Source organism: Nerophis ophidion, linkage group LG11, assembly GCF_033978795.1.
Source record: "Nerophis ophidion isolate RoL-2023_Sa linkage group LG11, RoL_Noph_v1.0, whole genome shotgun sequence".
In the NCBI taxonomy this organism is placed as follows: domain Eukaryota; kingdom Metazoa; phylum Chordata; class Actinopteri; order Syngnathiformes; family Syngnathidae; genus Nerophis; species Nerophis ophidion.
Genome location: NC_084621.1, coordinates 46,666,647 through 46,955,004, shown reverse-complemented (window position 1 = coordinate 46,955,004; position 288,358 = coordinate 46,666,647). Strand labels below are relative to the sequence as shown.

Below are 288,358 nucleotides of genomic sequence, written 5' to 3'. Positions count from 1 at the left end.
GTCCACCACGGCACTATCTTCCTTCTTCTCCCTATACTACTCCTTGGTATGCTCTGTTCGACTGCTTCCATTATGCACTTTGTGATATATGTATTTGTATCTACTTTCTTTAATGTTATGTCAGTAATTTCCCTAAATTTTCCCCAGTTACCATGACTATACTTCCATCTTCCTTCTATCCCAGCGCTTTCTGTCCTTTGATTTATGTTTATGTGAATGAAGATTGGGTAGTGATCACGTCCCATAGTGCTGTATTTATTTACTTCCCACTCCAACTTTCCAGCTAACCCTTGTGACACTAGTGTTAAATCTATTGCTGTTTCTTTACCCATGACGACATCTAACCTTGTTCCCGACCCATCATTCACACACACCAGTTCTTTTTCCTCCAAAAATGCTTCCAGTGTTTCCCCAGTCCAGTCATCCCTTTCACCCCACATTGTGCTATGTGCATTAAAGTCACCACACCAAATAATACTGCACCTCCAGTGCTTGATTATTGTTTCTAGTTGATGAATTTCTAATTTCTTGCATGGATAATAGAAGTTTAGTACTTTGTATCTTTCTTTATTATTCCATACTTCTACTCCTACTATCTCTAGTTCTTGTTTTACTTTTATTATTGAATAATGCATGTCTTTCTTAATAAATATGGCACATCCTCCTCCATGCCCATCATTCCTATTTTTACGTATCGTTATATATCCTTTTATTATAAAGTTCAATTTTGGCATGTTTCTTGAATACATATTATATGTGGTTTATTTTTCATATTATATATATATCCCTTTAATTCCTGTCCGTTTTCTATCAAACTTTTGGCATTTCACTGAACAATTAACATGGCGTTGGATTGTGGTAACATGACTCTGTCTCGTCTACTCTCTGTAGCTTACCTTCCACCTGTTCCCAAGATAGTTCTTTTAAATTTAAAAACTTTGCTGCTGCTTTGACAATTATTTTGATCTTCTCAGTCTTGTTTCTAGCCTGTTCTGTACAGTTTATTACGTAAGCCAGGAATACAACTAGTTTGTCCATGGAAATTCCTGTATTTGCTGCCTCTTGTTTTTTATTTCTTGAACTATTTTCACTTCTGTCCTGTTCTGCACTTTCTTGATTTCTTACTTTAACTGCCTCTGTGTATGTAATATTTCTTTCAACCCTGATTTCCTGTACTTCTGTTTCCTGTTTTCTTATGATGCAGCCCCCATATGCTGCTGTGTGATTCCCGCCACAGTTACAACACTTGACTTGTTCATGACTTCCACATTGTCCATATTCATGCTCCCCGCCACACCTACTACATCTCATCTTATCATGACACACAGTAGCTATGTGCCCATAGCGTTGGCACTTGAAACAACGTACTGGGGGTGGCACGTAAGCTCTAACATAGAAGCTTATATATCCAATCATGATTTTTTCTGGGAGGACCTCCTCTGCAAACTGCACTAGCACAGATTCGCTGTCTGTCTTTTCACCGTTCCTAAATGCCATCATTCTTTTCATCATAGTGACAGTTCCTCCTTTTATTTCTCTTTTCAAATCATCTAAATTTTTCTCCTCTTGGGATTCCTGTCACGACTCCTCTTGCCCCCTTTCGTTCTCCCACTTCGATTTTTTCCTTTATTATTTTGTTGCACAGTTTTGGCAAACGCATTGCTTTGTTCTTTTGCTTTCCATTTTTGCATTTTATCAACAGCCGTCCGTCCCTGAGCACCTTTGCTGTCTCCACTTCTCCAATGTCCTTCTTTAACCCCTTAACCAGTGTCATCAAGCTAATGTCATTCATATCTTGATTTGATTTAAATGTATAAATTATCCTATAATCATCTACCATAACCCTTTTCCTCTTATCAACCTCTTCCTCGTCTTCGTGCACTCTTTTAGAACTCGACTTTCCTTCACTCCCTCCTCTCTCCTTCTTTCCTCTCTCCCCTCTAGTTCTATCCATTTCCATACTTTCCTCATACATCCCGTCTCTATCCCCTTCCATCTCGATCCAGTCACAAAATAGCTTGGCGACACCGACAAACTAGGACAGTGGTTCTCAACCTTTTTTCAGTGATGTACCCCCTGTGAACATGTTTTTAATTCAAGTACCCCCTAATCAGAGCAAAGCATTTTTGGTTGGAAAAAAAAAGAGATAAAGAAGTAAAATACAGCACTATGTCAGCAGTTTCTGATTTATTAAATTATATAACAGTGCAAATTATTGCTCATTTGTAGTGGTCTTTCTTGAACTATTTGGAAAAAAATATATGAAAATAACTAAAAACTTGTTGATAAATAAACAACTGATTCAGTTATAAATAAAGATTTTTACACATAGAAGTAATCATCAACTTAAGGAGCCCTCTTTGGGGATTGTAATAGAGATCAATCTGGATTCATGAAACACTTCTTCACAAAAAAAAGAAATCTTTAACATCAATATTTATGGAAAATTTCCACAAAAAAATCTAGCTGTCAACACTGAATATTGCATTGATGCATTTATTTTCAGTTTATGAACTTACATTCATATTTTGTTGAAGTATTATTTAATAAATATATTTATAAAGGATTTTTTTAAATTGAGGGCGACACAGTGGAAGAAGGGTTGGTGCGTCTGCCTCACAATCCAAAGGTCCTGAGTAACCCTGGGTTCATTCCCGGGCTCGGGATCTTTCTGTGTGGAGTTTGCATGTCCTCCCCATGACTGCGTGGAATCCCTCCGGGTACTCCGGCTTCCTCCCACTTCCAAAGACATGCACCCGGGGATAGGTTGATTGGCAACACTAAATGGTCCCTAGTGTGTAAATGTGAGTGTGAATGTTGTCTGTCTGTGTTGGCCCTGCGATGAGCTGGCGACTTGTCCAGGGTGTACACCGCCTTCCGCCCGATTGTAGCTGAGATAGGCACCAGCGCCCCCCGCGACCCAAAATTGAATAAGCCGTAGAAAAGGGATGGATGGATGGATTTTTGAATTGTTGCTATTTTTAGCAAAAATGTTTTTTAAATCCCACGTACCCCTTGGTATACCTTCAAGTACCCCCATTTGAAAACCACTGAACTAGGATACATGTAGTGTGTGGGAGCCGTCTCTTCTTCTTGCTTTATTTGTGGCTCGCCACCATGACTTTTATCTTGTCTACCACCATTTACTGGGTTAGAATATATTGCATAGACCAGGCCTGGGCAATTATTTTGATTTGGGGGCCAAATTTAGAGAAAAAAATGTGTCTGGGTGCCGGTATATCTATTTTTAGGAAAACTAATACAAAACCTCACAATAAAGTCTGATTGAATGCTAAACATGTTATGACAGACCGCCTTAAAAACAGAATGGAATCTATTTTTTTCTATGAACGATAAAACCCTGCACATTGAGAACACGTGATCGACATATTTTGCAATCAAGCCAAACGCAACAAAAATGCAACAAACAGCGCAATATGAACGTGAAGGGTAAAAAAAACAAAGAACATCTGCAATCTGATATATGAGATACATCTCTAAGCTTTAGAACTTTCTTGTAAAAATCTCCTTCCACGTTTGTCCCTGACATCCCCCATACAGCAAGGTATTGCGCTTTCCGGAACGGACCCGTATCGGCGTCCACCAGTCCTCAGGAACGGATCCGCCACGGAGGTGGATCGCGGACCCGCCGTGGCTCTGAGCTGGATCCGCTTATAGCCATTTTATAGAGTACATAACTTCCATTTTTGAGGCTCAATAGTATTAAAAGTACGCATAACCCCAAAAGTTATGACCTGAACGGAAATCTTTTAGTCAACGTTATTACTTGTGCACAACTGGTATTTTGTTCATGCAGCTGATTTTCTTAATTTACTGTTGTCAACACTCTATGTCATGAAATGCACTTTGCACATGTATTTGTGTATTTTTAAAAACATGAGATAATTTCTTTTAAATGCTTGCATTGACTTCAGTAAAAGCCGTTAACCATCCATCAGTTTTATACCCCCTTTTTTGGGGTCGCTGGACCCTATCTCAGCTGCACTTGGGCGGAAGGAGGGGTAAACCTTGGATAAGTCGCCACCTCATCGCAGGGCCAGCCGTTGACCAGTTAAGATTATTTTCTGATCCATTGTGGCTGTGTTTTGATTGATTGATTGATACTTTTATTAGTATATTGCACAGTACAGTACATATTCCGTACAATTGACCACTAAATGGTAACACCTGAATAAGTTTTTCAACTTGTTTAAGTCGGGGTCCACGTTAATCAATTCATGGTAAAAAGTATAAATGTTAAAGTACCACTGATAGTCACACACACACACTAGGTGTGGTGAAATTACTCTCTGCATTTGACTCATCCCCTTGTTCCACGACCCTGGATGGTTGGGGGGAGCAGTGAGCAGCAGCGAATGCCACGCTCGGGTGATTAAACCCCCAATCCTTGATGCTGAGTGCCAAGCAGAGAGGTAATGGGTCCCATTTTTATAGTCTTTTTTTGTATGACGCCGCCGGGGCTTGAACTCACGCCCTACCAATCTCAGTGCGGACACTCTACACACAAGGTCAAGTTATTAAAAATTGTCATCATCCAAACTGTATCATTAATATTTTTGAGTTGATACCTCCAATGAAGTTTTGACTTATTTCTAGCCAAATGTGACAATAATTGTAAATAATTCCGATGCACACATCAAAATGTAACAATATTTGCTCACATATAATTCCTTTATTCAAATGTTCAATTACAAATCCTGACAGTACAAAACAAAAATCCCATTTCACCCTCCCCTCCCCACATACATTCACAACCCTCAATTCCTCATTTAACAGAACTCATGAACACAGCAAACGCAAGATACTAAACAGACATCACACAAACAACCTTTCACCCAAATTTTAAAAGCAAGATGTCTATTAGATTTGTTAGTAGACAACTCTGTTGGGAGAGTAAAGTTAACTGAATTGGCGACAAGTTTAGCGTAACCACAACATGTAAAGCAGTGCAGTTTAAATTTTAGGGATATTGTCAATAAAATCATTTAATTTGCAGGTGCTTCACATCCAACAATTACCACGAGACGCACGCTTGCACCCCGTGGAACAGTACAGATTTAACTGGGCACTACAAAAATATCTAGTTTCTTTTAAAAACTTTCATGGTAAGACAAAATCCTTCCAAAAAAAGGCAGTCTCAACAACACAAAAGCAGATTAACTTTTCTAGAGGAACATTAGGGACACACTGAAAAGAACGGGAGAAGCTGTAAAGTTGCAAGACAAGGAAAACGCTGTAAGCTATATAAAAAAAATTTAAAAAATTGCAAATATGTCACTTGGTAGTTCTGTGGTTATTGTTTGTATTGTCTTTTCAGAGTAACCCTAATACTTCTTTCGAGACAAAGAATGGAGATATTTGTTCACTTATGATAGAGACACCAGATTTTCCTCATCTTGAAAAATTGGAACAAATCAGGTAGTTTATATGCAAGATTATAAAAAAAAAGAAAATGAAAAGAAAGAAAAGTCCAAAAATGTAAAACGGACACACAGTGTCACGGAAGCAAGGCTAGACACTTCAGCAGTGGACAGAAGTCACTGATTCCAGTCTTGTAATGGCCATTTTAAGGACACATGGGCTCAGTGGTGATAGAGAATTTTGGATTTGGGGCTCAAAATATTGTATGGGAAAAAAACAAACCCACACGCAGACACACACATACAATACAGAATAACCGTCCATTTTCCTACTAATCAGTATGTGACAAGTGTATTAAAAAAGGTGTAGGAATGGATGCTCACACACAAATAAAAGTTCTAAGTGCGATGATATCCACCTTCACTGCTAACACAAAAGGTAACCTCCAAGACAAAATCAGCTAAAGACATTTACGTCCATGCCTTACTGTTACTATGGTATTGTCAAACACTAAGCGAGAGGTAGCCCGGGGTACCTTGTGCACAAAACACTTTTAGAAAATAAAAAAAAGAATAAAAAACATGGCAGGCTTTAATCTTGAGCAATCCATATCTTCCGACACACAATTACACAGGCACACAGCAATTGTGTGAGTGAAGAGCTCATACTAACAGCAGCAATACTACCTGCATCTGCAGGTTTCCCGAGTTGAATAAAACTACAGACTCAAGACAAGACAACTGGGTTTTACCATCAGATGGGTCAACTAATCCAAGAAGCCACCGGGAGCGAGAGAAAATCATTTTACTTGGTTTCACCATTATGATTATGGCTGTGAAACATTGTTTAGTTAAGGGCTCAGCAAGCTGGGGCTCTGGAGCCGCATGTGGCTCTTTAGCACCGCCCTAGTGGCTCTCTGGAGCTTTTTCAAAAATATATGAAAAATGGAAAAAGATGAGGGGGGGGGGGGACTTTTTTTTAAAAATATGGTTTCTGTAGGACAAACATGACACAAACCTCCTTAATTGTTACAAAGCACAGTTTATATTAAACATGCTTCACCGATTCGAGTATTTGGCAAGCGCCGTTTTGTCCTACTAATTTTGGCGGTCCTTGAACTCACCCTAGTTTTTTTAAATGTATAACTTTCTCCGACTTTCTAAGACGTGTTTTATGCCACTTCTTTTTCTGTCTCATTTTGTCCACCAAACTTTTACCGTTGTGCATGAATGCTCAAAGGTGAATTTTGTTGATGTTATTGACTTATGTGGAGTGCTAATCAGACATATTTGGTCACTGCATGACTGCAAGCTAATCAATGCTAACATGCTATTCAGGCTAGCTGTATGTATACAGTATATTGCATCATTATGCCTCATTTGTAGGTATATTTGAGCTCATTTAGTTTCCTTTAAGTCCTCATAAGTCAGTTTATATCTCATGACACACTATCTGTATGTAATATGGCTTTTAATTTTTTGCGGCTCCAGCCGATTTGTTTTTGTATTTTTGGTCAAATATGGCTCTTTCAACATTTTGGGTTGCTGACCTCTGGTTTAGTTGAAGGCGAAGTGCGCCTTTTTTTTGAATGACCCTTACTACTTCAGTCTATGGTTTAAAAATCAATTCAAAAGTCAATTATTCAACTTAAAATGACTACTCACCAAAGCTGCCTTGCAGAAAGCAGACAGAGGAAGGGATCAAGTCACTGCTACTAAATCCACATGGTTATTTGTCAAGATTAATTTAAGTTTGACCATCCAATGTGATAACCAGACTGACTGGTGTTAGTGGTTATGAATACCTTTGGTTAATTTGTTAACTTTTAAAGATTTTCGTATTACTGAAAATCAGCATAAACCTTTCGTGTTTTGAAAAACACTACTTTTCCACTACTGCAATTGTACCCATAAGTGCAATGGCTCCAGATCTACAGTATGCTGAATCACTCAGACTCAGGTTACTAATTGTGCCCAAATTGTTGGCCTGAAACATCACTTCATGTCATTTTCTTAACACAAAATAACCTACCAAACAGTCAAACAGGTGAAATTCTGTTACATAATAAGAACTTTTGATATTTGTGTTGAAATGTGCGCAGTAGTTTGCAAACTTCAAGCCTGCCTTCAAACCAAGAGTTGTCTTCTGTTCCCTCTGCCCCGTCAATATGATGGCATAAATCCTTTAAAAAAAAAAAGGCAGCTATTCTTCTTAAATGCGTATTATGCCAAATGAGACATCTTAAGTACCGATCATGCTACCCCTTTAGCTTCACTGGAGTCATCCCAGAGTCTGAGCCAAACATGGCTGTGTGTGACACCGGGAGTAAACATGCCCTTTTGTCTGCCTGGGACTGGAGGAAAAAAGCCCTTTTTGCCAAACTTTCTTGTATTTTGAATTGGCCTAAACAAACTAAAGTCACAGACCTCCCAGCTCATTCCAATGCACTTAATGAGGACATGGATCAGCTGGCGCTAGCTGCACAGGAGGTCATCCAAGCCGAGTGAGGGCATCCTATCAAAGTCACAGGCGTCGAACAAGTCGCTGATTCCCTGATCGTCTCCCAAACCTAATAAGTAGTCATCTTGCTCCAGGAGAGGGGGACCCAGGTTCAAGAAGGGCCCCAGGGAGGAGGGGATCTGGTCCTCCGTTTGCTGGAGAAGGCTGGTGTACGGGGAAGAGATGGGCGAGAGAGCTGAGACGGTGACAGATGAGCCTGGTGCCAGGGTGGTCCTGGGGGACTTAGTCGGGATACTTGAATCTGGAGCAGAGAAGAGGCTTTATTTACACAGCGTTTGGAAGCAGGTTATCAACTAACTTGAGCCAACACAGCATACCTTGAAGGACTTTGAGGAACGGTGAGTTCCCATTGATATCTGTGGTGCCATTTTTAACAGGACTACCGTGGTCATTCTCCTCGTCTGGACATAGGAGAACTTCTATAGGACCTCTGGTGCTGGTCAAGTGGATGGATAAACTCTGCAGAAAGAAAAGGTCTCAATTAAAACTGCAATTAAGTCAAGTAGCTGACTGAAATAACGAACATTGTACACCAATGCAGTTGTTTTCCCAACAATGTGGTTTGGAAATATTTCCACATGTTTAGGAAGGTGTTTCATAACTTTTGCCTGGAAGTGAATATCATAAAAGTGATAGCCTGCACACTGTATACTTCGGGTAAAATAGTATTTTCCAGTGCAGCTGCAGTATATCCACCATTTTGCTAAGTTTGTTGCAACAATAAGGCATTTTTAAATCACCACTGGGGGAGTTTAATTCGTCATGGCCTTACCTCAAGTGTAGTCACATGCTTTTTACAACTTCTATCCATCCATCCATCCAATTTTTTACCGCTTATTCCTTTTGGGGTCGCAGGGGGTGGCTGGAGCCTATCTCAGCTACAATCGGGTGGAAGGCGGTGTACACCCTGGACATGTCGCCACCTCATCACAAGGCAAACACAGACAACATTCACGCTCACACACTAGGGCCAATTTTTTTTAGTGTTGCCAATCAACCTATCCCCAGGTGCATGTCTTTGTAAGTGGGAGGAAGCAGAGTACCCGGAGGGAACCCAGGCAATCAGGGGGAGGACATACAAACTCCCCACAGAAAGCTCCCGAGCCCGGGATTGAACTCAGGACTACTCAGGACCTTCATATTGTGAGGCAGACGCACTAACCCCTCTACCACCGTGCTGCACTCTTTTTACAACTTAAGACCATTTTGAACTTAACTACACTTGACTTGCCAACTACACTCTTACAAGAAAACAGCAAACAGAAAATTACATGGCCATTGTCTTGCTTCTATTTAGTCTGCATGCACACAGATATGCCGCATTTGCATTCCAATTGAGTGAAACCCTTCATGTTGAGGCAATGCTACTACTGAGAGGATAAATACATGGGTCCTACGCCATCTTCTCAGACTACAGTTTCCCGATTCAGTTTTTAAGCATGAATTTATGAAGCCTGCTCATGAGGTAAAATGTCTTCAAGGACAACCGCAACATCAACACTATGTTGTCAAATTTAAAGTGGAATTGTACTCCCTTATTTAAATGTTGCTTAAAGTTCACAATCTTTATGAGAGACAAGAGCACACAATTAAGTCTTTTTTAATGCATTCTAACTAATAAATAAACAAATATAAAAGTCTGCTTACAATGGAGCCAATAGGAGACATGACGTCATTGTTTCTATTCTGACCATCAAATACAATAAATAACCATCCAAAAAGTGTCAAAAATACGCCGTTTAAATTTTGTGACCTGAATATTAACCAAAAGCGCTAATGTTAAACACCTACATTTAGCGGCGAATTGAGGCAACATCCTTTGCTGTTGTTACTCGCCTCTGACCTTTTGAAAGCTAATTCTAGATTATAAAGCATGTCTCTTACCTTGATAGTAAAACGATGTGGACAAACTGAGAAGTTGGTACACTAGACAGCCAACATATACTCGGACACGGCGAGAAAGACAGGTGAAAAACCTTTAACTCTGCGAGGATTATGAGTCCTTCTTCATCTAAACAAGAATATATCAACAGCCTAAAAGTCGGCATCCCAGTGAGAGCAAACATTGCACGGTAAATGTTTTATTATGTTTGTTGGCTCTAATGAAGTCTGCATAGGTTGTAGTCAGTGTTGAAGTTGAAGGAAAAAGTAATCAATGCGAGGACTCTGTGAAATTAATTTGTTACAGTATGCTTAAAATAAGGAAAATATGTAAATATTACATATTATGAATGTACCTGCAACAACATTATATTTATTCTTATAGTATGTATATAAAATGTTGATGGAAGTGTTTGGCTGTTTTTTTATGCTGTATAGGCAGAATAGAGCGACTTTCAATGTCTCCAATTTGCACAGACTTTTGGTAGAATGTATTCACTATTTAGAATGCATTAAAAAAAGTAAAACATATGTATCCCTGTCTTACATAAGGATTGTGAATGATGGCACAAGTGAGTGTAAAGAAATACCTCATCAGGATCTGGTACTTCTAGCTTGGTGTCTGTAGGCGCTTTGACAAGAATAACAGTCTGGTCTTGAAGGTTTCCCAGTTGCTTGATGTCCTCATATGTGACATAGGCATATGTGGAAAACAACAAGTCAAAGAAATAACTGCATTCAAAAGCACAAACAAATTTCACATGATTACAAAAGCGGCTGCATTGATATAAAAAATTACCTTTACATGCTTGTTAACTAAACTAGTGAGATATGTTCCCAGGGCATAATTGGCATAAAAACTGCAGAAAAGATGCATGGCACTTAGATGTCATCTTTTAATATCTATGCTACGCTAGAACTCATTACAAATAGCATGCACATGTGTACATGTATATGTTGTTGAAACAAAACTCTGTATGTCAGAGCATATCTGTAGCCCCCACCCAGAAATTAATGTGTGAAATACGATCGAGTATAAATTACACAGATGTGTTGAAATTGCTGGTGTTCTTTAAGCACATACTGTATTTTAGTGTTTGTAACACTTGCTGTGAGTTGTCTGATACTATTGTAGTTGGCATCACATTGAGCAAGTGTTTTGATGAAAGCTAATGAAGACTGGTTTAAAGGATGTGGAAAGGAAAGACTGTGGTGAAACGACTCAGGACAAAAAAAGGATATTTTTGATTGCTTGTTGACTCGCTTATGTGCCTTGTGTCCAGGCTGCATCTCTGGATGAGCTGCTCCAGTCTCTGCTCTTCTTCAGCCAGTGCAGAAACTTCTGCTGTCAGTCTTTGTCTTTGGTTTAGTGAGCCCTCAACCTCCAAAAGGCTGCAGCCCCTTTAAGAAAAAAATGATGAAGTTGCTGCAAAAATTGTACAATTTTTAACAAATGGAAAGGCATCCGGTGGAGCCAATCCATCCACCCTGCAAATCAATGCAAATGATGAAAAAATAGGACATATAAGATGGAATTTTATTGTTACACTTTCAAAAGAGAAGGCGCATTTATTAAGTAAATTAGTGTATGTAACAATTTTTAATGGAATTGCTCCTCTCGTAAGTAATGACAGCAGTCAACTTCTTTAATAGTAATATCAGAACGACTCAAAGTAAGGCTAATATAACCCACAAAATCACAGAAATTGCCTCAAAGGGGAACAGCATTGTTTTTATTTTGCCTATCATTTAATAATTAAGAAAGACATGACCAAGAATATATTTTTTTCAATGCATTCTATATATTAAATAAATGCAATCAAAAGTCCGCTTACAATGGAGCCAATGGGAGTCGTGCTATTCTGCCTATAAAGCCCTTAACAAAAACATCCAAAACCTCTGTTAAAGGTTTAATAAAATGCTGTAAGTATACATGTAATGTAGTAATGGACACATTTATAGTATTTCATATTTCAGTATGTTGATCATTTTATTATTTTTGGCGCTTTTTGGATGTTTTTTATTGGGTTTTATGGGGAGAATAGAGGACCTCCCATTGGCTCCACTGTAAGCGGACTTTTACTTACGTTTACTTGCGAGTTACAATGCACACAAAAAAAATAATACATCTGTCGTCATGTCTTTTGTAGTTATTTTAATCGATGGAGGGAGTGGGGGGGTGCAGTTCTTCTTTAATGTAGCAGTGTACAGGTGATGGCAAGCTTGCAACGACTCGATGTAAGCACAAAAAGGGAGGGGCCAGGAGAGGACAGGTGAATTATGGCCTCGAGCTTGATTATGCTCCAGCGTCACAAACCCAGTGTAATCGACGCCGGCTCGCTCTTCCCCCTCCAAAGCAGCAGATTTTTTGTACACTTTATAAAAAAAAATATTTTCAAACTCGCTAACTGCAAGGCGGATCTAGGCTAGGGCAGATACATTTTGCAGGATGATATAGACCTACAAATCATTGTAGGTTATTAAAGTATTGTATTTTTTGTATATTCTAACATGGATATTTAAAAGTTTAAATTTCAATTACAAAGTTCAGTGAAACAAACAAATAACAGTAAAATATACTCAGTCATGGTTATCACGGTATTGTTGATTGTGTTTGAAAAGTACATTTTCACACACTACTCCTATTTGAACATATCTCAGTCTGTTTCAACTCAAGATTGTTGAGTTATATCGGTCATTTTGTGAAAAGACACCTCAGTCTTTATGCTCGGTGTGAGTAGGGTATCGTAGTTGTTGAGACAGTAATGCGTTTATACAAGTTAAGATTGGGGTTTGACATTTCTTAATAGGGAAAGAGGTTATTGTCACTTGTTTTCATGTTAGAATTTAAGCAAGCTAACACTAGTATGGTGCATAATTTTATTAGAATGGTTATCAATCATGTTTTTTCGATAATTTTTATTTAATACCATAATACTGAACATCAGGAGTTTTACAGCGGTTATAATTATTACGGTTGATGTGCATGTAGTAAAAACACCTGGAGCTCCTGTAACCGATGTAAAGAGTGACCGCTCCTGCAGTTTGTAAATATGCATGCCATGACTACTTATCAAAGCTGGCAAAGTTACAGAGTTCAGTTTCATTAATTGTTTGATAAATTGACTTGTGGAATATCGACCCAGGTCTACATGGATCACAGAGCTGTCATTGGTCATCTTTGCTAATCCATAATTCTCTGTATTTAGCCTGTCTTCTTATTTTCAGCTCTCCCTTCCTACGTCATGCTTCAAGTCTTGCAGATTTAAACTTTTTTCCTTATAAGCATATTCTACATGTTTTTGTACTAAATTAAGTGTTAAATTATGTTTTATTTGTGTATAATGTGTATCACAGTGCAGTATTTGTCTTATTTTCTGTTAATTATGTTGTGGCGTTTCCAAATTAAAGGTTACACTGCTTACAACAGTAGGCGGCTAAACTTGGCGCTACTCCATCAAAATCATGACAATTTCAAGTTACCTTTGGTAGAGAAACTTTTTAATGGACCTCGTCCAACTATTGCTTCTTCAATAACACATCTCCACATTGGCGAACCCTTAACCCGGGCGATATAAGTAGCATCAGACGTCCAACGTAGCACTTGAGAGGGCCACCAAACTATCAAAGTGTTCAAAGTGGAGATTAAGGCTGTCTACACTAAACTGGATAACCCCTTAAACGAATAATTATTTAGCCTAAGCCCCGTTTCAGCCACACTAAACCATTGTTTAAACTCAATTCGAATACTCATCCTCCTACTTGTTTTTGCGTGTTCACGTCAATCAAGAGGAGTTCTAATTATTCATCGGGCAGAGAGGGAAGGGCAAAGTACAGTACAACACACTTGCAGACTTCCGTACACTATCGAGTGTGAGAATAAAGATGGCAGACCAGAAACCCAGAGAAGCATACAAATGTTAATAATAAGCGTAATTAATGACTTTCATAAGAATGACACTGGTGGTTTTAATGACAGTCAGACTTCAAATATTTGCTACTACACGTAAATATTGGCTTCAAACACAAATACACAATGAAACATATTTTATATACTGCAAGTTAAAGTGCTAGCACTTGCATATTTCAGGAAAAGCGTTGTCTCCTAAACAGTATTCTTCTCAATGAAAACAGGCGAAAGAAATTAAGAAAAGCACAAGCAAAGCCGAACATCGCGCGCGACAGCATATTGAAAGTAAACTTTTGGCGCATCTGCCTTACGTCACTGCTGGCAAACGGCGAGGGTTGATGACGTAGTGAGACTTTGTGCAACGTTTGTATGCCTCAGGGCGTATTTGCAATACTTCGCCATGGCACTAAATGCTGGAGCCAGAGGGGAGGGTCAAGTCGAAGGGAGGGAGATTTCGAATTGAGCCTGACTCCTTAACAGTTTATCTTCAACATCAATAACAGCGTTGATATGATCGATGTGGAACGACAACACAGTCATGTAAAGCTAAGACGGAACGCTAACCTCAAAGCTAATGGTCGTAGTTGACCAAGAGTTTATTCCTGTGGTTTCAGCACTTAAAGTCAACTTACAGGAATTTAGTATTTCAACGTTGTTGCTTTGCTGTAGTGGCCGACTGATGACCATAGCAATGGCACTTGGAGGATCTTCCGGGCTACAGGTAAGTGAGTGCAATACAAACTCAAAGATAAAGTCAAGGCTACTATATTGGGTGAAACGAGTGTAAAGGTGTAAGTGGGTGTTATTTCATGTTTAGAAGGCTATAATAATTAAAAAAATATATATTTAGAAAGTAACGTTTCTTTTTATGATTCTCTAATAAAATATTTGATTTAATAACCCTACATCGCGGAAATAATATCGCAAGGATGTCCAGTCCCAATTATTGCCTCTCTTATTTTGGCAGATAATCGAAAGTCCGCTATACAGGTTCAAGATGCAGTCTTGTGACAACGTTGAAGCACAATGAAGCCTATAGTCATCACTTACAGGCAAATGAGCATCGTTTGAGGGGATAAAAGAGAAAAAAATGACGAAAAAAGGGGAATATTTTTATCGGCACAAAATGCTGGCACACAAGCCTCGAAAGAAAATTATGAAAATCAAGACTACATTGCCTGCAATTGGATGTATTTCTGCACTATTTTATCGTTAGATTTATTGTCATCTACCAACCTCTTTTGGCTGTCATTTTGACACTTACATGTACCACAGAATTTTTTTTTTTTGATGGATAATTTCCATTATTATTAAAAATGTAATGTAAATTCTATTATTATGCGTGCAAAGAAATCTGAAAACGTTCATCATTTGGCAACTCTATCCTGTAGCTACGCCCCCTTAGGTAATAAATGCCTCAAATTTTTACTTTTTGAAGTCAAGGCAAGTGTTGCCTTAAAGGAGCGCTCATATTTTAGGGCACCGAGACAAGAGAGAGATAGAGAGAGAGACACAGACCGACAGACAGACAGATTAAAAATAGTGTTCATGTATAAGATATTGGAATTCTACTTGTGGCCAAAGTAATAATTAAGATTATTGTTATCAATATTGAAATCATTATTACTGATTGTTAGGTAAAGCAGTGTTGGGGTTCGAACGTAATACCATGTCATTTGTAATGTCTAATAAAAAGGCTATAGATAAACGTTATCCATATATTTAAAGTATTTTTTTAAATTCTTTAATAATATCAACTTTTCAACTTTTTGTCATGACACGATGCCTTTATTTCTATTTTTACAATTTGATAGAGGAAGGGTTTTTTTTTTATAAAGTTATGTAAATTCATATGTACAGGTAGATGCTGGGACAGATACATTAAGAGTTTGATCAGAAATATGTAATGAATTTTTGGGGCATTACGGCGAAAGACAAGGGCCGTCACGGCCCTTGCCGTGGCTGCCGGGGTTAAATTCGAGCCCTGGTAATATACTTCCGGAGTTGTAACCTCTGTTTAGTGTTTACATCCATCACGTCAAAAATATATATTCTCACTGGCTACTAATAAATGCTCTAGAACGACAGCTGATTCACAACTAACAGTGTTCGGGTAGTGATCATCCAAATATGTGTAGCAGCAAAGTAGAAAGCCTTCAACGTTGTGGCTTGGAGAGCGAACGCAGGACACGACAACTCTGCTAAGTTGCGAGGTTGTTTTGGCACCACGCCTTGTAATTCGGTGCAGCGTTTAGGCAAGAGAAACAACGAGAGCCTGCGACCGAGGAGCTCGTTCAACAAATGTTTGGATCCTTTTTTTTTTTTTGATATTGTAGTGAGTTTACATAATTAACTCACAAAACTTATATTATTGTTAGATTTCTGGTCAAACGGGTTTTCACGAGACACATTTCCAGTGGTGTGTTTTTGCGCTGAGAAGTCACAGATGTATATATACTGCTTGACTGCTGATAAAAAAGTCAGAATGTCATTAAAAAAATTATCTTCATCTTTTGACACAACTTCTTTGACAACCATCCTTACATGCTACGTTTCATAAAAAAACGCGGACATTATTTCCATGCAATAATGAATATTTAAAAATGTCGTGTTTTCGCGGATATTTTACATGCCTTCACTTACATCCACTGAATGTTGTTCTTTGACTTCTTCTTGATGAGATGAATTCCCTCAAGTACATTCGTGATGTCATACAGTCTTCTTTTCTGCACCTGTACACACAAAAGTACATCACTCCACTGTTCTTATGGGACTCTGAATGAGTGAGAGCAATGTGACAATATCAGTAACGTTCAAGACTTTCCAAAGATAATGTTAAGTTTGAAAAGGTATTAAACTGTGAATGTAGTGTAAAACTACTGTGTCGTCTTGGGTCCGTCATGTATAATAGCAATGATAATATATACATGGCAAATAAATGCTGATGTTAGTGTACGCTGATAAAGTACTTGGACTAACAATAGTAAATTAAGATATCAATTGTGCAGGTACTAAATCACTTATGTATATGTCATACACAGGGTATATGATTAATTGGCGAGCATATACAGTACTTTAACAGTCTATAACCCTACATACAAGCAAACAGTTAATCAATATGGGGGCACACACTACCTGCAAAGTTTCTGCTGCAAGATTTAGGTCCAGAACACCATCGGAAGACTGAGCTAGCAGATCCACAAACTTCTTGGTTAGGAGGCCCAGGGAAGTGTCGTACCGCGTCCTCTCTGGTGGAGACTTAGGCGCTACAGTGGAAGAGAACACGACAAAAATAAACACTAAAATATATTGATGGTGTTTATAATGTATTAATAAGTATAACACTTTTTTTTATTACAGCACTTTATAATTTAGGGTATTTTAGTGTTTAGGTAAAAGACGGGTGTGTGCTGACAAATAGTCTTTTTAGTAAGATATGACTCTTACCGGCTGTCAGTTCTACAAAGGCTAAAGGCAAGTAAAGGTCATTACTAAATCAAAAAACATTTGTCTAAAAACAGGAATCTTTTAGCTAAAATATCCTAAATTATGAAGTGTCATCAGTTTTTCTTCATTAGGGTCATAGGTAAGCTGGAGTCTATCCCAACTGACTTTGTGTGAGAGGTTGGCTGGTACATCGTGGGCAATCACACTCATTTTGACATCCATGGAAAATTTAGGCCGTTTACACTGCACACCAAATCGGATTTCTTTGCCCAAAATGTGCGATGCAATGCCATGGGGGTGCAAGACCTCAGATAATAAGCTTTTTTTCTTTTGCCAGAATAGGATGAAGCGTAAGTAGCACTTAGCCCTACTATAACCACAGTGGGAGATGAGGAAAGACCCGTGTGTCGTTTCCTTTAATGTTAATAAGCTTACAATGTTATGCAGAGTTGGAGTTATTACAATTTTACGGACAAATTATACTATTCATAGTCACAGTGGAGTGTGGAGGGGTGCAAACAGAAAACATTTGAGAAGCACTGCCCTAAAATGACAAAGATCAGATTTTTTGGGCTGTCTAAATGCTCGATAAGTCTTTCAAATCTGATCTTTTCGCATCAGATTCAGGAGGTAGTTCAAATCCCTTTGGAATCTGATATTTTCAAATGTGACTTTTTGACAGTGGGAGGGGGGGGGCTCATTGGGCTTAAAAATTGGGCCGGGGAGCAGAAGTGGACTGCATGCAAAGTAACTCACTCTCTCTTTTATATATTGTATATATCATTATATAATGGATAAATAATAATTATAATTAGTTAACAGTATGTGAAAGTTCAATTTGTACCTTGTTTACTTCCATGACAAATTCCATAAGGTTTTTTTAATCACTCAAAAATATGACAAATATGGATAAGTGTGGAGAGTGTTTTTAATGTTTCCCATCATCCCTTGTAATGAATTTAAATGGGTGTCATTTGGATTTTTTTTATGTTGGACGTTTATAAAATCCACAAATTCAATGAGCAGGTTGTGGTATGTGTGACAATGTTTGTATTGGTTGATCTGCACCATGAGTGTGTTTGGATTCGGGTCATAAAAGTAAATTCTGTACTTTATTAACTTGAAAGTGGAGGTAATGACAGTTACTTACTCACTGCTTAATTATATATGACATGGATACACCACTCCTGGTCAAATTGTTCACTTAACTATTGCCATCTCATGTGTCAAATTCGTCTAAATGCAATGAGACCTGTGTGTATTTTTTTTCCGTCAGCTTTGGGTGAGCTACAACATTCATGTGCGCGGGGAAAGACGCCGGTTTTGGTGAGCAAAACCTTCTTTCGACAGCTGAATTTTTGGTGCATCATTAGTCAGTAAGTAGTGTGCAAATCATGGGCTATTTGTAAAATAGGACAATATATATTGAAAAAAATTGCGATTGATGAAAGACGGAAATTAACACCATGGCGTATTTGTTTACATGTTACATACATTGCGTAAGTTGAGTAAGTTTAAAAAAATAAAATAAAAAAGCTAATGTAGATCCACACTGATGGCCTCTACTTAAAAGCCAAAGATTAGAACCCTCTCAAATATATTACACTGTATATATACACATCCCTACATTATATTATTGAATTTATTTTCATGTGGTGAAGAAGGAGCTGAGCCGGAAGGCAAAGCTCTCAATTTACCGGTCGATCTACGTTCCCATCCTCACCTATGGTCATGAGCTTTGGGTCATGACCGAAAGGATAAGATCACGGGTACAAGCGGCCGAAATGAGTTTCCTCCGCCGGGTGGCGGGGCTCTCCCTTAGAGATAGGGTGAGAAGCTCTGCCATCCGGGAGGAACTCAACGTAAAGCCGCTGCTCCTCCACATCGAGAGGAGCCAGATGAGGTGGTTCGGGCATCTGGTCAGGATGCCACCCGAACGCCTCCCTAGGGAGGTGTTTAGGGCACGTCCAGCTGGTAGGAGGCCACGGGGAAGACCCAGGACACGTTGGGAAGACTATGTCTCCCGGCTGGCCTGGGAACGCCTCGGGATCCCCCGGGAAGAGCTAGACGAAGTGGCTGGAGATAGGGAAGTCTGGGCTTCCCTGCTTAGGCTGCTGCCCCCGCGACCCGACCTCGGATAAGCGGAAGATGATGGATGGATGGATGGATGGTAAAAAAAAAAAAAATTCAAAGTGTAGCGACTTATTTTATTTTGTAGTAGTACGGACTTCCTCGTTCATTTACGTAATTGTCAACTTCGTTTGTTTTCACTTTATCGAACTAAGGTGCCAACCCACTCAGAGGTGGAACAATTCGAAAATACGAACGTAGTAGGACGGCGGCCGGTGGGCACATGGCCTGTGGGGGGTGGTGGTGTGCTTAATCTAGTGATGTGACGAAATGTGTCAAGGCTTTGAGGTGTATCAAGTAACTGAGGGGGTTGTTTCCGCCAAGCACGTAACAAGGCTTCCTTCTACTTCGGGGAGGAAATGACGTGAAAAGGATACCATGTGACTGCTTCGGGAGGCAGTTTAGATTTTGCGAGGGGATTCGACAAAATGTAAACCACCAAAACTTTGTTGAAAATGTGCGATTTTAAAAGTTGCGGTCAGTCTGGAATCTGGATAGCGGATATATATATATTTTTTTTTTTAAATGCCAATAGAATAAAAGAACAACAGCGCACGGTATTAAATTTGTCAAGCCGCTTACCACTCCATAAGCAAAATTAAAGAAAAAATTGAAACAAAACAGAATATATTTGCGAAATTTCATGTCTTCCATTGCAGTTTCTTGGTAGTGTAATGGTTTACACCAGGGGTCTCAGACACGCGGCCCGCGGGCCGATTGCGGCCCATGAGACGTTATTTTGTGGCCCGCACCTTGATATGAAAATTTAATATTAGTGCTGCCCGCAAGTTTTTAATGAATGGCGCTTGACAGCATTATGTTTGCCACAGGCTCCCGAATTTCAGGGCAACCATTCTCTTCTATTTCCAGAGATGGGAATTTCCCGATTTTGGCGCCGCGAGGGTAATTTCTGTGAATCGTTTAAATCCGGGGAGAAATTTATAGGGGGGGTTAGGTACTCGTGGTTTTTGTCTCTGCGTTGACTTAGTTATCAGTACAAGGCAGAGAATTCCCGCGAAAAATATAATGCCAATGTGTGAAGGCCCCAGATTGGCTAGCTCTATCAGCTGACAACATCAACCAATGACATTGCCCGTAATTGCACGCGTCGTTTGCCGACAATATCTAGTCCTTGATCCTCAATTATTGTGAGCGTTTCTGAACTCGTATTCTGTTTATATTTGTTGTGTTTATCGGCGACTAATCTGGAAGGAAAACACAGTAGCTCTCAATTAACACGTTTCTTTATTGACAAAACAGTTTCTGATAGGAATGCTTCATTAGCGAAAGATATCGATAAGGGCGTGAGAAACAAGTGGAACTGGGCATGGCTCGATATATCTATCAAACTGAAGGTGAAGATTAACAATATTGTAGAAGTAGATGAACTGATCAGCGATTTCATTGCAAAGTGCGATGAACCGGGACGTGCTCAGTGCTTATATTGCAAGGACATTGTGAACTAGGGATCTCGAGGAAAGGTGGCACTCTTTGACCACGCGAAATCGGCAAGGCATCTAAGTAAAGTGAGTTTACGGAGAAGAATTCTGGTTAATCCATTTGTAGGCTTATTTTTGTCTCTAATGCAAAAGTGTGCAAGAATTTTATGTATGTGTAAAATTGTATACATAAATTTCATCACAATACATTTTTATGAAAATATTTGCTAATAAATGTGAAATTTTAGTCAGGAGAATATTGTTAGATTTTGACTCAAAATAGCAGGAAATGCATCCTAAGCTAACATAGATTTCAAAATTTTTCTGGGGGGGCATGCCCCTGACCCCCCTAGCAGAAGAGTGCATTATATGCACTCAGGTGCGGCCTTACGCAAAGTTTGGTGTTTTAGGATTAAAACATTTTCAGCTGATTTTGTAAATCTTCATTCCCATCCCTGTATTGATGAAAATTTTATTCAACCAATCAACAAATGTTCAGGGGGTGCCGTATTGGCACTGTCTTTAGCACCTTCTACAATTTGTTCGAGCAGCGTGCCAGCCCAGTCATTTGTTGTTTCTGGCTATAGGTCACACACGTGACTGCAAGACATACAGCCACACAGGTCACACTGAGGGTGGCTTGCAGTCACTTACACGAATCTCCAGAAGTCTCATACAACATGTCGCTGGGCCGACACACTGTTTGTATGTTGAAAAGGTGGACGCAATGACCTGTTGTAGAGTATGTTAAAGGGAAAGCCATTCAAAGAAGGTGAATACATTAAAAGGCGCGTGTTGGATTTAAGAAATCTTTTCTTGCGGCCCAGCCTCACCCAGTTTCTGCATCCAGTGGCCCCCAGGTAAATTGAGTTTGAGACCCCTGGTTTACACCCTTACCTTTTATGCCACATGACGTGAGTTCGATTCTCGACAAATTCATTATTAAATTTTTAAGAAATCTTTTCTTGCGGCCTAGCCTCAACCAGTTTCTGCATCCAGTGGGCCTCAGGTAAATTGAGTTTGAGACCCCCGGTTTACACCCTTACCTTTTATTCCACATGACGTGAGTTCGATTCTCGACACATTCATTATTTAATTTTAGCAGTTGTCTTACAAGATCTGCACCATACGTGGTGGTGGTATACTACTATAATAGTTACAGCTGACCCTGGGGTAGACTGACTGTTTTGTGGGTGTCCCCCCTGAAAAAAAGTCTGGATACATCACTGACATATACACTAAAATATAACCCAAATGCTTTGAGCGAGTCCGTTATTGTAGTCGGTAAGTTCCTTATTTCTTTTCAGTCTTGTTGTGAGGCAGACTGGCTCGTATATGCCTCCTTCACTGGAGCCATTTTTAAACCAAAGTAGTGTATAGTTCTAACTTATATCCGTCACGAGAATATATATGTAAGCGCTAAAATCTACAACATGGCTGACAGGGAGAAGACTCAGTCGAAGTGGAGGCACGTAAATACCGCCCACAAAACGGCGCATCCTGAAGAGAGGGTCAGAGAGCAGTTTGTCTGTAAAGCAATCTATGCAACATTTTTACCAACCAACCACAATTACATGTTTTATATATATATATATATATATATATATAGTGTCCTTAATGTAGAGATACATTTCATAATAGGCCCCTTTTGAGAGTTTAGGCACATACAAGGTGAGCAACTAAAAATCAAGTGGCTGAATAAAACGGTCGGAAAACTTGTCAAACTTCATCCCAAGTTGAACATACACACTAGTCTTACTTTTCGGTGTCTTTAAATGTGTCCCATTGGTTATTGTGGCACCTCTGCCTCTGGACGTCCTGGAGGAGTCTGACTGGTAATGGTGGTCTGAATCGTCGAGGGCAAGCCTCCTCTTGGCCTGGTGTCATGGACGAGATGAAAACGAAGAGGATGAGCATTTGAAAATGAGCCAAAGAAAATACTAAGACAACCATTCTGATAGGACGTAACTGTGGCACAATATGAGTATTCACCATCATTTCAAATACTGTCGAACAGCATTACACCTTAAAATGCGTAATGCCGGACGTCTGTAGCAATCTCCCACTAGCATATTGTCGTACTGTCTGTCACGATCCCTTTGTAGGAAGATGCATAATATTGAAAGGTGGACGACCTTGTGCAGATGTTTAGGGTTTACCCTGCCCTTTTCGATCACTAAGAAATAATTTCAAAAATATATTTTTATAAATACACTCCACAATATGCATAATAGTCACCATTACAGGGTGTTAGTGACTTTTCACGTAGTCTCCACGAACAAAAGTATTTTAGGAGTGCTGCAGTGGTACCAGTATTTTGATGCGACAACCCCAACTTGGGCTTCACGGTGGCAGAGGGGTTAGTGCAGGGGTCGGGAACCGTTTTGGCTGAGAGAGCCATACAAGCCAAATATTTTTAAAAGTATTTTCGTGAGAGCCATATCCTTTATTTATTTTTTTTTAACACTGACTACAACCATATGTGTGCATTTTTAAGAAAGACCAACATTTTTAGAGTATAATAAGTATCTTATTCTTTTTAATAACATTGTTATTCTGAGGCTAACCAGAAATAAATAAAATACTTCTTACCATTAATGCGACTTCTTGAACAGGTGCGGTAGAAACCGAATGGATGGATGAAAACGCATGAGAATGTTTTATATTTCAAACCTTATTTTTGACACTGATTACTAGCGTAATTATTCATTACTTATCGTGTTAAGCAATGTCAGCTAAGATTTATCTGAGAGCCAAGTGCAGTCATCAAAAAAGCCGCATCTGGCTCTAGAGCCATAGGTTCCCTACCCCTGGGTTAGTGCGTCTGCCTCACAATACGAAGGTCCTGCCATCCTGGGTTCAATCCCAGGCTCGGGATCTTTCTGTGTGGAGTTTGTATGTTCTCCCCGTGAATGCGTGGGTTCCCTCTGGGTACTCCAGCTTCCTCCCACTTCCAAAGACATGCACCTGGGGATAGGTTGACTGGTAACACTAAATTGGCCCTAGTGTGTGAATGTTGTCTATCTGTGTTGGCCCTGCGATGAGGTGGCGACTTGTCCAGGGTGTACCCCACCTTCCGCCCGATTGTAGCTGAGATAGGCGCCAGCGCCCCCCGCAACCCGAAAAGGGAATAAGCAGTAGAAAATGGAACCCCAACTTGAATCACATCTGTACATCATGCAAAGGTTTATTTTATGTAGTAGGTGACTAGTTTACTGTTGACAAGTCAGCCATTTTATATCAGCCAGCAGCTCCCCTCACCCCCTGCCTGACTGATCATGGCTCGAGCCTTCAACACACACACAACCGAGTTCAAACCTCAAAAATTAAATCATATTCCAACTCAAATAAAAACACAAATGAAGCACATACTAATTGTGATGTGCTTTTGGGCAGGTTGTGCACACAGGAAATGTGCAAAGTAGCACCAACTGGAGTTTCACTATGAAATGTATGCACTTTATTCCAGAGAAGATTATATTTACATTAGTGCAGACATGTAATAAGTCAGTAAACGAGTGATCCCACCTTTTTCATGAACATTGCTGCTAGCCATGACAGCGAACTCATTTTTTATTTTTTGGGGGGCTTCATCCAAGTTGCATTCTAATGGACGATTTATAAGCATCTGGGATCAAGTCAGGCAAAAAAAAGAGTGACATTAAGAGCGAGGGCCTGAAGTGAAACTGAGTGGAAGGTTGAAATTAGGCTAGCGTGGAGTCAAAATGCCCGAACAGCCATCCCCAACCCCCCCAGATGAAAAGCACTAAGAGCGGTCACTAGGCCACCGCTAACGTTGCTGGTCTTACCGATGTTGCCATCTGGCTGCGAGGCTGAACTCAAAAAGCATCACTAAGTCGGCATAGCGAGCCGCTCACGTAAACCTCCGCGTGTTTAAATAAGGGCCGAAGCACTTTCAGGGCCTGGTAGTGCGGTGGACGGCCAGGCTGAGACACTTTCGGGGCTCCACTTGGGACAACTTAGCTCGGAAGTTAGCCGCCTGGCTAAAGCGGCTAGCAGCAGCTAGCTGGCAGAACAACAAGCTCGGCTAACTAGCGAGCTAACATTAGTGAGGGGGAAATGCAGAATGGAGGATTACCGGCGGTCTTCCTAGTGCGGGTCGATGTCCTGCTCCATTCGCAGCGGCTTGTTGTGGAGTTGTGTAAATGTTGTCTATCGAAGGCTCAGATAAACATACACTTGATGTCTGTGTAACGTTGCAAGGCGGCGGGGTGGTTATTATTTGGAAATAAGTGGCGTTGCCTTGATTGGGGTTTAAACAATCCGAGAGAGCGGTCAAAATGATATTATTGTCCAAATGAGAGCTACCGACGCCCGCTAGAATCACTTTGTCCGGAGCCGAGGTGATCCCTCTTCTCATCTTGTTCTCGGGGTAGCCCCTTTTCTTGTCTCGACACTTACAAGCTAATCCGCGGCAATGGTTACAAAAATATTCACAGCCAAGTAAAGGTTGAAGTCTGAAGCGTCGACTTTTGCAACGTATGGCTCCTCGTGAACGTGCATTTAGGCAGATGCGACGGATTTAAAAGTAAGCCAACTCTCGTTTCCCCCGTCGAGAAATGGCTTCAGGAAGCGGCCTGATGAATGAAGGGATACGGTTTGCGCGCTCAAGAGCCCTCCCGCGAAACTCAGATTTCCCGGGAAGTTTTCAAAAGAAATTTACATACCCAACGCAAATGGTCATTCGTGTCAAAGTCCCCGCCTCTTTTACTGCAATTCAGTCCAATGGTAGCGATGAGTCCTGTGTGCCACGTGCTCATTGGCAGTTGTAAACAGGCAACGTCATCGGTCGTACATCATGTAGTTTCCGACTCAGGCGCGAGATGGCAGAAGCAACCAAACTTTACTGAATGAGTTTGACTTGACAGTTCACCTTTTAATTCCATCCATTTCCATCCATTTCTACCGCTTATTCCCTTTTGGGGTCGCGGGGGGCGCTGGCGCCTATCTCAGCTACAATCGGGTGGAAGGCGGGGTACACCCTGGACAAGTCGCCATCTCTTCGCAGGCCCAACACAGATAGACAGACAACATTCACACTCACATTCACACACTAGGGCCAATTTAGTGTTGCCAATCAACCTATCCCCAGGTGCATGTTCCAAAGCCCGACATTTTACAAACATACGTAATATACGTACAGAATATATATATATATAAATATATATATATATATATAAATATATATATATATATATATATATATATATACATATATATATATATATATATATATACACATATATATATATATATATACATATATATATATATATATATATATACACATATATATATATATATATATATATATATATATATATATATATATATATATATATATATATATATATATATATATATATATGAATGATATTATATATATGAATAATAAATGGAATAAAACAAACAACATGTTTACTTGACCCTCTTCCTGGGAAACTGATCAAGGAGCTCTTTGTATTATTAGGTCCATCAGTGCTAAATATTATAAACTTATCACTTTCCTCGGGCACTGCTCCCCTAGCATTCAAAAAAGCGGTTATTCATCCTCTTCTTAAAAGACCTAACCTCGATCCTGACCTCATGGTAAACTACCGACCGGTGTCTCACCTTCCCTTTATTTCAAAAATCCTCGAAAAAATTGTTGCGGAGCAGTTAAATGAACACTTAGCGTCTAACAATCTATGTGAAACCTTTCAATCCGGTTTCAGGGCAAATCACTCCACGGAGACAGCCCTCGCAAAAATGACTAATGATCTATTGCTAACAATGGATTCTGATGCGTCATCTATGTTGCTGCTCCTCGATCTTAGCGCTGCTTTCGATACTGTCCATCATAATATTTTATTAGAACGTATCAAAACACGAATTGGTTTGTCAGACTTAGCCCTGTCTTGGTTTAACTCTTATCTTACTGATAGGATGCAGTGTGTCTCCCATAACAATGTGACCTCGGACTACGTTAAGGTAACGTGTGGAGTTCCCCAGGGTTCAGTCCTTGGCCCTGCACTCTACAGCATCTACATGCTGCCGCTAGGTGACATCATACGCAAATACGGTGTTAGCTTTCACTGTTATGCTGATGACACCCAACTCTACATGCCCCTAAAGCTGACCAACACGCCGGATTGTAGTCAGCTGGAGGCGTGTCTTAATGAAATTAAACAATGGATGTCCGCTAACTTTTTGCAACTCAACGCCAAAAAAACGGAAATGCTGATTATCGGTTCTGCTAGACACCGAACTCTATTTAATAATACAACTCTAACATTTGACAACCAAACAATTAAACAAGGCGACACGGTAAAGAATCTGGGTATTATCTTCGACCCAACTCTCTCCTTTGAGGCACACATTAAAAGCGTTACTAAAACGGCCTTCTTTCATCTCCGCAATATCGCTAAAATTCGCTCCATTCTGTCCACTAAAGACGCCGAGATCATTATCCATGCGTTTGTTACGTCTCGCCTCGATTACTGTAACGTATTATTTTCGGGTCTCCCCATGTCTAGCATTAAAAGATTACAGTTGGTACAAAATGCGGCTGCTAGACTTTTGACAAGAACAAGAAAGTTTGATCACATTACGCCTGTACTGGCTCACCTGCACTGGCTTCCTGTGCACTTAAGATGTGACTTTAAAGTTTTACTACTTACGTATAAAATACTACACGGTCTAGCTCCATCCTATCTTGCCGATTGTATTGTACCATATGTCCCGGCAAGAAATCTGCGTTCAAAGGACTCCGGCTTATTAGTGATCCCCAAAGCCCCAAAAAAGTCTGCGGGCTGTAGAGCTTTTTCATTTCGGGCTCCAGTACTCTGGAATGCCCTCCCGGTAACAGTTCGAGATGCTACCTCAGTAGAAGCATTTAAGTCTCACCTTAAAACTCATTTGTATGCTCTAGCCTTTAAATAGACTCCCTTTTTAGACCAGTTGATCTGCCGTTTCTTTTCTTTTTCTTCTATGTCCCACTCTCCTTGGTGGAGGGAGTCCGGTCTGATCCGGTGGCCATGTACTGCTCGCCTGTGTATCGGCTGGGGACATCTCTGCGCTGCTGATCAGCCTCCTCTTGGAATGGTTTCCTGCTGGCTCCGCTGTGAACGGGACTCTCGCTGCTGTGTTGGATCCGCTCTGGTCTGGACTCTCGCGACTGTGTTGGATCCATTATGGATTGATCTTTCACAGTATCATGTTCTCATAGTCATCATTGTCACCGACGTCCCACTGGGTGTGAGTTTTCCTTGCCCTTATGTGGGCCTACCGAGGATGTCGTAGTGGTTTGTGCAGCCCTTTGAGACACTAGTGATTTAGGGCTATATAAGTAAACATTGATTGATTGATTGATTGATTGAATATATATTTTTTTTGAACACATTATTTTTTTATAACATTAGAACATTAATCTGATAGAATAATTTTGGAATGTTGTGTCGTGAAACAGGTGTGGCAAAGCAAACCGTGTATATATATATATATATATATATATATATATATATATATATATATATATATATTGTAGCTGAGATAGGCGCCAGCGCCCCCCGCGACCCCGAAAGGGAATAAGCGGTAGAAAATGGGTGGATGGATGGATATATATATATATATATATATATATATATATATATAAATATATTCATCCAACACCTATTCGGAATTATGTCAACAGGACATCTGCTGATTGGAGTAAGCGTTGCTCTGGTTTGTCGACAAATTGGAAGTTGCTTGCAGTCTTCAAAGTACCCCAAAGCTGCCACAAATGATTGGAGGATGCGGGAAGAACTGTGGATTACATCGGACTGTCTACCCCGCAGTTTTTGAGAACCAGTCATAGACAATTTTAGAGTGAAAAGCAAATTTTATTTTCACTCGCATACAAATCATTTTAACTTGGCTGGCTTCAAGACTCTCCCGAAGATCACTGCAGGAAAACACAACAAACTCCCTTTTTTGTCTCTCATGGACACACACCTGTTGTTGTGAACTTTGGACTAGCGACGGCAAATACATCAAGGCCGCGGAACAGAGACATTCTATGGGCTTATACACACACACAAAAAAAATATACGCCACACATACACCCTCCTGTCCCCCAATCTAACGCCCTCGACGCAAATCCTGTAGGGGTGATGAGTGGATGGTTAGCGCCTGAGAGCTGCGGCCTACCACCATATCCTTGAACTACCTTCCCTCTGTTGCTAGATATCTCGAGATGCATGTTATAATAAGTATTTATGCTTTGCTATGGAGGTTTTTTCTCACTCCGAACTGGGCCCCCTTAGGAGCACAGTCTGGATTGTATTTTTTTACTCATCCTTCCCCAGCGTTTACCTTTTTCCCATCTTTTACGGGGCACCTTATGACGACCCATCAGCGTTCTTGTTCTGTAACCCTGTATGTACACTGTTTGTTTGTCTAATCTTGAACAGGTTTGTGCTGAAAACAAAGTTTTGTTGTACTTGTTGCAATGACAATAAAGACCTACCTACCTACCATCCATTTTCTACCGCTTATTCCCTTTGGGGGCGCTGCTGCCTATCTCAGCTACACTTGGGTGGAAGGCGGAGTACACCCTGGACAAGTCACCTCCTCACCGCAGTGCCAACACAGATGGACAGACAACATTCACACTCACATTCACACACTAGGGCCAATTTTGTGTTACCAATCAACCTATCCCCAGGTGCATGTCTTTGGAAGTGGGAGGGAACCCACGCAGTCACAGGGAGGACATGCAAACTCCACACAGAAAGATCCCGAGCCCGGGATTGAACCCAAGACTACTCAGGACAGTATTGTGATGCAGACGCACTAGCCCCTCTACCACCGTGCTCCCCATATATATATATACATATATATATATATATATATATATACACAGTATATGTTATGTATGTATGTGTATATATACATATATATATATATTATGTATGTATGTATATAATGTATGTATATATATGCACATAAATGCGTGTAATGTATATATACATACAAACATACATATATACGTGTATATGTAAATATATACTAATGTATACATATATCTGCGATGAGGTGGCGACTTGTCCAGGGTGTACCCTGCCTTCCGCCCGATTGTAGCTGAGATAGGCGCCAGCGCCCCCCGCGACCCCGAAAGGGAATAAGCGGTAGAAAATGGATGGATGTATACATATATTATGTATGTACAAACCCCGTTTCAATACGAGTTGGGAAATTGTGTTAAATGTAAATATAAACGGAATACAATGATTTGCAAATCCTTTTCAACCCATATTCAGTTGAATATGCTACAAAGACAACATATTTGATGTTAAAGGCCTACTGAAACCCACTACTACCGACCATGCAGTCTGATAGTTTATATATCAATTGTGAAATATTAACATTGCAACACATGCCAATACGGCCGGTTTAGTTTACTAAATTACAATTTTAAATTTCCCGCGGAGTTTCCTGTTGAAAACGTCGCGGAATGATGACGTGTATGTTGACGCGTGTTTGTGACGTTATTGGTTGGAGGGGACATATTAGCCCAGCACCACTTACGTCGTCTCTTTTCATCACGCAATTACACAGTATTTTGGACATCTGTGTTGCCGAATCTTTTGCAATTTGTTCAATTAATAATGGACACTATAAAGAAGAATGCTGTTGGTGGAAAGCAGTGGATTGCAGATGCTTTCAGCACCGAAACACAGCCGGTGTTTCTTTGTTTGTTGTGAAGTTTTAACACAGAGCGGTCAAGCGAACATGTTTCTTTACGTCAACCAGCAAGTTTTTGGAAGGGAAAATTGTGATATTAAGTCGGCTCTTACAGGAGACTTGAGTGGATTACGCGACCTCATCCTGCAGCTCAAAAAAGCAGCTGCGATCTTGGCTCCTCGGCTTCTCTCAGAGACACTGGCGTTCACCGCAGCCACCCGACTTTCAGGTATTATTTTATAATCTCACTAAAATACTATTAACACAATAAGCAGATAAAGAACTTTCCAGAATTATCCTAGTAAATGTGTCTAATTACATCTGAAACTCTCCCACTGTCACCGCCTGGAGCCGTCGCCTTTTCTTTTTTCTCCTTTTTTTTTTTTCTTGCTTCACTCTAACTTTCCTCATCCACAAATCTTTCATCCTCGTTCAAATTAATGTGGAAATTGTCGCTTTCTCAGTCCGAATTGCTCTTACTGCTGGTGGCTCACACTATAAGAAATGTGAGGATGTGAGGAGCCCTCACACCGGTGACGTCACGCGCACATCGTCTGCTACTTCCGGTACAGGCAAGGCTTTTTTATTAGCGACCAAAAGTTGCAAACTTTATCGTCGATGTTCTCTACCAAATCCTTTCAGCAAAAATATGGCAATATCGCAAAATGATAAAGTATGAAATATGGAATGGACCTGCTATCTCCGTTTGGATAAGAAAATGTCATTTCAGTAGGCCTTTAAAACTGATTACATTTTTTTTTTTTTGCAAATAATCATTAACTTTAGAATTTGAAGCCAGCAACACGTGGTCAACAAACACTTATTTGGAACATCTCACAGGTGTGTAGGCTAATTGGGAACATGTGGGTGTCATGATTGGGTATAAAAGCAGCTTCCATGAAATACTAAGTAATTCACAAACAAGGATGGGGCGAGGGTCACCAATTTGTAAGCATATTGTCGAACAGTTTTAGAACAACATTTCTTGACAAGCTATTAAAAGGAATTTAGGGATTTTACCATCTATGGTCCGTAAAATCACCAGAGGTTCAGAGAATCTGGAGAAATCACTGCACGTAAACGAGGATATTACGGACCTTTGAGCCCTTAGGCAGTACTGCATCAAAAACCGACATCAGTGTGTAGAGGATATCACCACATGGGCTCAGGAACATTTAATAAAACCACTGTTAATAACTACAGTTGGTCGCTACATCTGTAAATGCAAGTTAAAACTCTACTATGCAAAGCGAAAGCCATTTATCAACAACTCCCAGGAACGCCGCTGGCTTCGCTGGGCCCGAGCTCATCTAAGATAGACTGATGCAAAGTGGAAAAGTGTTCTGTGGTCTGACGAGTCCACATTTCAAATTGTATTTGGAAACTGTGGCCGTGGTGTCCTCCGGAACAAATCAATCAATCAATCAATGTTTACTTATATAGCCCTAAATCACTAGAGTCTCAAAGGGCTGCACAAACCACTACGACATCCTCGGTAGGCCCACATAAGGGCAAGGAAAACTCACACCCAGTGGGACATCGGTGACAATAATGACCCAGTGGGACGTCGGTGACAATGATGACTATGAGAACCTTGGAGAGGAGGAAAGCAATGGATGTCGAGCGGGTCTAACATGATACTGTGAAAGTTCAATCCATAATGGATCCAACACAGTCGCGAGAAAACAAAAAGAAAAATAACCATCCGGATTGTCTTTGGTCAAACAAGAGAGCCAGGTCGATGAGGGCTCGACGCGAGGTAGGTCAGTCCCTCAGCAAGCTGTCCTTAATTTTGTCGCTTAGTCCTCTCCTGAATGTACTCTGGAGCGCCTTGTCTCCCCACTCGCTGTCGGCCGCCAGAGTGCGGAACTCGAGGGTGTAGGCCGAAACCGAGCGGGAGCCCTGTTGGATGGAGTGCAGTCGTGAAGCAGCGTCACCCCCGTCCACAGGGTGATTGAACACAGCTTGGAACCCCGCTCGAAAAGCAGCATAGTCGGTGCCCAGCCCCAAAGTTTTGTCTACTGCTGCAGTGGCCCACATGAGAGCCTGCCAAGTGAGCAGCGACAATACCTTAGGTCTGTCGAAAGTATAGCGAGATGGTTGGTGTCTAAAAATTAGTTCACATTGAACCAAAAAACCCAGACAAAAGTCAAAAATCCCCCTCAAGGGTCTGGGGCTGGCTATCTTGGGTTCCTGGGCGTAAGAGGGGCTCTAGGAGGTGACGGATGATGGAGCACTGGAACTCAGCACAGGAGGAGGAGCAAGGCTTAGACTAAGGTTGTCCCGTCTAGTCAAAAGGCTAGCGAAGGCAACCTCGAGCTTGTTCTCCAGGTTCGAAAAAAGAGATTGGTGTTCCTGGAGAACAGCGTGCATGCTCGAGATGTCGGGAGGTCAGGAAAGGGACGCAGACTTGGGTCTACTTGTGCCGTCTGGTTCCGACATAGCTGGAACGTACTGTTACGTTCGACGGGGGAAGGAGACGACACCGCGACAGAGGTAAAGCTCAATAGGTTTTTTTTTAGCTTGATGGTGGGGTGGAGTGTGTATGCTACTATGTATGTTTGCAGGACTATGTGAATCATTACAATGAATATTACCATGGGTTGTTGAAAGTGAATGTTGAGTGAGAAGGCGACAAGTCCAGTAGGGCGAGGCTGATAGAAGAATCCGTAATTCAAGCGGGAGGTACATGTGGCTGGAGAGAGGCGTCAAGAGGTCCATGCCCAAAAGCAGAGGTCGTTGTCCAGGGAAGCAGTAAAGATCCAGAAGGTAAGTCCAAGAAAGTGAGGCGCACAGCTCAAGTCCAGGGAGACGAATGGAATACTGCGGGACAAGGAAGACGACAAGAGACAAATGAGCACAAGGGCGGAAGGTCACTGAGAGTGAGCAAAACAAGGAGAGGAGCCAGAGACGTGAAGCTTACTGTAAACAGAGAACTACGTTCCAGCACTGGATCTCAGGACACACTGGCTTTTTGGGGGAGTGGTCTCATCAGCAACAGGTGTGTTGATCAGTGATTGCGCATGGCAGCAGCAGAAGCTCAGCGGTGCATAATGTCGAAAGAAAAGCTGACTGCGCACGTGCCGTAACAATGTAAATTTTTTTTATTTTCCTGAGAAAACTCTCCTGAAGGAATCAATACAGTACTATCTATCTATCTATCTATCTATCTATCTATCTATCTATCTATCTATCTATCTATCTATCTATCTATCTATCTATCTATCTATCTATCTATCTATCTATCTATCTATCTATCTATCTATCTAATCCAAATATGTTAATATGCACATAGATGGAGGATCGTCTATCCATCGTGTAGTGTGCAACTGTGCCAGTTTGCACAAACATTCAAGACATGCTAAACATAGAAGAAAAACAGTGGCTGCAGAAAAGTTTGAAGCTTGATAAATCATTGTGGAGAGGCGGAGCCGACTAGCGGACAGCAGGATAGGACAAACAGCGGTCCTACTAAAGATGGCGGCCAGGAGGCTGAGCATGCAGCGGAGCGGAGAGGCGGGGCACGCTTGGAGCGACGCTGCAGCCATCAGAGTCAGGTGCGTAAACCACACACCTGCTCTCAATCCCTACATCTGCTCCTGCAGTTTAAAAGGGGAGAAGGAGGAGCAATCTTGTCAGAAGTAGGATAAGAAACAACAGACGACAAAAACGACAAGAGCGACCAGGAGAGAGATGAGCCCCCGCGGAAGACGCAGTCACCGGCCACCGAAAGGCGCGCCGAGGCGAGGAGGAAAAGTGGTCGCGCTAGAAATTGGCGCAACCGATTGGAGCCAAGACATGTTCATTGAAATAATAAACGGGAGTCAAACCTGCTTTGATGCGTCTTGTATCGATGGTCCATGCAACCCACACGATGACGGCTGGAGACCGGTCACAATCACAGTGTGAGCTCTAAATGATATTTGCTACTCATACTACCAGTACTGTGGGCGTTCCTAATAATCAGTATATGGTATAATATACTAATACAGTATATGTTGCTCATACACGTTGCTCATTTGAGAGAGGCAATCATTTTATACTGATCTTAGTAGATCAGCCTTGCGTGCGCGATCAAGTTTGCACGTGTTTTGATACACGCAAACCTTTGGTAGCACTTACTCCACTCCAGGGGCCCTCAAGCGTGCGTACTCAGCCCACTGCTCTACATTCTTTACACACATGACTGTTCTGCCATTTTTTAATTGATCTTGATTGTCAAATTTGCTCAGATACCATTAATCAACAACAATGATGAGACAGCATACAAGGCTGAAGTATAACAGCTGATATCATGGTGCACTTCCATAAACTTGGTCCTAAACATCAAGAAACTATTGTGGACTTTATTTGTTTTCGCACTTCATTACTTGAATGTCTTTAATGGGTTTTTGTGGCACGGGATTGCTTTAATGAATTCGCTACTGTGCAATTGATGATGCTGTAACAACATTTTTGTGTTATTCTACAAACCCCGTTTCCATATGTGTTGGGAAATTGTGTTGGATGTAAATATAAATGGAATAAAATGATTTGCAAATCCTTTTCAACCCAAATTCAATAGAATGCACTACAAAGACAAGATATTTGATGTTCAAACTCATAAACGTATTTTTTTTTTTTTTTGCAAATAATAATTAACTTAGAATTTCATGGCTGCAACATGTGCCAAAGTAGTTGGGAAAGGGTATGTTCACCACTGTGTTACATCACTTTTTCTTTTAACAACAGTCAATAAACGTTTGGGAACTAATGAATTGATTAATGTGGACCCCGACTTACACAAGTTGAAAAACTTATTCGGGTGTTACCATTTAGTGATCAATTGTACGGAATATGTACTGAACTGTGCAATCTACTAATAAAAGTATCAATCAATCAATTGTTGAAGCTTTGAAGCTTTTACCATTCTTGTTTTATGTAGAGCTTCAGTCGTTCAACAGTCCGGGGTCTCCGCTGTCATATTTTACGCTTCATAACGCGCCACACATTTTCGGTGGGAGACAAGTCTGGACTGCAGGCGGGCCAGGAAAGTACCCACACTCTTTTTTTATGAAGCCACGCTGTTGTAACACGTGCTTAATGTGGCTAGGCATCGTCTTGCTGAAATAAGCAGGGGCGTCCACGAAAAAGACGGCGCTTAGATGGCAGCATATGTTGTTCCAAAACCTGTATGTACCATTCAGCATTAATGGTGCCTTCACGGATGTGTAAGTTACCCATGCCTTGGGCACTAATACACCCCCAAACCATTACAGATGATGGCTTTTGAACTTTGCGTCAATAACAGTCTGGATGGTTCGCTTCCCCTTTGGTCCGGATGACACGATGTCGAATATAACCCCAAAAAAATTGAAATGTGGACTCATCAGACCACAGAACACTCTTCCACTTTGCATCAGTCCATCTTAGATGATCTCGGGCCCAGAGAAGCCGGCGGCGTTTCTGGATGTTGTTGATAAATGGCTTTCGCTTTGCATAGTAGAGCTTTAACTTGCACTTACAGATGTAGGGATGAACTGTATTTAGTGACAGTGGTTTTCTGAATTGTTCCTGATCCCATGTGGTGATATCCTTTAGAGATTGATGTTGGTTTTTGATACAGTGCTGTTTGAGGGATCGAAGGTCACGGTCATTCAATGTTGGTTTCCGGCCATGCCGCTTAAGTGGAGTGATTTCTCCAGATCCTCTGAACCTCTTGATGATATTATGGACCATAGATGTTGAAATCCCTACATTTCTTGCAATTGCACTTTAAGAAATGTTGTTCTTAAACGGTTTGACTATTTGCTCATGCAGTTGTGGACAAAGGGGTGTACCTCGTCCCATCCTTTCTTGTGAAAGACTGAGCATTTTTTGGTAAGCTGTTTTCATGCCCAATCATGGCACCCACCTGTTCCCAATTAGGCTGCACACCTGTGGGATATTCCAAATAGGTGTTTTATGAGCATCCCTCAACTTTATCAGTATTTATTGCCATCTTTCCCAACTTCTTTGTTACGTGTTGCTGGCATCAAATTCTAAAGTTAATGATTATTTGCAAAAACAAATGTTTATCAGTTTGAACATCAAATATGTTGTCTTTGTAGCATATTCAACTAAACCTGAGTTGAAAAGGATTTGCAAATCATTGTATTCCGTTTATATTTACATCTAAAACAATTTCCCAACTCATATGGAAACGGGGTTTGTAACACAATTATGTGAATATAACCGTGGTAAACTTTTTGACGATACAAAAAAAGAATAGTAGGACGCCTAATCTCACGCTAATTGAAGACAAAGTAGGGGAAGAAAGACCTACAAACCAGCAGTCGTTAAAGTTAACACAGTGAAAGCCTGGCAAAAGAGATTTGGGGAGTTCCATGGGTTACAAAGGATTATCATCGAAGTGTTAAAATTTTGTTTTTTTAATTAATATAATAATGTCACTTCATCCAAATACCTTTGTAAACTGAAAATTGAGGACCGACAAAGCAGCAATTCTTAAATGGCACTCTCTAAGCTTGCACTACAACAGGGGTCACCAACCTTTTTGAAACCAAGAGCTACTTCTTGGGTACTGATTAATGCGAAGGGCTACCAGTTTGATACACACTTAAATAAATTGCCAGAAATAGCCAATTAGCTCAATTTACCTTTGATATATATATATATATATATATATATATATATATATATATATATATATATATATATATATTTTTTTTTTTTTTAATTGGTATTTCTGTCTGTCATTCCATCGCACATTTTTTTTCCTTTTACGGAAGGTTTTTTGTAGAGAATAAATGATGAAAACAACACTTAATTGAACGGTTTAAAAGAGGACAAAACAGGAAAAAAATTGAAATAAAATTTTGAAACATAGTTTATCTTCAATTTTGACTCTTTAAAATTCAAAATTCAACGTAAAAAAAGAAGAGAAAAACTAGCTAATTTGAATCTTTTTGAAAAAATAAAAAAAAATATTATGGAACATCATTAGAAATTTTTCCTGATTAAGATTAATTTTAGAATTTTGATGACATGTTTTTAATAGGTTAAAATCCAATCTGCATTTTGTTAGAATATATAACAAATTGGACCAAGCTATATTTCTAACAAAGACAAATCATTATTTCTTCTAGATTTTCCAAAACTAAATTTTTAATAAGATTCAAATTTGATGCTAAAGATTTTCTAAATTTGCCAGAATAATTTTTTTGAATTTTAATCATAAAAAGTTTGAAGAAAAAATTCACAAATATTCTTAGTCGAAAAAACAGAAGCTAAAATGAAGAATTAAATTAAAATGTATTTATTATTCTTTACAATAAAAAAGTTAATTTACTTGAACATTGATTTAAATTGTCAGGAAAGAAGAGGAATGAATTGAAAAGGTAAAAAGGTATATGTGTTTAAAAATCCTAAAATAATTTTTAAGGTTGTATTTTTTCTGTAAAATTGTCTTTCTGAAAGTTATAAAAAGCAAAGTAAAAAATATAAATGAAATTATTTAAACAAGTGAAGACCAAGTCTTTAAAATATTTTCTTGGATTTTCAAATTCTATTTGAGTTTTGTCTCTCTTAGAATTTAAAATGTCGAGCAAAGCGAGACCAGCTTGCTAGTAAATAAATAAAATGTAAAAAATAGAGGCAACTCGCTGGTAAGTGCTGCTATTTTTAGAACAGGCCAGCGGGCTACTCATCTGGTCCTTACGGGCTACCTGGTGCCCGCGGGCACTGCGTTAGTGACCCCTGCAATACACTGGAAAATCATCCAGCCATCCATTTTCTACTGCTTATCCCTTTAGGGTTTATATAAATGTATACTACATTATATATTTTGTATGCATAAAAAAAAACATTTTTTTACCACTAAAATTCATCAACTTTTTACATTTCTCGAAAAAAAATCCCTGCAAGTTATTTGTATTTTCTTATCCATCCTGTGACAGCACATGCTGTAAAATACAAACAATAATAAACTTCCGGTTTGCGTTTTATTGTGGAAGATATTTCCGGAGGCTGTGCTCATCCTTCATTCATTCAGTCGTCGAACTCGTAGTGGGAGGAGATTACTAAGAGTGATTTTACTTGCACTTTTCACAAAACCCTGGACTGGTTTGACTTTTCACAGGACCTTCTTTTGCAATGTGTTTTAGTCACAGACAATAGTAAATGTTTCGTTAAAAGGGAAAGAAAAGACGAGGAGTCACAAGAGTATTTTAAGATGGGCCAGCGCGCGGACGTTGTGTTTAAAACCACAGGTTTTCAATGGCTGCTGCCTGCCAGTGAATACTTGGGATTTCCCCTTGACCAGGTAAGACCATGATCGAAATACTATGTCACCAACAAGGTTTAACACACGCCAGGTCGCTTATCATCAATGGGGAGTACACCGCTGGACCAAGTGTTCCTGTTGATCGTCATTTCTAGAAAAGGCTCGTTTTGCACCTCGAGTTCGGGGCAGGTGTTCCCTGTCTAACTCTCACATAAATTATGGGATGATTAACCACTAAACCCCACCCGGTCGTACTACGCTTATGTTCAAAACAAACATACTGTCTAATAAGCTCCTTAAAGTGACACTCTAGGACAGGGGTCACCAACGCGGTGCCCGCGGTCACCAGGTAGCCCGTAAAGACCCGATGAGTAGCCCGCTGGCCTGTTCTAAAAATAGCTCAAATAGCAGCACTTACCAGTGAGCTACCTCAATTTTTTTAATTGTATTTATTTACTAGCAAGCTGGTCTCGCTTTGCTCGACATTTTTAATTCTAAGAGAGACAAAACTCAAATAGAATTTGGTCTTCACTTGTTTAAATAAATTCATTTATTTTTTTACTTTGCTTCTGATAACTTTCAGAAAGACAATTTTAGAGAAAAAATACAACCTTTAAAATGATTTTAGGATTTTTAAACACATATACCTTTTTACCTTTTAAATTCTTTCCTCTACTTTCCTGACAATTTAAATCAATGTTCAAGTATTTTTTTTCATTGTAAAGGATAATAAATACATTTGATTTTTCTTCTTCATTTTAGTTTATGTTTTTTCGACGAGGAATATTTGTGAAATATTTCTTCAAACTTATTATGATTAAAAGTAAAAAAAAATTACTCTGGCAAATCTAGGAAATCTGTAGAATCAAATTTAAATCTTATTCAAAAGTCTTTTGAATTTCTTTTAAAATTTTTGTTCTGAAAAATCTAGAAGAAATAATTATTTGTCTTTGTTAGAAATATAGCTTGGTCCAATTTGTTATATATTCTAACAAAGTGCAGATTGGATTTTAACCTATTTAAAACATGTCATCAAAATTCTAAAATTAATCTCAATCAGGAAAAATGACTAATGATGTTCCACGAATTCTTTTAGTTTTTTCAAAAAGATTCAAATTAGGTAGTTTTGCCTCTTCATTATTTTCAGTTGAATTTTAAAGAGTCGAAATTGAAGATAAACTATGTTTCAAAATCAAATTTTCATCTTTTTCGTGTTTTCTCCTCTTTTAAACCGTTCAATTAAGTGTTTTTTTCATAATTTATTCTCTACAAAAAACCTTCCGTAAAAGGAAAAAAATGTACGACGGAATGACAGACAGGAATACCCATTTTTTAATATATATAGATTTATTTTTTAAAGATAAATCGAGCAAATTGGCTATTTCCGGCAATTTATTTAAGTGTGTATCAAACTGGTAGCCCTTGGCATTAATCAGTACCCAAGAAGTAGCTCTTGGTTTCAAAAAGGTTGGTGACCCCTGCTTTAGGTTGATTGTGTAAAAATATGAATAAGGTCGTATCACAGTTCCTAATTGATACATCTTTTTCAGTTCGAAGGAACTTACAATGTATATAATTATATGATGGGTTAATGAATTTAAAACAATTTTTATTAGCTAAGTTGATGGGTTTAAGTAAACGATTCTCCTCTCCCTTTCACAAATAGATGTGAAACTACAATAAAAATGTATGATCTCAAAATTAATAATAAATTGAACTGGAAATCTAATGTAAAAATATACAACATAAAGTAGCAAGAAACACGTCAATAATGAATAAAGCCAAACATGTTCTAGACCAAAAATCACTTCATATTTTCTACTGCTTACTAGTGTTACCATATCTGAGTTACTGTGTAGAAATATGGGGAAATAATTACAAAAGTACACTTCATTCACTACCAGTGTTACAAAAAAGATCAGTTAGAATAATACATAATGTTGGATATAGAGAAAATACAAACCCTTTATTTATTGAATCAAAGATACTGAAATTCCACGACATAGTGAAATTGCAAACAGCTAAAATTATACACAAAGCAAATTATAACCTGCGTCCCAAAAATATACAACAATTCTTCTCAACAAAAGAGGAGAAATATAATCTTAGAGAAAAATGTAATTTAAAAAATTTGTACGCACGTACAACACTTAAAAGACCTTCAGTATATCAGTATGTAGAATAAAATTATGGAATGGATTAAGCAAAGCAATCAAACAATGTACTAATATGATCCACTTCAAGAAACTCTTCAAACTGGAAGTGTTTAAAAAGTACAAAAAAGAAGAACCAAGATAAACATTCTGAATTTATTCAACCATTCATTCTTTCATTCTCAAAATAATCTTACTTATCTCATCGTATGAAATAAAACTTACTTCACCAATTATTAATTTGTTTATTTTTAAAGTGATTACCTATGGAGTATATTGTGATTACATTGAGAACACTAAGTGAACAAATTTTTTTAGCAACTGTTATGTAAAAGAAAAGGGGTAGGATTAAAAAAGCTCTGCTTCTTCCTACTCCTTTTCGAACATGTTGAAAAGAGAAACTGGAAATTGTGATCTTGTATGCTTGCATGTTCGAAATAAATTTAAACTCAACTCAACTCAACTCAATGCACCATTTGAGAGTCAGTATGTTTTTTAGCCATATTTTGACACTTAACTCCAATAACCCTCCATTAAAAATGTGGTTGTTTCCCACAGGTGAACTTTTTGGCATGTCAGCTGTTTGCTCTGTCTGCTGCCTTTTGGTTTCGTCTTTACCTCAGTCCTCATCATAGCAATCCCCTTGTGAGGCACACTGTGGCCACTCTACTTGGCATCATCTTCCTCATATTCTGCTTTGGATGGTACAGTATGAAGATTGTCCACGCTACACTCATAATATATAATGAGGCCTATTAGTTAACAGAGTAAAGCAATACATTGGTACAGTGGAATCCCAATTTATAAGCTTATTTGGTTTTTGAAATGATGATTGGTTCTTGAAAAGTTTATTGAAGCACATTTCTTCATAAGAAACAAACTAAACAAGAATAATAGGGTCAAGCCTAGACAAAAATCCATCTTTCAATAAAAGTTTATACACTTTGGACACAATATAAAGCGCTATACAGTAATGTATAATGAATAAGGTTGAATCTTTGGTTGCCACACAATTCGATTCAATTCTTGGTGGTAACGATTCGATTCAATAGGATTGGGTGCCAGTCCTATGATTAACTATATTCTTTTATTAAATAGATTAACATCTCTAACACATTTCTATATTAAAAGAAAACTGGTTTTGTTTAAATATATACTATATATATACTCAAACATTTAATAAAGTCAGATACAAATAAGGCAAGAGAAGTATTTCTATTTTTTTAAGTAAATCTATCCAGCAGATGTAGGAATCTACATCCAAAATATGATTTGCCTTAGAGGCTGGAAAGAACAAATTTAAAAAAATAATGCTTTGAATCGATTTTAGTTTTTTTAATCGATTATGAATCATTACAAATAAGAATTGCGATTAATTGTAAAATCGATATGTTTATTTAATAAAAAATCCAAAACAACAAAAATTAGCTGAATTGTCTTAATTTGCAGCCACCCTGCCCATACACACTGTCCCGAGCCATGTGGTGCACTCACAATTGGAAATCACAAAACTCTGTAACTGTAAGAACCAGGTTGCTGTAGTGATTATGCAAAGTAAAAATCCACTTTACCTTGTTGATTGATATTCTTGCTGTACAGCTGAAGAAAGGGAGAAGAGGGAGGCAGTGTCAACAACGCTGTAAATACTTTCTGAATGTTTCAAACCACACATTGCTTGTACATTGCTCTTGTTATACTCAAATTGATATTGCAAAACTTGAAAAATGCTGTAAAAAGGCTACGTCACATCTATGAAATCCCGTCCGGCGATCCTGATTGGTTCATTATTTTTTGCTATCTTGAAGGAGTTTGTATTGCCTTAGAGCCCAGATCCTTGTGTGTAGCTCAGCAAACTACAAGGATCTGGTGAGAGTTAGGTTACAAAATGCCTGTGCTGCAGACACACAATGGCATGTTAGTACACTGAGACGAATGTTTGTTCAATAAAACATATTTTTATCTGGTCTGTGGTAGGGTTGCATGGATTATGACATCAAATTGACATCCAGGTTTTAATTAGTGCGATAAATAACCGACTGAAGCCGTTTTTTCTCTTGCGTCCCTGACATATGACTGACACACATGTTTGCCAATCAGAATTGTCGAGCCTCATGTCATTTGCCTCCTGGCCAATCAAAAGTGTTTAAGGAAACAGCAAATGTGTGTGTGTTACAGTGAAGGTAGTCAGTACGCTAACAACAAGCATTACTTAAAAGGTTTGATGGTGACTAGGCCTGAGCCGATAGTCAATAAGTCAATCAATCAATCAATAAATGAAAATTAAGTTGAAATACTTGGCCGGAATAGATGAACTGCTATGTCCATGTGTGTTTGTTTCCTATGGTCTCCCGCTTATACAGGGAGTAAGAGGTCTACTTGCTGCATCACCTTCAGCACCTAAGTCTTGGTGGGTAGAGAGCAGACCGCTTGCTTACACACCAGATTCACAGACATTGCCTCCCTACGGACAAACGAGCGAGGATGCTGTGATCATGTGATGGCAACAAAAAAAGGACAACCCAATATAGTTTTAGTTCAATATTTATTTAAGTTACATTTTTGCATACAGAGATGAGAGTACAATTTATTTACTTGTTTGTTTATTTAGGATAAAAAAGGTGTTTGACTTTCAATAACAGTACAATGGTGAACAATTCTACAGCAATGAGAAATACATGTTTATATCCTTGTAAATTGTTACTCGCAATATTATTAGACATTATGATTATCCATCCATCCATTTTCTACCGCTTGTTCCCTTTTTTTGGGGGGGTCGCGGGGGGCGCTGGCGCCTATCTCAGCTACAATTGGGCGGAAGGCGGGGTACACCCTGCTATTACATTATAATCACTGTATAGTTTTTATCGGTTATTTCTTCAGTTTAAGAGCATGTAGTAGAAAAAAGGTAAGAGTCTGTCTGCATTAATACAAATATGTTTTAATGAAAATGATTGCATACTGTTCTGTCTGGCACCTTAAACAAGAATATGTTGATTGACAGTCTAAAAGTAACATATCTTCCTTCACTCATTATTTTCAGTTTTATGCATTTTGATGTATACAATGTAAAACCTGCAAATCAAATCATCGTCGCAATTTTGTAGAGAAAAAAAACAATTATTTTTTTCTGAAAATCATGCAGACCGAGTCTGTGGTTTGTAAAACGTAAAGTTCTTATAATAAGAGGTTCATAAATCGAAGTTCCACCTAATGAGGTTTGAAGGGGGAAAGAGACGAGTAAGATGTGCGCTATTTCATATGTTCTCACTTCCCTGTGATTAAGGACTCGTACTGTTGGTCCATTTTATGCTTCTGCTCTCTTCTGTAGGTATTCCACTCACATCCTGGCAGTAGTGCTGGCAAACTACTTGATCGTTAGCCAGGCTGATCTCAGCAATGTACACAGGTAAACAATGTTGTTTGTGCATTTTTATTGCATGTACTCATTGACCAGTTCACTCATTGGATGCATTGTTGAGCTTTTGGATAAAAAAAGCTCTATCAAAAATGTCTGGCCTTACAAATATGTGATAAAGCTCAAGAGCTGCAAAAAAGACTCAACACCTCAAAGTATGTTGCAGCTTGTTGCATTATAACAAACTAAATAAAGTTGACAAATATTACAGCGAACTGTCAGGACTGAGCAGGTTTAGATAATGTTGTATCCAAAAATATACCCTATATGTTTTTAAGTGGAAGGTATCAAGAGTTACAGCAATGTGCAGCTTAAATTCTCAAGTCAGGCAATCATGCTTTTAGGTAGATAGATTTCTTTTGTTTTAATCGAGCAAGGTCTCTCGACCAAACTGGCCAATCTGCCAAGCAACACGCTGACAGAGACTGATGATGCAAAAGCAGAAAACATGACAATGACGACATTCTTCTCAGGTATTCAAGTAAAACTTGTCTGTCAAGCTCAGCTACTGGTCATCTTTCTGGGGTATTCGTTCATGAAATGTGCAGTTTATTTTTTGCTACGCACATTCCAATGTGATGCATTTTTGCTTTTGTTTAAAAGCATACACACCATGTAAATCATGTCAGGTCAAAGGGAGCTTAACAGACCAGTCTGAGGTACGTATGTGTATTGACATGAACTTGGGTCAACAAGTACTGTATGTAGGACAATAAAGGATTTTTTATAACTTTACCTTCATGTATCAATATACCTAATTTTTAGGTGTTCAAAGATAATAGAAATAGTAGTAGTGTACACACTTATTAACATTTACTGAATAAGACCAAACAAGCCAGTTTTAGTTTATGACAATTTTCTGAACGGAGGAGTGCGCATTGACGAGGAAGGTTACCTGCAGGCACAGATTGTTGAGATTGTTCTGTATTATTCAGTAATGCATGTGGAGGTGTGTAAACGGTTTCCCAGTTTAAACATGTCTTTGCCCAGGCCTAATGTGCACTGATAATTCAAAATTAATTCACTGTTTACTCTAAATGAGTACTTTTGTAGAATGTGACCTACTTGTAGAAAGCCAACATTTGACATTTTGAATAAACTTGTCATATTTAGGTTTTATGAGTCACTGCATTAGTTTTTGTTCATTTCACCTTGACCAGATTGTTTTTTGTGTAGCCCTTCCATACATCATAGTTAGCTGCAACGAGATGCAGCATCAGAGTACAATGTTTAGAAAGAAAAAACACCACAAACACAGTTATTACAGCGGCAGTTCGCTCAGTACATCATAGTCATTTTCAATTCTTCCATTTTGTCAAGGCTGATCTCATTTGTATGCACACACGTACGATGTATCAACGTCTGTGTCACATTTCAGTGTGTAGAGAAAGAAGAACTAAGCAACATCATAAATTCTTCCACTTTAGATGTTGTATTAGCTTGCAGAAAAGTAAACAGTGGGTGCTTAAACAGTGATCATAACAAGAACGGACATAAGATTGTATCATGGGGGTTACTTACAAAGAGTAATTATGATGGGAACCAGGTCTTACCGTTTATTGTATTCTTCTGTCCAAATTTTGAACCATCGATTCCTATTTTCGATGCTAAGAAAAAAAAATGGAGGGTAAGGCTAAACATGTTACACACAGAGGAGAAGCAAGCAGGAGTAAGCAAACTAATCACTAAGTTCAACGCTGAACTTAGTTGAAACAACACAAGAAAGAAGTACTTATCAAACATTTAAAATAGTCTACATGGAACTGTGTTACAGCAGAAGGTAAGCAGCTAATAACAACCAAATAAATAATTAGCTTAAAAAGAGAGTAGATCAGTGCTTCTCAAACTTTTATCACCAAGTACCACCTCAGAAAACACTTCACTCTCCAAGTACCACCATAATGACCAACATTGAAATACAGAGGCAGAGGTTTTATTTAACAAGTATATTCACTATTTTTGGCCATTGTAAGATTACACACAGTTTGATCAGTAACTAAATATTGTGGAAGGTTTTATTATTTTAGATTTTTAAAAAAAAAAATATTTTATCTTTTAATTTAATCTGCTTGTATTTCTTTTATTTGTACTTGTAAGAAACGTACTTTGTTTGTCGCCATGGAGGCAAGTATTAGTGATTTAGAAGTAGCTAAAACACTGCCAACTGCGGTTGAACGTTAGCCATCAGCTAGCTATTTATGTTTTGAAGAACGTCTTGTAGAGCGGCACTTCAGCGTTTATAGCTTCAACCTTTTCATTAATTTCAAGCCAAAATGCATCCATATTCTCCCTTTTCTGTCTCCATTCTGTTTTTGCTTGCAAGTGTGTGTTCCCTAACATGCTCCCATGCTTGTTTTACCAGCAAGGTCACGACATTACGGCAGCGCGACGTCATTTCAGGAAAAAAAAACTGTCAGAATTTTTCAGAAGCAGTATAGTACCATTTTTAATTAATTGGTACAGCTGTACTTTATTATATATACCGTATTTCCTTGAATTTCCGCATGGCATATAGTATGCACCTGCTCTGAATTACTGCCGGGTCAAACTCGCTTCGCAAAATAATCAGCGCATGCTTAGTATTACCGCCTGGTCAAACTCGTGACACTTCCCCTGTCATCATTTTCAAATGATTTCAATACCGGTAATTTCAAATCGCATAAATGGAAGAAGATTAAGAGCTATTCAGTAGGATTTAAGGTCCAAGCTTACATCACACTCAAATTTTTACTGCATGCCTTTGGTAAGTGCCGGAGTGAGAATAGGTTTTAAAATAATTAGCGCGTGCTTACTTTTACCGCATGCCTTTGGTAAGCGCAGGAGTGAGAAGAGGTTGTAAATTAATTAGCGACCCGGCGCAATATACCGTACAACCCTACCTTGGTGTACCACTAGATAAAGCCTGCATTCCATTAGTGGTACATTTACCACAGTTTGACAGTCACTGTCTCGAGAGAGGATAATATACACCGTTGGGCTCCTCCGTTGCTGTTTACCGATATATGGATTGATCCCTTTACTATCAATGACTAATAGTGTTGATACCAAGGATATGATGGATAACAAGTGTTATTAGATTTATATATTTTTTTCCTCAAAACTTTTTTTGTTGTTGTCGTTTTTGCCAATGTTTTCAAACTTAGGGAATAAGTTCTATGAGGGTAAAAAATTAATGATTTTAATGAGCGATAGATAGTGCTTTTTGCTTTTATTTAGTTACTGTTATTTAGTTATAAACAATTGTATAGTTAATACATGTGATCAGTATCGGCCGATGTCACTTATGGATGATCAGTATCAGAACGCATAAATCGCTGATCGGAACAACCCTATCACCAACACAAACAGGATATGTGTAAATGTTTTATTAAGAGGTTTTTAAAAATAAAGTAACATTTCTTTGAAAGTGTACTTCTGTTGAAATAAACTTCATAACATATATTTTCAAGTTCAAAGGACTGAAAATACAAATACAATGGTAAAAATAGCCCAGTGAGAAATACATAGTAATTTTTTTACACTACCTTTTAAAAGAATCGAAATTGAAAATCATTGGAAACCGGAATCAAAATGATTAACTAATATCGGAACTGGAATAGGAACTGTAATCGTCAAAATTTAAATTATTCACAACCCCAACATAACCAAGATTGTATACAAAAACATTGGCAAAGATTTGATTTTTGTCTTTGTCTAAAACTGAATCTTACGAAAAGTGATGAGTATGAAAACCGAGGTACTACTTTAAAATGTTTTGTATGATGAAGGACAATTAATGAAAAACAAAATCCACCAATAGAAAAATAAAAGATTGAATTGGTTTGAAATGATGGCGTGATATTCTTGAAGTTAAAAGGTTGAACATAACCTACAAGATGCTTGTTGACCTCAGACATGTTTTTCCGTATATTTTCATCCCATTTTAAAGTCAATTCTTGTGAGAGTATGTTCTAGTTTGTCTTGCTCAGGTTGACCTCAATGTCACAGTAAATAGACAAATTATTCTCAGCTGATGTTACTCGAAACTTTTCTTCCCTTTCCTTCCAAGGTATTCCATGGTGACGGCAATGGGATACCTGACCGCGTGCCAAGTGGGAAGAGTCTTCATATTTAACTACGGAATACTGTCCACTGACTTCTCTGGGTGAGAAAACCAAACCTTTACTCTGAGAGCCTGCTAGGCATTACACTTTGAGAGCAGTTCACGTGTTATCCGTTAACTTTTCTGCAATGCGCTCTACCTACACAGTCACCCTTGCCGCAGCCTTTGGTAAATACAGGGCAGCTTAATAAAAGTGACGCATTTTGTATGTGATACTTACTGTCCATGCAGGTGGAGTTCGCTTTGCATGCTGGCAACTGTTGTATTTGATAACAAAGCTATGTATTCCTATTTTTTTCATTAAACTGATGTAATTAAACTAAACTTTTGAATGTGCACATCATAGAGAGAAAAACAAGTAATACAGTAGGGATCTTCCTCTCTCAGAGGATGGACAAATCACTCCTGTGTTGTTGCTCATCAGTAAATAAATGAGACATTCTATAGTAGATACAATACAGCAGGGTTGTCCAAAGTGTACCCTGGGTACCTTATCCAGCCTGCTGTATCATTCTAAAACCTAAAAAAACACAAAAGTGAGAAATAAGAGGTGTAAAGTAACAAGAAAAAAATACTTGAATATAAAATTTAGGGATGCACGATTAATTTTTTATAAGCCGATACTGATGCAAATTACTTTCTGCTGCTCAAGAACGGTACCAATTGTCAATTACCTCATTCATAACGAGTAATTTTGTGCACACATTTCTTTGCGGCTGGTTTTGGGGCAGTTTTTTTTGCAGCAGGCGTCTTTGTAAGCTTTTAAAACATCGTTATAGCGATGCTGGCGTTGAAAGGGGACGAATTGTGTAAAACTAACTTTTCTTACCTATCGGTGTCTGTTTTTGTGTATTTGAGATCTACATAAGTCCAGACAATTTGAAATCAAACCATGGAGGCATTGCGGAGATATTTATAAAACAATCTTGCCTTCCTTTATACTTCCTCCAAATTAGCTATTTGGAATTTGTCGTACATTAGTCACTTTTTTCCCCAAATTGTGACATTAGTGGATATTTGCAATATAGTAGAAATTTACCCGAAGTGCTTTGCGCGAGTGCTCTATTATAATCTGATGCTGTAGTAGTCAATAAGTTCCTTCTTTTTCTCTATCCTCTAGTTGTGAGGCAGACTGGCTTGTACATGCAGATGCATCCTCCGCTGTTGCCTTTTCTAATACAAAGTAGCGTATAGTTCGAATTAATATCCCTCAGTAGACTTGTTATGGAAGCGCTAAAAATTACAGTATGGATAATGGGGAGAAGACTCAGTTGATGTGCAGCCACGTAATTAAGGCTGCCCACAAAACGGCGCATCCTGAAGAAATTGTCAGAAATCAGATTCAATATGGTCTGCAAAACATAATCTATGCAAAATGTTGACCAAATAATCAAATTTACATGTTATCTAACCACAAGTAAGGGTTTTCAATAAAAAAAAAAGGTTAATAATATGACACCTTATAGATGGCCGATATGGTTTGAGGTGTTGATGTATTTTTCCCTACTTGCGAACTTTTTGAAAAATCTTTGGTGCAAATACCAGATGAAATGTCTTCCTCTTAAGCGGCGAAGAGGTCCCACTCAATCAACCATGTTTGTTTATAATGAGCTCAGTGGAAGTTTTTGACAGGTGAGCATGAGTAGAGAACTGCTTGATTTTACTATGACACAATCAGGGTGAATTTGCCTCCTTGGAGCCTTTCTTTTATAAATCGGTTATCAGAGATATTTTTTATTGTCATCATGTTTATCGTTAAAACGTCATAATTCCTTATATTAATCCGATAATTATCTGTGCAATATTTACCATGCACTTCTACTAAAAATACAAAATTGACTTGCCGGCCGTGGTTTTCTTTAAAAAATAATCTCTATAGTGTTATACTCCTTTTGATTTTTTTTTTCTTTAACGGCCATCACAGGTACCTGTCGAACTATTTCACCAGAGTAAGTGATGCTCACACTACAAAAGAGGGAGTTCCTCAGACCTTGTCCCCCCCAAATTCAAGGGTCTCATGGGAAAAAATGCATTCTACTATTTTGCCACCACACAGTGGAATGCACTACCAACAGACCTTAAAATTTGAACTTACCTACTAAATTTTTAAACTGCCATAAAATCCTGGCTCAGCTCAACCTCTACTTGATCTGAACCAAAATTGATCCCCAGCAACTCTTCGAAGCATCAAACAGGTTTATATGTGGTTATCATGTACATATACACTCTTGGAGTCAACATGTGCATAGTCATGTACTCCCCTCTCACCCCCCCATTTTTTGTATATATTGTTTTTCAAATCATCTGACATGCATACCCCTCTCTGAGCTGCCACCTTATCGTGGTAGAGGAGTTTGCGTGTCCCAATGATCCTAGGAGCTATGTTGTCCGGGGGCTTTATGCCCCCTGGTAGGGTCTCCCAAGGCAAACAGGTTCTAGGTGAGGGATCAGACAAAGAGCAGCTCGAAGACCTCTATGAAGAAGAGAAAACATGGACCCAGATTTCCCTCGCCCGAACGCGGGTCACCGGGGCCCCCCTCTGGAGCCAGGCCCGGAGGTGGGGCACGATGGCGAGCGCCTGGTGGCCGGGCCTGTTCCCATGGGGCCCGGCCGGGCACAGCCCGAAGAGGCAAAGTGGGTCACCCCTCCAATGGGCTCACCACCCATAGCAGGGGCCATAGTGGTCGGGTGCAATGTGAGCTGGGCGGCAGCCGAAGGCAGGGCACTTGGCGGTCCGATCCTCGGCTACAGAAGCTAGCTCTTGGGACGTGGAATGTAACCTCACTGGGGGGGAAAGAGCCTGAGCTAGTGCGCGAAGTGGAGAAGTTCCGGCTGGATATAGTCGGACTCACTTCGACGCACAGCAAGGGCTCTGGAACCACTTCTCTCGAGAGGGACTGGACCCTCTTCCACTCTGGCGTTGCCGACAGTGAGAGGCGACGGGCTGGGGTGGCAATTCTGGTTGCCCCCCGGCTTAAAGCCTGCACGTTGGAGTTCAACCCAGTGGACAAAAGGATAGCCTCCCTCCGCCTTCGGGTGGGGGACGGGTCCTGACTATTGTTTGTGCTTACGCACCAAACAGCAGTTCAGAGTACCCACCCTTTTTGGGTACACTCGAGGGAGTACTGGAAAGTGCTCCCTCGGGTGATTCCCTTGTCCTACTCGGGGACTTCAACGCTCATGTTGGCAACGACAGTGAAACCTGGAGAGGCGTGATTGGGAAGAATGGCCGCCCGGATCTGAACCCGAGTGGTGTTTTGTTATTGGACTTTTGTGCTCGTCACGGATTGTCCATAACAAACACCATGTTCAAACATAAGGGTGTCCATATGTGCACTTGGCACCAGGACACCCTAGGCCGCAGTTCCATGATCGATTTTGTAGTTGTGTCATCGGATTTGCGGCCTTATGTTTTGGACACTCAGGTGAAGAGAGGGGCGGAAATTTCTACCGATCACCACCTGGTGGTGAGTTGGCTGCGATGGTGGGGGAGGATGCCGGACCGACCTGGCATGCCCAAACGCATTGTGAGGGTCTGCTGGGAACGTCTGGCAGAGTCTTCTGTCAGAGAAAGTTTCAATTCCCATCTCCGGAAGAACTTCGAACATGTCACGAGGGAGGTGCTGGACATTGAGTCCGAGTGGACCATGTTCCGCACCTCTATTGTCGAGGCGGCTGATCGGAGCTGTGGCCGCAAGGTAGTTGGTGCCTGTCGGGGCGGCAATCCTAAAACCCCTTGGTAAACACCAGAGGTGAGGGATGCCGTCAAGCTGAAGAAGGAGTCCTATCGGGTCCTTTTGGCTCATAGGACTCCGGAGGCAGTGGACAGGTACCGACAGGCCAAGCGGTGTGCGGCTTCAGCGGTCGCTGAGGCAAAAACTCGGACATGGGAGGAGTTCGGGGGAGCCATGGAAAATGACTTCCGGACGGCTTCGAAGCGATTCTGGACCACCGCCCGCCGCCTCAGGAAGGGGAAGCAGTGCACTATCAACACCGTGTATGGTGCGGATGGTGTTCTGCTGACCTCAACTGCGGATGTTGTGGATAGGTGGAAGAAATACTTCGAAGACCTCCTCAATCCCACCAACACGTCTTCCTATGAGGAAGCAGTGCCTGGGGAATCTGTGGTGGACTCTCCTATTTCTGGGGCTGAGGTCGCTGAGGTAGTTAAAAAGCTCCTCGAGATCCGCCCGGAGTTCCTTAAGGCTCTGGATGCTGTGGGGCTGTCTTGGTTGACAAGACTCTGCAGCATCGCGTGGACATCGGGGGCGGTACCTCTGGATTGGCAGACCGGGGTGGTGGTTCCTCTCTTTAAGAAGGGGGACCGGAGGGTGTGTTCCAACTATCGTGGGATCACACTCCTCAGCCTTCCCGGTAAGGTTTATTCAGGTGTACTGGAGAGGAGGCTACGCCGGATAGTCGAACCTCGGATACAGGAGGAACAGTGTGGTTTTCGTCCTGGTCGTGGAACTGTGGACCAGCTCTATACTCTCGGCAGGGTTCTTGAGGGTGCATGGGAGTTTGCCCAACCAGTCTACATGTGCTTTGTGGATTTGGAGAAGGCATTCGACCGTGTCCCTTGGGAAGTCCTGTGGGGAGTGCTCAGAGAGTATGGGGTATCGGACTGTCTTATTGTGGCGGTCCGCTCTCTGTACGATCAGTGCCAGAGCTTGGTCCGCATTGCCGGCAGTAAGTCGAACACATTTCCAGTGAGGGTTGAACTCCGCCAAGGCTGTCCTTTGTCACCGATTCTATTCATAACTTTTATGGACCGAATTTCTAGGTGCAGTCAAGGCGTTGAGGGGTTCCGGATTGGTGACCGCAGGATTAGGTCTCTGCTTTTTGCAGATGATGTGGTCCTGATTGCTTCAGGACCAGCTCTCACTGGATCAGTTTGGAGCCGAGTGTGAAGCGACCGGAATGAGAATCAACACCTCCAAGTCCGAGTCCATGGTTCTCGCCCGGAAAAAGGTGGAGTGCCATCTCCGGGTTGGGGAGGAGACCCTGGCCCAAGTGGAGGAGTTCAAGTACCTAGGAGTCTTGTTCACGAGTGAGGGAAGAGTGGATCGTGAGATCGACAGGCGGATCGGTGCGGCGTCTTCAGTAATGCGGACGTTGTACCGATCCGTTGTGGTGAAGAAGGAGCTGAGCCGGAAGGCAAAGCTCTCAATTTACCGGTCGATCTACGTTCCCATCCTCACCTATGGTCATGAGCTTTGGGTCATGACCGAAAGGATAAGATCACGGGTACAAGCGGCCGAAATGAGTTTCCTCCTCCCTTAGAGATAGGGTGAGAAGCTCTGCCCTCCGGGAGGAACTCAAAGTAAAGCCGCTGCTCCTCCACATCGAGAGGAGCCAGATGAGGTGGTTCGGGCATCTGGTCAGGATGCCACCCGAGCGCCTCCCTAGGGAGGTGTTTAGGGCACGTCCAACCGGTAGGAGGCCACGGGGAAGACCCAGGACACGTTGGGAAGACTATGTCTCCCGGCTGGCCTGGGAACGCCTTGGGATCCCCCGGGAAGAGCTAGACGAAGTGGCTGGGGAAAGGGAAGTCTGGGTTTCCCTGCTTAGGCTGTCGCCCCCGTGACCCGACATCGGATAAGCGGAAGAAGATGGATGGATGGATAGATGACATGCATACTGTGTATATGTACATAATTTATCAATTTTTTAATTTTTTACATGTTACAGGTTGTATATATTTTATTATTGAATGTATCAAATGTGATGAATGTTTAATGGGCCACAATGGAAACAAGCCTTTTGGCTTTTTAAAGTATTACATTGATTCAATTCTTTAAGATGTAAATAAACTTCTCAATCAATGACATTGCTGGGTTTACGAGCAGAGGAGCGTGTTCGGCAGAGCACATTTACGGAGTACTTACAAGCAGACACGGTATGTAGACAGAAAAGGGAGAATGGACGCATTTTGGCCTAAAGGCTGACAATAAAGGTGAAGCTATAACACTGTAATGCCCTTATCAGGAAGAGGTGCTTTAAGTCATGGCTAGCCAGCTAGTTGGAACATTCATCCGCAGTCGGCAGTGTTTTAGCTCCTTCCAAATCACTAATCCTTGCCTGCATGGCGACGTATAAAGTATATATTTTTTACAAGTATCATCTTTGCAGGACAACAAATAGCTAAACATGCTTATTTACACAAAATTGTTCTTTGATTGCAATAAGAAACATATGTTTAATGTATTGTAAGATTTTTTGTTAAAATAAGGCCAATAATGCCATTTTTTGTGGTCCACTTATATAGAAAAGTATCAAAATACATTTTGGCACCGGTACCAAAATATTGGTATCGGGACAACCCGAGAATGCGGTACTCAGTGGAAGACCGTATGAATCCTACATTATGCAGCTGAAAGCATGGAACCTAACCCTAACCCATACTGTTAGTCAGAGGTTCTAGCATGAGTTTTACCCAACAAGAGTGGAGGAAAAGGCATTCAGTGAGAGCAGGTTGGAGGGTGACTTTGCTAGTCAGCATGTTCTTTGCAAAGTTTCAATCGGTTTGAATATGCTGGCAGCCTCCCATCACTTCACATGACTTTGGGGATGAGCTGCCAGACCTGTGGGTCAGCATTTGCAAGGAAAGAGTGACCATTAACATGGTGATTCACATACAATAAATCATGTTAACGTGTGGAACTCGTTACTATACAGAGCACTTCTACACTTGTACAGGGGAAGTTAGTATCATTTGTTATTTGATTATATGTTTTTTGTTTTTGCGTCCCGATGATGATTGGTATTATGGTGACAGTCAATGTCTAAGGCTGACTACTAACTGTGCTGGCACTGCCTGCTTCCTAGCTTGCCCGTCTCTGCACACAATGTAACACACAAGTACATTCAGTAATCTCTATTCATGACGACTTTTTATTGGAATGTAAACTGTGTGCGGCTTTAATGGTTTGATATTACTTGGTGATAAAAAACGCCACCCTGTTTTGGTGCATTCTCTGTTGACATTAATGTTGTAAATTCCAAGCCGTTTGACTGCTAAGATCCTCTTACTGTTAGTATATGTAGACTTTTGTATTAGTCTTAATGACCCCGAAAGGGACTAGCGGTAGAAAATGGATGGACTTTTGATTCATAAAATGACTATTGTGAACTGTACACAATCAGTGTAGTGGTAGGCCGCAAAGAGTAGAACATTAAATGGATACTGTATACTTAATTGTAAAGACATGCTATTAAATTGAACAAAACTGTCTTTTCTGCTTAGCCCACTGATGATAGTGACTCAGAAGATTACTACACTAGCCTTTCAGCTCCATGATGGTAAGAACACACACTGACTATAGCTAAAAGTTCCTCTCAAAAGTGAATCGGAGTTTGTGGGATGTAAATAAAGAGTGTTCTTTCAGGTATGTGTAAGAAAGCCGAAGAACTCCCCTCAGGACATAAGCTACTGTCTATAAAGTAAGTCAGATACATTTACAATTCTAATAATGGTCACATAAATGTGTTTAGAGGGCATTGAAGAACCATGCCTGTTTACTCACACTAGTTTAATTACCAGTCTGGTCAAAATGCAAACAAACACATTCCTACAAGTGTAATTATGGAATTAGAGAGTGGTTGTTCATAAAGTGCTCACTATTAAGTTGTTTGCCAGTGGAATGTTCGAAACGATCCTTCAGCATGCATGCCACAACATTCTCAGGTTTTTGTCACTACTTTCTTATTGCAGGTATAAAAATTACTTAATTCATATTACATTTTTAGTGAATATTTAAGTTTTTCTAAAATTGTCCAATCACAATGAACATATATAGAAACACATGGACTCAGAAGTTTGTATTACATTGTATTACTTTTATGAAAGCCCTTTGATCAAATCAATGACGATAAGTCTGGAGACTATGGCCATCAACAAGTTCTATTTTAACAGCAATCTCACTGAAAATGTTATTTGCACGAAAATGGTTTTATTTCCTAAATGGTAAATGGCATATTTTTGTGAACCCCCTTAAAACCCAACACAATAGTTCAACATTTAGTTGCATTTTCTTTGATTTCCAATTCATTGCAGGTGTGTTTACATACACAATCAGAAAAATTACAGTAATCTCAATGTAAATGGTAAGTCACAAATGAAGTTTTTAGTTGATGTTTTTCACCCTACTCAAGCTTTGTTTTAGAACCAGGGTATATTGTCTGCAGATGGATGCTTCTGAGTGATTGAATATGTTCAAGAATGAACTATTCTCTTTTTCCCTTTAGTTTTGAAGCACAAGGACAAGGAGATACAACCATGGTGAATAGCTTGTTCATGTACTGTAAAAAGCATATTTTTGCATGGGAAAGATTGCATGAGAATAGATGGAAATATTTTCCAAAGTATATCAGAGGAATCCTGCAGTCTTGACTTTATTATTACTAAATAATAATTAAAAAAAAACAGTTTTGGTACCCTCAAATCAAAGTTCATCAACATCAGTCATGTTTTAACATGTGTTTGTTTTATTGTCAAAAGTGTGCTTTTATGGAATATTAACACCTTTTTTTGTTACAAATTCAAATTGGCCACCCTTCTTGCATCTCTATCATTACATTACATACATTATATTGTACCCATGGCTCACATTGTGATATTTTGTATGTGTCTCTTTGCAGTGTTAGACCTTCTTTAATTGAATACCTGAGTTACAATCTGAATTTCCTAAGTGTGCTGGTGGGTCCGTGTAGTAATTACAAGGACTACATCGACTTCATCGAGGGCAAACACATCAGCAGCAGGCTCAGGCGACACTACGGCACTTGTAATGGCAAGAATGGCTACCATAAAGTTCCAGACCCGTCACCTTTGGTAAAGTTCTGTTTTTTGTAGTCATCACACATCTACAAACAAGAGTATATAGTAGAACACAATAAATGATAACAAAACATTTTGGCATGGTTTTTATGCACGGCCAACAAATCTGGCATTTTTAGTCCATCCCATTGATTTGAAAGGTTTCTACTGTACACAGAACACATGAAGGATATGAATATTACAGAATTAAAAAGATGAAATAGAAGAATTTATTAAACGGTAATTAAAAAAAACAACCCAACACCTTTTTAATCCCTGTGGTTACAAGGTAGGCAGAGATGTGATTATTGAAAGGAGGAAATGTCAATATTAAGGCCATTAGGCTGTTTAGTTTTCACTGTCCATTTCATAGTAGTAACATATTCTTTAATACACTCACAGATACTATATTTGTCCATCAAGACATTCAGTGTTTGGGATGCAATGTTGTTTTATCATCTTCCACTAAGAATAGAATATTGCTTTATTGTCTGTGTCTACAGTAAAAACATAAATGATCTTACGTTAAGTTAAAATCACATTCACACACAGCAACACGTATAAAAAACAGCGTATTATATTGTCTGATTTCACTTTACTTTTTGCTTTCACTTTCCTTTTCTTTGGCGTGCTGCCCCAAGAAGAGACTGTTTCACGCTTGAGTTTTATAATGAAGCCAAAAAAGTTACCTAATAAGCAGCGTTAAACCTAAACTGCATTTTCGTGCCATGTGTGGTGCACACAGGCTACTGTATTCGTCCATTGCGCTCCCCTATAACAAGATCTGATAGCTCAGTTACAGCTCTTTTTATTACCTATTCTGTGTTATATGTATTTTTATGTTGCACGATTGCGCCAAGTATAAATTCCTAGTTTGTGAACCCGTCCTCAAACAATGGCAATAAAAACTCTTCTGATTCTGATTCTTCCCTCTAACAGGATCTCATGGGTAATCTAGTGTTTACAGACCCAACATTTCATTTTTAATTAATTTATGGGGGCATGTTCATAACTACAAAACATAATGTGATGAAAGCATTTGTGCCTCCATTGTTTTGGCCTACTCTTAAGAATTTTTTTCTGCCATCAGTGCAGCCATTTTATGTCCGGAATTTACCATTTCCTTTATATATATATATATATATATATATATATATATATATATATATATATATATACCAAGTTCATATGTTTTTGTTAAGTTTAGTTTTTTGAAATTTTTTCTAGTATTTTTAAATTATCTCACAATACAGTATTTATTGACGAGCTCCTCGCAATTATGGCTGCCCTCAGAGGGCCACTTGTAACAGCGAATATTTATCAAATAAAAGTATTACAGCCTCGTTACACCAGTTTTATTTTCTTATTTTTTTTCCCCGATATTGTTTTATTAAAATTATTTCATATTACAATATTTTTGACATTGTCTTTGCTTTGTTCTAAAATAGTGCTGTCAAACGTGATTTTATTTAGGGCCACATTGCAATTGTGGCTGCCCTCAGAGGGCTACTTGTAACAGTGAATGTATATAGATGTATACTTATAATAGCCTCGTTACACAATTTGCATGGACAGTTGTTTTTGTTTTTTATATTTTTTACCAACAGATTAATAAATAACTTATTTTGAACTCATAAGTCAAGGTAACGAGCAGTATTTATTTTTAAAAACAAAATGAAGCTTTGAAAAGATTGTTGCATGATTAAATAATATTTAAGTGTAGAAACTACGTATACCATTGAACGCAGTCCATTTTTCTGTCAAAATTGAAATAACAACTATATTCAGCCAGAAAGTGCTTTATTATTTAAAATTTTTTTGCAGGCTATATAAAAGATGTGACAGTCCCCTGGGCTTAAGTTGGACACCTGGGTTCGAAATAGTTGGGATTGTCCCGTGGTCAGTGACTATACTGTGTGTGTGTCAATCATTTCAACAGAATGCCGTCTGTCAAAAGCTGCTGGTATGCTGCGGCTGCATGCTCTTCTTCCTCATCGTCACGCGGTCCTTGCCGATAATGCACAACGTTCACCCTGACTTTATCGACCACGCCCCCTTTGTCAGTCGGCTCACATACGCTTTCTTTTCCATTCAAGCTGCAAGGCCTAAATTCTACTTTGCCTGGACGCTAGGTAAGCAACCTGGTCCTCAGCATGATGTAACATGAGTTCAACATTTATCTTTCTTCTGTCCCATCAGCTGATGCCGTCCACAACGCTGCCGGTTATGGTTTCTTAGGGATGGATGAGAATGGAAAATATTCCTGGAACCTCATCAGTAACCTGAACATCATGGGGATTGAGGTAGCCAAAATGTCTTTTAGTTACTTGGTGGCAATGAATATTTCATAACTTGATATCGTCATTCTACTATTTTAATGATTGTCTTCTTCAGACGGCAACCAGCTTCAAGACGTTCATAGACAACTGGAACATACAAACAGGGAATTGGCTTAAAACGTAAACCACTTGATTTTACATCATTGATTACATTATTGACAGCATACTCACGTTCAACCCTCATCAGGGTGTGCTACGACCGAGCGCCGCACCATCGGTTAGCCTTGACCTTCATCTTATCTGCCCTGTGGCACGGCGTCTACCCAGGATACTATTTCACCTTCATCACTGCCATCCCTGTCACAATGGCTGCACGAGCTGTGAGTTCAGGCAATTGACACAAGTACATTAAATTAATATTTTTTAAATGACTTAAACAAACATGTTTTTTCCCCGTCTTTATCCACAAGGCACGCAGGTCCTTCCGTCACTTCTTCCTGGGCTCTCGAGGTTTAAAGTTGGGTTATGACATTTTGACATGGGCTGCTACCCAGCTGGCCATCTGCTACACTGTCATGCCTTTTCTACTGCTGGCTGTAGAACCCACCTTGATGTTTTACAGGTACTTTTCTTCCACTATGAATCATCTGGCCTCACACATGACAGGGGAATGCATGAAAGGTGTGAGAGCCACACCATCTTTTGGCACAGTGTGCACACATGTTTTCCGGTTCAGATTCTTTTGGATTTTACATAAATAAATAAAAAAAACAAGTAAAACTTGCATCATAATAAATAGTAGTAAATAGTGTATGGTTTTAGTAGCATTTAATTATGATTATTTGTGCTGAAAGTGCAAAAAGATGTTATAAAAGGAACTGATTTTAATATTACAACTTCAAAACTATGTTGCAAACCTTACTTTTGGGTATTGCGGTTGGCTCTGAGCAGTGTTGGTAGTAACGTCGCTATTGTTTTGTGATCGCAATACTTTTCCGAATGTTACAATATTGTTACAGATGTAGGGCACTATCATTGTACTGTCCCCATTGATACACATTTTTATACATTTATTCTGACCATAACAAGTCAACAGCAGTGTTGTCTAGTTAACAAATCTCTCTAACCTGCATGTTTATCAACACACTTCCTCACTTTTATTACTGTTTTTTGAGTGTCTGCAAGATGTTCGACTGTGGAGGCATTCTCACATTGTAAATGAAACCATGCTCCACCCTCTCCAAAAGTATAATTTATCTTCTGAAAATGTAAACTGTTTAAATATATATTGTATCTTGAAATTGTCGTCGCTGTGTTTTTTTTTTACCAGACACAGTCGAAAATAAACTTCATAAACATATACTGCAGGTGCACCTGCACACTTTTTGATCAATACAGAGCTACATGAAACTTGTCATTGCACGTCATACCTCGAGTATCAAAACATATGTAGATGCCTGCAACGTACTGCAGCAGCTGACAAAACAACAGCTATACATAATGAAGTGAAAGTCCAACAATGTGAAATAATCTGGATTTAAGTTAAAGTGTCTTCAGTCCTTATGAACTCGCCAACATCAGCCTGGTGGAAGACAACAATGGACATGGGGTCCACTCATCTGCACTCCTGCGTGGTCAACCTTGATGTTGTTATGCACATGCCACTATTTCAAACCCCGTTTCCATATGAGTTGGGAAATTGTGTTAGATGTAAATATAAACGTAATACAATGATTTGCAAATCATTTTCAACCCATATTCAGTTGAATATGCTACAAAGACAACATATTTGATGTTCAAACTAATAAAAATTTTTTTTGCAAATCATCATTAACTTTAGAATTTGATGCCAGCAACACGTGACAAAGAAGTTGGAAAAGGTGGCAATAAATACTGATAATGTTGAGGAATGCTCATCAAACACTTATATGGAACATACCACAGGTGTGCATGCTAATTGGGAACATTTGAGTGCCATGATTGTGTATAAAAGCAGCTTCCATGAAATGCTAAGTCATTCACAAACAAGGATGGGGTGAGGGTCACCACTTTATAAGCAAATTGTCGAACAGTTTTAGAACAACATTTCTTTACGAGCTATTGCAAGGAATTTAGGGATTTTACCATTTACGGTCTGTAAAATCATCAAAAAGCTCAGAGAATCTGGAGAAATCACTGCACGTAAGCGATGATATTACAGACTTTTGATCCCTCAGGCAATACTGCACCAAAAACCGACATCAGTGTGTAAAGGATATCACCACATGGGCTGAGGAACACTTCGTAAAACCACTGTCAGTAACCACAGTTGGTTACTCTACTATGCAAAGTCTAACCCATTTATCAACAATATCCTAAAACGCCGCCGGCTTGGCTGGACCCCAGCTCAGCTAAGATGGACTGATGCAAAGTGTAAAGGTGTTCTGTGGTCTGACGAGTCCACATTTAAAATTATATTTGGAAACAGAGGTCATGGTGTCTTCCAGAAAACCTCCATTCTGATTGTTATAGGCGCAGAGTTCAAAAGCCAGCATCTGTGATGGTATGGGGGTGTATTAGTGCCCAAGGCATGGGTAACTTACACATCTGTGAAGGCACCATTAATGCTGAAAGGTCCATACAGATTTTGGAGCAACATATGTTGTCATCCAAGCAACGTTATCATGGACGTCCCTGCTTATTTCAGTGAGACAAGTGTTACAACAGCGTGGTTTTGTAAAAAAAGAGTGCGGGTACTTTCCTGGCCCGCCTGCAGTCCAGACCTGTCTCCCATCGAAAATGTGTGGCGCATTATGAAGCGTAAAATACGACAGCGGAGACCCCGGACTGTTGAACGACTGAAACTACATAAAACAAGAATGGTAAATAATTCCACTTTCAAAGCTTCAACAATTAGTTTCCTCAGTTCCCAGATGTATATCGAGTGTTGTTAAAAGAAAATGTGATGTAACACAGTGGTGAACTTGCCCTTTCCCAACTACTTTGGCCCGTGTTGCAGCCATGAAATTCTAAGTTAATTATTATTTGAAAAAAAAAAAATAAGTTTATGAGTTTGAACATCAAATATCTTGTCTTTGTAGAGCATTCAAATGAATATAGGTTGAAAAGAATTTGCAAATCATTGTATTCCGTTTATATTTACATCTAACACAATTTCCCAACTCATATGGAAACGGGGTTTGTAGATAAACACTTTATCCCACCTTTTCTTGTTTCCTCAAACTCCATATCTGGATGATAGCACTACTTAATATCCAAATACGTATGTTCACCTTGCTGTGCCTTCACAGCATAGCCAGACTGAACACACATTGTTCAGAGACATCCAAAACTGCGTGCAAAATCACGCCCAAAAGGCATAAGCCCTATGATTTGACGCTTTAGTATGATTTAACATGAGTATCCAAAGTCCGAAATGACGAGTTTAGTTATTAAGAGCTGTCCTGACCTTTTCCACTGAAAAATCCAAAGATGTGTCGAGTACAATTTATATATTTATTAAAGTAGTATTTTTAGAATGTGCCGTGGGCAGCACTTTGGACACTCTTGAGTTATTACATGTTTAAATCAGCAGTCATTATTGGCACACTGTACGCTGACACGTCCTGCTGTCTTGCAGGTCCATGTACTGTCATGTGCACATCATCAGCTTGGTGGCTGCCATTGCCCTGCGCCCCAAACACAAAAGCAATGCTCCTAAAGCCAGCACGAAAAGCACAGACTCCCTGTCGGCCTCGTGCCTCCCCCACTGTCTTCATCTTCACTGTAACAACAATGACCAAACCAACTAAAGGCTCACTCTTCTCTGAGAGAAATGAACAATTCTGTAAAACGCCCCAAGGAAAAAGGGGCAGTGAGTTTATTTTTTAAATTTTTTTAAAGAACAATGTGGATCTTAGACTGTACGACATGATGACATACCTCACCTTCATTGAGTGTGGACTAGACAGGAGGCTCTCTGTCTCCGGGAAGGATTCAGGCAAGCACAGTGGGAGTGTGAAGAGTCACACACAAGACTCCAATACGACAACACACGACATTATAGACTAATTTTGCCCATGCACACTTGCTCTTTGTGGCACTGATGGCACAAAATGTCCCCATTGTGTGCATGTTTGTGTGTGTGGCTGAGGGAGGGAGTCACTGTACCCACGGTTGCAAACTCCCCCTACGGACCGCATGTGTGTGCGCGCGCCTGAGATCTTGTCACTGTTCATATAGGCACATGTAAAGCAACAATTACACATTTGAAGACATCTTAATTTTGTCACAGTAATTGACAACTTGTCATGTAAGTGGATCTGGATGTCCACACCTTATTTGTGCCACTGTACTGTAAATAGGAATATGTTTGATGGTTCACACAGTACTAACTGAATTTGTCACATTGTTCTATTGCACACCAACAGGATCATTTATTCATCCGTTTTTCTTGGTTTAATTTGACACAAAGAGTTCACACACCAAGAGCACTTCACAAATTTTGAGTTTTCAAACCTTTCCCTCACTTAAGCAAGGTGCACGTGCTTTAGGTATTGCATGGTTTCATGGTGTTATATTTGTGTTTGTTTACAATACACATGGCCCAAAGAATAAGTTTGTCTCCCAGAACTAGTGTTTAAATTTTGACTATCAAATCCAAAGTGTGAGAGAATGTATTGTTTGGACATTTTGAAGCTCCAATGTGTATTTTTGACAAGTTTGTTTTGTTCCAGTTTTGCACAGATGTCTTTGTGTAAGGAAATACCACCTCTTGTCCCAAGTTTTAAGGCCATTATACCCTTGTCTGTGGCCATCCTGGCATATATTCAAGTGTTGCTCCTTTTTGTAAATAACCGAAATGAAATGAAAAATGACAATGTTGGCAAATCATACAATGTTTAATACTAATGTATGTTTTTAGATAGAATTTTAATAAAGATTGTCTTTTTTTTTACCTTGTGAAAGTTGTATTTCTGACTTGATGATGCTAATCATGCAGTCAAATTAATGTTCCTATGTTTCACAACTATTTTCGGTAGAATTTGATTTGCTGAAACATTTCATGAAGCATTTGATTTGCTGAAACATTTCCTTTTTTTTTTTAGAGACCACTCCACCATTATGTTTATGGACGTAACAATATAAAAACTTCATATCACAGTTATTATTATCACTGTATTGTTGAATCTGCTCAATGAGTACTCATACACAATGAAATATTTTCACCAAGTTTAATTTAAATAAACAACAGATACAGAATATATACCATATCTAAATATTTATGTAGACTGGGGTAAAGTCTTAATAACCTACCACCATCATATGGAGTTAATGAATGATGGATTCTCAGTTATCTGTGAAGTGTATTGGGTGTCTAGAAAAGAGTTATAAATATAGTCCATTATTATTACTCATTCAAGTGTATTGTATTTGGCAGCACGGTGACACAGTGGCTAGCGCACATACCTCACAGCGAGAAGGTCTTGGGTTAAATAACCGTGCTCAGGGTCCTAATGTGTGGTTTGCATGTTCTGCCTGGGTTCTCTCCGAGTTCTTCGACTTCATCCCACCTCCAAAGACATGCACCTGGGAATAACTTGATTGGCAACATAAAATCGGCCTTAGTGTGTGAATGCGAGTGTGAATGTTTGTCTGCCTTCCTGCGATCAGGTGGCGACTTCTCCAGGGTGTACCCTGCCTTCCGCACGACTGCAGCTGAGAAAGGCTCCATCCCTCGTGTTCCTGATAATCATTCTCTTCTATTCATACATTTTTTATTTAAATTCTATTCATTTTACCATTCAAGCAGGTTAGCAGTGCAATCAAAGTTTTAACTTCTATTTGTTTTTAAATGTTTAAACAACCTCGCGCCAACATATCTCTCCGACCTCCTTCAGCCTTACAGCCCACCCCCGATCCCTAAGATCAGCCGATCAGTTGCTACTGACGGTCCCTGACACAAGGCTGAAGTTTAGAGGTGACAGAGCTTTCGCCGCTGCTGCTCCCAAGTTCTGGAACGACCTACCTCTGAGTGTTAGACAAGCCTCCTCTCTTCCTGTTTTTAAATCTCTCTTAAAAACATACTTTTAACACTGAGTGATATCCATCCCATTACACACCTGCTGTTAACCTGTTTCTATCTTTCACTTATTTATTTGTTATCATGTTCTATTTGTGTTGTGTTGTTTGCTGAATTCTCGTATTATCCTTTAACCTGCCTATTGTACAGCACTTTGGCTACCCCTGTGGTAAATTTCAAATGTGCTTTATAAATAAAGTTGATTTGATTTGATTTGATTAATATCCATATGAATACCCCATCAGACCCTACTCCGTCCATGGTGTTCCAGACTAAAATTGATAGCTGTGGTCCTACACAAATAAAAAAATTAACTTACGCATTGCAACGGTAATATGATAGATTTAGTGCTTGTCCGGTGTGTCACCACCTCCAAAGTTATGATACTCCCGTACACGAAAGTAATGTCCGATCATTACCTTATAAAATTCGAAGTCAACAAGCTACTAATAACCACTGCTTTAGCAGCCACAACATTAATGCGGTCACAATGATGACTCTTGCTTGCCAACTGCCTTCGGTAATGGCACCATTCCCAAATTATGCGGGCTCTATTGATAATCTCGCTAGGGGCGGTATAGCTCGGTTGGTAGAGCGGCCGTGCCAGCAACTTGAGGGTTGCAAGTTCGATCCCCGCTTCCACCATCCTGGTCACTGCCGTTGTGTCCTTGGGCAAGACACTTTACCCACTTGCTCCCAGTGCCACCCACACTGGTTTTTAATGTAAAAATTAGATATTGGGTTTCACTGTGTAAAGCGCTTTGAGTCATTAGAGAAAAAGCGCTATATAAATATAATTCACTTCACTTCACTAACAACTTTAACGATGCCCTGTGCGACACCATTGCTAGTATAGCACCGCTTAAGCTACAAAAAAGGCCCCTAAAAGGCGTACTCCATGGTTTACTGTAAAAACTAGAGCTCTTAAACTATCATGTTGAAAGCTGGAGCATAAATGGCGTGCGAATAAACTTGGTTTTCCCTAGTTTAATAACTTATAAACGCATGCTTATCTTACATAAAACTAATTACTACTCAAATCTCAAAAGCCTCAACAAAAATAATCCTAAATATTTGTTCAGTACAGTACTATCACTAACCCAACAAGGGACTCCTTCCAGTAGCTCCACCCACTTGGCAGATGACTTTATGAATATCTTTAATAAGATAATTGAACTCATTAGAAAATAGATTAAAGACAACGCCACCCAGATACAACTGGGTTTTATTAACACAGATACGACTGTATATACGACGGACATTGCCCTCCGAAATAGTCTCTCTCTTTTTGATGAAATAACATTAGAGGAACTATTAGGGATAAAACAAAAATGTTCATGTTTACTTGACCCACTTCCTGGGAAACTTATCAAGGAACTATTTGTAATATTAGGTCCATCAGTGCTAAATATTATAAACTTATCACTTTTCTCTGGCACTGTTCCCTTAGCATTCAAAAAAGCGGTTATTCATCCTCTGCTCAAAAGACCTAACCTCGATCCTGACCTCATGGTCAAGTACCGGCCGGTGTCCCACCTTCCCTTTACCTCGAAAATTCTCAAAAAAATGTTCGCACAGCATCTAAATGAACACTTATTGAAAAAGGTTTAAGTTTGATGGGACGGCATGACTCGGTTGGGAGAGCGGCTGTGCCAGCAACCGGAGGGTTCCTGGTTCGATCCTCACCCAAGTCACGTCCGTTGTGTCCTTGAGCAAGACACTTCACCCTTGCTCCAGATGGGTCCTAGTTAGTGCCTTCAGTGGCAGTTCCTGCCATCAGTGTGTTATTGTGTGTGAATGTGGAAATAGTGTCAAAGCGCTTTGAGTTCCTTGAAGGTAGAAAAGTGCCATTCAAGTATAACCCAAAAGGATTAAGAAGAAGCAGAATTTTTTTAATCCTACACCCTTTTCCATTACATAGCAATTGCTAACAGTGGTGTTGACTTCCTGTTTTCAATTTATTCACTATATACCCCATAAGTAATAACATTACAAAATAAATAAATAATAATTAGTGAAGTAAGTTGTATTTCATATAGTGAGATAAATAACATTATCAATAAATGCAGAATGTTTATCTTGATTCTTCTTCTTTGTACTTTGTAAACACTTTGAGTATGAATAGTTTCTTAAATTGGATCATATTAGTACATTGTTTGAATTCTCTATTCATCTATTCCATAATATCATTCCACATACAGATCTGCTGAAGGTCTTAAGTGTTGTACGTGCATACAGATGTTTTACATTACATTTTTCTCTAAGGTTATATTTCTCCTCTTTTGTTGAGTGTAATTATTGTACATTCTTGGCTAGCAGTGTATGTCTGTCATTGTTTCTGAATGTGTCAAACTTTTTTACTGAGTGGCAAATACAAATGTTTGAATTGTTTACATTTTGTCATTATTTTCGTGGTTATTCTTTGTCATTTTTTCAGTTCCTCTATGTACACGACCGATCAAGCCCTGAGACAAATATTTGTTTACAATAAAATAAACTGAAAGTCATTTCTCTGGAACTGTTGCTACACTTCTCCAGTTGTGACAAAAGTTAAATGTCAAAAAGAATATTTAAAGGATTCTGTGTTGAATAAAACATTAAAAAAATATTTGAATGGAAATTAATCCTGTATCAATATCCTCCTGAATTGTTGGCTGCGTTTTTGTAATGCCACACATTTATTTATATATATATATATATATATATATATATATATATATATATATATATATATATATATATACATATATATATCAGTGGTTCTTAACCTGGGTCCGATCGAACCCTAGGGGTTCGGCGAGTCGGCCTCAGGGGTTCAGTGGAGCCTTTGCCACGGAAGTAAAGACACATCCGACTTATCGTGTAAATCAAAAATTTCTCCCTATCAGCGTATTATGGATACTCCCAATCAATGTTCCCTCTAATTTTCCATCTGATTTGCAGGTTGTTTGATTGATCGATTGAAACTTTTACTCGCAGATTGCAAAGGAAGAGAATACATTATATGAAACAGTACAGTTTACATAGTACAGTACATATTCCGTCAATCCAGCCATCTATTTTCTACCGCTTATTCCCTTTTGGGGTCGCGGGGGGCGCTGGCGCCTATCCCAGCTACAATCGGGCGGAAGGCGGGATACACCCTGGACAAGTTGCCACCTCATGGCAGGGCCAACACAGATAGACAGACAACATTCACACTCACATTCACACACTAGGGCCAATTTAGTGTTGCCAATCAACCTATCCCGTACAATTGATCACTAAATGGTAAAACCCGAATAAGTTTTTCAACTTGTTAAAGTCGGGGTCCATGTTAATCAATTCATAGTAATGTGTATAAGGTGTGTAATTTGTTGTGAGTTCTTGCACTGTGTTGGTTTTGTTCTTTAAACAATATGATGTTCATGCACGGTTCATTTTGTGCACCAGTAAAAAAACATATGACTTTTTCTTGAGGAATAAGCGGTAGAAAATGGATGAATTTGAAAAAAAAAAAACACATTTTATTTTTCACTAAAGAAGGGTTTGGGGAATGCGCATATGAAACGGGTGGGGTTCAGTACCTCCAACAAGGTTAAGAACCACTGATATATATATATATATATATATATATATATATATATATATATATATATATATATGTAAAAACATTGTTAAAAACAAAGGGCTGTATATCTAAAAAAATAAAAGGCAGATTTGCACAATCAAAACTTTCAATACATAAAAATGATGAACAGTGGTACCGTATGCAGGCTACAACTTGTGGTACGGCAAATATTTGATTCCATATTTAATAACAGTGCTTTATTGTCCTATAGCCAAACACAGTGTTACTGTTCAATCTGTGTGCAATGTTACAGTGGCCAAAATATTAAATATACTTGTCAACTAAAACCTCTGCTTTTGTTTTTCAACGAATACTTGGGCCTACCACGCTACTGTATTTTAATGTTGGTCATTATGGATGTACTTGGAGAGCCAGGTGTTTTGTGAGGTGACACTTGGTGAAAAAAGTTTGAGAACCACTGCAATTGAAAATAAAAGAACATTTTCAGCAAAGGAATAGAGAGTATTTTGTTTGGACAATATATTTTGCACACACATGGGATCAAATATATTGTGAGAGAATGTGTATGTATGTACATATGTATATACACTGTATGTAAATATATGTATAAGTGTGTGTGTGTGTGTGTGTATATGTATATATATATATATATATATATATATATATATATATATATATATGTATATAATTGATTACATTATATTTGCAGCACACAGGCATGAGTGACTTGCATGTGTTCCTGATGTCACATGACTCCCTGAAGGTTTCCTCCCTGTGGACAGTCTTAAAGTGGATACCTGCTGTATTTCTTCCTTAATGTCACCGCTCTCCCATCTCTCTGTTGGTGTGTGTGTGTGTGTGTGTGTGTGCGTGTGTGCGTGCGTGCGTGTGTGTGTGTTTGTGTGTGTCATGTTATGATGCAGCCAGAGCTGAGTGCCATCTAATGACAAGCAATGATACAAAACAAAATGACACAATAGGCCAAAACAAAACAAAACAAAACCTATTCCTCCGATCAGGATGAAAGTTGAAGAACAGTAAAATGAAGGCCATGTTGTGTCAACACATTCTAGTATTTCTATTTATTCACATATTTGTATCACATAGACACGAGGGTTATGGTCTAACAGTTCCTACAGTCTTGGCACTTTGGAATCCTTGTGTTCTTTTTGAGTCAGCAAAAAGTGCAATAAGAAGAAAAGTACAATAATGTACAGTAGTAGCTCAACTTGGGAGTTTAATTGGTTCTGCCACCGAGTTCTCAACTCAAAACTCTGTCCATTCAGTGAGTCACTACATGAAATGTGGGCTAATAATTTACGGATACTGAAATATGATTTTTCATGTTTTTCAGACAGTAGAGAACAGATTGGTGTCTAATTGCACTGTTGTGCTTTACAAACTCAAAAGCCATTCAGCTCTTGCCGTGGCTGATTCGCTTTTGAGTTTGTCAGTGTTCGCTCTTTCAACAACAATGTTGATACAGCTTGGGTATTATACAGGTTACGGAACATAAATGAGGTATTGTTGGCGGTTTTTGGTTTTTGGCATTTTTACAGTGATTTAAAAGCAGAATTGATTGCTCCATTAACTGCACTGCGAGCCACTTAGACAATGCCAATTCTTGCAAATTACAAACCCCGTTTCCATATGAGTTGGGAAATTGTGTTAGATGTAAATATAAACGGAATACAATGATTTGCAAATTCTTTTCAACCTATATTCAGTTGAATGCACTACAAAGACAACATATTTGATGTTCAAACTCATAAACTTAATTTTTTTTTGCAAATAATAATTAACTTAGAATTTCATGGCTGCAACATGTGCCAAAGTGGTTGGGAAAGGACATGTTCACCACTGTAATGCATCACCTTTTCTTTTAACAACACTCAATAAACATTTGGGAACTGAGGAAACTAATTGTTGAAGCTTTGAAAGTGGAATTCTTTCCCATTCTTGTTTTATGTAGAGTTTCAGTCGTTCAACAGTCTGGGGTCTCCGCTGTCGTTTTTTACGCTTCATAATGCGCCACACATTTTCGATGGGAGACAGGTCTGGACTGCAGGCGGGCCAGGAAAGTACCTGCACTCTTTTTTTTACAAAGCCACGCTGTTGTAACACTTGTCTTGCTAAAATAAGCAGGGGCGTCCATGATAACGTTGTTTGGATGACAACATATGTTGCTCCAAAACCTGTATGGACCATGCAGCGTTAATGGTGCCTTCACAGATGTATAAGTTACCCATGCCTTGGGCACTAATACACCCCCATACCATCACAGATGCTGGCTTTTGAAATTTGCGCCTATAACAATCAGAATGGTTATTTTCCTCTTTGTTCTGGAGGACACCACGTCCTCTGTTTCCAAATATAATTCAAAATGTGGACTCTTCAGACCACAAAACACCTTTTCAATTTGCATCAGTCCATCTTAGGTGAGCTCGGGCCCAGCCAAGCCGCCGGCGTTTCAGGGTGTTGTTGGTAAATGGGTTTGGCTTTGCGTAGTAGAGTTTTAACTTGCACTTACAGATGTAGCGACTAAATGTAGTTACTGACAGTGGTTTCATGAAGTGTTCCTGAGCCCATGTGGTGATATCCTTTACACACTGATGTCGGTTTTTGATGCAGTACCGCCTGAGGGAACAAAGGTCCGTAATACGTGCAGTGATTTCTCCAGATTCTCTGAACTTTTTGATGATTTTACGGAGTGTAGATGGTAAAATCCCTAAATTCCTTGCAATAGTTAGTTGAGAAATGTTGTTCTAAAATTGTTTGACAATTTGCTTACAAATTGGTGACCCTCGCCCCAACCTTGTTTGTGAATTACTTAGCATTTCATGGAAGCTGTTTTTATACCCAATCATGGCACCCACCTGTTCCCAATTAGCCTGCACACTTGTGGGATGTTCCATTTAAGTGTTTGGTGAGCATTCCTCAACTTTATCAGTATTTATTGCCACCTTTCCAACTTCTTTGTCACGTGTTGCTGGCATCAAATTCTAAAGTTAATGATTATCTGCAAAAAAAAAGTTTATCCGTTTGAACATCAAATATGTTGTCTTTGTAGCATATTCAACTGAATATGGGTTGAAAATGATTTGCAAATCATTGTATTCCGTTTATATTTACATCTAACACAAGTTCCCAACTTATATGGAAACAGGGTTTTTAGAATGCAAAAAACCCCAAATTTTTTTGTCTTTCATGATGATTGTGATCAATTGGCAAAATAAAAAAACAAAAACATTTCTCCTTTAACATATTTCTGTGTTAACTTGTCTATATTTGTTTTTTTTATGCTTAAAAAAGAAAAACGGACACAACAAAATAATAGTTAAGATGTACTAAATGTTTTATGTCAAACTTTGTATTTTGTTATTTCATCAACATGTAGGTAATTTAAACCAATTTTTAAAATAGCTAATAGTTGTAAGTCAAAGTAACAACGATTGTCACACGCACACTTGATGTGGTGAAATGTGTCCTCTGCATTTGACCCACCCCTTTGATCACCCCCTGGGAGGTGAGGGGAGCAGTGAGCAGCAGCGGTGTCGCGCCCGGGAATCATTTACGGTGATTTAACCCCCAATTCCAACCCTTGATGCTGAGTGCCTCAGCAGGGAGGTAATGGGTCCTATTTTTAAATTCTTTGGTAGTGACTCGGCCGGGGTTTGAACTCACTAGGCCACTGAGTAGGTCCACCTGAAAAATCTGACATTTTATATAATAGCAAAGAATAAAATGTGAGTTAAAACAAATCCTACTCTTACAGTGCATCTGGAAAGTGTTCACAGCATTACTTTTTCCACATTTTGTTGTTACAACCGTGTTTCAAAATGGAATACATTCATTTTGTTCTACACACACTAGCTCATAATGACAAAGAGTAAAAGTTTTTTTTTTTTAATCTTGCAAATTTATTAAAAAAAAAACAACAACTAAAAAAAGCACATGTACATAATTATTATTTTGCTCAATATTTATTTGATGCACTTTTGGCAGCAATATTGCACTTTAAAGTCTTTTTCACTACTATGCCACAACCCTGTATCTATCTTTGGGCAGTTTGATCCATTCCTCTTTGCAGCACCTCTCAAGCTACATCAGGTTGGACTGGAAGTATTGGTTTTCATACAGGATTTCTCATATTTTTCTTGTTTTAATACATTTGCAAAATGTAAAAAAAAAAAATAATAATACATTGTCATTATTGGATATTGTCTTTAAAAAAAGACCAAAAGGAAATGTTCCATTTTAGAGTAAGGCTGTAACATAACTAAATGTGGAAAAACTGAGGTGATGTAAATACTTTTCAGATGCAATAAAAAACATGCAATGCATTTGAACACAAACTCGCTTGTTTCCCTTTGCAGAGCAAATCTGTACAGCACAAAAATGCATCGAGGTGAATTACATTACTTGTACAAATAGTTGGCTCGGACAGGTAAACAAATTTAAATAAAATAAAAAAACTTAGGAAAAAAATTTAAAACGTAAACGAAAAAAGTGCTTTATGTACGATTTAACATTAAAACTTTTTAAAATAATTTTTTGTAGTTACTGGGAAAAAATAAAAATAAGGTTACAATGGGCCAACTATATATTCATATTTTCTGTAGAAAAAAAATGCTTTTTTTGTTAATCTAAAAGTGTATAGACATTTGTATTTTTAAAAGAATTGTATATTTGTTGAAATCAAAAATATTTAGTTGCTATAAAAGCATACTTTATGTATTTAATAGAGGTGTCAAAGTGTTTTATTTTTGAATGAGTCCCGGTTCTTATTTGTAATGAGTCCTAATCGATTAAAAATAGTAAAAATCAATGAAAAAAACCCAAATTGTTTTAATAAACTTTACTGTCCAGCAGCTCAGGCAAATTATATTGCTGATGTAGATGCACATATTTTCTGTACAGATTTATTTTACAAAAGAGAAGTGTTGGATACTTCTCTTGTTGCCTTATTTGTATTTGACTTTATTGAATGTTTCAGTAGAATTTTATTCAACAAAACCTGTTTTCTTTAAAGTAACATAAAAATGTATCACATCTGTTTTTGTATTTTATGAAGGGTTACAGTTAATTTAACAACTGACACCCATTGTAAATTAATAATAAAAACGAAGTATTAAGTTTGAATAAAAAAAAGTATTAAGCTTGAATCAAAAATAATCAAATAATTCTGAATCGAATCATTAACCCCCAGAAAAGGAATTGAACCATGTTGTGCCCAAAGATTCACAGCCTTAGTATTTATTGCATGTAGATTTTTTGAGGTTCCATTCCAAAAAGAACAGAAGATGCATGATGAAAATAGCAAGTAGAAAACAGGCCCAGTGACAAAGGATTGCGCTGACCTTTGATGAGTGTTTAATAAAAGCAGATAATATGCAAGAACAAAAACAATATTTCCTCTACAAGTCAATATGAGTTCTGTCATACAGAACACATGCTTCAATTAGCATGCGGTTTATTGCAACCACTTTGCAAAACAAAACAAAATCAGTCGTGTTCATGCATTTCCCAAATCTCCTTCAAAGTAACAGTCGTCATGACAACAAGATACAGACTACAGTTGTCATCATACTTCAAGTCAACTAAAACTTTTCTAAAATAACATGACAGCAAGTCAACATTGAAATATTTGTGCAAAAGATTCAAGCTCATTTGACTTTAAGGGATTTTGACAGTTCAACATCCATCCATTTTCTAATGCTTGTCCCTTTCAGGGTTGCGGGGGGTGCTGGAGCCTATCTCAGCTGCATTCGGGCAGAAGGCGGGGTACACCCCGGACAAGTCACCACCTCATCGCAGGGCCAACACAGATAGACAGACAACATTCACACTCACATTCACACACTAGGGCCAATTTAGTGTTGCCAATCAACCTATCCCCAGGTGCATGTTTTTGGAAGTGGGAGGAAGCCGGAGTACCCGGAGGGAACCCACGCAGTCACGGGGAGGGATGCAAACTCCACACAGAAAGATCCCGAGCCCGGGATTGAACTCAGGATCTTCGTCCATGTTTGTTAAATTGACAATTTCTCATCATTCGTAATTTCTTGTGCTTTGTGAAATCCATTTCATCACATTAAGGTGTAATATTTAGCCAAGTAAGAATGCTGCATAATTAATTAGATTATTCCAGTTATATCATCTATGAAGGTCAGAGCTAAATAAATAAACACAACAATAGTAACACATGCACTGTGGGGGCCGACACACAACATCCAACAAGTCAAACTTCCTTTCTTTAAGGGTCATCAAAAATAACATTGAACATAATCAGAACCATGAAGCTAAGCAAGTTGTAGCTCTTATTAAAGAAATAAACACATTACAAGCAAAACTTGAAGGATTTTTTTTTTTTTTTAAACGCTAAATACCATTAAACAAGATAAAAGGCTTAAATCTGTTTGGCTGCATGACATATATATATATATATATATATATATATATATATATATATATATATATATATATATATATATATATATATATAAATAAGAGAACATAAATATTGAACACTTCCACAATGTGATATCAACATCAAACTCAGATATGATTAACAGTCAAAGATATTGTAATATTTTGTTTACCACTGAAAACGACATCATATTATTATCGTGTTTAACTCACTTAAAGTCAGCATGAATATTTAGTCAGACTCAAGGCAGTCATTTATTGGATCTTGTTTGTTTGCACTTGCGGTATCAGAGATGTGGGTGCAGTGTGACTGTCAACCAGTAGAGGGCAGTAGAGCCCCAATGTGTTTTGTGCTGACTGATTCAAAGCTGCTACATCATGAAGATTTATGTCAGATATCAATATAATATTAATGTGAGTACTGAGCCTGAGACAAACAAAATACTGATTATGAGCTGCTTATGTGTTTTAGTGATTCTACTGCAAGTTAACACAAAACAAAAAAAAAGTGTTGATTGAATAGTTGACTTAAATGTGCTTAATGCAAACCTCAGCCTGTTAGTGAGTCAGCATGCAGAGTGACTACACACACATGAACACAATCCAGCTTCATTTCAGTCTAAAATAAGAGAGCCTGCCGGTCTTAACTCTACTTAGTGTTCCTGTGGTGAGATCAGAACCTGTCAGTCCCAGGAAGTGAAGACCAAGGTCACAGTTTAGTGGATAGCAGCAGGCTGATGAGGATGATGATGATGAGTCTTCAGGAGACGTCCATGTGCTGCACTAATATTGAAGTCTTCTTAACAATTTGGGGGTTGAAGGACATGTTGGTCCAAGGAGTATCCTGCCAGAAAGAAAGAGTTTGACATGTTGTCACTTCTTGCTGTCCGCCATTGTTGCAGCTTCTTCTTGAGCCTTGGCCTGTTTGCTGGCTTTCTGTCCCTCTTTTTTCTTCTCATCGTCTTTGAAAAAGAGAAGAGGGAACATGCCCAGGATGCAGCCGATGCCCACGCCGATGGCTTTGCCCTGCACACAAAATTCTAATTATTGGGAATAACCAATCAGGAGCAGCACACAACAGCACAAATGTGCTTTAAGCTCCAAACAAGTACACATAGATCAATGGTGGATATTTCAACTGTTCTAAAACTCACATATGTGCATCAAAGCACATTCTAGACATGTGCACAAACACAAGATGGTAACACAACATGACACACATGTGTGATACCAACCAGACTATCACATATCTCACACCAGGACTGCAAGCATTATTCCATTAGAAAACAGCTTTGATTTATATTATCTTGCTTTAATTAATAATTTAATAAGAGTAAATAACTAATTGAACACAAACCGCATGGGACTTAAAAATGCGGACATTAAATATGCCTGAGCTGTGTGGCAGTGAACAACTGCAGTTCTTTTTTTGTAATAATGCAGACATGTTGAAAGTGCAATGTCAATAAAGATGATGTACATTATGAAAAAAAAATAAAGGTTATGGCAATCAGAGAAATTGTTGTTTATTTCAACTATCTCCCCTAAAATAGGCATTGAGGCTATAAAGTGTTTTATCCAATTACTTTTAGTCGAACAAATTGACAGAGGACTTGATGGCTAAAAAAAACGACAGGTGCAGCACTTGCTCACATACTTTATGCCAATATACTTTATAATAACATATCATAAATAAAGAATTAACTATCTATCTATCTGGTTCCTTACCATACAGTTATCATACATGTACAGTGGGGAAAAAAAAGTATTTAGTCAGCCACCGATTGTCCAAGTTCTCCAACTTAAAATAATGACAGAGGTCTGTAATTTTCATCATAGGTACACTTCAACTGTGAGGGACAGAATGTGAAAAAAAAATCCACATTATAGGAATTTTAAAGAATTTATTTGTAAATTATGGTGGAAAATAAGTATTTGGTCAACCATTCAAAGCTCTCACTGTTGGAAGGAGGTTTTGGCTTAACATCTCACGATACATGGCCCCATTCATTCTTTCTTTAACACGGATCAATCGTCCTGTCCCCTTAGCAGAAAAAGACGCCCCAAAGCATGATGTTTCCACCCCCATGCTTCACAGTAGGTTTGGTGTTCTTGGGATGCAACTCAGTAAAATTCTTTTTCCAAACACGATGAGTTGAGTTTATACCAAAAAGTTCTATTTTGGTTTGATCTGACCACATGACATTCTCCCAATCCTCTGCTGTATCATCCATGTATCCATTTTGGTATAAACTCAACTCGTCGTGTTTGGAGGAAGAAGAACACTGAGTTGCATCCCAAGAACACCATACCTACTATGAAGCATGGGGGTGGAAACGTCATGCTTTGGGGCTGTTTTTCTGCTAAGGGCACAGGACGATTGATCCATGTTAAGGAAAGAATGAATGGGGCCATGTATCGTGAGATTTTGAGCCAAAACCTCCTTCCATCAGTGAGAGCTTTGAATGGTTGACCAAATACTTATTTTCCACCATCATTTACAAATAAATTATTTAAAATTCCTACAATGTGAATTCCTGGATTTTTTTTCACATTCTGTCTCTCACAGTTGAAGTGTACCTATGATGAAAATTACAGACCTCTGTCATCATTTTAAGTGGGAGAACTTGCACAATCGGTAGCTGACTAAATACTTTTTTGCCCCACTGTACCTTATATGACGCATGTCAGGTGTCTTAAAAAAAGTTAAAGTACCACTGATAGTCACACACACCCACTAGGTGAGGTGAAATTACTCTCTGCATTTCACCCATGCCCTTGTTCACCCCCTGGGAGGTGAGGGGAGCAGTGAGCAGCAGCGGTGGCCGTGCTCGGGAATCATTTTGGTGATTCAACCCCCAATTCCAACCCTTGATGCTGAGAGCAAAGCAGGGAGGAAATGGGTTCAGTTTTTATGGCCGAGATTCGAACTCACAACCAATCTCAGTAACCAGAAGACCACTGATCAGCAGGCCCTTACATTACTACATCTCACACACACCACTACATCCCTCACAGTTTTTACTATGAAGCAGGAGGTTTGTTTTCTCCCACTCCCACACATCAAAGAAAAATATGTATAGTGTTTTGGATGGAGTCAATCAACAATGGCGGCCAATAAAAATGAGTAAACACAGGAAGTACACATGTCCAAGAACATCGATTTCCTGTCTAAAACCAAAAAAACCTACTTTGATTGGCAGTCAGCCTCCTGAGTGAGTGTGAAGAATGGAGCTAATGAAAGTAAGGACTTGTCACGCCTCACAGGCCACACACTGTTGGACTGCACTTGCATGCAGGCTGTCAGCCATCAAATAAAGGCCAAAACCTTCATATACTTTACGGAACAATGCTGGACTAATTAGGCATGATTAAGTTGCTGTTAAAGCACTGCCCAGAAATTCATTCCTTTAGTTTTGCTTTGTTATTTTGACTACATGTCCTTGGATTTTTATGACTGTGTTGTTAAGTGTTTACTAACCAAGACATAGTTAGAAACTAGGTTGCGGGGGTTGCTGGAGCCTGTCCCAGCTGCATTCGGGCGGAAGGCGGGGTACACCCTGGACAAGTCGCCACCTCATCACAGATAGACAGACAACATTCACACACTAGGGCTCATCTAGTGTTGCCAATCAGGTGCATGTCTTTGGAAGTGGGTGGAAGCCGGAGTACCCGGAGGGATCCCACGCAGTCACGGGGAGAACATGCCACTAACAAAATGTTTGTTTTCATTTAATTGTAGACCATTGGGTTACGTATTTACATGCTCTGCACATTACTTTACCACAGAAGGACCAGGCAGGTCCAGCAAATATTCTAGACCACCAAACTAGAGACACAAATATCTATTTCCAAGTTGCTATCCTAATGGTGCCATGTTTATATACTGGTTCTTTAATTCTCGAGTTACAGTTTACCATATAAATGATTTCCAAGTTGCCAATTTTACATATTGTTCCTTTAATGTTTGTTTAACCAACCGAGTGAGAGCTGACTCTGGTCTGCCACATGTCCGCCTGCTTCGGACTCAGGTCAGGAATCTGCATGCCCATACGAGATGCTAAAGCCTCAACATAACCTGCCAGCCTGAAGACACACACAAAAAAAAGAGTTAAATACAATTCACATTTTGTTAAAATGTTTTTTTTTTATTGGGTCAACTTTTGCAGTTTCGTCATTTCATGGAAGAGTGATTAATCCACCACATGGATTAGATTAAAAACACTTTACACAGATGACAAATGTATTGAATGAAGAATGTTTAGATTGCATCAAGCCCTCAAATATGGCATCAGTTTATGTTTTGTTTTTTTTACACAAAATTCACATTTAATATCATTCAGTCCAACAAAATAGTACATAATACAATTCCAAACCAATCCCAGGCCAACAGCCTTCCGAATGGCCATCAACAGTTGACAAACACACAAACTGTACAAAAATGAACAACATCTACAACAGTACAAACACATCATTGATTAAAAACAAACAAAAAAATGCATTGTGATTATCACTTATTTCTATTGTCATCACATCCATAAATAACAATAAAAAACAAAACAATAGTGTCACAGTGGCTTACACCTACATTGCATCCAATATTTACCATAAGTATAAAATAAGTCATATTTAGGTTAATTCAAAAGTTTAAACAAATCTTTACAGTCATTATCTAAACTAAATGCAGTTTTTTCTCCTGATTTATCTAAAGGTTGTGTATACCAATCAATATTGTGGTATTGCTCAAAAAGTTCTTATACACACACTTAAATCTTTTGACCAAGGTATAATTTTTTAAACTGGAATAAATAAACACACTGCTAATGAAGCATAATAAAGAGAAGACATGCAGTGTCTTAGCTTTTCTGATAGTCTTTTAGTCTTAGTATTGTATCTGTATTAAAGGATAAGCTTTTATTGTTTGAATATTGGTTTGTACAGTAGCACTTAAAGATTGATTTAAAAGAAAAGTGTGGGACAAAAAAAAATCTATTATTTATTTTTGTGTCTGTCCTACTCTGTTCAGCTGTCCTCGAACGCACCGTAAAACACCTTGTCTCTTTTCCTCAAAGGACAGATTGATCATCATAATTTTGTTGTAAGAGAGCACAGCTTGTATGTTCCATGTGCACAATTGAATATCTTACCTGCTCACACAGTAATGTGTTTATATACGTTTAAATTGGGGTATGTTGTTTCTTAGTGGGGATGCAGAATGCAGGTAAAATCTTATTTAATGAAAACCTAGTGCAGCTAGGGGGTGCACAGGAGGCTAACAATGGTCTTGCTAGCAACAAACACTAAATGTGTTCTACATGGTAGTGTGCGGGGGGTGCAGTACATCTAAGAAGGACAGCTCCAGACTTGAGAAACTGATCAGGCGGGCCGGTTCAACAATCGGAATAAAACTGGACTCACTGGTGACGGTGGCAGAGAAGAGGACTGTTGACAAACTAGTGAGCATCCTGGATGATGCCAGTCACCCTCTGCATAGCGTTATCAGTAGCCAGAGGAGCCTGTTCAGTGCTAGACTGCTTCATCCCAAGTTCAGGACTAATAGACTCAAAAACTCCTTTGTCCCACACGCCATTAAACTGTACAACTCCTCTCTGGGGCGGGGGGCGGGGGGGTACAAGGATGACAGGGGATGCAAAACAATACCAGTGAAATATGTTTTTCATAACATGGTCACTACTGCCTACTTTGTCTTATTATATTCTTATTTTTACTGTTGTATTTGTATTCCCATTGTTGCTTTTTATTTTGTATTCTTATTGTAATATTTCTCTATTTTGTTTCCATTTAAAGCCCCATTATTTACTTTTTACTTTTTTTTAAATTGATCTCAACTCTGTACACTGCTGCTGGAATTTAAATTTTCCTGAAGGAACTCTTCTGAAGGAATCAATAAAGTACTATCTATCCATCTATCTATCTAAAAAGAGAAAATATGAGCATTTGCGTAGCAAGGAAATGCACAAATCCAAGGCATATATGAAGCATCCTGATGAACAACCAAGAAGTGAAATGAATTTTATTTATATTGCGCTTTTCTCTCGAGACTCAAAGCACTTAACATAGTGAAACCCATTATCAACATCTTTAAGCTACAATTAAACCAGTGCAGGTGGTACTGGGAGCAGATGGTCAAAGTGTCTTCCCCAAGCACACATCGGCAGGGACTGGGATGGCGTAAGCGGGTATTGAACCTCAGGTTGCTGGCACAGTCGCTCTACCAACCAAGCCACACCGCCTCTGATTTTGCTCAACAAAACAGCAATGCTTAAAAAAAATATAGTAGTAAGCTTGTGTCTCACCCAGGCGACGTGGGTCTGAGCCCGACTCGGAGCAGTAGGAAAACACAAAGCAGACGAGAGGGAGAGAGAGAAAACAACTGCTAGAAAAAGCTGAGCTGTTTGTGTTTGGCATCTACAAACACCTATTATTGCATTCCGCCGTCAAAATCAGGGGCCCCAGATTTTGTGAGGCCCCCGGGCTTCAGCCCAAGTAAGCTCGTGCATTTAGGCAGCCTTGATCATAATGTGCTCTCTTGTGTTTGTGAGCATGAAAATATATATCCACCATTATCCCCATGAGGTTCAAACGGTGTCTGTTTGCCCTATTTTCTCCAGAAGTTGGCTGTCCTATTATTTTTTACATAGTGTCCAGGCTGTGCTGGGAAGCAGCAGATGAATTGGATCATTAAAAAAGCCAGCAGCAGCTGAGACTGAGAAGAAGAGACTGGCTGTCAGTTGTAACACACGCACACGCACGCAAGCACGCGCACCCACACCCACACCCACACACACACGCGCGCACATGCAATGTGCGGATGCTATTGCAAGAGCATGAAGACAAGTGTCTTAATGATGCACAAGGAATCCTTGAGTATAATGCACGGGACATCAATTCAGCTGGTACTATTAGTATGGAGGGACTTTTATTCTGGGCAGTGTTTTTTTTTTCATTATAAAAAGGAACAAAGCTTCTAATTTAGTAAACTGATTGTTACATGAAGTAAGCAACCTTGCATTTAAAGACTACAGCATGAAACTAAACATTGTCACTCCTTATCAAAGTTGGGTTTAATGTTTTAACTTATTTCTACAGTTAAAGGCCTACTGAAACCCACTACTACCCACCATGCAGTCTGATAGTTTATATATCAATGATGAAATATTAACATTGCAACACATGCCAATACGGCCGGTTTAGTTGACTAAATTGTAATTTTAAATTTCCCGTGGAGTCTCTTGTTGAAAACGTCGCGGAATGATGACGCGTGCACGTGACGTCACGGACTGTCAGGACATATTAGCGCAGCACCATTTGCGGCTAAAATTCGTCTCTTTTCATCGCGCAATTAAACAGTATTTTGGACATCTGTGTTGCTGAATCTTTTGCAGTTTGTTCAATTAATAATGGAGAAGTCAAAGTAGAAAGAAGGAGTTGGGAAGCTTTAGCCTTTAGCCACACAAACACACGGTGATTCCTTGTTTAAAATTCCCAGAGCGGTCAAGCGAACATGGATCACGACTACATGTCAACCGGCAGGTTTCGGTGAGAAAATTGTGTTAAAAAGTCGCCTCTTACCGGAGATCTGAGGAGTTTGCGCCGTCCTTGTATCTGCCGTGACTTCCCTCAGAGACTGGCGTCAAGACACCCGTGGACACACACCTCCGACTATCAGGTACTATATAATCTCACTAAAACACTAGCAACACAATAGAAAAATAAGGGATTTCCCAGAATTATGCTAGTAAATGTGTCTAAAAACATCTTAATCCGTCCCAATGCAATCGCCTTTTTTTTTTTTTTGTTTATTTATTTATTTTTTTTCTAGTCCTTCACTATCAATATCATCATCCACAAATCTTTCATCCTCGCTCAAATTAATGGGGAAATTGTCGTTTTCTCGGCCCGAATAGGTCTTGCTGCTAATGGCTCCCATTATAAACAATGTGAAGACGTGAGGAGCCCTCACCCTTGTGACGTCATCGTCTGCGACTTCCGGTAAAGGCAAGGCTTTTTTATCAGCACCAAAAGTTGCAAACTTTATCTTGGATGTTCTCTACTAAATCCTTTCAGCAAAAATATGGCAATATCGCGAAATGATCAAGTATGACACATAGAATGGACCTGCTATCCCCGTTTAAAAAAGAAAATCTCATTTTGGTAGGCCTTTAAAGCTAGTACCGTGCATCAGCTTGTGAGTTTATGAATTTGCTATCAATGTCAATATCAACACTATGTTTGCGCGACATAGACAATACACAATATAAATTGGCTGGCAATAGAGCTATCAGGACATTTGTGATAATGCATGCTGATGACAACTTAAAGCAGTATCCCACTAATTTGACAGCAAGAAGCGAACGAACGCATCCTCAACGCAATGTAGCATTCCAATGTCTCAAAAGCCACTTCTATGTCAGCAATAATTGCCTGCATGGCGGCAAATAAATTACATTTCTTACACGTATCACTGGAGGGCGAGGAATCGCTAAACATGCGACACTACACATATGCAAACCGCTAAGATAGCGCTCTTGAATGTAAACAAAAGGTGTCCGGATTGATACAAATAGTGACAGTAATGAGAAGTATATTTTCAGTTTGCGGTTGATACTGCGATGGTTAGATTGATATAAAAAAAACTGAAAAAAATAAAAACTTGTCTCTTTATTATTGTTTACAAACTCAGAAAATAAGTCCTGGATACAGAAGGACTTCAAAGGCAATAACCAAAATATGTTGAAGAGGTTCATATAGCCTACTGATGTGTATTTATAAATGGTTGATTTATATAGGCTAGTAAAGTAAAGTTTCGGCTACCTTGTTAGGTACAAAACTTTCTCTTACTAGCCTATATAAATCAACCATTTATAAATAAAAACCACCAAAATATTTAAATCAGAGTCAATTTCAAGCATTGGTATCTGTCCCTGTAACCATGTCGTAACTTCCATCGAACACACCAAGATTTTGTCCTCTTTATTTTTTTGAAGTGTCAAAAAGAAGATGACATTTTTGACTGCTAATGTACGTTGTGTAGGACATTGTGTGCGCTGTATAGCATCATGCGGTAGATCATCCTCTCTCAATATACAATCTTTGGTCATGAACAGCCTGCTACAACTCCGACAACGTAATGCAACGAAGTCCACTTTTACTTTAGATATCATCCGATCCAAAATGTGCTGTCAACATAATGTTAACATTAAATCATACTGATGTAACAAATGTTGGTTTTGCATGAATGAAATTGAAGTGAAATTATATTTATTTGTATAATAAATAACGTTGTCGTGTCAGTCAGGTGCTGCCCTTCCCTAAATGCAGAACACGCGTTCTGCGTAGGACTTTGCGATCAATGGGGGCTAAATACACACGCACGCACACACGCACACACGCACACGCACACACACACACACACACACACACACACACACACACACACACACACACACACACACACACACACACACACACACACACACACACACACACACACACACACACACAGTAGATCTTGCTTTGATTATTGGCTGAGACCAGGGATTTTGGGTTTGGAAAGGTTGGTAACCACTGCACTAGCAGAAATGCACCGCCAAAATCAATGAATTGCACTTTTCACTAGGTTGGAAATAGTTTTGAAATACTTCCAGCAATTTGGGGTATAGAGAATGTGCCAAGTGCAACGCAGCAATGTCGGCCACATTGGAATGAAAGGCCGGATGCTAATAAATGCAAATGTTTGACTCCAAGGAAAGGTTTGGCTATTCGTCAGTTGATCTTCATTTGAAGAGGGTTCCCACATCGCAGGCCTGCATAATTCATCAGTGTGCACAATATTCATGTATGTTTTGAAATATGTGCAGGAGGTGCGATTAAAGATTGGCCCTCTTTTTGCTCCTCCTCACCTAAAATGCACCTTTTTGTGCTGGGTTATGAACCATGGCGTGTGACACCCCTGTTTCACTGCAGACGCTCATTGTCTCTTTGAAAAAAACCTCTCTCATGTCTGACCTGATTTAGCCTCACCTTGATAAATCACTCCTCAGGGTTTCAAAAGTGGGAAAGACACAAGCGGACACAAACACACAAGAAGGTTTAAGTCTAAGTATTGACCTATTTCGAACAACTTCATTTCTAAACAAAGTTCCAAGAGGAAAATCACTCACATGAGTAACTAACATGCCATTTATGCTCATAGCATGTTGATTAGAGGTCCTTAGATCTATCCAAATATGAAACAAACCCAAGTGATTGTCCGATTACAAAGTGCTAATAGTGAACATTGAATATAAAGTCTGTTTTCATTTTAAGGGGCTTACAAAGTGCTTCAAGCAGGATGTGTCACAGTAATAAACACAATAGTTTAGTAATATTTGTCAGTTGGTCATTTGTAAAGTATATTTATTGTAAATTAAAAAATGCCACAATTATTGAACTGACCTAAGATAATCTATAATTAGAAATGTCAAAATTACAGAGTTAACTCGTGTGATCAATCACAAAAAATATTGCATTCATAAAGACAATTACATTAATCATGCAATTTATCATGTCCGTTAAAGCTCTTTGACCATAATCGCCATACGGTCATTGATCAGATCAATGCACACTTCAGTATAAAAATGAGTGAGGAGACTGACTGGTGTGCTCACTGGCAAATTTCACAAAAGATACATCCTGAAAGAACTTGAGATAGAATTGTTACCAAGTTTTGTGCAAAATGAATGACATGCTTTTAAGTAAAACTTTACAAAATGTTCCTGAATGACATTCTGACAATAACATTGCATTTGTGTAGAAATATTGGAGTCTTTTCTTAAGCATTTTTTTTATTCATGCAAGAGAGCCATCATAAATACCAAATCCAATTTCCAAAAATGTAATTAATCTGATTTAAAACATATTGTGGTTACAGTGTCCGCCAATGTGAGTTCAAACCCTGGCCGAGTCATACCAAAGACTATAAAAATGGGACCCATTACCTCCCTGCTCGGCACTCAGCATCAAGGGTTGGATTTGGGGGTTAAATCACCAAAAATGATTCCCGGGCGCGGCCACCGCTGCTGGCCACTGCTCCCCTCACCTCCCAGGGGGTGATCAAGGGTGATCGTTCAAATGCAGAGAATAATTTCGCCACACCTAGTGTGTGTGACAATCATTGGTACCTTAACTTTAGTTTGACAGCCCTGTTTATAATGTAACAGGAGTGTTTTCTTTAAACAATAAACTGTACCAGAAGACACAATATTGCATCAATGGAAATTTATCGTTTCTAAATGGTATTGTTCTTCATGTATTCAGACACATATCGGTCGTCGAGTATATTTAATATTTAAAAACAGGGTAGGGAATCTTGTGCAGCTGGGAATTGCACAAGTAACATAAAGCGAATACAACTACAAGTGAAACAACAAACACTAAGCTACTGCAAGCAAAACAACAGAATGCATGGAAGCAAGACTATGTGGTCACTGTTCACAAACAATGAACCAACAGCATGTGCAGAGCAGGCTGGTATATAAAGAAGCCTGATTGGCAGCCAGGCACAGGTGTGCCCAGATTGCAAATTAGGGACAGGTGAGGGAGACAGCGCTCTGGCCAGAAGAGTGACGCAACTACAATAGAAGTACTGGAAAGGAAATAAATAAGAAACTATAAAAAATAAAGTCAGGCTTGATGTGACACATTACAATGATCCAACCAAAATTGCATATAAAAAAATGTATACACATGAGAAAAAATATTTAGGTAACGGCACTGCTGAAATTTTATTGCGCAGTCATAGTTAAAATTCCATTGAGTATGAAGAAAATAAATAAGTGAACATACTTTCTGCTTTCCAATGGCCTGCAGCAAATCTGAGTGATGCATCTTGCTGTGGACCATGTAATTTATGGATTATTTCACATTATTCAGAGGGGGTTATGTGGTTTAAGGTAACAGGACCGAATGAAAACCCAGGTGCACGACTAAAGTTTGAATTCTTTTTAAACTCAGTTGTTTTGTCCCCAGATTTTTTTTAAGAAAATAAACTTAAAGTAAAAAAGTTAAAGTACCAATGATTGTCACACACATACTAGATGTGGCGAAATTATTCTCTGCATTTGACCCATCACCCTTGGTCACCCCCTGGGAGGTGAGGGGAGCAGTGGGCAGCAGCGGTGCCGCGCCCGGGAATCATTTATGGTGATTTAACCCCCAATTCAAACCCTTAATGCTGAGTGCCAAGCAGGGAGGTAACGTGTCCCATTGTTATAGTCTTTGGTATGACTCGGCTGGGGTTTGAACTCACAACCTACCAATCTCAGGGCGGACACTCTAACCACTAGGCCACTGAGTAGGGGATAAAGTTGGGGTAAGGAGTACCACACATGTAAAAATTAAACATTTCTCAAGGATTTTGGTTATTTGAGTTCATATGGAATCTACTGACAAACTTAAGTTAGAACTATACACTACTTTGTATTAAAAATATGTGCATGTGCGAGCCAGTCTGCAGACTACAATGGCGGACTCGCACGAAGCTGTTTGGGTAAACCTCTACCATATATGGAGATATCCGCTGACGTCACACACACTGGGAAAAATATCACAAATTGGGCAAATTCCTAATAAATATGTCGGCCATGCCTCCATGTTTTGATTTCACATTTTTGGGACTTGCAGATCTCAAATACACAAAAACAGGTACCAATAGGTAAAAAAAAAAAGTTGGTTTTGCATTGTACGTTCCATTTAACTCATTAATCACATTTTCAAATTTTGATTAATCATGAATGAATTAAAAAAACCCTCAATATCCATACACTCAATATTACTCACTTCCATGATTTAAAATAGCAAAAAGAGAGCTCAACATTTAGACACAAATGCAATTTTAATGTCAGACTGTTATACAGGAAATGTTTGTTCTACTTGGATTCAGGTCATTTATTTGCTAAAAACTTGCTAACAGTTTTGTCACGGATTTTCATCATCTTGTGGAATTCAATCGGATCCTGCTCGTGTCTGCAACGATCACTTTATGAAAATGTTTGTTTGAACATTTCATTTGTTTGAGAACATTTCTGCGATGCAATCAAGTTTATTCTCTACTATATTAGCAGTGTTTGAGAGCAAAACTAGACAGAAGAAAAGACCAGAGATCCGTTTGTGTTCGTCTGTGGTTGCTATGCCTAAATATAACTATGAAAACCTGCTTGTGCAAATAAATCAACATCATATTAAGTCCTAGTAATAAATATTGTGATATTTGGTCCAATCCACCGTATCTCTTTGTTGTCGATTTTCATAACAGAAACTTGTTGTTGTTGTGCAGGAAAGCCAAGTGCTTTAATCGACACAGATGACCACATTATAGCATCTTAGATGATATTTTTTGAAGAAAATATCCTTAATAGTATTAATAAATAAGATGAATAAATCTATCATTGGTTCAAAAGCATATACTGCATCTTAATATTGTTAGCAAACCTTGCTGTAAAACAGACATATATAGCTAAATAATGAGATAAAATATGAACTTCATACAGTAAAAGTAACTGCAGACATGAATTGTAAATGAGACAAAAATTTGTAGCAGGAAATCAACTGGATGGCACTTGTTATGTCAATCAAATACATTACATAGCGATGCACGAATAAGTCAAACATTGTCTTTCACCAATTAATGCTGACTTTGTGGACCCCTCCAGATGTAAAGACATGATGTGCCTCCAATCTTTTCTCTAAATCCATGTTAGTGTCAAGTGAAGTGAGGTGGTAGCAAGCAGTAACGTCTTGGTGATGATGAATGGCTTAAATCTTTCAAAAATAATTTTTTTAAGAGTGTATAAATTCACGACATTACATTTTATATATTTGTTTCATGTTTCTTATATATTTGCCTTTAAAACTTAAACTAGGGCCAAATATGCACTGATGCAGGTAAATAAACAGTAGCCTAAAGGGACTCTAAACCATCGCCTGAAACCCGGAAGTGCATCAAGGTCACGTGATTGCAACCCAGCAGGGTTGGCCTAAAAAAAAGTATTTATTTTAAAACATTTATTTTTAAAAGTATATTTAAAAAAAAAAATCACATAATGTGATCATTATAATAAAAGTAGAGCAACCCCAACTCCAACCCAATCCCAGCTTCATAATACTTACAGAGCAATTGAGAAGACATACAAATATAATTTTTATTAAATATAATACAAAAAAATAAAAATAAAAATGTATAAAAGCAACAGTGTAATAATAATAATGTCAATAAAGTTGTTCAAATTTATTTTTAATGAAAAAAACAAAACGATTTTTTTAATTTAAAAATTTAAAATTAGATTCTTGAAACTTATGAATTGATTTACAATCAGAATAAATACAAATCGAGATTTGGATGTCAACCTCCCCCACTAATTTATATATATTTTATTTGCGGCACCCATTTGGTTGAATGTGTCAAAGTTAGTTTGTGACGAACCCCAAGATGCAGAGAAGGACGCGGGCATTGAATAGTAAAACATGATTTAATTAAAATACTAAAACAAAAACAAACCAAATAGGTACAACACAAAGCGCGCGCAAGGGGGAAAACAAACTAGGCTATGAACAAACAAAACTGGAAGCAGGGAACAAAGGACAGTAAGCTACACAAAGCTACCAAATATAGCTTACTGCTACGCGGCAATGACACGACATGACAGGAGCGACAATACAATACAATAATCCAGCACTAACTGGAGGAACAAAGCAAGTAAAAATAGGAGCGGGCTGATTGACACCAGGTGTGGCCAGGTGCCAATCAGCTGCAGCTGAGGGGAAACAGCGCCCAGGAAGAAACACAGGAAACAGACAAAATAAGAGCGCTGACAAGGAAATACTACACACACAGAGGAAACAAAGACAAATGCAGAGAAAAAAACTAAAACATAGCCAAACTGTCAGGGACAAGCCTGACAGAATGGCAATTAAATATTTATTGACTAACTATATTGTTTCCTACAATGATGTGAATTTGATTTGCAAATGGGGTGCAATGCATGGAAAGCATTGTTCACGGAAATAATCATAATCATGTCAATATACACCATGTCATAACTGTATCCAAAATAAAGGCTGTTTGATTTTCTTGTACAGTGAAAAATTGAAAAGTTTCAAGTGTACTTGCCAAATAAAACAAAAAATAATTATCACGTGGTTCTCTACAGTTAATAATAAAAATGCATTTACCCTGCATATGCAATGAGTCACAAATCTCAAGTCAGGTCACAGTGTGTGGAGCAGAAGTGTGTCTGCATGGGGGCGTGTGTGTGTATGTGTGCTTGTGTGAAACTCTTACCCGAGTCCTGCCAGATCAGACACCAAGTTGCCGAGAGCAGCAGCTGAGGGAGGAAGAGACCAGAGTGACATTCGAGTTTGAAGTTATTAGAATCAGATTTGCATGGAGCATTGGCTGGGAGGTACAATGATAACACACAGGCACACTGGGTTTGTAAGAAGACCCAATCGTCAGCATATTATAATGGTGGTCGTGCACCTACTTGATTTGAACTAATTCTCTCACATAAATAACGTACAGGCCAATAATAAACATTTGAAATTACCAGTCCGACAATAGTTTTATAAGTCTAACAACACTTCAACGTGGCAGTTTGTTGTTGTAGATTTTTGGATTGTACACCAGCACAAGTTGCCAAATGAGCCACAGAGGATCCCAGCTAATTGAAGTCAGTATGTGCTGAGATGAAATGTGACTGTGCTACCAGCTGGAAGGAAGCGTCACTATGCTATAAACTCCATGTTGGCTCCAAACATACACGTGAGCTTCTGCTAATCTCACAGGAGACTATCTAATGTTTCTAATGGAGGCCAAGCTTTTCCTTCCATGCAGCCCACAACCACATCATGGAAACATTTACTTTTCAGCCTGCCTTCACATGTTGCTGGAAGTGCAGTCGTACTCTTGACAAAAATAGTCATCTTCTAGTGGAGGTGCACAAACTCATGAAAGGAGTGACGGATTCAAGAAAGGCTGAAGACATGCTTCAAATCATTTTACTTCCTCTTTTCATACACACAATTGTTACAGAATCAGAAGAACACGTGACACAATGACTACGTGTCCTCGTATTAAAGTAGTCTTAGTTCTCAAATTGTTTGGCTCTAAAAAAAAAAACCCAACCACTAGAGGTGGGAATGTTTGGCCACCTCATGATTCTATTACGATTTAGGAGTTACAATTCAATTAAAAAAATTAATTATTGATGCATCTTTTATTTATGTATTTTGATGCAGTTTTACATTTATGTTCGCTTCACTAAATACACGTTTATATCCTGCAACTTAAAAAACAGTGGATTTGTAAAAGGAAACAGTTTAATCAAATCCCACAATTATTAAATTCATGGAAATGTAAATGGTAAATGGGTTATATTTGTATAGCGCTTTTTTACCCCTTTTTAAGGAGCCCAAAGCGCTTTGACAGTATTTCCACATTCGCCCATTCACACACACATTCACACACTGATGGCGGGAGCTGCCATGCAAGGCGCTCACCAGGACCCATCAGGAGCAAGGGTGAAGTGTCTTGCCCAAGGACACCACGGACGTGACTAGGATGGTAGAAGGTGGGGATTGAAGCAGGAACCCTCAGATTACTGGCACAGCCACTCTACTAACTTTGCCACGCCGTCCCCAAAATGTGTGCAAAACTGCAACATAGGCGCCCTATAATAAAAGAGCTGGTCAGATCGCTCGTTGAGGTGGTTGTCAGTCAAATTTTAGAACTGTCATTACTTTGTTTACAATAAATAAATCAATTATCGACGTTTACTAATCGAATTTTATAAACGTCCATGTCCAAATTACGATGCATTTAAAAATCGATTATTTCCCCCCACCTCTACCTACAACCCATAGATACCTTAATCTGATCATGTTTGTGCATTTGAGAAACCAGACTAACGCACCTAGATAGGAAAACAGGTCTCTCGAGTGGGTGCACGCTGCCGTAGGGCAGTGGTCCCCAACCTTTTTGTATCCGCAGACCGGTCAACGCTTAATAACTTTTCCCGCGGCCTGGCGGGGGGACCCACTACTTTTTTTTTTTTGCTTTGCTTTTTTTTTTTTTCTTTGTCATGAAAAAGGGGACGTTTTGGTCATGAAAAAGGGAGGTTTTTGTGGTTGGTGCACCAATTGTAAGTGTATATTGTGTTTTTTATGTTGATTTAATAAAATATATATATTTTTTATTTATTTATTTTTTAATAAAAAATTCTTCTGGGGCCCGGTACCAATGGGGCCACGGCCCACGTCGTATATCAAAGCACGGGATATAACCCGGAAGCAGATACCATTCAATAAAAACATGAGCAACAATTGGAATGCGGAGGAGACTGTTTACTTAAAATAAATTTAGATTAATTTAGGAACATAGCTAAAGAAATGGAGAATGCAATCTTAATTTAGACACCGGAGGAGAATATGAGTGAGATGAAAGGGAATGAAGAATGTACTGTACAAAAGGCAAAGAATAGAGTGTACAGAAACCTCTTCACGCTGCATTTATGCACTTCAAACTGATTAGAAAAAATTCTGTATTCGACACAACTGGCAAGCTCGTCCAGAACAATAGCAACCTTGAGCTGGACCAGTCTTTTGCTTTGGATTTAAAACTCCTATCCATCCACAGAGCCTTTTGAATGAACTCAGACATTTGAAAGTTTTTTTTCCATGATTCTCCATTCGAAAATTCCTTTGAAACAACTCTCTCCTGCCAGTCTTTCTTTGCTTCGAACCTGCACCCTACTACCTTCTTGGTAGTAGTCATGTTTGTGGCGCAACCTCAGATCCTTTCTTGATGCTGTCTGCAGTTTAACATCAGCATAGATACCCATTAGAGAGGTAATATTTGTAATCTGTGCCAATATTACAGTGGACATCAGGTGCAACAAGAGTTGCACTGTTGACTTATAAGTAGCCGCAAATGCCTTGTTTAAGTGTGTCGTCATGGTAACTGGGAAACAATACGTTAATCTGCACTAAAAGTAAATAAGCGACCCCCACATTGCGTATGACCAATAGTCACATCAGAGAGAGTGGATGGACACTCGGACTTCACATGGAGGTGTGGAACAATAACGTGCGGTGAACTAAATTTCATATGTGCAACTCTAGGCATTGTTGATTTAGGTTGCACATTGGAGTAACAGGCAAAAAAGGGAGTTATTCGCTTTCATAAAAACGTTATCATAATGATATTATGATATGATAAATGGGTCCAAAAAGTATTTGATAAAGTTGTTATTAAATACTTTTTGGTCCCATTTGCTTGTAACAAAATAAATCATCAAAACGATCATAGAATCAACCTTCAATCCCTCAGGCAGTACTGCATCAAAAACTGTCATCAGTGTGTAAAGGATATCACCACATGGGCTCAGGAAGACTTCAGAAAACCACTGCCAGTGACTACAGTTCGTCGCTACATCTGTAAGTGCAAGTTAAAACTGTAGTATGCAATTCAAAAGCCATTTATCAACAACACCCAGAAACGCCGCCAGTTTCGCTGAGCCCAAGCTCAGATCTAAGATGGACTGATGCAAAGTGGAAAAGTTGTGAGACTTGCGTGGCATAGGGATGCCGGATTCGTTCTTCCGAAGATGCGTCGAGCAAGAACACAGCATAAGGTAAGAAATAAGTATCTATTAAACTAATAAAACAGGCTAGAACAAAAACACTGGAGCTAAGCAGAAAAGGCAAACAAAAGGAGCTAGCATGGGAGCTAGGGAAATAAATAGACACACTAACATGTTGCACACAGGCACGAAAAGGGAAAACAAAACAATTAGTATGAAAGCTAGGAATAAACAAAAACGCAGCGCGAGAGCTAGCGAGTATAACCATGGAAAGCAAGTCGTCATCTGTTGCCTGAAAGCAAATTAGGATCCGAGAATGAACTAACAAAAGGGGCAGTCTTAAATACGGCAGTAATCAGTAGAAAACCGATGTGCAAAGAAAGCAAGGGGCAGGTGAACTAATAAGCTACCATGGTGACAGAACAAAACAGGAATTAAGGACGCCAAACAACAGAATGTGAAAAAAGGAACAAAGCTACAATATGTGATGATCCGACCATCGGATCATAACAAAAGTGTTCTTTAGTCTGACGAGTCCTCATTTCAAATTGTTTTTGGAAACTGTGGAAGTAATGTCCTCCGCAACATAGAGGAAAAGAACCATCCGGATTTTTATAGGCGCAAAGTTGAAAAGTCAGCATCTGTGATGGTATGGGGGTGTATTAGTGCCCAAGGCATGGGTAACATGCAAAATAAAACTATGTTTCTCAGTTCAAACATTAAATATCTTGTCTTTACGGTATATTCAATGAATATAAGTAGAAAAAGATTTGCAAATCATTGTATTCTGTTTTTATTTATAAATTACACAACGTGCCAACTTCACTGGTTTTGAGTTTTGTAAATTAGCCGCAGCAGACTATAAGCCACAGATATATACACGTTGGGAAATTAGATATTTACATAGAAATATTTTGTAAATGTTTATTTACATACCTTATTTATTACTAACAAATAGAATAGAATAGAATATAATATAATAGAATAGAATAGAATAGAATAGAATTGAATAGAAAGTACTTTATTGATCCCTGGGGGAAATTCAGCACCACAGTTCGCTCACAATAGACATTAATATTAATAAATAATATAATTTATATCATATATTATATATATAATATACATATATTCTACATATAAAGTGAACTGAAGGGAACGTCTCCCCTGTGCTCCTCTATTAGGGTCTGCACCAGAGCCGAACAGCAGGACATGTGTAACAACTACATTATTACCTGTCACTCTTTATAACTCCTTGTTCAGATCTGAATGCTTATTATTTAAATGTTTACCTAAGTTTGAAACAAAGGTGGTAATACTGATCGCCACATTTGGCAAGGCGTGTTTTAAAGCAACACTTGAAGTGCGGCACTTCTTAGTTTAAAGCGTGAGCTTTATCGTTAGTTTTAAAGCCCAAATACCTCCATATTGCGCTTCACGCACATCTTCATTAATCAGTAGAATTGTTGTTTTTTGCCATTCTTCCTCTCGAAGATGTTATTGCTTGTATGCACTTTGTGTGTGCGTTTTGACACACTTAACATCATGCGCCTCCGCTCTGTAGTCACCGCCACACAGCGGCACTCAGATGAAAGAACGGTACCGGTACTTTTCAAAGGCATTATAGTACAGATTTCAACCAATTAGTATCACGGTACAACCCTATGCTGCACGTAAGAAAAGTCATGAAACGTCTATAATTTTGAAGCAGATAAAAAAACTTGGGACAGCTCTTTTCTTAAAATAAATCAACAAAACATGCAAAATCCTTCTAGTTATTCACTAATTACTACCTCTGGGTGTTAGACAAGCCTCCTCTTTTACCGTTTCTAAATCTCTCTTAAAAACATACTTTTATTCCTTGGCTTTTAACACTGAGTGATATCCATCCTGCAATGGCGCCCCATTATACACTTGCTGTGAACCTGTTTTTATGTTTTATTTATTTATTTTTTATCATGTTCTGTTTGTGTTGTGTTGTTTGGTCGGTTCTCGTATTATCTTTTAACCTGCCCATTGTACATCACTTTGGCTACCCCTGTGGTAAATTTTAAATGTGCTTTATAAATAAAGTTGATTTGATTTGATTAATTGGTGTGTGTGGAAAATCCTATCGAATTGCCATGAAAACAAAAAAGATAGGTACAAATCCTTTATTTTACATAGTGAATTAAAGTAATATTAGTTGCATTTTTGAAACAACATAAATTGACAACGTGCTACCTCTCTCTGTCTGTATCTGCAGTCGATCTTGATGATCTGTTTGCAAGAATATTGTCCGGCACAAATAAACCTGGTAAATAAATGAGGCATGAAACAAACTATGATGGCTATGTCTTCACATCACGACAATGTGTTGTAGGTCATAATGTTCTCTGACCCAGTACAGTCAGAATATATCACAAGTGCCGGTTTTTTTACCTCTCAAAAGCCATAAAACATACATATATCGAAGCATACAGTGTTTTGCAGCGGTTGTAGCCCCCATCTGTGACAGTGAACTCATCCATAAACATTTGCATCCAAGAAATGGTGTGATTGGTGGACTTGATTGCAGTCTTGACACTGGCACTATATCACGCTGGTGTGGGCGCTACAAGGGCAGATGCTTGGAACTCGAATGTCACCAGAGCTGCAGTAATGGTGTCTCGATGGTAGAAAAAGTAAGGATGAAGAAAGGAAGAGAAGCTGCTCCTCCCTTTCATCTATCTGTTGCCGTTTGGGCTCAAAGCATCGGATAAACCGCAGTGGAACTTTCAGTACACTCCAGCTTAACAGGCAGTAAGCATTAAAGTGCCTGCAGCTTGTCTAAAATGAGCATCTAAAGCATCTCTGAGCTTGTAACTGTGACCACAAACCTTCCTTGCCCGATGGCGCTTATGTGCCTTACATCCTGGTGACAGCTTCCACATGGTAATGTATTAGGATCGGCCTTTTAGGGACATTCAGTACAGAAGCGGTAAACACAAAATATTAGCCAGTATAAAAACTTTAGGGGTAGGAGAATTTTTCTCTGAATGTTCTGAACACCTGTTTCCATGTCAGTGTTGCTTCCTGAAGGAGTTGTGCCACAGTTGACTGCGTGAATGATGGACCGAGTGCTAACATTGTGTTGTTCTTTAAATAGGTTTTTTCCAACTACAATTATCCCTTAATGACAAATGGCGACCCAATTTGGTCATCACTCATCACAAAATCAAGGACTTTTAAAGAAAATGTTTTTTTAAATTTTGATGATTTTAGTTTACAGCGGATAAAAAAGCCCACGTTAAGTATGTCTTTTTTTTTTCTTTTGAAAAAGCTAAAAATTGTCAACTACTAGGGCACGCTCTGATGAAAGAATGCACAGCAAAAACTTCCTGAGTCTTACACAGTGGAACTTCGATTTACGATTTACAGGGTTCGTGATTAAAATATCAATCAATCTATCAATGTTTATTTATATAGCCCCAAATCACAAATGTCTCAAAGGACTGCACAAATCATTACGACTACAACATCCTCGGAAGAACCCACAAAATAATTAATGAATTGAAGAAAATATCTTCATAAGACGGTGTGGTTAATTTTTCGATTTTTTTCTTCGCTGACGGCCCTAATGCAAATCGTTTTCAAAAAACCCAAGCAAATACACAGAAAAGATTGTTTGTGCTATTACACCATCTTTTGGTGTAGAGCTTAGAGCTTTAAACCGGAAGTAGAAGTGTCGTTCAATCTTCTAGCCGTCTATAGCGTTATTACTCGATTTCATTTTTCATTCATCACTCCAACTGTCAAGTAATGCACTGGATTTCGTAGAGCACTGTTTTCTCTCCAGGGCTGGAATTGCTAATGTTTGTACTTACTCTCTTTGTAGCATTGTTCAACTTAAATTGTTGTCACCTCGCTTTGTTATTCAGACAGTCGTTAGAACAAAAGAACCTGGGAAGACTTTACCCTTTAAAAAGGAAGGCTCAAACTAAGCCAACTGGTGCGCTCCACTTTGCTTCAATTGCTTGAAAACAGAATCAATTAACCAACGATCACAATTCCATACAATGAATGATATGACTTAATTGGAAATCACGCCCATCCTTAAAACAAAAACTAACCAATCTATCAATTAAATGGTTAAAAAGGAATCAATTAACTTCTCAAATTTGGAAAAAAAGATTGTAGTAAATATGTTTTTGTTTGTAATTTTAAACATACATTTTGGAAATCTTCATCTTAAAGAAACTAAGAAATCACTGGATGTTTGAGGAGATACAGCAGTATGTTGACGACCTAATGACCTGACCTCAACAAAATGCCATTATGGCTCAGATGTTCGTTCAAAGGAGTAGCATCATCCTGATTGCAACATTTTCATGTGTTTGGGTGTGTAAATAAGAAGAACTTGATATGCGTGATGCACCACACTAACCATCACTTTTATGAACTAGGAAGTGACCATCAAAATACAAATGAATGTAAGCAGATGTTTCTGCAGATATTTGTTGGTCAAAATTACAAATGACCAGTGTTGGGACTAACGCGTTACAGAGTAACGTGTTACTGTAACACTGTTATTTTTGGCGGTAACGAGTAGTCTAACGCGTTAATTTTTATATTAAGTAACTCAGTTACCGTTACTACATCATGCGTTACTGAGTTATTTTATGTTATTTTTTTTATATAGTTTTGGCTAGAAACAGAAGATCTGAGTATGTTTTATTGAAGAGTTGCAGTGTCGTCCTTCTGATTCTTCCTGTGTCACAAGCCGGAGAAGAGAGAGGGGCGCCGCGCGCCGTGGGGGGGGGGGGGGGGGGGTGTCTGTGTTTACTAACAAGACATCCTAGAGGAGCCGAAGCTGAGCTTCTTAACATGGAGATATTCTCACTACTTTTCTTTTGTCGAGCACAAAGAAAAAAACATTTCAGTTAAGTGTAAGTTGTGTCTTGGATCAAAGATCCTATTGACTGCACATAACAGCAATTCAAATCTGCTGAAACTGCTACAAAAGCAACATGCTACGACGAAGCTAGTAAAGAGAGACACACTTCACTTATGGATTTTAACAGAGGGACTGCAAGCCAGGACAACATTGATAGAGCCATTGCAGCATATGTGCAAGAAAACATGCAGGCTATTTCTACAGTGGAGTCACCCCTTTTCAGGCAGCTGGACACAGTGGACAGTGGGTACATAAAAATGGAAAGCAAGCTAATAAGACACTCCAAACTCTGCCTCTGCTCATCATTTAGCACTGAAGGTACACACACTCTGTCAATTGTCTTATATACTCTTTCATTCTAGACTTTTAGAGTGTTTGATTATCACATCACTCTAAAAGTACAAACTATAAAGTTCACAAACATAAAGAGGGATCCTAGTGGGACAGGCCAATCTTTCCTTTTCTCTAAACTAAAACTGGGGAAATGCGTATTGTTCTGGGCTTCAATGAAGACATGATTTTATTTCACAATTCCTTGAGAGAAAAAAAGGCCTGTTTAGGCATGTGTATAGCAGTATGCGTGCTGTATATAGTGACATGACATGTAATCATGTCATGTGTGCCTTCCTTGGGTGAAGCCAGGTTTACAGCTATGTTGTGACATGTTGTTATTATTATGCGGTTTGTTACTTATATATGTTATCCATCCATCCATTTTTTACCGCTTATTCCCTTTGGGGCCGCGGGGGGCGCTGGTGCCTATCTCATCTACAATGTATGTTATGTTGCAGCTATTTAAAATAGTTTTGTCAATTTGTTCTGACCCAAAATAAACTGGCCCTTTGAAACATATCTTTGTCTTTGTGTGTTGTATGTAGACCACATTGCTTAGCAGAGTTCAGTGATGCAAATGCTCGTCAAGTTGATCAACAGATTGTATTATTCTCCAGTGCAATAACAGTACTGAAATGAAGGTTAAAAGGGCATTAATGTCTGGTAAGTATGGTAATAATTATGGCCTTAGTTTATTTTCAACATGCATGCAGCATATCAGAAATGGAGTAGGAAGAAATTTAAATTTTGAAAGTAAGGAAACAGGTCTGTAGTTTGTAACCTGGTGCTTGTTTCCAGTTTTATAAATCGGTACAACTTGTGTTATTTTCATTTTGTTTGGGAATTTTCCTGTTTGAAATAAGTTGCTGATATACATTAAAGGTTATAAAATCTCTTATATGGAAACAAAAAAGTTTTTTGTTTCCATATAATTTATGTTGATATCGGCAAAACTTTTTAAAATACAGTGTTTCTGTGGGGTCTTAATTCCAATCGGATCTCAATAGAAAACTGCACTTTTTTGGGGGCGAATTTTGTGAAATATTCCCAATCTTTATTTTTGGGGGGATGTGCACGTGACATAAGGAGGAGAACCAACACGTGTTGCGTACGCAATCTATGTGATGCAATAAAAAGTGTGTCTATGAATGTTCTCATTCATCCAGGTCATTGTAATCTCAGGGCATTCAATCGATCGCCACTGAACTGTTTGGTTTGTCTTGGAGGATGTTTCGCCTCTCATCCGAGTGGGCTTCATCAGTTCGTGCTCGTGGACTTGGATTGGTCGGATCTAGTCTTGGACATCGATTGGTCGGATCTAGTCTTAGACGTAGACTTAGGTCGGATTTAGTCATGCGGCTGGTGCCAATGCCTCAGTGGGCTGCATCAGTTCATGGCCATAGCCTTAGATTGGTTATATCTAGTCTATTGGTCAGCTGGTGGAGCCTGCTGGGGAATTGGCGCCAGTCGCTAGACTGGATCTGGCCAATATTGAGTCTATGAGCTGTGAACTGATGAGGCTTGCGCAGATGAGAGGCGAAAACATCTTCTGGGGGAAAACAAACAGTCCAGTTGCGATCGACATAATGCCCTGAGATGGCACTAAAAAGCATTAACTTAGATGTGCTGAAACCTGGAAAAAACCCTGGTGAATAATTCATGGACTATTTTGGATCCCCTATGGACGGGACTCACGCTGTTATGTTGGATCCACGATGGTCTGGACTTTCACAATATCATGTTAGACCCGCTCGACATCCATTGCTTTCGGTCTCCCCTATAGGGGTCCTCTCCAAGGTTTCTCATAGTCATTGTCACCGACGTCCCACTGGGGTGAGTTTTTCCTTGCCCTTATGTGGGCTCTGTACCGTGGATGTCGTTGTGGCTTGTGCAGCCCTTTGAGACACTTGTGATTTAGGGCTATATAAATAAACATTGATTAATGGGAGCCTTAAAAAAAAACATACTTTTCACAGTAACGCATTACTTTTTGGTATAAGTAACTGAGTTATATAACTGAGTTACTTTTGAAATAAAGTAACTCGTAACTGTAACTAGTTACTGGTTTTCAGTAACCAACCCAACACTGCTAATGACACAGAGGATTTGTGTCAGTGAATTGACACTTTGTAAGTTTGCCATCAAAAGCTCATCAGGTAAGTAGTATGTTACTGTGGCAACACAAGTCATATACTATCATAATGAAACTTTCAGTGTTCATTGATTGTTTAAAAATCTCAATATGATGATTTAAAGATGAGATGTTTTGCGTACAAAATGTGGCGTCTCATTCAGAATTCCGTCTTTAAAATACCGTATTTCCTTGAATTGCCGCAGGGCATATAATATGTGCCTGCCTTGAATTACTGCCGGGTCAAACTCGCTTCACAAGATAATTAGCGCATGCTTAGTATTACCGCCTGGTCAAACTCGTGACTTCACGAGTGACGCTTCCCCAGTCATCATTTTCAAAATGGAGGAGGCTGATTTCAATACCGGTAATTTGAAATCGCATAAAGGGAAGAAGATTAAGAGCTATTCAATAGGATTTAAGGTCCAAGCTTACATCACACTCAAATTTTTACTGCATACCTTTGGTAAGTGCCAGAGTGAGAAAAGGTTTTAAAATAATTAGCGCATGCTTACTTTTACCGCATGCCTTTGGTAAGCGCAGCAGTGAGAAGAGGTTTTAAATTAATTAGCGCCCCGGCGGCAATTTAAAGAAATACGGTATTCTTAATTTAAGGCTGTCAAAATTATTATTGTGACTTTGCGAGAAAAACATTTAAATTGTTTACCACAATTAACCCATCTGCAACGCAGAACATTTCAAAATCACAGACACTTCTCCCGCAGTTATCTCCGTATGGCAATGCGTTAGCAGTTCCAAGTAATGTTACCGTCACAGATGTGCAAATGGACAGTTTATCTGGTAGTGTCAGGTTGCAGGAGTAAAAAAGTCAATATGGAAGAGGCTTTACAGCAAGTTGATCCTTTCGAAACGGTTGACCGGTATAGAGTAAAATGCATACTCTGCAGTAAGGATTTGAATTTTCACCAAAGCATTTCCATCATGAAATGCCACATCTATGCGGTGCATTTGTTAGTCAGGGATTCTGCAAGCCCTTTGGCTAACACATCGCCCAGTTTACGACAAACAAACATAAGTCGACCTCAGACAAATGGACAAACACGATTGGAAATGATTGCAACAAACTGCACACCCATTAATATTGCCGAGGACACGGGCTTTGGTTTTGCAACTTGCTACTCAAGCTACATTGTACGAGCACAATAATGTAAAAAATTATCGCTTTATATAATGTTACCCCGCTTAACTTCTGTTGGTCACAATAATTATTTTGGTGTTACACACATACTTTACATGTTTATCATTCCTTTCTTTCGTGAGTGTCTTTGCGTATGCAAAATTAAAATGCGATGAATGAAAATAAATATTTGATTGCGATTAATCAAAATTAATACACAGCAACGCACCCGCTTTATCCGATTAAAAGTTGCAATAATTTGATAGCATTCATTTATACATTTTTAATAAAAATGTCTTACCTGCCATAGTAGAAATGCCAAGGATAACGCCAATGGACAACTCAATCTGTGTGCCCTGCAGGGTAAAAAAAGAAGAATTTACCACAATTACCTTTTTGGATAGTTTTTTTACTTTTGTACATGTGGAACTCCTTTACTGTACCGATGTTTGATATGACATCATCGTTTTGGTTTTATTATTAAAAAAAACTCTGAACTATGTTTTTTATCAATTTTATAAACAAGTGTTTAAAATATTCAGCGATGCTAGTTTAATAAATAACACAATTTAATATTTTATTGTGTATTTACTTGTTGTGCAATAACATTTCCTGATGGATTGATGCTTTGGGACAAGTTATGCTGCTTTGTAGGAGTGTGGGAAAAAATCGATTCAAATTTGAATTGCAATTCTCATGTTGTGCGATTCAGAATTGATTCTCATTTTTAAAAAAAAATATATATTTTTTTATCAATCCAACAAAACAATACACAGCAATATCATAACAATGCAATCTAATTCCAAAACCAAACCTGACCCAGCAACACTCTTTAATAGTTTAAACAAATTTACATTATTGCAATCAGTTGATAAAACATTGTCCTTTACAATTAGAAAAGCTTTTTAAAAAAATTTACTACTCTGCTTGCATGTCAGCAGACTGGGGTAGATCCTGCTGAAATCCTATATATTGACTGAATACAGAATCCTTTTAAATCGGGAAAAAAACGTTTTTGAATCCAGAATCGTGTTGAATTGAAAAAAAAAAAATCGATTTTGAATCGAATCAGGACCCCAAGAATCGATATTGAATCGAATATTGGGACACCCAAAGATTTGCAGCCCTACTGCTTTGGTATTTATTGTCAGTGTTTTATTTTTAAGCTACTCTTTTAGATAAACACTACTGTAGGGCTGTACCAAACAACTATTTCTTGAATCAGTTAATCTTTAGATTCAATTTAATTTTGTATCTAACCGTTTCTAGTATAATGGTACAAACACATTTTACAAACGAGTTCCGCCAAAAAACAACAATGTTCTTGTATCTAGACACTTTAAGTGCATGTTTGTGGGTCGAGTAAACAAAAGTAAATTACTTACAAGGAGAATGGCCCTTGGTGACGCATTTTTTGGTGCACGTGCATTGCCGAAGTGCTGCTATAGTGAGTCATGTTTAATTTGTTTACTGAGCCCCGTTTTGTTGGGAACTTTTCTACGACAATGACAATGGACCTTCCCCTCAACAGACATGTTTTCTATGGTGGCATACAGGGGTGTTCTGATCAGGGTTTTTTGCTGCTAACTCCAATCATCAATCATGAGTGCCATTTATTATTTGATCTGCAAAATGAATCATAAAATCACTTTCGATTATGTTCACAGGGGGTACATCACCGAAAAATGTTGAGAACCCCTGGTCTAAGGTGGTAGAATGAGTGTAAAAGAAAAAAAATGGACAATCTGATTTTTTTTTCATATTGCTATTGTTCTTTAAATGTATTGTTATTACTATTATAATCGTTTTACTTATTGTGGTTTCTTCCTTACAATTGATATACTTTTTTTTAAAAACTACAGACCTTGTTTCCATATGAGTTGGGAAATTGTGTTAGATGTAAATATAAACAGAATAAAATGATTTGTAAATCATTTTCAACCCATATTCAGTTGAATATGCTACAAAGACAACATATTTGATGTTCAAACTGATAAAACATTTTTTTTCTGCAAATAATCATTAACTTTAGAATTTGATGCCAGCAACATGTGACAAAGAAGTTGCGAAAAGTTGCCAATAAATACTGATAAAGTTGAGGAATGCGCATCAAACACTTATTTGGAACATCCCACAGGTGTGGAGGCTAATTGGGAACAGGTGGGTGCCTTGATCGGGTCTTTCACAAGAAAGGATGGGGCAAGGTACACACCTTTGTCCTCAACTGCGTGAGCAAATAGTCAAACAGTTTAAGAAAAACGTTTATCAGCTGAGCTGCCACCTTATCGTGGTAGAGGAGTTTGTGTGTCTCAATGATCCTAGGAGCTATGTTGTCCGGGGGCTTTATGCCCCCTGGTAGGGTCTCCCAAGGCAAACAGGTTCTAGGTGAGGGATCAGACAAAGAGCAGCTCGAAGACCTCTATGAAGAAGATAAAACATGGACCCAGATTTCCCTCGCCCGGACGCGGGTCACTGGGGCCCCCCTCTGGAGCCAGGCCCGGAGGTGGGGCACGATGGCGAGCGCCTGGTGGCCGGGCCTGTTCCCATGGGGCCCGGCCGGGCACAGCCCGAAGAGGCAACGTGGGTCACCCCTCCAATGGGCTCACCACCCATAGCAGGGGCCATAGAGGTCGGGTGCAATGTGAGCTGGGCGGCAGCCGAAGGCAGGGCACTTGGCGGTCCGATCCTCGGCTACAGAAGCTAGCTCTTGGGACGTGGAACGTCAACTCACTGGGGGGAAAAGAGCCTGAGCTAGTACGTGAAGTGGAGAAGTTCCGGCTGGATATAGTCGGACTCACTTCGATGCACAGCAAGGGCTCTGGAACCACTTCTCTCGAGAGGGACTGGACCCTATTCCACTCTGGCGTTGCCGACAGTGAGAGGCGACGGGCTGGGGTGGCAATTCTGGTTTCCCCCCAGCTTAAAACCTGCACGTTGGAGTTCAACCCAGTGGATGAAAGGGTAGCCTCCCTCCGCCTTCAGGTGGGGGGACGGGTCCTGACTGTTGTTTGGGCTTATGCACCAAACGGCAGTTCAGAGTACCCACCCTTTTGGGTACACTCGAGGGAGTACTGGAAAGTGCTCCCCCGGGTGATTCCCTTGTCCTACTGGGGGACTTCAACGCTCATGTTGGCAACGACAGTGAAACCCGGAGAGGCGTGATTGGGAAGAATGGCCGCCCGGATCTGAACCAGAGTGGTGTTTTGTTATTGGACTTTTGTGCTCGTCACAATTTGTCCATTACGAACACCATGTTCACACATAAGGGTGTCCATATGTGCACTTGGCACCAGGACACCCTAGGCCGCAGTTCCATGATCGACTTTGTAGTTGTGTCATCGGATTTGCGGCCTTATGTTTTGGACACTCGAGTGAAGAGAGGGGCGGAGCTTTCTACCGATCACCACCTGGTGTTGAGTTGGCTGCGATGGTGGGGGAGGATGCCGGACCGACCTGGCAGGCCCAAACGCATTGTGAGGGTCTGCTGGGAACGTCTGGCAGAGTCTCCTGTCAGAGAAAGTTTTAATTCCCACCTCCGGAAGAACTTCGAACATGTCACGAGGGAGGTGCTGGACATTGAGTCCGAGTGGACCATGTTCCGCACCTCTATTGTCGAAGCGGCTGATCGGAGCTGTGGCCGCAAGGTAGTTGGTGCCTGTTGGGGCGGAAATCCTAAAACCCCTTGGTGGACACCAGCGGTGAGGGATGCCGTCAAGCTGAAGAAGGAGTCCTATCGGGTCCTTTTAGCTCATAGGACTCCGGAGGCAGTGGACAGGTACCGACAGGCCAAGCGGTGTGTGGCTTCAGCGGTCGCTGAGGCAAAAACTCGGACATGGGAGGAGTTCGGGGAAGCCATGGGAAACGACTTCCGGACGGCTTCGAAGCGATTCTGGACCACCGTCCGCCGCCTCAGGAAGTGGAAGCAGTGCACGGTCAACACCGTGTATGGTGCGGATGGTGTTCTGCTGACCTCAACTGCGGATGTTGTGGATAGGTGGAAGGAATACTTCGAAGACCTCCTCAATCCCACCAACACGTCTTCCTATGAGGAATCAGTGACTGGGGAATCTGCGGGGGACTCTCCTATTTCTGGGGCTGAGGTTGCTGAGGTAGTTAAAAAGCTCCTCGGTGGCAAGGCCCCGGGGGTGGACGAGATCCGCCCGTAGTTCCTAAAGGCTCTGGATGCTGTGGGGCTGTCTTGGTTGACAAGACTCTGCAGCACCGCGTGGACATCGGGGGCGGTACCTCTGGATTGGCAGACCGGGGTGGTGGTTCCTCTCTTTAAGAAGGGGGACCGGAGGGTGTGTTCCAACTATCGTGGGATCACACTCCTCAGCCTTCCCGGTAAGGTTTATTCAGGTGTACTGGAGAGGAGGCTACACCGGATAGTCGAACCTCGGATTCAGGAGGAACAGTGTGGTTTTCGTCCTGGTCGTGGAACTGTGGACCAGCTCTATACTCTCGGCAGGGTTCTTGAGGGTGTATGGGAGTTTGCCCAACCAGTCTACATGTGCTTTGTGGACTTGGAGAAGGCATTCGACCATGTCCCTCGGGAAGATCTGTGGGGAGTGCTCAGAGAGTATGGGGTATCGGACTGTCTTATTGTGGCGGTCCGCTCCCTGTACGAACAGTGCCAGAGCTTGGTCCGCATTGCCGGCAGTAAGTCGAACACATTTCCAGTGAGGGTTGGACTGCGCCAAGGCTGTCCTTCGTCACCGATTCTGTTCATAACTTTTATGGACAGAATTTCTAGGCGCAGTCAAGGCGTTGAGGGGTTCCGGTTTGGTGACCGCAGGATTAGGTCTCTGCTTTTAGCAGATGATGTGGTCCTGATGCCTTCATCTGACCGGGATCTTCAGCTCTCACTGGATCGGTTTGCAGCCGAGTGTGAAGCGACCGGAATGAGAATCAGCACCTCCAAGTCCCAGTCCATGGTTCTTGCCCGGAAAAGGGTGGAGTGCCATCTCCGGGTTGGGGAGGAGCCCCTGCCCCAAGTGGAGGAGTTCAAGTACCTAGGAGTCTTGTTCCCGAGTGGGGGAAGAGTGGATCGTGAGATCGACAGGCGGATCGGTGCGGCGTCTTCAGTAATGCGGATGTTGTACCGATCCGTTGTGGTGAAGAAGGAGCTCAGCCGGAAGGCAAAGCTCTCAATTTACCGGTCGATCTACGTTCCCATCCTCACCTATGGTCATGAGCTTTGGGTCATGACCGAAAGGATAAGATCACGGGTACAAGCGGCCGAAATGAGTTTCCTCCGCCGTGTGGCGGGGCTCTCCCTTAGAGATAGGGTGAGAAGCTCTGCCATCCGGGAGGGACTCAAAGTAAAGCCGGTGCTCCTCCACATCGAGAGGAGCCAGATGAGGTGGTTCGGGCATCTGGTCAGGATGCCACCCGAACGCATCCCTAGGGAGGTGTTTAGGGCACGTCCAACCGGTAGGAGGCCACGGGGAAGACCCAGGACACGTTGGGAAGACTATGTCTCTCGGCTGGGCTGGGAACGCCTCGGGATCCCCCGGGAAGAGCTCGACGAAGTGGCTGGGGAAAGGGAAGTCTGGGTTTCCCTGCTTAGGCTGTTGCCCCCGCGACCTGACCTTGGATAAGCGGAAGAAGATGGATGGATGGTTTATCAAAGTGCAATTGCAAGAAATTTAGGGATTTCAACATCTACGGTCCATAATATTATTAAAAGGTTCAGTGAATCAGGAGAAATAACTCCACGTAAGTAGCATGGCCGAAAAACAACATTGAATGACCGTGACCTTTGATCCCTCACACGGCACTGTATCAAAAACCGACATCAATCTCAAAAGGATATCCCCACATGAGCTTAGGAACACTTTAGAAAAACCACTGTCACTAAATACACTAAATGGCGAAAGCCATTTATCAACAACATCCAGAAACGCAGCTGGCTTCTCTGGGCCCGAGATCATCTAAGAAGGACTGATGCAAAGTGGAAAAGTGTTCTTTGGTCTGACAAGTCCACATTTCAAATTGTTTTTGGAAATATTCGACATCGTGTCATCAGGACAAAAGGGAAAGCGAAACCATCCAGACGGTTATAGGCGCAACGTTCAAAAGCCAGCATCTGTGATAGTATGGGGGTGTATTGGTGCCCAAGACATGGGTCACTTACACATCTGTGAAGGCACCATTAATGCTGAAAGGTACATACATGTTTTGGAAAAACAAATGCTGCTATCTAAGCGCCGTCTTTCTAATGGACACCCCTGCTTATTTCAGCAAGACAATGCCAAGCCACATTCAGCATGTGTTACAACAGCGTGGCTTCGTAAAAAAAGAGTGCAGGCCAGACCTGTCTCCCGTTGAAAATGTGTGGCGCATTATGAAACGTAAAATATGACAGCGGAGACCCCGGACTGTTGAATGACTGCAGCTCGACATAAAACAAGAATCCGAAAGAATTTCACTTTCAAAGGTTCAACAATTAGTTTCCATAGTTCCCAAACGTTTATTGAGTGTTGTTAAAAGAAAAGGTGATGTAACACAGTGGTGAACATGTCCTTTCCCAACTACTTTGGCACGTGTTGCAGCCATGAAATTCTAAATTATTTATTATTTGCAAAAAAAAATAAAGTTTATGAGTTTGAACATCAAATACCTTGTATTTGTTGTGCATTCACTTGAATATGGGTTGAAAATGATTTGCAAATCATTGTATTCCGTTTATATTTACAGCTAACACAATTTCCCAAATCATATGGAAACGGGGTTTGTATATCTAAAGTTAAGTTTTGGTGGTACAATAAATAATCATGTTTTGAAATTATTGAATAATCATGTTTTTATTCGTGATTGCAATATCAATCAGAATATTTGTGATTACAGTCTTATTTTTGCCATAATCATCCAGCCCTACTGTACGTGAATGCTTTAAATTAAGCTAAATTTAAAGTTAGTCTGACCACTTAAATGTTGTAAAAAAACAATTAGGATATTACAACACAGACTTTTGCTGGTAACACATTTTTAAAGCCTGAATTGTGCAGTAAGTAGCTTTTAAGTTCTTTTGAATGAATCATGAATGTGTGACAACACATCAAACATTGGTGGTTGCTACTCATTTCAGAAGGTTTACATTATTGACCTGCTTAGGGTGAAAACCAAATGACCAATGCATCAATAGATTTTGAACTTTTAGTGTTCAACCATCTTTTTCTTAGGAAGAAATTTAAAAAGGAAAACACATTTTGAGTGGTTCAATTCTCTAAGCATCAATACAAGATGGTTGGAAGAAGAAATATGTACATTTGAAATTGCAGAAACTTGGTGAAACATTGTCACAGCCATGAGTGATGTAATAATTGTGGAAGGCGGTGCCGTTAAACATTAGCAAAGTATATTATTGCCTGTCTGTCTGAGTAGTGGTATTTTATTACATGAAATTTGATTTTTTTTTCTGCCTGGTTTTCAGTAAGATTAATGAATGAACATTATAGGAGCATGAAGGAGACAGCTACAGAGAGACACTGTAAAACAATGACTGAGTAGAAACTGTCACAGGCCCAATCTGGACTGTTGTTTATCTGTCGACTCACTTTACACAAATCTATAATCTGTTCGGCTCGTTTTGCAATATAGAATTGCAATCTAAACAGCAGAAACTATTTGTAGCATGCCAAAGGTGGCTCTGAGATGACAACTGGATGGATGACTGCGATGGTGCACTGGAATGATGCAGAGGTTGCAACACATGTTTTCATATATGTGAGCTGTGTTAACAAAAAAATTAACACCATTAAAAAAATCCAAAAGTTCTTCCTTTTTGTGTTCCAAATCAGCCTTTAAGTAATTAATTAGCTCAAAGATGGAATAACTGGACAGAAGGTGTGTCTAATGTTTTTATTCATTCTCCATTATCTGTCATTGCACTCACTAATCGCCTCCTTCTGACCTTGCCAAGGCCATATGTGTGTAAATGTGCCAGTTTGCGTGCACATTTTAGACATACTGGATAAAGACACAAAACAGCATTTTGAACAATTTTACACTTGATAAATCACATTGTGAGTGCAAAATGATTACATCTGTTTGATAATCATCATATATTCTGCAAATACATAAAGACAAACACGCTAAATTGATTGCGTTAGCTATTTAGCTCATTTAAGAGAGGGAATCCTCTGTGCATATTTTAATACAGGCAAACCTTTAATAGATCAGGCCCTTTAACTTCAAAAACAATTTTTTTGGGGCGGGCTTAACCCTCTTTTCTCAATTTGACCCAAAAAAAAAAATCCTACCAACTCTTGTTTCCAAAAACTAGCTGTGCACAATTTAATTTAAAAACCTGACACACCCACCATACACCACCTTCTAAAAGACATATATAATCTATACAAATGCGGGGCACAACACAGTAAGTCGTTAATTTGCATTTCAAAAAGAAGAGACATTACTTTGAGAACACTGTCCAAATTCTGCATAGAATGAACGTCTGGTTTAAAGGTGGTGAGAAAGAAGCAATCTATGTAAAATTACAAAGTCCCTCTTTAAACAGTATCTATAGCCAGCTCACAACAATGTCCTGGCATCTTTCCCCCAGAGAGTGTCTCAATCCACTGGAAGAGTGGCCACTAACAAGTTGTTTTGCCTCTACCCAAACCAACAACGTAATGGTTTGTAGGAAAGCCAGAGGCTCTGATTAGGGCTCTCGTAGTGTGTGTAATGTGTCAATATTTATTTATCCAACACTTACGGCAACAATCATGATGCAGTTGTCAAGGAATCCAAATCCAACAAAAGGGAGTGCATTGTGTAGTAGAACTGAAAAATAAAAACATAACACACAATTCACTAACAAGAACAATATTGCACCACTTGGCGAATAATAAATAACCATTTGACGTAATTAGGTCTTGTGGTACCTTAACATAACTGCTCTCTGCTGAGACTAAAATGAATGTAGTAGAATACAGTGGTGAGCATGTTTTATGCATCAAGACATGCACACTGGTTATAAAAAATGTATATCAACTTACATAACTCATCTAAATATTAGAAGACAAAAAAATTAAAAGTTGGAAACAATGTCTACATTCCGTTCACCCAGTACAAAAGATATTAATCACATTGAGTAAAGTTTTACATGTTTTAAACCAGAGCAAACTACAGCGACAATACTGAACATTCAGTCAAATGAAAGATTTCTGCGAAAAATTTGTATTGCATTTCATTAGACCGGTATTTAATGTAATATTTGGATAGCGTATATCAAACAAATGTGAGTGGAATATTGTATTTACTTTTATATTGCATTATGTGTTGCCATCATTGTCATAAACACAAGGGCATGGGCAAGGAACAATTTCCCTTGTGGATCAATAAAGTTTGTCTAAATCTATGGTTAGGGCAACAATCCTTGCATCATACCTATTAAAAAAAGAAAAAAAAACTATCTCAATGTTGAAACACTCTCTACAAGATCTTAATCTCCTGTCTGAACACCTCAATTGAAGAACAAAAATACACACTACTGCTAGAGGTGAAATGTGTCACTGTTTTTCTTTTCAATTTGTTGATCTCTTATCAGTCTGAAATCAGAGGAAATAACTATACATATTTTGGGGATGTTCAAAATTGTTTAAAAAATAAAACTAAATTGAGTGAAATCATGGGGTGATGAACATTCTGCATGATGTACATCAGGGGTGCCCATTACGTCGATTGCCAGCTACCGGTCGATCGTAGAGGGTGTGTGGGTCGATCACCAGCCAGACATTGAAAAAGGACCTAAAAATCATCAATCTTCACTAAGACGTCCCTTTCGTCACTTGATTGACATTCACGGCAACCGAGGGTCTTGTGAGATGACACTGCCTGCTGCAAGCTCATTATTAAGTATTTAACTACAGGAAGGCGGGAAATGTTTTTTATTTTCAACACTCTCGTGCCGTATCCGCTGTCAAACTCTAGAGACCGACCGCACAGTTCCTGTCTTCACAATAAAAGCCGTGCTTCGTCCTGCTTGCGTTAAAAAATAAAGAATCTCAGAAAGCTAGCCTGCACAAGATAGCAAGCGACAGTTTGTTGGTTTTTGAAAACGAGTATAGAAGCTGGACAAATAAGATGCTAAAAACCAACCACTTTCATGTGGTATTGGACAGAAAGGAGGACTTTTTTTCTCCTTCATTCAAAAATGTGGACGTTTTCAGCACTACTGTGAATCCTGTCTGATTCCTATCAATGCAAGACGTCAGAATCAGGTAACACACCAACTTTTTTTTATTGTCTTCATGAAAGAAAGGAACCTATATGTGTTAAACATGCTTGTATTATCATCAAAAACATTTAACTTGTTAACAAAAATGTGTCTTTCATAATTAAATACACATAAATTATATATATATATGAATAAGGTAGATTCCCTCAACTTAGTCAACTAAAGAATAACTAGCCTGCAGAAAAATTGTGGGCACCCCTGATGTACATAGAGCGTTAATATGTTTAATCATTTCAACCAAACCTCAGATTTTATTTAAATAATTGTCACTTGTAATACTTTACTTACCTCGTCATACCGGCGTGTAAACAGGATCCAACAGACATTCTAACTTTGGAAGACGTCATGTCTTCAGAGACGTTCATTTGGATTTGGATTTCAAAAACCTCAACATATTAACCTCTGCAGAGTCCTTGGGACAGGTCCATCATAGCACATATGCTGTATAAAGTATCTTTACAATGTTAACACGACTTTCTTGGGGATAGCCTAATGCGTTTATCAACTCTATCATTTTTTGTCATTATATGGAACCCAAATAATAATGTTAATTGAAGGATCTGTCAACAAATCTCAAGTTTGCCACACCCTGCCTGCTGCCTTTTCTGTGTTTCATTTGTTGCACGTGCCTTAAAGAACCACTGCAGTAGACAATAGGTTGCTCTGTTGAGCGCAAAGTTCCAGAGCTTGATGAGTGAGTCGTGTTTTTTGATGATTACTGTTTATCTTTGGTTTAAAGTAAAGCAGGAAAAACTGCATTTCACTACAACATGAAAAACATGGAAGATTCTTACACTGCATCTAGTTCAGTTGAAAGGTCCACTGTAAGGAAGTAAAATAACTATGCATGATATCTCATGTAAACTCCACTAATACAAACCCCGTTTCCATATGAGTTGGGAAATTGTGTTAGATGTAAATATAAACGGAATACAATGATTTGCAAATCATTTCAAACCAATATTCAGTTGAATATGCCACAAAGACAACATATTTGATGTTCAAACTGATAAACATTTTTTTTCTTTGCAAATAATCATTAACTTTAGAATTTGATGCCAGCAACACGTGACAAAGAAGTTGGGAAAGGTGGCAATAAATACTGATAAAGTTGAGGAATGCTCATCAAACACTTATTCGGAACATCCCACAGGTGTGGAGGCTAATTCGGAGCAGGTGGGTGCCATGATTGGGTATAAAAACAGCTTCCCAAAAAATGCTCAGTCTTTCACAAGAAAGGAGGGGCGAGGTACACGCCTTTGTCCACAACTGCGTGAGCAAATAGTCAAACAGTTTAAGAACAACGTTTATCAAAGTGCAATTGCAAGAAATTTAGGGATTTCAACATCTACGGTCCATAATATCATCAAAAGGTTCAGAGAATCTGGAGAAATAACTCCACGTAAGCGGCATGGCCGGAAACCAACATTGAATGACCGTGACTTTCGATTCCCACAGACGGCACCGTATCAAAAACTGACATCAATCTCTAAAGGATATCACCACATGAGCTTAGGAACACTTTAGAAAACCACTGTCACTAAATACAGTTCGTCGCTACATCTGTACGTGCAAGTTAAAGCTCTACTATGCAAAGCGAAAGTCATTTATCAACAACATCCAGAAACGCCGCCGACTTCTCTGGGCCCAAGATCATCTAAAATGGACTGATGCAAAGTGGAAAAGTGTTCTGTGGTCTGACGAGTCCACATTTCAAATTGTTTTTGGAAATATTCGACATCGTGTCATCCGTACCAAAGGGGAAGCGAACCATCCAGACTGTTATCGACGCAAAGTTCAAAAGCCAGCATCTATGATGGTATGGGGGTGGATTAGTGCCCAAGGCATGGGTACTTACACATCTGTGAAGGCATCCATAATGCTAAAAGGTTTTGGGGTTTTGGAACAACATATGCTGCCATCTAAACGCCGTCTTTTTCATGGACGCCCCTGCTTATTTCAGCAAGACAATGCCAAGCCACATTCAGCACGTGTTACAACAGCGTGGCTTCGTAAAAAAAGAGTGCGGGTACTTTCCTGGCCCGCCTGCAGTCCAGAGCTGTCTCCCTTCGAAAATGTGTGGCGCATTATGAAGCGTAAAATACGACAGCGGAGACCCCGGACTGTTGAACGACTGAAGCTCTACATAAAACAAGAATGGGAAAGAATTCCACTTTCAAAGCTTCAACAATTAGTTTCCTCAGTTCCCAAACATTTATTAAGTGTTGTTAAAAGAAAATATGATGTAACACAGGGGTGAACATGCATGCCCTTTCCCAACTACTTTGGCACTTTTTGCAGTCATGAAAATTTAAGTTATTTATTATTTGCAAAAAACAAATACAGTTTATAAGTTTGAACATCAAATATCTTGTCTTTGTAGTGCATTCAATTGAATATGGGTTGAAAAGGATTTGCAAATCATTGTATTCTGTTTATATTTACATCTAACATAATTTCCCAACTCATATGGAAACGGGGTTTGTATAAAACAAACAAGTAAAAAAAACACTTCTTACCATATCTTAATTGTGCAGCAGTAGGTGGCGCAACCTCGATCTGCCCTGTTGACAAAGAGAAATGAACATATTACAACAATAAAAAGCAGGAAAGGTCTGGCATGCCTTGTGACTGTGCTGTTACTATTTTTGGAAACAATCTAACATAGGAGAGTGGGTAAAAGGGCATATGAAATTTATTAATGAAAGTGCACTGCTGGAGATTAACGAGAAGAGAAAATCATATTCATGCCTTTGAACAATTTAGAGTCACCAAGTAATCTAACATTTATGTTTTTGAATGTGGGAGGGAGCCAGAGTACCCGAAGAAAACCACACAGAGAAGGAAGCGAAAATGCAAACACCACACACAGATGTTTGAACAGGAGGCGTGCTAACCGTTACGCACCCTTGCTGCCCTAAATCAGACTAATTTTCAACATTTTCAAATATTGGTTTCTTTCCAATGTTGTACATCGAAATACAAAAGTGTACAAACTGTGTTTGTACTAGGGCTGGGCGATATTGGCTTTTATCAATATCACAATATTTTTATGCCATATTGCGATATACGATATACATTACGATATTTTGACTTGGCCTTGAATGAACACTTGATGCATATAATCACAGCAGTATGATGATTCTATGTGTCTACATTAAAACATTCTTCTTCATACTGGATTAATTTATGCTACTTTTAAACTTTCATGAAGAGAGGGAAATCACAACTAAGTCAATTGACCAAAACTGTATTCATTAAATACTCTTCATTCTCTCACGGGTGACTTTTTAAATGAAAGAAGAAATTAATAGTGTTGCTACCTTTTTGTAGTAACATTTCTGCTGCATACTTTGCATTGATTGATTGATACTTTTATTAGTAGATTGCACAGACAGTACGACAGTACATATTCCGTACGATTGACCACTAAATGGTAACACCCGAATAAGTTTTTCAACTTGGTTAAGTCGGGGTCCACGTTAATCAATTCATGGTACAGGTATATACTATAGGCTTCACGGTGGAAGAGGGGTTAGTGCGTCTGCCTCACAATATGAAGTTCCCGCAGTCCTGGGTTCAAATCCAGGCTCGGGATCTTTCTGTGTGGAGTTTGCATGTTCTCCCCGTGAATGCGTGGGTTCCCTCCGGGTACTCCGGCTTCCTCCCACTTCCAAAGACATGCACCTGGGGATAGGTTGATTGGCAACACTAAATTGGCCCTAGTGTGTGAATGTGAGTGTGAGTGTTGTCTATCTGTGATGAGGTGGCGACTTGTCCAGGGTGTACCCTGCCTTCTGCCCGATTGTAACTAAGATAGGCGCCAGCGCCCCTCGCGACCCCGAAAGGGAATAAGCGGTAGAAAATGGATGGATGGATGGATGTATACTATCAGCATAATGCAGTCATCACACAGGTTAATCATCAAAGTATATACATTGAACAGCATATTGCTGTTGTCTGCTGAATATCTTCCCACTTGGAGCCAAACCACCGCCAGATGATGGACCCCCTGCTCTTTATGTTGGGCATTTATCGTTCTTCCTCCATTTGTGATAAGTTTCGCACCGTCGCTGTCTTGTATTGTCACAAGCTCCGCTCCGCTTGACCTGCCTCAACTAACTTTAGCCATGCTGCTACCTCTCTGATCGGCGAGAGCTATGACGCTAGACCCGCGAGAGTATGTGACGTATGTAAGAAGGCGGCTTGTTTTCCGTATTTGTCAGAATGAGAGACGAGAAAGACTGAAAAACGCCTGTTGTGTGATGCCTGCAGCTAAAAGCAACTCGACCTGCCTCAGCTAACGTTAGCCATGCTAATGTTAGCTCTCGGCGAGAGCGTGTAACCCTACATGCGCAATAGTATGTGGCATATATAAGAAGGCAGGCTTATTTTACGTTTCTGTGAGAAGGACAAACGAGAAGGAGTGAGACACGCTAGTAATGTAATGCACGCAGCTTAAAGCAACGGTGTGAGAACATATAATCGAATATTACGATATAGTCATTTTCTATATCACACAGAGACAAAACTGCAATATATCGAATATATCGATATATCGCCCAGCCCTAGTTTGTACATTGCAAAAATTTGTGATATTTAGCAGAATAAACAGCAGTTATTTTGTATCTAACACATGTGAGTTGAATTAGCAGGTATGCTAGTCTTGCTAGCAGGACGTATACGAAACATGCATTACGTGATGCCACATTGAATCTACAATGGTGAAAAAGTGACGTACTGATTAAAAGTCACAAATGAAAGTGACATATTTAAGATGGTATTGGTGAGATAAAATAAACTGTTTGGATGGCCACCTTGTACAACATGTCCTGTAAGTTATAGTTCTTCAACAGATGCAAAAAGATGGTAGGTAGGTAGTAGAGATGCGCGGTTTGCGATCACAACCGCGGAGTCCGCGGATAAACCGCGGGTCGGGCGGGTGACATGACGAAAAAATAGATTTTAAATAGATTCGGGCGGGTAGCGGTTGAACCAATTCGGAAATATATATTGTAATAATCCCAGGAATGTAGGCTCATAAAACTTATTCGTTTGTCGTGTCTTTATTCGTTTGTCTTGTCTTTATTGCACAAGATGTAATACAACCACACAACAGCTCTCATGTCTCTCACGCTTTACCTGGGTCAACTCGAACTCTCACTTCTTGTCGAAAACGTCACTTCCCTATCTCTCCCGGAAGTCCCGCCCCCCAGCCAAAGTCATTGGCTAACACCCCGTAGCCAGCCGCTACATTATACATAGTTAAATGTTATGTTGAAGAGGTTCATTTAGCCTACTGACGTGTATTTATTAATGGTTGATTTATATAGGCTAGTAGGTAAAGTGTTGTACCTGACAACTCTTGATGGTACAATCCATATAACACGTCATAGACAACGTCACGCTAACATCACGTGACACCTCTGATGAAGGCTGCAGAAGCAAGGTAGCCCAAACTTGTCAGGTACAACACTTTACCTTACTAGCCTGTAGAAATCAACCATTTATAAATAGTTAAATGTTGTTACCCACATACGAAAAACGAGCAGCACTCTTTGAAACAGTAAGTGGGCATACTTTTATTTTGAAGTGTCTCATTTGGTCTGGATGTAAGGAAGCTACTTCTGGGTGTGGCCAACGAGGTATTTGTCATTTGTTGGTATTTTACTTGGTAAAATGTTTGATCCACATGCTGTGCATGTTATTATTTTTACGTTTGTAACGTGCTTTATTTATTACAGTTTTCACTGTGAATTTGAAGGGAAAGTAAGCCTTCAAATAAATCAGTTCAACAAAGCCATTGTGTCTGCGCTATTTGGAAAGAGTTACACTTTCTAACCTCACTAATGCCTTGCATCGTCTATATTAGATATATAACAAAGGGTGTGTGGCAGGTGGATGACGACTTTAGTGATGCGGTTGCGGATGATATAATTGCATATCCGCGCATCTCTGGTAGATAGGTTAGACAACATATACAAAGATAGTTGGAGTGGTTTTTGGAAGGTCGGACATTGTTGGTATAGGAAGGCATGAGTAGATTGATAGATGGGTGGTTGCAGGTATGGGCGAAGGATTGGTTTGTCGGTACGCATTATGATCTGTTAGTGGCTGGAGTGATAGGGAGAGATGGGTGCATAAGAAGTTGATACCAACACAAATTCTGGACAATTCAAACCAAAGACTTGAACTGAGTTGATTTTAAGACAGTGAGATATGTAAGAGAAAGCAGTTCTGTTACACAGCCAATGTTTAGGCTTCACAGCCAGTTGCGTTTATTGTAGTTGCCGCGAAAAAAAGAGAAGAAAAATGGAGGACACATCCTTTGGGGACACCAGTGCTCAGGATGGTGGGGATTTTCTAATACACCTAAACAGTCATGAAGCCAGTAAATCATTGGCTCAGGGCAACAACAACATTGAGCTACCACCTGTCAATAGATCACCATCTATTTGTTGTGAACAACTATCAAGTTATACACATTTGGAAAAATATGTGACTTTTACCTTTGATGGTGTAAGATGGAGCAATGTAGCACAGTGTAACCAGCCAATAAATTACAACAAAAACAGAAGCAAAGGAAACAGACACAGTGCACATCAAATAATTGATAACAAAAAAACACATCCTTACTCCTTTGGTATTCACTGTCTTTCGTAAAATGGCTCAATTCACGTTCTTCTCATTCTATTCCCATGCTTGCATTTACAATAGTGTAAATGCTGTCTGGAACAACTCTCTGTCAACCATTCAACAGACAATGTGTCCGGCTCAACCTTACCACTACCACACTACCATACTACTAAGGTTGCTACCACAACAGAAGTGAACCAAATGTTCAATTTGGTATGGATTGGTTGTTGTAGTAAAATGTTAAAAGTTTTGACAAAACGTGTACCAGTGTACTGCTTACTTTCAGCTGAGCTACATAGAACACAAACACGTTGATAATTCCAGTCTGTTGCTTTAAATGCCGAGAGCTATATTATTGCTTCCTCTTGCAGGTTCTGTGAAATTGGATTTGTTTCACTTTGGTTTCTGGAAACAAGAGTCTAATTTCTATATGCTGACATCTATTTTCATCTCTCAGAGGCATTTCAGAATTAGCTAGCGGAACACACCATTGGTTTTAGTCGTGTTAGTTATATAATTGCATGAAACATTCTGGAGTTTTCTGGACTTAATTCTCTTCCAGCATGTTTTGGGCTTCCATGTCTAGCTTCAAATCATGTTCTCCCTTCCTGTCAGTACATAGTGTCACATGATCTGTTTCCTGTTTCATGTTGCTGAAAGAACAATAGATGAGGGCTCTACTAAAGCAAATTTTATATTTGTCATCATGTTACATTCCCCAACACCACACACAGATTAGTCAGGCTACTGCAGAAAGGCTCCCAAGTCAATCCAGACATTAATCTAAAAGAAGACCAGAGAAGAATTGACTCAGTCTCACGTAACAAAAAGAAAACCAAACCCCCTTGAGGATTGTTCTCAACCTGCTCAACATCACCTTACCATTTATTGGCTGACATGGCTCACTAAAGGCCTGCAAGGTCCTCTGTTGTAAAGCATTGATTATGTGGTCTGTCAAATCCCGCAGAGCTGCCCTACTGCAAGAAATTGGGTTCAGCAGGAAGGAGCGAGGAAAGCCTCTAATGGCGCGTGATGAGCAGCTAACAACCACAGAGCGGCCATGGATTATTGATTTAAAGGCCTACTGAAACCCACTACTACCGACCACGCAGTCTGATAGTTTATATATCAATGATGAAATATTAACAGTGCAACACATGCCAATACGGCCTTTTTAGTTTACTAAATTGCAATTTTAAATTTCCCGGGAGTTTCTTTTTGAAAACGTCGCGGAATGATGACGCGTGTACGCGTGACGTCACGGACTGTTAGGAAATAGCGCTGCGCACACACACAGCTAAAAGTCGTTTGCTTTAACCGCATAATTACACAGTATTTTGGACATCTGTGTTGCTGAATCTTTCGCAATTTGTTCAATTAATAATGGAGAAGTCAAAGTAGAAATATGGATTTGGGAAGCTTAAACCTTTAGCCACACAAACACACGGTGATTCCTTGTTTAAAATTCCCGGAGGTGAAGCTTTCCTTTGGATCAGAGCGGTCAAGCGAACATGGATCCTGACCAAATGTCAACCAGCAGTTTTCGGTGAGAAAATTGTGGTAAAACGTTGCCTCTTACCGAAGATCAGCTGAGCTTGTGAAGTGAAGTGAATTACATTTATATAGCGCTTTTCTCTAGTGACTCAAAGCGCTCTAAATAGTGAAACCCAATATCTAAGTTACATTTAAACCAGTGTGGGTGGCACTGGGAGCAGGTGGGTAAAGTGTCTTGCCCAAGGACACAACGGCAGTGACTAGGATGGCGGAAGCGGGGATCGAACCTGGAACCCTCAAGTTGCTGGCACGGCCACTCTACCAACCGAGCTATACCGTCCTTGTATCTGCCGTCGACTTCCATCAAATACTGGCCTCAAAACACCCGTGGACACACACTTCCGACTATCAGGTATTATTTAACTCACTAAAACACTAGCAACACAATAGAAAGATAAGGGATTTCCCAGAATTATCCTAATAAATGTGTCTAAAAACATCTGAATCAGTCCCAATGCAATCGCGTCTTTTTTTTTTTTACTTGATTTTTTTTTTCTTTTTTCGAGTCCGTCGCTAGCTTTTCTAGTCCGTCGCTAGCTCTTTTTGTTGGAGGCTCCCATTAAAAACAATGTGAGGATGTGAGGAGCCCTCAACGGGTGACGTCATCGTCTGCGACTTCCGATAAAGGCAGGGCTTTTCTATTAGTGACTAAAAGTTGCGAACTTTATCGTCGATGTTCTCTCCTAAATCCTTTCAGCAAAAATATGGCAATATCGCAAAATGATCAAGTATGACACATAGAATGGACCTGCTATCCCCATTTAAATAACAAAATCTCATTTCAGTAGGCCTTTAATCTTGCATACATAAACCCATCAGATAATTTGTATCTGATCATGGCCACATTGACAAATAAAAGTTTAAAAAGGGCCTGTCAACTACGACAACCCCTGGAAGAAGCCATACCACATGCTTGTTTTTTTTAAACATTAAAACAAAAAAATTGAGCTGTCTGGCCACATTACCCAGCAAAATGTTTGGAGGAGTAAAGGTGAGGCCTTTAATCTCAGGGACACCACACCTACTGTCAAGCATGGTGGTGGTAGTATTATGCTCTGGGCCAGTTATTGGCTAAATGTTAATGGCTAAATCAGGCTAGAATTAATGTTTTAGAATGGCCTTCCCAAAGTCCTGACTTAAACGTCAGGACAATGCTGAAGAAACAAGTCGATGTCAGAAAACCAACACATTTAGCTGAACTGCACCAATTCTGTCAAGAGGAGTGATCAAAAATGTAACCAGAAGCTTGGTAGAAGCTTATGGATGGCTACTAAAAGTTCCTTATTGCAGTGAAACTTGCCAAGGGACATGTAACCAAATATATATATGTATGTTGCTGTATGTATACTTTTGACCCAGCAGATTTGGTCACATTTTCAGTAGACCCATAAAAAAATCATAAAAGAATCAAACTTCATGAATGTTTTTTGTGACCAACAAGTATGTGCTCCAACCACTCTATCGCAAAAAATAACAGTTGTAGAAATTATTGGAAACTTAAGACAGCCATAACATTATGTTCTTTACAACTGTATGTAAACTTATGATCGGGACTGGCCGTGAGTAAAAATTATGTACATCTAAAAAGGTGTATCATGAAAATATATTGTTAATAATGAAAATTGACATTTTTGACGTAATTGACAAGACAAACACATGAAAAAATAATAAACAGGCCACATCAAAAGAAACAAAAGTTGTTAGAGACAAAATCACTCTCACATGCTGCTCAACCTGACCTAATAAATGCGATAAAGAGCTGCCCACATCCCAACCACCACCTCAGAGGCTGAACACTCCGTGTTAGAAGTATACTCAGATCCTGCAATTTGGTGTTCAGTTATGCACAGTTGGGTAGTAGGATGTTGGGGGGGGGGGGGCGTTCACACATGCACAAGAGGACAGGATCAGGATCAAGAGGGGATGCCTTACTATACTACCTTGACAGGTGGGAGCTTCTTCAAATATTGGAGGAAGGGTCCCCAGTGAATGTAAAACCTATCCAACCACCTTCAAAGAGGGATTTTAATTTTCTGCGGCTGCACGAAAAATAAGATGTTGTGCAGCCACGCTTTAAAGAAGGGAGGTTGTAAAGATTTCCATGAGAGGAAAAACTTCTGCGAGCAATCAAAGAGGCAAAAGCAATAACATTGTAATGTTGTTTGTCTATCTGTGTTGGCCCTGTGATGATTGTGGCGACTTGTCCGTGGTGTACACTGCCTTCCGCCCGAGTGCAGTTGGGATAGGCTCCAGCCCCCCAAATCCCCGAAAGGGACAAGCAGTAGAAAAAGGATGGATGGATGTCCTGAGTGGTCGAGGTGGCAAGATCATTAGTAGGCCTACCAAAGCTAGCTATATTGGAGATGGATGATGTTTAGAAAGATTATCAATAATTCTCTAATTTAGATCAGGACCAAAACATATAAGTCAGAGAGTGGCCATGCCAGCAACCTGAGAGTTCTTGGTTCGATCCCCAGCTTCTACCAACCTTGTCACATCCGTTGTGTCCTTGAGCAAGACACCTCACCCTTGCTCCTGGTGGGTCGTGGTTAGCGCACTGCATGGCAGTTCCCGCCATCAGTGTGTGAATGTGGAAATAGTATCAAAGCGCTTTGAGTACCTTGAAGGTAGAAAAGTGCTATACAAGTATAACCCATTACAAGGAGATTGGGAGCATCTTCAACAAGTTTAATTAATTGTATCTGAAAAAAAAGTTTATATTTACTGTAGTGAAGTCATTGGAGCACTTTGAATTGGATGATAGACAGCCTAACGCAACTCGAAGAACAATTATTAGCCCCAAGGGCCCTTTTCCAGAAGTCTTCAGAAAAGTTAGTTTGTAGCTTGCTTTCCCAATCAGCGTCAATCTTTTTTACCGCAGACTCATTAGTTGTAAACAGGAGGTCATAAAGGAGGGAAACCTGATCTCTGGGCAAGACCCACACCCCGAGTACCAGATCAACACCACTGGGACTCGGAGCATGAGGAATCGCCAGTCAGTGTGTCTTAGCAAAATCAAGAAGCTGAAAATATCCAAAAAAGTCGATGGTTGGTCAAAACTGGCAAAACTGCCACCCAGATAGACAAAGCCATTCCTCTCCAAAGTTGTAAATCGCGGGTCAATCCGAGTTAATATGAAAAGGTGATTATTACAGATGGGCGTCGTCAAAATTGTGAACATTTTTTAAGTGTGGCCTATCACCACAGTGTTGGACGTGAAGCTACAAGGAGAGATGGGAAAGGTACCACACACCAGAGTTAGGAAAGAAGAAGAACAAGTCGACCTCTAATCGGCACCAACTGCACTGGGTGAGATTAACCAAAGTATAATTTTGTAGACATTGGTTGCCCAATAATAGCTGAAGAAATTAGGTAGCCCAAGCCCGCCCACTGACCTACTCCTCAGGAGTACAGTACTATCAGTTCTTGCACTCTTACCAGCCCAAATAAAATAACAAATAATGTTGTTAATCCATTTAAAATGGGATTTAGAAGGAAATATGGGGAGACATTGAAACAAATACAAAATATTTTGGTAGCACGTCCAATTTTTATAGTCTACCCTTTATGCCAGAGATAGTGGCAAACAATTTCACCTTTGTAGACCTGATTTGATTGCAGTAGTTAAAGCGGTGAAGTTTTTTTTCACAGAATGTATGAGTGGCATGAATGATTATAACATCAATAGGTGTTTACTCCTGTGTTAGATATTTTATATGGTATGGACGAAGGAGACATTTTAATAGCCAATTGATTAATGGAAAGACACTCAGTTTTTGAAATATTTTAATTTATATCCAAAATAATGCCAAACATGTTCAAGAGCGAGAGGATAAGTGGGATACATGCCAGGGAGTCGAACACATAAAGGAGGGGATTGTCAGCATTAAACGAGACGCAATGTAAAACCCCTCCCCTCTTGATCCCCTTGAAGCCCCCAACAGACTTTAAGGCCGCTGATCATGGTTCAATGGCGAGGGCAAAAACAGCGGAAGGGGCTGAAAGCCCTGCAATATGCCTCGAAAAAGAGTGAAGGGTCTTGAATGTTGCGTATTTGTACACACTGATGCATTGAGGGAAGAGTACAGTAGTTTAATCAAGGAAATGAAGCTGGCACTAAAACCGAACTGTTGCAAAGTGGAAAAAAAAGGTAATTCCACTCCTCCTTATCGAAAGCCTTCTCATCGAAATATATTACAGCCTTAGGTTCAGTTGAAAAGGACGGCGTGTGAATGATCCCAAGAAGCCTTCTGACATTAGAAAAAGAGTGCCTGTCCTTCATGAATCCTGCCTGATCTTCTGAGATTACAGTAGGCATAATAGCCTCCAGTCGACAGGTTAGGACCTTCGCTAAATTTATTACGTCAACAGAAAGGAGCAAAATTGGGTGCACAGCTTGCTGGGTCAGAGTCTTTTTGTGAATGAGAGATTTAGAAACTTGTATAAGTGTCGGTGGCAAGGTGCCACGATGGCATGATTGGTTAAACATTTTAAGAACAAGCGGAGCAAGCAGGTCAGAAAATAGTTTTAAAAAACTCTACCGGATACCCGCAAGGGCCCGGCGATTTACCACTACTACCTACTCAGTGGCCTAGTGGTTAGACTGTCCACCCTGAGATCGGTAGGTTGTGAGTTCAAACCCCGAAATATAACTCTCTGGTTTGCTGTTTTGTGTGTGTGTTTTACATGCAATTGTCATCTTCATTTCCCTTTAGGATTTGATCGATTATTTAGTTCGTCATTAAGGGAGTGTGCGATGCGGCATACGAACTGCATTTCCATTTTTGGTGGGCACACACTGTATTATTCTGATGTGTGTGTGTCTGTGTGTGTGTGTGTAGAAGATCAATAGAGAAAAAAACAGGGCACGAGAGACATTCATCAAGCTCTAAGCATTGCAGTATTTTTCGATGATTTATGAGACAAAACACAAGAAAATACCCTCAGAAATGTGGGCCACTGTAACAGGGACAGTCATAAGGGAACAAAGCGTGATTTTTAGGACTGCAGGAAAAATATTTCACATTCAATAGATGAATACTCAGCTAGTCAGTGCAACAAATATATCAGCAGAACACCATGAGAACATTGCTCGGTGTGACTTAAGAGGACACTAAATACACCAGCCTCATCCCCAGAAACACTAATTAGGCGGCAAAGAAAGGATGAGACACAACAACAACCCCTTGAAATATTGCCCTGACAAACAAGAAAGGGGAGCTTCATACTGGGAAGGAAATGGCAAAAAGAGCTTTTAATCTGTCCGTCTAAAATAACTCCAAAGAAAGTCTACAGTGAATTCATCTTGAGTTTGACCATAAAGAGATGCCTGTGCAGTTCCTCAGAGATGATGATGATGGATACATGGGCACATTTGATCTCGTGTACAATCCATTTCAGTGAATGCCCTACCATCTGCTCGGAATAGAATCACAATAAATTACAGTTCCTTTACAGCAAGACAACTTCTAGCAATGCTTGATGAAATATATATATATACCTATGCAATTTCCATGTAAGCAGAACATTTGCTAAACACTATCATTACAAATGCACTTAGCATAAACTATGAGAGTGAGAGGCTGACTAAAGTCCAGCACAGTTGGTTATTCATTTTTCCAGGTCCACTTCTTGTGGTCAATGTGTGTTACGTTCACATCTGCCCAAACAAGTTCACTCCACACTTGGAAGTTCTGATGTAATAAAGAGTCAAATACAACTGCACACATCTTGGGCTATAGCACTGTTACTAAACCATAAGCTCATCGCTGCGCCGCAATCATTCTAGAGGGCTACAAAAATATCTGTTTCTCAGCTGTGGTCCGTATGGGCCACAGTGGTAGTCAGTTAAAAAACAATTTTCCACCACTTGTGGCAGTAATGATAATATCAAACAAACGGAAGTCTGGAGCCAAAGTTAGACAGATGTTTCTTAAGGGCATAAATTATGACGAAAGTGGTGAGGCTGTATTTATATTTGCACCAAAATTGTATTTACAATTTATTTAAGAAACATATATATTATTATAGGTAGGATTCATTCATTTTAGCACTGCCTAATTGAATGTACATATATTTTTCATCAGTTTTAATGAATTCCTTCATTTGTAGTATATTTGATTAATATTTATTTTTGTAATTTGCCTGACCTAAGCCGTTATAAAATGATTTGTGATTAACACATGTTTTCATAGCATTTGACAATCATTTCACCTTTCCAGCAGGAAGCCAGTGATAAAAAGTATTGGAATGATCCTCCTGCTAGTTTTCTTTGGCCTAATGTGACTTCAAATCAAAATATAAAAACAATCAGAATCAGCTTGATTGGGCAAGTATGTTTAACACATAAGGAATTTGACGTGGTGGAGAGCAGATAAGATGACAAAGCAGGCAGTGCTTTAAAGCATGGCTCAGGCTAACAAATCACAAGTGAATTCCTCCCGGCAACGCCTAACTCTTCGTACAATCATTACTGTCTGCACTAATGATTGTCTGCATAATTGATTGTTTGTTGGTGACACACCAGTCAGTAATAGCATCTTGCTCAAAAAGTTTTCAAAGGGAACTGCACTTTTTTTTTAACATTTTGTCCATCATTCACAATCCCTTTGTAAGACAAGTACACGATGCATTCCCATTTGTAACATACGGCAAGTACGAGGTGGCTAACAATGGAGGTAATGAGAGTACTCTATCGCACCTCTAAAGACCTTTAAAAACAAAAACGGCCAGCAATACTCCATTTACATCTTGTGACCTGAATATTAACCAAGTATTAGCGATATTGTTGTTATAAATGCTAACGCCAAGAAACTACTTTTGCCGGTGTTTTATTAAGTTCATAGATTGTAGTTCTTGTTTAGCACATATTCATATATACATACTCATATATGTATATACAGTCATGATTAAAAGTTTATATACACTTGTAAAGGACATAATGTCATGGCTGTCTTGAGTTTCCAATAATTTCTACAACTCTTATTTTTGTGTGATAATGATTGGAGCACATACTTGTTTGTCACAAAAAAACATTCATGAAGTTTGGTTCTTTTATAAATTTATTATGGGTCTACTGAAAATGTGACCAAATCTGCTCGGTCAAAAGTATACATACAGCAACATACATTATCAGATTTGGTGATGTAGAAAAGTTACAATCAAATAATATTAGCTTCATGGCATGGCCTCTTAACTTCATGTGAGTGATTTTGATTGACGACACCTGTTGACATATCTGAGGCCATTCAAATAGGGCTCATGTGATGCAGTCATTAGACTCAGTTACAAACACGACAATGGGAAAGTCAAAGGAACTCAGCACAGATCTGAAAAAATAATTATTGACTTGACCAAGTCAGGAAAATTACTTGGAGCCATTTCAAAGCAGCTTAAGGTCCCAAGAGCAACTGTGCGGACAATTGTTTGTAAGGATAAAGTGCATGACACAGTTTTGTTACTGCCACGATCAGGAAGAAAACACAAGCTATCACCTGCTGCTGAGAGAAAATTGGTCAGGATAATCAAGAGTCAACCAAGAACTGCCAAAAAACAGGTCTGCAATGAATTGGAAGCTGCTGGAACAGAAGTGTCAGTGTCCACAGTCAAGCGTATTTTGCATCGCCGTGGACTGAGAGGATACCATGCGCAACACCTTAAGGCTCGTCTAAAGTTTGCTACTGATCACATGGACAAAGATAAGACCTTCTGGAGGAAAGTTCTGTGGTCAGATGAAACAAAAATTGAGCTGTTTGGCTACAATACCCAGCAATATGTTTGGAGGAGAAAAGGTGAGGCCATTATCCCAGGAACACCATACCTACCGCCAAACATGGTGGTGGTAGTATTATGTTTTGGGCCTGTTTTGCTGCCAACAGAAATGGTACTTTAAAGAGAGTAAATGGGACAATGAAAAAGGAGGATTACCTCCAAATTCTACAGGACAACCTAAAATCATCAGCCCAGAGGTTGGGTCTTGGGTGCAGTTGGGTGTTCCAACAGGACATTGACCCTAATTACAGGTAATAAAGTGGTAAAGGAATGACTACATCAGGCTAGAATTAAGGTTTTAAAATTACCTTCCAAAAGTTCTGACTTAAACGCCATTGAGAACATGTGGGCAATGGTGAAGAAACAAGTCCATGTCAGAAACCAACAAATTTACCTAAACTGCACCGATTTTGTCAAGAGGAGTGGTCAAAAATTCAACCAGAAGCTTGAGGACGGCTACCAAAAGCGCCTTATTGCAGTGAAAATTGCCAAGGGACATAATATTTGGTTACATATTAACATTGCTGTATGTCTACTTTTGATCCAGCAGATTTGGTCACATTTTCAGGAGACCCATAATAAATTAATAAAAGAACCAAACTTCAATGTTTTTGTGACAAACAAGTATGTGTTTCAATAACTATATTACAAAAAAAAAACAAGAGTTGTAGAAATGATTGTAAACTCAAGACAGCCATGACATTATGTCCTTCACAAGTGTATGTAAACGATATTAGGGATGTCACAGTGTGAACATTTTTCATCACGATTATTGTGACCAAAATTATCACTTTATCATTATTCATCCATCCATCCATCCATCCATCTTCTTCCGCTTATCAGAGGTCGTGTCACGGGGGCAGCAGCCTAAGCAGGGAAGCCCAGACTTCCCTTTCCCCAGCCACTTCGTCCAGCTCCTCCCGGGGGATCCCGAGGTGTTCCCAGGCCAGCCGGGAGAGATAATCTTTCCAACGTGTCCTGGGTCTTCCCCATGGCCTCCTACCAGTCAGACGTGCCCGAAACACTTCCCTAGGGAGGCGTTTGGGTGGCATCCTGACCAGAAGCCCGAACCACCTCATTTGGCTCCTCTTGATGTGGAGGAGCAGAGGCTTTACTTTGAGCTCCTCCCAGATGGCAGAGCTTCTCACCCTATCTCTAAGGGAGAGCCTCGCCACCCGGCGGAGGAAACTTATTTCGGTCGCTTGTACCCGTGATCTTGTCCTTTCGGTCATGACCAAAAGCTCATGACCATAGGTGAGGATGGGAACGTAGATCGACCGGTAAACTGAGAGCTTTGCCTTCCGACTCAGCTCTTCCTTCACCACAACGGATCGATACAGCGTCTGCATTACTGAAGACGCCGCACCGATCCGCCTGTCGATCTCACAATCCACTCTTCCCTCACTCGTGAATAAGACTCCGAGGTACTTGAACTCCTCCACTTGGGGCAATATCTTCTCCCTAACCCGGAGATGGCACTCCACCCTTTTTTGTGCAAGAACCATGGACTCGGACTTGGAGGTGCTGATTCTCATCCCAGTCGCTTCACACTCGGCTGCGAACCGCTCCAGTGAAAGCTGAAGATCTTGGCCAGATGAATCCATCAGGACCACATCATCTGCAAATAGCAGAGATCTAATCCTGCAGCCACCAAACCAGACACCCTCAACGCCCTGAGTGCTCCCTAAAAATTCTGTCCACAAAAATTATTAACAGAATCGGTGACAAAGGGCAGCCTTGGCGGAGTCCAACCCTCATTGGAAACGGGTCCGACTTACTGCCGGCAATTTGGACCAAGCTTTGACACTGATTATATAGGGAGCGGACCGTCACAATAAGACAGTCCGTTACCCCATACTCTACGAGCACACCCCACAGGACTTCCCGAGGGACACGGTCGAATGCCTTCTCCAAGTCCACAAAGCACATGTAGACTTGTTGGGCAAACTTCCATGCACCCTCAAGGACCCTGCCGAGAGTATAGAGCTGGTCCACAGTTCCACGACCAGGACGAAAAACCACACTGATCCCCCTGAATCCGAGGTTCGACTATTCGGCGTAGTCTCCTCTCCAGTACACCTGAATAGACCTTACCGGGAAGGCTGAGGAGTGTGATCCCACGATAGTTGGAACACACCCTCCGGTTCCCCTTGTTAAAGAGAGGAACCACCACCTGGCAATCCAGAGGTACCGCTCCCGATGTCCACGCAATGTTGCAAAGTCTTCTTAACCAAGACAGCCCCACAGCATCCAGAGCCTTAAGGAACTCCGGGCAGATCTCATCCACCCCCGGGGCCTTGCCACCGAGAAGCTTTTTAACTACATCGGTAACCTCACTCCCAGAAATAGGAGAGCCCACCACAGATTCCCCAGGCACTCCTTTCTCATAGGAAGACGTGCTGGTAGGATTGAGGAGGTCTTTGAAGTATTCCCTCCAGCGATTCCACAACATCCGCAGTCGAGGTCAGCAGAACACCATCCGTACCATACACGGTGTCGACACTGCACTGCTTCGCTTTCCTGAGGCGGCGGATGGTGGTCCAGAATCACTCCAAAGCTGTCCGGAAGTCGTTTTCCATGGCTTCCCCGAACTCCTCCCATGTCCGGGTTTTTACCTCCGTCACCGCTGAAGCCGCACACCGCTTGGCCTGTCAGTACCTGTTAGCTGCTTCCGGAGTCCTATGAGCCATTATTATTATTATCGCAGTAATTTAAAACATGCTCAAAGTTTTCAAAAACTACCTATAATGAAATCCTTTAACAAAGTTTTATTAAAAAACCCCCACAAACAACACATTCAAAATGTATATATGTACCTCAAGTAGAAACGTAAATGTGCACATGAAAGCAAAACAAGCATTATTAACAATATGGCAGAAACAAAATGATATTATAAAAAATAAATGCAAATAAATTGACACGTGCGGGTCGCCTTAAAGCGGTTCGTTCTCCGGGAATGCAACACTGACGGCTACGGACGAAGGCGTGAAGGTAGGATTTGATTTATTAAACATAAATCACCCAACTACCAAAATACAGGCAAAGAACAAAAAAGCGAGCGTGCCTAAAACATGTGAAGCTTTGACTTAGCATAGGCTATGGCATGGAACGAACAAAACTTACTTGGCATAAACGTGACACAAACAATGAAGCCAAGAAGAGTGATCAACAAATGAAGGCTTAAATAGTGTCTCTTGATTACAAACAGGTGTGTCCCGAACGCAAGAGACAGGTGAAAATCATAAGTAACCATGGTGATTAAACTCAGGAGGTGCACAAACAGGAACTAAAGGAGTCCAAAACAAACATAATCCAGACCACCGATCATGACATAGATGTGATAATTCACAAGATGGCACCTTACGGACATAAAACATAACTGCACCTATTGTCCAAATAGATAAAAATATTGTTCATATATGAGGTCAAGTTTTACACATAAACTGCAAGATTATGGGCAACATAATAATTACGATAATTTTGATCAATATTGAAATCACAATTATTAATCATGATTATATAATAATACATAATTATAATATATAATAATAATAATATATAATATATAATCATGATTAATCATGATTATGTTTGGTAAAACAGCGTCGGGGTGTAATTTGTAATATCTCATAAAAATGCTCCAGAATCTATATATTTAAAGAAAATATTTGTGTTTTTGTTCATTAATAGTTTAGCGTGTCAGGTTTTTTTTTTATTACATGATGCCTTTATCTCTAGTTTTACATTTACATTTTAATACTGTATTTTTTTCAGTTATGTACATTTACAAATACTAAAGTGTGTACATGTACATGCTGTATCGGTACAGATCCATTGAGTTTGAGCAGTAATCGGTCGTATGGGAATTAATTATACACCATAAAACATTGACAAAACGCTATGTCACATGAATGGTTATTAACGTATTTACTTTGTGGAATGAAAAAAAAACAAGTAAAGTAAAAAAAACATGGTGTTTACTGTTTGATATCAATGTAAAACACAAAGCAGATTGGCTAATTAAGATAAAGTCAAATAAACAAGCTTTGTTCTTCAACAACAACCATGTACAACAGTTTGGCCAACAAACAATCTTTGTGCCTCACTGACAACCCAGCCAGCGATCAATTAGATGAAATGACAAAACATTTCAGCTAGTAATGACGTTATTAGAACACTAACAAAGTTAGTAGTTAAATAAAGGACGAATGAGCATCCCAGTAAACAAACTACAGACTTTACAAACAAGTTGTGGCAACGTTCACGACACACTGTATGGTAATTCTCAGTCCCAGCAGCTGACGAAAGGACGCTAGCTGCACGTTCCAAATGAAACCGCAACATCAAATATTGTTCTCCTCTAACAGTATTGCGCTATTAATCGCATGCCAAGACTCCACAGAAGAAAAAGCAAGTTAAATTCAAGCCCTGCATCATAGCAAATAATATGATGATGTCATATTGACCAGACCCTTTGCTAGCTTCTAAAACTTGTAGATCATCCTCCTTATATTCAGGTTCAAAAATATAAGGTTCTGGATCATCATTAGTTCCAAAGTAGCCGTCGTCAGCTGTTTACTGTTTAAGCTTGGATAAGCTCCAGTCACCCCTGCCACCCTGAGAGGGACATGCGGTAGAAAATGGATGGATGGAAGTTTGTAAATAAACAATAATTTTGTGAAAAACAACGCTATTGACTCTGGTGAAAAAAACGGGCGAACATTTTGGGTCCATGGCACTATTGCATTATATTTAACCGTATAATATCGAAGTTTGAGTGTGGCAAATGTTGTGGTGCGTCTGTGAAATTAATGCGCTGCCGCATGCTTAAAATGACCAAAATATGTAAATATTTGATGTGTCTCTTACTACATTACATACATACTTACAGCATGTATCTAAATCACTGATGAATGCTTTTGGATGATTTTATAGTGTTAAGGGCGTAATAGACGCAATGACACAATTCCCATCACCTCCATTGTTCGCTGACGTTTGCTAGCCTTTATTTATGAGTTAGAATGCATGAAAAAAGAAAAACATATGTGTGCCTGTCTCACATAAGGATTGTGAATGATAGGCAAAATTCTAAAAAATGTGCAGTTTCCCTTTAACAGTGTCAGCTTGATCTGACATTTTCCTCATTGCAAGACTAATGAAGGCTTACTGTGTTCTGAAATACAAATATGTCACAAGTCATCTGGAATTCCCACATATTATATTTTTAGTCCCATCAATGATTCTTTGTGTACTGAATGGTATTTTCCATGCTGGTTCATGGAGCTGCAGTCCCAAGTCTGACCACTACACTAAATGACATGACAACATTCAGTACCTGTATGTGCAAACAAGTCAATACATACAGGTGAGCAAAGTTTTCTTAACCTTTCTTAATCATGTGTACTAGAGCTGTTATGAATAATGCAATTATTCATAATGGGCATAAGTTAAGTTATGCCCAAAGAGTGACGGTGAGGACTAATATCCATCCCAGGGTTTCCCACACATTCATTTATTTGTGGCGGCCCGCCACGAAAGAATTACGGCCGCCACAAATTTAAAAAAAAAAATGTTTTAACTTTTTTTTTTTTCGGCTTTTGACTCGCTCGGCCGCTCATAAAAGCAATGGGACTCTGTCTGTGAATGGAGCTTGTAGTTACATATCATATAAATATGTAAATATTATATAAATATGTATGTATATAAATATGTACATAAAGTGTTGTAATTATATTCCAACTCCGCGTTCTCCTTGGTCATCGCCGCCGCTGCCCCCGACAAACTTCTGCTTTTGAGAAAATAACGATGCTCAGCCCAGAGTGACACTGGCAGGGGCATACATTCTATCAATTTAATTATTTTATTATTGTAGAATGACACAGGTGATTTCCATCCATCCATCCATTTTCTACCGCTTATTCCTTTTGGGGTGGCGGGGGGCGCTGGTGCCTATCTCAGCTACAAATCGGGCAGAAGGCGGGTACACCCTGGACAAGTCGCCACCTCATCTCAGGGCCAACACAGATAGACAGACAACATTCACTCTTACATTCACACACACTAGGGCCAATTTAGTGTTGCCAATCAACCTATCACCAGGTGCATGTCTTTGGAGGTGGGAGGAAGCCGGAGTACCCGGAGGGAACCCACGCATTCACGGGGAGGACATGCAAACTCCACACAGAAAGATCCCAAGCCCGGGATTGAACCCTGACTACTCAGGACCTTCGTATTGTGAGGCAGACCTACTAACCCCTCTGCCACCGTGAAACCCACTGAGGCGATTTCATTACTTAAATTTTGTTACTTGGAGGGGCACAATAGAAAAGAGAAATGCAGTTGTATGATGCAGTTTAACTTCACCACCACTATAAAAATCATACAAAAATTATAAATGTTTGTATTACATTTGGTGAAGTGTTCACTGAATATAAATACAGGCAAAAAGTGTACATTAAACCCAAAAACTGTGAAACTCTACAAGGAGCAATGTGGCTGTATACAGTTAGGCTAATGTATTAAAGTTAAAGAATAGAAATACACATAGTATGTACATAAAATGGATTTAACGATTACCGTATTTTTCGGACTATAAGTCGCAGTTTTTTTCATAGTTTGGGCAGGGGTGCGACTTATACACAGGAGCGACTTATGTGTGAAATTATTAACACATTACCGTAAAATATCAAATAATATTATTTAGCTCATTCACGTAAGAGACTAGACGTATAAGATTTAATCGGATTTAGCAATTACGAGTGACAGATTGTTTGGTAAACGTATAGCATGTTCTATATGTTATAGTTATTTGAATGACTCTTACCATAATATGTTACGTTAACATACCAGGCACCTTCTCAGTTGGTTATTTATGAGTCATATAACATACACTTATTCAGCCTGTTCACTATTCTTTATTTATTTTAAATTGCCTTTCAAATGTCTATTCTTGGTGTTGGGTTTTATCAAATACATTTCCCCTAAAAATGTGACTTATACTCCAGTGCGACTTATATATGTGTTTTTCCTTCTTTATTATGTATTTTCGGCAGGTGCGACTTATACTCCGGAGAGACTTATACTCCGAAAAATACGGTACTTAAGAAGCCAGAACAATATTTTGTAATGTTTCTTTTGCTAACCCAATTTGAGGTGTGTGTTTCTTGTTCATCATTTGTTTATTTATGTATTTTTAGATAAAAGTTTGTTTAAAAATTTCAGAGTGCGTATATACGTACTTTTTTTTAGCACATTCAACAATATTGTGATTATAATTATAACTGTGATAATTTTGGTCACAATAGCCATGATATGAAACTTACATATCGAAACATTATTTATACTGTACATACAGTATATATGAAAAGTGGAACCTTATGTTTGAGTTTTCTATCAGGCATACTTGTTGGCATTGAAAATTGCAACATGTTGGACGTCAGTCCGCTATGAATACGCCTGCTTGCCCGCCAAGTGCTTGTGCTGTGTCTGCAACCGGACGTGACATCGGGTGCAAACCCGGGTATCGAAAACTGGTACCGTTTGATTTTACTTGAATTGGTATTTAGTAGTACTGTAGGAATATTGTGGGTACTTATGAAAAGTACTGAATTCGGTAGCCACACCTACATAGAGACGTCAAAAAACACACTAGATCAGAAACTAATAACATCAACATGGCATGAAATTGTGTTAAATCATTCAGTAAGGTTTTCTTGTTTCTGTATCAGCACCAGAACTAACAACAAATGGTGCCCTTTCAAACTGCACCGTTGTACCTTGTTACAACATTAATCTTTGTGTGAGGATCACAATGGGCTGCCTAATGTAAAACTGTGCAGGAATAAATGAGCTGAGACACAATGGAGAGCTGGAGAGGTGAGGTATCGCTGAAAAATACCAGCACAGAGAATTAAATATCTTTAATGAAACTAAATGTTTGTTACTATTTAGAAATAGATTGCTCAAGCATAAAAAAGATGATTCTTCTTATACCCAGGTTGTAGATTAATCAACCAAAGTTTACTTATATAGCCCTTAATCCCAAATGTCTCAAAGGACTACACAAGCCACAACGACATCCTCTGCTCAGATCCCACATCAGGGCAAGAAAAAGCTCAACCCAATTGGAAATACGAGAAACCTTAGAAGGGACTGCAGATGTGGGGATGCCTCCTGGGTGACCGGTGCAATGGATGCAGAGTGGATAGGGTTAATAATGTGAGAGTCCAGTCAACAGAGGTTATCTATACAAACAGGCTGGTTTAGCGTTGTAGAGCGCTCTGCTACAAGGCACAAGTGCTTCGACATATTTTCTCTCAATTATTTGTATTTTTTCCTATGCTTAGTCATGAAGGGTTCGTATTTGTACTGAAGTGAACAATGCCAGAACAGATTTACTTTCGAGCAGCCAAAGACCCAGCTCTCTGGCAGTCTCTGGCGCACACCAAGATTCAATAGACTTAGTTCACACTTGACCAGGGCAAACAACAGAAATGTTTTTAAAGGTCGACATGATCATTTTTATTTTTGTTCAATTAGACGGTTCTTTCTTAATAAAACTTGTTGAAAATATATATTTTTAGAGTGCGTACTGTTGATTATTAAAACATATTGGCTGCTTTATCCTACACTGGAGACACATTGTTGTACACGACATGACACGATAATAATAAAAATGAACCATGAGTCAACATGGTAATACACCGAATATGACTTTGCTTTAGAACAATCTGATGAAACGGTCTGAAATAATTGAAGTAAGATCAGTGAAGGTTGAGGATAGATGTAAACATACTAGACATAACAATATAGAAATGGATTGCTATGCAGCTGTAGGGGTTCTTTGATCTGTGACCATAACAAAGTCTTGCTATATTGCTTTTTAAATGAAAACTGCAGTTTTTTTTAAGAATTTTGCCTATCATTCACAATCACGAGACATGACGACGATGGATTTTTTTTAATGCATTCTAAATATTAAATAAACGTAAATGAAAGTCTGCTCATAGCGAAGCCAATGGTAGCTCCATCATTCCGCCCATAAAATCAGATAAACAACCATTCAAAAAGCGCAAAAAATACTCAATTTACATTTTGTGATATCGTTATTTCAAGCAGTAACGCAGACAAACTTTATAGTGGCACCGTGATCAGAAGCTTTTGTGCCTATGTTTACATCATCGAGTGGTCTGCTGCTTCCTCGCTTCCCTGTTCTCTGTAAGTTTATTGTAGATAAATCATGTCCCTCACCTAAAAAATAGATGACTGAGAATATATTCCGACAAGTTGGGACACTTTGACAGCCATTTCAGGACTTGGAACTGGCAAGGACAACACGAAAAGCACTTGTTCCCCACCCCATTTTCTTTGCGAGGATTATGAGACATTTTTCATCTAAAATGGGAATATATGAACATCCAAGCAGTCGACATCCTCGTGATAGCAGACACTGCACAGTAAGTGATTTTTTATTATGTTTGTTGGCTTTTATAAAGTTCGCACTGAGCAGAAATCAGTGATGAAGACAAAAAAGCAACGTTGCGATGTGTTTTTGAAATTTATGCGCAGCATATGCTAAAAATTATCAAAATATATAAATATTAAATGTTATTATAATTGTGCCCATTACTACATTACATATACAGGACTCGAATTAAACTGCCCTCCTCACTTGGTGTACTGCCCTAAAAAATTGACCAACATCGACGGCAAGGACATGCCGTGACCGCCTTTGACATTTTACTTGTTAATGGACGAGGGATGTAACGGTAAACAGTATAATAATAATTTGCGATAAAATTCCTGACGGTTCGTAATACCATCTAATGTAGTAATTACTGAAAACCTGTCATTTATTAATGCATTTTTGGCAGTACAAATTCAGGCGTATGCGCACCAGCATCGTTTGGCTTGATAATCATGGCGGACTAACTACACGGACCTTGCTCTGGAGATTTCCCCTCGGAGTAAACAGAAATGTGCATTCATAGAAACGTTTCCAACCAAAACTGACACCTCAAAAAATGTTGAAAAAGAAAAATGTGAACATAATGAAAATTGAACTGTGAGCATAAGAGGGAATTTGATGATGCACAACGATAAAGGCTACCAAAAAAGTCAGTCCCAATGGAAGAATTGACTGTTTTAGTAGTCACTGATTCAGCTTGTCTTCAGCCTGAAGGTGAGGACGTCAGCAGACTTTGAAAAGTCAATCAGATCTTGTCAAGAAAAAAAGGATGACCTTTTGCATAAAAAAATAGCTCTAATCACAAGTGTCCTGACTTTACAGAAAAGGGGAGAGTATTTATGCCTTCCAGGATTTAATTTTCACATAAGTTTCTTGTAATTAATGAAACAATATGTACATATGTATTGTACATGTATTGTGACAATTGTAATGGTACACTTGATCAAGTACAACACTGTACCACTTAATGATCAAAAATATTGGGAAGGATGGGCACCACATTTTGTACTTTTAAAGGCATGGACTGAATTCTGTCTGTGCTTTTCTGTGTTTCAATATACACAAAACTTTAGTGGATCAGGCCCTAAGAAGGAAAATAAGCACTGAAACAGCACCCAGAGCCAAACTGCCTCAAGTTAATGCTGCAATTTTCTTTGCCAAAAAATATACCTCAAACGTATAGTAAGGCTCCACTTTTCAAAATATGTTAGCTCGATGCTAATTTACATTGGCTGTGCCATTTATATGATACTAATTAACATTCAACTTCAAGGCAAAGACTGCTTTCTGGCAAGGCGACAGACTGTCGTATATACACTACTGCTAACTAATGATTTAGAATTACAACTGCAAGCAAAGACTTGTAAATGAGACTCAGAAGTCTAATAAATCATGTTTGACAGATGAACAGCAGTTATTATTAGCTCACTGTTGAATTTTAAATAAATAAATGTATTGTATTATTACACAAATTAACATTTACTATCACATGAGCACATACAGAAGTGTCAAAGATTGGTACCATTGACTGCACGGCACCGGAAATTGGTTGTTCTGTTTTAGGACTGTACGGCAATCAGCGTTCTGTTATTTATACAAACAGAATCTACGCCGTTGGAAAATATTGCTGGAAACTGCACACGACAACACACTCAGCAAGTGAGATATGGGCATGGGGGCGCATTTGCTCACAAACAGGTAAGGAATGAATTTGCACATTAAAGCAGTTATTTTTACTATGTAGCAAAAATGTTAAGTTCAGAGGAGTGTTTTGTGTTGGGGGTCAACTTTATGCTGAGAAAGGAGGTTTGTTTATTATGTATGAGCAAGTATCCATCCATCCATCCATTTCCTACCGCTTATTCCCTTTCGTGGTCGCGGGGGGCGCTGGCGCCTATCTCAGCTACAATCGGGCGGAAGGCAGGGTACACCCTGGACAAGTCGCCACCTCATCGCAGGGCCAACACAGATAGACAGACAACATTCACACTCACATTCACACACGAGGGCCAATTTAGTGTTGCCAATCAACCTATCCCCAGGTGCATGTCTTTGGAAGTGGGAGGAAGCCGGGGTACCCGGAGGGAACCCACGCATTCACGGGGAGAACATGCAAACTCCACACAGAAAGATCCCGAGCCTGGATTTGAACCCAGGACTGCAGGACCTTCGTATTGTGAGGCAGACGCACTAACCCCACTGCCACCATGAAGACCTGAGCAAGTATCCTTACCTATAAAATTGTACTGTACTGCTGAAGTCAGAGATGTACTGTACTTAAATGTGAGCCATTCTTGTTTATATTTGTTAGCGATGACTTTTCACTGAAAGCTGATGATTTAAGTTTTTTGTTGAGCTTGCAATGCCAGGATGAAGCAGAAGCACAAAACCATCTCAGAACAATGACTCTTTGCTCTGAAAGGCAGCAGGGATACACAATCATCCTTCCCTCAGACACAATGCTGAGAGCCCCTTTGTCATTGTTGTCCTCTACTGACTCATTCAGCTGATCTTTTGATCAATGCATTATGTCTCCTCGCCTATACCAAGATTTGCAGCGTCATATTTTGGTATGCCAGTGATGCACTTAGCGACATAACTTACCATGGAACCCTTTCTTTTAATTAAAATAATGCTAAAAACATAAACAGTGGGGTAATTGAATAATGTTTAGTACTGTAACGTCAATATACCATAAATTCCGGGCAATAAGCCGCTACTTTTTTTTCTACGCTTCGAACCGTAAGGCTTATAAAAATCTGCAGCCAATTAATGGATTTTTCTTCACTAATGGCTATAATCTTTTGTGTTCAACAACTTTCATTAAACAAGCAGAAACCCTATAATGATGTGTTGTTGTTTGTGCTGTGGCGCCATCTTTTGGATGAGTTTGCTCACTGCAAGTGCTGAGGGCTGAACATTTACTTTTTGTTTTAATGCCATAAACCGGAAGTAAAACAAGTCCATAGCTTTTCAGCTCGGAAGGATTCTTCATACATCACTCCAAGCAATGTTTGTAAAAAATCAAATAAAATACTGTAACAATTCATACTTACTAAACAGTCTCATGTGTGATGTCTGTAAGAGTATTTTCATGCATACTCGTACATGCTATCATAATGTAATGAAGCTAGCGTCTTTAGCATTAGCTAGTATGCTAAGATGTCTACAAGTGTCTGTGTTACTATTATTGACACATAATGACAATCTTTTTTTCTCTCAAAGTTCTTTTGTTATTTTTTAGCTTGTCATCACAAACCATGCCCTCCAAAAGAAGCCTTCCAGTGGACGAGATTGAAGAGATCAAGAAATCTCTTGACTTCTTGGCCGAATATGTATTGAATTGAATTTAATTTAATTATATTTATATAGCGCTTTTCTCTAGTGACTCAAAGCACTTTACATAGTGAAACCCAATATCTAAGTTAGAATTTTAAACAATGTGGGTGGCACTATGAGCAGGTGGGTAAAGTGTCTTGCCCAAGGACACAACGGCAGTGACTAGGATGGCAGAAGCGGGAATCGAACCTGCAACCCTCAAATTGCTGGCACGGCCACTCTACTAACCGAGCTATGCCGCCCGTAAGAACTATCCGAACACAGCAGAGGCAGCTCCTCGACCTGCTATCTGAAATCAAGGTGCTGCGGTTCCAGAACAATGAGTAAGATCGGCGCATCTCAGATCTGGAGCAACAAGTGAACGATCTGGAACAATATTCCCGCGTGATTGATGTGGTCATCACTTGGCCGGAGATCAAGCCGATATCGTACGCACTAGCTGTTGCAGGAACAACTGACAACGAAGACACTGCCAAAGAGCTAGAGGAAGTGTCAACTGAGAAAGAGGTAAGACATGGACCTGCAGTGCATTGAGGCGTGTCACCCGCTGCCCAAAAAGGCCAATAGACCGGCCATCATAAAGAGATTTGTGAACAGGAAAAATAAAATTGTACTTACAAGGACATAAACTGAAAGGTACAAATGACCATCTAACCAAAACAAATGCTAACATCGCAAAAAATGCATGATACTTCAGAAAGCAGAGGGGTTAGTGCGTCTGCCTCATAATACGAAGGTCCTGCAGTCCTGGGTTCAAATCCAGGCTCGGGATCTTTCTGTGTGGAGTTTGCATGTCCTCCCCGTGAATGCGTGGGTTCCCTCCGGGTACTCCGGCTTCCTCCCACTTCCAAAGACATGCACCTGGGGATAGGTTGATTGGCAACACTAAAATTGGCCCTAGTGTGTGAACGTGAGTGTGAATGTTGTCTGTCTATCTGTGTTGGCCCTGCGATGAGGTGGCGACTTGTCCAGGGTGTACCCCGCCTTCCGCCCGATTGTAGCTGAGATAGGCGCCAGCGCCCCCCGCGACCCCGGAAGGGAATAAGCGGTAGAAAATGGATGGATGGATGGAATACTACAAGTGTTCTGATAATTTCTGATATTAGTGATCATCTACCAGTTTTCACAATCCATAATGGAACATACAAGAAGAGGAACATGGATGACAAACATTTATGACAAACCCCGCAACCCCGAAAGGGACAAGCGGTAGAAAGTGGACGGCTGATCTAAAAGAACAATGATGGAATAATGTGTACAGTGAAACTGATGTAAACGAAGCATATGGTCATTTTTTCAGTACCTTCATGACGCTGTATGGTAAACATTGTTGCTGCTCCTTTAATGTTGTGTGTTGGTAAAATGTTTTTATTTTATTCTTCTGGGCTGCTCTGCCAGCGGTGTAAGGGGGAAGAGGTTGAATTATGTCATGACGAGCCTGACTTTTGTAACGGTGGACAGAGATTGTTGCACGCACAAACACAGACACAAACACGTTCACATAATCACACGTACAAAAACACAAACACAATCACACACACACACACATTGACAGACAAGCACAGGATCACGGTCAATAAAGGCAGATTGTCCCGTGCAGGATTATACAGTGCACCATTGCTTCCCTACAGTTTACTACTGCGGTATCTTCTAACAGACATTTCTGCCATGTGTTATCGAGGTAATTGTAGTAACAGCTGATCACCGTGATCAAACTCAAATTAATACCGATGATCTATCAAGATCGTATAAACGCCCAGTCCTATCAAGAGGTTATTTTCCCTTCAAGCAGGGAGCCAAACATTTGTGTTTCTGTGTGTGATAGGGATGTAAAAATGTTTTATATTACAGTAATTGTGACCAAAATGATCACGGTTATTGCGGTATTGTTGAACGTGCTCAAAAAATACGTATACACAGACGCTGAAATCTTCTGACCGAATTTTTTAAAATAATTAAAATAAATAAGACACACATAGAAAACCCACTATTTTGACAGTGTTTTATCCTCTTTTATCGGTGTCAATGACTCAGCTTACATCGTTTTAAATATCTGTTTGTACTGTAGCCTATCTCAGCTGCATTCGGGCGGTAGGCGGGGTTCACCCTGGACAAGCTGCCACCTCATCGCAGGGCCAACACAGATAGACAACATTCACACTCACATTCACACACTCGGGACCATTTAGTGTTGCCAATCAACCTATCCCTAGGTGCATGTGTTTGGAGGTGTGAGAAAGAGAAACCACACAGTTACGGTGAGAAAATGCAAACTCCACACAGAAAGATCTCGAGCTCAGGATCACACCCAAGACCTTCGTATTGTGAGGCACATGCACTAATCCCTGTACCATTGTGCTGTAACAAATAAAATGGACTATTATTTATTATTTCCAGTGGGCGTTATGACATCCTACTGAGTTCAGGGGTCCTTGAACACACCGTAAAAACACCTCTGTCTCGTATTCCTCTTAATATAAACCAATCACTCTGTTCTAATATAGCACAGCTTGTAGGTTCAATGTGCACAATTGAATATCTTAGTTAAGCAGACAGCATTGTGTTTATTCATATAAATTTGGATTGAGGTATGTTGTTTGATTGGAGACAGACGTTAATCTCTCTTGTTTTCATATTAGCATTTAAGCTAGCGAGCTGGCGGTGGCGAGTCTGTGAGTTATCAAGTACGTTTTTTCAATCATTTTAATTTAAAACGGTAGACCAAACCGTCTATAGTTTTACTCATGTATCAAGCTTGCGTACGCACAAAAATCTGATGTATGCCATTTTTCACGGCAGAGTTGAGATGTAACAAAACTGACGTTGACGTGGAAATGAGCAATTCCTCACATCAACTTCATAGCTGTCGTAGGCACATTTCTACAGGCTGTGGATACTTTAGCTACACACGTCTGTTTTGGCGATGTACTGTACATCCATCTTCTTCACTTTGTTCCTGATGCCGACCAAATATTTATTTATTTATTTCAGCCTGTGGGCTGTTTTTCGTAGCAGGGGAAAGAAGCACCTCCTACTGAGCCGTCATTGGGCAATGCGTGGCCTGGGCGTTCAAAGCCACGCACACGTTTGCGGTAGATTCCAAGTAAATTGCGACGTAACAAAGAAATGTGGATTTGTACGTGCAAACACTTTAATACATCTGACTTTTTACGTGTGTACGCCATTTTCTGGAGATGATCGTACGTCCATTTTTAGTAGAAAGCCACACAACTCTCTGTACATGAGGCCCCAGGCAAGGTTGAATCATACTTCGTACCGTTAGTCAGCAGGGATAGCCTCCAGCTCCTTCCTGACACTGATGAAGACACATGACATAGAAAATGGATGGATGGACAGATGGATCAAAATCCTTCTTTACAATAATGTGTAGCTGAGGCGTCATTTTAAAAAGGGACCTATAATGGTGTTCCTCTTTGCTGACTTATAAATGTTGTTCACAATGTTGGTGGATACTTGTGTTAAAAAATGTCAAAGTGTCAAATCATTAAGGATCATGCATTTTGGCACATGCTTGCACACGGTTTTGAATTATTTTTTTTGACATCACAGTTAGGTGAACATACTTGTTTAGAATTTCAGGGTAAGGTATCTAGTTCAGGCAGGGAAAATGTTATTATGGCTACTGTTGGCAACCTTCTGTGTTATTCCTTCTCATCTAATGTCCTTCCACCTGCACTGATGCAGGGTTTCCCCTTAATGTAACTGAACGTGGCGCATCGCCACAGCAAAATACTTGCTAACGTGAAAACAAATAAAACACATATCATGTATTTTAACTTCAATAAGAAGTCAAAAGTCAGACTCACTATTTTCACTTTTATTGCCAAGCTTATGCTAAAATCCGGCCCAAATCCAAAAGGTTTTACATCCCGTGAAAAGACTTTCGCTTTGTGCTTCCTCTGACACACAACAGCACTTTCTCACTCTCCGCTAATCTGCTTTCAGACACAGAAGGTGTATTTGTGATCATGGGAAAATTAAACATGAAATCGAAACCCCACAAACAGAGAACAATACCACCAGCAGGTTATTACAGTATACATGGATATATACAGGCTATTATTTGTGCACTATTTACAAAAGATGCGCCGAAAATTTGACCACCGAAAACAGTATTGCAGAAAATAGATGTGACATAAACAAGACCCACGCGATGGTCTGCAGTGTAATCAGCATGTCTGCAATGTGGACGTCAATTTAACATATTCCAGATATACCCGCGGACAGCAATCTACAAAATGTGTAAATATTAAGAGGGAAGTGCGAACTTTTACGGAGAGAAAGTCCAACTGGAGCAGCAGTTTAATAGGGTTGTATTATGCATACTCTTATTCTGAAACAAGGTTAACTAAAATATTAAAAACATCTTAGTATGACGCAGTGCAGTTCTCCACCAATGCAAACTAAAACTGGCATTTAATTCATCCATCCATCCATTTTCAACCGCTTATCCCTTTCAGGGTCGCGGGGGATCGCTGGAGCCTATCTCAGCTGCATTCGGGCGGTATGCGATCTACACCTTGGACAAGTCGCCACCTCATCACACAGCTAACACAGATAGACAGACAACATTCACACACTAGGGCCAATTTAGTGATGCCAATCAACCTACCCCCAGGTGCATGTCTTTGGAGGTGGGAGGAAGCCGGAGTACCCGGAGGGAACCCCTACAGTCACGGGAAAAACATGCAAACTCCACACAGAAAGATCCCGAGCCCGGAGATCGAATCCAGTACTTCCGTATTGTATTCCGTTGCCCTATGCAGAGCCCAAATACACAAAAACAGGTACCTATAGGTAAGACAAGTTGGTTTTGCATAATAGATCTCTTTAATGGAGGACAATCATTTTCTACGACACCCCTTAACAATATGTTTAATAAGGTTGTATTTAGCATACTCGTATTCTGAAACAAGGTTAACTAAAATACAAACCCCGTTTCCATATGAGTTGGGAAATTGTGTTAGATGTAAATATAAACGAAATACAATGATTTGCAAATCCTTTTCAACCCATATTCAATTGAATGCACTACAAAGACAAGATATTTGATGTTCAAACTCATAAACTTTTTTTTTTTGCTAAATAAATAGAATTTCATGGCTGCAACACGTGCCAAAGTAGTTGGGAAAGGGCATGTTCACCACTGTGTTACATCACTTTTTCTTTTAACAACACTCAATAAACGTTTGGGAACTGAGGAAACTATTTGTTGAAGCTTTGAAAGTGGAATTCTTTACCATTCTTGCTTGATGTACAGCTTAAGTTGTTCAACAGTCTGGGGTCTCCGCTGTCGTATTTTACGCTTCATAATGCGCCACACATTTTCGATGGGAGACATGTCTGGACTGCAGGCGGGCCAGGAAAGTACCCGCACTCTTTTACTACGAAGCCACGCTGTTGTAACACGTGGCTTGGCATTGTCTTGCTGAAATAAGCAGCGGTGTCCATGATAACGTTGCTTGGATGACAACATATGTTTCTCCAGAACCTGTATGGACCATTCAGCAATAATGGGGCCTTCACAGATGTGTAAATTACCCATGCCTTGGGCACTAATACACCCCCATACCATCACAGATAATTGCTTTTGAACTTTGCGCCTATAACAATCCGGATGGTTAATTTCCTCTTTGTTCCGTAGGACACCACATCCACAGTTTCCGAATATAATTTGAAATGTGGACCACAGAACACCTTTCCACTTTGCATCAGTCCATCTTAGGTGAGCTCGGGTCCAGCCAAGCCGCCGGTGTTTCAGGGTGTTGTTGATAAATGGGTTTGGCTTTGCCTAGTAGAGTTTTAACTTGCACTTACAGATGTAGCGACCAACTGTAGTTACTGACAGTGGTTTTATTAAGTGGTCTTGAGCCCATGTGGTGATATCCTTTACACACTGGTGTCGGTTTTTGATGCAGTACCGCCTGAGGGATCAAAGGTCTGTAATATCATCGCTTACGTGCAGTGATTTCTCCAGATTCACTAAACCTTTTCATTATTTTACGGACCGTGGATGGTACAATCCTTAAATTCCTTGCAATAGATCCTTGAGAAATGTTGTTCTAAAACTGTTCGACAATTTGCTTACAAATTGGTGACCCTCGCCCCAACCTTGTTTGTGAATTACTTAGCATTTCATGGAAGCTGCTTTTATACCCAATCATGGCACCCACCTGTTCCCAATTAGCCTGCACACCTGTGGGATGTTCCAAATAAGTGTTTGATGAGCATTCCTTAACTTTATCAGTATTTGTTGCCACTTTTCCCAACTTCTTTGTCACGTGTTGCTGGCATCAAATTCTAAAGTTAATGATTATTTGCAACAACAAAAAAAGTTTATCAGTTTTAACATCAAATATGTTGTCTTTGTAGCATATTCAACTGAATATGGGTTGAAAATGATTTGCAAATCATTGTATTCCATTTATATTTACATCTAACACAATTTCACAACTCATATAGAAACAGGGTTTGTATTAAAAACATCTTAGTATGACGCAGTGGAGTTATCCACCAATACAAACTAAAACTGGCATTTTATTCATCCATCCATCCATCCACCCTTTTTCTACTGCTTATCCCTTTCGGGGTTGCGGGGGATCGCTGAAGCCTATCTCAGCTGCATTCGGGTGGAAGGCGGCGTACACCTTGGACAAGCCGTCACCTCATCACAGGACCAACACAGATAGACAGACAACATTCACACTCACATTCACACACTAGGGCCACTTTAGTGTTGCCAATCAACCTATCCCCAGGTGCATGTCTTTGGAGGTGGGAGGATGCTGGAGTACCAGGAGGAAACCCACACAGTCACGGGAAGAACATGCAAACACCACACAGAAAGATCCCAAGCCCGGGGATCGAACCCAGTACTTCCGTATTGTATTCCGAGCTGCCCTATGCAGAGCCCAAATACACAAAAACAGGTACCTATAGGTAAGACAAGTTGTTTTTTCATAATAAATCCCTTTAATGGAGGACAAGAATTTGCTACGACACCTCTGGTCCTCTTTAACAATAGGTTTAATAAGGTGGTATTTTGCATACTCTTATTCTGAAACAAGGCTAAATGAAATATTAAATACATCTTAGTATGACGCAGTGCAGTTATCCACCGATGCAAACTAAAACTGGCATTTTATTCATCCATCCAGCCATCCATTTACTACCGCTTTTCCCTTTTGGGGTCGCGGGGGATCGCTAGAGCCCATCTCAGCTGCATTCGGACGGTATGCGGCATACATCCTGAACAAGTCGCCACCTCATCACAGGGCCAACACAGATAGACAGACAACATTCACACACTAGGGCCAATTTAGTGTTGCCAATCAACCTCTCCCAAGGTGCATGTCTTTGGAGGTGGGAGTAAGCCGGAATACCAGGAGGGAACCCACGCAGTCACGGGGAGGACATGCAAACTCCACACAGAAAGATCCCAAGCCCGGGGATCGAACCCAGTACTTCCCTAATGTATTCCGTGCTGCCCTATGCAGAGTCAAAATACACAAATACAGGTACCTATAGGTAAGACAAGTTGGTTTTGAATAATAGATCCCTTTAATGGTGGACAATAATTATCTACCACACCGCTGGTCCTCTTTAACAATATGTTTAATAAGGTTGTATTTTGCATACTCTTATTCTGAAACAAGGTTAACTAAAATATTAAAAACATCTTAGTATGACGCAGTGCAGTTATCCGCCGATGCAAATTAAAACTGGCATTTTATTCATCCATCCATCCATTTTCTATCCCTTTCGGGGTCGCGGAGGATCACTGGAGCCAATCTCAGCTGCATTCGGGCTGGCGGCGGGTTACACCCTGGACAAGTCGCCACCTCATCACAGGGTCAACACAGATGGACAGACAACATTCACACTCACATTCACACACTAAGGCCAATTTATTGTTGCCAATCAACCTATCCCCAGGTGTATGTCTTCGGAGGTGGGAGGAAGCCGGAGTACTAGGAGGGAACCCACACAGTTACGGGAAGAACATGCAAACTCCACAGAGAAAGATCCTGAGCCCGGGGATCGAACCCAGTACTTCCGTATTGTATTCTGAGCTGCCCTATGAAGAGCCCAAATACACAAAAACAGGTGCCTTGGTAGGAAAAGTTGGTTTTGCATAATAGATCCCTTCAATAGTGGACCAGAATTTGCTACGACACCCCTTGTCCTCTATCAGTATGTTTAATAGGGTTGTATTTTGCATACTCTTATTCTGAAACAAGGTTACCCAAAATATTAAAACCATCTTAGTATGACGCAGTGCAGTTCTCCACCGATGCAAACTACAATAACTGGCTTTGTATTCATGTTTATACAATTACAGCTGCACACCCACCTTGAGCGATGGCAATGGACTCGAACTTGTGCAGCTCCCGCAGCAGGCAGGTGCGCTCCGTCGGATGGAGGCTGTAAATAAACTCCTTGGCCCCGCGGGGAGAGTTGAGGGGCTCCACGGGTTCCTTCAGCGGGTGTGTGCCCAGATGCCGGTACAGACACGGGCTGGGCAGGGAGGAGGGAGCTTGCTGGCTAAGCAGTCCGGCTCGGAGGGGCCCGCTCCCGGCTCTCATGTGGCGGACGGGCCGCAGGACTCCGCGCAGGCTGGGCAGCATCTCAGGGGGAACAGGGGCGAGTGCTAAGGGTCAGAAGGCTGGAGGGAGATGATTATTATGTCCTAAAACACTTCAAACGGTCACGTGGGTTTATGGAAGGCGTGGCTTGAACATAAATATGAATAAATATATAAGAGTGATGTTAAAAATGCTTTAAATCAACTTACCTTCAGTCGGTGCTCAGCTGTCCCGTCCAACACGGGATAAAGCGTCTAAAGAGAGCGGTTGTTTCGACGCATACGCGTCTTCTTTTCGTCCCTGGGCCTAAGGTTAGGAGCTGACGACAAAAACCACGTCAAAAGCGACCATTTTGATGGTAATATTGTGGTAAAACGACATACTGTCAGGGCGGAGGCGAGAGAGTGTAACCTTCGGGCGGACAGTACCGTGAGAGGCGGATGGGAGAGGAGCACTCGAGCCGCTGGAAGCGTTGACAGAAAGTGACCAATCAGAGAGCAGCTTTCATGCGCGCATGGTAAGTACGTCATGTAATGACGTAGGCACGTTCAGGGAGCATCGACTATTTATTAAATCACTACTTTACATTTTAGTACAGTGTTTAAATTACATCTGTTTAAGTTTAAACTTCACTATTGGACAATAACATTTAACATAACTTAGAACAAGGTTGGTTATCACTCTAATTATTAGGGATGAGAATCGAACAACAAGTCGCGATTCGATTCTTGATTGTTTATATTGAGGATCCCCATTAGCCGAGGCTCAAACGTCAGGCGAGTCTTCCAGGGGTCCTTAACACGTGCCAAAATAGTTGGGAAAGGGCATGTTCACCACTGTGTTACATCACCATTTGAGAACCACTTGTCTCGAATCTTAGCAGTCTTCTTGGACCGACCCAATTAGGAACCAGTTCCAAAAATACTGGTACGTAGTATACATCTTTACACTGCAATCTTTAGTAAAATAATAAAACACAGATCCAGTTACAAAACAGACACAAATCCAATTACAAACAAAAGAAAGGAAAAAGGAAAAGCAAAAGAAAATCCTCAAAAACTAACTAAAATAATAACAGTATAAAGATCCAGTTACAGAACATAAACAAATCCAGTCACAATAAAAGAAAGGTAAAAGGGAAAGAGAAAATAATAATAACTATAATAATAATAATACAAGATCTCAAACTGATAACAGGAAAGATTAACTCTTAAGTCTAAAAAGTGACTTTACATGTTTCTTAAATGCTTTTTTTTTACTGGGAATAGTTCTAATACTGTATTTAAATGAAGAGTATTCCATAATGCACTTGACTGCACTTAAATGTAGAATATGTGTAGAATATATTTATATTATCAATATATATATGTATAATATATGTCATATATTATTTATTATTATTGTTTATTGTGAGCGAACTGTGGTGCTGAATTCCCCCCAGGGATCTCTCTCTCTCTCTCTCTCTCTCTATATATATATAATATATGTCATATATTATTTCTTATTATTATTGTTTAGCCCTGCAATGAGGTGGCGACTGATCCAGGGTGTACCCCGCCTTACGCCCGATTGTAGCTGAGATAGGCGCCAGCGCCCTCTGCGACCCCAAAAGGGAATAAGCGGTAGAAAATGGATGGATTATTATTGTTTATTGTGAGCGAACTGTGGTGCTGAATTTTCCCCAGGGATCAATAAAGTACTTTCTATTCTATTCTATTCTATTCTCATGAAATGCCTCTTTATACAACAGTGCTTTTTTGAGGTGACGATTCGACTCTCGATTCAACAAGACTTGCGATTCCAACAGATTCTTCCAATATATTGTTTGGTATAAAAAAAGTAGTGACACATTTTCAAAACAGGTGGGTTACAAAAGCGCCTTTTTTTAGCGTGGAGTCATGATTTAAAAAAATAACATACATTTATGACACTTAATCTCAATTATTGGGATCAGAGCTCACCTACATGGTCCTTTAATTATTTAAATTGTAAATAATAATCTCTCCAGTTTTTCTCCTCTAGGCTTTAACACGATGTGTTTAAAACTAAAACAAAATATGAGAAGGGAAATCTATTATATGGATTGTTATTAGTTGGCCAGCTAATGGTTAGTTTTGCCAATTAGGGTTTTTGTCACATATACAGTACTCATTCATACATATCACATATAAAGACTGGCCTAAAATTGTCCTTTGCTTATTTTGTGTTAAAATGCAATAAGTTATAAATTTGTCACTGCAACTAAACTTTCAAATTTAGCTTTGCCTAATATTTTCCCCATTAAAATACCATTGAGACAACCATCCTAGCGATGGGACTGGTTGTCACAATAAATGTCTCACCTTCGAGCTTCAGTATGGTTTGATGATGAGCAATTCACACTAAAGTGTAAAGTGCGCCAACCAACCCTGCTTGGGTGTGATCACATTCCTACTTTAATGACGTCACTCGAACAAGAACATATGACTCCTAGTTGAAAAAAAAAAAAACTACAGTACGTTTTTCCAACACAGGGAAGACTTGTGAATAGGCACTTGTGTAATCTGTAATATTTGATTGTTGTTTTAATAAATGATCAAGGTATGTAATAATGCAGCTTCATAAATAAAGCTCAATAAGGCAAGTGCGGGAGTCATGAATAGCAAGGGCAACAGTGACCCCTGGTGGCTTAAATGCCTCATGTAATGACGGGCCAGAATTAAGCCTAAATGGATCTAAAAACATAATACAGAGAGGTAAAAAAATATATATATATACAGTGAAGAAAATAAGTATTTGAACACTGCTATTTTGCAAGTTCTCCCACTTAGAAATCATGGAGGGGTCTGTCCACTGTATGAGAGATAACCTAAAAACAAAAATCCAGAAATCACAATCTATTATTTTTTGTAACAATTTATTTGTGTGATGAAGCTGAAAATAAGTATTTGAACACCAATATTAATAGTTGGTGGAGTAGCCTTTCTTTGCAATTACAGAGGTCAAAGGTTTCCTATAGTTCTTCACCAGGTTTGCACAGACTGCAGGAGGAATTTTGGCCCACTCCTCCACACAGATCTTCTCTAGATCAGTCAGCTTTCTGGGCTGTCACTGAGTAACACAGACTTTCAGCTCCCTCCAACGATTTTCATTTGGATTTAGGTCTGGAGACTGGCTAGGCCACTCCAGAACCTTGATATGGTTCTCATGAAGCCACTTCTTGGTTTTCCTGGCTGTGTGCTTTGGGTCATTGTCATGTTGGAAGATCTAGCCACGACTCATCTTCAATGATCTGACTGAGGGAAGGAGGTTTTTGGCCAAAATCTCACAATACATGGCTGCGGTCATCCTCTCCTTAATAGAGTACAGTCGTCCTGTCCCATGAGCAGAAAATCACCCCCAAAGCATGATGCTACCACCTCCACGCTTCACAGTAAGGATGGTACGCATCATTCTTCTTCCTCCAAACACGCATAGTGGAATTATGAGCAAAAAGGTAAATTTTGGTCTCATCTGTCCACAAAACTTTCTCCCATGACTACTCTGGATCATCCAAATGGTCATTAGCAAATTTAATATTAAGACTGGCCTTAACATGTACTGGTTTAAGCAGGGGAACCTTCTGTGCCATGCATGATTTCAAACCATGACGTCTTAGTGTATTACCAACAGTGACCATGGAAACAGTGGTCCCGGCTCTTTTCAGGTCATTGACCAAGTCCTGCCGTGTAGTCCTGGGCTGATTCCTCACCTTTTTTAGTATCACTGAGATCCCACCAAGATATCTTGCGTCGGGCTCCATCCCGATTGAGATTGACCGTCATGTTTAGCTTCTTCCATTTTCTAATGATTGCTCCAACAGTGGACCTTTTTTCACCAAGCTGCTTGGCAATTTCTCCAGAGCCCTTTCCATCCTTGTGGAGTTGTACAATTTTGTCTCTGGTGTCTTTGGACAGCTCTTTGCTCTTAGCCATGCTGAATGTTTGGGTCCTACAGATTGAATGGGGTGGACAGGTGTCTTTATGCAGCTAACGACCTCACACAGGTGCATCTGATTCAGGATAATACAGTGGAGTGGAGGACTTTTAAAGGCGGACAAACAGGTCTTTGAGAGTCAAAATTCTAGCTGATAGACAGGTGTTCAAATACTTTTTTTTCAGCTGTATCACACGAATAAATTGTTAAAAAAAATCATAGATCGTGATTTCTGGATTTTTCTTTTTAGGTTATCTCTCATACAGTGGACATGCACCTACCGTGAACATTTCAGACCCCTCCATGATTTCTAAGTGGGAGAACTTGCAAAATAGCAGGGTGTTCAAATACTTATTTTCTTCACTGTATATGTATACACATTCACAAAACCAGTCAAGCACATTTCTTGTTTTTATTATATTGCTAAAGCTGTAAACAACCATTAAAGTATTGGAAATAAAATTGCATCTTTGCCTGTTGCACTGTGGAGGTACAGGACAACTCTACTAAAATCAACTACTTACATTGTACAGTAAAGCCTTTTTTTTAATATATATATCATTATACACACAAACAAGGAACTCCGATATAATATATAATCGATATACTGGCAATTTAAATACAAAGGTGGATAATAGGACTTTTAGACATTCAACAATATTGACAAATAAAAGGTGTTGTTTCACCTGTACAACCATTGCTTGAAATGTAACAGTATGGAGGTAAATGCATTATTCAGGGTTGGTCACATCAACAGATGTAGATGCCTTCTTGGTGTTTGAATATAATCCATCACACATCTTTGGGGGAGTAAATCAGGTTAGAGATTAAACATTGTTGGGAAACTACATGCTCTTGACCGCGCCAAATAAGTCTGTATCATCAGGACAGTAATTGCGATGAAGTATGTCCATTACACAGCCAATATTTGTGAGCAGTGACCTCAGGTCAGACACATTTTTTTATTATGACTGTGATTTACCTCCTAACCAGCTGGCTCCATACATTCTAGTTGCTATATGCAGGTGTGAAATAAGGGGCCCAAAGTAATTCATAGCACTGACGCCACAAACAAATCAATGGTAGTAAAATAGAATTCATCACACATCATCAGACTGTATGTGCATGAATAGAGCCAAATGTAATAGCTGGGAGTATACAATGAAGAGAGAAATAACTTAAATTGCTCCGACAGTTATTTACAAGTCTGATACATTGTTAGTCAGCATGGTCTCACAGTGCTTGAACTGAAATGTGCACAAACTGTTAAGTAAAGCCTCATTGTGCTCCCACAGGACGTCCTATATACAAAGGATTGTGTTGTGATTGTACACACAGGAAGTATCTACTTGTTGTCATTCTCTACAGTATCTCAAACACAAAATGTCCACACGTGACGGATGGAAAAATCTTAAATGCTACATTGCCGTTATTTACATATTACAATTAATGACTTTCATAACCTTTTCCCAATTCGCTTATAGTGTTTTTTCCCCACCGACTTTAGTAAGGTTTATGAACTACATCACTGCTGCAACAGACAGTATGGACAATAAATGCTAAAATATAAAGGGGCTGTACTGTACAAACCTTGGCGTGCAAATATTGCAGCTCATATTAAACTTGGATAGAACAAACTTAAACAAAGTGATGCCCCAAACAACATCTAGATAAAGAACATGTTTGTACAAAAAGGCTGACATTGAGATTCCTATTTTAAAAAGGGAAGATTCTGACAGAAGTGTTGAGACCCAATGTGAGAAGCAGCAACACACTTTTTGGCAACAAAAGTTTACAAATCATAGACATAACACTAAAGCAACAAATCAATTCATAGGTCAACGTGTGACTCTTTACATAGAAGCCTCCTTTATGTGATGCTTGACGATGCAGTCCCCATCCTTAACTAGGACGGCAGACTTGACGCCCCTTTAAGCTGTCAAAGGTGTCACAGTGGTGTTGCGGACGAATTAAAAGGACACAGGACGGAGGACAGCTTTGAGCACATCTGTGTGCAGCTGCTAAAATGCCCTAAAAATAAAGTCTCATTCTCTGGATTTATCCACCTCGTTTCTTGTTGTCCAATGTTCAAATAGCCTCCTCGTGTGGAACATTAACCAACATTAACCTCTGTAATTGCACAGCTATGGATTCAAATCGGCAAAACACGTCAGTTTTTTTGTCCCGAAATGTCCAATTTAACATCTTCTGAGACTGTCTTGTGGTGCAGGATGTACCAGATGTGGTTCTGCAATTGCTCTATTTGTTATATACAGTGTTTGTATTTTTTATATTTGTTTTTGTCAGGAGACATGATCTCACTGCCGAATACTTTTAGTAGGGAGGTATTCTCACAGTGGAACAAGAAACATGGCATCTAAAAGGAGGAACATTTGCTTGCTGAATACACAATAAGAAGTTAATGAATGGCACTACGCAACACGTGGTGCAGAGCGGTCATTAGTGAGGGTCCTCTTGAGCTTGACGCCCTTGCGGATGGCCGACAACATGCTGCCATCTGCGCTCTCCCCTGCCTTGGCTCCTACTGGCTCATTGTGGGGGTGCCGCTGGGCCAGCTGGTTGGGCAGCGGGACAGTGGGAGGGTTGGTGGAAGCCTGACCGCTCCAAGACGCCACAGGCAGTGTACCAGCATTCTCGGAACTCTCTGTCCCTATCTCCTCGACGCTCCTGCTCCCGTTTGCCACCCCCGACATGTCAGGGACTGTTGGAATTTTTACCGGGATGACAGGTGTGCGAATAGGAATAGGACCAGAACCAAGTGAGCCTGCGCGGCGGGAAGAGGGTTTTGAGGAGGGGGTGCGGCGGATTGTGGCAACGCCAGGTGTGATGATGACTGGACCGTTCCCCGTGGAATAGGAGCCAGAGGGGTTATGGGATCCGGAATAAAACCCATGATTTGAGTTGCCTGTGAAAAAAAAAGACAAGACAGCTGTTTTTACAATGATCAGATTTAAGAATGACAAGTTCTGCGTATGATACATTCAGAATTCATAACGCCACCCCCATACTGCTGTAAGTGGAGCCCAGAAGAAACCAAAGAGAAATGGCCAGCAGGCATTTTGAAGCAGCAATGACTTCAGTTGAATGCACCTCACTAGAGACACGTTTTGCTGTTACATGCAGCTCCTGAGTGAAAGATCAAATTATGAAAATTCTGACTGAACTATTGGTTCAAACTGGGAGAATTAATTAACCAGAGGTAAAAATACATTTGATATATAAATATTTTTAAATGACACTAAGTTTAAGTGTTTGTTTTGATTCATACTCAACAGATTAAAACAAGTACGAAAATCTTTACCCTTTTGGCCTGTTCTACTAAAGGTTTGCGTGTATTAAGGCACGTGCAAACTTGATTGCACATGCGAAGCTGATCTTTTAAACCTGTGCGCAGAGATTTGCGTCTCTTAAGTGACCAAAATATGGAGTGCAATCTATTTAGGTGTCTGTATTCATGAGTATGCAGAATATATGTTGATCCATCAGAACGCCAACAATACTGGGAGAAGAAAATGCAAATACAATTAATCAGCACAGACTGTGGAAGCTGCCAAGATCAAAACCATTCTATGGCTACTGATGTCAAACGTACGGCGTGCGGGCCGGATCAGGCCCTCGAACAGGTTTTATCCGGCCCGCGAGATGAGTTAGCCAAGTATAAAAATGAGCCAAAGTTATGGAATGAAAGAAACTGCTGTTCTAAATGTCTCCACTAGATGTCGCAATAGCAATTATTTGGATCTTTGTAGATGACCACATGATGTTCCTGCACTAGTCGAGGAAAATGAGCAAAGTACATTATCAACGTCCTGTAATTTGATTTTGATATAATTTTTTTATCTTGATAGATCAAAAATTAACACCAATGAGTGAACATTATCACATAATTTATTCAGAAAGTATAAATCACAACAAATAAAGATAGAATACTATTAACTGCAACATATAAGTATAAAAAAACAACAAAATTATGATTTGTACATTTTCAGAATGTGATTTTTCTATTTTTAAACAAAGAAAACAATCTGAAGTTGTCTTTATTTTTAAGTTATCGTGCTGGGATTTTACTAGTACGGCCCACTTGGGAGTAGATTTTTCTCCATGTGGCTCCCAATCGAAAATGAGTTTGACAACCCGTGTTTTTATTTAGTATGTATAGAAAGGATGTGCAAAATGGCAGTTGGCTGTGAGAAAGGAGGCGATTGTGCTGCAGCCCCGTTGTATGCACTGTATGCTTGTCAACATATATAGGCTGTAAAAAATAAATATCTTGCACGTTTTGTTTATTGAGCAATATATTTTTATAATTTTATAGCTGCTGGATGACTACAGGGTCTTATTGAAACAAATTTACTGAATATGTTTTGGTGTCTGCAGCCGTTTTTTAAATGTTTGTGCTTTCATTTAGGAGATAGTATTAACATATTTCCTATATAAGAAAATACATCTTGCATTATGCATTTTTCTTGCATCTGAAACATTCCAGAGCACACTCACAGTTATTACCAGCATCTTGCATGAGCGCACCTTCAGAACGTTATAAAAAGTAGGTTCTGTTGTAGATCCACTGCAGGACTGCTTCTTAAATGCCAGAAAAAACACACGTGAGTGTGCTGTAAATGATGGAGAGTGAAAATTGCGGCATACACGCAAAATCTTCATTTAAATAAGGCAGTCTGCCCCAGTTAAAAACTGTACATACAGTCTTTTAGATCACACGCATCATTCATAGATTGCACTTACTGTTTAGTGTGTTGTATTTGGATCTTAATAAATCAGACCCTATATGTTTAATAATTTTTTTAGTTTGTGACTAAAAAATGTTTGTTCCTGAAATGATCATTCAACTTGTTTTTGGTGTTGGCACTAGTTTTACACTTCTTCAAATTCAAACTGCACTTTAATGTACTGTCATTAAAAATCAGCATTTTGGGTCACTGCTTGCTAAACCGCTGGTGATAAATAAGCACAGATGTGTATAAGTAATCAAGGAATACAATTCTATTCACCAGTTAATAGTGTTGTTTAGTAACTGTTAACTTGAAAGAAAAGTAGTATAGTATTCAGTCTGCCACTGATGATTACTGCAGAATGCAACATTTGCTGACAAGCAAGCTAAAGAAAGAACTTTGGGAGGAAAAAGGTTTTGCACACAAAAAACGTACCGAAATAGAACTGAAAAACGTGGCCCAGAAACCGAGGTACGGACCGTACTGTGGGTTACCTGTACTGTTAAAGCCCGAGTGCAAACATGTCAAAGGCCATGTGTTTAAGCTCAGTGTGTACCTGTCACAGCAGGAGGATAAGGACCAGTAGCTGTAAAATTTCCTATGTGAGTGGGTGTGGAGGGATGGGATCCAGTGGGGTAGACTGTCTGTGGAGAGTAGGGAGCCTGTGTGCTTGGCAGGCCGGCGGTGGAGGCGGGCCGCTTGGTCTGAAACATACGTCGGTAGGACTGGCCGATGTCGCTGTTTCTGGGGATGGTGGATGACTTGTCAAAGTCAGACTGCTGCTGCTCAGGCTCCTGGTCCCCAGCCATTGAGAAATAGTCATAATCGGACACTGAAGGAGATAAAACAGACAGAAGTCAATATACTGGGATAACTCAAGCTTTAAAGGCACCTCTAGGCTGCTTGTGTACTGCGTGTTACCTTGTGAGGGTATTGTGTCCTCAGAGCAGCAGGGTGTATTAGTCTGAGTGCTGTATCCACTGGAACATTGGATCGAGTCCCGACTGGACCTCTGGGTGTCAAGTTCCAGGCCTTTAGATAAGGCCAGAGTCAGTTCATCGTGGGCCTCAAACTCACCAGCCTGGGGGCATAAACACAGCTTGAGCACACATTTCTGAAAGTGTCACTAGTGGAATATATCAAAGTCATTCCAAATGAGACACAGTCACCCCCTTGTTTCCGCGGTTAATTCAGAAAGGATATGACCATGATGCACTGATTTCCACAAAGTAGGGTTCTTATTATTGAGTCAAATATTTGAATACAAAGAGCATTAAAAATGTTCATGACTTTCTACCGAAAAATATATATTTTTTAAAAACATTATTATGCCCCCTGAAGTAAACCCCATATATAGTCACCTTTACACTTGTTTCAGCCAGTACAGGAGTCTTGAGTATTTTCTACTGGAGATTACTGTATTTAGTCGAACAAAAAAAGTATAGAAGATAGTGCCTCTAATGTTTATTTGAAAGCACCTTTATTTAGACTAGCTGCAAAGCATTTTCTTAACACAAAAACAGCAAGATCTTATGGTCAAGGATGATGGACTTAAGTCATATTTTGTTAATAAATATCTTTCAATTACTTTTACTAGTTTTTTAAGCTACGTCTCTGGCAAACCCGGTATGCATGTGTTTTGCCAAATGGAGTTGGGAAGCAAGCCTTCATTCTAATTTGTATAGAAGCGCGGGACAACAAGAAGTAGCAAATACACATATGTGGCAGGGCAAATTTCATCTGTCCATTTTCTACAACTTGTCCCTCTCGAGGTGCCTGGAGGGCTGGAGACTTTCATTTGTTGATAAATGTCTGTCTCAAATAAATAAATACAATCAAAACACTGCATTTACTTCCTCCTATTGCTGCAGTTGTCACGTAAACACATTGGACCACCATTCAAAGCTCTCACTGATGGAAGGAGGTTTTGGCTCAAAATCTCACGATACATGGCCCCATTCATTCTTTAACACGGATCAATCGTCCCGTCCCCTTGGCAGAAAAACAGTCCCAAAGCATGATGTTTCCACCTCCATGCTTCACAGTAGGTATGGTGTTCTTGGGATGCAACTCAGTATTCTTCTTCCTCCAAACACGACGAGTTGAGTTCATACCAAAATGGATACATGGATGATACAGCAGAGGATTGGGAGAATGTCATTTGGTCCGATGAAACCAAAATAGAACTTTTTGGTATAAACTCAACTCGTCGTGTTTGGAGGAAGAAGAATACTGAGTTGCATCCCAAGAACACCATACCTACTGTGAAGCATCGAGGTGGAAACATCATGCTTTGGGACTGTTTTTCTGCCAAGGGGACGGGACGATTGATCCGTGTTAAAGAATGAATGGGGCCATGTATCGTGAGATTTTGAGCCAAAACCTCCTTCCATCAGTGAGAGCTTTGAATGGTTGACCAAATACTTATTTTCCACCATAATTTACAAATAAATTCTTTAAAATTCCTACAATATGAACTCCTGGATTTCTTTTTCACATTTTGTCTCTCACAGTTGAAGTGTACCTAAGATGAAAATTACAGACCTCTGTCATCATTTTAAGTGGGAGAACTTGCACAATCGGTGACTGACTAAAAACTTTACAAACTGTACAAGACAAAATTAAATAAGATTGGATTTTGTTTCAGTCAACATTTACATCTTGTTTTTATTCATTGAGTAAAATGTCAGTTATTTTTTTTAACATTTTCGTCAACGTGCACTTGTTTTGATTAGTTAACGTCGTATTATTGTCAGGGGAAAAATATGTTTTTGACAATAGCTACAATAAAAATTACTTGGCACTGAATTTAACACTGATCTGTAGCCCACAGGATACTCCAAGCGTCATTGTTATCGCCGTTTCTTGGCCACTACCACATGGCCATAACGTGGCAATACTTTGTCACGTCCTGAGTAATTCCTCTAAGATTGAACTGGACTTTCAGTGCTCAAACAACAGGTATAAATAGTTGGTCAATTTTCCGTAACTACGACAAGTATGCTGTTAAAGAGCTGTGATTGGATACATATTGAACTTGTCCCACCCATCTACAAGACAAAATTAAATAAGATTGGAATTTCTTTCAGTCAACATTTACGTCTTATTTTTATTCATTGAGTAAAATGTTAGTTCATTTTTTTTTAGCTTTTAGTCAACGTGCACATTTTTTGAATAGTTAACGTCGTATTTTCATCGGGGGAAAATATGTTGTTGACAATAACTAAGATGAAAATTATTAGTCACAGAAATTAACACTGATCGGTAGCCCGGAGAGTACTCCAAGCGTCATTGCTATGGCCGTTGCTCGGCCACTAACACATGGCCATGACGTGGAAATACTTTGTCACGTCCTGAGTATGTCATGCACTGAATAATTCCTCTAAGATAGAACTGGACTTTCAGTGCTCAAACTACAGGTGTAAATTGTTGGTCAATTTTCCGTATTTACGACAATTAGCTGTGATTTTAGCATTCCGTGTTAAATTTGCGTGTGTGCTTTGTCATTCCACATCGATCACGTCAAAACTGCGTACCTGATTTCGAAGATCAAGTGTATCAAAAGAGTTCAGCTCTACTTTGACTGGACAGTTGCAGGCAGCCTTCTTAAGTGTTGTGCTTAATGTCTAATCCTACTTCCAAATGTTGTCATTCGACATTGCTCGGGTTAAAGACTCGCCAATCTGAAGATATGTTATTGATGAGGCAAGTGTTGAGGATTAAGGCCACAAAAAAGTTGTTCTCCAAAAAGTTACCTTGAAATTGTCGCGTTGAAGATAGAGTAGCTTCAAGATTAACCACCTAATGTTGTGAGCAAGCTTGGTGAATATTTTCATATAACATAATTATTTGAACGTAAGACAAATACTGCACTGCATAACACATATAACACACAAATAACACTTAATTTAGGGACAAAACATGTATAGTATGCTTTAAACAAAAGGCAAAACTTTGAAGCGTGATGTTGCGAGGGACACCTAACTTATTATACACTACATCGAGAAAAACTCAAGTGACCTTGACAGGTGCGGTCCTGCTCCTCTTGTCGACTGAAGCCATTTGGGGTGTCTGCATTTCAGCTGTAGCTGGGATTGGGGCTGAAAGGCTTTGCGGTGCACTGCTTACAGTGCCCATACCACCATTACAGTCCAATATAGCCGGCGACCCCTTGTCTTTCTTCTTGCGCAATGTGTTGACCATGGGCTGGTCATATGGTCCTGGCTTTGCCCAGTCCTGGTAAGGAACAGTCTAGTCAGTCAGTGTTCTGATACAGGATTCACATTTCACTTTAAATGATTGCCAAAATACAATAAAAGAAATAGGTAGAAAGCGGGACACGTAGACCAGACTATGGACAAGGAGTAAAACACAGTGATCTTCAAGACGAACCTTCCAACTGGGGACGCGAGAGGAAGGCATCATGAGGGAGCCCATTGGGCAGTGGTGAGGGAAGTCTGGCAGCAGAGCTGAGGCTGGACGTGACCATGGTCGTGTGGGGCAGGAGGAGGAAGTGGAGGATGGAGGGAAGAAAGGGAAGGCTGTGTCCGAACCTGAGCTCAGACTCCCACCGTTGCAGGGGGAGTTGGCTGGGCTATAGTGGTCAAAACTATTTGGCAGCTGCTTGGGTATGTTGGTGGGAGGATAACAAGGACATAACAGAAACAAACAACAGGATGAATTATTGAAATAATAAAATGGAAAAATAAGATGACAGACAATACAATAAAACAATTTTTAAAAGCACAAAAACAATGAAAGAAACTGAAGTAAAAAGTAATGGCAATGACACTAGGTTTACAGTCCTTATAAGGAATGCAACAATTATAGATGTTCAATGTACAATTACAGTCTGAGTAACAATCAAAGTTTTACAGTAAATCAGGATTATAATGCATTGATTAATTTCAAAGTTAAAAAAGTATAACATCACATTTATATTCCATAGAGATTGTGATGTGTTATTTATTAATGCTGTCTGAAATAACAGCAATCAAATAATAAATAATAGGTTTAACATTTGGATTATTAGAATAAGACTAATAAACTCAAGCGTTATTGTCATCAACTGTCATCTATGCCTATTAATTTTTAATAAACAATTTTATGCTGCGTTAGTAATAATTGAAATGTTATTCTACCAGCTCCTGATGTTATGTTAGTGTTTCACACTTGATGTATTAACTTAAAATGCCTATAGTTTATTCAACACAGGCAAGAAGAAGCAATCTGTAACATTAAATGATCAGGGAATGAAGCCTTTGACAGGAGTACATGTTGCTGTTTACACTGAACTGACTCAACGCTAAACTACTGATTGTAAGTGACGCCTCTATATTTAACTATTTACCACCTCAATTCCTCATGAAGTAACTTGCCACTATCATAATTTGACTCAGTTATTATATGTTGCCTTTACTTTGCTGCACCAGATTGGACGAATTGGACCATTTAGCCACAAATTTCTTTTTGCAAGTTTTGCAAATGGGTGAGCCATTGTCTTCAGTGAGTCCCCGGTCATTTTTAAAGCACCTGAAATTTTCCCTCACTGTAAACTTTAGCATTTTTGGAGGGCTGGAACTGTCCTGTTACCATTTTTAAGGTAATGGAGCATACTTGCGTGTCTCAATAGGTGCGTATCAGCCTGTGCATCACAGGTGTAACTTTTTTTCCGTGGAGGTTGTGCCGAAAATAATGTACCAACCAGATGTCCAAGTGACACACGGTGTAGTGGAGCCTTTGTGATTTTATAACCAAAACGTTTTCTCAATCATGGTAAATACAAAATAATAAAAAATAAAAGTGGTTAATTGTTGCATCCTTAGTCTTTACAAATAGGGGTAGTTATTTCTAATAAAACTTCCTGGATTAATGAATGAATGCATTGTTTTTTACCATTGTCTATTAATTAAATTAATTTGATGCATTTTTTTTTGTTTGCGACCAAGTAGTAAACAACATTTTTTTCTAGATCCTATTACACACAATCAATCAATCAATAACTCAATCAATCCTTAATGATCCAATAATCCATTATTATTCTCTAGCTATAGTTGTCCAATGATAGAGGACTCTTCCAAGCAGATCTTAGTTGTTGTAGTGAGTGACAACAAGTTGACGCAATGTTGAGTCAAGGTTTAGTACAATAAAGCTGGAGGTACAGCAAAGACATTCATGTGTAAGAAGGGGAAAGGCTAATGTTGGGTAAGCATGTTTCACCTCGTCAGCAGTGTGTGGCGTTGCAGCAGCAGCAGCTTCAATAGAATGAGGTTCACTGTTGGAGTCACTGTGAAGCTGCCCACACTCTGACACATCAGAGGAGCTGGAACTAGCACAAGGCTGGGACAACAGCAGCAAGCAGGACAAAAGCAGGTAGCAGAAGGACAGACACATACAGAAAAGCAAACACAGACATGTCAAAGTGATGATCAGTTTGTTAGATTGCACGGCCAACTTTTCCATAGTTTCACAGCAGTTAGTCAGAGGTACAGTCATGTGACTATGGAGAAAGTGGAGTGGGAGTCGTTACTTCATTTAAAGCAATGTCAGTGTTGTATAGCGTGGTGTTAATAGGCTTGATAAAGGTAAGGAATGGAATGAATCCAAAGTTCCTTATTAAAACATGCAAGTTTAGAGATATTTGGTTTTACTTCAGAGAATCATTATACGATCATTCTGTGCCTATTTACATAAAGGAAATACATTCATATTCCAGACGGAGTGACATTTCTGCTCTAACGCAGTGAACCCAGTTCAACAACCTCACTGTTCTCTTTCACCAAGAAAAAGACTCATTCCCACAGCAGATTAATGAAGACCTAACTTGTAAAAACAGACTAACAGATTCACAAATGTTTTGTTGCTAACATTGAGGAACCTAATAGGAGAACTTGGTTGCAGCCGTGCAAACAAAATAACCACTGCAGCGATACATATGGTTTATTCCAAAGAACACTCAGCCCACACAGAGCAAGCATCAGTATTCAGGCTCCTGTTTTGATTGAATTTACAGAATGAGAGTTGTGGATAGAGACACACTCAAAGTACTCATGGTGCACTGTGCAGCACTTAAAAATGTACATTTGGTAAAAATATTAACTCGGAATGCTTGAGCCTCTCCAAACCACAGTCTGTCACAGCGGTCTATGCTTTAAAAGCATGACCTGCTTTGCCCTGGGCTACAATGGAAACACTAATTTTCTTTACAGTCAAGCTGTAATAACCTCACCACAATCTCATAAACTTACTGCTGCTGGATAATGCTTTACTATGTACAGTTAATGTGTACACTTCCCACTCGGACTCAAAATTTGAATTTTATATAGTAAATCTCATTTACATGTTACAGACTTTACCAAGAGTGTTGATTGTTAGCATTTTTGCTCACCTTGCTCTCAGCTGGCATCGGTGAGGATGATTTGGATGAGGAGTACTGGTCATGCGATGAAGAGATGAAGCCAGAGTCGTGGGAGGAGATGCTGGAGAGGCGAGCCGAGGCCTGCTGGGACAGCGTGGAGCTGCGGTATCGGTGGCGGGGTTGATGGTGGTGGAAGAGGTGGTGTGAGGAAGAGGAGGAAGAAGAGGAGGAAGGAGAATGAGAGTGAGAGCCGCTGGATCCCCTGGAGTCACTACTGTTAACACTGTTCAGACTACTGTGACAAAGGAGGGAGGGCATGAGAGTAGGATGGAGGGCCGGTTTAAGGGGAAGCATTGACAGATGGAGCAAGGAGAAACAAGGGCACCCGAAAGAGAAGAACATAAGGATGGAATTTGCATAAAAAGTTGATTAAAAAAGAGAAATTAAGAACACAGGGAATTGGGGGAGTGAAGAGGAAAAAGGGTAAGAAATAATTAACACAGCCCACCATGTAGCAGGCAGTGACTGAACAAATTCAGTCAATTACAAACATGAGAGGCTTTGAGGCAGCAATTAAAAATGAAAACCATTATCTTAAATACTATGTATTCTATGTATTAGGGCTGGGGGATACGGAGCAAAACTCATATCCCGATATACAGTATTGTGGCTGAATCCCGATATATGATATACAGTATATCAAAATAATTTTTACGGAAAAGTAATTTAGACAAAGTAAAACCCAAATATGCGTGTCAAGTTGTTTTATTGAAACAAAAAGTACATTTCGGGAAATTTTTAGGTTTCAGGAATAGGCAAATGCATATAAAAAAGTTGAAAAGCCTTGAAAATAATATAAGAATAGTAAAGTATAATTTTCATTGAAACAAACGTTAAGCTATGCTGAAATCCTCAGCGAATAATAAAAACACAAAAGAAGAAAATATAAAATAATGTGCCTGGACATTTTAAACATCAGCAGCAACCTGGAAATATTTTACCTTTGGCAATAATGTTTTTTAGCTCCACATTTTTAGAAGACCCTTGTTCCCCTTAAAAATTGGAGCGAGGAACACCAAGCTTTAAACTGCAAGATACTGTGTGGCAGCTGACAATATTTGTCACTGCAGCTAATCACCTTTTCAGATTTATAAATGGTTGATTTATCTAGGATAGTAAGGTAAAGTTTTGTACCTGATGAAGGGTGCAGAAGCAAGGTAGCCGAAACTTGTCAGGTACAAAACTTAAAACTACTTGCTTATATAAATCAACCATTTATAAATACACACCAGTAAGCTAAATTAACCTCTTCAACACCTTTTCAGATTGTTGTGGCAGTGCTTTTTGAGCAAAGTAGTTGTGACTGGGAAGCTCATATAACCACATAATTATTTCTGGTAGCTTTTTAAATCCGTTTTTTTTATACCATTGCAACTCGGAACATATCTATTAACACAAAGTTTGCATTCTGGCAGAAATGTATTCTCCATCATGTTCAACTGAATCCATCTCTCGCGTTGTTATTTGATAGAATCATGTCAGTTGCAACTCGCCACGCTGCTATCATAAAAGCGTGTTGACCCGAGTGATGCCAAGGCTTGAGTCAAACAGAACTGATTACTGTAAACAATACTGCTGAAAATAATTTTAAAGTAAAATCCAGGGATAACAGGATCTGCAAGACGCCAGAACAGGAGGCCAAAATGCGTGATTTCCCAACAAAAACGTCACGATTGACAGGTATAATTCACACTCTCCTCGTACTGGCGTTTGTGTCAAGTGAGCTCCTCCTATCCTGCCACAATGTGAGTGGAGAAGCGGGACAACACCCAGCGCAGAAAGAATGAGTAGCGAGACTTCCACGCCAAATCATTAAAGATTGCATATGTCAGGTATGATGCTATTGTCTCAAATACATAGCTCTTTCTAAAATATACCGGTATAATTTGTAAAACTTGTATACTGCTCAGTGTGTGTATATATATGATGAGGAGGCGACTTGTCCAGGGTGTACACCGCCTTCCGCCCGATTGCAGCTGAGATAGGCACCAGCCCCCACCGTGACCCCAAAGGGGAATAAGCGGTAGAAAATGGATGGATGGATATATATATACACAGGTATATACAGTATATATATATATATAAAACCCAAAACCAGTGAAGTTGGCAAGTTGTGTAAATCGAAAATAGAAACAGAATACAACGATTTGTGAATCCTTTTCAACTTATATTCAATTAAATACACTGCAAAGACAAGATATTTAATGTTCAAACTGAGAAACCATTTTTTTTTCAAATAATCATTAACTTAGAATTTGCAGCACAGTACAAAATGTTGACACGGGGGCATTTTAACCACTGTGTTACATGGCCTTTCCTTTTAACAACACTCAGTAAACATTTGGGAACTGAGGAGACCAATTTTTCAGGTGGAATTCTTTCCCATTCTTGCTTGATCCTTCAACCTCTTTACAAAGATGTTGAAGGTTGTTCTACGAGTCAGTGGTGGCGGGCGCCTTCTTGTACGCCGTGGCTTGCTGGGGCAGCGGGCTGAGAGTGAGGGACACAAACAGACTGGACAAGCTGGTAGAGAAGGCCAGTAATGTGGTGGGAGTGGAGCAAGACTCTCTGGCGGTGGTGTCAGAGAGGAGAAGTCTAGCAAAACTTCTAGCCATTATGGACAACACCTCCCACCAACTACACTCGGACTTTGCGGAGAGAATGAGCACGTCCAGTGGAACGCTCAGACTCCCAAAATTTAACACGGAACGACACAGGAGGTCCTTCATACCGACAGCAATCAGACTGTATAAAGCATATGTTCCTTCTTGACTGCACTTAAATGTAGAATATATGTAGAATATATTTATATTACTGCGATGGGGCTACGGCTTGTCCAGGGTATAAACCGCCTTCCGCCCGATTGTAGCTGAGATAGGCACCAGCGCCCCCCGCGACTCCAAAAGGGAGTAAGCGGTATAAAATGGATGGATATATTATATACTATATGTATAATATATGTTATATATTATTTATTATTATTATTGTTTATTGTGAGCGAACTGTGGTGCTGAATTTCCCCCAGGGATCAAAACAGTACTTTCTATTCTATTCTATTGATGTACAACTTAAACAGTCCGGGGTCTCCGTTGTGGTATTTTAGGCTTTATATTGCTCACTGCTCCCCTCACATCCCAGGGGGTGATCAAGGGTGATGGGTCAAATGCAGAGAATAATTTCGCCACATCTAGTGTGTGTGTGACAATCATGGGTACTTTAACTTTTAACTTTAATATTGTGCCACACATTTTCAATGGGAGATAAGTCTGGACTACAGGCAGGCCAGTCGAGTACCTGCACTCGTTTACTATAAAGCCACACTGTTGTAACATGTGGCTTGGCATTGTTTTGCTGAAATGAGCAGAGGCGTCCATGATAACGCTGCTTGGATGGCAACATATGTTGCCCCAAAACCTGTCTGTACCTTTCAGCTTTAATGGTGCCTTCACAGATGTGTAAGTTACCCATGCCTTGGGCACTAATACACCCCCATACCATCACAGATGCTAGCTTTTGAACTTTGCGCCTATAACAATCCGGATGGTTCTTTTCCTCTTTGTTCCGGAGGACATGACATCCAGTTTCCAAAAACTATTTCAAATGTGGACTCGTCAGACCACAGAACACTTTTACACTTTGCATCAGTACATCTTAGATAGGCTCGGGCCCAGCGAAACTGGCAGTGTTTCTGGGTGTTGTTGATAAATGTCTTTCGCTTTGCATAGTAGAGTTTTACAGAGTTTTGCACTTACAGATGCAGTGACACACTGTAATTACTGACAATGGTTTTCTGAAGTGTTCCTGAGCCCATGTGGTGATATCCTTTACACACTGATATCGATTTTTGATGCAATACCGCCTGAGGTATCGAAAGTAACGGGCATTCAATGTTGGTTTTCAGCCGTACTGCTTACGTGAAGTGATTTCTCCAGATTCTTTGAACCTTTTGATGATATTACGGACCATAACTGGTGAAATCCCTAAATTTCTTGCAATAGCTGGTTGACAAATATTGTTGTTAAACAATTTGCTCAGGCATTTGTTCACAAAGTGGTGACCCTCACCCTATCCTTGTTTGTGAATGACTGATCATTTCATGGAAGCTGCTTTTATGCACAATCATGGCACCACCTTGTTCCCAATTAGCTTGTTCACCTGTGGGACTTTTCAAAAAAGTGTTTGATGAACATTCCTCAACTTTTTCGGTCTTTTTTGCCACTTGTGCCAGCTTTTTTGAAACATGTTGCAGGCATCAAATTCCAAATGAGCTAATATTTGCAAAAATAACAGTTTTCTTAACGTTAAGTATCTGGTCTTTGCATTCTATTCAATTGAATATAGGTTGAAAATGATTTGCAAATCATTGTATTCTGTTTTAGGATATACACATCATGCCAACTTTACTGGTTTTGGGTTTCGTATATATATATATATATATATATATATATATATATATATATATACATATATATATATATATACATATATATATATATATACATACATATACATACATATATATATAAATATACATACATATATATATATACATACATATATATATACATATATATATACATAAATACATATATATACACATACATACATATATATATATATATATATATACATACATATATACACATATACATATATATATACATACATACATATATATATATATATATATCTGCGCTAAAAAACAAGCAAATACAATGAGAAGGTGTTTTATTGTTTGTGTTATGGCGCCATCTTTTGGACAAGTTTAGTCACCCTACATTTACCAGTAGCCCTTTTTTTCCTCCCAATCATAGTGCTGTTCAGTCTTCTACCCGTCCGTAGCGTTTCTACTCCAATGGATTCTCTTATTCATAACTCTAAGCAACGTTTGTAATTTTTACAATATAACTAAAACTGTTTATAGTTACTAACAGTCCCATGTGTGACGTCTGTAGGAGGGTTTCCATGCATATTTGTCTGTGCTATCGTAATGTAATAATTCTAGCATCGTTAGCAATAGCTAATATGCTATCACGTTTATGAGTATCGGTGTTAGAAGTATTAACTCACAATGGCATTATTTTTGTATTGTTTCAGTTTCACAAATTCTGCTTCACTGTATGAACTTTTCAGTTTCTGAATGTACAACAACTAATTAAGCTTGTAAATCGATATTCTATATACTTGTTTTGTGAAAATCAAGCGAAGACCGTGTAATGTTAGATGACAAGACAGACTGTTGAATAAATGTAGATTGACTGGACACATTTATACGTTACAGTTTCTCAGTGAAATGTCATACTGTAAGATGCAACCCACCATTGCAGGACAAGTAAAGTTTAATCAATGTCCCAACACCAAGATAATGACATATAAAGCCCAAAAGCAATACAGCAATACAATTCCCTTAATAAGAGGGGGGACAGATACCTTTGGGCAACTCCGGTCACAGTAAATTCTGTCACTGAGTATTTTACAATAATACAATAGCATGCATCCCTTACACAGTAAAGACGGCATCTTAATAATATCACATATGCACCACTTGGGGGCACAACTGAAATACGTTTGTTTACGGTGGAGGAAATATTTGAAATCTCCATAAATAAGTGGCTAAATTTGCAGTTGATCTGTGATTCCTAACGGCTACAAAAAATCATCCGATTGTCCTATAGAAAATTATACAATTTCCCTTAGTAAATAATTTATAATTGCTATTTGTCTGTCTGCGACATCTAGTGACAAGAAACTAAATACATGCTCTGATCATATAGCATTTTTACTTTTTGTAACATTTTTGTTTGGTGGCATGCCATGAAGTATTTGTAATATGAAATATGTTTCAATAAAGGTTGGGAAACACTGTAATCGAGTGACGTGGTCTTTGTGTTTACCTGCACATGCTGGACTTCCTTGACACTGAGGTGCTGGGAGAGGAGGGAGGAGTTTGGTATGACCAAGCATAGTCTGAACCTTTCAAGTCCAAGATGACCTGGAGGGAATAAAAATATATGAGTATAATTTTTCTTCTGAGGCGAAACGTCAAAACAACATCGGATTCTAGCTGCAACCAAAGCAATGTATTGAGCAAAATATGTGAGTGGTATTAAATTGTGGATTTCTTACTTGTTCACTGGCAGGGGGGAGTTTGTGCGGGTCAGAGGTCAGACATTTGAGGTCTTCAGAGATTGACTGGAGATGGGTAACCTCTCCTAACATAGAAATCTCTTCATCCTGCACCAATCAAGAATTAAGTAGTGTCAGTCACACACATTTGAATAATTATCAATTAGCACATAAAGAACAAAGTTTGATCAAAGATTGAAAAATTAAGCAGCAATGAACGTTCTGCTTACCACCACAGGCCGCAGCATGGCTACGAAAGAGCAGAACCTTTGTCTTTCCTCAATGAGAGCCTTTCTCAGGGCCTGTTTCTCGGTTTCTTCCAAAAGAATGTATTTATCGCTGACATCCTGCATTGCGCTATCCAACTGGGGCAGGATATCACCACGACCTGCAATGTGTAACACACACACATATTAGCGATACACATGACCTCAGCTTTTAATACAAAACAAAGTGAGGTAAACTCAATGTAAAACAACTACATACATTGATATACTTTGGGCCTGATCTACTAAATGTTTGTGTGTATTAAAACAGGTGAAATCTTGATAGCACATGCAAAGCTAAACTACTGAACACATTTGCAGATGATTTTTTTCTCTTAAATGAACAAAATAATATATTCAAATATATCTATTGAGCGTGTCTGTTTTTTTGTAGTGCGATGAGGTGGCGACTTGTCCAGGGTGTACCCCGCCTTCCGCCCGATTGTAGCTGAGATAGGCTCCAGCGCCCCCCGTGACCCCGAATGGAATAAGTGGTAGAAAATGGATGAATGTTTTCTTGTACAGTAAATGCAGAATTGATGCTGATTATCAGAACGTACACAATACTGGGAGGAGAAAATGCAAATGTATTCAACAGTGTGATTTTTAAAGACTAAAACTGTCCTGCGAAAGCCATTTAGGTCTTTACATAGCATGTCTGAAATGTGCATGTAAACTGACATTTGAACAGAAATGGCTGTGAGAAAGGAGGTGATCGGTATATTTAACAATTCTATAGCTGCTGTATGACTAATTAAAACAAATGATTTAATGCTGCGTTTTGGTGTCTTTATGGCGTTAATTTTTTTTATAATGCACTTTATGAAAAAATATCTTGCAATCTGCATTTCCTTGAGTCTTAAACATTCCAGCGCATGCCCGCATTAATGCCAACGTCTCCCATGGGCAGACCTTCAGTGCGCTAAAAAATTGTGTTCTGTTTGAGATCGCCCCGGAGAACCGACTTTAAAATGCCAAGAAAAGGTAATACATAAGTTTGTAAAAAAAAAAAAAAAAAACAGGACCGCCACAGGTAAATGAGTGTCTCCATGGTGAAAGCTGCATAGTACAGGCAAAAACTTCATTTAAATAGGGCGGTCTGCACCATGTCCACCGATAGTACAAGCAATTTTACAGTTTGCACATGCTATTTTGCGCACGTTATTTGGCTCTTAGTAGATCAGGCACTAAACGTAGTGAAATGTACAGACCATGGAAAACACACAGGTGGTTTCACATTTGATTAGTTAGCATCAGTTATCAGAACCTACTTCACTTTTCCCTATCAGCCCAGCATGAGGAAACATTTTATTACTTAAGTGTCTCCTGATTATAAGTGGTAAGAATCTATGCACTTAAGGCTAATCTCTCTAGAAAATGTTAATGTAGTGATTGTCAATCCATATTTGGGCACAACTCCTTGTCGAGCCCTTCAAACACATGTTTCTTGATATAGCTCAACGAGACATAGAATACATGGACTACTAATCCATCCTTAAGTCTCAATAAAGGCAGAAAGGCTGGTGGTGGCTGTCCAAGTTAGGAACATGCAATTGCCAGCAATGTCTTTGATACATCAAGGTTAAACTCCCAGTGAACAGCACTGAAGTCTATCCGATCTGGTTTCTGGGCAAAAAAAAAACAAAAAACTGGCGCCTTTCAACCACCTCTGACCTTGTCAATGCGAGTCAGAAGTAAAGGAGGACCGACGTAATGACAAATTCACTGTATAGAACACACAATGACGGGTTTTCAACGGAATTCTCCATCATTATACTCAGTCAAAGTAAACAAAAGGATCATTGCGTATCGGATTATGTTACAAGAGTATACATTAATGAGCAGTGACAAGGAAAGTCAACAAATATACGGTACAAACCTCTAGGCTGTTTTGGGTGGATGATACATTACGTTTAAGATTGTGTTTTTACTTAAAGCAAGGAAATGGCCAATCACAACAGACTGTTTTTTGCAAGAGGCAATCATTGTTTGGCAAATCATTTGGAGCAACGTATTATTTCCTGCTCCAGCTCACCTGTGATTAATGAGGACAAGTGGTATATAAAATGAAAATTGTTTAAAATGAGTCAACACCATGCTATTGAATATATACAGTGCATATAGGTATAAAGACAGATTGTTTTAATCACAAAATCAGCAAATGTAATTTATCTATTAAAGACTAATGTCTAAAATAAACACATTTAAAAAAACAAAACTATATATAAGACATAGTACCATAGCTCCAAAAGCCTCTAAAAATGACAATACACAATACGTTTTCATGGTTCCGCTATTGTGTAACATAAACTGCAAATATTTTAGGCGGACAGGTTTCTGATTACATTGTACAAGGCTTTGGGAGAACGAGTTGTATAACGTAGCCCACGGGTGCAAAGTGATCCATTTGAGTCATTTGCTCGGTTTCGACTGAAGAACAAATCACATGTGAGCAATTTTTCCTCGTATGCTTCTGAACATGACTCTGGCTATTTAAGGTAAAGGTTATCGTCCACCAGTGGTTATTTGAATGTTAGAACCTGGTACAATAATCAACCACACTGAAACATTGATTAGAGCTTCAAAGCCCAGGCTGTCTCACGGAAAAGCAGAAATTCTATGGTGGGTCTCGGGCGTGCAGAGGTCTGGTTTTCTCTCACGACTCAAACTTAAGGCAGAATTTTTTTAAGAAAACATGAAGCGGTTTTGAAAGCACACAACTGTAAGGGCCAACATTAATATGAGAACTTTAGAAGTTAACATGATTTTTATTTTTAAAAAGCCTCCACAGTAGAGTCTTTTTCTTGACGGGTTTTAACACATCAACTATAGTTTATGTAAATATCTGCATTATTACAGTCAATAGCTAATAATACACTATATTGACTTACTAGATTGGTTTTAGCATCTTTATTGCACAAAGTGTATCAAATTGCTTCTCTTATCCTTTGATCCTTAGTAATCAATAATTGGACCACAATTATATAAAATACATTTGTAAATTTGCAAAGGACTTAAAGTTAGTATTATTTACAGATCATACAAGTGTGTTTTGTTCAGAAAAGAACACACAAAAGCTAATACAAATAATAACAGAAGAAATATGGTTTGACAAAAACAGACTATCTTTAAATCTCGGTAAAACTAAAATAAAAATAATGCTATTTGTTAACAGTAGAAGGGAAAGTCAAACACATACAAATAGACGGATTAGATATTGAAAGGGTAAAAGAAAACCCATTTTTGATGATGAAAGGAACTGGAAACCTCACGTAAAAAATACACAACATAAAGGAGCAAGAAACATGTCAATAATGAATAAAGCAAAACATGTTATGGACCAAAAATCACTTCATATCCTTTGTAGCTCAATAGTGTTACCATATCTCGGTTATTGTTTAGTAATATGGGGAAACAACTACAAATGTGGGCAACCCCCACATTTGGTCCTCTCCAAGGTTTCTCATAGTCAGCATTGTCACTGGCGTCCCACTGGATGTGAATTCTCCCTGCCCATTGGGTGTGAGTTTTCCTTGCCCTTTTGTGGGTTCTTCCGAGGATGTTGTAGTCGTAATCATTTGTGCAGTCCTTTGAGACATTTGTGATTTGGGGCTATATAAATAAACATTGATTGATTGATTTATTTATTCACTAACTGTGTTACAAAATAAATAAATTAGAATAAAGCATAGTAATGGTTATAGAGAAGATTTAAACACTTTATATATTGAATAAAAAATATTGAAATTCAACATTTTTGCTGCATTTGCAAACAGATAAATTATGTACATAGCAAACTATAACTTGTTACCAGGAATGAACAAAAATTCTTAAGAGGAAAAAACATTTGTATGCTCGTACAACCCTTAAAACCTTTAGCATATCCGTATATGGAATTAAATTATAGAATGGATTAACCAAATAAATCAAACAAAGCACCAAGATGAGTCAGTTTAGGAGACTGTTCAAACTACAAGTGTTCACAAAGTACACAGAACAATAATTATGATGAACATCTTTTTTTTTTTTTTAGATTGATTATGTATTTAACATTTGATTACTTACTATGGTACATTATTTATCAATTATTTATTTATTCACGGTTCTGTTACAGAGAACAAGGAAATGAAATAAAATTATATGAAAATGGGTAGGATTAAGGGCAGCACGGTGGACAAGGGGGTTAGTGCGTCTGCCTCAAAATACGAAGGTCCTGAGTAGTCCTGGGTTCAATCCCGGGCTCAAGATCTTTCTGTGTGGAGTTTGCATGTCCTCCCCGTGACTGCGTGGGTTCCCTCCGGGTACTCCGGCTTCCTCCCACTTTCAAAGACATGCACCTGGGGATAGGTTGATTGGCAACACTAAATTGGCCCTAGTGTGTGAATGTGAGTGTGAATGTTGTCTGTCTATCTGTGTTGGCCCTGTGATGAGGTGGCGACTTGTCCAGGGTGTACCCCGTCTTCCGCCCGATTGTAGCTGTGATAGGCACAAACTACCCCCACCAACCCAAAAGGGAATAAGCGGTAGGAAATGGATGGATGGATGGGTCGGATTAAATAAACTCAGCTTCTTCCTACTCCTTTTCGGATGTACTGTAATCAAACAACTGGAGAAATGTGATGCATTACATTGGATCACATGCATGTTCGAAGTAACTGAACTGAACTGTACTTAATTTTTCTGTACGCTAGATCAATTTTCCTTTTTTATTTGAGAATTATATTTATTGGAGAATTACCTGCCAGCAGATTGTATTTTTATGGATGTCAAAGTTAACTCGGTAATGAGTTAACGCTACAGTAAATCCGTTTAACATCACTATTTTTCTTGAAAAAGATTTGTCTAACGTAGAAGAATTAAAGATAAAAACAGTTATTGGGATTAATTTCAAGTTAGTGGACTTAAATATTTTAATCCTTTGACAGCCCTCATTTTTTTAATGGTTCATTTCAACAATCACACGGCTAAGCCGTTTTATGTTTTACATTTTGTGCCCTTATTTTACCAAAAGTCAATCGAGACGTGACCTTAGAATCGAGGTATGTACTGAACTGCTAACATTCTGCATTAATTTTTTTTTTAAATATTATTATAATTCAGTAGTTAGAAGCTAGGTGGCTGGATAGTACATAATCACTGTAAAAGGTAAACCTTCAAAAAAATCACATGCATTTGGCAGTTAACTTTCACAAACTGTTTGTTCATTTAAATTGACTCATACCTTGTCAACAGAGAATAAAATAGCTGTGTGGCCACAACAGTGAAATTCCCTCTCAGCATTAGTAAATAAATACATGTTTGTAAGACTAATTATTAAACACTTCTCTATAGAATATTGCAGCACCACTGACTAATTTGACTTTGTGTATTGTGTGTTTCCCCTTCTTTCCCAGACTTGTTTTTCCCTCACCAAAAATCCAGCTAAGGAAAAAAGAGTGGGAGTTAAACTAGAATGTGGCATGTGTATATAAATGTGATTTTACATGGACTCACACGCGATTAACCTCTCCAGTTAGCACATGACCAGTAATTGCATTAAGCTACAGTCATGGGCTGTTTGTTACAAGCCTGACCATTCTGACTCTTTTGCTTATCGTATACTATAAGTTGCGCTAACAACTAACCATGTTTTTAGGAAAACATCCATTGTTAGTTGTTTCTGAACTGATTAAAGTTTAAAAAAAAAATTGAACTTCACTCACTCTCAATTTCTTTACCTTTTTTCTAATGACGGCTAGTTTGAGTATGATGGAGGCCAGTCAGAGCAGGTTAGTAAATATGACTGACTCCCTGAAACCTTCAGAGTTCACGTTGGACACCGAGTTAATAGTGCAATGTCTTGCGATCTCGAATGACACAGACAGGTGGTAGGATGTGGGGGCGGATTACACTTGTAACGCATATATTGTCAGTATGACAGTAAATCACCAGCTACCAGAAAGAGAATATTATTGCAGTGTCAGTCCATTCATGCAAATACCAAGCAAGATAAAATTTCAGAGGTAGGTGGAGTTTAGTTCGAGTACACCTTTCCCTTTTCTTTTCCCTCAAAATCTCCTTAACAAACAGTTCAAATGCGAGTGGACCCCTGCCTGGTTGCCTGGATTTCGAACTACCTCACCGACAGGCCACAGTACGTCAGACTGAAGGACATCACGTCTGACACTGTGATCAGCAGCACCGGAGCACCGCAGGGAACGGTGCTAGCCCCTCTTCTCTTCACCCTGTACACCGCTGACTTCTGCTACAACTCAGAGATGTGTCACATCCAGAAGTACGCGGATGACACAGCCATCGTCGGGTGCATTAGGGACGGCAGAGAGGAGGAGTTTCGGAATCTGGTGAGGGACTTTGTTGTCTGGTGCCACACGAACCTCTTGCAGCTCAATCCATCAAAGACCAAGGAGCTGGTCATTGACTTTGGGAGGTCGAGTCCACGGTCACAACCTATTATGATCGAGGGAGTTGAAGTACAGACCGTGGACTCATTCAAGTACCTCGGGGTTTGGGTGGACAATAAGCTGGACTGGACTGTTAACACGGACCACCAGTACAAGAAAGGACAGAGCAGGCTGTACTTCCTCTGGAGACTGCACTCCTTCAACATCTGCAAAAAACTCCTGTGGATGTACTACCAGTCTGTGGTTGCCAGTGTTCTGTTCTACATGGTAGTGTGCTGGGGGGGCAGTACATCTAAGAAGGACAGCTCCAGACTTGAGAAACTGATCAGGCGGGCCGATTCTACAATCGGAATGAAACTGGACACACTGGTGATGGTGGCAGAGAAGAGGACTGTTGACAAACTAGTGAGCATCCTGGATGATGCCAGTCACCCTCTGCATACAGTTATCAGTAGCCAGAGGAGCCTGTTCAGTTCTGGACTGCTTCATCCCAAGTGCAGGACTAATAGACTCAAAAACTATTTCGTCCCACACGCCATTAGACTGTACAACTCCTCTCTGGGGCGGGGGGCGGGGGGTACTAGGATGACAGGGGATGCAAAACAATAACAGTGCAATACGTTTTTCATAACATGGTCACTACTGCCTACTTTGTCTTGTTATATTATTATTTTACTGTTATATTTGTATTCCCATTGTTGCTTTTTAGTTTTTATTCTTATTGTAATATTTCTCTATTTTGTTTCCATTTAAAACCCCATTATTTACTTTTTACTTTTATTTAAATTGATCTCAACTCTGTACACTGCTGCTGGAATTTTAATTTTCCTGCAGGAACTCTCCTGAAGGAATCAATAAAGTACTATCTATCTATCTATCTATCTATCTATCTATCTATCTACTTCTCAAACAGATATTACGCTTCCTCTTAAAGATTGTTTTGACCATATCATGGCTTTTTGTTTTTGCTGCCATGGTAACAGGGTTGTTTAACCTTTAGTTCAACAAGCTGCTTAACTGCACAGCCTGAAAGAGAAGGGCACAAAAAGAAAAAAAAAGGCAGAGGGCGACACATTAAAGAGGCAGTTGCTGGGTCTCAGTTACCTTGGCATACTATGAATCTAGCTATGGCAACCAAATACCTTAAATCAAAGAGGACATATCAGTAGAAGAGCTAAATGATAGCAGCTGATGATTTACTTACAGGATGAGCTACCCCTGTGTATTGGCTGACTTACCAAAATTATCAGCTGCAGTGCAGCATGAAGCGAAGGATGGCATCAGAAATACATGAAGACAAGGAGAGAAGAAAAGTGAACGGAAAAGGCGCCACCACTAAACTCTGTCCTTAGGAAGTGTCTGGGTAGTGTAACGTCAGGCAACATGAAAAATTTCAATTACAAGTCTGCTGTAGGGGTAGTAGAATTCAAAGAATGACTGGTGTAATGTTTTTAAAACCACAATCCAAACATCTCAAAACAAAGTGGAAGCAAATTTGGCATGACTGTTTTTATGGCATGTTTTTTTCCATGTACGTAGTAGGTGCATGTGTTTGGAGAACGTGGGCCAAGAGGACTGAGGAGCGTAAACCTTACTGCCCTGCGCATGCTACCAAGTAAGGCAATGTTTAGCCGGACCAGATCTTCACAAATCTTCCATCAGTCAGAACAAAGTTTTTCTGCACAATTTACTGTAATCCTTTTTTGTAAAATATGTATTCTAAAAAGGTTTCAAAGTAAAATAAACTTTCTTTTACCTTTTTTTGCTTTCTTCTGAAGTTTCATTGTGTCCGATGACTTTTTCTTGATCTCCTGTCGAGCTCTCTTATATTCTATTTCATACAAACATGATAAACAATTACAACTGCATGTATTTGTGCAGTCACATACATTGTCATATCTACCTTTGGAATGGTCCTTATCCAAAGTGTTGATGCCTTTCTTCCACTCCTCCATTTGATCTTGGAGAGGGTTGATCAGAGCCTCCAGGAAGGTCCTGTTGAAACAAAATGAACAAAAATATGTAACTGGTTTCTGATCTGAGGACCAATTGATCGATTAGGGCAGGGGTAGGGAACCTATGGCTCTCAGCTCTTTTGATGACTGCATCTGGCTCTCAGATAAATCATAGCTGACATTGCTTAACATGATAAGTAATGAATAATTCCACTGGTAATCACAGTGTTAAAAATAAAGTTCAAAATATAAAACATTCTAATACATTTCAATCCATCCATCTGTTTTCTACCTCCCCTGTTCAAGAAGTCACATTAATGGTAAGAAGCATTTTACTTATCATCGGTGAGTTCCCGAATGAAAATGTTATTAAAAAGAATAAGAGATTTGTTATGTGAAGACCTGTCACTTAATTTCTGTTTGTGCTTCTTTTTTTGTATTTACTTCCCATCAGTGCTCTTATTTTGTTTCCATTTCCTGCTTGTACCGCTGAGCGCTGTGTTTTTTTCCCCTCACCTGCTGTTGATTGGCAGCCGGTCCACGCCGGCTGCCAATCGGCATGTTTCTGTTTATGCTTGTCTTGCGCGTTCCTCGGGACTTGAAGATTGACTATTGTTTAGAACTGTACATGAAAGACTGCTTCATGCTCCTCTGTTGGTGATATTAAAAGCATTTTACCTGCTCTTTGCTCTCCTGGTTCCTGCATCTTGGGGTCGCTACTACTACTGCCATGCGAGTTTGTGACATATTATACCCTATAAATGTTGGTCTTACGTAATAATGCAGACATTTCGTTGTATTCAGTGTTAAAAAACATTATATGGCTCTCATGGAAATACATTTTAAAATATTTGGCCTAAATGGCTCTCTCAGCCAAAAATCTTCCCGACCCCTGGATTAGGGGATAGTCTTGCGGTCTGATGTAAGTCTTCCAAAACTGGTTTAATTTACGTTTAATTGCAATGACAGAGTTGGCGTTAACACACTCTGTGTCTTTTTACGCATTGAAATCAAAAAGGACGCGCAATTCCGGAAGCCCACGCGTGCCCTGTACGCAGATTTATTTTTATTTTTTTTACTGCCCGGTTTTCTTGTTATTTTTTTATCTGATCGATTATCTTTTTCAATGGTGTTTTCTTTTTGTTTATATTTGCCGGATCAAATTTCCGTCCCCGTTTATTGAGTTATTATTGGTCGTAAATTTTGATTTGGCGAAAGTTTTATCAATCACAAATAATGCCTCAGTTTGCACTCTGACAACTTTACCGCGAGGAGCTGTCAAAAGAAAGACTTAATGGTAGACACTAATGTGACTGTAAAGTCAACCTTTTTAACTTCATCCTGTGCCGTGCCTCCAGTAAACGACATGTTTTAGTCTTTGTGAGTACATGGAATATTAATTTTTAACTCTCACAGGATCGACATTGTTCGAGGATGGAGACAGGCTAGCTGTTAGCTTCAAGTTAACCAGCACCCGACCAGACTCCTCCACCCCAAAAATATACTTTGCAGGTCAACAAACAGGGCAAATATGTGCATTTTGAAGTGTTTATGTGTGAAGAGTGTTCAAAAGTAGTCTCTTGGAGAAGTGGCTGACAAGTTAGCAAGTGTTGCTCCTATCGCTGACACCATCATTGTTTATTGAAACAGAGATGCTGATAAACGCGCATGCGTCGCCAGGCTTTGCTTTTTATCGATAGACTTATCAGATACAATTTTTTATTATCTATAGCAGGGGTGTCAAATGTGTGGCCCAAAGTCCATTTGCGGCCCGCAGCTAATATTTTAAAGGCCCACGGAACATTCTAAAAACACTATTAAAATTAACAAAAAAGATAACAAAAGTGGAATAAAAAAGCTCACGGGTGAAACGTAATTTCTAAAAAGTTGCAATATTGACTAAAAAAACTAAGCTTTTTTTTTCTCTTTTTTAAAATCAAAATCAATATTTTTATGAATTATTGACCTATCCAAGGCTCTGATTATTTCACATCAAATATTCCACTTTGAAAAATATTTTTTGTGGAAGGTTTTGCATATTTTTTATGTGCCTTAAAAAAAAAACTGTTTTCTTTGACAAAAAGGAGAAAACAAAACAACATTAAAAAAAAACATTGATTGATAAATCTGAAGTTGATGTAGACTCGAGAGATTTAAGCTTAAATTAAATAATTTATGTATGCCCTGGCACACCATTATCATCATTTCATGACCGAAGCAAGAAACCTTTTACACTTTTATACTGAAATAAATACACCTACAACCTATTAAATACAAATATAGAAAAAACTACCGGCAGCGGTAAAATTTAGATCAGGGGTCTCAAACTCAATTTACCTGGGGGCCACTGGATGCAGAAACTGGGTGAGGCTGGGCCGCAAAAAAAAATGAGTTCTTAAAAAATCCAACATGCACTTTTTAATGAATTCACCTCACGATTTTTCCGGGAGACTCCTGAATTTCAGTGCACCTTCCGACAATCTACCGGTGCAACCATTTTCTCGAATTTGTCCCAATTATCACCCGGCCGACATTATTAAGGGCTCTCGTGACTGCACTGCCTTTAACGTCCTCTACAACAGTGGTTCTCAACCATTTTTCAGTGATGTACCCCATGTGAACATTTTTTTAATTAAAGTACCCCCTAATTAGAGCAAAGCATTTTGGTTGGAAAAAGAGAGATAAATAAGTAAAATACAGCACTATGTCATCAGTTTCTGATTCATTAAATTGTATAACAGTGCAAAATATTGCTCATTTGTAGTGGTCTTTCTTGAACTTTTTGGAAAAAAAGATATATGTATTGTAGCCCGGAAGATCCAGGGTTGCATGGGATTCTGGGTATTTGTTCTGTTGAGTTTATGTTGTATTACGGTGCGGATGTTCTCCTGAAATGTGTTTGTCATTTTAGTTTGGTGTGGGTTCACAGTCTGGCACATATTTGTAACAGTGTTAAAGTTTATTTTACGGCCACTCTCAGTGTGACCTGTGTAGCTTTTGATGAAATATGTCTTACAACATCACACATGTGTGATGTTGTAAGACATCAGCCAAATGTAACAATTAAATAGGCTTGAATGCTGTCTGTACAGTAGACAGAGGGTGTTAAGATCAGTGCCATTGCGGCACCCCCTGAGTATTGTTGATTGGGTAACATTGGCAGGGATTACCAGAGAATGGATACCCTGATATTAAGAGGGCTTCCGTGAAAATTGGGAACGTTGGGAAGTATGACGCTGTCAAGTTCCGTTCATATTAAACTCGCGGGCCGCACATACATTAAATTGTCATATCAAAGTGCGGGCCGCAAAATAACGTCTCGCAGGCCGCAATTGGCTCGCGGGTCGCATGTTTGAGACCCCTGGTTTAGATCCATGAAGGAAAGAAGAAAGTAAATTGTTTATAACTAAATACATTTAGACATGCATAAAAATGTGTTTTCTTTTGTATTATTTTTTTAAAGAAGTAACGTTTATAACAACTTTTTTCCAAAACACAATATAGATTGTGAGATATAACAGGATAATGCATACATTTATCATTTGTTTTCAAAATGGTTACAAAAAAGTCGGACCCCAAATATTCACTGTGGGACCCCATTTTTATGACTTGAGGGGGTCCAAGGACCCCATTTTGAATATTCCTAGCACCAACACCGAATGATACTGCACAAGCTGAAAAGTCTTCAAATGTTGGACCTTCACTCTGCGGAACATTGGGCATTACAACCATTAGGTGTTTGCTCTCCTAGCTATCCAGTATAGTTTAGTCTGTCAATCATTAACAGACGGGAGGTCGAGCAACAGTGTTTATATGCCAGTGTGTCACAGAGGGATGTTAGAAGCGTGTGCAGTCATATCCGTCAATCATTACCCAACTGTGTCATTCTTGAGACGTACATTTAGGAGTGTTTTAGAAAGCTGCAAGTGTTCGGCAGCTGCAAGCTTAATGCATGCGACTAAAATTAGATGGCACCTCCCTCTTGCAGACATTTCTCTGTCAGTAGGTGGGTGGTGCTCCCACCCGTGTACAGGCCCTGCTATGGAGATCCAAGAGGAATCTGCTGAAATGCCATCCGAAATTAGAGCCCCTTGTCTGGGTAATGTGTGTGTGTGAAAGGGAGACAGCTATGTGTAAGGGACTATGCTTAAACATTATAGATGCCTGTCGCCAGACGAATCGTCTCTTTCCCTGTAAAGAACTGCAGGGAGCATTCCCACACACAGGGGCCGCATGACATCAACTCTTGGCGGCTATAGCTGCGTCACATGTGCAAACACTTTCATTGGACGGCCACTGCAAGAGTCGAAGAACCCCAATTGTGTTGAGTTACTTCAGACTCCATGGCGGGAGGCTTGATCGTACATGCCTTACCCAGACTATCTTACATACCAAGCAAGCAATGACCAAACCACTGCTTGGCATGCAAATAAATGTCAGTAGTGTGGTACTTGAGCAGTCAGAAAAATGGATGAGAAGTGCCACACACAATCAGTTCCTTACATGGAGAACTGTCTGAATTTAGCTTCAATGCTGCGATGTCTCAAGCACATCCTAGTCAAAGCAGATCCAATGTCTCTGGTTCCTCCTGAAAGACAAAAATAGATAACATAATTAGAAGGGGGGTACAAATGGTGATTTTAGAGAAATTTCTGACAAAGCCAGTGTTTAGTTTAAATAGAGATCAAGGGCACAGTATGTTCAGACCCTAAATCTGTTTTTTTTAAGTCAGGACTTCCACATGAATAACAAATCGGTGACATTATGCTTATAAGGCTTTAAAATTGATTGTAAAGGTATGGGTGATCTGGATTTCATAGAGAAGTGTTTTGACACATTTTGTTCCCTCTTTCTACGGTATGCCTTTGTTCTTAAAAGCTTCCGTAGCAACAACATGGCGGCAACTGACAAAAAGCAGAAGCACAATGAACTTGTTCCTGCACCTACAGTAAGCGGGAGAAATACCACTCTTCACGATGGAAACAAGACTGCCCTGCCCAACAAACTCCCGCTAAAAATCAGCTTTTTGTAGTGGAATCAGAATTCAAAGCACCAAGAATGATAACAAAGGAGCAAAAAGAAAAGCCATCACTGAAGTGATCACGTTACACATTTGCACGTAAACAAAAGATGATGGAAAATGACATTATCATGGAGGCTAGCACCTTTTGAGAGAAAAGAGGAAAATTGAGCAGAAAAGGAGGAACATTTCTATCTGTGCAAAGTGCTGCCAAACATACCCCGAAAGAAAATTTAAAAAATCCTGTTCCTGCAATTGGATGCATTTCTACACTTTATTTTACCTTTAGAATTATCCTCATCTACCAACCTTTTTTGGCTATCTTTTTGACACTTATATCTATGATGTAATGTACCACATAATTGAAAAACATTTTTTTATAAGATAATTTACTGACATTATTATCATTGAACATGTAATATAAAATTATATAACCTACATGCAAAGAAAATGATTCCCATCTGGGAACTCTATCATGTAGCCACGCCCTTTTGGGTAATACTTCCAGTGTAGTGACCTCTGTTTACAATTCACCACGTCAAAAATATAATTCTCGTGTCTAATGATAAATACTCTAAAATGACATCTGATTTGGAACTTATAGTGTTCAAACTGTAATCATCCAAATATGATTAGCAGCAAAGTGGACAGCAGTCATCTTTGTGGCTCGTAGAGCGAATGGAGGCAATAACAAGTAAGCTCGCTAGATGGTTAGCTAACAAGCAAGCTTGTTTGCGTGCTCCTGATAGTCCCCCCATCCTGCAACTCAATGCCTGCTACTGAGGCCAGCGTTCAACAAATTGTGTTTGAATCTTACTTTTATTGATATTTCCTTGAAATAAAATTACTTGCTAATATTTTTGAAAACGGTGCAGCTTTTAATGTGAATGTAGTCTCTTTCAGTTCAAACTACATTTTTTTTTGAAGGAATGGGGTTAATTTTGTTAACTTTTTGAATAAATACAAGAAAAACTTGTTTCGAAATATTTCGCACTTTGAAATTACGATTTTCTTTCAGGGAAAAAAAAAATCACAAATCAAATTTTTTGTGAAAAAAACAACAATAAACTAAGAATTTATTTTAAGGCCATATCGCCAACCTAAATTCTCATCATGTTAACCAGCCCATGTACTATAAGTGGTAAATCTTTGGTCAATAAGATTCCAGAAATACATTTCTAAATCCACCAGGACCCCAGACAAATACAAATTGATGTGCATTTGAAAATTGTGATATCAAAAATATTCTAGATTCTTTAATTATTTGTAGGGGTGCATGGTAATTATCGGACACTGACCAATTGAATAACATAAAAAACTGGCTACCTATGGGGTTAGGTTAAACAAATCAAGTGTTCGTATCCGGTCGTAAACTTCCCCTGAGCTCGCATTGTAAACAAACATGGCGTTACTGGTTACTTCTTTACTACCGGTAGTTCAGAGGAAGACATTCTGCATGTCATCCACACTAAATGCCCTGCAAACACTCCATGAGGAAGGGGGAAAAAAAAAAAAAAACTGAGTTCAACACATCAAACCAAACCTATAACGCCAGCATCACAGCGATGGTGGCATTGAAGCCTATGTATATTAGGTGGGTCAAAAAAAAAAAAAAGATTTTTCAATGAATCGCAATTCTTATTTGTAACGATTCATACTCGATTAAAAAATTAAACATATGTATACAAACCCTGTTTCTATATGAGTTGGGAAAATGTGTTGGATGTAAATATTAACGGAATAATATGATTTGCAAATAATTTTCAGCCCATATTCAGTTGAATATGCTACAAAGACAACATATCTGATGTTCAAACTGATAAACATTTTTTTTGTGTGCAAATAATCATTAACTTCAGAATTTGATGCCAGCAACATGTGACAAAGAAGTTGGGGAAGGTGGCAATAAATACTGATAAAGTTGAGGAATGCTCATCAAACACTTATTTAAAACATTCCACAGGTGTGCAGGCTAATTGGGAACAGTTGGGTGTCATGATTGGGTATAAAAACAGCTTCCCAAAAAATGCTAAGTCTTTCACAAGAAAGGATGGGACAAGGTACACCACTTTGTCCACAACTGCGTGAGCAAATAGTCAAACAGTTTAAGAACAATGTTTCTCAAAGTGCAATTGCAAGAAATTTTGGGATTTCAACATCTACGGTCCATAATATCATCAAAAGGTTCAGAGAATCTGGAGAAATAACTCCACGTAAGCGGCATGGCCGGAAACCAACATTGAAGGGCCGTGACCTTTGATCCCTCAGACGACATTGTATCAAAAACCGACATCATTCTCTAAAGGATATCACCACATGGGCTCAGGAACACTTCAGAAAACCACTGTAACTAAATACAGTTCGTCCCTACATCTATAAGTGCAAGTTAAATCTCTACTATGCAAAGCGAAAGCCATTTATCAACAACATCCAGAAACGCCGCCGGCTTCGCTGGGCCCGAGATCATCTAAGATGGACTGATGCAAAGTGGAAAAGTGTTCTGTGGTCTGACGAGTTCACATTTCAGATTGTTTTTGGAAATATTCGACATCGTGTCATCCGTACCAAAGGGGAAGCGAACCATCCAGACTTATCGACGCAAACTTCAAAAGCCAGCATCTGTGATGATATGAGGGTGCATTAGTGCCCAAGGCATGGGTAACTTACACATCTGTGAAGGCACCATTAATGCTGAAAGGTACATACATGTTTTGGAACAACATATGCTGCCATCTAAGCACCGTCTTTTTCATGGACGCGCCTGCTTATTTCAGCAAGACAATGCCAAGCCACATTCAGCACGTGTTACAACAGCGTAGCTTTGTAGAAAGAGTGCGGGTACTTTCCTGACCCGCCTGCAGTCCAGACTTGTCTCCCATCGAAAATGTGTGGCGTATTATGAAGCGTAAAATAAGACAGCGCAGACCCCGGACTGTTGAACGACTGAAGCTGTACATAAAACAAGACTGGGAAAGAATTCCACTTTCAAAGCTTCAACAATTAGTTTCCTCAGTTCCCAAACGTTTATTGAGTGTTGTTAAAAGAAAACGTGATGTAACAAAGTGGTGAACAAGCCCTTTCCCAAATACTTTGGCACGTGTTGCAGCAATGAAATTCTAAGTTAATTATTATTTGCAAAAAAAAATAAAGTTTATGAGTTTGAACATCAAATATCTTGTCTTTGTAGTGCATTCAACTGAATATGGGTTGATGGGTTGAAAAGGATTTGCAAATCATTGCATTCCGTTCATAATTACACACACACACACACATACATACGCATATACATATATATATACATATACATATACATATACATATATATATATATATATATATATATATATATATATATATATATATATATATATATATATATATAGACACATCCACACACATGAACTAGTGTCATTTTTCCTCTTAAAGAGCCAGAAGCCTTCTTTTGGAAGACCTCTGGCTAGGCTACTATACAAATACTTGATGTTGATTGACAGAACTTTTGTGTGGCTGCTCAGTATGATGTGCAAGTTTCTCTGTGGGACCCTGTCTGCATATCTTTATGTGTGTGTGACTTTGTGTCGGCATGGGGCGAAAGCAGGGGGCAATTTGCTCCTCCTGTAAGAGCTTGTGTGTTCGTGGACACATGAGAAGTGTGAAATCATCCAGCAGATAAAATCATTCTTTTGTCAGCAATGTTCAGGCCCTTGACAAAACACTCAAGCTAAATCAAACAGAGGTTGGAAACAACAAAAATAAAGCTTACTTATGAGTCTTGCCCGAACAGGTGATGATTAGAAACCTTTGATATTAGTCCAATTGAGAAGATGGTCACAGTAATTATTAAACTCAAACCACTGATTTCATATCGTTAGCCTTTGCCTTTTTATTGCATGACAAGCAAAGGGTGTGGCTATTGACTGAACTACAGACTACAATAAAGACTTCAACGCTCCTGGTTGCACTTGTTACGTGTCCCATCCCTCCTTCCCTTCCTCTGTCAGTCCATTACCTACCAACCTTTCCCCAATCCATCGCTCACTGCTTCATCCTACCATCCATCTCGCCGTCACTAAATGGAATATTATTCTTGAGGGTGGAGCTGACAGATGTTAGACTACCACAGGGAGGCCAAACGACCTCAGCAAGTGTTAGTTATGGCAAAAGCTATTCATTGTGCAGTAATTGAGCAGCTCAAGTCTGCACTGTCAGGGGAAGAGTTTAGTTTCAGTTGATAATGTATTTTTTACTACCACACCCATACATCTGGATTTGATATGAAGCATATGAAAGGACTACAGTGGGCCATATGCTATTTACAAGATGACTTAACTTCGATATGTGTGATCGAGTTTCATCTGAATGGTTAGATTTACAGTTTTGGATTTGAAAATTACTCAAGCGTACATATTTTAGGCATTTCCTGCTGACGTCAGCAGTCTACATTCGTCACAGCAAGTAGCTTGTCAATGTGGCTTCTGTAATGACTGCCAGTTACCATGGAAACAGCATCACGTACGACCGCCAGACACTTCTGGATGTGGACATATCGGGCCGTTTTGGACTGATAGACGCGTGCTTGCTAGACCTGCTAACTAGCACGGGAATACTTCGACGGCTACATCCAGCGGCCTGTGAAGCAGGGGAGTATAGTAGCAGCGGGGGCCGTCGACGGAGCAGACGCCAGCGGTGTGATCGGAAACACGGATGCCGAGCGGGGCTAAAAACAAAGCAGAAGGCTAATCCCCACAGAACACCACTTCCCTCCATCGTGAAGCCGGATTTGAATGGAAGATGCGAGACTACTGGTCTGGGTAAGGAGTCAGTTAAAGTAAATAAATAAATGGGTTGTATTTGTATAGCGCTTTTCTACCTTCAAGGTACTCAAAGCGCTTTGACACTACTTCCACATTTACCCATTCACACACACATTCACACACTGATGGAGGGAGCTGCCATGCAAGGCGCCAACCAGCACCCATCAGGAGCAAGGGTGAAGTGTCTTGCTCAGGACACAACGGACGTGACGAGGTTGGTTCTAGGTGGGATTTGAACCAGTGACCCTCGGGTTGCGCACGGCCACTCTCCCACTGCGCCACGCCGTCCCTTAGTAGACAAAGTTTTTTCTGCTTTGAGTGTTTCAGAGTTGGACATGTGTTTTACTGAGGTGGCTAACTATGATGCGTGCAGTTTATCAAAGCAACAAACAAACAATCGGAAAATTCCCGTCGTATCAATTCCTAGATATGGTCGTAATTTTCCTAAAGGAACTCTCCTGAAGGAATCAATAAAGTACTATCTAATTATACTAAATGCACTGGGCATAATAAACACAACTTTATTAATATTGCTACTACGGATAATTTGATCAAAAATTCCCTAAAACAGCCCACTACCTATAATATAGTTTTTTTAAACATAAGATCATTGTCTCCCAAAACGTTTTTAGTTAATGATATCATCAGAGACAACAATCTTAACGTCATCGGTCTCAGCGAAACCTGGCTTAAACCAAACGACTTTTTTGCGCTAAACGAGGCATGTCCTCCTAACTTTACACATGCGCATATTGCCCGTCCTCTTAAAAGGGGTGGGGGGGTCGCCCTAATATACAACGAAAACTTTAACCTTAGTCCGAACATAAATAATAAATATAAATCGTTTGAGGTGCTTACTATGAGGTCTGTCACACCGCTGCCTCTACACCTGGCTGTTATCTACCGACCCCCAGGGCCCTATTCGGACTTTATCAATGAATTCTCAGAGTTCGTTGCTGATCTAGTGACACATGCCGATAATATAATCATAATGGGGGACTTTAATATCCATATGAATAAACCATCGGACCCACCGTGCGTAGCACTCCAGACTATAATTGATAGCTGTGGTCTCACACAAATAATAAATGAACCCATGCATCGCAACGGTAATACGATAGACCTAGTGCTTGTCAGGGGTATCACCGTTTCCAAAGTTACGATACTCCCGTGTACTAAAGTATTGTCCGATCATTACCTTATAAAATTCGAGGTTCAGACGCATGTTCGGCAAACTAATAATAATAATAACTGCTATAGCAGCCGCAACATTAATACGGCCACGACGACAACTCTTGCTGACCTACTGCCCTCGGTAATGGCACCATTCCCAAAGTATGTGGGCTCTATTGATAACCTCACTAACAACTTTAACGACACCCTGCGCGAAACCATTGATAACATAGCACCGCTAAAGTTAAAAAAGGCTCCAAAAAAGCGTACCCCGTGGTTTACAGAAGAAACTAGAGCTCAGAAATTATTATGTAGAAAGCTGGAACGCAAATGGCGCACGACTAAACTTGAGGTGCACCATCAAGCATGGAGTGATGGTTTAATAACTTATAAACGCATGCTTACCTTAGCTAAAGCTAAATATTACTCAAATCTCATCCACCGTAATAAAAACGATCCTTAATTTTTGTTTAGTACGGTAGCATCGCTAACCCAACAAGGGACTCCTTCCAGTAGCTCCACCCACTCAGCTGATGAGTTTATGCAATTCTTTAGTAAGAAAATTGAAGTCATTAGAAAGGAGATTAAAGACAATGCGTCCCAGCTACAACTGGGTTCCATTAACACTGACACGATTGTAAATACGGCGGATACTGCCCTCCAAAATAGTTTCTCTTGTTTTGAGGAAATAACATTAGAGGAATTGTTACAACGTGTAAATGGAATAAAACAAACAACATGTTTACTTGACCCACTTCCTGGGAAACTGATCAAGGACCTCTTTGTATTATTAGGTCCATCAGTGCTAAATATTATAAACTTATCACTTTCCTCGGGCACTGTTCCCCTAGCATTCAAAAAAGCGGTTGTTCATCCTCTTCTTAAAAGACCTAACCTCGATCCTGACCTCATGGTAAACTACCGACCGGTGTCTCACCTTCCCTTTATTTAAAAAATCCTCGAAAGAATTGTTGCGAAGCAGTTAAATGAACACTTAGCGTCCAACAATCTATGTAAAACCTTTCAATCCGGTTTCAGGGCAAATCACTCCACGGAGACAGCCCTCGCAAAAATGACTAATGATCTATTGCTAACGATGGATTCTGATGCGTCATCTATGTTGCTGCTCCTCGATCTTAGCGCTGCTTTCGATACCGTCGATCATAATATTTTATTAGAACATATCAAAACACGAATTGGTATGTCAGACTTAGCCCTGTCTTGGTTTAACTCTTATCTTACTGATAGGATGCAGTGCGTCTCCCATAACAATGTGACGTCGGACTACGTTAAGGTAACGTGTGGAGTTCCCCAGGGTTCGGTCCTTGGCCCTGCATTCTTCAGCATCTACCTGCTGCCGCTAGGTGACATCATACGCAAATACGGTATTAGCTTTCACTGTTATGCTGATGACACCCAACTCTACATGCCCCTAAAGCTGACCAACACGCCGGATTGTAGTCAGCTGGAGGCGTGTCTTAATGAAATTAAACAATGGATGTCCGCTAACTTTTTGCAACTCAACGCCAAAAAAACAGAAATGCTGATTATCGGTCCTGCTAGACACCGACCTCTATTTAATGATACAACACTAACATTTGACAACCAAACAATTAAACAAGGCGACACGGTAAAGAATCTGGGTGTTATCTTTGACCCAACTCTCTCCTTTGAGTCACACATTAAAAGCGTTACTAAAACGGCCTTCTTTCATCTCCGTAATATCGCTAAAATTCGCTCCATTCTGTCCAGTGAAGACGCTGAGATCATTATCCATGCGTTTGTTACATCTCGCCTCGATTACTGTAATGTATTATTTTCGGGTCTCCCCATGTCTAGCATTAAAAGATTACAGTTGGTACAAAATGCGGCTGCTAGACTTTTGACAAGAACAAGAAAGTTTGATCACATTACGCCTGTACTGGCTCACCTGCACTGGCTTCCTGTGCACTTAAGATGTGACTTTAAGGTTTTACTACTTACGTATAAAATACTACACGGTCTAGCTCCATCCTATCTTGCCGATTGTATTGTACCATATGTCCCGGCAAGAAATCTGCGTTCAAAGGACTCCGGCTTATTAGTGATTCCCAAAGCCCAAAAAAAGTCTGTGGGCTATAGAGCGTTTTCATTTCGGGCTCCAGTATTCTGGAATGCCCTCCCGGTAAAAGTTTGAGATGCCACCTCAGTAGAAGCATTTAAGTCTCACCTTAAAACTCATTTGTATACTCTAGCCTTTAAATAGACTCCCTTTTTAGACCAGTTGATCTGCCGTTTCTTTTCTTTTTCTCCTATGTCCCACTCTCCCTTGTGGAGGGGGTCCGGTCCGATCCGGTGGCCATGTACTGCTCGCCTGTGTATCGGCTGGGGACATCTCTACGCTGCTGATCCGCCTCCGCTTGGGATGTTTTCCTGCTGGCTCCGCTGTGAACGGAACTCTCGCTGCTGTGTTGGATCCGCTTTGGACTGGACTCTTGCGACTGTGTTGGATCCATTATGGATTGAACTTTCACAGTATCATGTTGGACCCGCTCGATATCCATTGCTTTCCTCCTCTCCAAGGTTCTCATAGTCATCATTGTCACCGACGTCCCACTGGGTGTGAGTTTTCCTTGCCCTTATGTGGGCCTACCGAGGATGTTGTAGTGGTTTGTGCAGCCCTTTGAGACACTAGTGATTTAGGGCTATATAAGTAAACATTGATTGATTGATTGATGTGTGTATAGCTGTGCGTACTTAAGGGGGCAGGCAGTTAATATTTGGAATGCTGTTTATAGGATGATATTGGTGGGCTTTGTTTTCAGTGAAGCAACTTTGCTACTGTTTATCATTTATTTGATACAACTGTAACACAAACACCATCTGATCTGTAATATACTGGGTACTAAGAACTTGCCGCGTTGGAACCGCATCGGGGATGCATGTGGTGTCACCCCAGGATGCACGAGGACCATGACAGGCAGGAATTGCAGGAAGGAGCTTTGTTTAATATACAAAATTAAAAGAACAGTGGTACAAAGAGCGAAAGAAAAGGCGTGCCGAACGCACGAGAAGCTAATGCTAACTAGAATCTAGTCCAAGAGTTCAAATTAGCGTGCCGAGTGCACAAGAAGCTAAGGAGCTACTTAGCAAAGGTACAAAGACGTAGATAAACCAACGTGAGTGTTGCATGAAGCAAACAAAGGATCCAGAATGAACTGAGGTTGAATGCGGGCTTAAATACTATAGCAAACAATTACCACAGGTGTGCGTCAAAAAGCATAACAGGTGGAACAAATGCAAAACAATGGTAACAAGGTAATACAGGAAGTGCAAAAACTAAGAACAGGAAGAGTCCAAAACGATCGACAAAACACAAAAGGACTCAAAAACCAAAACTATATATGATCCGGGCGGCGGATCATAACAGACCTAAGTCAGCTATTTTGAGAAATATTTAATTTCTCTTTAATCCACAATATGTGGGATGGTAAGGTTTGCTCTTTATTGTCATTGCACAAGTACAACGAAATTTAATTTTCACCGCAAACTCGTTCAAGATGTGCAGTGTAAAATACATTGATAGCAGGCTGGTGGCTAAATGTGGATGTCACAATGCTGTTTGTGGATATTATAGTGGCCCTTTCACGGTAAAGACAAGAGGCTGTATACACAACACATCATCTACTCTGTCTAACACAAAGTGACCGCTGATAAAAATAGCTACAGCTACAGTTGTCGGCCACACACACACTCACACACACACACACATTAGTACAAACACACATGCACAAGTGCCTCATCACCAGACAAGACCGACCCGCTGGTATCTATGTATGTATGTATGTATGTATGTACAGTAGAGTAATTGGCTGTCAGGAGAAATAGCTGCAATGATACATGCTGTTTTGCAGGCTTGTAGGTATACCTGCACCACTAAAAGTTATCCAGTTGGAAAGAAAAATAAACACACACACACACTCAAAAGCACGATAGGCCTCATGGTTGTATGCAAGTGTGCAATGGCGCTCAACAGACAAGTAAAAATAAAATAAAACCAAGTACAAACTACGCCACAGAGGGGTTTGCGTAATTTGGCGCACGTTCTGAGAGCCCATTGCCAACGTGATCTTGTGTGGCATTCAAGTAGGAGTTACCAAGTACTCTCTGTCCATGCCTTTCAACCATCTGTATTGTTCTTAGGAATGTGACAGTGCTTTCAAGCATAACATGTATGTATGTGTCATTGTGCACTTTAAATGGAAAGCCTCTTAACATGTTATACAATATAAATGTATTAAACAAATGTTTAGAGGCAGTGTTAGGTATGTAATGGCAGCATTGAGAACTTAAATTTAAGTATTTGTGTCTACTGTAAAAAATTAACCTTCAGGCTGAGAGAATGTGACACACATTTAAAAATCAATAAAATAGGACGCTATTGTGACAACACAAATTGATTGTTAATCATTCTATTCAATGAGCCTTGGATTTTAGTTTCAATGTATTTCTTTGCCCACTGCATCATAGCATACAGTAATGCAAGCTGGACTAAGATTCATGCAAAAATATTTGATTTGACCTGTTTACTGAACACAGAGGTTGGCTTAATCCCAGCACCGTGTACAGCAGCAGATGTTTGCTGTTAACTGTGGGGTAGTGGTTACACTGATAAGAGACTGAGCCCATACAGCTGGATTTGAACATGCACGTACACTCATCCAGCTGGACTGAGGTACAGGGATCTGTTCACCAACTAATTAGAAAATAGGGAGTGGTGTGGTGGGGCAGCATGGACTAACAAGGGTCCCTACATCTTAAGGCAAGTTAAATTCAGGACTTTTAAATGCCATTTGAAATTAAAGTGGACCAATGAGAATGTTCCTTTTTTGATTTGCCGTATACCTGTTACTACGTCCTGTGTGAAACAATGCCAAATCGTTAAATAGGGCCGGGTGATATGGCTGAAAACTGTATCATGATATACCGGTAAGTGCTTTATATTATTCTATATTTTATTTAAATTGTAACCTTCCTCTGATTATAAATCCCCTAAGCTATCAAGGCAGAAAGGAAATTAAATGTCAACAAAACCACGGAAAACAAACAATCAATGTAAACAAAATTCTAAATTCACATTTAGCATTTAACAATAACCTCTTTAAGTTAAGTTGAAAAATTAAGAAAAATGTAAGAACTGCTTAAAAAAGTGTTACAAAATAGAGCAAAGTGTGAACATTTAAACAGACAAACCTGAGAATAATATTTTTTGCAGGTATGGTGCCAGTAAGTTACGGCTTTGTGACATTTACTTTGGTCCTTTATTCTGATTTACGTGCCTCGTACACATTGCCTGCATGAATGACGTGCATCTATTCATCACTGTTTTGTTGGTTCCGCTGTTGCCATTGGTACCATAAGATTAGACTGGATATGACCATTATAGAGTTGTGGTCAAAAGTTTACATTCACTTGTAAAGAACATAATGTCATGGCTGTTTGGGGTTTCCAATCATTTTTACAACTCTTATTTTTTTGTAATAGAGTTATTGCAGCACATACTTGTTGGTCACAAAAAACATTCATGATTTTGGTTATTTTATGAATTTTTTATGGGCCTACTGAAAATGTGACCAAAGCTGCTGGGTCAAAAGTTAAAAGTTAAAGTTAAAGTACCAATGATTGTCACACACACACGAGATGTGGCGAAATTATTCTCTGCATTTGACCCATCTCCCTTGATCGCCCCCTGGGAGGTGAGGGGAGCAGTGGGCAGCAGCCGTCCTGCGCCCGGGAATCATTTTTGGTGATTTAACCCCCAATTCCAACCCTTAATGCTGAGTGCCAAGCAGGAAGGTAATGGGTCCCATTTTTATAGTCTTTGGTATGACTCGGCCGGGGTTTGAACTCACCTACCGATCTCAGGGACACATTTTCAGTAGACCCATAATAAATTCATTAAAGAACCAAACTTCATGGATGTTTTTTGTGACAAACAAGTATGTGCTCCAATCACTCTATCACAAAAAAATAAGAGTTGTAAAAATTATTGGAAACTCAAGACAGCCATGACATTACATTTTTTACAAGTGTATGTAAACGTTTGACCACGTCTGTAAGTCTAAGACTAGATCTGACCAATATAAGTCTAAGAATATATTTTGACTAATCTAAGTTTATGAGCATGAAGTGATGAAGTCTACTTGGATGTCAGGCGAAGACAAACAAAACAGTCCAGTTGCGATCAGTTGAATGCCCTGAGAATACAATGATCTGTATGGATGAATGAGAACATCCAAAGAAATGTTACCACAAACGTCATTCAGTAACATTAGTTAAAAACTAAAAAAGTTACCATTTATTCAGAAATATGAGACTAATTAAAAACAACAATATCATTTTTAGAATGTATTAACATTTAAGACTTTTAAAAGATTGATTCAAGACAAATTAATGCAGGATCTGCAGTACTAACATAAGATGCTTTAAGAATGAATAGGGTCTCTTCAGGTTGGCCTCCAGAGCTAGCAATAACCCTTGTAATCACATTATTGCTAATGCGTAAAATGTTTTTGTACCGTGAGCAAACCTGAGATCAATCAGAACGGATTAGAAATGACTTGTGAGGATCCACTGAAGTATAATTGGCTGGTATTCATATATACATAGCTACTAACAACAGTAGCCGGAATGTAAAAAAAAATGCATCATCCTGCTCCTTGCATATATAGAGGGTATCTTTGTGAAAACAAACATTTTTGTGGTTACCTGACTCTACACAATCTGTGCATTCCAGTGTTGCATTTAAAACCATATTCGTCTGTGACACTACTACACTCTCCTTTTGGAGCAGTCAGTCTGTCCAGATGGAGCCACACACATACCAACTTTAAAACGAACGTATTTCCTTAACTGCTTATGTGTTAGTATGATAAACAATGATATTGCTCAAAAGAGAAAAAGGGGCATTTCTATAACTAAGGTATACAAACAATTAAAGGTGCAATGTAAACAGAGGTGTATGATGGCATATCAGTGAGGAAAATGCCTTTGGGAATAAGAACCTGTTCTATACGTTGTCCTAAATACTGGTTGGACTTATGTGTTGCTCGCTTAATACATCTGATGACAGAGAGTCAGCTTCCCTAATAGTTTTATGCTGGCATCTAACTCACTTGACAGTCATAATGTCTGGCCTTAGTGGGAACCAACACATGTACATGTACGGCTGTGGACGAGGGAACACACAAACGTATCTGCTACACGGCGACGGGTGCTGACATGCAAAAAAACTGAGCGAACACATCTCTCAACAGCTGTTGTCAAAAGACAGGAGAGGCAGAAAAAGGGGGAGAGAAGGATGAGGTTAGCAGAGGAGTTGAAAAAAAAAAGTAGTTTTGTCGCCAATTAAATGTCAGGGTAAACACTGTAGCTCATAAATCTGAAGTAATTTGGAATTTGCCATATTCATGAAAAGCTCAGTTATACCGAATTGACTTAAATGCAATCCAAACATTGGTATTAATGTGTTTTTTTAGCAGGGAACAGTATAGACGCACCACTTGATGCTGGGCAAAGTAGCAAAGAACAAACCACATCTGAGACAATCTGTGTTCTTCTGCCATATTAGTCAAGTGCTTTAACTGGCGTTCTCACAAGGCCTTGCAGAAGTTTGGGTACGATATAGAGTTGTCCCTTTTGAGGTTTTACGCATATTTTTACATTTGCAAAATAAACTGAAAACAGTTGTACTGTTGAAGTGACAATAGCATTACAGTCATTTATGAATGATGGAACACATTGATTGTGTTGTGTGTGAAGCATTACACAGAGTAATTGAAACAAAGTTAACATCTAAATCACTCATTCTAAATCCCAAAATACACTGAGTAGCCCATCTTAAATACACGTTTGGATAAGAGCTCAGAAATATAGGAGTGGCTTAGGGTATACATCCAAATGTGGTCATTCAGATAGGATACAGGTTTTTAAATTATGCACATGTATACCATATGAGTAGATTTTACAGTGTTGAAATATTTTACTGCAGTTATTCTTTGTTTTTTTTGCATTCTTGCCTCATCCAGAATTATTCAAGAATCTTCTATTAAAGGCAAATAATATATTTTTTTTCCCTAAATCAACTGCTGTTTTGAGCTGTAGGTAATACATGCGCAAACTGAGTGTGCTGATGCAAAGCTGCAGACTACTGACTACCGTGCAAGCATGGATATTTATGACACAATGTTCAGAGCGGTAAAAGAAAGAAGGCCAGAAGATTAAAAAAAATATCTGTAAACAATCTAAAGCAGTGGCCACCAACCTTTTCGAGTCCAACATCCCTAGTCTCAGCCAAAAACCGAAGCAAGAACTACCCCTGCATGAAATATATATATATATATATATATATATGTGTGTGTATGTATATACATACATACACCTATATACATACACATACTTGTGTATATATACACACGTATGTATGTATATATACACACATGTATGAATATGTATGTGTACACACATATATATATATATACACACACTTATATACACACGTGTGTGTATATATATATTTTTATTATATATGTATATATATATACATACACACACATACATACATACATGTGTGTATATATACAAATACATATATATACATATATATGTATATATAAGCATATATATGTGTGTATATATATATATATATATATATATATATATATATATATATATATATATATATATATATATATATATATCTTCAGGGAATTTTACGGAAACAAACCTGGCATAAATTGTAATCTGTCTCTGTACTGGCTCCATTTATCGCAATTTTAAGGATTTTGTGTATTAAAGTCAAATTATTTTGAACCAAAAAGATTAAGAAGCAAGAGTGTAAGTATTTCGGCTCTGGCAGTCTGCTAAATATTTTGTTTTGATGTCTGTGTGTAAGCAGTCATAGCCATAGTAGTGATGGAACATACTAGGTGTGAGTTCCCAAAACATTATTTTCACCTGTTTTCTGCTCACTTGTCAACTATTTTTGTCCATTTTGATGACGTTCTGGTCGGTTGCATGCGACCAGGGCGTGAGAGCGTTCACACTGCATTACATACATATCCGATCTATATCCACATACGAAAGAGGCTTGGGCCGGATATGAAAAACTTGAAATTGCAATGTTTACACAGCAATTAAAACATCTGACATGGGTCACATCTGCAGTCTGCAGTGTGAATAAGGCCTAAAAGGTGGGTCTGGAGAAGAAATTATTTTGTAGCAAACAGTCGGCTAGAAAGAAGTGCAAAGTTTGTCTTTTTATAGTAATGCAAAATCACTTCTAGGGTTTCAAACATATATGATTATACTGTTGTCTATAATACTGCATATTTCTGCAACACAATAGGTACAATATAGCATTTTTAGTTGTTTATTTATCTTCATGCTGTCCTTTTTTTTTTTTTCCTATACTGGCATAGTCTGCCGCTCCCTCAAATGCCGGTGATGTCTCTTGGAATGTTTTGCTATAAAGCTAAGATGCTGCCTGACTTATTCCAGTCAGTAAGCAATTGGCTGTTTCATTGACCAGCCAAAGTCAGGACAAAAGTAAATGTTCAAAGTAAAGTATTGAATGTTGAATGGGAAAGTACACAGTGGAAAAACAACTTTTTGGTGAACTCATGCAAAGGCCATTACCACAAACTTAAAAAGAGGCTTACTTTAACATGTTGTCCCAAAGGAAGCACCTCCACCCCCCAAAAAAAACTACTTTCTTTCTTTAGCGATTAACAGAATGACAATTGCATTCCTGCTGCAAAAAACAATCAAGGCAATGGACGTGATATGAATAATTAACCTCCAATAATCTACATCACATTGGTATTAGCTATGCGGTGCTATATTCTAATCACATTTAACAAGTTCCCTGTACCATGTCCGTAAAAGTAACAAGAAGAAGCAACTATAATGGTGTAAAATGCCCCAACATAGTTAGCATCACTGTATAATGAATGGGTGAGAGAAAAAGAGACAATGACTTACAGAGTTATCGATCACCCTCGGGACTCCCTCTAATGTTTTTTCACGCTACGATGTCCTGCTTTTTGTGATCTTTTTATCTGGTCTGACACGCTTTCCAAAGACAGACAAAGGCTTAACTTGACATGCTATCATATAAATCAATTGACTAACATATATACTAGTGTCATGTAGGAAACTCTATTTAAAATAAAGTAGACCAGATTAGAAGCAATAAAGAGAATGTTCCTGCCAGTTCTACATGGTTGTCCAATGGGTCTTTCCTTCCTCAACCTTAAAACAGAGTGTGGACGATGCAGACTGGCATATACCCGGCTAATAATTAAAATCAGATAAACAGAAGAGACTAAGAAGTTTGCCTGTACAACACAACACTGCCTTGTTTGTAATAATGACCACCATATTACACCCACCACTTGTGTGCCTGAGCCTTTGCTTGTTGGGGCGTGTGTGCGCGTGTGTGTGCGTGCGTGCGTGCGTGCGTGCGTGCGTGCGTGTGTGTGTGTGTGTGTGTGTGTGTCTGTGTGTGTGTGTCTGTGGGTAGCCATCAATGTGTGAAAGCCACTGATATTGTCAAAGAGCAAGTGAGGGGACAATATCCAACCCAGCGTCACTCCATATCCATCCACCCGCCCACGCACACAGACACACACAGAAAACCTTCACAAAAGCACATTATTCATTCAGAGAGCTTCATGAAGTGTCTAGAGGAACAACAAAGAACAATTAGAACATTGAAAGCAAAGTCAATTTGCTAACTGAGCCGTTTAACACCAAAAGCTGATGCAGTATTTCATAAATCAAATGACGTCGCCACTCCCCATTTGATTAATTGGGATAATGGTTTAATCATGTAAATTTATGTAAAGATACTTCCAACCATGCATGGCAACAAATGCTTCTGAAAAGGCAAATGGAAGCCATACGGTATAGCTCGGTTGGTAAAGCGGCCGTGCCAGCAACTTGAGGGTTGCAGGTTCAATCCCCTCTTGCACCATCCTAGTCACTGCCGTTGTGTCCTTGGGCAAGACACTTTACCCACCTGCTCCCAGTGCCACCCTCACTGGTTTTAAAAATGTAACTTAGATATTGGGTTTCACAATGTAAAGCGCTTTGAGTCACTTGAGAAAAGCGCTATATAAATATAATTCACTTCACTTCACATTATTCTGAAATTATACTACCTAATATATTGCATTATTTTGTCCTATCTGATGACATGTTTCAATGAAAAGACTGATGCATTGCCTCTCCAGTATAAATGCAGCAAGTAAACAGATAAGAGCTAAATAATAACCAGACATTGCTTTATAGGTCTATTGACATTCTTAAGTATATGCCACCTTTCAGCACCAGTTGCTGTTGTTCCCTACAGCAGATGGGGCTTGTGTTACACAGTAACAGTCTGATGGCATCCCGCTAATTTTCTCTGTATATAGTTTTAACCAGGGGCGTCACCAGACATATTTCAGTGGGGCGCATGCCCCACTGTTGATCTGCAGTGCCCCAGTAAAAATTTCACCAATAAAAAAAAAAAACGCTTCAGTTTTAAGTCTACATAACATAGACAACAGCGGACATACTACTTAGTATGGTAATTGATTGCTACTGTATTCACTCCACGAAACAGTGAGCACATGGCTACTTAATATGGTAATTTATTCACGTGTGGAGAGACTTCGGTTGAGAGAGAGAGAGAGAGAGAGAGAGAGAGAGAGAGAGAGAGAGAGGGGGGGGATTCGAATCACTGCGTGAGGTAGGTAACGTTAGCCAACAACAATTTGCTAATTACAATATTTTGATTTTGATTTGACTCAAACTGTAACTCCTAGATGGATTTAAGAAAGTTATTCGCCCGCAGCAGAGAAGAAGCGAGGAATGAGAGATGTATGTGAAGTCCTAGCTAGCTAGGCAACATCATTGTCTTAAGTTGATGCTAAGTTAGCTAACGTTATTCCTTGTATCAAGACAAACATATTCATTTGCTGTACGAGCAGTCGGGGGAATTTCCAATGAACATGAAACATCATGTTGGTTATTGTCTGCTGGTTCTGCATTAATAATGATTTGGAGTCAGCATGTGTGAGTTGAGTGCTTCTCAAATGGTTTTATTTTCAGGAAGAAATTTTTTTTTCCATATCATCAAGTCGTGAGCCAAATTTTTAAATCATTCAAGTTTATTTCACAGAAAAATAGCACAGTAGACTTGTCTTGTTAATCGGTGTGACTTTGACTAAAATAATCTTGTTTTGTCACCAGAAAAATGGCTACAGCTAAAGCATCGGGTTTTGTTTCCAGAAAAAATAGTAACATTTCTGTATTTGTTTTCAGAAAGATGGGTGAAAATATCGGGGTTTGTTGCCCCATTTAGATTTTTTTTAAATATATTTCCATGTCTGTCCTGAGTACTCCTCCAACTTGTTAGTCGGTTTGCCTTTTGCTAAAATACTCACTAACAGTCACTAGAAAAAAGGCTAAAATAATCTGGTTTTGTTGCCACAATTTGATTTTTTTCTCCCTAAACTTTTTTTTTTTTCATGCACACATCTGACTGTGACTCACTGAAAATGACACACAATCCGCTTTTATGTCACGACCCACCAGTTGGGAACCACTAGTCAACTGTATAACAGTTACTGTAATATTTCCATGTCTGTCCAGAGTGATTAACCACTTTGCAAAAATGAAAAGGAGACGTTACAGTTTACTTCTCAGAAAATGATTCCCTGAACAGACACACAACAGTTGTTCATTTATTCTACTACTGTGGCTTTATTGTTTTGTGTATATTTTATAGTTTTGTGTATCTGAAATAGGATTAGCCACATTGCCATAAATGGAAGTTAAATAATATAAAAGAACCCAGAGATGTAGGGGTGCTTTATTTTTTGTTTTACTTTTGTAGATGTTAAATTTGCAGATGATTACTCCAATATATATTTCAAAAAGATTCATTGCTCTTCCTTTTTGCTTTTACCAGTAGCAGTTTAGAAGTCTGGAGTAAAAAAGTGCACAAGTAGGTCAAATGCATTAGTTAATTTCAGGTAGTTAATCAAAGATCCATACAACATCATCTGATATGATTTCATAGTTTAAAGCACTATTTATGTATTTTTTATGATAAATAAGTGCTAAAAATGTTTTTGCTTGCGCGCTTTGCACGCTCACATGAATTATTTGTGCCCCAGGTGGGCCCCAGTACAGTATTAGGTCTAGTGACGCCCCTGGTTTTAACAGTGGCAGACTGGCAGTGCTACAGTATACCACTGTCAAGTGCTCCAAGAGATCCAAAAAACCTGCAGTGAAACCTTTGACTTCAGATTTCAGGCATGTGAGCAAGGGCTGCATGATTATGGCCAAAATATTTTTCATGATTATTTTTCAACAATATTGAAATTACTAGGGATCCACCGAATAATCGGTAATCGAATATATTTGGCCGAATATGGCAAAAAAAGCCACATTCGGCCTTCGGTGGAATGAGTTAAATGCAAGGCCGAATAGTGGCGTGTGACGCAATGACGCAATTTTTTGACGCAGTGACGCGGTGAAGTTGTAACCCGGCGCCTTCGGAAAAATGTCAGCTGTGTGGAGATATTTTAAAGGGACGGCGTGGCGCAGTGGGAGAGTGGCTGTGCGCAACCCGAGGGTCCCTGGTTCAAATCCCACCTAGTACCAACCTCGTCACGTCCGTTGTGTCCTGAGCAAGACACTTCACCCTTGCTCCTGATGGGTGCTGGTTGGCGCCTTGCATGGCAGCTCCCTCCATCAGTGTGTGAATGTGTGTGTGAATGGGTAAATGTGGAAGTAGTGTCAAAGCGCTTTGAGTACCTTGAAGGTAGAAAAGCGCTATACAAGTACAACCCACTTATCATTTATTTATTTAAAGTGTCGGAAAGTGACAAAAGTATTGCAGTTTGCAACGAATGTTCAGCCAAACTGTCTCGAGGAGGTGCCTCGTGGCTGACGTCTTTGAGAGGGCGAACAAGTTTGCGACTGACAGTGCCAAAGCAAATGGAATTACAAAGAAGGTAATGGAGTTTATGGCTGTGGATGATCAACCGTTTGGTGTTGTGGAGGACATTGGCTTTCGGAGACTCATGGGGCACATTGAGCCCCGTTACACGATACCGAGCAGACAGTATTTCGCTGATTGTGTGTGTGCTGTTAACATTATTAGCCTGTTGTGTAGGCTACCTATATACGTGTATGAGGTTACAAGCACACACTTAATTGAGATTTACTTGAGCCTTCTGTTTACATTATTAGTCTATCTACTGTGGCTAAGCAGACTTTTGCCAAAAGGACAATAATTCATTTGTTGTGGGTTTATCCACTTCAATGCACTTTTTTTTTTTTTTTGGAATGCATGTTTTGTTTGAAGGCCTAATATAAATGAAAAACGTTGTGCTTTTTTTGAAAAGCAAAGGCTACTGGAATATTAAAAATATGTCAATATTCAATAAAAAATTACTTTATTTAAAAAACATGTCTAAAAATTTATTTTAGGCTATTTATGCAATATAAAAAAAATGTGAAAAACTGCATTCATTATTCGGTATTCAGTATTCGGCCTTCGGCCAAGCGTTTAAATTTTATTCGGCTTCGGCCACACATTTTCATTTCGGTGCATCCCTAGAAATTACCTGGCTTGGCAACACTAAATTGGCCCCAGTGTGTGAATGTGAGTGTGAATGTTGTCTGTCTATCTGTGTTGGCCCTGCGATGAGGTGGCGACTTGTCCAGGGTGTACACCGCCTTCCGCCCGATTGTAGCTGAGATAGGCACCAGCGCCCCCCGCGGCCCCAAACGGAATAAGCCGTAGGAAATGGATGGATATTGAAATTACAAATATAAATCCTGATTATTTACTGTTAATCAAAAAATATTTTATTGCACTTTTTATTGTAAACAAACTTGGCTTTCTTTTCAAAATGAAACTATAAAAAAAATTCATTAATATTAAAACAAAATTTACAAAAGACAAAGGACTAACAAAAAAATATGCCATTGCAGAGTGCTATCATAACATGCAAACGTGAAAAAATTTGATTACGCACGAAAGTCACATACGAAGGAATACGTTCATTGTACTGCTCATAGTATATATAGGACCTATGTCTTTTGGGCAAATAAAATGGTATTACATCCGGTATTTTGGTATGTTTTTGAGAGGTAGATGGATACGAGGTCCCTCTGTGCAAGGTTTATGTTACAGTCGTCTGTATTTTGGGCACCTCCGCTTTTGTAGCTGTTCGTAGGGGCTTTGTGCCAGTGGTGGGTGGCCCGTTCTGTTAGCAACCAGCTTTACAGCGCTGGCCAACGATGGCAGTTGAGAACAGAAGGGGAGTGTTTTAAATGCTTAACGTGTCTTCGCTACTTGATAATTTGTTTGAATGTGCACACCAACGCAGCTTTGCCATCCAACTTGTTGTGGTGTTTGTTATTGATTAATCTGCGCAAGGGCACTTCCAGGTTTTGGGAAATGAGCAAGAGTGACTAGAGAACAGCAAGGTATCGTGTTCTGGGGTTAAAAGGCGTGCCTGTTGCCACCCAGTGGGTAACTCTGCGGGACAGTAGGGCACCGATGTAATAATGTATTAAATTTCCCTAATATTTTTGGGAGCCTTATTGTAATGTTGTACTGTTGTTTGGTTTGTTTTTTATATTTAGTTTCTATTTTGGCCAGAGAATATACTTTTTTTATGTTGTATGTGTCGACAACAACATGACTAATGACTTATCAACACATCACTAACAATGAGGTGGATTATAGATAATGGTCTTTATTGCAGTGTCCTGTAACACAGTGCATATTGAATGGTGATGAGTCTACTTTGCTTACTCGTGATTTACGGGTAAGCAAAACTCTCAAAAAAGCTAATGGTGTCTCTCAAAATGCTTCAACAGTTGTGAGCATTTTCTTCGGTATGCACCACTTTTTAACAAACACAGGCGGTGTTGCACTGCAAGGCTCTGCCTCACATAACATACTTTTGTTTATCCCAAAATGTATAGCGATATCATTCAAATCGCATTAATATAATCAGTAGTTGTATGAGGAGCCCACAGGCAGAGAATGATAGACATGAGTGGTTGGCAAAAACTACAGCTTCATTATCTGTTGCAAATTTGGATATAAAGTGATTAAGTGTCAAAAAAGGCTGCAGTTTATCACGACTAAGTGAACTTAAATGTAATTGTTTAATCAATACTGTTACCTCTAAAGTTGTGTAGCATTACATTTTGCGGGTGTGAAATTAGATTACTTGTTACTAATTTGCGAGTCCCTACGCCTTGTGACTGTTGACGGCGAGACTTGTGTAGTTGCCAATCATGTACAACATTCTACACTTGCACTGTGTGCTGACTGAATCGAGTGGGGGCGAGCCCTAGCATACAGTAACCATGTGCAAGCTTTTGCGCATGCCTTTCGTAAAGTGAATTGATTTACGTAGGTCAGTGACTCACAGGTACCAAAGTAAGTTAAAAAAATCACGTTTACCATCATTAGAGTCCACTGTCTATCGGTCACCCAGTGGTGGTTGGCTGGTTGTTAGTTGTGAACGTGGCATGCTTGGTTGGAAATGCAACGGAACCTATTTTTTATATGGTAATATCACTGTCATTTCATCGAATCTGCCATAACAATGTATTATTGTGCATACCTAATGTGAGCAACCTTCGAGAAGAAAAAGAGGAAAACTTCTATCGGCACAGAGTGCTGCCACGCAAGCCCCGTAAAAACATTTTCAAAATCAAGACGACATTTCCTGCAATTGGGTATATTGTACAATATATTTTACCTTTATATTTATTCTCACCTACCAACCTCATTTGACTGTGTTTTTGACACGTACAACAGAATTTCAATTTTTTAGGAGATAATTTACTGACATTTGAAACATTTTAATGTAATTTAAAATTCTATAACATACATGCAAAGAACTCAGAATATGTTTAATATTTGACATCGCTATCCTGTAGCCACGCCCTCTTGGGTGATAAACTTCCAGTGTTGTGACCTTGGTTTACACCCGTCACGTCAAAAATATACATTCTCGCTGGCCACTGATACTGTAAATACTAGCAGTATTCGGATTGTAATCATTTACTCATGATTAGCAGAAAATTGGACAGCCGTCAGCGTTGTGGCTTGGAGAGCAAACAGTGGCGAAAGCAAGTAAGCTAGCTAGATGGTTAAATGATAAATGGGTTGTACTTGTATAGCGCTTTTCTACCTTCAAGGTACTCAAAGCGCTTTGACACTACTTCCACATTTACCCATTCACACACCAATGGAGGGAGCTGCCATGCAAGGCGCCAACCAGCACCCATCAGGAGCAAGGGTGAAGTGTCTTGCTCAGGACACAACGGACGTGACGAGGTTGGTACTAGGTGGGATTTGAACCAGGGACCCTCGGGTTGCGCACGGCCACTCTCCCACTGCGCCACGCCGTCCCTAACTAACTAGCAAGCTTTTTTCTGTGCTCATGATCGTCTCCTCATCCTGCAACTCAGTGCGATGTTTAGGCAAGAGGAACAGCAAGTACCTGCGATCGAGGCGAGCGTTCATCAAATTTAGTTTGAGCGTGAAAATTAATATTCGAAAATGCGGATTTCCCGGTTTTCGCGGACATTGAACATGCCTGAGATTTAATATTGTAATTTTTTTGATGTACCATTTAGTTCCTTGTGATGAACCAAAAAACGGTGCGGCCTCTGCTGATACACACCTGGGTTGGCAAGCATAAATGCAGACGGTCTAGGTGCCAATACAAAGAAAAGAGTTAACACTGGAGAAGGTAAGAAAATAAAGAATGTGGTTGATGAAGTAAGAAAAAAGCCACAAGGAAAATAGGAACAAACTATTTCACTGTAGTCTTTATGGAAAGCCAACGTTCCCGTCAAAGTCACATTCACCATGGCCAGATTAATGCTCCTGTTTTATTTGGGCTTTAATCAAGGTCTTGTGAGGTAGCACCGTATCTGTGCAATCTAGTGAGAGTCTGTAAAAGTCTATAGGCTGCTATAGAACAGAGGCTGGATTGTTTTTGGCAAGCTGGGCTCGAAAGGGAAATGCGGTCTTCAGTTCAACTGCTCAGTGTTGCTTATTAATAAAGGAAAATCTAAAATTAGACAACATGAACGCTTGTGAGTGTTTTTTTGTCACGGCTCACTGGTCCGACCAGGTTCATGTTTGAACAAAAACACAATGCAAACAGAGACAACACCCACAAACACCAACTGCTATCTATTGTCGCTACGGTTCTAAATTAAGTTGTTTAGCCTACTCTATGTGCCTGAAAAAAAACCTGTTTTTATTCCATCTTTGTGGATGATCAGCTATTTTCATACAGGTACAAACAGAGACACTCACATATGTGTCCCTAAACTCCAAGGCAAGGGCATGCTGATGTCCATCTGTAAATATATTATATCATAGGGCAGCTGCTTATGTTAAAAAAGAAGGCTGCAGAATCTTTCAAATTCTTTATTTTTCTTATCTAAGAAGACACAGATTTTTTAAATCATGTGACCCTATCAGGATGTTAGAGGTCATTTATAAAGTTGAACAAAAGTTTATTTTACCAACGGCATTTTAATATATGTAATGAAAACATCAACTTCAGGGTGCACATGCACACATGGCTGTGCAAGTTTGTGTCTGTCCAAGACATCGTTAATCTATGTGCGAGTCTGTGTCTTTGACCCATTAAGTGATTTAAATGCTGTTTCCAGATATTTGCAAGATTCTGATGATGGGGTCAGGTCAGACAGAGGAGAACAGGAACTTGATTCAGAGCCACAGGACTTCTACGTAGAAAACATTCTGGGCTAGATAGAGGGCAGAAAACGTACAAAAAAAGGGTAGAGAGACATTTCAAAGGGGGTATTGAGGCAGGGCTCTTTCAGCATCTGAGGCTGCTCTGTAATAAGAAGCCAAGCCATGAATTGAGTAGGGCACGGAGGAAACACCCAAACCTTTTTTTTTGTGTTTTTGGGTGAGTTGAATGGAAGTCAATCACATAGAGCACTGAAATAACGTCAAGTAATTCCAGTGAATTTGCTTCTTGATTCCACTATGTGCATTTACTGTTTATCTTTCTCCCATTAGTATTTAAGAGGTAACAATGACAACAAGATCATCGTCATTTAGATAAGCAACTTGTTTAATTAAAGCAGGAGGATTGCTGGTAGTAAGTGAATAAGTAGAAGTGAAGTCAACGACACAGAGTTGACAGTGGCAGAAGGCTATTAATACTAATCAGTGACACAAAAATGCACATAAGGCAAAAACACAAGAGTGTACGGTATAGCAAGGGTCTGCTAAAAATATATACATATGCAAGTTGATTTGCTTTCATTTATTTCGAACAAGATACAAACTCATGCTAATAGTTATACACTACAAAATGTCTGAAATTAAGTATGAAGAAGCCTAGCTTATTTGATTCTACCACTACCATTATAATTGACACAGTTGATCTCTTTCATTCAAACTGATATGAACACATGTTGACTACGGTTCAGTGTGACCCATGGCATGCATGCACTGATTAGTGTGCAGTGTTTTGGACAAATTGAATGGAGTTCATGTGGGCACACACTCATTACAAACCTCATATAGCCTTTCTAGAGTTTTGGACCCTGCTGTTTCACATTCTCATTTAATAAAGACTGAGCTATTAGTGCATGTTGACTCAACTTTCCCACGTTTGTCTTCAAGACCCTTTACTTAATGGTGTCTCTCATTAAACACAATAAGAAATTAATCTGAAAAAAAGGTTTTAATGTGAATAGTAAAATTATACATCTTCCATTAACACTAACACACAATTGTAGAAACAAATACTATAATTATGACTTATAAAACACCATTAGCTGCAATTAGCAGGGTCCAAGTGTGTTTTACTCATACAGTGAGTGGCACTGCATTGGTTTAGGTCAGGGGTCGGCAACCTTTACCACTCAAAGAGTCATTTTGACCCGTTTTGCAAAATAAAGTAAAATAATGGGAGCCACAAGACTCTAGAAATGTATAATGAAATAACACCATATACAGAGTTTTTTTTTTGCTTTGTGCTATGTATAAACCAGGGGTCTCAGACACGCGGTACGCAATTAAATATGAAGATTAGATGTTAGTGCGGCCAGTGAGTTTTATATGAATGCTCCTTATTAGCATCACGCATATAGTTCATCCTGATTTGTCCGGTAGACTCGCAGGTTACAGAGTGACTATTCCCTCGAAAGTCTGCTGGGTTGAACCCAATCAACATAAATAAGGACGTGCTACGACGCCACTGTCTTTAGTGAACTCCAAAACTTTTACGAACAGCTTGCGAGTCACGTATTGTATGTGGCTTCTGCAGACGCACACATGCGACTGCAAGGAATTCTTGTTCAACAGCCATACAGGTCACACTGAGGGTCCCAGTTTAAACAACTTTAACACTGTTACAAATATGCGCCGCACTCTGAACCCACACAGAACAAGAATGACGAATACATTTCGGTAACATCCGCAATGTAACACAACATAACAAATACCCAGAATCCCATGCAACCCTGGCTATTCCGGGCTCCATTATACACCCCGCTAGCACCAAACCAAAATGGATACATGGATGATACAGCAGAGGATTGGGAGAATGTCATGTGGTCAGATAAAACCAAAATAGAACTTTTTGGTATAAACTCAACTTGTCGTGTTTGGAGAAAGAAGAATACTGAGTTGCATCCCAAGAACACCATACCTACTGTGAAGCATGGGGGTGGAAACATCATGCTTTGGGGCTGTTTTTCTGCTAAGGGGACAGGACGACTGATCCGTGTTAAGGAAAGAATAATTGGGGCCATGATTCGTGAGATTTTGAGCCAAAACCTCCTTCCATCAGTGAGAGCTTTGACTGGTTGACCAAATACTTATTTTGCACCATAATTTACAAATAAATTCTTTAAAATTCCTACAATGTGAATTCCTGGATTTCTTTTCACATTCTGTCTCTCACAGTTGAAGTGTACCTATGATGAAAATTACAGACCTCCGTCATCATTTTAAGTGGGAGAACTTGCACAATTGATGGCTGACTAAATACTTTTTTGCCCCACTGTACATACAACCACACAAGAACGCTTCTTATACATGCAAGGCATGCCACACAGTTTAAAGCAATACAACTGCTTATACGGATGGGGTATGGGTAAAGGGTAAAAATTAAATAAGTGTTCTCTACATATATGACCAAATAATCTTCGCAATTACAATAATTTTAAAGAAGAAAAAAAAGCATTTTTACGGATGTTTGAATGCTCTAAAAAATAAGATTAAATAATGAGAATTTTCTTTTGATCTCTGCATGTTTAGCCTGTGGTATAATATGACTTCATCTGTGTGTGCAGCTGACTCATCTGGCACAGTTGATGCTTACTTGAGAGAGAGAAAGTAAGAGAGCGAGAAAGAGGTGACATTTTTTTCTGTCAACCTTGCACACAATACTTATTTAATGGTACACCGCAGAGGGATAGCAGTGGTTTATATGCAGTGTGCATACATGCATGCTCACACCCACAAAACACATTAAGTTAACTTTACTTTTATAGGCGAATGAAAACACAGGCAAACTTTCTGCCCATTCTGGTTCTTTAAATTGTGTGGTTTAGTTAGTAATAACTAACTCAACCAGTTCATTCTTACAGCTAGTTTAAGTTCAAACTCATTAAGTCATTGGATAAAAACTAAATACACTTCAGCTTTACAAGGGGTTTGTCTAACCTTCTAAATACATGCAAAAAAATATGGAATCATGCAAGAGGGAGGCTAAAACGTCCCAAAGTGGGCCTTTATTTCATGAAACAATATGTCAAACAGTTGCAGCTTAGAAATGATCGTTTCTGGTGAGGGTGTACACACCAGTAATGCACTAAAACATTTTTCACGCAACATGGAATTCCTGGAATGTCATAGATTTCACTCTACTCACGAGAGCCACTGCTTTTCAAGCAAGTAGAGCAACAGCTTCAAGGCTCAACAGCTCATTTTATAACACGAATGTCATGCAGAAACAGGTTTTTCTTTAAAACAGAAATTCTCAATAAAACATTTTTTTAGGAATTAAAAACCTTCATTGCCCCTTACCTTGCTGAGGAGATTGAAAAGATTAATTACTTGTATTTGGTTTGTAATCAGAACAAATGCAGGCCTGTCGATCACTCATAACTAAGAATACACTTTCCATCCCAAGTGCTGTGTCTAGTAAAACAATCCTGAAGATACAGGGGATTTCACACACAACTTAGTGATTACAGGACAATGAAAAAAACATTGATAACTGTAAAAACCCCCTCATATATTAAGGTTCAGAGTAGTACACAAGGGCTACTATGTTTCAGACAAAAGCAAAGTGTAACTGTAGCAGCATGCTTACTCATAAAATAAAGTATATGTAATCTCTGAAATTCAAATGTCAATGGTTAGCTCCAACTGAAATGGAATACTAATCAAGAAATGCAGCTGGGAAGAGAGCATTTATCTGAAAGCTTATGTTCATCTTAATAAAAACTCACTCTCAACTTTGGCATTCTGCTCTGTTAGATGGTTTTCATCCTTACTATTTGAACAAACGGGAGCAAGTTAGTGGCTCTCATCTGGGGTTTATTTTGGTAATCTGTATATATTGTTGCATATTAATAGTAATTTCTTCTCTTAATCAACCTCAAAACATTGACATCATTGAGTATATGTTTTTCCCCACATAACTTTAGTTACATGTGAACAATTGCATCAAATATGAACATATTACAAATACTCTGTTAAAATTCTGAATAGGACTCGTGCAGTCATACATTGTCATGAAAAGAAAAATGTGCTGCTTCAATGGTACAATTGGAAGAGTGCCGTTGTTCTTCTTTTACAACTCTTAACTATAAAAATAAGGTCTGTCTTATATCAAAGTCCGCAGAATCCATAATTCAAATAGTCTATCAGAACACCAGAGCGTCAGTTAAAAATTATGATATAAGCCACTGGCAAATGATTTTTAACCCTGCTGCCCAACATCTACAAGCCTTCCAGTTCATTCCAGCATGGATCTATCTAACTTTGGGGCCTTTCTGTTGGTGTTTCTGTTTGCTTCCCAAGTCTTCATATGGTTTGTCAATTGGTGTTCCCCTTTTCTCCACAACTAAAATTATATATGCTTAATTTCAAGTAAAAAAAATATCACGGTACTTGCGACCAAATGTAACATGGTTATCATTACTATCCTGGTATTGTTGAATGTGTTTAAAAAGTAATTAAACACACACTAAAATATTTTAGCAAAGCATTATCTAAATTAATTGATAAACTACAGATAATAATGTGTTTTGTATGCATGTTAGCATTTAAGCTAGCAAGTGATTAGCGGTGCTAGCTGCTAAACTGGGGATTTCTTAAAAATCCCCAGTATCAGTAGTCTATGAGTCTATAGAATTGCTGTCATCTATTATGGTTTTAAGATATTTTTGGGCTGCACAAGTAAATTTAAGGCCACATATCATCACAAACTGTCCACTCTTACAGAAAACTACAAAAACGACTGACCGAAAATTGTGGGCAAAAATTTTACAAATCAGATTCTACTATGAAAATCGTTAGTCAAAGAAAGTGGTACGGTAAAACACTTTCGTACCATTTTTTGTCTAAAGACAATCAAACTGTATTGCTTGGGGGAATTTGTCTGTTTTGGAACTTTCTTGTTCTATTTGATGCCAGAGAATAGAGAAAAAGTCATCATCAGTATACAATGTGACTGGAGCCTCCAGTTTACTGATGAGCAAACAGAAAATGGTGTCTGTGTCAGAAATCTGTCTGAACACCTATTTGATAAAGATATAAAAAACAAACAGGTGCTCATTAATAGCAAAGCTATAATAGCCAGATCACATAAACAGTACATATATAATGGCTGTTCCGTACTGCCTCCCTGAGGGGTCCATTAAATGCACATGACAAACTCTGTAAATTCTAACAGAGCTGTGTGCTATAGTGACAAGTTGGTATGCGGCAAGTCATACACCACAAAATTCCCAAAAGATTCTGAAATACATTTTGTGGGCTTCACTGTGGGCGTTTACCTAAAAATGTGTGCATTTTTTCTTTTATTACTCAGCTACGTGTAATTATAGTTACCAAAAAAAGAGGTCGAAAAGTTCTATCTACCGTAGACAGACTGATCAAAATTAGCAACTGGAAAATGGCCTCTGGTGTTAGGGTTATTTTTGTAATGTTTTAGACAAAAGTGGCATTGGGCACAATGGTGTAAAATTGAGGTATGTTTATTGTCTGCCCCAAACCTCTTTTTAATGTTCTTCCTTCTTTTGGGGCTGTAAAAAATTACTTGTACTACAAGCACATGATTCAATAGATGACAATGGCAGAATGAACTTAAACATCACTAATATGCATTTTGCAAGTAACCATGAGAGAAAACCCACGCTCGAGTTAGTTACTCCCCAACACCATCACACTGTCTGTCTTGCTCACTTTAGCAGGTTGGGTGATGAATGTATGTGTCTATGTCAACTCCTATTAATAGGGGGTGTACAGCTCAAGTCAATACAGGGGAGGGAGTAGTAGGGCTCTTACTCTCAAGCACAAATACTTGAAGGATTTGTCTGAGAGTCCAGATGAAGAAAAGGCAAAGAAAAGGGTGGGGTTAGTGTGCAGAGAACACAAACAAACTGCAAACAGTACAGTGATGAATTTACTGTCTATATGGTAAAGAAAACAACCAATAAGGAACTTCTCAGCATAGCGGGGTGACTACTGGACCAGTTTTCTGGTGAAAATTAATGAAGCATCTTAATGTATGTCCACTGATAAACCAGTACTGCTCAATTTAAAAACACCTTTGCTTGTGACAGTGAGGCACAGGTGATTCATAACTTCTGACAGTTACGTTGCTAGGGCACCAGCTTAATGACGCAGACAAGCAGATTTTGGGATTCCTACCTCTTGAATTGGTAGCAAGGTCAGCCACTTTCTGAAAAGCGTCCAAGAAGGCAGCCAAGGCGACCACTGTGGCCCTGAAAGAGAAAAAACTACTTAAGTTACAAAAACACAACAAATATAAATAAATGGTAGCAGAAGCAGTGCTTCCAACCCACCTCAGGTTGGATGGGATATACTGAAGAACAGTAATTAACTTCATGAACATAAACAACGCATTACTGTTACAAACAGGTGCCTCAGTGAATGCCTGAATGTGCCCTGCATTGTTGTAATTGTAAAAGTCTTAGCCAGGCACTGTTCCACTGAGGAAAGGTGTTCAAGCAAAGTTGACCAGGCTGACAGATAAACAATTAACCCTAGCTAAACAAAAAAGGAGCCCTTGGGCAGGCAAAATTCATACAGAGCCACTATTTGTTCTCTTGTTAAGTATATACAGTGCAAACAGTCTGAGGTGAAGCGACACGGGAGACCGAAGTATGTCAATCTATTCACTGCGAACAACATTGGTTTAAAATTGAAAATTTGCTGTAATATTATCAGACAACACTTGAAGGCTGCCAAAATGACTAATCCTTTGGTGTCTGGCAACATTGCCTTAGTGTCAGGCCTGCTGACTGGTTAGCACACATTAATACCATCCGACACAACACACCTCTCATCAATGAGATCAGATGTGTGGGGTAAAATCCATCAATCAAAATGTATTTATATAGCCCTTAATAATAAGTGTCTCAAAGAGCTGGACAAGCCACGACGACATCATCGGCTCAGATACTACATCAGGGCAAGAACAAAATCAGTCCAATGGGCAAATGAGAAACTTCGGAGGGGACCGCAGACGTGGGAAACCCGCCCCTGGGCGACCGGTGCAATGGATGTCGAGTGGATCTAGTTAAAAATGTGAGAAAGCCTCTTTTGTTGGTGCCCTTATGTGCACGTGCACTTTTTACTGATACCTAGTCTCAAAAGAGACAACACTAAAGCAGTCACACATGCCACACGGAGACACGCAACACATTTTCCAAGGCACTTATGAAAGTGTGATTGTTCTGAAGGGGAGTACATTCATTTTAAAGGCCTACTGAAATGAGATTTTCTTATTTAAACGAGGATAGCAGGTCCATTCTATGCGTCATACTTGATCATTTCGCAATATTGCCATATTTTTGCTGAAAGGATTTAGTAGAGAACATCGACGATAAAGTTCGCAACTTTTGGTCGCTAATAGAAAAGCCCTGCCTTTACCGGAAGTCGCAGACGATGACGTCACCCGTTGAGGGCTCCTCACATCCTCACATTGTTTTTAATGGGAGCCTCCAGCAGCAAGAGCTATTTGGACCGAGAAAACGACAATTTCCCCACTAATTTGAGCGAGGATGAAAAATTTGTGTTTGAGGATATTGATAGCGATGGACTAGAAAAAAAGAAAGAAAAAAAATCAAGTTAAAAAAAATGTGATTGCATTGGGATGGATTCAGATGTTTTTGGACACATTTACTTGGATAATTCTGGGAAATCCCTTATCTTTCTATTGTGTTGCTAGTGTTTTAGTGAGTTTAATAGTACCTGATAGTCGGAAGGGTGTGTTCACAGGTGTCTTGAGGCCAGTGTCTGATGTAAGTCGACGTAAGCTGTATGGACAGCACAACCTCAGCTGATCACCGGTAAGTGGCGACTTTTTACCACAATTTTCTCACTGAAAACTGCTGGTTGATATTTGGTCGGGATCCATGTTCGCTTGACCGCTCTGATCCATAGGAAAGCTTCACCTCCGGGAATTTTAAACAAGGAATCACCGTGTGTTTGTGTGGCTAAAGGCTAAAGCTTCCCACCTCCATCTTTCTACTTTGACTTCTTCAATATTAATTAAACAAATTGCAAAAGTTTCAGCAACACAGATGTCCAAAATACTGTGCAATTATGCGGTTAAAGCAGACGACTTTTAGCTGTGTGTGTGCGCAGCGCTAATTTTTCCTTACAGTCCGTGACGTTTTCAACAAGAAACTCCCAGGAAATTTAAAATTGCAATTTAGTAAACTAAAAAGGCCCTATTGGCATGTGTTGCAATGTTAATATTTCATCATTGATATATAAACTATCAGACTGTGTGGTCGGTAGTAGTGGGTTTCAGTAGGCCTTTAACGTTTCTAAGTACAACAATATAACCCCTTTTCCATTAAAGGGGTTATATTATGTTTTTTCTAAATTCAAAATTCTTCCTTGTGGTCTACATAACATGTAATGGTAGTAATTTAGTCAAAATGGTGCATTGATTTGGTTTTACAGACGTCTTCAAGCTGACCGTCTTTTAAGGATGCGCCGTGGTGTAGGTCTTACGTATTTAAGTGCCTCTTTGACTGTGTCTTCTCACCGCCATATTTGTTGTAGTTTAACACTTTCATAGCGAGTCTACTGACAGATTTATGTCCGAACTATACGGATGTATGTGCAAGTATGACCAACGCTGCCCCACAACAAAAGTATAGAGAAAAAGAAGCAGCTTATTCAGCGAAATACAATGGCGGACTCACACTAAGCAATGTGGGTAAAACTTTATTATATATGGCGATTTAAACTCCCATTATTTGTTTTCAATGTCTAAGCTACCTCGCTCCAACATATCTCTCTGACCTCTTTCAGCATTACTGCCCACCCCCGATCCCTAATATCAGCCGATCAGCTGCTGTTGTGTCCCTGACACAAGGCTGAAGCTTAGAGGTGACAGAGCTTTCGCCGCTGTTGCTCCCAGGTTCTGGAACGACTTACCTATGAGTGTTAGACAGGCCTCCTCTCTTCCTGTTTTTAAATCACTCTTGAAAACACACTTTTATTCCATGGCCTTTAACATTCTTTGATCTCCATCCCGCTATGGCATCCCATTATAGACCTGCTGTGAACCTGTTTCTATGTTTTATTTATTTATTTTTTATCGTGCTCTGTTTGTGTTGTGTTTGCTCGTTTTCCTTGTGTTATCTTTTAACCTGCCTATTGTACAGCACTTTGGCTATCCCAGTGGTAAATTTTAAATGTGGTTTATAAATAAAGTTGATTTGATTTGATTTGATATCTGCAGACGAATTAGGACAGAAAACGTCACAGGACAAAGCAAATTCCAAACGGCTCGTTTGGCGGAAGTAGGAATGAAGGCGAGATTATTTGATAAATATCTCTAAAATCCCTCAATGGTTTGATTTCAACATTTTGGGACATTTAGGGATCCTATATACCCCTAAGCAGACACCATCAGGTGAGAAACATTGGTTAGGCATAATAAGACCCCTTTAACACTGAAGTCTTAACAATTGCTGGGCACAAACTTGCTGGGGATGACTTGCAGTCAGAGTGAATCAATATCTCAACACAACAGATTACATTTTTTCAGGGTTCCCTGTAAAGTTTTATTTCAAAAGACATCTTTAAACATGACTCAAGAATGACTAACAGCTGCTTAAACACATTATATTTCGAAGGGGCTGCCAACAAGCGTGACATATCAAAACTGATTAATTCATACACAATCCAGTTCCATAATTTAGTTGGAGGGAAATATGATTCCAGATTTTAGCATTCCATCTATGAAGAAAGTGTTTCCTCATCACAGATAGCCTGTATAGAGTATTAAATAATTAATAGAGTGTTAGGGCAGAGGTGACTAATCCAAGATTAAAACATATATACTGACAATTTCAAATGCTACTAGTCACAACATTAACTCAGAGATGTCTATAGGCATTGGCAGACGGTTGCCAAATTTGTTCGGTTTTCCATTTAGGGATTTCATGATATGAAAATTTATCACGGTTATTGTGACCAAAATGATCACGGTTATCATTAATATGGCGGTATTTTTTAAAATGTGTTCAAACAGTATTTACTGTATACTCAAATCTTTTAACGACTGGTAAGTCTAATTAAAAACAAAAAAACATTCAAAATGATATACTTTGTAGAATAAAACATATTATAAATAAATGTTACATGTACCTGAAGTAGAAAATAAATGTGCATATGAAAGCAACATAGGCATTATTAACAAAGCAATATGGCAGAAACTGAAAAACATAAATAAATAAAAAAATACATGTAAAAATGTGAAAGATGGCCATGAGATGTAACTGCACTGTTTGTCCTCGTATACAACAAGGGTGTTGATATATGAGGTCTAGTCTTACACATATCAGAAAACACCTCTCAACCATTTGAAAGTTTGTCAATGAAATATGACAGAGCTGCAGTGATCTCTTTTGCCATTTCTGTCGAGGAAGCAAAAGCAGCTGCTTATAGAAGACATCAGGTATCGTATGCATACTTGCCAACCTTGAGATCTCAGAATTCGGAAGATAAGGGGGTGGGGTGGGGTGTTTGTTAGTGGGGGTATATATATATGTATATATATAGCTTTAATTCACTAAAATTTGAGAATTAATTTTTATATATATATAATTTATTTTATTATATATATAAATAAATTAAATAAATACTTGAATTTCAGTGAATTACAGCTATATGCATATATAGCTAATTCATAGCGCCCCTCGTCATCAGCTGCAGTGCTACAGCAGCATCACGGAGGAGAGAAGGAGACGGGGACGTCCTCACCTTCGCGTCCATCCGTCCACATCATCAATAAGTCATGTTTGCCATGCGGCGTGTGGTCTGTTCTGATCCTGCACATCACACACCACCCACCACCACCCCGGCAGCTCTCCAGCACTCCATCCTCCTTCCCGACACTCTCCCATGCTGCCCTGGCGGCGGGAATGGGCTTTTATCATGCCTGCAGCCTTTACGGGAATCACATGACCCGGCGGGGCGAGCATCGCAATGGTCGGAAGGCAGACCGGGAACCATCACACCAGAGTTTCGGGGTGGGGGAGCACAGGTCCGGTAGCTATGGATGAAGTGCTGGCTGTCCAAAGTCGGGATCCGGAGTGGACCGCTCGCCTGTGCATCGGTTGGGGACATCTCTGCTGACCTGGTTGGTCTCCTGTTGGCCCTACTATGGACTGGACTCTCACTAATATGTTAGATCCACTATGGACTGGACTTTCACAATAATATGTTAGACCCACTCGACATCCATCACATCCAGTCTCCCCTGGGGGAAGGGGGTGTCGTCACCCACATCTGCGGTCCTCTCCAAGGTTTCTCTTAGTCTTTCACATTGACGTCCCACTGGGTTGTGAGTTTTTCCTTGCCCTTTGGTGGGCTCTGAACCAAGGATGTCATTGTGGCTTGTGCAGCCCTTTGAGGCACTTGTGATTTAGCGCTATATAAATTAACATTGATTGATTGATTGATTGATTGAAAAAGTCAAGGGAGGTCACGACATGTTCTTGCCGTAAAAGCTGGTAATTTTTGTAGGGCATTACTTGACCAGGGTGTACCCCGCCTACGGCTTAATGCAGCGAAGATAGGCTCCAGCACCCCCCGCGACCCCGAAAGGAACAAGCGGTAGAAAATGGATGGATGGATGACATCACGGCCTGTGATAAGGACGGTTGCCGTGGTTACCGCCCAATATGTACATGTACCTGCACAGTGCACTTTAATTGATGTTCAGCTGATGCTCTGTTTAGCTTTTAATTTCATAACTGACAACCCCAAAAAACAGATTTGTCATTTTTCAACCTAGCGCACAAAGACAGACAGCTATGTGAGACATATATATGTTAATTTTATAACACTGGTTGCTGTATTTAGACAGGACAGTGGCCAAGACTCAAATTATTATGCACACCCAATGTAGTTACATACAATACAGAATACAACCAGTTCGTTTCTTCATATGATCATAACCATGTGCAAATTTTTAGGCACTGTATACTGGCGTTGAAAGAGTTCTTTTTTTTACATCAAATTATAGATCAGTATTTTTGTTGTCGTAATTGTCAAAATAAATAGTAGACCGATATAATAAAATGTATACATTATATTTTAATGATGGAACAGAAAACAGCTACAATGTGATTGAACACACATAATAGTTACCATATGATTTATATAGGTTATGCACTCCCAACTGCCAACAGTTCATATATACACCTTTGTATATGTAAATAATGTAACACTGTATAAAGGCAGATCTCAATAAATACTTAATGTTAAGATTTGAGCGTCAAATACATATTTATGTTCCAGTTTCATTATTTCCTGTTAAATCAATACAATTATTTTAACACAAGTGTATGCACTGCGCTTGTTCTCGTTTTACACAACACTCAGAACGAAGCTCTACTCAGCTTGTTTGCTTGATAAAATTGACTGCACGTTCAGAAATTAACAAAAAAAAAAAACAATTCTGAGGCTTTAATTAGACTTGTAATTTAAATTGATACTGAAATAAGGGGATGCACCATATTCAGATTTAATGAAATGCCTCTGGATATGCTAAGTTATGCAGTGTTGATTTATTACGTTAAACAGTAATTGTAATAACCTTAAAAAAGTGGTATCAAGACAACTCTGAAAGATGCGTTATCCTTTTTCGTTTATATAGACAACATTTACTGTAATTTTAGTTGACTAAAATGTTCAGGAATTTAATCGACAAAAAATTAGTCAATTTATACAACTCAAATATGACTCTACTAAAATACATTTGTTGTCAAAATGAACACTGCTGATGACATTGGTCATAACAGCAACAAAGACTTAAACCATTTTCCAAAACACCTGTCCTGTCCTTGAAGATGACCGACTTTATCTCACCCAGTTCACAAAAGCTTGACGAAGCCAATCTCAATTCCCCATAGATTGTGGCATAGAATAGCAAAGTGCTCTTTCTGACAATGATACATTGAGTACTGCTGCCGCCACCTATTCTTAGTGCAGCAGAGACTGGAATGTAGCTGTGGTTGATTTGGACCATAGAAAGAGGCTGAATTTAACACCGCATTTGAGAGACTAAATTCCAGCAATTATAATATAGAATACATTTTAACCATATTTTAGATCTTGGCACATGTTCTGTATTATGAAGTGTATTCATATACACAGTATAAGTCAGACCCGGGAAATTATTTAGGGGCCACATTGAGAGAAATATGTGTCTGGGGAAATGGTTGTCTTGGGTTTCCAATAATTTCTACAGGTCTTATTTTTTTTGTGATACAGTGACTGTAGCACATACTTGATTGTCACAAAAAACATTCAGGAAGTTTGGGTCTTTTATGAATTTATTATGGGTCTACCGAAAATGTGACCAAATTTGTTGCGTCAAAATTATACATACATCAATGTTAATATTTGGTTACATGTCCCTTGGCAAGTTTCACTGCAATAAAGCGCTTTTGGTAGACATCCACTAGCCAGTGCCGCTCACACTGGTGAATGAATGATTGGTGGTGGTCGGAGGGGCCGTAGGCGCAAACTGGCAGCCACGCTTCCGTCAGTCTACCCCAGGGCAGCTGTGGCTACAGATGTAGCTTACCACCACCAGGTGTGAATGAATGATGGGTGAGCTGTGAGCGCTTTGAGTATCCAACAATAGAAAAGCGCGATATAAATCTAATCCATTATTATTATTATTATTAGCTTCTGGTTGAGTTTTTGATCACTCCTCTTGACAAAATAGGTGCAGTTCAGCTAAATTTGTTGGTTTTCTGACATGGACTTGTTTCGTCAACATTGTCCACACGTTTAAGTCAGGACATTGGAAGGCCATTCTAAAACCTTTATTCCAGCCTGATTAAGCCATTCCTTTGCCACTTTTGATGTGTGTTTGGGGTCATTGTCCTGTTGGAACACCCAACTGCGCCCAAGACCCAACCTTCGGGCTGATGATTTTAGATTGTCCTGAATAATTTAGCGATAATCCTCCTTTTTCACTGTCCCATTTACTCTCTGTAAATCACCAGTTCCATTGGCAGCAAACTTTAGACTTAGCGGCCTCATGTTTTGGACACTCGGGTGAAGAGAGGGGCGGAGCTTTCTACCGATCACCACCTGGTGGTGAGTTGGCTGCGATGGTGGGGGAGGATGCCGGACAGACCTGGCAGGCCTAAACGCATTGTTAGGGTCTGCTGAGAATGTCTGGCAGAACCTCCTGTCAGAGAGAGTTTCAATTCCCGCCTCCGGAAGAACTTTTAATATGTCACAAGGGAGGTGCTAGACATTGAGTCCGAGTGGACCATGTTCCGCACCTCTATTGTCGAGGCGGCTGACTGGAGCTATGGCCGCAAGGTAGTTGGTCCCTGTGGTGGTGGTAATCCTAGAACCCGTTGGTGGACACCGGTGGTGAGGGATGCCGTCAAGCTGAAAAAGGAGTCCTATTGGGTTATTTTGGCTCATAGGACTCCGGAGGCAGCGGACAGGTACCGACAGGCCAAGCGGTGTGCGGCTTCAGCGGTCAGGGAGGAAAAAACTCGGACATGGGAGGAGTTCGGGGAAGCCATGGAAAACGACTTCCGGACGGCTTCGAAGCGATTCTGAAAGGGGAAGCAGTGCACGGTCAACACCGTGTATGGTGCGGATGGTGTTCTGCTGACCTCGACTGCGGATGTTGTGTATCGGTGGAGGGAATACTTTGAAGACCTTCTCAATCCCACCAACACGTCTTCCTTCGAGGAAGCAGTGCCTGGGGAATCTGTGGTGGGCTCTCCCATTTCTGGGGCTGAGGTTGCTGAGGTAGTTAAAAAGCTCCTCGGTGGCAAGGCCCCGGGGGTGGATGAGATCAGCCCGGAGTTCCTTATGGCTGTGGATGCTGTGGGGCTGTCTTGGTTGACAAGACTCTGCAACATCCCGTGGACATCGGGGGCGGTACCTCTGGATTGGCAGACCGGGGTGGTGGTTCCTCTCTTTAAGAAGGGTGTGTTCCAACTATCGTGGGATCACACTCCTCAGCCTTCCACGTAAGGTCTATTCAGGTGTACTGGATAGGAGGCTACGCCGGATAATCGAACCTCGGGTTCAGGAGTAACAGTGTGGTTTTTGTCCTGGTCGTGGAACTGTGGACCATCTCTATACTCTCGGCAAGGTCCTTAAGGGTGCATGGGAGTTTGCCTAAGCAGTCTACATGTGCTTTGTAGACTTGGAGAAGGCATTCGACCGTGTCCCTCGGGAAGTCCTGTGGGGAGTGCTCAGAGAGTATGGGGTATCGGACTGTCTGATTGTGGCGAGCCGTTCCCTGTACGATCAGTGCCAGAGCTTGGTCCGTATTGCCGGCAGTAAGTCGGACACGTTTCCAGTGAGGGTTGGACTCCGCCAAGGCTGCCCTTTGTCACCGACTCTGTTCATACCTTTTATGGACAGAGTTTCTAGGCGCAGTCAGGGCGTTGAGGGAATCCGAAAGGGACAATTGTTGTTAGAAAATGGATGGATGGATGGGTTACCAATTATTATTATTATTTGTTTTTAACGGGCATGACAGCGCGTCGTCATGTCATAACATTGCTGGGTTTACAAGCAGAGGAGCGTATTCGGCAGCGCACAATCACGGACTACTTACAAGCAGACAGTTTGTAGACAGAAAAGGGAGAACAGACGCATTTTGGCCTAAAAACTGACTATAAATGTGAAGCTATAACACTGGAACGCCCTCAGGAAAAGGTCCTTTAAGATATGGCTTGATAGCAACGGCTGCAGCCACCGCTGCTGCTAACTTCTCCCCTCAACTCCCAGGGGGTGATCAAGGGTGATGGGTCAAATGCAGAGAATAAATCTGCCACACCTAGTGTGTGTGTGTGTAACAATTATTGGTACTTTTACTTTTAGCAGTGAACATCCATTCACAGTGTGTTAGCTACTTCTAAATCACTAATCCTCGCCTCCATGGCGACAAATAAAGTACATTTCTTTCAAGTATCATCCCTGCAAGACAGCGAAAAGCTAAACATGCCTCACTACATACCGTAGGAGGATACAACAGCTCACTGGCGTCACCGGTAACAAAAGCTAGCATGCCTGAATGTAATCAAATGCCATGGGTGAATCTACACATATTTATCCACTTTACTGATACCAAGTATAAGAGCGTATCTAGTGGATGATTTCATCTAAATTTTTTATCGTCACAAAATCTTTTTGCCTTTTTTTTTTTTTAATTCATATTATGTTTGTAAACTCAGTAAATATATCCCTGGATAAAGGAGGACTTTGAATATGACCAATGTGTGATCCTGTAAATACTTGGTATCGGATCAATATCTAATTTTGGAGTATCACCCAAAATTAATGTTGAGTATCAAACAACAGAAGAATAAGTGAATATTACATTTGAACAGAAGTGCAGATGGAACGAATTGAAACGGAAAATAACCAGATATTAAAGGCCTACTGAAATGAGATTTTCTTATTTAAACAGGAATAGCAGGTCCATTCCATGTGTCATACTTGATCATTTTGCGATATTGCCATATTTTTGCTGAAAGGATTTAGTAGAGAACATCGACGATAAAGTTCGCAACTTTTGGTCGCTAATAAAAAAGTCTTGCCTGTACCGGAAGTAGCTAACGATGTGCGCGTGACATCACAGGTTGTAGGGCTCCTCACAGCGTTTATAATCATAGCCACTAGCAGCAAGAGCGATTCCAACCGAGAAAGCGACGATTTCCCCATTAATTTGAGCGAGGATGAAAGATTCGTGGATGAGGAAAGCTAGAGTGAAGCACTAGAAGAAAAAAAAGGCGACGGCAGTGGGAGCGATTCAGATGTTATTAGACACATTTACTAGGATAATTTTGTAAAATCCCTTATCTGTTTATTGTGTTACTAGTGTTTTAGTGAGATTATAAAGTCATACCTGAAAGTTGGAGGGCTGACATGACCGCCAATGTCTCTGAGGGAAGCCATATGGAGGAACCAAGAAAGTCACAGCCGCCTTTTTGACAGCTGCTGCAGGAGGACGCAAACTCCAAAAACTTGCTGATTGACATGTGGTAGAGAAACACGTTCGCTTGACCGCTCTGTTTCATAATAAAGCTTCACAACCAACAAAGAAACACCGGCTGTGTTTTGGGTGCTAAAGGCAGCTGCAATCCACCGCTAAACACCAACCACATTCTTCTTTATAGTCTCCATTATTAATTGAACAAATTGCAAAAGATTCAGCAACACAGATGTCCAAAATACTGTGTGATTATGCGATTAAAGCAGATGACTTTTAGCCGTGAGTGGTGCTGGGCTTAAATGTCCGCTCCAACCAATTAACGTCACAAGCACGCGTCAACAGAAGTGTCATCATTCCGCGACGTTTTCAACAGGATACCTTGGGGGAAATTTAAAATTGCAATTTAGTAAACTAAACCGGCCGTATTGGCATGTGTTGCAATGTTAAGATTTCCTCATTGATATATAAACTATCTGACTGCGTGGTCGGTAGTAGTGGGTTTCAGTAGGCCTTTCACAGTAAATGAACAAGTGGATTAATAATCCATTTTTACAGCTTGTCCTATATAATGTCGACAAAATAATAGAATGACAAATGACACAATATGTTACTGCATACGTCAGCAGACAAATTAGGAGCCTCCGTTTGCTTACTTACTACTAAAAGACAGGTTGTGTAGTATGTTCACTATTTTATTTAAGGCCAAACTTGCTCTTCGATTGCTATAAGAAACATATGTTTAATGTACCGCAAGATTTTTGGTTAAAATAAAGCCAATAACACCATTTTTTGTGGTCCCCTTTATTTAGAAAAGTATCGAAAACTACTAAAATATTCGATATACAGCATATATACAGCACTGCACATCATAACAGCGGCTACAGTTTTGATGTTAGAGGTATAAAATAATTGGCGGGTCGGATTGAAAATCCTAACGGGCCGTACTTTGCCCAGATCTGGTATAAAGCATTAACTATACTGTCTGTTGCACATCGTCCTTCTCAATATCTCATCTTAAATGGATTTAATAGTCACACTACAGCCAAACAATTTGATCTCTTGTGGTGGTCTTTTTCTGTTCCATTAATACTTCCAACTAAAATAAATTGTGTCTGTCCAAAACACAGCTGCATCAGCCATAAGCCAACAAACAGACCAAACACTAAGAAGTTAAAAGGAGTCTGTGATTAGAAAACAGCTAGCCTTTATTCCACTCTGTAGTATTTCTTTTAAGCACTCAAACCAACATGGGCAGTAGAGAAAATACCATAGTTGGCCCCCTGCCTTCCCCCAAAAATGACTGAACCGTCTGAACATTGCAATTGGTCGATTTCCGAGTTGCTTTGTAAGAGGGGTGCAGAAGGGCTAAATTACAGAGTAGTACCCTAAGGACATCATTACACACACAGACATATGCTACTACCACTGCTCGCTAGCCACTTATCTAGGCCAAAGCGGGAAGGTGGGTGTTTGTGTTCTACAATTTGTGTGTGTGTGTCCTTCCCTGTAACCCAGTCCAACAACCGATTAGAGAGCTCTATGGGTGGAGGGGACAAGGCTGCAAGCGGCCAAAACCACTATTTTGGCAAATTTGAAGTAGCTGTAAAAAAACTTAAAAGCAGACAAAAATATGTGTATGTAGTGGACAATTAGTAGGGGGTGTACTGATTGATCGATACATTGATATATACAGTATTCCTACATTTAAGGTAAGTCGATCTGTGCTCGGCAAGTTTGCTTTCCGAGATAGGTATTGATCCAAAATCGTTTTAAAAGGGATTCTATCTATTTTATCCATACTAAAAAAGGAAAACAGTGGATTCAATCAATTAATCAAAGTTTATTTATATAGCGTTTAATCAAAAATGCTTCAAAAGGGCTGCAAAAACCACAACAACATCAACAAACCACAACTGATCCCAAATCCGCGCAACAAAACACTCAACCCAATGGGAACAATGAGAAACCTTGGAAGAGACTGCAAAAGGGGGGACAAGCAAGATTGTACCATCCTAAAAAAAAAAAAATCGTCCCTGAATCGTATCGGCAGCTACAAATATTGAATCAAATCATTGTTAAAACGGATCGTTTCACCTCTAACAACTAGGTGGCGGACTCCAGCAGGACTGGCATTAATACAGCTACAGTATATTGAACAACTACTGCAGCCTTGGGGCAGAGTGTAGGCAGAGTCTAATTGGGGCAAAGTTTCAAATACCAAAACAGATTGAATATAAATAGCGCTGCACTCGAATGACTTCTTAACTGTCCAGGGAAACTAGTCAGGACATTTTAAATTTTTTTACTTTTAATCAAAACGCAGACTTAGGAATATTCCTCATAATTCAACTGTTTTTATTTATCTTTTACTAAGCTGGAACTCAATTGAAATACTGCAGATTCATTGAAACAGAATGTCCTACAACAGGATGAGCAAGAACAGAACCACTGATGCTGCCAGGTGCCTTGCTGTGACTACTTCCCGAAACAGGTGCTTGAAGATGACTTGGATGCTGTTTACTCGGCAAAACTGACTAAGAGCATGGAGGGTAGCTACTGCCTTTTATTATAAAATGTTTACTGCTATGTCACTTGACTCTTAGCCACAAAATGTGACAAATTACCACAATTTACAAAAGGTAGAAAACCTGATTCAACCATACAGCCACCCAGGTACATTGATCCAAATCAGCAGAAAGATCAGTAGTCACTCTGATCATTAGACACTGCCCCTGTACACACACCCACAGAAACACCCTACTGTCAAATAGGCAGTCATTAGCAATAAGGCCACAAATGCGCCCCTGAGCTTAATATGACAGGGTCACATATCTAACCCCTAAATTATGGGTGCACCATAACAACGTATCACCATTACTCAATGGGACACTGAGGGCCTTCTAGTATGCATTGTTAAGTCCCCGAGTCTTTGTACAGCTGTCACTCCGAGTCTGTCCAGTAACACGTGGACACTTAACATGGGAAGAGATCTGCCGTGCTCTATTAATCAAAGAATATCCCTGACTGTAGGGCATCCATAGTTACAGTACTTGCAGAACAATAAGCTTTTATCTCAGCTGTCGTAAGATGTTTGTCTGCTGACACGTGGCCACTTAAAGCCAACCAAGAGAGGTGGTGAGGGTTGACAGCCAGTGAGGAAAAGACTCGCTGGATTTGTCCAAACGCACAATGTTAAGAAGACAAATCAGATAAATCTGAATGGACATGCTCGGTAAAAAATGTTTTTAGATGTCAGGAAATACTTTACTTTTGAAAAAAATCAGGCTACATAAAAAAATATTTCATTTGAAGGAACATAAACATGAACATTGTTTGGCCAAATACTACCTTGCAATGGAAATAAGGTAATCGTCAAGCAAATATGTGGTGCAAGCCCAAAGCTCACCTCAGTTGGGACTGCAGTTTGCCAGCCTTGATAATGAAGTCCTCCCAAACAGGGTAGCTGCTCTGTGAAGGAGAAAAAGAGAGACAAACGTGAAGGACATAATCAATGCAGATTTCCCCATTCACACAGTTACATGAGTCAAGATTATGTGCAGGTGATGACTCGCTTCACCTTCACAACAATAAAAAGCTTATTGCTCATTATAATATTGAGTTCCTCAAAATTATGTTGTTTTTTCCTCCACATACAACAATTATAAAGATATTTACCATTATGTCCTGTCGGCTGCAAAATAGGCCAGTGGCTCCTTTAAGAAAAGTCCCCACACAGTCAAAGTATTATTACTATGCCATAATGAGCCTGGGTCCTAATGGGACTCCAAATTTATCCAATTCAGGTCTCGGGCTCAAAATAGTGTGATCTAAAACTACGACGGAAAACAATTGGTGTTGAGTAGCGGCTGTAGGCGAGTAAGTGGAGTGGAAGTGGGTAGTGTAGAGCAGCACTAGATGAAGTAAGGGAGGGCTTGACCAAATGTTTGCCAGTTGTGTGCTACAACTGTCAAGAGCCTGAGGAATCTCATGTTATGCTGTCAAACATTACACCCAACAAAGACTTCAACTCTTTCCTTTTAGTGATCTCTGCTTTTCTCCATTACATCGCTTTTAACCTTTCTCTGATTCAAGTAGAGCGTCATTGATAAATACAACATAACACAGTCACTGCTCTCTCTTAAACTTCCCTCATGGGTTTAATAAAACATTTATATTTAGTAACAGTGCATTTGGGGTCATGGGTAGTATATTGTTAATAATTCATAATGTTTTATTTCATACAAAGCAGTGAATAAATTGTGCTGCCAGTCAATTGGGCAACGGGGCAGTAATGATTGAGCCATGTAAAATCTGCCTAGCAACGCGATACCGTGAATTTGAGCAATACCACCACATGTTAAGTTATTTACTTAATTAAACGTTTAATTTACCTGAAGGAACTCTCCTGAAAGAATCAATAAAGTACTATCTATCTATATATATCTATCTATTTAATCACAATATTTTATGTAATTAAAGTCGGGAAATTACACAGAAAAACAAGTGATATCTGTTTGAATAATAATTGTGTGGGAATGAAAGTAATACACACAAGTGAGCAGAGGTATTGTACTTTTTTGGTTTGTGAATTGTAACCTACTCAGTTGATGGTTGATTACTTTTCTAATTCGGGACATTTTATTTATCTACACACAAATACAGTATATATACAGTGGGGCAAAAAAGTATTTAGTCAGCCACCGATTGTGCAAGTTCTCCCACTTAAAATGATGACAGAGGTCTGTAATTTTCATCATAGGTACACTTCAACTGTGAAAGACAGAATGTGACAAAAAAAATCTAGGAATTCAAATTGTAGGAATTTTAAAGAATTTATTTATAAATTATGGTGGAAAATAAGTATTTGGTCAACCATTCAAAGCTCTCACTGATGGAAGGAGGTTTTGGCTCAAAATCTCACGATACATGGTCCCATTCATTCTTTCCTTAACACGGATCAATCGTCCTGTCCCCTTAGCAGAAAAACAGCCCCAAAGCATGTTTCCACCCCCATGCTTCACAGTAGGTGTGGTGTTCTTGGGATGCAACTCAGTATTATTCTTCCTCCAAACATGACGAGTTGAGTTTATGGATAAATGGATGATACAGCAGAGGATTGGGAGAATGTCATGTGGTCAGATGAGACCAAAATAGAACTTTTTGGTATAAACTCAACTCGTCGTGTTTGAAGGAAGAAGAATACTGAGTTGATCCAAAAAACACCATACCTACTGTCTAGCATGGTGGTGGAAACATCATGCATTGGGGCTGTTTTTCTGCTAAGTGGACAGGACGATTGATCCGTGTTAAGGAAAGAATGAATGAGGCCATGTATCGTGAGATTTTGAGCCAAAACCTCCTTCCATCAGTGAGAGCTTTGAATGGTTGACCAAATACTTATTTTCCACCATAATTTATAAATAAATTCTTTAAAATTCCTACAATGTGAATTCCTAGATTTTTTTTGTCACATTCTGTCTTTCACAGTTGAAGTGTACCTATGATGAAAATTACAGACCTCTGTCATCATTTTAAGTGAGAGAACTTGCACAATCGGTGGCTGACTAAATGCTTATTTGCCCCACTGTGTGTTTATATATATATATATATATATACATATATATATATATATATATATATATATATATAAACTTCCCTCATGGGTTTAATAAAACATTTATATTTAGTAACACTGCCCTAGTGTGTGAATGTGAGTGTGAATGTTGTCTGTCTATCTGTGTTGGCCCTGCGATGAGGTGGCGACTTGTCCAGGGTGTACCCTGCCTTCCGCCCGATTGTAGCTGAGATAGCCGCCAGCGCCCCCCGTGACCCAAACAGGGAATACGCGGTAGAAAATGGATGGATGTATTTGGGGTCATGGGTACTATATTGTTAATAATTCATAATGTTATATATAATGTTTAAGATATATATATACATACACACTGTGTGTGTATGTATGTATGTATATATATATATATATATATATATATATATATATATATATATATATACACACACACACACTGTGTGTGTATATATATGGCCTTTTTTAATCTCGATATTTTTAGGCCATATAGCGATACACAATATATATCTCGATATTTTGCCTTGGCCTTAAATGAACACCTAATACATACAACCACAGCAGTATGATGATTCTATGTGTCTACATTAAAACTTTCTTCTTCATACTGCATTAATATGCTCATTTTAAACGGCAGAGAGGGAAATCACAACTAAGTCAATTGACCAAAACTGTATTTATTAAACAGTTATTATTAAGCAGTGGCACAAACGTTTATGTCATTTCTAAAACAAAAAGTGCAAGATTGTCAGAGACATTTTAAGTGTCAAATAAAAATGAGCTGCATAATAATAATAATAGGAAATCAAATAGTCTTCGTCCTTCGCTATGTGGTAGGTTACTACTGGCGTTATTAAATTCTGTTGTTAACTATGTTTTTCATACGGTGTTGATGTGGAAATGGTTTCCTCTGCATATTGTTGGTGTGGCACCGAATGGTGATGTTGACATGGGGAATAATCACTCTTCATTCTCTAGCAGGTGACTTTTCAAATGATGCTACATATTAGCAGCAATGCTACTTTTGGTAGCAACGCTATTGGCCCACACTTGACAAATTATGGTTGTTTGTTTGACATATTTCTACTTGAAGCCAAACCACCGCCAGACGATGGACCCCCTGCTGTTTTCCTTGGAAATTCATTCTTTTTTCATTCGCACCTTCTTTCTCTCGTATTACCACTCCCACGGCTCTGCTAGCATCGCAGCTAACGTTACCCATGCTGCTACCTCTCAGCTCCGTGAGGACGTATACGTATGTGACCTATGATATGACAGTATGTGACGTATGTTAGAAGGTGCGCTTGTTATCTGTGAGAAGGAGACACAAGGAGTGGGAAGAGCCTGTAATGTAATGCACGCGGCTAAAAGCAACGGAGTGAGAACATATACTCGAATATCACGACATTGTCATTTTCTATATCGCACAGAGACAAACCCGCAATATATTGTGTATATCGATATATCGCCCAGCACTAATTCCACATCTTTCATATTGAGAGCAGTTTAGATTTGGGCTTATATGGTAAAAAACTAAATTAATATTATGAGCATTGTTTTATCCAGATGCATACATTTGTCCAAATGTGGCCAAGTAGACGCATTGTGGGTTTCCTGGACGTCGTCTACATCGTTAAAAGAAAAATATAAGAGAATCCCTCTGCCATCTTCCACCTTTTTAAAAAAAATATATATAATTCACCCGCTTGAACATTCACTCTCCTTTTCTCCGACTCTCTCGTCGTCATTTTGGATGTGCGTGTCTGTTGTGATTTCCCTACCTGGTTCCATTACCCGCCCTACCTTGCCTCTGAATGGCCTGTCTAATCATGGATTTTCTTATACGTAAACCAACCAATCATCATTGATTTTTCCCGTATATTTTGTCCCCTGCCCGTGGAGTTACACTAGTCCATATTTCTCTTTCTATTCTCCCTCTCTCTTCTTTTGTAGCATACGTGAGTCCAAAAATAGCTGAGCTACGGAAATCGCTACTTGTTTAAAAAGTAGCAAAGCAACTCCCAAGTTACTGGGAAACGGCGTTAAGTAGCTTAGACTTTTAAGTTGATCATTTTTTTTATGGACAACCACAGTTTTTACCATTGCAGCCGCAAACCGGAATGGATTATTAAAAAACGTACTCATTATGGGTAAACCGTAGTTTTTGGCAGGTATGGCAAAGAGACGGATCAAGATTTTCACACGCACTCTAGGTCGGAAAAAAAAAAGAAAAACGGAAAATATTTGTTTATATTTTTACAGAGATAAAAAAGACAGATTTCTGACTATAGATGGAAAAATCACATGACTGCATGTGTTGTGTAACAGACAGGATGCATATTGAACATATTGTGAAGCTTTGTGATATCAGTTATATAATTACTGTAATATCTGTTTGAATGGAATTGTTGAATGATAAATACATCCTTCGTTTTCAACATGAAGCCTGTTTAATTTTGTATATACTTGTAGTTGCTCAGACTAGACTTAATCAATTAGGCTAACAAGAAATGAATTGGAACTCGATAACTTTGATGAAATTGATAAATTGCCATTTCTGTGTGTGCGTTTTCTGTCTGTCCCTTCCAAACAGGGTGCTGGAGGGTTCATTATGTATTTCACCCTCATTGCCCTAGCTCATTTAATCAATAGCAGAATTAAATGAACGCATTGAATCCTCCTGTCAGCCATCCACAATCTTTGTCTCGGTGGGCACTTGAATATCTTTGTTACTCAGACAGTAATGTGGTCATATAAGTTTAGATTAGGGTATGTTGTTTTTTAAAGGGAAAGATGGCAATTTCTTTTGTTTTCATGATAGCATCTAAGCTAGTAAACTGATGCTTGTCAGTCTTTGAGTTTGTCAAAGTGTAGTTATCACTGTTTTTCAATAATTTTAATTTCAAAACAGCAATACTAACCATTGGGAGTTTTACCACGGTTATCATTATTAGCGTTTGTTGTTGCATCCATAATACACAAGCCCTTTGGAAAGCTGGGGGGCCTAGTTGTTAGCATTTGGCCCTCAAAGTTAGAGGATTAAAGGCTCGAATACACGTTGGGGCACTTCTGTGAGTGGATTTTGCATGTTCTCCCAGTCATTGCGTGGGTTTTTTTCCTCACAAAAACATCCCCCAAAACATTAATTGGAGACTCTAAATCTGGAGTGTCCAAACTTTTCTCAACAAGGCCAGCATACCAATAAGTAATTTTGATATTTAAAAAAAAAAGCATTATACTGTATATATTGCAAGACAAACTTTAAGTCAGGTTTGTGTTGTAAGTCAAGAAGCGTATTAGTTATTAGTATAAATATAGGGGTGGCCGATATGGCTGAAAACTGTAAACTGTAAAATATGGTGTAAACAACAACCAAAGACTTCGACAGGAACCTTTCGTTCCAGGAAGTAAGGTTCCCAGAACTTAAAGTTCCTGAACTTTTAGTGGAATAGGGCTTATTATGCTGTAAGCCGGGCCTATTCACCTTTTGGCCCACGGGACACATCCGGCACTACAAAGCTTTTCATTTGGCCCACCGAACATCACTCGAATAGGCTTGATGAATCCATTAAAACTTGAGTTAATAATTAATGCAGTGTTCCCGCCAACCCACAGGGGCAACAGCTAGGCATACGTGTCACAGTAGAGTCCATCAATCAATCAATGTTTACTTATATAGCCCTAAATCATTAGTGTCTCAAAGGGCTGCACAAACCACTACGACATCCTCGGTAGGCCCACATAAGGGCAAGGAAAACTCACACCCAGTGGGACGTCGGTGACAATGATGACTATGAGAACCTTGGAGAGGAGGAAAGCAATGGATGTCGAGCGGGTCTAACATGATACTGTGAAAGTTAAATCCATATTGGATCCAACACAGTCGCGAGAGTCCAGTCCAAAGCGGATCCAACACAGCAGCGAGAGTCCCGTTCACAGCGGAGCCAGCAGGAAAACATCCCAAGCGGAGGCGGATCAGCAGCGCAGAGATGTCCCCAGCCGATACACAGGCGAGCAGTACATGGCCACCGGATCGGACCGGACCCCCTCCACAAGGGAGAGTGGGACATAGAAGAAAAAGAAAAGAAACGGCTGATCAACTGGTCTAAAATGGGAGTCTATTTAAAGGCTAGAGTATACAAATGAGTTTTAAGGTGAGACTTAAATGCTTCTACTGAGGTGGCATCTCAAACTTTTACCGGGAGGGCATTCCACAGTACTGGAGCCCGAAATGAAAACGCTCTATAGCCCACAGACTTTTTTTGGGCTTTGGGAATCACTAATAAGCCGGAGTCCTTTGAACGCAGATTTCTTGCCGGGACATATGGGACAATACAATCGGCAAGATAGGATAGAGCTAGACCGTGTTGTATTTTATACGGAAGTAGTAAAACCTTAAAGTCACATCTTAAGTGCACAGGAAGCCAGTGCAGGTGAGCCAGTACAGGCGTAATGTGATCAAACTTTCTTGTTCTTGTCAAAAGTCTAGCAGCCGCATTTTGTACCAACTGTAATCTTTTAATGCTAGACATAGGGAGACCCGAAAATAATACGTTACACTAATCGAGACGAGACGTAACAAACGCATGGGTAATGATCTCAGCGTCTTTAGTGGACAGAATGGAGCGAATTATAGCGATATTACGGAGATGAAAGAAGGCCGTTTTAGTAACGCTTTTAATGTGTGACTCAAAGGAGAGAGTTGGGTCAAAGATAACACCCAGATTCTTTACCGTGTCGCTTTGTTTAATTGTTTGGTTGTCAAATGTTAGAGTTGTATCATTGGTCGGTGTCTAGCAGGACCGATAATCAGCATTTCCGTTTTTTTGGCGTTGAGTTGCAAAAAGTTAGCGGACATCCATTGTTTAATTTCATTAAGACACGCCTCCAGCTGACTACAATCCAGCGTGTTGGTCAGCTTTAGGGGCATGTAGAGTTGGGTGTCATCAGCATAACAGTGAAAGCTAAAACCGTATTTGCGTATGATGTAACCTAGCGGCAGCATGTAGATGCTGAAGAGTGCAGGGCCAAGGACCGAACCCTGGGGAACTCCACACGTTACCTTAACGTAGTCCGAGGTCACATTGTTATGGGAGACGCACTGCATCCTATCAGTAAGATAAGAGTTAAACCAAGACAGGGCTATAGAGCATTTTCCGTTCGGGCTCCAGTACTCTGGAATGCCCTCCCGGTAACAGTTCGCGATGCCACCTCAGTAGAAGCATTTAAGTCTCACCTTAAAACTCATTTGTATACTCTAGCCTTTAAATAGACTCCCTTTTTAGACCAGTTGATCTGCCGTTTCTTTTCTTTTTCTTCTATGTCCCACTCTCCCGTGTGGAGGGGGTCCGGTCCGATCCGGTGGCCATGTACTGCTCGCCTGTGTATCGGCTGGGGACATCTCTGCGCTGCTGGTCCGCCTACGCTTGGGATGGTTTCCTGCTGGCTCCGCTGTGAACGGGACTCTCGCTGCTGTGTCTTGGATCCTCTTTGGACTGGACTCTCGCGACTGTGTTGGATCCATTGTGGATTGAACTTTCACAGTATCATGTTAGATCCGCTCGACATCCATTGCTTTCCTCCTCTCTAAGGTTCTCATAGTCATCATTGTCACCGACGTCCCACTGGGTGTGAGTTTTCCTTGCCCTTATGTGGGCCTACCGAGGATGTCGTGGTGGTTTGTGCAGCCCTTTGAGACACTAGTGATTTAGGGCTATATAAGCAAACATTGATTGATGATTGATTAAGTCTGACATACCAATTCGTGTTTTGATACGTTCTAATAAAATATTACGATCGACGGTATCGAAAGCAGGCAGCGGGTTGAGTAGAAGAAGACTACTCATTCAGCACTGGAAAAGGAATCAAAATAAATTGCAAAAATCTGACTTTTAACAACGACTGGAAAACAAAGTATGAATGTTCTAACCCGAGCAAATCCCAGGTTTTAAGCTCCATCACCAAACTTGGTCAACCATTTCTAGGTCGATATAGCCATTCATTCATTTTCTACCGCTTATTCCCTTTGGGATCGCGGGGGGCGCTGGTGCCTATACCAGCTACAATCGGGCAAAAGGCGGTGTACACCCTGGACAAGTCACCACCTCATCGCAGGGCCAACACAGATAGACAGACAACGTTCACACTCACATTTACACACTAGGGCCAATTTAGTGTTGCCAATCGACCTCTCCCCAGGTGCATGTTTTTGGAGGTGGGAGGAAGCCGGAGTACCCGGAGGAAACCCAGGCAGTCACAGGGAGGACATGCAAACTCCACACAGAAAGATCCCGAGCCCGGGATTGAACCCTGATTACTCAGGACCTTCGTATTGTGAGGCAGACGCACTAACCCCTCTGCCACGGTGAAGCCTTAGGTCGATATAATTTGTGCATAAAGGTATTTGTTTTGTTTTGTATTGAAATTGCAAACTTTGTGAGGTATTTTGTGTGTGTGGTTATGTTGTTTTTTTTTGTCGGAGAGTAACAATCAAATCTCGTTTAATACATGCAGTGCTAAATTTGACCAGTAGAGGGCGACAACCCTAATAGTGACACTATTAGTCACATACAATGTTTGGTGTGAAAAAGGTTGTGTAATTTCTATATGCGTAAACATTTCTGGTTTATTGTGTGTATATATTAACACTAAACCTTCTGTTTTATTTATGTAAACTACACAATAAACGTTAATCTTTTGTTATGTTTATTTTATAATTTCAGTCTTCCTTCCATCCATTTTCTACCACTTGTCCCTTTCGGGGTTGCGGGGGGTGCTGGGGCCTATCTCAGCTGCATTCGGGCGGAAGGCGGCGTACACCCTGGACAAGTCGCCAGCTCATCACAGGGCCAACACAGTCAGACAGACAACATTCACACACTAGGGCCAATTTAGTGTTGCCAATCAACCTATCCCCAGGTGCATGTCTTTGGAGGTGGGAGGAAGCCGGAGTACCCGGAGGGAACCCACGCAGTCACGGGGAGAACCTGCAAACTCCACACAGAAAGATCATGAGCCCAGGATCGAACCCTGGACCTTCGTATTGTGAGGCACATACACTAACCCCTATCATACAGACCTAAATGAATGAAAAAGTGTCAAGAAACAAAACTAAGGAAGGAAAGTATTTCAAAAGAAGTAAAATTAATCCTGAACAAAATTGAAACGTTTTTCTTCATACTGTTAACTAGCTGCACACGCTGGAAACAAGTAGCGAGGGCAGAATAATGCATTTATTGACAGTGCAGTGTGAAAGCTGATGTGTTTACTTTGCAATTAAGTAAACTTAGTTTCAAAGAGATATAACCTACGCAGGCACTTTCTGACAAAACATCCACATTTCGACGTCCTGCCATTGAGCCCTTGGGCTCTTGAAACTGCGGCCCTCTTCATTATGTAGTTAAATAACCCTGCTGAAGGCCAAATAAACTTGAGCTGTGGGCCACAAAGGGCCCCCAGGCCACACTTTGGACTTCCCTGATGTAAATTATACGTTGGTTAGGGTGAAAGCTTGTTTGTCTAATTGTCTTCTGATTGACAACCAAAGTCAGCTGGGGTGGGCTCCAACTCCCCCATGCACATCATTAGGACATGGAAGAGAAACTGGACACACTGCAGGTAGTTTAGAGGAGTGTTTTTCATCCTTTTTTGAGCCAAGGCACATTTTTTGCGTTGATAAAATCCGGAGGCACACCACCAGCAGAAATCATTAAAAAAATGAAACTCAGTTGACAGTAACAAGTCGTCGTCGCAATTGTTGGATATGACTTTAAAGCAAAATTTTAATTTTCCTGAAGGAACTCTGCTGAAGGAATCAATAAAGTACTATCTATCTATCTATCTATCTATCATAACCAAGCATGCATCACTATAGTTCTTGTCTCAAAGTAAGTTTACTGTCACCACCTGTCACATCACACTCTGACTTATTTGGGTTGTTTTTTTTGCTGTTTTGATCCACAGTAAGTCTTTGCTGTCGTCCAGCATTCTGTTTTTCTTTACTTTGCACACAGTTCAGTTTTACTTTCATTTTCCATAGCCACCCCTAAGCTTCAATGGCTTTTCACCGGGGCACTCACTTTTTGTTTATTTTTGGTTTAAGCACTAGACACCTTTTTTTACCTGCACACTGCCTCCCGCTGTTTCCGACATTGACAAGGCAGTTAGCTACCGGCTGCCTACTGATATGGAAGAGTATTAAACGAGATATAGACAACATCGACACTCAACAACAACAACAAATCATTTGCTGACTACAATAATTGGTTGGCAAAAAAATTATTTTTAACCCAAATAGGTGAAATTACATAATCTCACAGTGGTTGAAAAACACTGGTTTAGAGCAGTGTTTTTCAACCTTTTCTCAGTCAAGGCACAGTTTTTTCACTGAAAAAATCTCAAGCACACCACCAGCAAAAAAACGTAAAAAGATTAAACTCAGCAGCTGATATTGACAATAAAAAGTTGTTCTTGCAATTGTTGGATATGAATTCAAACCATAACCAACTCTATAGCTCTCGTCTCAAAGTAGGTGTACTGTAACGTCCTGACTTATTTTAAGTTTTTGGTGTTTTCCTCTATGTAATGTTTTAGTTATTGTCTTGCACTCTTATTTTTGGTGGCTTTTCCTGTTTTTTTGGTATTTTCCTGCAGCAGTTTCATGTCTTCCTTGAACGCTATTCCCTGCACCAGCTTTGTTTTCTCAATCAAGACTATTTAAGTCGTCGCTATTTTTCTTTGCGGGGACATTGTTGATTGTCATGTCATGTATGGATGTACTTTGTGGACGCCGTCTGCTCCACACGCAGTTAGTCTTTGCTGTCGTTCAGTATTCTGTTTTTGTTTACTTTGCAGCCAGTTCAGTTTTAGTTTCATGCTTAACCATTCCTAAGTTTCAATGTTTTTTTTTTGCGGTACTCGCCTTTTGTTTATTTTCAGTTCAAGCGTTGGATACATTTTTACCTGCATGCTGTCTTTTACATATTGTGATCACGACAAACATCTACAAAGCAATTAGCTACCTGCTGCCATCTAGATAGATAGATAGATAGATAGATAGATAGTACTTTATTGATTCCTTCAGGAGAGTTCCTTCAGGAAAATTAAAATTCCAGCAGCAGTGTACAGAGTTGAGATCAATTTAAAGAAAAAAGTAAAAAGTAAATAATGGGGGTTTAAAAGGAAACAAAATAGAGAAATATTACAAAAAGAATAAAAACAATGGGAATAACAATATAACAGTAAAATAAGAATATAACAAGACAAAGTAGGCAGTAGTGACCATGTTATGAAAATGTATTGCACTGTTAATGTTTTGCATCCCCTGTCATCCTAATACTCCCCGTCCCCCGTCCCAGAGAGGAGTTGTACAGTCTAAAGAGGAGTTGTACAGTCTAAATCTACTGATATAGTATAGTATTACACGGTTACGCTGACGTGTTCGAGACAATGCAGACACTCAACAACGGCACATTTGAGGATTATAAATACTGGTTTCCAAAAATTATTTTTAACCCAATTAGGGGAAATTACATAATCTTCTACGGCACACCAGACTGTATTTCAAGGCACACTAGTGTGCCGCGGCACAGTGGTTGAAAAACACTGATTTAGACACAGTGAGGACCGTAAAGTGGAGCATGGTACACCAAAAGGTGCTGGTGCAATTTTCTTTAACAAACTAACGTCTGGCCATTTGACCTCCACACATCAACCCCTTGACCCCGCAAACATTGTTCCAGCACGATTTTGACATTCTTTCCATTCCTTCTTCAAGCATAGCAGCTGAGACACCAAACAAAAGCCTGCTGGACGAAGACGTCTTAGTTTCGATGCTGCCTTGATTAACTTGTACACCTGCCTTCCTACACACAAGCGTAAACAAGTCAATATCTTCCAGAAATGTGGATTTTCAAAAACGATCAAAAGATGTTGCAGGTCAGTAATATGCAGGGAGGTCAGAGGTCAAACGTAGCTGAACTTAAGTTTATTTCGAACATGCATGCATTCAAGATATATCACAATTTCCAGTTTGTCTTTTCAACATGTTTGAAAAGGAGTAGGAAGAAGCAGTTTATTTAATCCTACCCCTTATCCTTTTTTACAAAGCAGTTGCTGAAACGTTCGATCACTTCTTGTTCTCAATTTATTCACAATATACTCCATAAAATGGTGAAGTAGGTTATATTTCATATGGTGAGATGAGTAAGATCATCTTGAAAATTAATGAATGGCTGAAATAAATTCTGAAAGTTTTTCTTTATGTTTATTTAGCTGAGGTTGGGAAGCAAAGTTTTTATTTTTTATTTTTAGCGTACATACCCAAGTAAGCTTAAGAAAGTATACTGGAAGAATAGCAACAGAAGTAATATTCATAAAGCATTTGATTTATATAATTAGATCTCACCTTCATGTCTCCGATAAGAGTTTGGAAGAGTCCTCCCAGCGCGCTGCAGTCCTTCTCGATAACAGCCTCCATTTTCAGCACCACCTCCTCAGAGTGCTTGATCCCGACTTCAGAGCTCCAGCCAAAGGGAAAAAACAACAACAAAGCGGAAAAGAACTTCACACAAAACACGAGTGTCTACTGTGACCACATAGCTAATGTTTTCTTGAAAAAAAATGGTGGGGAAAGGCGTTGGTAATCGACTCCTGTGAACACCTCACTTCAAACCAAAAGGTGTTGAAACGAGAGTGAAACGTAAAGCCCGGTGTCGCCTCCACGCTACGATCTTCATCGCCATGTCAGAAAGTTTGAAGACAATAAAAATAACGTCAGGTGTCCTGACAGTAGCGAGAGAAAATCTCACCGGCTGTTATGTCTTCTCTTCCGAACACCCACCGACTGACAAAGCGCACCAAACTTTACAAGTTACGTCAACATAGAAAGTGTTTCCGGTTAACTTGAACGCAACGAAATAAAAGCCTCCAAAAACGGATAATGTGCCATCCAGACTAGTCTTCCAAATGTAAATTTTGACTTTTAAACAAATTGTACATTCATGATAATATATGTTGACACGTATCACACACACAATTATTCGTATTGGATAAAAAGCAACACACTTAAAGTTTAGTGTTTTATTGTGAAGAGAGCCTTCTAGTTCCCGTATAAAACAACAACAGAACGTAAAGGAGATTGTTCAAACAAAAACATTGAAAAGCACGTAATTTGAGAGTAAAACATGAATAATTTCAATGTATTAACATTGAAATATAATATAATCCTAATAATATATATAGGGTATTTTATATAGATATATGAATTGATTGCACCATGAATTATTTAACGTCGACCCCGAGTTAAACAAGTTGAAAAACTTATTCGGGTGTTGCCATTTAGTGTTCAATTGTACGGAATATGTACTGTACTGTGCAATCTACTAATAAAAGTTTCAATCAATCAATCAGAGCTACAACTGCTGAATGGAACTATATAACACAGGGGTCACCAACGCGGTGCCCGTGGGCACCAGGTAGCCCGTAAGGAGCAGATGAGTCGCCTGCTGGCCTGTTCTAAAAATAGCTCAAATAGCAGCACTTACCTGTGAGCTGCCTCTATTTTTTAAATTGTATTTATTTACTAGCAAACTGGTCTCGCTTTGCTCAGCATTTTTAATTCTGAGAGACAAAACTCAAATAGAATTTGAAAATCCAACAAAATATTTTAAAGACTTGGTCTTCACTCGTTTAATAAATGTATTTATTTTTTTACTTCCCTTCTTATAACTTTCAGAAAGACAATTTTAGAGAAAAAATACAACCTTAAAAATGATTTTAGGATTTTTTAACAGATACCTTTTAAATTCCTTCCTCTTCTTTCCTGACAATTTAAATCAATGTTCTAGTAGATTTATTTTTTATTGTAAAGAATAATAAATACATTTTCATTTAATTATTCATTTTAGCTTCTGTTTTTTCAAAGAATACTTGTGAAATATTTCTTCAAACTTTTTATGATTAAAATTCAAAAAATATATTCTGGCAAATCTAGAAAATCTGTAGAATCAAATTAAAATCTTATTTTAAAATCTTTCGAATTTCTTTTAAAATTTTTGTTCTGGAAAATCTAGAAAAAATAATGATCTGTCTTTGTTAGAAATATAGCTTGGTCCAATTTGTTTTATATTCTAACAAAGTGCAGATTAGATTTTAACCTATTTAAAAGATGTCATCAAAAATATATATTTATTGTGAGAAATCATTAAGTGGATCAGTGTTTCCACAAAGATAAATATCATTAATTATTAACAATAACAGAGTTAAAGGTAAATTGAGCAAATTGGCTATTTCTGGCAATTTATTTAAGTGTGTATCAAACTGGTAGCCCTTCGCATTAATCAGTACCCAAGAAGTAGCTCTTGGTTTCAAAAAAAGTTAGTGACCCCTGATATAACAGATAAAGGGTGACATCTAACGGTTAAAGTCAAAATTACACCAAACAGTTTTTTAAAGCCCATTTATAAACGAGTTCAACGAGTTTCCATTGCAAATAAGTATTCAAAGATCAAATCGATATATTTCTTACAAATAAAGCATTAATGTTTTGCCAAAAAGCGATTGATATGTCGATTTCAGCATATTGTATTTCTTGAGGGACTTAGGAGGTAGAAAAAATATATGCATATTAAATTGTTTCAAAGCCCAGCGAATACAATGACATGGGTGAATGACAATATTAATATATGCACATATTTACAAAGCGGTCGGTATGAAATGCAGAACTAAAAACTTAAGGGCAAATGTTTACTGCGAGTCCAAAAACCGAACACTAGAGGGCGGCACAGAGCCTTGATCCAAATTGGAAGCAAATCAAGAAAACATTGACCCGCTCAGTGTAGTTAATAATTAACCTGACGTTACGCAAACATCTTAACCCCCTAAATTTTGAAAGGGAACACATGCATTCATGTAGATGACATATTTTATTAAACATTTATTTATGTACATTAAAAAGGCACCAACATGTTAACACATGCACGCCTGACAATCAATCATGCATCCTAAATGCATTTCAAATGATTAATAATTTAACAGCCTATCATAAACAGTGTCAGTGGACTATTAAAACATCAGTTTGGCAAACAAGTGTAATTAAGTGATTGTATTATTATTATTATGCGTGGAAATGTATTCAAGCATCAAAAAAGTCACCTAATTATGGTAATACTATAACAGTGTATTCTATCCCATTAAAGCATATTGTTTTTATGTGAGTACTTACTGTGTAATCCTGTATATTTATCATAAATCACACAGTAATCTTATTGGATTATTGCAAAAGTTGATGTGTTAGGGACAAGAAGTGATATAAAATTAACTACCGTATTTTTCGGACAATAAGTCGCAGTTTTTTTTCATAATTTGCCAGGGGTGCGACTTATACTCAGGAGCGACTTCTGTGTGAAATCAACACATTACCGTAAAATATCGAATAATATTATTTAGCTCATTCACATAAGAGACTAGACGTATAAGATTTCATGGGATTTAGCGATTAGGAGTGACTTGTTGTTTGGTAAGCGTATAGCATGTTCTATATGTTATAGTTATTTGAATGACTCTTAAATGGTAAATGGGTTGTACTTGTAAAGCGCTTTTCTAACTTCAAGGTACTCAAAGCGCTTTGACACTACTTCCGCATTCACCCATTCACACACTGATGGAGGGAGCTGCCATGCAAGGCGCTAACCAGCACCCATCAGGAGCAAGGGTGAAGTGTCTTTCTCAGGACACAACGAACGTGACGAGGTTGGTACTAGGTAGGGACTGAACCAGGGACCCACGGGTTGCGCACGGCCACTCTCCCAACTGTGCCACGCCGTCCCTCTTACCATAATATGTTACGTTAACATACCAGGCACCTTCTCAGTTGGTTATTTATGCGTCATATAACATACACTTATTCAGCCATTTGTTCATTCTTTATTTCTTTTAAATTGCCTTTCAAATGTCTATTCTTAGTGTTGGGTTTTATCAAATAAATTTCCACAAAAAATGCGACTTATACTCCAGTGCGACTTATATATGTGTTTTCCCTTCTTTATTATGCATTTTCGGCAGGTGCGACTTATACTCCAAAAAATACGGTATTTATCGTTCATAAAAGTTTCACGTGAAATGACTTTCGATCCCCTTTGCATCAATCCACCACTGCGTGTTCAAGGTTCTTTTCATGAAATTGTGCAACCATATTCTCGGTTATAAATGAAACGAAAGCATCGCGGCTGGTGTTTTGTGGTTTTGGAGATGGGAAAAATTCCCTTCAATGAGGATGTGACACAGAAAAAAAGGAAGCTGCAGTGTTGATGTGAATTAAAAAAAACCAAAAAAAACTGTTTCCTAAGCGTCAGTAAAATCCTTCATTGAAAGTGTGTTACAGTACACTTTCAATGACCTCAAAAAATGTTGGTCATTGCTCGTGGAAATACGGTATCAATTCTCAAAAATCTAAAAGACACACAATCTTGACACAAGTTTGTAACAATACAATACATTTTTGTGGATGAAGTGGTGGTGTTGCAGGTTAGATCCTCCACCGCTTGAAGCCCATCACCAAACTGCAGCCGTAGCACAGCGTCACCACAAACGCAAATATCTGTGACAAAAAACAGAGATATAAAATGAATAAGTTAATACATAGAGAGAGAATTATCCTTCCCTTTACTCATTTAACTTTTTTTTTTGCCTGTTTGTACCCTTCTTTCTGTATTTTGGGTGACCATTTGAAGTGCCGTGTTCCAAACAGGCCATGGCGATTTGCCAACAAGTGTGATGTAGTTTTCCACCGTGACATGTCCATATTGATGTTTTCCTTGCATCTTTGTGTGAGTCCGCCATGCTTATCTGTTGTAGTACCTGCTAAAACTTGCATCCAGTCATCCATAGTACAAGATTGGTTGTCCTTAGCCCATTGTAACCTTTTATAAGTTTTAGATGTTAATGACGGCTTTCGTTTAGCTTTTCTATTATATTATATTTATATTTAAATGCCATATCTTTCAGGCGGTTTCTTACAGTTTGGTAACAGATGGTGACTCAAGTTTTTGCCCATTTGTTTTGCTGTGCATTTTTTGTTTTCAGGATATATTGTGTTAGGTTTTCTGTCTTGACACATTGATGTTTTCCTTGGTCTACCAGTATGTTTGCCTTTTACAACCTTCTCATGTTGTTTGTACTTGGTCCAGATTTTACACACAATTTACTGTAAACTACCAACACTGATGATTCACCTTCTTAAAGAAGTTTGATAATCCTCGCCTTTGTTTCAATTGACATATCTGGTGTTGGAGCAATTATTCATGTCAATCCACCTGTTGCAGCAGCTCTCATAGATATGATCACTCTTTTTTAACTGCAGACTAATCAACAGATTTAATCTAATGCAGGTGTTAGTTTTGGAAATGAAAATTTACAGGATGATTCCATTTTTCCGTCAGCATTGAGTGATTCCATAATTTTCAATCTGCTTGATCTAAAAATGAAACTGTTACTGACTACCACAATTGATAGTCTTGATTTATCTTGGTATTTCTTAATGCCAGGAAGTTAACTATAACAATAACTATAGTTTTGTGTCATGTCTGCTTCTTTTTTCTACAATATTAAACAACTGAAAGAACATCCTTCAAGTATGGTGATTCAATCATTTCAAACAGGTGTTTTAGATAAATCTGGCCATACATAGTTCCTTAAAACTGCAAAAACAGTAGTCGAGATTAACCAACAGTTTCACTCAGCTGCATCTAAGAAGACAGTCCCCAAACCGACTCATTTTCAGAGACCGTGAGAAAAAGGCTTGGAGATGGTCTCTAAAGCAAAATGTATACAACATTTTGACCAAAGCGTTATGTGGACTACAAGGAAGTGTTTTAAATATAGATTAAAATATTTAGCATGATGTCATGAAGGAAAAACCTTCTTTTTCATAGACATTATACCGCCACAGTTCCGCTGCTAGTTAGACAAGCACACTCCATGTACAGTATACACCCAGCACTTTATGGAGAAAAGCTTTCTAAAATACAACGGGCTTCACTACACAGCTTTAAATAAAGCAATGTGCTCTGGCGACTATCTGGCAGTTGGCTACAGATGTGGGAGCTGTAATTTTGATATTTTACTTTTTCTTCAGCAAATAGGCTAGCTTGCATTATATTTCAATGCAAGCGTATTTTAGCAATGTATCTCACATAGCTATGCTAGTGTTGCTAATGTTTGTATCCTATAGTAAGACAAGATGGGACTCAGCGTTCTAACAAGATAGCTATCAGCTCTGAGCAGCTGTCCAGGCAATGTTAAGTGGAGATAAAATTTGTTAACGTACTTCATATTTCAGATCAACAGCTCCACAAGACACTGGTGAACCTTTGGCGTGAGTAATGTGGAATTACAACGTTGGACTCTCAATATTAAAGGCCTACTGAAATGAGATTTTCTTATTTAAACGGGGATAACAGGTCCATTCTATGTGTCATACTTGATCATTTTGCGATATTGCCATATTTTTGCTGAAAAGATTTAGTAGAGAACACCGACAATAAAGTTCGCAACTTTTGGTCGCTAATAAAAAGCCTTGCCTTTACCGGAAGTAGCAGACGATGTGCGCTTGACGTCACCGGTGTGAGGGCTCCTCACATTGTTTATAATGTGAGCCTCCAGCAGCAAGAGCTATACGGACCGAGAAAGCAACAATTTCCCCATTAATTTGAGGGAGGATGAAAGATTCGTGGATGAGGAAAGTTAGAGTGAAGCACAAAAAAAAAAAAAAAATACATAGAAAAAGCGACGGCTCCAGGTGGCGGCAATGGGACCGTTTCGGATCTAATTAGACACATTTACTAGGATAATTCTGGAAGATCCCTTATCTGCTTATTGTTTTAATAGTGTTTTAGTGAGATTGTAAAGTCATACCTGAAATTCAGATGGCTGCGGTGAACGCCAGTGTCTATCAGAGAAGCCAAGATCACAGCTGCCTTTTTGAGCTGCAGGAGGAAGTCGCATAATCCACTGAAGTCTCTGGTAAGAGCCGACTTAATATCACAATTTTCCCATCAAAAAACTTGCTGGTTGACGTAGAGCAGGGGTCGGCAACCCGCGGCTCTTTAGCCACTCTGATGTGGCTCAGCTGCATATGGCTAAGCTGCATAGTCACTGACCCCACACGATTGTTTCGGGGAGTTTCCGGATTTTGGTGCTTCTCCCGGAGTTAACATTCTCCGATTTTCACTCGGACTACATTATTGAGGGCGTGCCGTGATGGCTTTACTTTTAACGTCCTCTACAACATGTCATCGCCCGCCTTTACACCATGCTATCTGCGTGCCGGCCAGACGCATGCATCTCGCTGCTTCTATCGTCACACGTACGAGATTGCAAGCCATATAGTCAACAGCCATACAGGTTACACTGAAGGTTGTGATATTAACAACTTTAACACTCTTACTAATATGCGCAACACTGTGAACCCACACCAAACAAGAATGACAAACATATTTCGGGAGAACATCTTCACAGTAACACAACATAAACGCAACATAACAATTACCCAGAATCCCATGCGTCCATGACTCTTCCAGGCTATATTATACACCCCTGCGCCCCCAACCCCGCCCACTTCAACCGACGAACGGAGGAGCGGGGGGGGCGGGGATTGGTGCTAGCGGGGCTTATAATATAGCAAACGACTTTTAGCCGTAAGTGGTGCTGGGCTAATATGTCCCAAACACGCGTCATCATACGTGTCATCATTCCGCGACGTTTTCAACAAGAAATTCCGCTGGAAATTTAAAATTGTAATTTAGTAAACTAAACTAACCATATTGGCATGTGTTGCATTGTTAATATTTCATCATTGATATATAAACTTTTAGACTGTGTGGTCGGTAGTAGTGGGTTTCAGTAGGCCTTTAACAACACGATAGGGATGGAACATATGGCCTAAAATAAATTTTGCGATACATATTGATACACACTCACATATATATATATATATATACATATATATATATATACATATATATATATATATATATATATATACATATATATATATATATATATATACATATACATACATACATACATACATACATACATATATATATATATATATATATATATATATATATATATATATATATATATATATCAGTGGTTCTTAACCTGGGTTCGATCGAACCCTAGGGTTTCGGTGTGTCGCCCTCAGGGGTTTGGCGAAGCCTACGCCACCGAGGTCAAGAGATACCCAACTCATCATGTAAATAAAAACTTCTCCCTGTCGCCGTATTATGGATACCCCCAAACAATATTCCCTCTAATTTTCCATCTGATTTACAGATGTGTAATTTGTTGTGAGTTCGCACACTGTGTTGGTTTCGTTTTTTTTATGTTTCCGTAAAGAAGGGTTCAGTGAATTCGCATATGAAACTAGTGGGGTTCGGTAACCTCCAACAAGGTTAAGAACCACTGATATATATACAATAATGATATATATTGTGATATATTATTTGGTAAGTAAATTATGATAGAAACATTTTACAAAGGCTGTTACAAAAGATTAAAAAGGTTAAAAATGCTGCTACTTATAATTGTCAATATTATTGAATTATTACATTTTTGATCACAATTATAATCAGACAAAAATGAGGTCGGTATAACAAAATCAATTAAAGATGTAAATTATTTCCAACTACAGTACTGGCTCAGATTTAAATAATTTGGATTTTCTCTCTGAAGTCCTCCTTTGTCCAGGGACTTATTTACACATGTCCTGCTGTTCGGCTCGGGTGCAGACTGTGGTCGAGGAGCACAGGAGAGACGTTCCCTTCAGGGTCGATGCTTTTGTCGGGGATAACATCGTTCACTATACCCTGCAATGGGTCTGCTAAGCTCCACTTTCCGGTCAGAATTCGAGGTCGCCGATTCGTGACAATCTAGTTGCTTTTGGTGCGCAAGCTCCTCTCTCTTTGATCGCCCACTTAGTCACTGACGTCACTCAGCCAATACGATGACATTCTCGCAAACACAAATACTGTACGCTACTCTCAGAAGATAACCAGCTCCCCTGCTGTGCACATGTACATACATAACATGTAGATAAATAACATGTAGGTACGTAGATGCGCAATACACATGCTCTGATACACAAGGGACAAAAAGTTAAAAAAATAGTATACCATGTGACCTTTAAGGAGCACCAGCTGCACATAACCAAACAGACATCGAGAAAGATATTGCAAAAAGTAACTTACCGTGGCTACTACATTAATGCTGTACTGGTTACCAGTGAGCACCGTGAATACATTTCCCTTAGGGTAGTGTATACACATCACAGCTGTGGTGCTGTTTGGCAGCGGTGTGATGATGGCTCCCCCGTTGGCTGCTGTCACCGCCGCTTCCAGCACGAAGGCGGAAAAGTAGAAAAGCAGCGCTATGAAATGGTAGAAGACATCCTGTGAATGAGAAAAAAAGATGCGTTGGGAACCAGAATGGCACTTAGGAGAATAAAGGGGAGGGAAAGAGGGAGACTAGCCTAACCTTTATTTGTTTATTTATTCTGTTTGTGTATTAATTTCCTTGCAGGATAGTTCCTGTTTCATCATGAACTATGTAGACCTTACTTGTTATTGACAAATAGTTAATTTTTTTTGTTGCCACTTCCACTAAAAATCAAATACAGTCTGTACGTTCTCTATGAGCCTGACTAAAACTCAATTGTTTCTTTGTTGGCACATCTCTCCAAAGTCTAATTTGTCAGTTGCCGTGCTACTGGTTCATTATGCACTCAAACCTGGAAGAAGTACCCTTGTCTTTTTCCTCTGAGACCATTTTCTTTCTGGGGTGCAGGCAAAACCTCACAGTGACTCATAAAAATAAAAATAAAAATAAAACATGTTTACAAAAAAAAGAAAGCATCTACAATAAACAATAGATAATAATAGCCATGTAACTAAATAAGTATTTTTGAAAATAAAGCTCAAAGTGCACAACAATTAAAACCGTGATTCCCAATCACTGTGCCGTGATGAGAGATGATCATGTGGCCAGCAGGAAATAACCCGATTTCACTTAATTGATCCAACATTTGTTTATATACATCATAATACAAACTACTGTATTTAAAATTTTACTGAATATGTATCTATCTGGGCTTCACGGTGGCAGAGGGGTTAGTGCGTCTGCCTCAAAATACGAAGGTCTTGAGTAGTCTTGGGTTCAATCCCGGGCTCGGGATCTTTCTGTGTGGAGTTTGCGTGTCCTCCCCGTGAATGCGTGGGTTCCCTACGGGTACTCCGGCTTCCTCCCACCTCCAAAGACATGCACCTGGGGATAGGTTGATTGGCAACACTGAATTGGCCCTAGTGTGTGAATGTGAGTGTGAATGTTGTCTGTCTATCTGTGTTGGCCCAGCGATGAGGTGGCGACTTGTCCAGGGTGTACACCGCCTTTTGCCCGATTGTAGCTGAGATAGGCACCAGCGCCCCCTGCCGCCCCAAAGGGAATAAGCGGTAGAAAATGGATGCATGGATGTATATATCTATGCAACAACACATAGTGAAAGGTAGAAGAATTCAATACTCTTCCACGAGATAGCAGAAGGAACATAGTTAAGTTGTGTATCTCCCCCGTTTCCATTATTACAACAGAAAAAAGTAAAAATTGTGTATAAATTAGGACCACCACAAACAAGTTTGCCTTTATCTGTTGGCCCTCACTTATAAAGGACATTATAATATTGTTACAACTCAATCACATGGTGGCGGTACGGGTCATAACTTGGCTTCTCTCTTGGCACCTTTTTAATTTTTTTAAAATTTTGCATATCATTCAGTCTTTATTTGAGACAAGCAAATAAATGTTTTTCTATTATTCTGCATTCTAATTTAAAAAAAAAAACAAAAAAAAAACAGCTAACGATGGCGGTAATGAGACTCACTCAAATCCGCTTATGAAGCACCCTACAAAAAACCTAAAAACCACCAACAATATTTTATATATACTGGTTGTTAGAATAAATGTAAGGTAATTACAGGCACATTCATATTACAGTCAAAAAACATTTTGGTCATTTTAAGCATACAGTGGCGCATAGAATTTACAGACACATCCAAACGTTTGCCGTCAATTTCAACAACAACACTTCTACTCAGGGCAAACATCATTTATAAGAGACAACGAGTACTACTTTGGGACGAATGGCAATCCAGAACCTTATATTTTTGAGCCTGATTATAAGGTTGAGTCAAGTTTTAGAAGCTGAGTGATAAACAGTTTCAGCCAGTACATAACACTATTGCTAAGTGCTAAACGAGAAACACAATCTACGAACATAATAAAACAATAATAACTTACTGTACTATGTCTACTCTCACTGTTATGCTGACGGATGGGATGTCTATATATTTTTGTTTGGATGAAGAATTACATTTAATCCTTACGTAGGTAAGATAAAGAAAATGAGGGCAGAAACGAGTGTCATTCTCAAGATCTGTGAGTTAAATGTCAAAGTTGACCAATTTTTTGGTTCATGACCACAACCTTCTATTATACAAGTGAGAGGCATGATTTTTAATCTAAAATCAACTTTCACCAACTCAGAGGGGATGCAGCAGCTCATTGGCTCAGTATGTCATGATAGCTAAACAAGCAAGTTACCACTCTGTAACTCTGTAATCACAGCGTTGCTAAAAGTAGTTCCTCAGACTTAGCGCTTATAATAACAATATTACTAGAACAGTACTTGATTAATATTTAAGTCCCGACATGTACATGGAGTATTGTTGTCAGTTTTTGGATGTTTTTTTAGAGGGCTTTGTGGATGAAATCGAGCAGAGATTCTCAAACTGTGTTGAGTGCACTAGTGGTACGCCAAATACTAACTTGATTAAATTATAGTGTTTTATTTTCCTATATTTAAACACAGCGCTACTGTGTGTAATATTACAGTGGTCAAATATAGGGCTGGGCGATATGGCCTTTTATTAATGTCTTGATATTTTTAGGCCATGTCGCGATATACGATTTATATCTCGATATTTTTCCTTAGCCTTGAATGAACACTTGATGCATATAATCACAGCACTATGATGATTCTATGTGTCTACATTAAAACATTCTTCTTCATACTGCATTAATATATGCTACTTTCATGCAGAGAAGGAAATCACAACGAAGTCAATTGACCAAAACTGTATTTATTAAACTCTTCATTCTCTCGCGGGTGACTTTTTTTTAAATGAAAGAACAAATTGGTAGTACTGCTAGCTTTTGTAGTTACACTTCTGCTGCATACTTTGCATATTGCTGTTGTCTGCTGAATATCTTCCCGCATGAAGCTAAACCACCTCCAGATGATGGACCCCCTGCGGTTTTTTGGGGGCATAATTGTTCTTCCTTCATTTGTGATCAGTTTCGCACCTTCTCTCTCTTGTAATGTCACTCACTCGCTACACTCCGCTCTGCTTGCGCCACCAGCCTCAGCTAACATTAGCCATGTTGCTACCTCTCTGCTCGACGAGAGCTTATGACGCTACACACGCGAGAGTATGTGACGTGTGTTAGAAGGCGGGCTTGTTTTACTTAACTGTGAGAAGGAGAGACGAGAAGGAGTGAGAAGTGAAGTGAAGTGAATTATATTTATATAGCGCTTTTCTCAAGTGACTCAAAGCGCTTTACATAGTGACACCCAATATCTAAGTTACATTTAAACCAGTGTGGGTGGCACTGGGAGCAGGTGGGTAAAGTGTCTTGCCCAAGGACACAACGGCAGTAACTAGGATGGCACAAGCGGGAATCGAACCTGCAACCCTCAAGTTGTTGGCACGGCCACTCTACCAACCGAGCTATGCCGCCCCATAACGCCTGTTGTGTAATGCCCGCAGCTAAAAGCAACTGCGTGAGAAGGTATACTCGAATATCACGATGTAGTCATTTTCTATATCGCACAGAGACAAACCCGCGATATATCGTTTATATCGATATATCACCCAGCCCTGGTCTACATTAAAACATTCTTGTTCATACTGCATTATCATATACACATTTTAAACTTTCATGCAGAGGGGGATATCACAACTTTGTCAATTTACCAAAACTGTATTTATTAAAAAGTAATTATGTAATTTCCAAAACTGAAAGTGCAAGAATGTCAGAGACATTTTAAAACAAGATATTAGTGCACTTTTGTGCATGATGTCACTAAGATGACATATCAAAACAAAACAAAATTAAAGTGCACTTTTCGTACAGAACACCACTACAATAGTAGAAGACAAATAAAGTGCACTTTTGTGCCAGATGTCACTCACACAAGATATTTCAATAACTGTCAAAAGAAAAATAACTGCATAATAGGAAATCAAATAGTTTTTGTCCATTGCTATGTAGTAGGTTACTGCGGACGTTATCTGTCTGTTGTTGACTATTTTTTTCATACGGTGTTGATCTAGAAATGGAGGACGCCAGGCTCAATTGGGTCAGTACATTTTGTTTGTGTGGCACCGGCCATAGATGTTGACATGCAGAGTTTCAAGCGCTCTTCATTCTCTAGCGGGTGACTTTTCAAATGATGCTACAAATTGGTAGTGCTGCTACTTTTTTTAGCATCGCTTTTGCCACATACTTCACATATTACGGTTGTCTGTTCAACATCATTCCGCTTGAAGCCAAACCACCGCCAGACGATAGACCCCGCGCTGTTTTTTTTGGGAATTAATTCTTTTTTCATTTGTTACCAGATTTGCACCTTCTTTCTCTCGTATTACCACTCCCACCGCTCCGCTTGCACCACAGCTAACTTTACCCAGGCCGCTATCTTTTTGCTCCGCGAGAGCGTATGACGTTGCATGTGCGACAGTATGTGACGTTTGTAAGAAGGTGCGCTTGTTTTATCTCTTTGTGTGAAGGAGACAAGAAAGAGTGAGAAACATCTGTAGTGTAATGCCCGCAGCTATAAGCAACTGCGTATGAATGTATACTCAAATACTCATGATATAGTCATTTTCTATATTGCACAGAGACAAACCCGCAATATATCGAGTACATTCGATATATCGTCCAGCCCTAGTCAAATATATTTAATATATTTGTTAAATAAAAGTTCTGCATTGGTATTAATAAGTACTTGGGCCTGCTACGCTACTGTATTTTAATGTCGGTCACTATGATGGTTCTTGGAGAGCCAATATTTTCAGGAGCAAAGCTGAGTTTGGTTTACGGCTGGGCGATATATCGACATACGCGATATATCGCGGGTTTGTCTCTGTGTGATATAGAAAATGACTATAGAGTGATATTTGAGTATATCCATAAGGAATCGGTTCGATAAGAGGATTTCATAATGGCATCGACATCGATAATTTCTTAACGAACATCATCGCTACTCACGGTACCTTTTCACAAACATGCTAATTAAACTGCCACTCCCTCTAGAACAGGGGTCTCAAACTCAATTTACCTGGGGGCCACTGGATGCAGAAACTGGGTGAGGCTGGGCAGCAAGAAAAGATTTCTCAAAAAATCTAACATGCACTTTTTAATAAATTCACCTTCTATGAATGGCTTTCCCGCCTTAGTATTGCTAGGGCAGGAAAGCCAACCCTCACGATTTTTCAGGGACAATTTCAGTGCACCTCCCGACAATCTACCGGTACAACCATTTTCCCGAATTTGTCCCAATTTTCACCCGGCCAACATTATTAAGAGCTGCCGTGACTGCACTGCCTTTAACGTCCTCTACAACAGTGGTTCTCAACCTTTTTTCAGTGATGTACCCTCTGTGAACATTTTTTTAATTGAAGTACCCCCTAATCAGAGCAAAGCATTTTGGTTGGGAAAAAAAAGAGATAAAAAAGTAAAATACAGGAATACCTGTATGTCATCAGTTTCTGATTTATTTAATTGTATAACAGTGCAAAATATTGCTCATTTGTAGTGGTCTTTCTTGAACTATTTGGAAAAAAAGATATAAAAATAACTACAAACCCCGTTTCCATATGAGTTGGGAAATTTTGTTAGATGTAAAAATAAACGGAATACTATGATTTGCAAAACATTTTCAACCCATATTCAGTTGAATATGCTACAAAGACAACATATTTGATGTTCAAACTGATAAACATTTTTTTTTTTGCAAATAATCATTAACTTTAGAATTCGATGCCAGCAACACGTGACAAAGAAGTTGGGAAAGGTGGCAATAAATACTGATAAAGTTCAGAAATGCTCATCAAACACTTATTTGGAACATACCACAGGTGTGAAGGCTAATTGAAAACAGGTTGGTGCCATGATTGGGTATAAAAACAGCTTCCATGAAATGCTAAGTAATTCACAAACAAGGATGGGGCGAGAGTCACCAATTTGCTAGCAAATTGTCGAACAATTTTAGAACAACATTTCTCAACGAGCTATTGCAAGGAATTTAGGCATCAAAAACCACATTAGTGGGTAAAGGATATCACCATATGGGCTCAGGAACACTTCATAAAACCACAGTCAGTAACTGCAGTTGGTTGCTACATCTGTAAGTGCAAGTTAAAACTCTGTTATGCAAAGCAAAACCCCTTTATCAACAACACCAAGGAACGCCGCTGGCTTTGCTGGGCCTGAGCTCACCTAAGATGGACTGATACAAAGTGGAAAAGTGTTCTGTGGTCTGACGAGTCCACATTTCAAATTATATTTGGAAACTGTGGACGTGGTGTCCTCCGGAACAAAGAGGAAAATAACCATCCAAATTGTTATAGGCGCAAAGTTCAAAAGCCAGCATCTGTGATGGTATGGGGGTGTATTAGTGCCCAAGGCATGGGTAACATACACATCTGTGAAGGCACCATTAATGCTGAATGATCCATATGGGTTTTGGAGCAACATATGTTGTCATCTAAGCAACGTTTTCATGGACGCCCCTGCTTATTTCAGCAAGACAATGCCCAGCCACGTGTTACAACAGCTTAGTTTCGTAGTAAAAGAGAGCGGGTACTTTCCTGGCCCCCCTGCAGTCCAGACCTGTCTCCCATCGAAAATGTGTGGCGCATAATAAAGTGTAAATTACGACAGCGGAGTCCCCAGACTGTTGAACGACTGAAGCTCTACATAAAACAACAATTGGAAATAATTCCACTTTCAAAGCTTCAACAATTAGTTTCCTCAGTTCCCAAACGTTTATTGGGTGTTGTTAAAAGAAAAGGTGATGTAACACAGTGGTCAACATGCCCTTTCCCAACTACTTTGGCACGTGTTGCAGCCATGAAATTCTAAGTTAATTATTATTTGCAAAAAAAATAAATAAAGTTTATGAGTTTAAACATCAAATATGTTGTCTTTGTAGTGCATTCAACTGAATATGGGTTGAAAAGGATTTGCAAATCATTGTATTCCGTTTATATTTACATCTAACACAATTTCCCAACTCATATGGAAACGGGGTTTGTAAAAAATTTGTTGAAAAATAAACAAGTACCGTATTTCCTTGAATTGCCGACGGGGTGCTAATTAATTTAAAATGTATTCTCTACTCCTGTGCTTACCAAGGGCTTTCCCATAAAAGTAAGCATGCGCTAATTATTTTAAGACCTCTTCTCACTCTTTCACTTACCAAAGGCATGCAGTAAAAAATTGAATGCGACGTAAGCTTGGACCTTAAAACCTATTGAATAGCTCTTAATCTTCTTCCCTTTATGCGATTTCAAATTACCGGTATTGAAATCAGCCTCCTCCATTTTGAAAATGATGACAGGGTAAGCGTCACTCGTGACGTCACGAGTTTGACCAGGCGGTAATAACATGCGCTAATTATTTTGCGAAGCGAGTTTGACCCGGTAGTAATTCAAGGCAGGCGCTCACTTAACCCTTGGCATACCTTCACATAGCGTACAATCTATAAGAGAACTAGTGTTCTACAACTCGTCATTGCTCACATACCACAACTAAAGTGACAACTTTAAATCATGTTGTGCGAGACTTGTGCAGAACAACATCAGTGGCTGCAAAACATACTTACTCAACAGCCATACAGGTTACACTGAGGGTGGCCGTATAAACTACTTTAGCACTGTTAAAAATATGCGCCACACTTTGAACCCACACCAAACAAGAAGGACAAACACATTTTGGGAGAACATCCGCACCCTAACACAACTTAAACACAAGAGAACAAATACCCAGAACACCTTGCAGCCTAAACTCTCCCGGGCTACAATATACACAACCTCAACCGGCGCAAGTAGGGAGGGTGGGGGCGTGGCGGGTTGGTGGTAGCGTGGGTGTGTGTATTGTAGCCCGGAAGAGTCAATGCTGCATGGGATTCTGGGTATTTGTTCTGTTGAGTTTATGTTGTATTACGGTGCGGATGTTCTCCCGAAATGTGTTTGTCATTCTATTTTGGTGTGGGTTCCCAGTCTGGCACATATTTGTAACAGTGTTAAAGTTTTTTTTACGGCCACACTCAGTGTTACCTGCATGGCTGTTGACCAAATATGTCTTGCAACCTCACACATATATACAGCTCAGCCAAATAGGCTTACACGCTGTCTGTACAGGATTCAGAGGGCGTTAAGAACAGTGCCATTGCGGCACCCCTGAATATTGTTGATTGGGTAAAAATTGTCAGGGATTACCAGGGGATATCCTGATATTAAGGGGACTCCTGTGAAAATTGGGAACATTGGGAAGTACGACGCTGTCAAGTTCCGTTCATATTAAACTCGCAGGCCGCACATACATTAAATTGTCATATCAAAGTGCGGGCCGCAAAATAACGTCTCGCGGGCCGCAACTGGCTCGCGGGCCTAATGTTTGAGACCCCTGCTCTAGAATCACTAAGTGGCGGCTCAGTCTTATTTGTGACATTGAACGAAACCGACAAAAAGATTCAACAGAAGAAAGTTCATTTGTAGTCCTACACACATTTGTTTTGCTTTTCATGTTTTTACTCCCTTCTTGTCTCCCACAACAATATTTCTTTATTTCATTCTTCTAAAGCGTCCATTACAATTACAGGCAAGTGCATCAGAGCCAATTATTCCTATTAAAAAATACTAGACCTCGGCTTGAAGACATTTGTTTTTTTAATTTTCCTGAACTTTTAAATTTTTTATTGAAGGCTCCTGTGAAGCTTTATGTCCTACTCTTAAATATATTTTATTTTACAATTTATTTCCTGCATAAACACTTCCTTGAGGTCTACAATAACATGTAATGGTGTTTTTTTTAATCAAAATCCGGCCTAAATTATTTTTTATGGACCATCTTCAAGCCGTATCCAACCGTCTCTTCAGGAAGTGCCATTTTGTGAGCGGTTTTATGGACATACCTCCACTTAGACAGCGTTTTCTCCCCGTCAGCCATGTTGTAGATTTTAGCGCTTCCATATCGAGTGTACTGGCAGGTATAAGTTAGAACTCTACACTACTTTGTATTAGAAATGGCAACAGCGGAGGATGCATGTACATGGACAAACCAGTCTGACCTACAACAAAATAGAAAAAAAGAAGAAGCTTATTGATTATAGCATTGGACTACAATGGCAGACTCGCGCAAAACTCTTCGGGTAAAACTTTATCATATATAGAGATATGCGCTGACGTCACCAATTGAAAAAAAAATTCACAAATTGGGCAAATTCCAAACTGCTCGTTTGGAAGAAGTATGAGAGAAGGCAAGATTGATTTATAAAGATCACTGGCATGCTTTCATGGTTTGATTTCAAATTTTCGGAACTTATGTAGATCCCAAATACACAAAAACAGGTAGCAATATGTATTAAGAATTGGTTTTGAATAACACGTCTACTTTAGGATCCACATCCTAAACAAACTTTTTGAGGTTCTTCCTTTTTAGTGTAATGGTCATCTGCCAATTAACTCTAAAGAATACATCTCAACGTCTTTCTAAACATAGCTGGTTTCCAGTGCCAATACGTGAACCGTGAAGGTTATTACTTCTAATCTTGCTTAGTGACCCAGGATTAAGTCCAATCATACCACACATCATAACAAGGTACACAACACCAACAGAGCAAAAAGTAGACCAGGCATTTTTAAAAGTGGGAAGTACTATAAAGGCGCCAAAAAGAGAGAGACGAGTTTGTGTTGTCATTTCAGTGAGGCCTTTGTTGTGTTCTGGCATGAGCTCATCATCCATGTCACTCATTGTTAGGATGAAAACAAACAGCAGTACAAGTTGGGCGACTCAGAGGAACAAAGCTTGCAGCCTGGCGCAAATATTGGAGCCCAAATGTCAACGGACATACACAGCACAGTGTTACTATCAAATAGGGCTATAAGGATATTGATCTTATTTGTTATGTTACAGTAAATATACAGGTGCATAACAGAGTATGTCATTATAAAAACATAATTTGATGTCTGTGTTAGTAGAAAGCAAACTATCATTGAAAAGGAAGTTGTGTCCAGTTTTTGTAAATACTAGGAGTGTAACGGTACGTGTATTTGTATTGAACCGTTTCGGTACGGGATTTTTGGTTGGGTTCGGAGGTGTACCGAACGACACGGAAATATTAAGTAGCGCACTGCACGTTTTGTAAACAATGCACACCGAGGCACCATGAATTGATTTACGTGGACTCAGACTTGAACAAGTTGAAAAACTTATTCGGGTGTTACCATTTAGTGGTCAATTGTACGGAATATGCACTGAACTGTGCAATCTACTAATAAAAGTTTCAATCAATCAAAAAAAACAACAACACATGGCATGGTAGCATCGGGCTATGATAGACTGACCATACCTCCTCTTTTCACGGGATATGTCCTCTTTGCGGAGCTGTCCAGGTGGAGTTTCTTAAATGTCTCGAATGTCCGGCATTTTAAATTAAGGTTGTGTGTATTTTCAATGTACGTTCAAGGGTTAAGAAGGGGTTAAAAAAAAAAAAGTGCTGCACGCAGCAGCATTTGTGAGGGAAGGGTGGAGACAGGGAGAGCGAGAGAGTTATGATAAATGTGCATGCATCGCCAGGCTATGCTCTTTACCCATAGATTTATCAGAATTTATTTTTTATTATCTATAGCAGGGGTGTCAAAAGTGTGCCCCGGAGGCCATTTGCGGCCCACAGCTAATGTTTTAAAGGCCCACGGCACATTCTAAAAATACTATTAATCCATCCATCCATCCATTTACTACCGCTTATTCCCTTTTGGGGTCGCTGGCGCCTATCTCAGCTACAATCGGGCGGAAGGCGGGTACAACCTGGAAGAGTCGCCACTTCATGGCAGGGCCAATAAACAAAAACATAAACAAAAGTGAAATAAAAAAGCTTAAAGGATAAATGTAGTTTAGAAAAAGTTGCAACGTTGACTAATAAAATCAATCATCAATCAATCAATGTTTACTTATATAGCCCTAAATCACTAGTGTCTCAAAGGGCTGCACAAACCACTACGACATCCTCGGTAGGCCCACATAAGGGCAAGGAAAACTCACACCCAGTGGGACACCGGTGACGATAATGACCCAGTGGGACGTCGGTGACAATGATGACTATGAGAACATGATACTGTGATACTGATGATACTGATGACTATGAGAACATATGAGAACATGATACTGTGAAAGATCAATCCATAATGGATCCAACACAGTCGCGAGAGAACAGTCCAAAGCGGATCCAACACAGCAGCAAGAGTCCCGTTCACAGCGGAGCCAGCAGGAAACCATCCCAAGCGGAGGCGGATCAGCAGCGCAGAGATGTCCCCAGCCGATACACAGGCGAGCAGTACATGGCCACCGGATCGGACCGGACTCCCTCCACAAAGGAGAGTGGGACATAGAAGAAAAAGAAAAGAAACGGCAGATCAACTGGTCTAAAAAGGGAGTCTATTTAAAGGCTAGAGTATACAAATTAGTTTTAAGGTGAGACTTGAATGCTTCTACTGAGGTGGCATCTCGAACTGTTACCGGGAGGGCATTCCAGAGTACTGGAGCCCGAAATGAAAAAGCTCTACAGCCTGCAGACTTTTTTTGGGCTTTGGGGATCACTAATAAGCCGGAGTCCTTTGAACGCAGATTTCTTGCCGGGACATATGGTACAATACAATCGGCAAGATAGGATGGAGCTAGACCGTGTAGTATTTTATACGTAAGTAGTAAAACCTTAAAGTCACATCTTAAGTGCACAGGAAGCCAGTGCAGGTGAGCCAGTACAGGCGTAATGTGATCAAACTTTCTTGTTCTTGTCAAAAGTCTAGCAGCCGCATTTTGTACCAACTGTAATCTTTTAATGCTAGATATGGGGAGACCCGAAAATAATACGTTACAGTAGTCGAGGCGAGACGTAACAAACGCATGGATAATGATCTCAGCGTCTTTAGTGGACAGAATGGAGCGAATTTTAGCGATATTGCGGAGATGAAAGAAGGCCGTTTTAGTAACGCTTTTAATGTGTGCCTCAAAGGAGAGAGTTGGGTCGAAGATAATACCCAGATTCTTTACCGTGTCGCCTTGTTTAATTGTTTGGTTGTCAAATGTTAGAGTTGTATTATTAAATAGAGTTCGGTGTCTAGCAGGACCGATAATCAGCATTTCCGCTTTTTTGGCGTTGAGTTGCAAAAAGTTAGCGGACATCCATTGTTTAATTTCATTAAGACACGCCTCCAGCTGACTACAATCCGGCATGTCGGTCAGCTTTAGGGGCATGTAGAGTTGGGTGTCATCAGCATAACAGTGAAAGCTAACACCGTATTTGCGTATGATGTCACCTAGCGGCAGCATGTAGATGCTGAAGAGTGCAGGGCCAAGGACCGAACCCTGGGGAACTCCACACGTTACCTTAACGTAGTCCGAGGTCACATTGTTATGGGAGACACACTGCATCCTATCAGTAAGATAAGAGTTAAACCAAGACAGGGCTAAGTCTGACATACCAATTCGTGTTTTGATACGTTCTAATAAAATATTATGATCGACAGTATCGAAAGCAGCGCTAAGATCGAGGAGCAGCAACATAGATGACGCATCAGAATCCATCGTTAGCAATAGATCATTAGTCATTTTTGCGAGGGCTGTCTCCGTGGAGTGATTTGCCCTGAAACCGGATTGAAAGGTTTCACATAGATTGTTAGACGCTAAGTGTTCATTTAACTGCTCCGCAACAATTTTTTCGAGGATTTTTGAAATAAAGGGAAGGTGAGACACCGGTCGGTAGTTTACCATGAGGTCAGGATCGAGGTTAGGTCTTTTAAGAAGAGGATGAATAACCGCTTTTTTGAATGCTAGGGGAACAGTGCCCGAGGAAAGTGATAAGTTTATAATACTTAGCACTGATGGACCTAATAATACAAAGAGCTCCTTGATCAGTTTCCCAGGAAGAGGGTCAAGTAAACATGTTGTTTGTTTTATTCCATTTACACGTTGTAACAATTCCTCTAAAACAAAGCTTTTTTTTTTTTCTTTCAAACTGTCATCGCTTAAAACATAATATTGAATCAGATTCAATGTTATTATGAATTATTGACCTATCCAAGTTTCCGATTACTTAACATCAAATATTCCACTAAGAAAAATATTTTTGGGGGAAGATTTATCAAATTTGTTAAATAAATAATCATAAACATTTATATTTTGTTGTTTTCTTACTGTACCGAAAATTAACCGAACCGTGACCTCTGAACCGAAGTACGTACCGAACCATACCGAACCAAAATTTTTGTGTACCGTTACACCCCCAGTAAATACAATTATTAATACAATACTACCTCAACATACAAGTCATTTAAGATACGGGCTGTTTCTTGACTTTTTCTTATGCTTTTGGTTGAAGCAATATTTGTAACCAGGTTTGTGCCGTTCCAGCAGTTAAGAGTTAAACACAAGTTTTGATTAGACAGTTGATGTGCACAGTTGGGCAGGGATAGACTCCCTGCCCTCCAACCATCAGAACTAAGAACATGAGTGCGAAGGAGGAGATGCGGACGACCAAATCAGAGAGAAACCATTAAAAAAATATTATGTTTATCTTTACATCGCTGCTAGGGATGTAACGATAAACGCTTTTATTGATTACTGTGATAATTGAAAAAATGTGATTGATAACTCAATATCCAGCTTAAATGCTAACTTGTGATCGATCTATCCTCAGAAGAATACAGGAAGTGAACTTGCATCATGTCACATAAACCAGAAATGTACATCGTTATTTTAAAAATTAAAACAGAAGAACCTAAACACATTTAAACCCTCAAATAAAAACAATATAGCTTTGGAGAAGCCAGAACAATACATAATGTTTCTTCTGCCAAAAAATATAATGTGTGTTTACTTCCTTCTTTCTGTCATAAAACGTGTGTGGGTAAATACTTTCTGACCATATTTAACAATACCATTAACGTCTTGGGTCACAGTAAAAGTAGTTTAAAAATGTTTATATTCTTACATCATTAGTCAACACCTATGCACCAAAATCCAGGCCAATTTAATCAGCTTTTACTGTTTCGGGAACTGGCTCATACTGGTATATTGTTAGTTCCTTTATGCACCGGAATGAAAATGACATTTGTTAAGAAACTTGTCAACCTTCATTCCGATCACAGACTATTAAGATGATATCTTAAATACAAGGCAAGAAGTTATGATAAAGAACACAATCCTGTCACTGGATGTGCTATTATCAACAGTATTGTAGAGCTGAAACGATTTCTCCAGTAATTCGATGACAAAATATATTAAAGGAATTTTTGCTGCCTCGAGGCGTTGTTAAAAATTTTTTACAGCATTTTTCCCCTTTCAGTTTTCTTTCGTTTTGCACGGACTGTTTAGGTATTGCACAGCGTGTTTACATCACAGATCATACGCCCCCTGCACTGCACAACACCGGTCTTTTGAATACGCTTGAGTTTAGAAAACCTTTACGCCGATATAACTTGCAATGGCAGAAACCGCAGAAAGCAGTGGACAAGAGCCATAGACAAATGAAGGAATTAAGAAGCGACAAAAGTTGTCCAAGGTGTGGGAACACTTCACACTAAAATCGAAGAAAAACGCAGTACTGTGCAAACATTTCTAAGTGTGGCTCGCATACCATAATAGCACAAGTTTGATGCTGTAGCACCTACAGAGAAAGCATCTGTTTAAAGGACATCCGAAGGTGAGGTAAATCATCTGTTATCAAATGTAAACGTAAAAGTTGTGTTAGTAAAATAAATGTTATTCATTATGATAACCAGGATGTGTTCTCTCACTCCCATAATGTCATCAAATGACGCCAAAAGGTGTTGAAACCTAACAACGCTATCCGAACTTCTTGTTCAACTAGCCTTTCATTAGTAACCACGCGAAAGTAGTCGCGCAAAGTTATTCGGGTTATTCAAGTCATGCAACCACCTTCTACTTGGATAGCTTGCACTTCCACCCACTATAGTCTCTATAGCATAGGCGCCGATCTACATTGCTGCCAGTGGGTGCTCGGACGGGCGTTTGAAGCTCCTTTTCTGAGCATGCGCGGTTTTTGCTTGGTGGTGACTCACCACTGGTTGCACATTTCAAATGCAGTATTTTAGGGCACTATCCACTTGTTATGTTTAATATAATGAAAACTGTTCTCATTGTTTTATTTTTGATACTAAGATTATAGTTTTATTTTAACTTCCTCAGGGAATATTAATTTTGAACTAATTTTATATAGATGTGTTTTCATCTCAAGCATGTGATGATGGCAAAATGAACATTGATTCTTAAAATTTAAATCTGTTATCATTATTATTAAGTGGTTCGTCTTTTTATATTGTTTATTGTTGGCATGTTGAAAACGGCTCAGCGAATTTGCGTGGAGAAACCACCATTTAAACGGCACCGTATAATAATCATCAAAAACGCACGAGAGACAAGAACTTTGTTTATGCGGTCACACCACACAGCACATAGGGCTGTGAGGGCATCTGTTTTTATTAGCACACACAAATTAGCACAATCAACCATGGACACATTTCAGCTATGCGTGTCACCCTTCAGTAATGAAAACAGGTGTTTAGGAAATAAAAGACAATTAGGCCAAACTCAATAGTTGAAGGCACATCTTAACATGTATAATTAAACCTTAATTAAGCAAAAATATTGCTCCGGTCCGGTCCGGTTGCACCAAATAATAAAATAAATCCATTTGATAAAGTCAAAATACAAATAAGGAAACAAGAGACGTATGTCACACTCTTTTGTAAAGTAAATGTGTACAGCCAATATGGGCATCTACATCAACAATATGATTTCCCTGAGAAGCTGGACAGGACAAAAAAAACATCTAAAAAAATATGATTTATTCGATTAATCGATCAGGATATTCAATAGAATACTCAGTTACTAAAATATTCGATAGCTGCAGCTCTGTAGTATAGTAATGTTAAGGGCTTAGAGTCATTTTCAGTTATGCAATTAAAAGGGGAATTGCACGTTTTTGGAATTTTGCCTATTGGTCACAATCATTATGAAATACATACATTCATTTATTGCTTTATTTTGTGACCGCCACAAATACGTTTGGACAGCTACACATAGATTCTTTGGCTCACTTTCCATTTTCTCCGGTTCCGGGTCACCGTGAGTGACTGCTCGCTGTTGCTAAAAACTAGCTAGCTGCTAAGCTAACGAAGCTAGCACACGGAGAAAGGAAGCGCCAAACTGAAGGAAGTTACTCACCTTCACCACTTCTCCGAAGACAACTGGCACTCCATTCGGGGACAGAAAGTTCTGTGAGTATGGCTTCCTGCACTTCGTGCACCTTAATCATGGATAGGTTGGCTCTGCTAGAGAGCCGTGTCCGCCAGTTAGAGCACTGTAATTTCGTAACGTTAGATATTGCGGACACATCTGCTAGCGTTAGCTGTAGCGAGCTAACTAGCCCAACTTGTAGCAGTCCTAAGCGGCCTACAAGCAACGGTGTACCGGTTGAGACGCATAACAGATTTAGCCCTTTAGCTAGCCCTACACCCCAGTCCACCGAGCACCACATTTTAGTCATAGGGGACTCCATCACCCGAAACATAAAGCTTAGCAAGCCAGCCACAATTAGGTATATTACCGGGGCCAGGGCACCTGACACTGAAGCTAATCTTAGGGAGCTAACTCGCAAAAGGCCTAGTAAACACGTACAACAGGCTAACCGCAACATTAGTTATGCGAACATAGTTATACACGTTGGCTCCAATGACACTAGGATGAGACAGTCGGAGATTACAAAGAGAAACATAGCCAGGACTTGTGATCTCACTAGAAAGATGTCCAGGCATCGAGTAATCGTCTCTGGCCCCCTGCCTGCGAGTGGCAATGATGAGAACATATAGCAGATTAGTCTCGCTTATAATAAGTGGCTGGCTAGCTTCTGTAGACAACAGGGACTAACGTATATTGATAATTGGCCCTCCTTCTGGGGCATACCTGGCTTGCTAATGAGAGACGGCCTACACCCTAACCGGGAAGGCGCTATCATCTTGAGGAGGAACATAGATTTCTCGTTGAGTCACAACTTACTAACTGCACTAGAGCAAGCCCGGTCACAGGCAATTACAGAGCCTGCTAGTCTGGGTGAAGAGTCAGTTAAGTTAGAACTAGCCAGCGCCAGGCTGGATAATCCCTGCACACATAGCAAATTTCTTAGAATAATACACAAGGTGGCGACTTGTCCAGGGTGTACCCTGCCTTCCGCCCGATTGTAGCTGAGATAGGCGCCAGCGCCCCCCGCCACCCCGAAAGGGAATGAGCGGTAGGAAATGGATGGATGGATGGAATACACAACTCACATAATGTTTTTTCTGCTATGACTGTGCCAGAGTTGGACATGCGTTCTACTGAGGTGGCAAATTATGATGCGTTCAGTTTATCGCAGCACCAAGCAAACTCTGAAAATACCCGTCATATCTATTCCTAGATAGAGTCGTAATTATTTTAAGTGCACTACGAATAATAAACGCAACATTATTAATATTGATACTACGGATAATTTGATCAAAACTCCTTAAAACAGCCCACTACCTATAATATGAGCTTCTTATACATAAGATCATTGTCTCCCAAAACGTTATTAGTTAATGAGGTCATTAGTTAATGAGGTCATTAGAGACAACAATCTTAACGTCATCGGTCTCAGCGAAACCTGGCTTAAACCAGACGACTTTTTTGCGCTAAATGAGACTTATTCTCCTAACGATACGAATGCGCATATTGCCCGTCCCCTTAAAAGGGGTGAAGGGGTCGTACTAATATACAACAAAAACTTTAACCTTAGCCCTAACCAAAATAATGAATATAAATCATTTGAGGTGCTCACAATTAGGTCTGTCACACCGCTGCCTCTATACCTGGCTGTTATCTACCGCCCTCCAGGGCCCTATTCGGACCTTATCAGTGAATTCTCAGAGTTTGTTGCTGATTTAGTGACGCACGCCGATAATATAATTATGAGGGACTTTAATATCCATATGAATACCCCATCGGACCCACCGTGCGTGGCGCTCCAGACTATAATTGATAACTGTGGTCTTACACAAATAATAAATAAACCCACGCATTGCAACGGTAATACGATAGACCTAGTGCTTGTCAGGGGTATCACCGTTTCCAAAGTTATGATACTCCCGTATACTAAAGTAATGTCCGATCATTACCTTATAAAATTCAAAGTTCAGAATCATGTTCAGCAAGCTAATAATAATAATAACTGCTGTAGCAGCCGCAACATTAATGCTGCCACAACGACGACTCTTGCTGGCCTACTGCCCTCGGTAATGGCACCATTCCCAAAGTATGTGGGCTCTATTGATAACCTCAATAACAATTTTAACTACGCCCTGCGCGAAACCATTGATAGTATAGCACCGCTGAAGTTAAAAAAAGGCTCCAAAAAGGCGTACCCCGCGGTTTACAGAAGAAACTAGAGCTCAGAAATGATCATGTAGAATGCTGGAACGCAAATGGCGTACGACTAAACTCGAGGTGCACCATCAAGCATTGAGTGATAGTTTAATAACTTATAAACACATGCTTACCTTAGCTAAAGCTAAATATTACTCAAATCTCATCAGCCTTAATAAAACGATCCTAAATTTTTGTTTAGTACAGTACCATCGCTAACCCAACAAGGGACTCCTTCCAGTAGCTCCACCCACTCGGCAGATGACTTTCTGAATTTCTTTAATAAGAAAATTGAACTCATTAGAAAGGAGATTAAAGACAATGCGTCCCAGCTACAACTGGGTTCTATTAACAATGATACGACTGTATATACGGCGGATACTGCCCTCCAAAATAGCTTCTCTCGTTTTGATGAAATAACATTAGAAAAATTGTTACAACGTGTAAATGGAATAAAACAAACAACATACTTACTTGACTTACTTCCTGGGAAACTTATCAATGGGCTCTTTGTATTATTAGATCCATCAGTGGTAAATATTATAAACTTATCACTTTCCTCTGGCACTGTTCCACTAGCATTCAAAAAAGTGGTTATTCATCCTCTCCTTAAAAGACCTAACCTCCATCCTGACCTCATGGTAAGCTACCGACCGGAGTCTCACCCTCACTTTATTTCGAAAATCCTCGAAAAAATTTGTTGCAGAGCAGTTAAATGAACTCTAAGCATCTAACAATCTATGTGAAACCTTTCAATCCGGCTTCAGGGCAAATCACTCTACGGAGACAGCCCTCGCAAAAATGACTAATGATCTATCGCTAACGATGGATTCTGATGCGTCATATATGCAGTGCGTCTCCCATAACAATGTGATCTCGGACTATGTTAAGGTAACGTGTGGAGTTCCCCAGGGTTTGGTCCTTGGCCCTGCACTCTTCAGCATTTACATGTTGGCGCTAGGTGACACCATACGCAACTACGGTGTTAGCTTTCACTGTTATGCTGATGACACCCAACTCTACATGCCCCTAAAGCTGACCAACATGCCGGATTGTAGTCAGCTGGAGGCGTATCTTAATGAAATTAAACAATTGATGTCCGCCAACTTTTTGCAACTCAACGCCAAAAAAACGGAAATGCTGATTATTGATCCTGCTAGACACCAACCTCTATTTAATATTACAACTTTAACATTTGACAACCAAACAATTAAACAAAGCGACTCGCTAAAGAATCTGGGTATTATCTTCGACCCAACTCTTTCGTTTGAGTCACACATTAAAAGCGTTACTAAAACGGCCTTCTTTCATCTCCGTTATATCGCTAAAATTTGCTCCATATTGTCCACTAACGACGCTGAGATCATTATCCATGCGTTTGTTACGTCTCGATTACTGTAACGTATTATTTTCGGGTCTCCCCAATTCTAGCATTAAACGATTACAGTTAGTACAAAATGCGGCTGCTAGACTTTTGACAAGAACAAGAAAGTTTGATCATATTACGCCTATACTGGCTCACCTGCACTGGCTTCCTGCGCACTTAAGATGTGACTTTGAGCTTTTACTACTTACGTATAAAATACTACACAGTCCAGCTCCAGCCATCTTGCCGATTGTATTGTACCATATGTCCCGGCAAGAAATCTGCGTTCAAAGGACTCCGGCTTAATATGCGGTCCTCTCCAAGGTTTCTCATAGTCATCATTGTCGACGTCCCACTGGGGTGAGTTTTTCCTTGCCCTTATGTGGGCCCTACTGAGGATGTCGTTGTGGTTTGTGCAGCCCTTTGAGGCACTTGTGATTTAGGCCTATATAAATAAACATTGATTAATTGATTTATTGATTTGGCACTACTACTGGTCTGACTTTGCTCTTAAACACATTATAAAAGGACAGTCTGTGAATGTAGCTTGTCGTAACAAATCCATGTCGACATCATAACTGATATATTCATATATTTAACAATTATTCAGACCATTTTTAGATTGTCTTTTTCAAAAAAGCAAGTAAAGCTCCTTTTATAGAGCAGCAGATGTGACATGAAAAAATTACAAAAATAAAGTGAATTTGTGTTTATAAACACATTTTGCTTTTCATGTTGCTCACTTTTTATCTTCCACAGGTCCCTAAAAATGACATGCGAATTAGACGATGACATAATGTAGCCTCCTTTAACTCACCACCACAGATAGATTGCAGTCCTGTAGGAAACACTGTTCTTTGAGAATTTATCAAATGTGCTCCATTTTGAGAGATACTGGATCTGAGAGAATAATATACTACTTACCAAAAAATTCCAATTAGTATTGATGCGGTCTGCCAGGCCGGTGATGAGTAAGGTGAGGTAGGCGGAGGAGAGGAAAAAGGCAATGACAGACACACACATGACCCAGCCTTGCAGCAGAGGAACGGGAACATTGGAGGAAGCCACCAGGATCCATACTAAACCACCAAATAACTGCAAACACAAGCATCAAACACATCAGCATCATAAATATTAGCATTAAACATTAAGGTATTAATCAATCAAAATATAATAATTAACACAAACAATTGTGTTTTTAATGGCAATAAAACACATAATGACAACATTTCCACATACCGTATTTTTCGGACTATAATTTACAGTTTTTTTCATAGTTTGGCCGGGGGTGCGACTTATACTCAGGAGCGACTTATGTGTGAAATTTTCAACATATTACCGTAAAATATCAAATAATATTATTTAGCTCATTCACGTAAGAGACTAGACGTATAAGACTTCATCGGATTTAGTGATTAGGAGTGACAGATTGTTTGGTAAACTTATAGCATTTTCTATATGTTATAGTTGTTTGAATGACTCTTACCATAATATGTTACGTCAACATACCAGGCACCTTCTCAGTTGGTTATCTGTGCCTCATGTAACGTACACTTATTCATCCTGTTGTTCACTATTCTTTATTTATTTTAAATTGCCTTTCAAATGTCTATTCTTGGTTTTGGGTTTTAGCAAATAAATTTCCCCCAAAAATGCGACTTATACTCCAGTGCGACTTATACTTGTATATGTTTTTTTCCTTCTTTATTATGCATTTTTGGCAGGTGCGATTTATACTTCGGAGCGATTTATACTCCGAAAAATAAGGTATATAAGATTGATACCTTGGTACATGCATGTGGTAATAATTCACTCCACATTAGGCACAGTATGCATAAAGTGTTACAGAGGATCCCAAACATGTGGAGAACATGTAATTTCTATGTTTTCAATTTCTGTCCAGTCCATCCTAAAGCAGCTTGATCAGACTGGAGATGTTTTTGAGCTATGAGCTTTTTATTTGTGTTTGTTTGTGTATTAAGTGCTAGAAATCTTCTTCAGCCGACACTGAGGAAGATGAATACAATTAATTAATTGAAAAAATAAATAAATACTGTCCGTACCCAAGGTAATATTTTATTATTCCTTTGTGTTAATAGACTTGAATTACCTCGTAATGTGTGTGTCCCGCTAAAAAAACTTTTGGAACATCACACATATATTTGATGCTCCCTGTCCGTAATTTTTCATAATAGGGCTGGGCGATATATCGATCCACTTGATATATCGCGGGTTTGTCTCTGTGCGATATAGAAAATGATTATATCGTGATATTCAAGTATACGTTCTCACGCAGTTGCTTTTAGCTGCGGGCACTAAAATGCATGCGTTTCTTACTCTTTCTTGTCTCTCCTTCTCACAGACACTTAAAACAAGCGCACTTTCTTACATTCGTCACGCATGCAACGTCACAGGCCCTCCCCGAGCAGAGAGGTAGCGGCATGGGTAACGTTAGCTGTGATGCTAACGGTGTGTTGCGAGTGTAATACGAAAGAGAGAAGGTGCGAATCTGGTAACAAATGGAGGAAAAATTAATTCCCTACAAAAACAGCACGGGGTTCATCATCTGGCAGTGGATTGGCTTTAAGCGGGAACATGTTGGAACATTTATACGGCAGAAGCGTTGCTACAAAAAGTAGCACCACTGCTAATTTGTAGCATCATTTGAAAAGTCACCAGCTAGAGCGTGGGGGTGGCAACCTTTACCACCCGAAGAGCCATTTTGACCCGTTTCACAAAATAAAGAAAACAATGGGTGCCACAAAACTCTTTTGAAATTTAAAAAGAAATAACACTGCATACGGAGTTTTTTTTTTTTTTTTGCTTTGTGCTATGTATTAACCAGGGGTGTCAGACATGCGGCCCGCACCTTAATATGAAAATTTAATGTTAGTGCGGCCCGCAAGATTTAAAGTAATGTCGTTGGACAGCATCACACTTGCCAACCCTCCCAAACTTTCCGGGAGACTCCTGGAATCCAGAGCAAATATTCAACATTAATACGGGCGTTCCATGAATGCGCTGCCTTTTGTGGGGCCGTATAGCTCGGTTGGTAGAGCGACCGTGCCAGCAACTTGAGGAGTTGCAGGTTCGATCCCCACTTCCGCCAGCCATCCTAGTCACTGCCGTTGTGTCCTTGGGCAAGACACTTCACCCACCTGCTCTCAGTGCCACCCACACTGGTTTAAATGTAACTTAGATATTGGGTTTCACTATGTAAAGCGCTTTGAGTCACTAGAGAAAAAGCGCTATATAAATATAATTCACTTTACTCTACAACATGTACAAATGTCTAGCACAGCCCAGCCACGAATTGTATGTGGTTTCCTTGAACACACTCAGACGACTGCAAGGCATACTTGTTCAACAGCCATACAGGTTACACTGAGAGTTGTGATATAATAAACTTTAACACTCTTACTAATATGCGCCTGTATAGCTGTTGACTGGGCTACATTATACATTCCCGCTGGCACCAAATCCCCCACACACCCGTCCGTGCGTCGGTTGAGGTGGGCGGGATTGTGGGGTTGGGCGGGGTTTGGTGCAAGCGGGGTTGTATGATGTAGCCCGGAAAAGTTACGGATGCATGGGATTCCGGGTATTTGTTCTGTTGTGTTTATGTTGTGTTACAATGCGGATGTTCTCCCGAAATGTGATTGATATTCTTGTTTGGTGTGGGTTCACCGTGTGGCGCATATTAGTAAGAGTGTTAAAGTTGTTTATATCACAACTCCCAGTGTAACCTGTAGAGCTATTGACCAAGTATGTCTTGCAGTCACTTTTGTTTATCAACAGTGGCTGCATACTACATGTGACCAGCTGGCGTGCAGATAGCAGTGTGTAAAAGCAGGCGCAACAACGAGTTTTAGAGGGTTGTAAAGGCATTTCCATCAGGGCACGCCCTCAATATTATCGACTAGGTGAAAATCGGAGAATGCTGGGAGAAGCATTAAACTCCAGAAATCCATCCATCCATCTATTTTCTACCGCTTATTCCCTTTCGGGGTCGCGGGGGGCGCTGGCGCCTATCTCAGCTACAATCGGGCGGAAGGCAGGGTACACCCTGGACAAGTCGCCACCTCATCGCAGGGCCAACACAGATAGACAGACAACATTCACACTCACATTCACACACTTGGGCCAATTTAGTGTTGCCAATCAACCTATCCCCAGGTGCATGTCTTTGGAGGTGGGAGGAAGCCGGAGTACCCGGAGGGAACCCACGCATTCACGGGGAGAACATGCAATCTCGGGATAATCGGGGTTGTCGGCAATTATGCAGCTGAGCCACATTAGAGTCATCGAAGGGCCGCGGGTTGCCAACCCCTGTGCTAGAGAATGAAGAGTGCTTTAAACTGCATATCAACATCTCCGTTCGGTGCCACACCTACAAAATGCCGTAGCAACAATTTCCACATCAACACCGTAGGACGGTGGTTCTCAACCTTTTTTCAGCGATGTACCCCCTGTGAAAATTTTTTTAATTCAAGAAGCCTTTTTGGTTGAAAAAAAGTGATAAAGAAGTAAAATACAGCCCTATTTTATCAGTTTCTGATTTATTAAATTGTTTAACAGTGCAAAATATCGCTAATTAGTAGTGGTCTTTGTTGAACTATTTGGAAAAAAAGTTATAAAAATAACTAAAAACTTGCTGACAAATAAACAAGTGATTCAATTATAAATAAAGATGTCTACACATAGAAGTAATCATCAGCTTAAAGTGCCCTCTTTGGGGATTGTAATCGAAATGCATCTGGATTCATGAACTTCATTCTAAACATATCTTCACAAAAAAAGGAAATCTTTAACATCAATATTTATGGATTATGTCCACAAAAAATCGAGCTGTCAACACTGAAATTGCATTGTTGTATTTCTTTTCCCAGTTTATGAACTTAAATTCATATTTTGTTGAAGTATCATTCAATAAATATATTTTTAAAGGATTTTTGAATTGTTGCTATTTTTACAACATTTAAAGAAAATCTCACGTACCCCTTGGCATACCTTAAAGTACCCCCAGGGGTACTCGTACCCCCATTTGAGAACCACTGCCGTAGGACATATACTATTTGATATGCAGCCCATTTTTATGTGACACTTATTGAAATATCTTGTGTGACATCATGCACAAAACTGCACTTTATTTGTTTTTAACTATTGTAGTAGCGTTCTGTACAAGAAGTGCACTTTAGTTTAGTGTGGTTTTGGTATGTCATCTTAGTGACATCATGCACAAACAGTGTTTCCCACAGGTCAGGCATCTATTTGTGGTGGTGTGTAAAATTAAATGCTATTTCACATTATTTGACCAGTAGCAGTTACACCCATCTGAACAGGTCAGCCACCTGTTTAAAGCCAGATCACAGTTGAAATCTTGAAACTGATATGTGATTTGACCACAATGTAAAAGACTGAAAACATTTCCGGGGGGTCCAGGTGCCCTGGTGGGGGGACAAGGGAGGCAACGCCCCCCGAAGCTCCAGGTTTTTCACCAATTTAACATGCTAAAATTAACAAAGACAGCACCATTTTGAAGAAAATATTTTAGTATTTAAAGTAATGAAAACATCATTAATAGAACATACACACCCCAATTATCCTAATGAATCATTGTATATGGTTCAGTCCCAACAGTATTTAGTCACTAATATTTACATCTTGTGTTCATTTCACATCCACAGGTGTCACAATGATCAGTGTTATTATCTACAGTTTATTTACAGTATTACCACATTACTTCAGTTCACTTCTTTTAAAAAGACAGAAATGTAGAAGTCAATATTGCCTCAAATATTTGAAAGTGACAGGGAAGTTAACATCAATGCGCATAAAAACGGAAACGGAAGTGGAACTTTCAAAGTAAACGGTTTCAAAAGCAAGAGTCTTCACTAAAGATTAAACAATAAAAATTATAAAAATAGACCGTGATTGATAACACAGAACAATTCCCATTATATATCAATAAAAGTTGTCTAAGTCTAAACTGACGGACCGGAGAAGCTCGCCAACATTAGCTAGCTTAAATGCTAACACTAAAACAATACATTAACGTCTTTCTCCGATAAATAACGACATACCCGAATATGAGCGAGTATAACCACATAACTGTGTCAGCAATTAAGACATTAAACTGCGCACATTAAAGCCACATGACGCAGTAGGCCTGTGAGCTCAAGACAGAGTGATCGATCGATCGATACTGAAGCAACGACAACCTGGATGACCCACGTGTGTTTATTGACAACAGGGTTATAACCTGCACACGTTAGCTCGTCGGTATGGTAACAGGTGACTGTTACTGCGTGCGTCTGCCCGTCCCAAAAATAAAAATTAAGAAAATCCGAGTCTGTGCTGCACACTGCAGAGGTTCGGACCACTTTTGAACTTGTTTGCCAAGACGTCTTACCCTCGTATTTTGATCCGGTCGGTCAGTTATTCCTTTACTTCGTCGTTGTCTTCTTCTTCTTCTGACCCACCAGGTAAATTAAGTGCAATTGGCGGAGTTACAATGCATAGTAGGCTACCGCCACCTACTGCACCGGAGTTGTAACTACAAGCTCCATTCACAGAAAGAGTCCCATTGCTTTTATGAGCGGTCAAAGTCAAAAGCCGAAAAATCTATTTGTGGCGGCCGTAATTCTTTCGTGGCGGGCCGCATCATATAAATGAATGTGTGGGGAAACCCTGACAAAAGTGCACAAATAAGCTTGTTTTAAAAAGTCTGGGACAATCTTGCAATTTCTGTTTTGAAATGACATGAATATTTGTGTCATTGCTTAATAACTGTTTAATAAATACATTTTTGGTCAAATAACTTAGTTGTGATTTCCCTCTCTGCATGAAAGTTTAAAATGAGCATATATTAATGATGTATGAAGAAGAATGTTTTAATGTAGACACATAGAATCATCATACTGCTGTGATTACATGCATCAAGTTTGTCCATTTAAGGCAAAGGCAAAATATCGAGATAAATCCTCGAAAAAATTGTTGCGGAGCAGTTAAATGAACACTTAGCGTCTAACAATCTATGTGAAACCTTTCAATCCGGTTTCAGGGCAAATCACTCCACGGAGACAGCCCTCGCAAAAATGACTAATGATCTATTGCTAACAATGGATTCTGATGCGTCATCTATGTTGCTGCTCCTCGATCTTAGCGCTGCTTTCGATACCGTCGATCATAATATTTTATTAGAACGTATCAAAACACGAATTGGTATGTCAGACTTAGCCCTGTCTTGGTTTAACTCTTATCTTACTGATAGGATGCAGTGTGTCTCCCATAACAATGTGACCTCGGACTACGTTAAGGTAACGTGTGGAGTTCCCCAGGGTTCGGTCCTTGGCCCTGCACTCTTCAGCATCTATATGCTGCCGCTAGGTGACATCATACGCAAATACGGTGTTAGCTTTCACTGTTATGCTGATGACACCCAACTCTACATGCCCCTAAAGCTGACCAACACGCCGGATTGTAGTCAGCTGGAGGCGTGTCTTAATGAAATTAAACAATGGATGTCCGCTAACTTTTTGCAACTCAACGCCAAAAAAACGGAAATGCTGATTATCGGTCCTGCTAGACACCGAACTCTATTTAATAATACAACTCTAACATTTGACAACCAAACAATTAAACAAGGCGACACGGTAAAGAATCTGGGTATTATCTTTGACCCAACTCTCTCCTTTGAGGCACACATTAAAAGCGTTACTAAAACGGCCTTCTTTCATCTCCGTAATATCGTAAGTGTAAGGTCTTCAGCGGAGACCAAGAGTTAGCCATGCTAGCTAGCTAAACTTCCCCTCAGATTCCCCATGCACCTTTAAATTTTTTTATTTTGGATCTCAGTACATTTATCTAACTGTGAAGCAAAACGTGTGAACTTACTATTTCTAAGAGGACAAGCGCTCCAGAGTAAGTCCTCAACACGTCCAGTCCCAGTGGCAGCGAAAGGGTGGGCGCCGGGAAGGAGGTGGCAGCGGGATTCGTAGCGGGATTCGTAGCCGGATCCGACATCTCTCCTTCCGCCTCTCACTCGCTCTCTCTCGCCGCTGTTTACTCGTCCTCCCTCCTGGCTCTGACCCGTTGTAAAGCCGCTGGAACAAAGGACAAGAGTTGTGGGGGGTAAATTCCTCAGGAGTCAAGTATCCCCTATTGAACAGGTTGGACAGGTGCACTCCGGGCCGCTCCCAGACGGCAACAATGGTGCTGCGTTCAAAGACATCACGGAAACATTAGTGTCCAATTGGACTGTCATGAAAGAATGCTGCTACTATGCAGGGCCTGCAGAGGCTAAAGTGGGACTCTCAGCACGATTTTATTTGGAACCCCCCCAACCCCCATCCATCCATTTTCTACCGTTTGACCCTTTTAGGATCGCGGGGGGTCGCTGGAGCCTATCTTAGCTGCATTCGGGCAGAAGGCAGCGTACACCCTGGACAAGTCGCAATCTCATCGCAGCCCCCCCAGCCTGATATTCCTTCCATTTTCTACCGCTTATTCCCTTTGGGGTCACGGGGGGCGCTGGTGCCTATCTCAGCTACAATCGGGTGGAAGGCGGTGTACACCCTGGACAAGTCGCTACCTCATCGCAGGGCCAACACAGATAGACAACATTCACACTCACATTCACACACTAGGGCCAATTTAGTGTTGCCAATCAACCTATCTCCAGGTGCATGTTTTTGGAGGTGGGAGGAAGCCGGAGTACCCGGAGGGAACCCACGCATTCACGGGGAGGACATGCAAACTCCACACAGAAAGATCCCGAGCCCGGGATTGAACCCTGACTACTCAGTACCTTTGTATTGTGAGGCAGACGCACTAACCCCTCTTCCACCGTGAAGCCCAGCCCTATACTATTTTTTTTAAATGTATTCATTCATATCTAACTTGAATTTAATTTGATGCATATTTTGTGCTAAATCAAATAAACGGGAAATACATTTTTCAGTATGTTTTTGGTGCAAATTAACAAATTAATATCTTTAAAACATATACAGTGGAACCTCATTTAAATAACTTAAATGGTTCTTCAACAGGGTTCATAAATCGAAAACTCTGCATGGTGAAGCAGACTTCTCCATAAAAAAACAATGTATATATGAATAATGGTTCCAGCCTAAACAAAAGTCCATAGTTAAGGTTTGTACACTTAGAACACAATTTAAAGTGCCATACAGTAACATAACAGAGGGTGAAGTATCAACATAATATTTAATCCATCCCATCCATTTTCTACTGCTTGTCCCTTTTAGGGGCACCCTGGACAAATCGCCACCTCATCACAGGGCTAACACAGACAGACGACATTCACACTCACATTCAGACACGGGGGTAAATTTAGTTTTGCCAATCAACCTATCCCCAGGTGCATGTCTTTGGAGGTGGGAGGAAGCCCGAGTAACCAGAGGGAATACACGCAGTCATGGGGAGAACATGCAAACTCCATACAGAAAGACCCCGAGCCAAGGGATCGAACCCAGGACCTCGTATTGTGAGGCACACGCACTAACCTCTGCCCATATTATTTAATAACAAGCCAAAACAATACAGTAGTGACAAGCTGCTCTCCCTGTATGCGCTCCGCTGCCAACACATGTACACACACAGAAGTCACTTTAGTGCCCTTACCACAAAAATCCTTAACTTTAACAATCATATTGCTACAATAATAAACATTTCAAAAAACAAAATCCACCTACATTAACAATGGCAAAAGAGCAGGGGATGTGTATATATATATATCTATATATATATATATATATATATAGATATATATATATACATATATATATATATATGTATATATATATATATATATGTATCTATATGTATATATATATATATATATATATATACATATATATATACAAATATATGTACATGTATATATATATGTTTATATATATATATACATATGTATATATGTATATATATACATGTATATACATATGTGTATACATGTATATATATATTTATATATATATATATATATATATATATATACATATGTAAATATGTGAAGTGAAGTGATTTATATTTATATAGCGCTTTTTCATATATATATATATATATATATATATATATATATACATATGTAAATATGTGAAGTGAAGTGATTTATATTTATATAGCGCTTTTTCATATATATATATATATATATATATATATATATATATATATATATATATATATATATATATATATATATATATATATATATGAAATTTATATAAATTTGCGAATACAGGAGAGGGTTGTCCAAAGAGCCATTTGTGGGTCCCAGCTTGCTTCAAATCTAGAAACACAAACAAAAAAGGCAAAAATAGCAAAAAGAAGGAAAAAAAAAAGCAAACATCCATAAAAATATTGAGAAAATACCAATGAAAATGCTTAAAATTATAATTAAAAACACGTTGTGACCTATAACAAAGCTGAGAGCAGACTGCTTTTTCTTAGGATATGTAAATCTGATTTTTTTTTTTTTTGTCTCTGATGTTATGGCATTATGGAAACAATAATTGGACAGACTATTTTATTAGGGAAACGTACCAAACAATGTTTTGATCATTTGGTCATATCAGCAGACTGCATACAGTATAAAGTTATATTGATTCATAGCACACAACTTACAGCATTTAAGTCAATTATACATATAGCTACTGTTTGAAATACATACAAATTCATGATTTCAGTCTGTACAAAAAAAAGCAACGTATTAAATCGCTGCCCCTACATCCGTTAATCTTTCAGTACGCCACCCTCTGTGGAAAACATTTAGTGCTAGTATTTCAACAATTAACTGAATATAGAACGTCACTAGATTTTTTTTGTAGTTTATTAACAGTGTCAAAAGACAAAAGTTTCTCTAAAATTTTGACTGGTACTGTATGTCTGCCACTTCATCATAGAAACACATGAAATTGTGGTAAAAAAGCGACTGAGACGTAGTTAAAACAATCACCAATTGGTTATATAGGAGGGAAATGAAGGTTAAGAGTGAAATTTATCGATTACTTATAAGTGACTAAGGATACATATAACTAAGGGGACAATGGTGTGGCTACTGGTTGACTTGGACTTTGAAGGAGTTGAATAAGTAAATATATAATCATAAGTTAAGAGTTAAGACTTCGGCATTGACTGTCTTTGTTGTATTTTTTTGAAAAAACACATCAAGACTGAAACTTAAAGGTTAGGAAAGTTACTTTGCTGTTGTATTGAAAAGAGCACTTAAAACAGAAAAAACATGCCTCTGTTAATGTTTAGCTAGGATTTGGAATTTAAAAACCAATATTGACATAACCTCTTGAAAGCATTCTGACCTCAGTTGAGTTGAGGAAGAGAGGAGATGTTACAATGAACGACAGGACGGTGCCTCTCATCCCACGCTAGCAATGTTTTTTACGGCAGGACTGCTAGGCTGGCAAACCTTTATTACTTTTACCAGCAATCAGATACACTATGATGGAAATAGCAGGCAAAGTGGTGAAAAATCAGGAAGTCCCAGTGAGTCCTTTGCATGGACAAAACCTCAACACAGAAACAAAGGACATACTGTATAACACAAATGTCCATTGAATACTGTAACAACATTATTGGGATACTGTTGATATTAAGATTTTTAGGAATATTACATGCATTCAGAGTCTTTTTTTTTTGTCTTCTCTGAGCTGCCCTCTTATCGTGGTAGAGGAGTTTGCATGTCCCAATGATCCTAGGAGCTATGTTGCCCTGGGGATTTATGCCCCCTGGTAGGGTCTCCCAAGACAAACTGGTCCTAGGTTGGAGATCTGACAAGGAGCAACTCGAATAACTTTTATGAAGAATAAAGATTAAGGACTTGGATTTCCCTCGCCTGGAGCCAGGCCCGGATGTGGGGGACGATGGCGATTGCCTGCTGACCCGGCCGGGCACAGTCCGAAGAGGCAACGTGGGTCCCCCCTTCCATGGGCTCACTACCCATAGCAGGGGCCATAGAGGTCGGGTGCAATGTGAGCTGGGCGGCAGCTGAAGGCAAGGCACTTGGCGGTCCGATCCTCGGCTACATAAGCTAGCTCTTGGGATGTGGAACATCACCTAGCTGGGGGGAAGGAGCCTGAGCTAGTGCGAGAGTTGGAGAAGTTCCGGCTGGATATAGTTGGACCCACTACGACGCACAGCAAGGGCTCTGGAACCAGTTCTCTCGAGTGGGGCTGGACTCTCTTCCATTCTGGCGTTTTAGCAGTGAGAGGCGACGGGGTAGGGTGGAAATTCTTGTTGCCCCCCCGGCTCAAAGCCTGCACATTGGTGTTCAACCCAATGGATGAGTGAGTAGCTTCCCTCCGCCTTCGGGTGGTGGGACGGGTCCTGACTGTTATTTGCGCTTACCTGCCAAACGGCAGCTCCGAGTACCCACCCTTTTTGGATTCACTCGAGGGAGTACTGGAGAATGCTCCCCCTGGTCATTCCCTTGTTCTACTGGGGGACTTCAACACTCTTATTGGCAATGACAGTGAAACCTGGAGAGGCATGATTGGGAAGAATGGTCGCCCGGATCTAAACGGAGTGGTGTTTTGTTATTGGACTTTTGTGTTCGTCACGGATTGTCCATAACAAACACCATTTTCAAACATGAGGGTGTCCATATGTGCACTTGGCACCAGGACACCCTAGGCCGCAGTTCCATGATCAACTTAGTAGTGGTGTCATCGAATTTGCGGTCTCATGTTTTGGACACTCTGGTGAAGAGAGGGGCGGAGCTTTCTATCAATTACCACCTGGTGGTGAGTTGGCTGCAATGGTGGGGGAGGATGCCGAACAGACCTGGCAGGCCCAAACGCATTGTGAGGGTCTGCTGGGAACGCCAAGCAGAGTCTCCTGTCAGAGAGAGTTTCAATTCCCGCTTCTGGAAGAAATTTGGACATGTCACGAGGGAGACGCTGGACATTTAATCCGAGTGGACGATGTCCGTATCTCTATTGTCGAGCCGGCCGATTGGAGCTGTGGCTGCAAGGTGGTTGGTGCCTGTCGTGGCGGTAATCCTAGAACCTCGAGGGATGCCGTTAAGCTGAATAAAGAGTCCCATCGGGTTATTTTGGCTCATAGGACTTCGGAGGCAGCAGACAGGTACCGACAGGCCAAGCGGTGTGCGGCTTCAACGATCGCAGTGGCAAAAACTCGGACATGGGAGGAGTTCTGGGAAGCCATGAAAAACGACTTCCAGGCGGCTTCGAAGCAATTCTGGACCACCATCCGCCGCCTCCAAAAGGGGAAGCAGTGCACTGTCAACACCGTGTATGATGGGGATGATGTTATGCTAACCTCGACTGCGGATGTTGTGGATCGATGGAGAGGATACTTTGAAGACCTCCTCAATCCTACCAACACATCTTCCTATGAAGAAGCAATGCCTGGGGAATCTGTGGTGGGCTCTCCTATTTCTGGGGCTGAGGTTGCCGAGGTAGTTATAAGCTCCTTGGTGGCAAGGCCCCGGGGGCTCATCCGCCCGAAGTCCTTAAGGCTCCAGATACTGGGGGGCTGTCTTGGTTGACGAGAATCTGCAACATCGCGTGGAAATCGGGGTCGGTACCTATGGATTGACAGACCGGGGTGGTGGTTCCTCTCTTTAAGAAGGGGAACCGGAGGGTGTGTTCCAACTATCGTGGGATAACACTCCTCAGACTTCCTGGTAAGGTCTATTTAGGTGTACTGGAGAGGAGGCTACACCGGGTAGTTGAACCTCGAATTCAGGAGGAACGTGTGGTTTTCTTCCAGGTTGTGGAACTGGGGACCAGCTCTGTACTCTTGGAAGGGTCCTTGCGGGTGCATGGGAGTTTGCCCAACCAGTCTACATGTGCTTTGTGGACTTGGAGAAGGCATTCGACCGTGTACCCCTGTGGGGAGTGCTCAGAGAGTATGGGGCAGTGGCGTGTAGTCAGGGGAGGCAGGTGAGGCGGGGCCTCACGTGCCATTATGGAAAGAAAAAAAATGTAAAAAGAAAAAAAATATATTAATTGTTGTATGTGTCCTGTGATTATACTATAAAGTTATTTGCCATTTAACTTCACCAGTTTTAGATTATTTTTATTCAAAATCGCTGAATTTTCACATTTGCCGTTCATATACTGAGAAGAGACTTGCGGTGAGTCACAGCCAGTGAGCCTCCCCGTGGATTGTGCAATGACTCTGCTAACTGCTGGCTGCTGTGCAGTGAGACCGTATTGCTATATGAATTATATTATACATTTCCATAGTTTAGTTAGCTGAGGTATATAATGTACAGTGTATTTTGTCAGCAACTGTATGTGTGTAACGTGTTTCTTGTGCTGGGCAATCATAAAACGCTTAGGAAAACGCACTGTGTGAGGCTCGCCTCCTGGTGGTAGAGAGCGCTAGTGATCCCAGGGATCATTCTTGCGACCAGGCTAGGCCTGGGGATATCTGAAGCCGGTATGTTTTAAAGTTGTCGTTTGCCTGCATATCGTAAAAACAACCGTCCAACATTTTACAACTAATTATAAACATATAGGTGCCAACCATCAGGGCCGAGTTGCGACGAAAGAGTGTGTTGATCTCCACCTCCTCAACCCCTGAACTCCACCTGCTCTGGTCGGGTGGTAGGCGGCTTATAGCCGAACCCCTTGCCTCGCACTTCAATGCTCTGCGGCTTTTTGCACTACCTCATACACAACCTGCCCATAAACTGAACTTTCACTACAGACTGCCATATCCACAACGCCAACCCGTGTGGCTGTATGATCTGCGAATGCATATTTGGACTGCGATCAGTCTCATATGACTCCTATAAACTTGAAGAACTTTTGATATTACTTTTTATGAAATACCTGCACTAAACCAACATTGTTTGTTGAGATTCCTTTCTGTTTTTTTCTTTTGTTTTGAATGGCCATTCCTATTAATGTCTGTCCCAGGGGCGTCACTAGACCTAATACTGTACTGGGGCACACCCGGGGCACAAATAATTCATGTGAGCATGCAAAGTGCGCAAGCAAAAACATTTTTAGCACTCATTTATCATAAAAAATACATAAATAGTGCTTTAAACCATGAAATCATATCTGATTATGTTGTATGGATCTTTGAGTAACCACCTGAAATTAACTAATGCATTTGACCTACTTGTGCACTTTTTTATTCCAGACTTCTAAACTGCTACTGGTAAAAGCAAAAAGGAAGAGCAATGAATCTTTTTGAAATATATATTGCAGTAATCATCTGCAAATTTAACATCTACAAAAGTAAAACAAAAAATAAAGCACCCCTACATGTCTGGGTTCTTTTATATTATTTAATTTCCATTTATGGCAATGTAGCTAATCCTATTTCAGATGCACAAAACTATAAAATGTACACAAAACAATAAAGCCACAGTAGTAGAATAAATGAACAACTGTTGTGTGTCTGTTCAGGGAATCATTTTCTGAGAAGTAAACTGTAACGTCTCGTTTTCATTTTTGCAAAGTGGTCAATCACTCTGGACAAACATATGAAAATTACAGTAACTGTTATACAGTTGACCAGTGGTT

At 39.6% G+C, this 288,358-nt stretch overlaps 5 protein-coding genes across 18 annotated transcripts; 1 reads left to right on the top strand and 4 right to left on the bottom strand.

Moving 5' to 3' along the window:
- Positions 1-5,955: 5,955 nt before the first annotated feature.
- On the bottom strand, positions 5,956-25,355 carry LOC133562206 (transcription factor E2F3-like). 2 transcript variants are annotated; one of them, XM_061916178.1, is made up of 8 exons: positions 24,809-25,355; positions 22,469-22,586; positions 16,829-16,959; positions 16,337-16,425; positions 11,026-11,184; positions 10,374-10,488; positions 8,220-8,361; positions 5,956-8,143 (listed from the first exon to the last, which is right to left on the bottom strand). In XM_061916178.1, the coding sequence occupies exons 1-8, from the start codon at positions 25,088-25,090 to the stop codon at positions 7,857-7,859; spliced, it is 1,323 nt and encodes a 440-aa protein (XP_061772162.1). In that variant the 5' UTR covers positions 25,091-25,355; the 3' UTR covers positions 5,956-7,856. The 2 variants fall into 2 exon arrangements, with proteins under 2 accessions (XP_061772162.1, XP_061772163.1); XM_061916179.1 differs by lacking the exon at positions 24,809-25,355 and adding an exon at positions 24,519-24,771.
- A 13,093-nt stretch (positions 25,356-38,448) lies between these two features.
- On the top strand, positions 38,449-64,411 carry mboat1 (membrane bound O-acyltransferase domain containing 1). Of its 2 annotated transcripts, none has more exons than XM_061916177.1 (13): positions 38,449-38,737; positions 41,410-41,555; positions 44,180-44,257; positions 48,315-48,410; positions 55,615-55,670; positions 55,757-55,811; positions 57,060-57,201; positions 59,126-59,318; positions 59,386-59,489; positions 59,581-59,645; positions 59,713-59,845; positions 59,936-60,087; positions 63,085-64,411. In XM_061916177.1, the coding sequence occupies exons 1-13, from the start codon at positions 38,648-38,650 to the stop codon at positions 63,254-63,256; spliced, it is 1,482 nt and encodes a 493-aa protein (XP_061772161.1). In that variant the 5' UTR covers positions 38,449-38,647; the 3' UTR covers positions 63,257-64,411. The 2 variants fall into 2 exon arrangements, with proteins under 2 accessions (XP_061772161.1, XP_061772160.1); XM_061916176.1 differs by having other exon boundaries at positions 57,009-57,201.
- Positions 64,412-74,453: 10,042 nt separating this feature from the next.
- On the bottom strand, positions 74,454-150,814 carry LOC133562204 (transmembrane protein 65-like). 5 transcript variants are annotated; one of them, XM_061916173.1, is made up of 9 exons: positions 150,721-150,814; positions 150,502-150,611; positions 150,061-150,372; positions 115,441-115,485; positions 111,398-111,465; positions 102,980-103,034; positions 90,867-90,909; positions 79,507-79,612; positions 74,454-76,552 (listed from the first exon to the last, which is right to left on the bottom strand). In XM_061916173.1, exons 3-9 carry the CDS (start codon positions 150,332-150,334, stop codon positions 76,400-76,402), a joined length of 744 nt encoding a protein of 247 aa, XP_061772157.1. In that variant the 5' UTR covers positions 150,335-150,372; positions 150,502-150,611; positions 150,721-150,814; the 3' UTR covers positions 74,454-76,399. The 5 variants fall into 5 exon arrangements, with proteins under 5 accessions (XP_061772157.1, XP_061772159.1, XP_061772155.1 ...); XM_061916175.1 differs by having other exon boundaries at positions 150,061-150,334; XM_061916171.1 differs by having other exon boundaries at positions 150,676-150,779.
- Positions 150,815-154,644: 3,830 nt separating this feature from the next.
- LOC133562200 (protein MTSS 1-like) lies at positions 154,645-246,360 on the bottom strand. Of its 7 annotated transcripts, none has more exons than XM_061916160.1 (16): positions 244,005-246,360; positions 231,419-231,480; positions 217,185-217,258; positions 185,666-185,750; positions 181,111-181,202; positions 180,964-181,038; positions 172,771-172,928; positions 172,541-172,648; positions 172,309-172,406; positions 166,385-166,649; positions 165,217-165,336; positions 163,390-163,620; positions 163,018-163,233; positions 159,919-160,078; positions 159,554-159,829; positions 154,645-157,172 (listed from the first exon to the last, which is right to left on the bottom strand). In XM_061916160.1, the coding sequence occupies exons 1-16, from the start codon at positions 244,074-244,076 to the stop codon at positions 156,679-156,681; spliced, it is 2,586 nt and encodes an 861-aa protein (XP_061772144.1). In that variant the 5' UTR covers positions 244,077-246,360; the 3' UTR covers positions 154,645-156,678. The 7 variants fall into 7 exon arrangements, with proteins under 7 accessions (XP_061772144.1, XP_061772145.1, XP_061772146.1 ...); XM_061916161.1 differs by having other exon boundaries at positions 163,390-163,617; XM_061916162.1 differs by having other exon boundaries at positions 166,385-166,646.
- Positions 246,361-246,503: 143 nt separating this feature from the next.
- mal2 (mal, T cell differentiation protein 2) lies at positions 246,504-281,043 on the bottom strand. Of its 2 annotated transcripts, XM_061916168.1 has the most exons (5): positions 280,716-281,043; positions 273,744-273,914; positions 252,850-253,050; positions 250,511-250,581; positions 246,504-248,195 (listed from the first exon to the last, which is right to left on the bottom strand). In XM_061916168.1, exons 1-5 carry the CDS (start codon positions 280,842-280,844, stop codon positions 248,177-248,179), a joined length of 591 nt encoding a protein of 196 aa, XP_061772152.1. In that variant the 5' UTR covers positions 280,845-281,043; the 3' UTR covers positions 246,504-248,176. The 2 variants fall into 2 exon arrangements, with proteins under 2 accessions (XP_061772152.1, XP_061772153.1); XM_061916169.1 differs by lacking the exon at positions 250,511-250,581 and having other exon boundaries at positions 280,716-281,041.
- Between the last annotated feature and the right edge of the window lie 7,315 nt (positions 281,044-288,358).

What these genes read in the sequence shown, in the direction of transcription:
- LOC133562206 (XM_061916178.1), bottom strand. Translation starts at nt 25,090, where the DNA reads ATGAGAAGAGGGATCACCTCGGCTCCGGACAAAGTGATTCTAGCGGGC. An exon ending in AAGAACAACATTCAGTGGAT is followed by an intron (nt 11,185 to 16,336) that starts GTAAGTGAAGGC and finishes TTTTTCTTAAAG; the next exon opens with GGGCTGCAGCCTTTTGGAGG. An exon ending in GTTCCTCAAAGTCCTTCAAG is followed by an intron (nt 8,144 to 8,219) that starts GTATGCTGTGTT and finishes TCTCTGCTCCAG; the next exon opens with ATTCAAGTATCCCGACTAAG.
- mboat1 (XM_061916176.1), top strand. Translation starts at nt 38,648, where the DNA reads ATGGGCCAGCGCGCGGACGTTGTGTTTAAAACCACAGGTTTTCAATGG. An exon ending in TGGGATTTCCCCTTGACCAG is followed by an intron (nt 38,738 to 41,409) that starts GTAAGACCATGA and finishes TGTTTCCCACAG; the next exon opens with GTGAACTTTTTGGCATGTCA. An exon ending in TGAACATCATGGGGATTGAG is followed by an intron (nt 59,490 to 59,580) that starts GTAGCCAAAATG and finishes TGTCTTCTTCAG; the next exon opens with ACGGCAACCAGCTTCAAGAC.
- LOC133562204 (XM_061916173.1), bottom strand. Translation starts at nt 150,334, where the DNA reads ATGCTGCCCAGCCTGCGCGGAGTCCTGCGGCCCGTCCGCCACATGAGA. An exon ending in GTCCATTGCCATCGCTCAAG is followed by an intron (nt 115,486 to 150,060) that starts GTGGGTGTGCAG and finishes CTTTGTCAACAG; the next exon opens with GGCAGATCGAGGTTGCGCCA. An exon ending in TGCTGCACAATTAAGATATG is followed by an intron (nt 111,466 to 115,440) that starts GTAAGAAGTGTT and finishes TTTATTTTTCAG; the next exon opens with TTCTACTACACAATGCACTC.
- LOC133562200 (XM_061916160.1), bottom strand. Translation starts at nt 244,076, where the DNA reads ATGGAGGCTGTTATCGAGAAGGACTGCAGCGCGCTGGGAGGACTCTTC. An exon ending in CCTTGCTACCAATTCAAGAG is followed by an intron (nt 185,751 to 217,184) that starts GTAGGAATCCCA and finishes TTTGTCTTTCAG; the next exon opens with GAGGAACCAGAGACATTGGA. An exon ending in CGCCACACACTGCTGACGAG is followed by an intron (nt 163,621 to 165,216) that starts GTGAAACATGCT and finishes AACATACCCAAG; the next exon opens with CAGCTGCCAAATAGTTTTGA.
- mal2 (XM_061916168.1), bottom strand. Translation starts at nt 280,844, where the DNA reads ATGTCGGATCCGGCTACGAATCCCGCTACGAATCCCGCTGCCACCTCC. An exon ending in CGCTTGTCCTCTTAGAAATA is followed by an intron (nt 273,915 to 280,715) that starts GTAAGTTCACAC and finishes TTGTGTTTGCAG; the next exon opens with TTATTTGGTGGTTTAGTATG. An exon ending in GCATTAATGTAGTAGCCACG is followed by an intron (nt 250,582 to 252,849) that starts GTAAGTTACTTT and finishes TTCCTCCTGCAG; the next exon opens with CTCAAAAAGGCAGCTGTGAT.